This window comes from Melospiza georgiana, chromosome 3 (genome assembly GCF_028018845.1).
Source record: "Melospiza georgiana isolate bMelGeo1 chromosome 3, bMelGeo1.pri, whole genome shotgun sequence".
Taxonomy (NCBI): domain Eukaryota; kingdom Metazoa; phylum Chordata; class Aves; order Passeriformes; family Passerellidae; genus Melospiza; species Melospiza georgiana.
This window is the reverse complement of record NC_080432.1, coordinates 2860346-3148703: the sequence shown is the minus strand read 5'-3', so window position 1 is coordinate 3148703 and position 288358 is coordinate 2860346. Positions and strand designations below refer to the sequence as shown.

The 288358-nt window shown below is 47.0% G+C and overlaps 2 protein-coding genes and 1 long non-coding RNA gene across 4 annotated transcripts in view; 2 read left to right on the top strand and 1 right to left on the bottom strand.

The window, feature by feature from the left end:
- Positions 1-14568, bottom strand: part of MTMR9 (myotubularin related protein 9) — a 24546-nt gene extending 9978 nt beyond the window's left edge. For both annotated transcript variants that reach the window (XR_009114282.1, XM_058021078.1), the window contains exons 1-5: positions 14001-14568; positions 9932-10040; positions 9485-9610; positions 4434-4607; positions 1255-1472 (exon numbers count right to left, since the gene is read on the bottom strand). Coding sequence is in view for 1 of the 2 variants with exons in the window: in XM_058021078.1 (XP_057877061.1) it covers positions 1255-1472; positions 4434-4607; positions 9485-9610; positions 9932-10040; positions 14001-14185 (812 nt within the window). In the remaining variant the exon portion in view is untranslated. The remainder of the gene's footprint in view (positions 1-1254; positions 1473-4433; positions 4608-9484; positions 9611-9931; positions 10041-14000) is intronic.
- A 74054-nt stretch (positions 14569-88622) lies between these two features.
- Positions 88623-268640, top strand: XKR6 (XK related 6). The gene is made up of 3 exons (XM_058019998.1): positions 88623-89350; positions 248208-248404; positions 267216-268640. Exons 1-3 carry the CDS (start codon positions 88623-88625, stop codon positions 268178-268180), a joined length of 1890 nt encoding a protein of 629 aa, XP_057875981.1. The 3' UTR covers positions 268181-268640.
- LOC131081123 (uncharacterized) lies at positions 137280-140506 on the top strand. Its single transcript, XR_009114241.1, has 2 exons — positions 137280-137389; positions 139358-140506. It is a non-coding gene; the product is annotated as an uncharacterized LOC131081123 (long non-coding RNA).
- Positions 268641-288358: the final 19718 nt, after the last annotated feature.

Here is a 288358-nt window from a genome sequence, read left to right as displayed (position 1 = left end):
ACACATATTCTGGATTTGCCACAGAAGGAACATGATCCTGTTGCCAGGAGCCAGGGTACACAACTCTTCCTACAGGAGCAAATCCTTTGTGGAGGCATCACTGCTCTGATGACCTCATGCAGCCAAGCCCAGGGGAAAGCCTGATTTCACCCACTGTTATTGTGATATTTTTTGAAAAATCCCTTTGCCAGGACTTCTTCTCCTGGCAAGATAAGAAGCCTCAGCTTCTCCATCTTTTATTGCTTTGGAATGTAATTTAAAGAATTGTTTACCTAGCATGTGAATTGTTTTTAATTAATGGCCAATCACAGCCAGCTGTGTTGGACTCTGAGTCTGTCAGAGGTTTTTAATATCATTCTTTTCTAGCCTCCTGATGTATCTTTTCTCTGTGCTTTTAAGTATAGTTTTAGTATAACATTTTTAATAAAAAATAGTATCATATGAAATATAATATGAAATATAATATAAAATATCATATCATGTCAAATATCATGTCGTGTCAAATATTATGTCATGCCAAATGTCATGTCATGTTGTGTCAAATATCACGTCATGTCATATAATATCATGTCACATCATAAAATATGTCAAATATCATGCCATATCATGTCATGTCAAATATCATGTCATATTAAATATCATGTCCTGTCATATTAAATATCACGTCATGTCAAATATCACGCCATATAATATCATGTCATGTCAAATATCATGTCATGTCATATAATATCATGCCATGTCATATAATATCATGCCATGTCAAATATCATGTCATATAATAGAATGACATGTCAAATATGTCATGTCATGCCAAATATCATGTCATATAATATCATGTCATGTCATATTAAATATCATGTCATGTCAAATATCATGCCATATCGTGTCATGTCAAATATCATGTCATGTCATATCAAATATCATGTCATATATCATTTCATGTCATGTCAAATATCATGTCATTTCATGTCAAATATCATGTCATATCATGCCATGTCATATCAAGTATCATGCCATATCAAATATAATGTCATATAATATCATGTCATATCAAATATCATGTCATATGTCACGTCATGTCATATATGTCATGTCATGTCATATAATATGTCATATATCAAATGTCCTGTGTTAAATGTCATATATCAAACATCAAGTATCATATCATAAAATAATAAATCAGCCTTCTGAGAACTTGGAGTCAATTCTCATCTGTCACCTCGTCCTAAGCCCCTCAGCACCACACCAACCCACCTCTCGATGTACTTGTGGATCCTCCTCCACTGGGGGTAGTGCACCTCCTGCTCAAAGCCGCCTCCCTTGGCCCGGGCCTGCTGGGCCACGTTCAGGGGCCGCGTGTCGATGACGAAGCCGCGGCGGCCGGAGCGCAGCGTGGCGTTGATCAGCTTCTCGTCCTCCTTGCAGCGCCGCCCGTTGGTGCCCGTCAGGGGCTGGCTGCTCCTCAGCATCGCCTGGGGAGACACAGAACCATGCCTGAGGCACTGTGGAGAGAGTTCTGACTGAAAGGCACCACTGAGCTCCAAGCCTTGCCCTGAATCCTTCAGTTCTTTCAAGTTCTGTCACAGACATATTTTATGAAAAATCTTTTTGTTAGGACTTTTTCTCCTAACTATCCTGGCTGTCCTCTCAGCAGCCCTGGGAGGATGAATAGGACTCAACCAAACACAAATCCAAAAAATCCTAGCCTTTTCTTCCATCTCCCACCTAGGCTGAATAGCAATCATTATCATCCACAACCCTAAACTCATCATCCTCAACTTCTAACCAATACGCTATAATAACTGCAACCATTTTCCTCACCTCACCTGTTTCCTCCTGAGAAGCTGAGAGGAAAACTGCAACCGTTTTCCTCATCTCACCCATTTCCTCCTGAGAAGCTGAGAGGCCTCAGGAACAAAATGTAAACAATGGTTATCTGCTGCTGTGGAATGCAACAGGTGCATCTTTGATTGGTCTCATGTGGTTTTTTTCTAATTAATGGCCAATCACAGTCTGGCTGTTTTGGACTCGCTAGTCAGTCACAAGATTTTATTATCATTCCTTTCCTTTTTCCTTTGCTTGCTAGCCTTCTGATGAAATCCTTTCTTCTAATATCTTAGTATAGTTCTAATATATCATTCTCTTTTAATATAATATATATATCATAAAATAATAAATTAGCTTTCTGAAACATGGAGTCAACATTCTTGTCTCTTCCCTCATCCTGGGACCCCTGTGAATCCACCACAAAATTGTATCACTCTCAAGGATTTAAAACTGAATTAGAAATTCTTGAATCCAGCACTCATTTGGCTGGGCAAGATTTAAATGCCAGGCATCATCTTAGAGGCTGTATCCCTCCAGTTATGCCTCAAGGACCATCTTTGTGAACTACTGATCTGCCTTTCTGCTGATGGCTCCTTTACAAACCCTGGCAGTGCTATAAATCCCTGGAAGTGTCACAGCCAGGCTGGAGGGGACCCTGAGCAGCCTGGCCTGGTGAGAGGAATCCCTGCCCATGACAGGGGTTTGGAACTAGATGGTCCCCTAAGGATCCTCCTGACCAAAACCATCCTGTGATTCTATGCAAGTAGCTTTTTCAGGATTTTAATTTTCAAGGTCTATTCCCAACTCTTAAAACACTCAAATTGCTCGTGTGTTAAAGGTGACATTTTTATCCCATGGATGGACTGATCAACCTCAAGTCCACAGACTGCTGAGCGGAGATTTCTCTTTAGCAAATGCCTTTCAATTCAGAAGCACCACAGCAGCTCAAATCACAATGAAAATGTGAGGGCAGCCTGTCAGCAACCCCAGCAACAGCTGAGAGCTCAGAGCCAGGAGGGCAAAGAGAGTGACAGCATTACTGTCACAACTGCAACACTCTGAGCCAAACACTGTTGTACTCCTCACATGAAACATGCACAATGTTGAGAGATAACTGAGCAAAAATCTTCTTTCAATGGTTTTCAGTTGAGCTGAGAAAAGGCAAAAAGCACAACTCATGTGGAGTAGGTGGCTGGCTGCTTTTAAAGCAAAGAAAATCCCAAAGTATTCCTGAGTCAGACTAGACAGCTTCAAATTGAAGGCTTACAAATCTTGGCCACAGGAGGTGAGAAGGCATTGGAGCATTTGAGGAGACTGTATCAAATTTAAAAACTGCAGGTTGGACATCCCAGCACCCTCAGAACCGGTTACATCAGCAAGAGACGCAATTACCCAACACTTTCATACAGTGCATTTCTTAATCACAGTGTATCAGTCACTCCATTAGATTCTGGCTTGTTGAAGTCTGTGCAATACCAAGAATTTGCTGCTCCTGAGTTACCCTGCCAGGCTCAGAGAACAGATTGTTCTGATCCTCCTTGCACAGTCACACAGCAGAAGCAGCCTTGGCTCTGCTGTCACCACTGTGACGAGGGCCCAGTGCTCACAGACAGGACAATGTGGCTCCTGCCATCCTTGCCATGAAAACTCTTGGCAGACACAGCCAGCCAGGGTGCCAGCAGTGGCTTTACAAGGCTCATCTTGTTCTTACTGCTGTAAGCAAATTGCTGCCATGCACATTCCCAACCAAGAAGATTAATGGATATTTCCAGGATGGAGATCACTCATTCCATCACCCAGAACCAGGATCCAGGGGCAGCCACAGCTGCTCTGGGCATCCTGTGCCAGGGCCTCCCCACCCTCACAGGGAAGGATTCCAATATCCCATCCATCCCTGCCCTCTGGCAGTGGGAAGCCATTCCCTGTGTCCTATCCCTCCATGCCTTGTCTCAAGTCCCTCTCCAGCTCTCCTGGATCCCCTTAGGCGCTGGAAGGGGCTCTGAGGTTTTCCTGGAGCCTTCTCTTCAACAGGTGAGCACCCCCAGCTCTCCCAGCCTGGATCCAGAGCAGAGGGGCTCCAGCCCTTGGAGCATCTCCTTAGTCTCCTCTGGACTCTCTCCAGGAGCTCCATGTCCTTATGTTGGGGATCCCAGGCAGGACATCACAGGAGCAAATTGCCCTCCCTTGATCTGCTGGTCCCTCGTTCATTCTCATGGATTTGTCGCATCTGTGTTCTGCTTGTCCCACAGAAAATATTTATGTTTGTATAACTAATTCCAGGGAAGCACCCACCTCCACACAGCCTTTCTGATTCCAGGTGGCCAAAGGAAACAACTTCCACAAAAATATTTCAGTGAAATATGTGCCCTCAGAAGATCTGGACTACAGAAACTGGGGCAGCACTGGTTTAACCTGAACCCCTGAAGGCACCTGTGAGCCCAGATGTTGTGTTTTCATTGTCACACCAGCAAGAGACCAGGGGAAAAAACCCCAACATTCCCTGAGGAAGCCAGCAAATAAACCAGCAGCTCTGTTACTTTCACAGCATGAAACCAACAGATTCCCACACTTCCTTCAGGCAGAAGCACCCCTCAAACCCAGCTCACCATCCCATTTTTCTTGTGGTAGTAGCTCAGCACCGGGAAGCGGCCGCCGTAGCGGAACAGGGCGACTTTGCGGAGCGCTTCGTCATCGATGGATTTGGGGACAATGACAACTGGAGGGTAGGAGGGACACACAGAGAAGTCCTTGTTCACACAGCTCAGACGCCATTCATTGGTCTGAAAAACACCAGAACAGCTTTGGGTCAGAAAAGGCATTATATGGGAGAGGTAACAGGAAAGAAAGACTTCCATGCACAGGATGAAGCACACAGACAGAGTCGTGTTTGTGATCTGTTCCATTTGCACCACAAGTTGTACCAATAATTTTTCCAGTACATCCCTTGGTGCTCTCTGCAATCATCTCCTTGCAGCAGCTCCCAGAAGTTCATTCCCCAGAGAGCAGATAAAGCTTGGAAGCAATGGAAGAATGAACAAGTTCCCCTCTTTGGTTTATCACACCCTGAAACAGCACAAAATAAGCCCATGTGGGCAGATATGGGTGATTGTGGCTTTAAATTGTTTCATAGGCACAGCAGACAGCAATGGGAGACCCCACAGAGAAATGTAGTCCTACAAGAGTGGGAAAAAAGTTCATTTACATACAGGCAATATGGGCCCAACCCTCCATCTGTGCTGAAAGAAATGCTCACAAGACAAAGGTGGCCAAGAAAGGCAAAGAACCTCCACGCACTCCAGATGCTGAAGGTTAAAAATTCAATTTAAACATCTCCAGCTTTTCTGTGGTTTCAGCTACAGTTCTTCCTCCTAAAGCACCTTCTGGAAGGGGCCCAGCAGCCAAGCACGGAGGGCACATCAGGAGCTCTGTGATGTAACTGCTCCAAATCCTGGGAAAGAAGTGCTGAGTGTGGCACCTCACAGGCACTTGGCATGAGAATTCCAGCTACCTGATACCCAGGGTCACCCACAGGCCTTGGCTCCAGCTCAGGGAAAAAGGTCAATGAGGAGCTTCTGCAGCAGGGAGAGACCTCAGAGATCCATCAAACCTCTGCTCATAGGAGTTCAAGGAAAGTTTGAGGCAGACAAAAATGCAGAGGGATAAGGCAGGCAGGACAAAGTGAGAGAAGAGCAAAACAGCTAAATTAGGCTGTGAGAAAACACACAAAATCCACATCAATTCAGGTCTGCTGATTTAACATGAATAAACTGCACATCTCTGATCAGAACTCCTTTCTTCCAGATCCTTACTACCCCTTGCCACCTGATTGCTACCTGCTTATAAAAATGCACCTGACTGGCTCACTGGTCCAGTGGAAAATGGGGATCAATTCAGGAATGTCTTCTGGCAATGAAGCCTTTGCATCAGCTGAACAAGCTGATCTATCTCACAACACTATTTCAGCAGAAGCAGCTCCAAGGCATGGGATGTGTGCCTTAGGAGACAGGAAAATTGTCCTTTTTGGTGGCAGCCTAAAAAAGCTGCTGAGAAAAAATAAATATCAGCATCAAGAGCAGTAATTGCTGCCTTTTTGCAGTAGCCCAGCTGGACAGTCTTGCATCAACCATGCTATAACCTTATTTCATTATTCATTAGCCTCAAAACAGCTCCTCTGAACAGCTCCATTTCATAAAAAGCAGAGCTTCTCCCAGATGCAAAGTCAAATTGCCTCTGGCCATCGTGTTATGAGCAGAGATGAAAACTTCTGAGACACAAAAGGATGGGGCTGGTCACAGCTCCAGCTTTTAATGCACCAGCAATGGGATTTTTATCAGGGTTTTTGGGGTGTCTGTTGGGTGTGCAGTTTGATTACCATGAAACAAAACATGCATGGATCAGGAATATCAAATTGATAAAAACCTCACCATGACACAGGATGTTGAGAAGGCAAAACCAAAACTCTGGGGAACTTGTGGGAGACTGGCTGTCCCTGGCACCACCAGTATGGAAAGGAATGGAGGAGCAGCACCTGATTTATCCCCACTCTGGTAATTTAACCCTGCTCTCCCCCCCATTTACAGCAGACACAGAGATCCTGTTATGTCATCCTGGTGTAATTTCCACGACAAGGAGGAGGAGCCTGGCAGCACTTGGCACCATTTGTCTTCCCTCCAACAGCTCCTGCTGCAGAGATCCCATTAACCTCTGTACTGCCAGTCCAGATTGCCCAAATCAACTCCTTTAGCTTTGGCCTGGCTGGAATTTGGAAGGAAAAAGGGTCATCAGTAACTGGAAGAGTGAGGCAGCAGCAGAGGAAGCAGAAGGACTGCAGGGAAAGGGATGAGCTCACTTTCAACCAGGTAATTGTGCTGTGTGAAACTCAGGGAGTGCAAAGTGAACCCTTAATTTCCCCAGAAAGACATCCGAGCTTTTAGGAATCAAGAAAAGTTAAGGATAAAAGCAGCAAAAGGATGAGGGCTGAACAGAAAGGAGAGAGAATTTCAGAGGACAACAAGAAAGCAGCAATTTTTAAACCTAGTGCAGGATCAACTCTTGGATTCCTACTTTTCTTGTCCGAATATTTGTTTATAGAGACATTGATTCCCAAAAGTCCAAGCTACCATTCCTCCTAAACTGAAAATTGCCAGGAGAGGTCGTTTTCCACAAAACATTGGGAAACAAGTCAAGCTCTATCAAAAGGCCTTAAAAAAAAGTCCACAACCCAGCATGGATCTTGGGAGATCCTGCAAAGCAGCAAAGCCAGAGGCTTTCCCAAGGAACAAGCCCTGCTGGGATCAGACTGTACATGGACAAGGAGCAGGACAAATGTAAAGATTGATGCTTGTCTGAGAAGAGCAAAATATGGTTCACAATTACCATTTGACCTGAGCCCAAACCCAGAAAATTCTGATTTCTAAAAGGAGCTCTGACACAAAGATGAAGCACAACTGAGTTGTTCAGAATCCTGAGATCTTTCCTTCTAAAAGAAAAGAGAGAAAAAAGGGAGGGGAAAAGGAAAAAAAAAGAGAGAAAAAGAGAGGGAAAGAAAGAGAAAAAGGAGGTGAAGTAAAAAAATGGAGAAAAAGGGGGGAAAGTAAAAAAAATAGGAAAAGAGGAAAGAAAATAGAAAAAAAGGGGGAAAAGAAAAACGAGAGTAAGAGGTAATGAAAAAAACAGAAGAGGAAAAGAAAAGAGGGAAAAATAAAAGGGAAAAAGAGGCAAAGAATAGAAGAATGAAGCAAGTGATTTTCTTGGCAATAAAATACCTTTATGTTAATTATACTGGCAGTGTAGAAACTTCTCAGCCTCTTCACTTCATTTCAGAAAACTAAATTTGGAAGAAAAATTTTTGAATTTCCAGAGTTAGTCTGCAGCATCGTGCAGCTCTGGAATTTGGCAGAAGAGAAACCTTTTGGCTCTCCTCTGAGTGCTCAGAGGAAATCTGAACCCCTGCACATACTCTGAATTCCATTCACCCCTCACTGTGCAGGAAGAACACAAAACACATGCTATATAATCTAAATATTTAATATTTACCTAACTTTTAAAAACAGTATTAACTGTTACACTGCACTTTGCTATTAGAGAGTGTTGAAAACAACTCTCCTGTACCAGATAAACGTGGAATTAATAAATTACTAGAAATTAATAAATTACACAGAGCTGTAGGGTGAATGAAATAGTTTTTGACTTGTTATCCTACTGGGGAAGGTACAGATCCAGATGGATGATTTAGCAGAGGCAGGAACCTTTGGAATTCTTCTCATCTGACTTCTGGGAGAAAGATTTAAATCAGCCATGTCCTTGCTCCAGCCTGTCACATAAAGCAGTGTCTTTCCAGAACAAGAATTATTTGGTCAGTGAGACATTTATCTGTTGTTCAGGAGATGTAAATCATTGGAAGGTGGTTTTTGACACCATTCTATTCAAAATCTGAAGTTTTGGGTTAAAAGCCAAGAATTAATTAATCAACATCTGTCAGACATGGAGATTTTAAAGGAATGAATGATTGCCCTGGAAATGTGGTGCTAAACAGTAATGAGGTTTTTAAATGTAATTCTTACACAGAGAATATGTTCAGAAAGGCAAGAGTTTGACAAATGAAGATTTAAATCCCTGAAAAAACAAGGAAAAAGAGCACATCAATGGATCCACGTGCTGGATATGATAACAGTTGGTCTGTCTTTGGATGGCAGAGGAAGATAAGACACATGAGAGTGCTCTAATTATGAGACAAAAATAGCAAGGCCTCTGAACCCCTTTAATGTTCTTTAATTTTCTGGTGATTTCATCAACTGAATTTGGTCAAGCTGATCACATTATTCAGTTGTTACTCATAGCCAGGAAATGACACAGGCTGCAGACAAGCTGGGCTGCAGAGAGGGGAAAAAAAATAAATAAAATAAAATCAATGCTCTTGGATGCTGCACTAATGGATGTGGGCTCAGAAACCTGAGCTGCTGGAGCAAGAGCACAGACTGGATGTGAAACAAAGACCTGGAACACAGAGATGCAAACCCAAGGAATTATTAAAACAGGTTCCTGCACCCAAGATAGTTCCCACTCTAGCAAATTCAGCATCCTAAAAGGAAATTTGAGTAAGAAAAACAACAGGCAATGCCACAAGAACAATTCCTACCCAAAACAAAATCAATGCGCTCAGCAGCACCTGGAAAAAGAGAACTGGAAGTTTCCTGCTTTTTGAACCTCAAGAATATTTCTCCAGCATCAATTAAAGGAAAAAATGTTTCAAACTGGGCATCTTCATTGTCATCCTCCTAAAGAGCAATTTTTTTAAACCAATATAATTTCAATGAAGGGTCTGACAAAGATTCATCTCATTCTACTCCAGATCAAAATTAAGAACAACGAAGCCAGGACAAAGGATTTCAATTTGTTCTTCCAATTAGAGAACCATCCCCAAAGGCCAAAAACATTTCCTACCTTTGTGATTTCCTTGAAAAAGGCCTCAAACCTCCACTTGTACAAGAAGAAGGAGCAAACAAATGTCTGATGTTACAGAGGGAATATTTCAACAACACTCACTTCTCACCCAGGCACCAAATGGATTTTTAACCATCTGGGATTTCCAGTCCAGTCACTACTGGGTGAAACAGTTCAGAGAATGTGCCTGGGAAATCCCTCAAATCCCACTCACCACTGAACTGAGGTGCTCAAACTCCTGTTCCAGCAGAAAGGAGGACCATCCATCCTCCAGGACCTCGAACATGGGCCGGTAGAAGAAGGGATACATGAGGGTGACTGAATCCAGTGTGGAAAGTGCCTGTGGGGACAAGAGAAATCATGGAATCACAGGTGGGGGTGGAAGGAACCTTAAAGCTCATCCCATTCCACCCCTGCCATGGGTAGGGACACCTTTCACTACCTCAGGCTGCTCCAAACCCCATCCAGTCTGGCTTTGAAAACTTCCAGGGATGGACAGTCCAAAACCTCTGGGAAACACCCCACAACCCCCCAGTATGTGAAATATTCCAGATTCTTCTTTGCCTTTCAAAACATGAAAACCTAACTGGAAAAAATAAAGCTCTTAAGGCTGAGGTGAGCTCAAGACCTGCAGGTTTTCTGGGTGATGGGAGCTGCTCACCTCAATGGAGCTGGCAATGTTCAGACACTCCTCCATCCCTGGGATGTCCAGCTGGATAATCCTCAGGTCTTTGCATTTTATCACAATGGTGCCCAAGGAGCCCACGAACCTACAGCAAGACAGGAAAAAAGACTCCCATAAAAAACAGGATCCTCTAAGGCAGGAGAGGTGGCACAGCTATTCCCACGAGGCAAATCTCCATGAGGGGCAATTTGTCTGCAGGGGAACCTTTCAGGAAAATAAAGAAACAAATACAACTTGTTATTTGCTGTTTGCAAGGTTGGTTTTATTTTCTTTTATTCCACCATTTAGCTGTGGCAGGGAGTGGAGGTGTTACATCACAAATATCACACTGCTGGGAGCGGGGGGAGACCCTAGCACAGGGTGCCAGAGAAGCTGTGGCATCCCCTGGATCCCTGCAAGTGCCCAAGGCCAGGGTGGGGACTGAGCATGGGAAGAAATTCCCTGAGTTTTCCACCTCTCTGCTCCTTTCCTCTCTCAGAAATACAGAAGGAAATCAGGAACAAATTTAATCAGCAACAGACTTCATCAGCACCCAGCAACTCCCCCATCATCCCAGGCTCTGTGCTTTTTTTAATCACTTATTTCTTGCTGGTAGAAAGGAACTCTGTTCTACCAGACTTTCTTAAAAGCCTTTAAAAACAGGGGAAGGATTTTGTAATTAATATAAAAATGAAGTATTATCATCAAAAAGGACCAAGGTGAGGGAGCAGAAGACAATGACCAGGTGAGATGGGGCAGACACTGAGTGAGGGGCAATGGTGCAGGTAAAGCAGAAATGAGGGGGAAAGAGAAATTTCTGAACTCTGTATTTTAAAGGGGATGGGCAAGAAAAAAATCTGGAGCTCTGCAGCTAGAGCTGACCTGTAGCACAAAAAGCACATTGCTAAAGGGTTATTGATTCCCATAATCAGCTGGAAGAGTAAGGGATGATGCTGCTGAGCAGCAGGAGAAGATCTGGGGCTGAGCAAGTCAGAGCCCAATTCTGCCACCAGTTTTGGAGGGTGACACAAGGCAAAGCCCTCCAGCAGTGCTCTGACATCCCTCTCTGTGCACAGTGCATCTTTATGAAGTGCTTCAAGGGTGGATGAATCCACTGAGCAATGAACACAGAGCAAAAAAGGTTAAACACAAAAATTCTGACTCTCTACAGGACCAAAAAAAACCAATCTTTGGGATGCAACATCAAACATGGATGTCCAAACAGAAAGGGAACCCTGGGCCCTGAGAGGATCACTCAGGCTGGAAAAGGATCATTGAGTCTATGGGGACTTTTGGAAGGAATTTTGAATGAGTTAAAGATGGGACCTCTGGGTTGTTTTTGATGATGTGATTTATTGTTCTCATCTTCTACAAAGGGTGAGCTCAGCTCACATCTTCACTGCATGGTTCAGAACAAGACTCTTAGTTACAAGACCTTTTAAGGATTTATTGAGCAATAAAACACTGCCAAGAAGGATATTTATGGTTTTGACCCAATCCTTAAATATTTCATCTTATGGACTCATGCTACAGTGGAATTTTTCTTAGCCAATCATGTTCTGACTTACAAACCTACAGTGCTGCTTTTTAAACTCCTTGTTTACCTCAGTAACTACTTTTATTTTTCTATGTCTTAAACTCTAAAATTTTAAAATTTCTTCTTCTTAGCTTAACATGTCTCTGCTTTAAACTGCAAATCCACATTCTTGCTTCCAGCACCTCATTTTCAGAGCCTTTCCCAAGGTCTCAGATCAAATCCTGGGTTTAACTCCATGCTTTGACTTACAGACTCAAAGTTCTGAGAATTCCCTGCATTTTGGATTCCAGAGTCCAACCTTGTCACCAGCCCAGAGCTCTGAGTGCCACATCCAGCCCTTCCTGGGACACCTCCAGGGGTGGGCACTCCAACCCTCCCTGGGTATTCCAAGGGTTTAATTTCCCTTTCTGTGGAGAAATTCCTCATGATGCCCAACCTGAACCTCCCCTGGCACAGCTGAAGGCAAAGTCTGTGTCCAGAGCATCCTCCCTGCTCTCCACACCAGGATTTGGGACAGCTGAGGTGCCAGCCAGCCCTTCCCACCCACAAGGGGTGGGAGAAGGGATATCCCCAGCCAGGGGCTGTGCACAAATCACAAATGGGATGGGACTGTTAGGAACGTGCCTTGAGCTGTTTTATTTTTCAGCATCAGTCCCATCCATGGTTATGACAGTGGGAAGATGCCAGCAGCTCACATCCCAGGCAGCAGACAAAAATTTAATGTTACAACCTAATTTAAAAGTTTTTTTTGACCAATCCCACAAAGCAAAAGCACATTGGCAGTAGTTCTATCCATTGTTTTACCTTTGGTTAAACAGGGCTTGCTTATTTTGAAACAATTCCTGCTTGTAATCCTTAAAACACAGGGCACAGAACTCCACTATTAAGCTTAAAACTTCTTAAATAAACTTTTCTCGGTTAAGGAGTTATTTTAGACAAGTGTTAATACACAGGCCATTATTCTATTAGTTTTACTTTTCTACTTCTTACATAATTTTTCTGCTGACCAATCTCATGGCTACTGCTCAGCTTTGATCAGAGTTCTGCTGTCTCTGAGCTGCCTTTTGCAACTTTGCCAAATCCCTCTGATTTTATGGATTCCCACTCTTTGAGCCATTTTATTTTCCAGCATCAGTCTCATTCCATGGTTATGACAATGGGAAGATGCCATCACTTCACACCTTAGGCAGCAGACAAAGAATTTAATATTACAACTTACTTTAAAGTTTTTTGAGCAATCACACAAAGCAAAAGCACATTGACAGTAGTTCTATCCAACCACTATCAACACAGATACCTTTGGTTAAAACAATGAATTATTGTGCTTATTTTGAATAAAATATCTGCTTGTAAGCCTTAAAACACAATGCACAGAGCTCCTAATTACTAAGCTTAAAACTTCCTAATATCTCACTAGATAAACTTTCCTGTAGCTTAGAGAGTTATTCTAGACAAGCATTAATACACAAACCATTGTTCTATTTGTTATTTTCTACATTTTACATAATTTTTCTGCTCACCAATCTCATGGCTGCTGCTCAGCTCTGATCCCAGTTCTGCTGTCTCCGAGGCTGCTTTTTGCAGCTTTCCCAAATGTGCTAATCACTTGTTTTGAAAATTTTAAAAGTTTAATACCATTAGAGTAATAATAATTTGGACAATTGAATTAGGACAATATGAGAGAATACAAACAAAGAGTTATGGATGTCTGGGTACCTTTTCTGGGCAGCACAAGCCTGAAAAAGGACACATATTAACAAAGGATTAACCCTTAAATACAACAGCCTGTTGCATATTCATACACCTCATACGTGATGCATAAATTCCATTCAAACACAGGATTCTGTCTGGTCATCCTCAACTTCTTCCTCTGAGTCCTGACAGCGCCTTTGAGATGGGAAGAAGTTCATTTCTTCTGATAAGAGGGTGATAAATTCTTTTTCTCTGAAAGATTTAAGCGTCCAGTGGCTGCTATCTCGCTGCGAGTCCTTTCTTTAAAAAAAGTATCCCACATAGCACAGTTTCTATTTTAACATTTTGTTATAACCTAAAACTCTATTTACCACAGTACTTAAGAGAATGAATCCAGCATTATTTTCTAACAAACACATATAATAATCATTTTAGTATTTGTGAAAAGCCAATCATAAAATACATGCATTTTACACACTCAGCTTCTTCTTTTGAATCCTGGCAGCGCCTTCGAGGTGGGAAGAAGTTCATTTCTTCTGATAAGAGGGCAATAAATTCTTTTTCTCTGAAAGATTCAGGTGTCCTGTGGCTGCTATCTCGCTGCAAGTCTTTTCTTTAAAAAAAACTATCCTACACAGCACAGTTTCTATTTTAACATTTTGTTATAACCTAAAACTCCATTTACCACACTACTTAAGAGAATTAATACAGCATTCCTTTCTAACACAACACATATAACATTCATTTGAATATTTGCGAAAAGCCAATAATAAAATACGCATTTTTCACACAAACACCTCTGATTTTGAGGACTCCCAGCAGGGAAGCGTCTCCCACCTTTTCTCGATGGAGTCGATGTTGGAGTGCAGCAGCCACAGCTCCTCGGCGTTGTCGCGCCGCCGTGACGAGAAGATGAGGTGGTGCCCGGTCAGGCACAGCGTGCCCTCCACGGCCGGGTGGAACGGGCGGTGCAGCACCACGTTATCCGCCCGGGGCGTCTTGATCAGCTCGGCGAACTCCATCCCGGGCGGGGACGGCGGGGGAAACTCAACTCACTGGGAAAATTCACCGGGGAAACGGGGGGAGCTTCGGCAACACCGGCAGGAGGCCGGGAAAGCCGCGGAGGGCGTGCGCGGGGCCACCCGGGCAGGTGGGGGCATCACCCGCGGTGGCGGCGGCGGCTCCGCGGGCACCGGGAGGGAACCGCACCGGGCCCGCCGTTCTCCCGCACCGGGCCCGCCGTTCTCCCGCAGGGCCGGACCGGGGCTGTGGGGTGGGCGGTACGGAGGGGAGGACGCGGGCAGAGGCTCGGTGCTGCTCGGGGAGGGTCAGGGAGCCGCGGGCCCCCCGAGATTCCCGGGATTCCCGGGAGCCGCCGGCGGAGCGGGATGAGCGGGATGGGCCGGAAGCACCTCCCGCGTCACGTGACGCGCACCGGGACCAATCCGCGCTCGGGATCCTCACGGAGGCGGCGAGGCGCGGAAAGGGTCCGGGCGCGCGGCACGGCCCCGGCACAAACGTTCCGCGGGAATTGATGGATGGGCGGGGACGGGGAGGGCCCAACGGGGAAGGGGCGGGGCCATGGGCGGGGCTTGGGGAAAGTGGGCGGGAAAGGGAACGGGAACGGGAATGGAGCAGGAATGGGAACGGAACAGACAGGGATTGCGAATGCAGCGGGAATGGGAAGGGGAACGGGAACGGGAACGGGGACGGGGACGGGAATGGAGCAGGAATGGGAACGGAACAGACAGGGATTGCGAATGCAGCGGGAATGGGAAGGGGAACGGGAACGGGAACGGAGCAGGAATGGGAACGGGAACAGACAGGGATTGCGAATGCAGCGGGAATGGGAACGGGGACGGGAACGGGAACGGGAACGGGAATGGGAATGGAGCAGGAATGGGAACGGGAACAGACAGGGATTGCGAATGCAGCGGGAATGGGAACGGGAACAGGCAGGGATTGGGAATGGAGCAGGAACGGGAGCGGGAACAGGAAAGGGAACAGTCAGAGATTAGGAATGGAGCCGAAATGGAGCGGGAATGGGAACAGGAATGGGAGCGGGCAGAAACTGGGAATGGGAGGGGGAATGGAGCGGGAATGGGAATGGGAACAGGCAGGGATTGCGAATGGGGTGGGAATGGGAACAGGAACGGGAACAGGCAGGGATTGGGAATGGAGAGGGGATGGGAACAGGAATGGGAGCGGGAATGGGAACAGGCAGGGATTGGGAATGGAGTGGGAATGGGAACGGGAATGGGAGTGGGCAGGCATTGGGAATGGGAACGGGAATGGGAGCGGGAATGGAGCAGGTAGGGATTGGGAACGGGAATGGGATTTGGCAGACATTGGGAATGGAGGGGGAATGGGAATGGAAATGGAAGCAGCCAGGGATTTGGAATGGAGCGGGAATGGGAGTGGGCAGACATTGGGAATGGGAACAGGAATGGCGCGGGAATGGAAACGGGAACAGGCAGGGATTGGGAATGGGAACGGGAATGGGAACGGGAATGGGAGTGGGCAGGGATTGGGGATGGAGGGCAAATGGGAACAGAGAGGGAATGGAGCCGGTAGAGAGAGAGTGGAGCGGGCAACGGTTGGGAAGGGAACGGGCAGGGATTGGGAATGGAGGGGGAACGGAGCCGGCAGGGATTGTGAATGGAGCACGAATAGGCAGGGATTGGGAATGCAAGGGGAATGGAACAGGATCAGGCAGGGATCAGGAATGGATCAGGAGCAGGGTCGGAAATGGAGCAGGAAGGGAACAGACAGGGATGGGGAATGGAACAGGAGCAGGAGGATGCCGGAGCCGCAGGCCCGGGCAGGGCTGGGCTGGGCTCGGTCCCCTCCGGGGTCATCGGCAGCCGCAGTTTGGGTACAAACCCGTGGGAATTGGGTGCACACGCACCGGTCCCTGCTGACCCCAGCCTGTCCCACTCCTGCAAAAAATGGGGAAAAGGCCAAAAATTCAGCCTGGCCACACCACATGTGGTGTTTTCTGAAATCCCCCTCAGGCTCTTCCCCAAAGCCACCCAGCTGTGGCAGCAGAGCCCTTCCTGCACTGGATTTGTGTTTCCATCATGGAATCATGGAATGGTTTGGCTTAAAGCTCATCTCATTCCCACCCCTGCCATGGGCAGGGACACCTTCCACCATCCCAGGTTGCTCCAAGCCCCGTCCAGCCTGGCCTTGGCCACTTCCAGGGATCCAGGGGCAGCTGTGGCTTCTCTGGGCACCCTGTGCCAGGGCCTCACCACCCTCACAGGGAACAATCCCTTCCCAATATCCCATCCATCCCTGCCCTCTGGCAGTACGCAGCCATTCCCTGTGTCCTGTCCCTCCATCCCTTGTCCCAAGTCCCTCTCCAGCTCTCCAGGAGCCCCTTTAGGCCCTGGAAGCTGTGGTGAGGCTGCAGGGTCAGGGGTGCAGAAGCTCGAGTGCTTTTCCATGGTTTATTCCTGTAATGTTCAGCCCTGTCAGGAAGAGCTTGGGCACAGCTAAAACCTAAACCTTACCACTAAATTTATTAGCAGAGGTGTGAGCAGGAATGTGGATCCCTGGAGGTGTCCAACGCCAGGTTGGATGGGGTTTGGATCAAGATGGGGTAGTGGAAGGTGTCCCTGCCCATGGCAGGGGGTGGAATGGGATGAGCTTTAAGGTCCTTTCCAACCCAAATTATCCCGTGATTCCAAACCAAATTCAAGGCTGGTGACGCTGATATCCAGCATTTACCCCAAAAATATCTGTGAGAGTGAGAAGGGCTGGCCACAAACCAGGAAAAATGAGGTTCTAAGGAGTGGGAAAAAGATGAAGGACCCTCCAGATTTTCTAGACAAAAAAAAAAAAAAAAAAATCCAGATTTTTCTGACAAATTTCACTCACCCAGTCAGGCTCCATCTCCTCAGCCTCCACATGCTTTATCCCTGGGGAAGAGCAAATCCAAATTGAGGAATTCGAGCCATCAGCCGCTGCTGGGGCTCCCTCTGGAGGGGATCGATGGCTCCTGGTGCCTCAGCTCCGAGGCTGCTCAGCCCCTGCTCGATGGGATCAGCCTGGCTGGGTGGATGCCAGGGGGTGACAGCCTGTTCTGGGCAGCTGTCCTGACAAGGATTGCAGAGGTGTTTGGGTTTGGTGACCTGGATTTTTATCCTGGTGCTGAGTTCAGCCTGAGTTTTTCTGGTTTGCTGCCCCTGTGTCCCATTAATGCTGGCAGTTCTGGTGATTCCAGTGACTGAGAATGAACTGAAAGTCTAATTAATGGCATTTTAATCTTGTAAATTAATTTTAGTAAAATAAATTTTAATCTCTATCAATACAGAGATTGGTAATAAGGACGATTAATTCTCCTCTTACGGGAGTTTGCATTGATCCACATCATCAGAGAGAGGAGGGGTGTCTCTGGGTGTATCTTGATGGTTTGAGTTGGAAGAGGCCCTAAAGCCCATCCAGTTCCACCCCTGCCATGGCAGGGACACCTTCCACTATCCCAGGCTGCTCCAAGCCCTGTCCAGCCTGGCCTTGGACACTTCCAGGGATGGGGAAGGCACAGCTGGAATGGCTGAAAAGGAAAACTGAGGATTTTAGTGCTGTTTCAGTGGGGAAACAGCACTGCTGCCTCTGTGAAGGAGGGAAAAGGCAAATTTGGGCAGTGGAGGGGCTGATTGTTACCCCAGTGTTGGTCCTAACAGCTCTGCAATCCCCAGGGGATGTGTGGGGAGGAATCATCACAAAGCTCAGAGAAAAATCCATCACACACAGCCCTCAAGTCAGGGGTATATATGATATTACACAGGGAAAAAGGAGTTAGAGGTGCACTAGGTGTTCACAGGGGTTCTTGGATGAGGGAAGAGACGAGGATCTGACTCCACGTTTCAGAAGGCTTGATTTATTATTTTATGATATATATTACATTAAAACTATACTAAAAGAATAGAAGAAAGTATTTCATCAGAAGGCTGGCTAAGAATAGAATAGGAAGGAATGATAACAAAGGCTTGTGGCTCAGCTCTCCATCTGAGACAGCTCACTGTGATTGGCCATTAATTAGAAACAACCACATGAGACCGCTCACAGATGCACCTGTTGCATTCCACAGCAGCAGATAATCAATGTTTACATTTTGTTCCTGAGGCCCCTAAGCTTCTCAGGAGGAAAAAATCCTAAGGAAAGGATTTTCTATAAAACATGTCTGCGACATTAACTAGGAATGTGCCTGAGAAGAGGAGTGGCTGGCGCTGACATGGAATTAACTGCCTGCCTTTTTTTGTCTTGCCTTGTGCTGTAGGGAAAATGAAGTTTGTACTCATTTGTACATGTACGTGTGTTGCAGTAAGGTAAAAAAAAATCATAAAGGCCTCATAAAATCAGGCCTGCTCTGTTATTTCTTCTAAGGGAAGCTAGCACTTTGCAAATTCATCTTGGTGTGAGCAGTTTGCTAACATAACTATCTATTCCTGGGTGAAAAACAGCCAGCACCTGTATGAATTGTTTTTACACTGTTCTATCTATTTAACTGTTTCTATCTGTAAGATAGAAAAAAGAAAATGATCTCTCACAAACAACTTTTTTTGCACTTACACACCAGTGGTTTGAGTGAGCAATCAATACAGAATAACAACTTGTTAACAACCAATAGAGTAATAGGCAAGAAACTACTGACCAATTGGAGTCACACACAGGTCTGTAAAACTGTATAAAAGGGAGTTATGTGAATAAAGAACGGGCTTTTTCATCATGAAAAAACCAGAGTTTTGTGTGATTTATTCCAATATCTGGCTGTGGGTGCTGGGTTCAGAGAAGTTTTCTTAATAATATAAAAAACAAGGAATTGTGGAGACCCTGGGGGGCATTCCCTGGTCTAGGGAGACACAAGGATCTTCCCTCAAAAAGCTGTTAGACCCCATTGGCTCCTTCCCCTGTTCCTGTGTCTGTTCCTGTGTCCCTGAGCCTCTCCTCCCTATTCCCTGACTGGCCTCATCCTTGTACTGCCCAAGACCAGGGTCAGCCGAGGCCCCTTGACAGACCCAAACTCAGCCCCTCTGTGTGAGGGTGCTGGGAATATCTGAATAAAATATCTGTGGATATTATTTATTTTTTATATAATAAATAATTTTTTTTTGCTTCTTTATCCTGGATTATACCAGCAGCAATTCAGCTGCTACACCAATATACATGTACTCATCATGTACTCAAGAATTTCAGTTTGGGTGTCACCTCTCCCTGAGGAATCCATGAACACTGCAGGGAGACCCATCCTGTCTTGGTTTCAGTCCTGTAAAATCAACATTTCGGGTTGTGGCACTGCCTGGCAGAGCTCTGCACTGATATCAGTCAGCAAACATTGTCCTGATCTCGGGAACAATGAGGGATGTACTGGACACAGGGAGGGAACAGCACAGCCCAGCACATCTCTTGTGCAATAAACCACTGGCCAGCCTTATCTCTGAGTGCAGCCTTATCTCTGAGTGCAGCCTTATCTATCTCTGGGTGCTGAACGTGTCATCCTGTCCTGCATTCCCCTCGATGGCAGAGGTCCCAACCCATGGAGGAGCTTGACAGCTGGCCTGCAAGCAAAGCTGACTGAGGAAATGGAAGAAATAATTGGTGATTTTCAAGTGTATCCATGTGATTGTGTTCACAGGGGTGTGAGGATGAGGGAAGAGATGAGGATCTGACTCCATGTTTCAGAAGGCTTGATTTATTATTTTATGATATGTATTCTATTAAAACTATACTAAAAGAATAGAAGAAAGGATTTCATCAGAAGGCTGGCTAAGAATAGAATAGCAAAGAATGAATAACAAAGGCTTGTGACTGACCAAGACAGTCTGGACAGCTGGGCTGTGACTGGCCATTAATTAGAAACAACCACATGCGACCAATCACAGATGCACCTGTTGCATTCCACAGCAGCAGGTAATCAATGTTTACATTTTGTTCCTGAGGCCTCTCAGCTTCTCAGGAGGAAAAGTCCTAAGGAAAGGATTTTTCATTAAAGATGCCTGTGACAGTATCCATAGCAAGGGAGAAGGCAAGGCCATCAGCAGGGAAACAGATTAGAAAAATACATGAAAATTTTTGTCAGCTAGGCTATGTGCATAAGTAGATGTGTTAAATGTGCCTTATTAAATTGCTGTAAAACTTTTGCCAATTATATTGACCTTAATTGCTCTGCACCAATTAATATAATAAGTTATTATTATAGTTATTATATATATTATAATATTATTATATTATTTAGTGATGCAGTTAATGACTTAAGATCATGCTTTATTAAGAGTATATAGCCTGGAGAACATGCAGAATAAAAAACCATTTTTCTTGGACCCTGATCACGTGTGTGTATGTCACATCTGACCTAAGGTGACACCAACCCATGGGCTGGGTGATGCCAACAATTTTAGGATTATCTCAAGGCTGGGGTACAGGCTCACCCTGAATGAGGCAGAGAACTCTGGAGCGCGACTGGGATGATGAGGAGGGGCTGAGGGAGCTGGAAAGGGGCTCAGCCTGGAGAAAAGGAGGCTCAGGGGGGACCTCGTGGCTCTGCACAACTCCTGACAGGAGGGGACAGCCAGGGGGGCTTGGTCTCTTCTCCCCAGTAAAAATTATGAGGATAAACAGCCTCAAGTTGTTCCAGGGGAGGTTTGAGTTGGGTATCAAGGAAAATTTTTTTATGGAAAGGGCTGTGCAGCCCTGGGACAGGGCAGTGGTGGAGGCCCCAGCCCTGGAGGGGTTTAAAGGCCATGTGGCTGTGGCACCTGGGGACATGGGGATGTTGACAGCGCTGGGGAAACTACTGGACACATTTCTCAGAATCTCTGCTGGTCACAGTGACCCCAAGATGAGTTAGAAAGTCTCTTATCCCAGCCCAGCAGTCAAAGAAGGAGTCAGGATTCTTCTGGTCTCCTTCTCAGGGTTGTTTATTGTTTCTTATTTATAAAATTCTTTTCTCCTGGCCTGCTGAGGTCCGCTCAGCAGGTAAGGCAGAGGCACTCTGATGCCCTCAGGGCAGTATTATCTTTTTATACTAAAAACCATGTGTACATTATTTACAATAACTTCCCAATATCTATCACCTATGTTAGACAGTGAGCTTCTACTCTAAACCAATCCAAAAGTGCCAACATCACCCAGAACATGGAGGCCAAGAAGAAGAAGGAAGAAGGACAGGGTACACCCAAATTCCTCCATCTTGGGACCCCCAGCCCCCATTCTAAAACCCAAAAATCTATTTTTCACCCTGTGACAAACTAACTATTATTCTACTTAAACTCTCTTGATATGTAATTCTTCGTATCAAGGTGGTAATTGTTTTTTCCATGGGTCAAAATCAAAGTCACAGGTGTCCTGGGCTCTGTGCTAAGGTCTCTGAGACCCCAGGCAGGGTCTTGAGTCCTCCAGGGCAGCCAGAGGAATTTCCTGTGTTCCAACACTCATTGATCTCAGAGGCCTTTCCCAACCTAAATAGTCTGTGGTCTGTGGGTTGTACAGGTACTTCTGAGGATGGGTTTGGGTCATAATAACTGATGTTGGGTCAAGGAGACCTCTCCAGCTGCTGGAAGCAGGTGGCTCCAGGCACCAGCTGCTTTTCCTTGCTCTGACAAAGCCTCCTAAGACACCCCAGGAGCGGGAGAAGCACAAACAGAAACTGTCCAGGCAGAAGGAAATGCAGCTCAATCAGTGCCCTGTGCCAGAGGCCCAGAGATCCCTCCTGCCAGAGCCCTAAATGCCCGGCCATCTGCTTCCCTCTGCCCAGGAATGTGGGCTGGAGAGCTCTGCCAAAAACCTTGTCTGGCCTCAGCAGGACTCAGGGCTCTTCCCATGCCCTCCTCTGCTGTCTGGAGAGCAGGATCATGAGCTGTCTGGGTCTGTTCCTGAAAACCCCCAGGGTGTGGGGCAGACCCTGGGGAGAAGATGGAGTCACCCTTGAGGCCTCATGTCCCAAATCTGGAGTGATTCCCATGATTTTGGGCTTTCCAGAGGAAGGATTCTTCTCCACCACGTGTGCACTGACACCAGCAGGGGTTTGCCTGTGCAATCCAAGGAGTAAGTGGCTGCAGGATGGCAGAGGATCACCCTCCATATGCTGCAGACCATTTGCCTCTTGGACGAGCCCTGGTGTTTTTTAGGGCTCTAAAAAAGTGCTTTTTTGTGCTTGTTTCCATTCCTGAAATAGACTGTGATCCCATTATCCCAACTCCCCTCTGTGTTTTCCCAGGAAGAGCAGCAAGCACGAGGCCAGGGAGGTTTGTGGCTGCTGGGAATCATCTGTGAGTGCAGTGCCCAATCCACAGGGATAAACTCAAGGCCAGCTGGAGGGGCCAAACCACAGACAGGACATTGAGATCTCCTGGCTGCCCCAAAAAGGGATCCACAGTGGGGATTGGTGTCTGTGCTGACTCCTGGAGCCAAAATCTGCCAGGGGCTGGGGGAAATTTTATGTCTGAGCCTGGTCCTGGCATTGCTTCATTCATTGGTGTGGATCCAGCCAAGGGGCTGGAGGAGAAAGAGGCAGAGAGAAAAACCCAACCAGGGAGAAGCAGAGAAATCCTCCTGTCTGTAGGAAATTTGCTAAAACATCAGGAAAGCCAACTGGAGCTGGTTTAGATGTTGTTTTCCATGTTACATCCATGGGGATGTGTGACTGTGTTCACAGGGGTTTTCAGGATGAGGGAAGAGACGTGGATCTGACTCTATATTTCAGAAGGCTTGATTTATTATTTTATGATGTATATATATATTACATTATAACTATACTAAAAGGAAATAGAAGGAAGAGGTTCATCTCAGAAGGCTGGCTAAGAATAGAATAGAAAAGAATGATAACAAAAGGCAATTTTCTCGGACTCTGTCCGAGATAGCTCTGCCTTGATTTGCCATAAATTATACACATCTAAGATGGGCCAATCAAAATCCACCTGATGCATTCCACAGCAGCAGATAACCATTGTTCACATTTTGTTTCTGAGGCCTCAGCTTCTCAGAAGGGAAAAAAATCCTAAGAAAGGATTTTCACAAAAAGATGTCTACGACAGGGATGATGTCTGAGCTCACAGCGTGTCCTGGGAGCTGCCATCCACAATTCCTCACCCAACCCCACCAGCAGCTGGGAGAGGGAGCTGCAGGTGTGGGAGAGTTTCCCAACCAGAGTTCTCAACTCCACAGCAAAGCCACATCAGGGATTTGGCAGGCAGAGAGTGAGTGGGCAGCTCTGAATGAGACTGCAGGAGGAAGGAGGCTGGCAGGAGGAAGCAGACAGACAGATGGACCCCACACCTCGTGCACGAGTGTTCCTTGGGGCTGAGATTCCATCATTAATTATTTTTAGCTTATTTTCTTCTTCTTTTTTTTTTTTAATTTTTTTTCCCCGGGGAATAATGAGTTTCTGGTGAAGCTTTTCCATTTTGTCATCAGAAATCAGGGCACACCATGTAATGCTCCTGAGGAAAAGGGATTGGGGGGCTGGTGGGTGAGAGCTGGACACCTGGAGAGGAGAAGGATCCAGGGAGAGCTCAGAGCCCCTTCCAGGGCCTAAAGGGGTTCCAGGAGAGCTGGAGAGGGACTGGGGACAAGGGATGGAGGGACAGGACACAGGGAATGGCTCCCTCCCAGAGGGATATTGGGAAGGAATTGTTCCCTATGAGGGTGGTAAGGCCCTGGCACAGGGTGCCCAGAGAAGCTGTGGCTGCCCCTGGATCTCTGGAAGTGTGCAAGGCCAGATTGGATGGGGCTTGGAACACTCTGGAATAGTGGAAGTTGTCCCTGCCCATGTCAGGGGGTGGGAATGGGATGAGCTTTAAGGTTCCTTTCCACCCAAACCATTCTGGGATTCTAAATTTAACATTTTTCCATTAAGCTTTTTGTCTTTTTCTTTTTTCTTCCTTCTCACTTTATGAAAATCTTCTCCTGCCATGGAAATCTCCAGGCACACCCCAGGGACAAAGCTCCAGGTCTCTGTGCTCCTGGAGCACACAGAGTACCCAGCCTGGTGCCAGAGCTGTCTGGAGTTACTCTGAGTGAGTGAGAACAATTGCCCAGGTACAAACAGTCCCCAAAACCTTCCCTTTATCAGGCCCTGAGCATGAAGGGTGGCACATCTGATATATCAGATCTATATTCTCAGATCTACATATCTATCTCTGTACTTGGCTTGTTCAAATTTTCAGGGGGAAAATTCCAACCTTTTCATAGATACAAAAACCATTGAATTCTGAGGAAACCACTCAGACCACTGCACAGGGGTCTGATACATATTTTATGTGTTGTTGTGCCATGATCTGATTTTTTAGGTGAGTGGCTTTGAGGGTTTTGCTTTGGATATGATTTGACTTTGGGGGCTCAGAGACCCCTGTAGGGAGAAAAATAGAAAGAAAGATAATTTGGTGACAGAGAAGGGAAACTTCTGTGTTAAAAAGGCTTTTCATTGGACCTGAGTGTGAAATAAGAGGCATTAATGAAATTATCTTCACCTGCATTTGGGTTTAAGTTGAAAGACAATGTAACAGATATTATACAGTGACTCCAGGTTGCATTTCTGTGATTTCTTTGGAGACTACAAGGAAGAATTATTATAATTACCCCATGACAGAGGGGTTGGAACTGGATGATCTTCAAGGTCTTTCCAACCCAAACCATTCCATATTTCTCTGGTTCTGTCATTCAGGATTGTTCTATGACCTGTTTCTGAAAGGGAAATGGGAGTAATGTGAGGTGACAAATTGTTGATTAATTGATTTATTATTATTACTATTTAGAAGCTGTGGTGCTTTGAAAACATCATTTGGGCTGCTTTTCCATGAGACCTGGCTTAGGTTCTCTCTGTCCTGGCAGCTGCAGATGTTGGGGTAACTCCTCACAAGTCCAAAACTGAGTTCTTGGGGTCTGGCCCAGTTTGGAAATTGCCAGATCATTCCTGAGAAAGCTGAATCTTGAATTGCCTCTTCAAGAGCATAAATCAATAAATCTTCAAAACCAAACTCTCCTGGATTTGATGGAGCTTAGAAAATTTTTTTTTAGTGAGCAGGGAGGCTTGAACTTCACAGAATCACAGAATGGCTTGGGTTGCAAAGACCCTTAAACTCCTCTTGTTTCACCCCTCTGCCATGGGCAGGGACACCTTCCACTATTCCAGGTTGCTCCAAGCCCTGTCCAGCCTGGGCTCACAACCAGGAAAAAGGGTTTTAAATGGAGCTGGAGCCACCCTCTGGTGTTTTTAATTCAGCAGTGACTGCTGAGGTTGTTCTGAGTATTTAAGATCAAATATGAACAGGCTGAGTCAGGATTTGTTAGGCTGAGTCTCCTGAGTAGATTGAGGTATGAACCATTGTTATTGAGGGAAGAAAAGAGTTCTCAGTGTGAGAGTAAATGTTCTCTCTGTTGGATGCAGAGAACTGAAAATCTTCTCTCCCAGAATCCAATTAACGATCCCAGTTAATAAAGAACAATTGGCCAAAGTACCAGTGACAAAGAGATGAGAGCCAGGGCAGCCCAGCAGAGTCAGAGATGCTCCCACCAGCTGAAATGCCTTTTGTTCCACTCCCTGTTTCAGACCGTGGGATAAATTTAGAGCCGTGACTTGTCATTCCAGAAATCAAACAGGACACAGAGACAGCGAGTGCTGGAAAATCCTCCAGCTGTGCTGGAGCTCAGCAGCAGGGCTGGGAAGTCTCTTTACCTGTAAGATCAGACACAAAGCAGAGCTTCTGCTGCAGTGCCATGGCTTTATTTTTTATTTTTAATGGAATAACAGAATTTTTAAGGTTAAAAATGCTCTTTTTAAGATCATTGAGTCTAAGCATTGACCCAGCCCCATGTGTCCACCACCAAGCCCAGCACCTGTGTCTGAAGGGATGTTACAGGGAATGTGGAGAGGGACAATTATGGGAGCCTGGAGTGACAGGACAAGAGGGTTTAAACTGAAAGGAAGTAGCTTCGGATTGGAAATTAGGAAAAAAGATTCCATGTGAGCATGGTGAGGCCCTGGCACAGGGTGTCCAGAGAGCAGAGAGGCTGTGGCTGCCCCTGGATCCCTGGAAGGCTGGACGAGGCTTGGAGCAACCTGGGATAGTGGAAGGTTTCTGGTGGCAGGGGCTTGGACTAAATGTCCTATAAGGTCCCTTCCAACCCAAACCATTCTATGATTCTATAAAGAAACTTTAGTTATTACAAATGAGATTCAATAATGTTAGAAGTGGTGATGTCTTCACTGCCTGGAGATTTTCAGGTCATGGCTGGATATTCCTCACCAGGGAAAATTTTCACCACAAATGCAGCTCTACAACTTTTGAACTCCAGGAGTTCTGATTCCTTTTCTTCCTCTTTCTTCCTGTAATCCTGGGAGCTGCTGTGATCTGGAGCTGCCATAGGGAGTGCCCACGTGTTCACCACCAAGCCCAGCACGTGGGTGCCCTCCCTGTGTCTGAAGGGATCCTACAGGGAATGTGGAGAGGGACAATTTACAGGAGCCTGGAGTGACAGGACAAGAGGGTTTAATCTGAAAGGAAGTAGCTTTGGATTGGAAATTAGGAAAAGTTATTCCATGTAAGCCTGGTGAGGCACAGGGTGTCCAGAGAAGCTGTGGCTTCCCCTGGATCCCTGGGATTGTCCAAGGCCAGGCTGGACAGGGGCTTGGATCAACCTAGGATAGTGGAAGGTGGCCCTGCCCATGGAAAGAGGCTTGGACTAAAAGTTCTACAAGATCCCTTCCAACCCAAACCATTCCATGATTCTATAAACAAACTTTAGTTCTTAAAAGTGAGATTCAATAATAATAGAAGAAGTGATGTCTTCACTGCCTGGAGATTTTCAGCTCATGACTGGATATTCCTCACCAGGGAAAATTTTCTCCACAAATGCAGCTCCACAATTTCTGATTCCTTTTCTTCCTCTTTTTTCCTGTAACCCTGGGAGCTGCTGTGATCTGGAGCTGCCCTAGGGAGTGCCCACACTCCAGTTTAATCCTTGCTGTGTACCCAAAGGGTTGGCACAGCCCCAGGAGCTGCTGTGCCCCAGGACAACCTGCAGGTTCCCCAGATCAAAGTGCAAGTTCTGCACTGGCCACAGACCAAAGACCACACACAGTATTTGGGTTGAAAGCCACTGTTTTGGAAGCTGGGAGCGGTTTAATCCCATGGGGATGTCCAAAAGCAGGCAGTGCTTGAGCCACCTCCCTGCTGCACAGCACAGAGCTCACCTGAGAGACATGCCAAGGACTTGGCTTCACATTTTTAACTGGAAAAAGCCAGAGGAGAGTGAAGAGATCTCAGTTCCTTTGCTCTTTCCCTGCCTGAGCCATTCACCCCTTTGTCTTTCCCTTTTCTCTGTTGAACAAACCAAGAGCAGTGGGAAAGGGAGGTCCCTGGGGCACCACAATTGCAATGTGACAAATGAGGGAAAATAATCCCAGATTTACATCAGCAGGATGGACCAGACATTTTTTGCTGCCACATTTGAGAATATTTCATTTACTGGCTCAGCTCTTGTCAATGACACAAGGACCACAGAGGTCACTGAGTGTGTCAGGAAGAGAAATGAGCCTGATGAAAACATCTGCGCAAAGCCACACATCTGCCTCTGTTCAAAGCCACACATCTGCCTGGGGAAATAAAAGGTTCTGGAATTTCTGGGATTATAAAAATGCAAATTACATCAAGGCTGGATTACATCCCATTCAAAAATACAGTAAATTTATTTTTGTGAAGGAGCACAGAAGATCCTTCTTCTCCTCTGCTGTATTTTCTCCAGTTCTGCTCTTCCTCCAAAGGGCTTCAGTATCTCCCAGAACTGGATTTTTTTTTTGTTTTCTCAACTGATCCAGACTCATTCTTCCTGCTCCTTGTGCCTTAACTCAGAGGAGAAGGTTTTAGCTGTTGGTTTTGCATGCAGAAAAGATGAATCCAGAAAAGAATAAGCAACACAAGCAACAATTGGTGCTGTTTGTTTGAATTTGGACATGAAGAACTGAACTGAGGGATTCTCTGCTGAACATTTGTAAGAACATATTCAATATCTACAAAATAAACTCTGCATCTTAAAAAAACCCACCCAGTTTCTTGTCAAGAAGAAATAAAACTCCACTGCTCAATACCCACTGTAATGATCAGCGTAATGATTTATTTTCCTTCAGAATCCCAGTAAATGGAATTATTCCTTCTAAAAGGATATGAATAGCCAACAGCAGAAATGAGCAGGGTTATTTCCCTGTAGTGGTCATGGAAAACAGATGAAGTGGAAAGAAAAAGGAAAAAGCAAAGAATGAAGAAGGAAGATGAGAGGGTATGAACATGGAGTTACAATAAATGGATATGGATAATAGCTGGATGGAGGCATAAAAAGGAGAAAAGGAACAGAGAAATCTGGAAAAGGGGTAAAGGAGTGGCAGGAGTGAGGGTGGGAGGAGATTTTCTCCAGTTTCCTGGAGAGTTTCTGGCCAGTGAAGTTTGTTTTCAAGGATGTCTCACTGCAGGGTGTCCCAATAAGGTGACTCTGGAGATGACAATTCCTAATTTTGTCCTTCCAAGTCTCTCCATCCTCTCCAGCTGCTGTGTTACCTGGGTAGGCATGGAGGAAAATGAGGAAAAAGCAGAACAGTGTAGAAAACAGACTCATGGAATCACTGAGGATGGAAAATCCCTCTGAGGCCATCCAGCCCAACCATTCTCCAGCACTGCTGAGGCCACCACTGACCCATGCTCTGTTGGGTTCTCTAGCTGGTCTGAGTGACCCTGAGGAGTTCAAAAGTCTCTTTTCCCATGCCGGTGCTTTGAAGAAGGAGTCAGGGCTCTTCATTTCTCCGTCTCAGAGTTGTTTATTGTATCTTATCTATAAAATTTATTTTCTCCCATCCAGCCAATGTCTGTCCAGCAGGACAGTTCCAGGCACTCTGCCTGCCCTTGGAGCGGTGTTATCTCTTTATACTAAAAACTACATGTACAATGTTTACAATCACTTTCCAATACCTATCACCTGTGTTGGAAAGTGATCTTCTACTCTAAACCAATCCAAAAGTGCCACCATCACAGCAGAAGATGGAGGTAGAGAAGAAGAAGAAGAAAGGCCGGACATGCCCAAGTCCCTCCATCTTGTCCCCAAAACCCTTATGCTAAAAACCCCAAAATCTGCTTTTTCACCTAGTGATAATTTTATTATTACACCACTTTAACTTCTGTGGCTTTCAGGTCTTCGTACAAAGCTGGTAATTTGCTCCAGGGGTCATAATCAAACCCACAGGTGTTCTGGGCTGTGTGCCAGGGTCTCCGAGCCCCCTGGCAGGGGTCCCAGCAACTCTGGACATCCAGAGGGATGTACTGAGTTCTGACAATGCACCACCTTTAGATGCTTTTTATTGACCCCTTCCTGGGATGGTGATTCCCCACTTCCTTGGACAGCCCATTCCAGTGCCATTCACCCTGCCAGTGAAGGAATTTCCCCCATTATCCCACCTGATGGCTGCAAGGCCAGGGCAGCTCCTGCTGTGCCGGCAGCACGGAACGACGCTGATGAAACAACAAAATCCAGAAACTTTTGTGCCTGTAGACGACTCCATCCACCTGCAGAGGGCTGTTGTTTGCTCTGCAGGCTGTGCAGTGTCACCCTGCCCCACTGGGCCCTCTCACAAAGGCCCCTGGCAGCCAGGCTGTGCTCCATGGGCACATGGGGCTGCTCCTGCTCTCCAGATCCGGCTCTTGGGGCTGCCCATGGGCACAGCTGCTCCCAGGGCAGCTGCAATTCAGCCTGGGATGGCTCCTGATAAGCTCTGGGCACTGTCTGCAAGACACAGACAGAGTGGGCACAATGGGGTGTCAGATCCATGATGGGGAATGGTTTTGTGGAGCGTCCAACCCTGACCAGTGCCCTGGCACTGAGGATTGAAGAGTCACAGAACAGAATCCCAGAAGAGTTTGGGTTGGAAGGGATCTTAAAGCCCATCCAGTCCCACCCTCTGCCAGAGGGGACCTTGGCACACAGGATCTGAGGTGCCCGAGGTGTCTGAGGGCAGAGGTTTTATAGAGGGACTCTGGCCACCAGCAGCACAGCCAGAGGAGAACCTTGGGCAGGCAAAGCCACCTGCAGAGGGCTGTTGTTTGCTCTGCAGGCTGTGCAGTGTCACCCTGCCCCACTGGGCCCTCTCACAAAGGCCCCTGGCAGCCAGGCTGTGCTCCATGGGCACGTGGGGCTGCTCCTGCTCTCCAGATCCGGCTCTTGGGGCTGCCCACGGGCACAGCTGCTCCCAGAGCAGCTGGAATTCAGCCTGGGATGGCTCCTGATAAGCTCTGGGTGCTGTCTGCAAGACACAGACAGAGTGGGCACAATGGGGTGTCAGATCCATGATGGGGAATGGTTTTGTGGAGCGTCCAACCCTGACCAGTGCCCTGGCACTGAGGATTGAAGAGTCACAGAACAGAATTCCAAAATGGTTTGGGTTGGAAGGGATCTTAAAGCCCATCCAGTCCCACCCTCTGCCAGAGGGGACCTTGGCACACAGGATGTGAGGTGCCTGAGGTGTCTGAGGGCAGAGGTTTTATAGAGGGACTCTGGCCACCAGCAGCACAGCCAGAGGAGAACCTTGGGCAGGCAAAGCCACCTGCAGAGGGCTGTTGTTTGCTCTGCAGGCTGTGCAGTGTCACCCTGCCCCACTGGGCCCTCTCACAAAGGCCCCTGGCAGCCAGGCTGTGTTCCATGGGCACATGGGGCTGCTCCTGCTCTCCACATCCGGCTCTTGGGGCTGCCCAAGGCACAGCTGCTCCCAGGGCAGCTGGAATTCAGCCTGGGATGGCTCCTGATAAGCTCTGGGCGCTGTCTGCAAGGCACAGACACAATGGGGAATCAGATCCATTCTCCAGTGGTTTTATGGAGCATCCAACCCTGACCAGTGCTCTGGCACTGAGGGCCCTCAAGGGCCTCTCCCAAATGTGATTCTCTTCATTACGTTCATTTTTTTTCTGGGTGTTTTGTCTCAATTTTGAGTTTGTTTCTTTTTCTGGTATTGATCACGGCCCAAAGGAAATGAAGGAAAAAATAGTTTATGAGCAGGAGTTAATAAATTTCCAGTTACCATGGTGATGGTAGGACATCTCAGAAGGCTGTTCTAAGTCCTGAACTATCCAAGGTCTCCATTAAAAATCTCCATAATGGAATAAAGCTCCTTTCTGAATTTGCAAATAAGGTGAAAGGAGCTGCTCTGTTCTAGAGGGCGCTGGGGATTGGCTTTATTTTTTTTTGGAAAATACAGAAACAATTGGTGAAGAACCTGGAATAAGCAATACCTGTAATTTAGGGATTCTGCTGTGACGGTGTTCACAGGGGTCTCAGGTTGAGGGAAGAGACGAGGATCTGACTCCATGCTTCAGAAGGCTTGATTTATTATTTTATGATATATATTACATTAAAACTATACAAAAAGAATAGAAGAAATGAATTCATCAGAAGGCTGGCTAAGAATAGAATAAGAAGGAATTATAATAAAGGTTTGTGGTTTGGACTCTCTGTCCGAGCTACCTGACTGTGGTTGGCCATTAATTAGAAACAACTAACATGGGTTAATCAAAGATTTACTTGTTGCATTCTACAGCAGCAGATAATCAATGTTTACATTTTGTTCTTGAGGCCTCTCAGCTTCTTAAGAGGAAAAATCCTAAAGAAAGGACTTTTCATAAAAGATGTTTGTGACATCCTGCAGGAAAGATGTGGGGCTGCAGTGGGCACCAAGGTGCACACGCTGGGAGAACATCATCCTGCTCTCTTCTGGAAAAGGCAGGAATTGATTATTCTTCCTATAAAAATCACCACCAGGTTTATCACGTGTCAGGCAAGTCAGTGAATTCATTTACTATTCTGAATTAGCATTCCAGGTGGTGCTGTTTGCTGCCAAGAGGACCAGGCTTCAAGGGGAGGTAGAATAGCTGGAGAGAGCTCAGGGCAGAGATGGTTACAGGACCAAGAAAATGATCTATAAAAAAATCTGTAAGAATTGAGGTTGTGATCACAGAATTACAGAATGGTTTGGGTTGGAAGGACCTTAAAGCTCATCCTGTTCTTACCCCCTGCCATGGAACAGCTTCCATCATCCCAGGGTGCTCCAAGCCCCATCCAGCCTGGCCTTGGACACTTCCAGGGATCCAGGGGCAGCCACAGCTTCTCTATGCACCCTGTGCTAGGGTCTCACCACCCTCACAGCCAGAAATTCCTTCTTAATCTCTAATCTAAACCTACTCTCTTTCAGTTTAAGCCATTCCCTGTGTTCTGTCCCTCCATCCCTTGTCCCCAGTCCCTCTCCAGCTCTCCTGGAGCCATTTTAGGCTCTGGAAGGGGCTCTGAGCTCTCCCTGGAGCCTTCTCCTCCCCAGGTGAGCACCCCCAGCTCTCCCAGCCTGGCTCCAGAGCAGAGGAGCTCCAGCCCTTGGAGCCCCTTTGTGGCATTCCTTGGACATTGTGGTTCTATGCATTTTTGATAGCACACATTATTTCCATAGCTGCAGCAGTTCCATCCCCATTCCCTGGCCCTGATGTCAGTGATCACACTCTGCTGACATCCACAATATTAAATCTCTTCCACTCCAAGCAGGATGACCAGGGCCCAGTTCCATTGGAAATCAGGTCTGTCTCATGGAGACACAGGAGGTGCAGTGGGAATTGTGTTTGCAAATGTGTAAAGCAGCCTTGGAAAAAAAACCTGGCCAGGATTGTGATAAAAATTTATCAATAGGGAGAGGCAGCTCCTGTGCCAGGACAGATGATTTGTTAAAAAACAGTAACAGAAGAGTAAACCATGCCATGGAGTCACAGAATCATAGAATCATCTAGGTTTAGAAAAGATCTCTAACTAAGATCAAGTCCGACCTTCCCCAGCACTGCCAAGGCCACCACTGATCCATGTCCCCAAATGTCACATCCTCATGGCTGTTAAATTCCTCTAGGAATGGGAACTCCTAACACTGCCCTGGTCAGCTGTACCAGGGCTGGACAACCTTTTCCATGAAGAAATTGTTCCCAATGTCCAACAGAAACCTCTCCTGAAGCAACTTGAGTCCTTTTCCCCTTGTCCTGTCCCTGTTCCCTGGGAGCAGAGCCTGACACCCCCTGGCTGTCCCCTCCTGTCAGGAGTTGTGCAGAGCCACAAGGTCCCTCCTGAGCCTCCTTTTCTCCAGGCTGAGCCCCTTTCCCAGCTCCCTCAGCCATTCCTGGTGCTCCAAACCCTTCCCAGCTCTGTTGCTGTCTGTGTAGCAGGTCCCCATCCAGCCAGGTGTCCTCAGTGTGACAGTGACAAAGAGCTGAAGCTGCACAGTCACAGAGAGCAGCATTAGACTGGAAACCCACCCAGTTCCTGCAGTCTGATGTCTGGGGCTGCTGAGCCGGATATGGATGAATATTTTTTGTGCTGAATGCCCCTCAGGGGATTTCATGGAAGCACAGAGTAACCCAGAGTGGGAGGGAGCTGTGGAGATCACCTGGTCCAGCCTGCCCAGGAGAGCAGAGCAACCTTCAGAGTCAGATTGGCTGCCCAGTTACCTTCTGGACACATTTACAGCTCCCTGCTCCACAATATCCATGGCAGCCATGGAATCATTGAGGTTGGAAAAGCCCTCTGAGGTCACCAAGCCCAACCATCCCCCAGCACTGCCAAGGCCACCACTGACCCATGTCCCCAAGTGCCACATGCACATGGCTTTTCAGCCCTCCAGGGATGGGGAATCCATCACTGCCCTGGGCACCATTTTAGTGAACAAATCCTTCTTAATACCCAATCTAAACCTCCCCTGGTGCAGCTTGAGGCTGTTTCCTCTCCTGCTGTCACTGGCACAGTGAGTTGCACCACCATGGGCAATGGGAAAGAACAATTCCTTTGTTCAGTGCATCAGACTCCTGAGCGTCACCTGCTTCCCTGGCTGTGGAAAGGGAAAAACAGAGTTTTTTGGGGTTTTTTTTTTGTCTCTTTTTCAGGACACTTTTTTGACAGTGCTGTCACACATTCCCACATACTCCTCTCCCTCTACAGTGGAAGTTCCCAGTCTAATTACTGTCTTGGGAATAAATCTCCAGCTCTTATCATCCTCCCTGTCATCCTTTGCACCTCTTTATTTGTTCGACATGTGCAGAGAGGGGGACACCAGCACAGTTTGCAGTATGGAACACCCTCAAAACTATCACAAAATCACCCCAATTTCTATCAGAACCCATTCCAGCCAATCCAAGCACTCAATTTTCCTACTTCTGGGCACTGGAGTTTCTTTTTCTGAGTACTCTTTGGGAATGTCTCATTTCTGGAAGGTGAAAATCAGTTTTTTGACAGTGCTGTCACACATTCCCACATACTCCTCTCCCTCTGCAGTGGAAGTTCCCAGTCTAATTACTGTCTTGGGAATAAGTCCTCAGCTCTCATCATCCTCCCTGCCATCCTTTGTACCTCTTTTTTTGTTCTGCACGTGCAGAGAGAGGGACACTAGCACAGTTTGCAGCATGAAACACCCTCAAAACTATCACAAAACCTCCCCAATTTCTACCAGCACCCATTCCAGCAAACCCCAGCACTCAGTTTTCCCGCTTCTTCTGTTTTCTGTTTTTTTTGGGTTTTTTTCCTGAGTGCTCTTTGGGAATGTCTCATTCCTGGAAGGTAAAGATCAGTTTGCCATCACCGAGCCAGTCTCGTTTGCCATCTGCTGAAGCTGCCACTCAGTGCTGAAACCCTTCTGCCTCCAGACTCCTTGCAGTCAGTTCTCATTTCCCTGCTCTGAATAACCTTCTGCTGGCACCAGAGCACCCCTGACAGCCTGGATCAGGCCATGTCCACCCCAAAACTGAACACACTCGAGCCCCCAGTGCTGTCTGGAGAGTTTGTGAAGGAGAGGGGCTGATCCAAGTGTCTGAAAATGGTCAGATCTTCCTGGGAAAAGGCTCTCAGCTCCCTTCAGAGGGGTGAGAGGCGCCAACAGACCAGGCTGCAGGGATTGAGGTGTTTGCTGAATTTACCAGAGGGGTTTGCACCAGGGTGACACATGGACACCAGCTCCTCTCAGTGTGTGGGGACAGTTCCAGACAACAGAGGCAGAGCTGTCAGTGCATCCTGGCCACATCCCAGCCCTGCTGCATCCCTGCCAAAGGTTGGGAAAGGCCTGTGATACTGATCTTGTTCCCTGAGAGGTCCCTCTGCCCCAGGACATCTCTTCCATCTGCTCCCTGTCACACTCCATGGTTTCCCTTTGAATTGGGGGCTGATCCCAGCTCTGGGGACAGCAGGGCTTTGCCATCAGGGTGGAGGGGCTGCTGGCCATGCCATGAGCAGCAGGACCTCCCCCAGAGCCTCCTCTCTGCCCTATAAATGTGAGGATGCTCAGCAGTGGCACTCACAGCTCCCAGCTCCTGCTCTGGCCTCGCTGAGATCCAGCTCCTCTCCAGCCATGAGGTTCCTCTGCCTTGTCCTCGCTGCCTTCCTCCTGCTCTCGCTGGCTGCCCCAGGTAAGAGAGGGAATTCTGAGCTGGATAAAGGGGAAAAGTGGGATGAGGAGGGTCAGTCTGGGCTGCAGCAGATGGAGAAAACTCGGGCCCTGATGGTTTTGGAGCTGTGGCTTTGATGCTCACCCACAGAAATGTCCCAAATCCTTGGGGTGTGCATCTGTGTCTCCAACCAACCCAAGCCATTCAAAGACTCTGTGATTTCATGATTCTGTGATTTCATGATTCTATGGTTTCATGATTTAATGATTCCATGATTCTGTGATTTCATTACTCTGATTTTGTGATTCTATGATTTCAGGGTTCTGTGACACCATTTGGTTACCCCAGCTTGTCTTATGTGGGGAATCTATTTTTATACAAATAGATTTGTATAAAAACCTAAAAATGTTTAGCTTTTTATTATTAAAAATTATCATTATTAAAAACTATCATTAAATTAATTATCAAAACTTAATTATTAAAACTATTATTAATGATTAGTTGTTAGATTAATTAATAATTAATTATTAAAATTAATTATTAAAACTATAATTAAAATCGAATTAAAAATTAAATTTGTCTAAAAATCTAAAATTTTACCAGAAAAAGTAAAAAAAAATCACTTTAAAGTACTGTAAGAGGCACGTTTAAGATGTTTTGGATGTTTTTGACATCTCAGTTAAGGTGAGCTGGGCCCTGGTGTGATTGTTTTAATCATGAAGCCCCAAGTGGGTGCTGGATGTCCTTTTCAGAGACTCCAGCCTTCTGGAACTTTCCTCTGCTTGATGCCACCTTTTGTGCCAGGCAAAGTCTGGCAATACCTTCAGGGTGAAGCTCCTGACATTTCTGATGTGCAGTGCTCACACATCCCTTCTGCTCTGGTCCTCACCTCCCCTTCACTGACTGAAAGGCAGATTTGGGGCTCCGGAAGGTTCCCATTCCAATATTCCTTCACTTTGGGCATCATCTCCCAGATTTTTCAGGCCAGCAGCTTCTCCCTGCCACCACCCTGGTGCCTGGCACTCGGTGGAGCCTTGTCCTGAGGAACATCTTTATGAGTTTTGGTTTTGGGGTGTTTTGGGATGCTGTCTCATCTGTCCCAAAGTGCACTAGGGGGAAGGGAGGTGCACAAGGAGCTGCTCTGGGTCCTTCAATGTCCCTTCCAGCTTTGGGGTTGGGCTTGGAATGTTGGACATGTGGGGCATGGAGCAGGACACCCCTATGGACAGGGTCTGATCCTGCTGCCCACTGAGACTGGGAGGGGATGTGAGGGCATGGAAGTGGGGAACAGGGATGGGAAAATGGGGAAATGGGGAATAGAGATGGGAAAATGGGGAAATGGGGAATTGGAGAACAGAGATGGGAAAATGGGGAACAGTGATGGGGAAATGGGGAACAGTGATGGGGAAATGGGGAAATGAGAAAACAGGAACAGGGGAATACAGATGGGGAAATGGAGAACAGAAATGAGGAAATGGGGAAATAAGGAAAAGAGATAGGGAAATGGGGAAATGGAGAAATGGTGAACAGAGATGGGGAAATTGGGAATACAGATGGGGAAATGGGAAAATGGGGAAATTTGGAAATGGGGAGATGGGGAAATGGGGAACAAAAATGGGGAAATAATGGGGAAACGAGAAAATGGGGAAATGGGGAACAGAAATGAGGAACCACCACTCTCTCTCCTCCCTTCCAGGCTATGGGAAGTTCAGGAAGACCTGTGCTCCTGTGGGGTACTGCTCCCCAAAGTGTCGTGTGATGGATTTGAAATACACCTCTGCTGACTGCAAGTACTCCTGCTGCATCCCAACCAGCTGGAAGGGGAAATAGGAGCTGAAGAGGGAGCACCTGGGGAAGAGGAGGCACCACGGTGGCCTTGGGAGCAGATTCCCAACTGTCTGACCCCATTGCCATCCCCTCCTCCTAATAAATAAAACAAAGAAAAAAATGAGATACAATTTGTTGTGTGGTTATGATCCTATTTAAAGCATTAGGACAAGTTCCCCAAGCCACAAAGACCTGTTGGCATAATGTCTCATTGTTCTTTTCCACAAATTTCACAGTGGAAGTATCAAAGAGATGGAGTTTCCCCCTCTGTTTCCCACAGGGAATTCAGGCAGTGCTGGGTGACAAAGGTGTGCTTGGAGCAGCACCTCCTTTGCTGTCCCTGTCCCCACTGAGCCTCACAGCAAATCCCCTGGGTCACTCGAAATTCAGCGTTCATTGGAGATCCTGACAGGAGTGTTGTGGCCATGGCTGGAGAATGAGAGGGAAGGATGGGGACAAGGTCTTGAACTCTCTTCAGCATCTTCCTCATTTAAAAATGAAAAAAACGGGACACAGGCTGGAGAAACGCAAGAATTGTGAGGAAACATGATGAAATAAAGCAGGGATTGGTGAAAGGGAAAATGAAAATAGAGGGACCTTAAAGGGAACATGGAGAGACCACTCAGGGATGACCAGAAGGTGCTCAGGAAGCTCCTGAAAATGGAATTAACCCTCACTGGCCACGGGGCAGATCCCACCTCCTTGTCCTCCAGCAAATACACGGAGTAAAGCCAATTTCCAGAGTAAAGCCAATTTCCAGGCTCCTTTGCTGGTCCTGGATGGGGAATGGATGCTGGCAAAAGTAGAAGAAACATAGAACCAAGAACTCTACAGGAGGTGAGGAAAGGGGCTGAAAACTCACACTTTGGGTTTCCCACTTGGTTGTTCCTAAAAAAGAGACAATCCGGGGAATGTAGCACATCTCTGGCAGCAGCTCTGACCTCCCTGTGGCTCTGGTGTTGCCAAAATCCCATCTCACCAACCCTGGAGGAATTTCAGAATTGTAGAATTAGGACATTGTTAACAATCCCTTTCACGATGTTCTGTGCCACTGATCCAGGGCTGGGTTTGGTGTGTTTGAGCCCATGTATTTGAATGATATTTGTGTCTTTGTACTGTGAAGCCACTGCGGAAATTTCAGAAGAGGGATCCCCCTCAGTCATCACTTGTATTTCCCTCCTAAGGCATTTTCTTTGACCACTGAATTCAGCAAGTTAAAAAAAAAAAAAGTTGTAAAATATAAAATTAAAATAAAAAAGCCTTAAGATTTGGGGTTCATAAGGGTCCAAATAAATCTGGAAAAGAAATCATAATTTCCAGTGAGAAAGCAGAGATACCCTTATGTTGACATCAATAGAATCACAGAATGGTTTAAGTTGGAAAAGTTCTCTGAGATCATCCAGTCCAAGCATCCCCAGCACTGCCAAGGCCACCACTGGCCCATGTCCCCAAGTGCCACATCCACATGGCTTTTAAATCCCTGCAGGGATGGGGACTCCAGCACTGCCTTGGGTAGCTGTGCCAGAGCTGGACAACCCTTTAAGTGTCCCAATATCCAATTTAAACCTCCCCTGGTGCAATTTGAGGCTGTTCCCTCTCACCCTGTCCCTGTTCCCTGGGAGCAGAGCCCAAACCCCCTGGCTGTCCCCTCCTGTCAGGGAGTTGTGCAGAGCAGGGGAAACAAGTGCAGGAGTAAAATAATGAAGTGACCCTGAATTGCTGTGGAGTTTCAGCTAAAACTGCATCACTTTAAATCAGCCATTTACTCACTCCTCTCATGTCAAGGTTTCATGGTGTTCTACATCTGGAAAGGACAGGTATTTGGGAAAACAAAAACAAAAACAAAAACAAAACTTCTTTGTCTTTCCTATCTGATATAAATAGAGTAACTTGAGAAATGTTCATAAAATCACAGGTTCTCCTGGGCTGGAAGGGACCGACAAGAATCACCCAGTCCAACTCCTGGCCCTGCACAAACACCCCCAAAAATCCCATCAGGTGCCTGAGATGTGATGAATATCAATTAAACAGCCCCAGAAATTGCAGCTCCATAAGAAAGGAGCTTTGCTGAGTCCTGCTTCTGGAATCTGCAGGCAATGGCACAGAGAAGCTGTGGCTGTCCCTGGATCCCTGGAAGTGTCCAAGGCCAGGCTGGATGGGGTTTGGAGCAGCCTGGGATTGTGGAAGTTGTCCCTGTCCATGGCAGGAATGGGAATGGGATGAGCTTTAAGGTCCTTCCAACCAAAACCATTCCAGGATTTCATTACAATTGATTGGATCCTAGTTGTAAGGTTCTTTTTTCCCCCCTCTGTTTTCCTCTATATCTTATTCTCAGTGAAATAAGACTTCAACAGAAACATCTTTAAAGGAAAAGCCACACAGAGCAGCAAAAACCAAACCAAACCAAAACAAAAAACCTGCTTTCCCCACAAATCTGGAGTTCCCATATTGCCTGGTGCTACACATTTTAAAGATGTGTCTTTCCTTGTGGTGACAGTCAGTGCATCTGCCCTGGGAGAGAGAGAGAGGAAGGGGAATGTCTGGCCCTGTGATTCCTGCTAATGTGCCCATCTGCTTCCCTGTCACTGCCCCCCACACACAGGCACAGGCAGCAGGGCAGAGCCTGCACTGCCTCTCTGTAAACACTGGGACCTTCCTGAGCAGTGAAAACAGCAAAAACAAATGGCCCAGCAGGGTTTTTTCCAGGTGAGACGGAGGCTGAAGGCTCAGCACAGCCAGGTTTCACTCCCTGAGTGGTCACAAGGTGCCTCCAGCTCTTCCTTCTCCTTTCACAGGGATATTCCCTGTCATGGGAACAGCAAACACAAGGGAAAATTAAAAAAAAATAAAATAAAAAAAAGGAGAGCATGTAAAGAGTCCCAAAATGTGTGGCTGGAATTCCCAAGGTTTAGCAAACAGCTCAGTGTGGTGATGCTGGTGCTCCCTGTTCTCTCCAGCTCCTCCATTCCCAGTCCCTACAATCAAATAACCCACATGGAGCCATTCACTCCACATGGAAAATGAGTTGGATTTTTCCTCACAATTTGGATTTTTCTGTCATGGACATATTTTATGAAAAATCATAATATGAAATTTTATTCTTTTGTTAGGATTTTTTCTCCTGAGAAGCTGAGAGGCCCCAGAAACGAAAAATAAACAATGATTATCTGCTGCTGTGGAATGCAGCAAGTGCATTTTTGATTAATCTCATGTAGTCGTTTTTAATTAATAGCCAATCACAGTCCATCAAATTTCTCCTCCACATGGAAAATGACTTGGATTTTCCCTCACAATTTGGATTTTTCTGTTGTGGACACATTTTATGAAAAATTCTTGCATTAGGATTTTTCTTCTGAGAAGATGAGAGGCCTCAGAAATGAAATGTAAACATTGATTATCTGCTGCTGTGGAATGCAACAAGTGCATCTTTGATTGGTCTCATGTGGTTGTTTTTAATTAATGGCCAATCACAGCCCATCAGATTTCTCCTCCTCCATAAAAGAATGCAAACCAGTGAGTTATTTACAGAAAGTGTGTGAGAAAGTTCATTACAAGAATGTAAACATCAAAAGGCTCAGAAAATCTTAAAAAATCAGGGTGATATTTTTCCTCACAACATCCACCTGGATTTCACCAGCCAGGGGAGGAGTCACACCCCCAAACCCAAGCCAGGTCCTTCTTCAGCCTTCACTTTTATCACCCTCAACAATGCATCTTTCCATTCCCTCCCATCCCTTTTCCAGATTGTTTTATGATCAAATTTCCTGCTGATTGCCCCCACAAATCTCCTCTTAATCCCCTTTCCTGCAGCTCAGCCCCAAAGTGCTGGGCCCTGTCCTTTGGTTTTAGGACAGGATTTTCCTGATTTTCTGTGTTTCCCCCCCTTGTTATTGTATTTAAAACTGGTAAAATCCTGGTTTGCAATCCCATAGGACACTTTAGGATTTTTTTTCCTTATCAAATTACCATGTCCCATCTTTGCACAGCAAAACCTTCTTGAGCAACAGATCATGGAATCATGGAATGGTTTGGGTTGGAAGGGACCTTAAAGATCATCCAGTGCCACTCCCTGCCATGGGCAGGGACACCTTCCACTATCCCAGGTTGCTCCAAGCCCTGTCCAGCCTGGCCTTGGACACTTCCAGGGATCCAGGGGCAGCCACAACTTCTCTGGGCACCCTGTGCCAGGGCCTGACCAGGCTCACAGTGAAGGATTTTTCCTAATTTCCAATCCAAAGCTACTTCCTTTCAGGTTAAACCCTCTTCTCCTGTCACTCCAGGCTCCTGTAAATTGTCCCTCTCCACATTCCCTGTAGGATCCCTTCAGACACAGGGAGGGCACCCACGTGCTGGGCTTGGTGGTGAACACGTGGGCACTCCCTATGGCAGCTCCAGATCACAGCAGCTCCCAGGATTACAGGAAGAAAGAGGAAGAAAAGGAATCAGAACTCCTGGAGTTCAGAAGCTGTGGAGCTGCATTTGTGGAGAAAATTTTCCCTGGTGAGGAATATCCAGCCATGAGCTGAAAATCTCCAGGCAGTGAAGACATCATCTCTTTTATTATTATTGAATCTCACTTTTAATAACTGAAGTTTCTTTATAGAATCATAGAATGGTTTGGGTTGGAAGGGACCTTATAGGACATTTAGTACCACCCCCTGCCATGGCCAGAGACATCTTCCACTATCCCAGGCTGCTCCAAGCTCTGTCCAGCCTGGCCTTGGACACTTCCAGGGATCCAGGGGCAGCCACAGCTTCTCTGGGCACCCTGTGCCAGGGTCTCAGCACCCTCATAGGGAACAATTTCTTCCCAATATCCCATCCATCCCTGCCCTCTGTCAGTGGGAAGCCATTCCCTGTGTCCTGTCCCTCCATCCCTTGTCCCCAGTCCCTCTCCAGCTCTCCTGGAGCCGCTTTAGGCCCAGGAAAAGGCTCTGAGCTCTCCCTGGATCCTTCTCTTCTCCAGGTTGCAGAAATCATGCACTGCAGTAAGAAGTGACTGTTTCATGCTTGAATTCCCTTCAGACTTTTTTTTAAATTTCTCTTTTTTTTTTTTTTTTTTTTTTTTTTTTTTTTTTGAGGGAAAAGATCAGGGTCCCAGTGATTTGTTGCTGCTTTTTCTTCTCTTCCATTGTTTTTACACTTAAGGCAATGAGGATCTGCCAGGATTTCCCCTTTGATGAGTCCCCACAAAGGAGGGTTCAGCATCAAGGCCTCCCTTCTTTCTGGCTAGGTGAGAACCAATGTAAATATTTCATTCAGCTCCTGTGGAGTGGCCTGAGCTTTAATTGACTTTATTTCCCTGACCACACTCTTTGTCAGGCTTCACATTCTCTATGTGTTTGGAAAAAGAAAGAAAATCTGATTTGAAGAGGTTTCCTCACTTTTTTCAACTCTTCCTGCAATTCTCTGCTGAGCTGCCTTGTTGTGTTTTATACTTTGTCAGGCCCAGTTTATTATCTTTTCTATTTTCCATGTTTGGCCACAATTTCTGCTTTTGCTTTCTAACCACCTCCCTCGTCCCATTGTTCTGCTCTGACCTTTTCCTTTTTGCTCTTTCTCAGGCCCTTTTTTTTTTATAATATCTGTCATAGATTTTCCCTGAGTCTCCTTCTTAGTGGCCTTAAACACCTCCCCAGATGCTTGCAAAGAACCTATTTGCAAGCATTTAACTCTTTTAGCTGCACCTTTTGCCTCCTTTTTGACAATTCCCCCATTTTTATATCACTTCTTTATTGAAATTGAGGGCAGAAACAGTGGCCTTTCCATCCCCTGCTGCCCTGAAAAAGAAAAAAAAGTGGTAAAACATAAAATTGAATGTGAATTCCATGGGATCTGAGTTGCAGGTGCTCTCTCAAGGGATAACTTTGAACGAAGCCCAGTGAATGATGTTTTCTCCCTCTAAATATGAGAAATTCAGTAATTCAGAATGTATATTCAGAAATTCAGTAATAAACCCAGTAATTCTTGGATATAATAAATAGATATTATAAATATTCAGAAATTCAGTAATAAACCCAGTAATTCATGGGTATAATAAATAGATATTCAACTAATTTCTCCTATAAAAGGTTCTTTCCAGGATATGAATCTGCTTCTTGGCATAGTTGGAATTTATAATATCATGGAATCACAGAATAGTTTGGGTTGTAAGTGACATTTTTAGGTTGTTTTATCCCACCCATGCCATGGGCAGGGATGACTCCCACTATCCCAGGCTGCTCCAAACCCCATTTTGGAGTTCATTCACTTTCTTTTCACTCTCCTCTCACAATTCCCAGGAAAAAAAAAAAAAAAAAAAAGAAAGAAACAGAAAAGAAGTTTTAAATTTTTTTTATGCTTCCTTCTGGACCTTTTATCCTTTAATCAAACTTTCAACCTTGTCTGTCTGTGAAGTGTCACCAGCTCAGGGCTGGTTTAGGTGAATTTTCCATCTTTTGTGTCTTCTTTTCTGGGTTCAGGTCAATCTTGACAAAATCTGTGACTCTTGATGGGCCATCCTGTATCAAATGGGATTTTTACCTGCTGCCAGACCTCAGCCTCTGTAATCTAGAATTTAATCCCCTCACACCCAGCATCTCACCCAGTCTGTGAAGAGACTCAGTCCTCTTCTCCATACCCTAAGAAATCCCCCAGCCTTATCAGGTTTCCTGTATCTCTGGTCAGTCTTTCAGCTGATAAAGTGTTTCAGGTTATCAAGTTATCCTGAAGATGAAAACTTTATCCTAAAGATAAATAAAGGAGCATAAACTTGGTCCTTTTTTTCCTATTATTCTCATTTTTCTACCTGCCCGCCCCGAAATTTCCAGGGACCATTCAGACCAGGGTGGTCACAAAACCCTTGGAGCACCTCATGTTGCATGTTTAGACACACCAGCATGCCCATGTGTCCTGGAAAATGGGATTTTTGGACAAATATATAAATTATTCAGAGGAAGAAACCACTTTTACCTCCAGCTCCATGTGCCAAGATCTCTGCTGGTCACAAAGGATGCTGCTGAGGAGAGGAGACACAGGCCTTACTCCTGCAGAAGTTGGGAATCATCCCACAAGAGGGAGAGGTCTGTACCCCCTCTCTTCTCTTACAGCAGCTTCCAGCCTCACAAATACCCATGCAAAGCCTTTTTCTGTGTTTGCAAGGCTCTGGGGGCTGGAAAGTTCCTTTATTTTCTGCAGGGTTTCAGAAAAACAGAGCTGATTTCTGCCCAGTGGCCCTTTAGGACACAAACATTCCCAATGTCCAGTGTTGCTGGAATGTTTGCGGGGTTTCTGAGCTGCCCTACACTGGTGTCCCCTTGCAGAATATCTGGAGTGATTGGGTTATCCCACAGGGGATGGGGCAGGGAAAGGGACACTGAGGAAATCCTCAGCTGTTCTCCTGTTCTTGGTGACCCCCATGGAATTATCTGGAATGATCCCCATGGAATAATCTGGTGACAGACTCTGCTGAGAAGAAACTTGGTGAGGGTGTCCAGGACAACCCCAAAGCCTCAGTGGCTGCATTGGTTCCTCTGTGGCACCACAGGAATGGGATTTTGGGATGCAAAGGGAAGATGATGCTGTTTGTGTCCCATTCCCACCTCTCAGTGGGACTGAGAACCCCAGAGCAGAGGGTTCTGATGGGGAATGGGAATAATGGAGCTGTTGTTCCCCCTCCAAATAAACTGGGATTCAGCTTGTGGAGGAGGGAGGCACTGGATTAAACACTGGATTAAGCAATGAGCCTCCTCCCAGCCTTTACCACCACTCTGCTTTGAAAACCCCAAAACCTTTGCTTTTTATGGCTGGCATTTTGGTGTCAGAGGTTTGGGGCTGCCAGGGGTGTGTCTGTGACCACTCTCCAAGGGAGCTCTGGCTGCCAGGCTGTCCAGGCTGTCCCATCCCTCACACAGAACTCATCACACAGAAATCATTTTATCACAGCACACAGAAATCAGCTTATCACAACACACATAAACCATCTTATCTGCCCATCTTTACTTCAAAGCACCGAGCACCGCCTCAGCCACACCCTGGGCACATCACCAGGAGCTCCAGGGCTGCAGGGCTGGGTTCCTGCAGGGTCATTTGCCCTTTTTGGGAGCGGGGATGCAGCAGTGCAGCTCCTCGCAGTAGGGGCTGAAGGACCACTCCTCGGTCTCAGCGCAGGCGTGGGCGCAGTACCCGTCACAAAATCCCTTGGGCTGTCCCTGCCCTGCGGTGGGAAGAGACAAAGATGGGGAGTTATGGAGGGAATTGTGGATACTGTGAAAAATGCATGTATTTTGTGATTGGCTTTTCGCAAATATTCAAATGAATATTACATGTGTTGCGTTAGAAAGTAATGCTGTATTAATTCTCTTAAGTAGCGTGGTAAATATAGTTTTAGGTTATAAAAAAGGTTAAAATAGGAACTATGCCATGTAGGATACATTTTTTTTAAACAAAGGACTCGCAGCAGATAGCAGCCACAGGACATCTAAATTTTTCAGAGAAAAAGAATTAAAAGAATTCTCCTATTAGAAGGAATGAACTTCTTCCCGCCTCGAAGGCGCTGTCAGGATTCAGAGGAAGAAGTTGAGGACGACCAGACATAATCCTGTATTTGAATGGAATTTATGCATCATGTCTGAAGTGTATGAATATGCAACAGGCTGTTGTTTTTAAGGGTTAATCCTTTGTTAATATGTGTCCTTTTTCAGGCTCGTGCTGCCCAGAAGAAGGTACCTGGGCATCTTTGTTTCTATTGTCTCATATTGTCCTAATCCAAATTGTCCAAATTATTATTACTCTAATTGTATTACTACTTTTATAACCATTTTATTACTATTAAACTTTTAAAAACAAGTGACTGGCGTTTTTCACAGATATGTAGGAGGGCAGAGCACCTGGAGTTCTCTCCTTGCTTGTTCCAGGGTGGTACTGATGCTCTGGGTACCCCACCCAGGACAGGATGCATCTCATGTCCCAGCTGAGCTGGAGGATTTACAAACCATCCCTCCACTCATGTTGAATCCCTCTGCACGCAGGTGGGAGACGGGATTTGCAATGTGGCATCCAAACCATCCCAACTCCAGGCTGAATAAATCACCAGGGCCCTGATCCCACCACCCCAGCGATGAATCCCCTCCCTCCCCCTGAGGCACAGAGGCTGCAGAGGACACAGCTTACCCCAATTTCTCCACCTCCACACCTTCCTCTCTTACCTGGGGTGGCCAGGGAGAAAAGCAGGAGCACAGCAAAGACCACACAGAGCACCCTCATGGCTGGAGGCCAGGGGGGACCTTGGCACACAGGATCTGAGGTGCCCGAGGTGTCTGAGGGCAGAGGTTTTATAGAGGGACTCTGGCCACCAGCAGCACGGCCAGAGGAGAACCTTGGGCAGGCAAAGCCACCTGCAGAGGGCTGTTGTTTGCTCTGCAGGCTGTGCAGTGTCACCCTGCCCCACTGGGCCCTCTCACAAAGGCCCCTGGCAGCCAGGCTGTGCTCCATGGGCACGTGGGGCTGCTCCTGCTCTCCACATCCGGCTCTTGGGGCTGCCCAAGGCACAGCTGCTCCCAGGGCAGCTGGAATTCAGCCTGGGATGGCTCCTGATGAGCTCTGGGTGCTGTCTGCAAGGCACAGACACAATGGACACAATGGGGTGTCAGATTCATGATGGGGAATTGTTTTGTGGAGCGTCCAACCCTGACCAATGCCCTGGCACTGAGGATCCAAGAGTCATGGAACAGAATCCCAGAAGAGTTTGGGTTGGAAGGGATCTTAAAGCCCATCCAGTCCCACCCCTTGCCGTGGGCAGGGACAACTTCCACTATCCCAGGCTGCTCCAAACCCTGTCCAGCCTGGCCTTGGACACTTCCAGGGATCCAGGGGCAGCCACAGCTTCTCTGAGCACCCTGTGCCAGGGCCTCACCACCCTCACAGGGAACAATTCCTTCCCAATAACCCATCCAAATCTTCCTTCCTTCAGCTTTAGGACATTGCCCCTTGTCCTGTGCCTCCATCCCTTGTCCCCAGTCCCTCTCCAGCTCTCCTGGAGTCCTTTTAGGCCCTGGAAGGGGCTCTGAGCTCTCCCTGGGGCTTTTTCCAGCTGAACACCCCCAGCTCTCCCAGCCTGGCTCCAGAGCAGAGGGGCTCCAGTTCTGTGATCAATTTTGTGGCTTTCCCCTACACTCAGTCCAACATCTCCACATCCTTCTTACTGAATCAAAGAATCCTGAAGGTGAAGAAATCACTCTGAGATCCCTGAGAGCAGTGAAGCTGGCACCACTGTGTTCACCTCTAAACCACGTCCCCACATGTCATATCCACATCCCCTAGGGACACTTCCAGAGATGGGGAATCCACCACTGCCCTGGGCAGCTGTGCCAGAGCTCAGCAGCCCTTTTGGGGAAGAAATTATTCCTAATAAATAACCTTACTCTCTCCTGGGGATCTTGAGGCTGTTTCTTTTCATCCCCAGGAGCAGACCCTGACTCCCCCAGCTGTCCTCCTGTCAGGACTTGTGCAGAGCCACAAGGTCCCCCCTGAACCTCCTTTTCTCCAGGCTGAGCCCCTTTCCCAGCTCCCTCAGCCCCTCCTGGTTCTCCAGCCCCTTCCCCAGCTCTGTTCCCATCCCTGGATGCTCCAGCTGAGGTTTCACCCCAGGGCATGGGGATTTCAGGGCTGGGTCATGTCCAGCTCTCACCCCCAGCACCACCAAGTCCTTCTCCCAGAGCTGCTCCACCTCTTCATCCCCATCCTGGATTGATCCCAGGGGTTGCCCCAGCCCATGGCAGGACCCTGCACTTGGCCTGAATTTCATCACTTTGATTTGGCCCGAGCCTTTTTTGAGGATTTTTTCTGTAATCTTTCCAAAAGGACCATCCATGATGCTGAATAAAAGGGATGTAGGCAAATATGTAAATGAAGCTAAGGAATGAATTGTCACACCACATCTGATCAGAAGTCTCTTGTGATTCCAGGGTTATCCTGCCTAAAAATTTCCACGATTTTCTGGAAAGAATGATTCAAAAATTCACAAATAAGAGGTTGAAAAAGACTGCAAAGCATTCAGGGACAGGATTGGAAACCCAGTGTATCTCCTCATGCCAAAACCATAATGTTAAAAATACATTAAGCAATAGTGGAAGTTCCCTTGCCTTTACAGACAAGGATAATAAGCTGGAGAACACAGAACAAGGAGTTTCTGGCTCCTTGCTCTGCAGGGATCATTTGTGTGGCAGTAAATCACAGGCAGGCACCAGAGAGCCGAGTCAGGGTGTTGGGAAAGCAGCAACAATTGTCCTACAAGTGCAAACAAGAGCTGGCTCTGGAAAACACAGGCTGTACCCATGGCCCTTGGGAAGGGCATCCATCCCATTGTGTGCTCCAGGAAAGCAGGGAAGGGGCTCAGTGGGGCTCAGAAAATGGCTCAGGGTCACCAAGAAGAACCAGGGCAGTGCTGTCCTCTGTGCTGGCACTGCTGGGGCATCTCCAGTGCTGGGGCAGCTCTGGGACAAGAAGGACATTGAGGGGCTGGAGCATATCCAGAGAAGGGAACAGAGCTGGGGAAGGGGCTGGAGCACCAGGAGGGGCTGAGGGAGCTGGAAAGGGGCTCAGCCTGGAGAAAAGGAGGCTCAGGGGGGACCTTGTGGCTCTGCACAGCTCCTGACAGGAGGGGACAGCCAGGGGGGTCTGCTCTGCTCCCAGGGAACAGGGACAGGAGGACAGGGAACAGCCTCAAGGTGCCCCAGGGAGATTTAGGTTGGATATTGGGAAAAATTCGTTCACCCAAAGTGTGGTCAGGCATTGAAATTGGCTGTCCAGGGTGGTGGTGGTGACCCCATCCCATTAAAAGCCATGTGCATGTGACACCTGGGGACATGGGTCAGTGGTGACCTTGGCAGTGCTGGGGGATGGTTGGACTGGATCTCAGAGGGGCTTTTCCCACCTAAATGATTCTGGGATTCTGTGGTTAAGACGTGTCCTGACAGAAAAAAAAGAAAATAATCAAGTGGAATGGTTATGATCAGGAAAGATGTGACATGGAAAACATGCAGCACTCAGATCCAGGAAAGGGGACCTGTTGGTGGCCAGGATGAGAAGTCAGTGACATGAACTTTGGCAATTTCCCCAAGGAGATTCTGCACCTAATTTTAAAATCTGCACCTGTTACATTAATTTATAAATTGCTTTTTCGATACATTTGTCCTTTCAGTGCATTTTAACTTCTTGCATTTCTTGTTCAAGTTCCTCATTTCAGCTATCCTCAGTGGGAAAGAGGACTTCTATTTTCTTATTTTTATCATAAATACATAATTTACCTTCATATCCCACCTATTTCTTGAGTTAAGAAAATTGCAGAACTGCAGTTCTGTCCTGCTTAGGCCTCTAAAATATTTGCAGCTTGTGATTCACCTTCACTAAGTTTCTACCCTGAGCTGACAAGTTCCAGTATATTTAATTTCGTGAAAACAAGTCCCCAGCTCTGCCCCTTCTTTAACCTCTCCTTTCCCTACCAAAGGCCATCAGGGACGGGGAGATGAGCAGTGACATCCCACAGGGGGAAGCGAGATGCCCAAACCTCCTTCCCAATTGGCTTCAGGTTATTCAGATCCCCATTTGTACAGAGGTTATAGATTTTCCCAAATTTTCACTGATTCAGTATTTGTCATTTTGCTGCCTGTGTTGTTGTAAGATTCACCTGCTGCACTCTGAGGGTTCAGGTCTGATGATATTGAGTAATTATAAAGCAGCTTCTTGTCCTTTCAGCCTCTTTCTCTCCCTGGCTGTTTATCAAATTATTAAACAGCCCAGTGAGCTGGGGCTGGAAAAGTTCTCTCGCAGAGTTTGGCTCTTGTTGGAAAGCCCAGGATTGTCTGGGGGGTCTGTGGGGATGAGGTGATGATCCAAGTGTCTCCTCCAGGCTCCCTGGAGCTGCCACCCACCCATCCCTCAGAGGGGACAGCCAAGGCTGAATTTATCAGGGAGATTTTGCATTGCAACCCTGAGCATTGGCTGAATTTATCAGGGAGATTTTGCAGACACAGAGAGCAGGGATCCTTTCCAGGCCATCAGTCCCACATGGTCATCAGCCTGGACAATGCAGGCAGAGTTATCAGTGCATGGTGGCCCTGTTGCAGCCCTCTGCATCCCTGCCAGAGCTTGGGAAAGGCCTGGAGTTGTGTGATACTGTTATTGATATTGATATTGATCTCATTCTCCTCTCCCTGCTGCATCCGCAGATCTCCATCAGGTCCCTCTGACCCACAGCCCCATCCCAAGGACCCAGATATCAACATCCTCCATTCCTTTGTGTTCCCATCAGGGCTGGGATCCTATCTGATGTTGGGCAACCACATCTGGGACAGACAGGAGGTGCCTGCCAGCACAATTGGGGAGTTCTTGTGCCATCCCTGCACGCCCAGCACGATTCGGATGAATTCCCGCGTGTCCCCAGCATCCTCTGCTCCTCAGGGAGATTCCCTATAAAACCCAGCAGCTCCAGCCTGCCTGTACACCACCTCCTCCCTCTGAGGTCTCTGGCTCTCCTCTCTCCAGCCTTGCTGAGATCCCAGCTCAACTCCAGCCATGAAGTTCCTCTACCTTGTGTTCGCTCTTTTCCTCCTCTTCTCCCTGGCCACTCCAGGTAAGATGGGAAATGGGGTGGGATGAGCTTTATGCTGGTTGGGATTCTTTTAAAATAACTTTAGCTCAGTTCTTACCCTCTGAGGTAGCTGCTATAAGCTGGGCAGGTGCTTAAATGACTTCTTTCAAGGGACAATAAAATGAGAACTACCTCTGGGAGATTTGTATGGGAATAATGGAGGTTAAAACATCAGTGTCCATTTTAGGAGTGAGCCAAGGACAGACAATTCCAAACAAGAGTCTGGATGTGGCCACTTCTCTCAGGGATTTGGAGAATTTCATAGAGCTGGGGGTGCTTTTCAAGCAGCTCAGTGTCTCTGTCAAAGCTCAGTCCTGGGTGTGTTTAATAGCTTAAGCTGAGAAAGGGTAGATTTAGTTTGGATATGAGGAAGAAATTCTTCCCTGTGAGGGTGGGGAGGGCCTGCACAGGATGCCCAGAGAAGCTGTGGCTGCCCCTGGATCCCTGGAAATGCCCAAAGTTAGGCTGGATGGGGCTTGGATCAGCTTGGGATAATGGAAGATGTTCCTGCCCATGGCAGGGGGTTGGAACAAGGAGATCTATAAGGTCTCTTCCAATCCAAATCATTCCATGATTCCATGATTTTATGTTTGGTTTATTGATGTGACACAACTGTTGCTGCTACTCCCAATTTCTCAGACTCTAAAACTCTCTGGTCCCTCTCCAGGAATCAAGAGGGGATTTTGGGCTGAGATCTCCCAAAGGGATGTTAGAACTTCTCTTCAGGTGTCAATTATCAACCACCTGGGGCAAGTCTTTCCTTTGGCCCATTTTTAACCTTTTAGTGGTGAATATTTAGTGCCAGGCTGCTGTGGGACTAATTTTCAAACCTTTGCAACATCCTTGATGTGGTTTTTGCTGCTTTGCTCTGAGAACAATAATCCTTTCAGGAGAGAGACAAGGGAAGGAAACACCTATGGCCATAAGGGAACATATTTAGGGACTTGGCTTTTGGGGCATCTCTCAGGAGGGAAATGGATCTGCTTCCCTTGGGAGCATCTCTTCCAAAAATGAGGGGAGGGAGGTGCACAAGGAGCTGATCAGACTTGTGAACTTCCAGGTCCCTTCCAGTTCTGAGCTGGGTTTGGACAGGAATGTTGGACATGTGGGGGATGGAGAAGGACATCCTTATGGACAGGGGCTGATCCTGCTGCCCACTGTGACTGGGAGGGGATGTGAGGGCATGGAGATGGGGAACAGGGATGGGAAAATGGGGAAATGGGGAACAGGGATGGGGAAATGGGGAACAGAGGTGAGAAAATGGGGAACAGAGGTGGAGAAATGGGGAAATGGGGAACAGAGATGGGGAAATGGGGAAATGGGTAACAGAGATGGGGAAATGGCAAGCAGAGATGGGGAAATGGGGAATACGAATTGGGGAAATGGGGAAATGGGGAACAGAAATGAGAAAATGGGGAACAGAGATGGGGAAAATTTGGAAATGGGGAGATGGGGAAACTGGGAACAAAAATGGGGAAATAATGGGGAAATGAGAAAATGGGGAAATGGGGAACAGAAATGAGGAACCACCACTCTCTCTCCCCTCTTCCAGGCTATGGGAAGTTCAGGAAGACCTGTGCTCCTGTGGGGTACTGCTCCCCAAAGTGTCGTGTGATGGATTTGAAATACACCTCTGCTGACTGCAAGTACTCCTGCTGCATCCCAACCAGCTGGAAGGGGAAATAGGAGCTGAAGAGGGAGCACCTGGGGAAGAGGAAGCACCACGGTGGCCTTGGGAGCAGATTCCCAACTGTCTGACCCCATTGCCATCCCCTCCTCTTAACAAATAAAACAAAGAAAAAAAGGAGATGGAACTCTGGCGTGTGTGGTGTGGTTACTGGTGTCCCCACAGTCCCTGCTTTAAAACAGGCTCCCCAAGCCCAGCCCAAAGGCTCAGCAGCACAAAAAAAAAAAGCCTGAACATTCACTGACAATGAGCTGCAGGTCTGCCAGTGGTCTGAGAGGATGGTGATTTGGGAATAAGGTGCTACTTTTCCTCTTGACTTCTCCACACAGCCCTCTGGAGACAGGAGAGACTCTTTTAGCTCCTTGGTGCTTTTCAGGTCACAGGTTATCTGCAGATGTCTTTAGAAGTGTCTGTCTTTAGAAGGCTCAACAATGTCTCCTCCCAAGCAGAAGACAGCCCTCTTTCCATGAAAATTTCAGCAAGTGGGAAACAGTAACATAAAGGTCCTCACAGATCCCATGCAATGGGACAGGGGGAGATCCCTCAGCAACCATGGGCAAAACAGACTCCACTTGGGAAACTGAATATAATTTATTGAAAACTAAAATCGGTAAGAGAAATGAGGAAGGAAAAATAATCCTAAAATTCTGCCCTCCTTGCCTGCTATTTCTTCCCATTCTGGGTGTCCTGAATCCTCTCCCTGCCCCTCTCAGCAGGGAATGGGGGCTGTGGTCAGTTGTCTCCGCTGCTCCTTCTTCCTCAGGGGTTGGGCTCCGCACACACTTCCTCTGCTCCAGTGTGGGTCCTTTCCATGGGCCCAGTCCTTCAGGAATGTGTTGCTCCACATGGAGTCACAGGTCCTGCCAGGACCCTGCTCCAGCCTGGGTTTCCCCCAGGTTCCTTCAGGCATCCCCTGCCCCAGTGTAGGGTCACAGCTCCTTCAGGCATCCCCCTTGCTCCATTATGGGGTCTCCAGGTGGATTTCTGCTCCCCCTGGGCTCCCATGGGCTGCAGGGGCACAGCTGCCTCTCCCTGGGCTGGGAATCTCAGCTCTGGTGCCTGGAGCAGCTCCTGCTCCTCCTGCTGCTCTGGCCTTGGAGCAGGGCTATTCTCACTCCTCTCTCCAGGTGCTGTTTTGTATTTTCCCCCTCTTTTCTTACCTCTGTCATCCCAGAGGTGCTGCCACTGTCCCTCATGGGCTCAGCTTATCCAGTGGCACATCCATCCTGAAGCAAACTGGAATTTGTAGAGGAGTCAGGGACCAAAAGAAGGGCTGAGGGATCATTTCCCATCTGGAGAAGGGACAGCTCCAGAATCACCCCATCCTAAATTTAGACATCCAACATCTGTGGGTCTGCATGGGAAATGGGCCTATTCACGGTCCCCAGACCATGCTGGTGACCATGAGGAGTTAGTGTAGATGCAGATCTTTCCTTCTTTCCACAGCCAAGAGCCAGCCAAAGGGGTGCATTAGGAACATTTGCGACAGTTTAACCCTCTGTTTATCTTCTCTGCTTCTCTCCTGCTTTTACCTTGCAATGCAATGGATGCATTCAGAGCAGAGAGAGTACAGCAGCAAACCCACAGGGCTTGGGATCCATTCAGCCTCTCAGAGCTGTGACATCCAGCTGGATGTGGAAGGGAACCCCTTGTTCCCAGTCCCTTCACATGGCCACACACTGGGAACAACACCTTTTCCAGGTTGTGCTCCCCCAGGGCAGGCAGCCCCAGGCTGCTGCCAGGCCATTCCAGAGGCAGCAGCATGGGGCAGTGCCAACATTGTTCAGGCTCAAACATCCATCCTTTGCCAGGAACACAACCTGCAGGGTCTCTGCTTGGGTTCAGCCTCTCCTCGGACTGGAGGTGCTGAAGGAATTTGTTTGTTTCTCCACAAGAGAGAGGGAAATGTGGGAAAGGAATCACACAACATCAATCACAACCTGATATAAGTGTAAATGCCAGGACTTCTGGTTCTTCTGCCAGTAACCTGCTCTAGTGAAAAGCGTCCCTGTCCCTGTCTTGGGGTTTGGAAATAGATGACCTTTAAGGTCCCATCCAACCCAAACCATTCTGTGATTCTCTGACTCTTCCCAGTTTGTGGTGAAGGACACTTTGGGAGGGCAGCAGAGGCCTGAGCCACTCTGGCCATCTCTGCTATTGGCATTTTGCTACTTTCTCTTAATTTATGTGTAAAATTTACCTTTGGGCATCCAGAGGGTTCTTCAGATGGGAAAGACATTTCAACTTGATAACAACTTGCTTGTCCATTGCCGCAGGATTCAAGGCTCTGGTAGAGGGTCTGGATCTTGACAGGCAGCTGGGAATGAATGCCAAGGTGGGATTGGCCAGGTAGTACCAATCCTCTCAGGCCTCTGCTTTGGAAAAAGAGGAAAAAGGCTCTCAAACTCATTGCCTTAGCACTGATCACCCCAACCATTCCTACAAGCCAGCACCAAGTCCCCTCAAAAGGGGAACAGTCTCAATTGTCTGTGCTAAAAGTTTTGGCAGCCAGACCAGAAAAAAAGCCAGATCAGGTTGCGAGGGACACTGGCACAGGGCACATGAGAGCCCTTCAAAGAGGCAAATGGGCACAGAGCGGAGGTCTCATTGTCAGATGGCCACTGGGTTGGAGTGACATAAGTTCCCATTAAGCAGCAAACAATGTGTCCTTGGGCACCAGCAAAGTCATGCTTCTTTTAACTCTGTCCTGTCTGTCAGGAAATGTCTATAAATATCAAGGTCTCCAGGCTTTTTCTGAGCAAGATCTCCCCGCAAGGCTCCATCCCAGAGCTGCTGTGGTCCTGGTGAATATCCAGCCATGAGGGTCATCTATGTTGTCTTTGCTGTTTTCCTAATGGCCCTGATGGCCACCCCAGGTAAGGTGGAAAATTGTGTAGAGCAGAATGAGAGATGAGACTGAACCATAAAGGAATTAAGGTGAAAGTGTTCCAGGAAGTGTCCAAGGCCAGGTTGGATGGGGCTTGGAGCAACCTGGGATGGTGGGAGGTGTTCCTGGCCATGGCAGGAGGTTGGAACTGGACCAAGGTCCCTTCCAACCCAAACCACTCTGGGATTTTATGTCAAAAAAGTTTTCCAGGAAAGTAGGTGTGGGTGAGTCTTGCAAGAAGAATTATACTGGGTTTGGTTCAAAAGACTTTTGGAGTGGAGTTCAGCTCCAGAATGACCCCATCCTAAATTTAGACATCCAACATCTGTGGGTCTCCATGGGAACTGGGCCTGGTCATGGTCACTGGACCGTGCTGGTGACCATGAGGGGTTAGTCAGTGCAGATGGAGATCTTTCCTTCTTTCCACAGCCAAGAGCCAGCCAAAAAGGAGCTGCAGAGGACATTGCTCCAGGACCTGTGGCAAAGGAGAGAGGGAGGAGCACACTGAGGACTGTGGGAGGATGCACTGCTGCCTGACACACAGGAAAAGGAAGTAGAGAGGAGAATGGAAAGTGATGCTTGCTGTGGTTTCTTCTTGTTTGGAAGAAGTTTTGTTTCTTCTTTGTTTTCTTCTTTCTTTGTTTTGTTTTCCTTGATGGAAAAATATTTTGCTCCTTTCAATAAAAAATACCCTGAAATGTGCTGTGCAGTTTGTTGTGTTCTAAAAAGTTGGGTGCAGATGTGTCACAGACATCTTTTATGAAAAATCCTTTCCTTAGGACTTTTCCTCCTGAGAAACTGAGAGGCCTCAGGAACAAAATGTAAACAATGATTATCTGCTGCTGTGGAATGCAACAGGTGCATCTGTGATTGGTCTCATGTGGTTGTTTCTAATTAATGGCCAATCACAGTCAGCTGGCTCGGACAGAGAGTCCTAGCCACAAGCCTTTGTTATCATTCCTTCTTATTCTAATCTTAGCCAGCCTTCTGAAGAAATCCTTCCTTCTATTCTTTTAGTATAGTTTTAATGTAATATATATCATAAAATAATAAATCAAGCCTTCTGAAACATGGAGTCAGATCCTCGTCTCTTCCCTCAACCTGAGACCCCTGTGAACACCATCACACGGAGGACCAAGAAAAATCCAGTCAGTCTTGCCAGAGAGGTCCTTGTTCATGGAGATGATGTGCCCAAATGCAAATACTGCCGGTTTAACCCATTCCCTGTGTCCTGTCCCTCCATGCCTTGTCCCCAGTCCCTCTCCAGCTCTCCTGGAGCCCCTTTAGGCCCTGGAAGGGGCTCTGAGGTTTCCCTGGACCCTTCTCTTCTCCAGGTGAGCACCCCCAGCACTCCCAGCCTGGCTCCAGAGCAGAGGGGCTCCAGCCCTCACCCTCTGCACTGGAAATAATTTGGAAATGAGAAAATGACCGTGGCTGTGTGAGCAGCTCTGTGTGGTACCACAGGAACATTGGAAGGTGCAGGATCCTTGGGATTGAGCTGCTGGAGGGTGAAGCAGGAGGGGAGAAGCACAATCTCAGATAACAGATTGGATTCAGCCAGGGCTGGTGCAGCCTAAAAACTGTGCTGTGGCTTCTGAATCTGAAAAAGTGCCACCAATAATTAAGTTTTGTCCCCAGAAAGACTTTAGTTTTGTTCTTTTATGTGTCATTGAGCCCTGTTTTAGAGTTGACCTGATAGGGTAAATAGCTCATGGCATTCCTGGAGACTCTTCCCAAGGACACAGCAGGGGGAAGGTGCCCTCCAGCTGCTCCCTCTCAGCTGAGGCAGCATCTCTGGGCACCTCTGGGGACACCTGAAGGAGAAAAATCTGATGAATGTGGAAGTGATCCCTGACCCAGCAGAGCTGCAGCTGGCACAGGGTGCCCAGAGAAGCTGTGGCTGCCCCTGGATCCCTGGAAGTGTCCAAGACTGGGTTGGACAGGGCTTGGAGCAACCTGGGATCATGGAAAATGTCCCTGCCCATGGCAGGGGATTGGAACAAGATGATCCTTGAGGTCCCTTCCAACCCCAAAAGTTCTGTGATTCCATGATCTAGGGCTCTTCTTTGCTCTCCATTTCCTTGGAAAACAAAGCACAGACAAACCCAAATCACCTTCAGGCCTTGCTGATCCCAGTTCCCATTTGTCACTGTGACTTTCCTCCTGACTTTCCTCCAGGAGGAGCAGCAGGAAGTCCCTGCTTCAGGGACTGTGCTGCCATTACACCTTGCTCCTGAGGGAGACTGGGTGGATTTCCTGAAGGAGAGCTCACCATGGCTCAGGGAATTGTGTTCTGCAGATTTTTAAGGCTGGATTTTCCTTCAATTCCCACCAATTTCCCTTCATTTCCCATAAATTCCCTTCAATTTCCTTTCCATTCCCATCAATGTCGTCACCTGTGGACTCCTGGGTCACCTCCAATGTCACCTCCAAGTTATCCAAGCCCAAAGTAAAGGGCTCCCATGTCTCTCTTTGAGAGTAAGGAAATCATGCCTTCCTCAGTTTTAATGCACAGCAAAGGGAAAGGATTTAAAAACTCAAAAACTGGATCACCACAGTTTTATCTGAGAAAAACAGAGGATGCACTGTGGATAGCGACAATTTCATCTTTTAGGGAGGCTGGGATCAACAGGGATGAACAGAGCCTATTGTGTCAGTCCAAGTGCCAGGTGGGGACAACAGCAAAGGTGCTCACCAGCAAGGAACAGGGATGGGGGCTGCTCACACACGAGTGATAGTCTGGACATGGCCAGGTAATGCCAGCTGGCCTCAGGCCCAGCAAACAGGCCCTGGCACTGTTTAATGGACTGGAATAGACACCTCCAGAGTGTCCAAGGCCATGGGAACAGAGCCAGGAATACACTGTGTGACTTCTTTCTCTAGGACTGGCAGGCTTGGGGAAATATTGGTGGGGAAACAGAGCTGAGGGTGTTGGTTTGTGTTTGTACTTTGATATCTGTAGTTTTCCACAGGCTGCAAATATAATGTGGAGAGATGAGTAAACTGATAAAAGAGATGCTTGGAAAAGAATAGGGTTTATATTTGTGTTTTCATCTTCCACTTCCAAGGTCTGGAGAACAGAGATGCACGAGATGGGTGCATAAAAGGGACATAATTTCCAATCTTGATGAGCTCCTGCAGTGAACACAGAGGCAGAACAAAATCTCTGGGGAGGAAGATGAGAATCTTGTAAGGATAGGGAGGCCCTGGCACAGGTCACCCAGAGAAGCTGTGGCTGCCCCATGCCTGGAAGTGTTCAAGGTCGGGTTGGACAGGGCTTGGAGCAGCCTGAGACAGTGGAGGGTGTCCCTGCCCATGGCAGGGGGTGACTGAGAAGGTTTTTAAAGCCTTTTCCAACCCAACCCCACCTCTCTGTGAGTCTGTGATTTCTTGAGGGGACACGTTGGGATTTTGTGTGTGGGTGACCACAAAACCACACAGCAAAGGCACCAGCAGGTAGAGCTCATCTCACCATCTCACTGTGTCCTTCTGCAGGGAAGAACAGTTGGGGAATAGAGATCACAGGGAGCTGAGAGCCCAGACCAATGTATTTCTGGCTCCTATACATCCCCCTGGAGTTCCCAACCCAAACCTTTCCTCCCACAGAAGCTGTTCCAGGCACCATGAATGGTGAGGAACGCCACAGGAACAGCCCGGGATGCTAAAAAGGCAACTTTGGGTGATGTACAACCAAGAGAAAACCCAGATCTTCTCCACCATCACTGCTGCAGGCAGGAACCAGGAAAATCCCGGCAGCACGGCTGGAAAAGTGGCCTTTAGGTCTCTGGAACTTGAGATCTCATGGGCTGTGCCTGCTGCCGTGTCGGGCTCAAGGTGAAAGCCGTGCCCGTGGTCAGAGCCCGGAGAAGATTTAGGGAAGGCTGCCATCTCTTGGATAACTGCAAAACGACGGCAGCTGCCTGGGAAATGCTGCTCAGACAGCCCAGGGATGCCAGCTCCAGCCTTGCTCTCGCAGAAGGGCATTCCCTGAAGTTATTCCCGCTCTGCTCGTGCCCCCCGCAGGCCCATCCACGGCTTTATTTAGGGCAGACTGGGATCAGATGTGGGAATGAGCTGATTGTCCGTCTGGCTTTCTGTGCCTTTCAGCGGTGGCTGCCTCTGTGGGGCTGCAAATCTGGAGAGCTTTATTTGAACCACCTCCCACCCGGCTGCCTCAGGTCACACACAGGGGGGAGAGACTTGGGACAGCCTTTTTGGGGTCTCTTTGCCCATCCCTGCTGTGCTCAGGTGATTTCAGGAGCTCCTTTCCCCTTTCCATAGGAAGTACTTTGGCATTTGCAGTGGTCACACCTGCCTTGAGGTGCAAACCCTGCCCCCCTCTGTTTCCCTGTCCCCAGGGTCCCCTGCACTGCCCTCTCTTCCAAACCCAGCTGCTCCATGGCTCAAAAAGCATCCCAGCACCTGCCTGCCTGGTGGCCCACTTTCCTGCAGATTAAACATTTGTCTAATGGCCATAAGCTGCTTAAACATGTCTTGGGCAAAGCCCCTTTGTGAGTATCCCAGGAATAAATGGCTTCCTGCTGGGACCACTGCTATGACCCCACTCCAAAGCGTTTCTTATGGATACCTCATCTGTTTTCCTCCCATTTTGTGCCTCCAGTCTGTAGTGGTGCTTGCAAGGGTTTCAGGATGAGGGGAGAGATGAGAATTTTGATTCTGTGTTTCAGAAGGTTGATTTATTATTTTATGATACATATTACATTGAAAGAAAATGAAATATTAAAACTTTACTAAAAGAATAGAAGAAAGGATTTCATCTGAAGTTTAGCAAAGAATGGAATGGAATGGAATGGAATGGAATGGAATGGAATGGAATGGAATGGAATGGAGTGATAATAAAATCCTTTGACTGACTCACAGCTTTGACACAGGTGGCTGTCATTGATTATCAAGTAAAAACAATTTCACATGCTAAGTAAACAATTCTCTAAATCACATTCTAAAACAACAAAACATAGAGAAGCTGAAACTTCCCAGCTTCTCAAGAGAAAATTTCTCTAATGAAAAGATTTGTCATGAAATATGTCCATGACACCAGTCTGCTCATCTCCCTTCCAGGAGTGAGGAATTTACCCCATCATGGACAAAGGGAAATGGCCTCTGCTGCACAGCCAAAGAAAATCCCCAATTCTTCCTCATTTTTCACCCTGCTCCATCTCTCCAGGATATCCCAAAACACTCCTCTCCCTCCAATCCCATATGTGTTTACCCAGCCAGCCAACATCACAATGTTTAGGATCTGCCAAGCATGAGTGTGCAGCACTTTCTAATTAGCCTGACAAAACCCAAATAAAACCAGAGCCAACATATCCAGCGCTTCCAGGATTTTCCACCCCCACACGCCTGTCAGCTCTACATCTCCATTGTTTGTCCTCCCTGCCACCTCTGACCAAGCTGTAACCTTTAACCTAGACCCAAAAAAAGCATCAAATTCAAATAAAGTGACTTTCTTAAAGCTTATATTTTTGGCAGGCATGGGAGAAGGATCAAGGTGACCAATACTGGGAATATTTGGTCCAGACTGTAAGAATTGTGATTTTCTTTTTTTTTTTTAAGGGAACTTTTTATCATGATGACTTTAACTTGTCACTCAGTTTTTGCCTCCTGAGGATGTATGATACAGACCCCTCTGCTGCACCCATTTTCTTTTCTAAAAACAAATACTGACTCTAAAATCCCAATAATAACCCATCTTCCTATGCTCTGAATATCCAGCACAGAAATAACAAAAAAAGACGCAAGCATTTGGAACAAGGCAAGGAATTCCAGTAACACCCCGTGCCCTAATTCATGCAGGGCTTATGCTATTAGAGGAGGTGATGCTAAGCTGGGGCTCCTAAGCTGTGGCTCCTTGGATATTAGAGAAGGAAAGAGTGTGGGGGAGGTGTCTGGGATGGAGAAATAGGCAATGGCTGAGCAATGCCAGGTTTTAGAGGATCATGGAGGCTGCTGGCTGTGATTCCCCTCAGGAAAGAGTGGTCTGGTAGGAGGAAAGGGCTTGTGGGCTGCATGGAGAGCTGAAAAGGAGGCAAAGTGATGCTATTGCCCCAAAAACTGTTCTGCTTTTCAGCTGGAATGTGGGGTATCCCCCTGGTGTTTGGAATACCAAGGGTTTGGAGGCCAGACATTCAGCTCTCATGGTGCTGTGAGGGTTGGGGAAGAACAGGAAAAGTCCCTGGGAAGCAGCATGAGGCATAAGGGAGATGTGGAAGAGGGAAGTGGGATGGCCACAAGGGCAGGAGGGATGTGGGCAGGAGGAATTCCAGGAGCAGAACATGAGCAGAGACCAGGAAGGGAATGGTTACATTGAGCAAGGTCATGTGGTGGCTTCATCAGGGTCTAAGGATTTGACACAGGAAAGGGATGGTGAGGTACTGGAGCTGTGGCTTCAAGAGGGGAAAATGGATGGAAGAATGATGTCAGGGAATAAAGGCAATGGGTACAGTGCCTGTATGACCAAGAGGATTTAGAGATAATCCAGAGACAGCACCTGGTCTGGCCAGGGTGTCACTGGAAGGGAAAAGTCACATCCCACAGGTCTTGGGCCAGCAGCCAGCCCAACCTGTGGCCAAACAGCCCCTCCAGAATCCTTGGGAAGGCTCTTGCAGTATTTTTTCCTTGAACTTGACTTAGATCACCCAGCAGTCAACACCCAGCTCCTGCTATTCCCCTGGAGAGGGGATTCAGGCCTTCAGTCCCTAAATGTGATTAACGACCCCAGTCATAATTACTGTGTAGCACCAGAGCACCTCAGAGCACTCAGATTCTCTCCAGAGATTAATAAATCTCTTAAGAGATTCACAATTTAAACATGGCCTCGTTCATGCCCCAAAGCCAAGTGGCCAGTTGGGCTGGATCTGCTATTAAACTTTCTCAGTCTTCAAAACAGGATGATCTCTCCAGATGGTCCATTGGGAATGGTCCCTTGTCCATGTTAACTCCTGAGCTTCCCAGATCATTCCAGCCCATGTCCCACCTGAGCTGAAACAAGCAGTTCAGCAGTAGGGGTGACTCCCTGTGCCCCAAACAGTTTCACTCCCAGTTGTAGCCACAGCCTCAGGGATTTTAATTCCAGTAGGCTGGAGTAGGACAGTGGCCACATGGCCACAAGGACCAGAACTGGAGCAAACCAGAAACGAAGACCTTCACCTGTCACCATGATATTTTCTGAAAAATCCCTTCGCCAGGATTTTTCTCCTGAGAAGCTGAGAAGCCTCAGAAAAGAAATGTTAAACAATAAATACTAATAAATAAATTATTACACATTCCAAGCAATGTGGTCTGGAGGTTGCTTACCAACAGGCGCATCTTTGATTGGTTCCATGTGAATTGTTTTAAGTTAATGATCAATCCCAGTCCAGCTGTGTTGGGGGTCTGGTCAGTCACGAGATTTTACTATTCTTTCTTGTCCAGCCTTCTGATGTCTCCTTTCTCTTTCTTTAGTATAGTTTTAGTATATCATTTTCATATAATATAGCATAATATAATATAATATAATATAATATAATATAATATAATATAATATAATATAATATAATATAATATATGAGTTTTCTGAGAACTTGGAGTCAATTCTCATCTCTCACCTCATCCTGGGGACCCTCAAAACACCACAATATTCACCAGCAGTGTCAGCTCATAAAACACGGGGCAAAATTGTAACTCATGCAAAGATAAGAAGCCTCTTTTTCTCTTTAAAAGTGAAAATGCTGGAACTGAGTAATTACTCCAGGCCTGGCTATCCAGTCAGAAAGCATCAGGCATTTCTGAGCAGTGCTGGGTGAGCGACGACGGGGCTGGCTGGCATTTCATCCCAGCTTCCTTTCACTTGAGCAATCCGCGCCGGAGACTCTTGCTTTAGTCACTTTTACGGCTCCTTGCACTCGAGGCTGCAGCAGCATGCACTGGAAGAGATGCTAAATGTTATTTTGTGCCACTGTTTCCCCTAAAAGTAACATTTTTTCCTTCTGCCTGAATAGCTGTTTCCCCTATTTCTTGTGATACCTGGTGCATTTTCACTGAGAAAGGCAAACTCTGGCAAATTGTACTTGGAATCCCTGACTTTCTACTTGTCTGGAATGCAAAGGGGTGAGCTCATCATCCGCCCTCTTCTGCTGGGTCTCAGATGGTGTCAGCCCTTGAAATGGCCTTCCTTGCCTTTTACCATCCAGAGGGTCGAGGATAAGTAGAGAGGTGGGAACCTCATCAAGATCATCCATGTGAACCTCATCAATATCAAGAAGGCCATCTGCAAGGTCCTGCACTTTGGTCTGGGCAATCCCAGGCACAAGAACAGCCTTGGAAGGGAATGGGACTTCTCCTGGGGAGAAAAATTTGGGGGTGCTGGTGGATGAGAGCTGGAGGTGACACAGCCATGGTCATGTCCTGGGCAGCGTGGGCAGCAGGGGAGGGGGGATTCTGCCCCTCTGCTCCTCTCAGGTGAGACCCTGTTATAGGTAAAAGTTAAGTTAAAATAGGATATAGTTAAATTATATTGTTAAATTATATTAATTATGTTCTATTATTTGTATTATGTTAAAGGGGAGGGGCTTATAAGAATGTGCTAGAAGGGTCCAGGGTTTGGTGAAACAGGGGTCTGATGGGGCAAGGCAAGGTCGAAGAGAGATTGGATGAAACATCTGACCAATCATTCGAAGCCCTGCAGAAACGATTGGTCCAGAATGAACGGCGGTAAAGACCAATGAGAAGCCTGGAAATGGACCAATCATCATGAGGATCCAAAATGCACCAATCCTGCACTCGAGGGGGACTATAAATGTGGGGAGTTCATTTGGGTCGGGGTTCTTCTTCTTTTGGGATATTTGTTGTTTGGGAGAACCCAGTGCACTTGGGGTGAGCGCACTGTTTTCGTTTTTGGCTCGCTGTGTGGGTGCCTGGGCTTATCCTGGGCACTCCGTTCCTTGTAGCTATTTTAATAAACAAGAACCTCTTTCTCTGGAGAAAGTTTGGCCTCGTTCATATCCATAACAAACCCACCTGCAGAGCTGCCCCAGCCCTGGGCTCCAACAGCAGAAGGACCTGGAGTTGCTGGAGAGAGTCCAGAGGAGACCACAGAGATGCTCCAAGGGCTGGAGCCCCTCTGCTCTGGGGCCAGGCGGGGAGAGCTGGGGAGGAGAAGGCTCCAGGGAGAGCTCAGAGCCCCTTCCAGCACCTAAAGGGGCTCCAGGAGAGCTGGAGAGGGACTGGGGACAAGGGATGGAGGGACAGGACACAGGGAATGGCTTCCCACTGCCACAGGGCAGGGGTGGATCGGATATTGGGAAGGAATTGTTCCCTGTGAGGATGGGGAGGCCCTGGCACAGGATGCCCAGAGAAGCTGTGGCTGCCCCTGGATCGCTGGCAGTGTCCAAGGCCAGGCTGGATGGGGCTTGGAGCAGCCTGAGACAGTGGAAGTTGTCCCTGCCCATGGCAGGGGGTGGGACTGGATGGTGTTTAATGTCCCTTCCAGCCCAAACCGTTGTGGGATTCCACGATTATTGGTGTATTTTCCTAAACATACACGAGATTTTTGCCCTGAGAAGCCAAAGGATAAGTTGGACATCTCACGGGTGATCTTCACCTGTGCTCCAGGGTGCCAGAACAACCTGAGGAGCTGCACAAGTTTATCTTGATTCAGGAAAGAAAACAATCAAAAATCCAAAAATGCTTTGCATAGACAACAGAAGACTTTGAGGATTTTCAAATAAAAAAAGAGAAGGAAACCACAGGCACAAAACCCTCTTTCCATTTTTCCCTGCCTGTATAATACAAGTCACTGGATGTCACTTGGGGAAGATGAAGTTCAATGGAGGAGGAGGAGGAATTCAGAGGTCCCTCCACTGTGTAAAGCCAATTTATGGACTTCACTGCTAAAGAAGGTCACTGAGTCAACTGCTGTGACTGGATAATTGCATGACCACGAACATTTGCAGCTCTGCATGCGAAGATCCTGTAATAAAGGTAATCAAATCTCATGCTCCAGCGCATAAGTGGATCTTGGGCAGCAGCCGGGGGAGAGCTTTTCCACCCAACACCCAGAGCTGTGCAGACACTTTGGAGTGTGATGGAGACAACCTCAGGAGCCTCCAGTTTTGGTCATTGCCAGAGGCAAGAAAGGGGGTTTGATGAGCCGGTGGTCTAAGTGGGAATGGCAATTGCTGTGCAGGAGCTGGGAAAATCACGGAAGGGGCCGGGTGTGATTAGTGTGCTACAGTGAACGGGGAAATCCATGGCTCCAGAGATCGCCCCAGCAGCAAAGCCTGGCCTGGAATGTCAGCAAAGCACCACAGGGCATTTATGAAATGGAGTCTGAAATATCCTGGGAGACTGCAGATGACACTTTGCCCAGTTCAGGAGTGAGGGGTGATGAAGGAGCCTTCATTGATGCCCAGAGATGGGGTGGACTCCCCATTCCCCATTCCTGTTCCAGGCCAGGTTGGAGAGGGCTTGGAGAAACTTGGTCTATAGAAGATGTCCCTGCTCATGGCAGGGGGGTGGAATGAGATGGTTTTTCAGGTCCTTCCAACCCAATCTATTCTGTGATTCTATAATTCTACCCTCAGCAAACACTAGAACACTGACCTCCCTCCCATGACAAGCCAATGGAAAGCTCAGCCATGCTTGGGGTGTCCTGTGCAGGGACTGCAGTTGGATTTAATGGTCTTAGTGGGTCCCTTCCAGCTCAGGATATTCTGTGGTTCTACTGCAAACCAGAAAGGAAACATAACAGTCTGATAGGTGCATTGATGGGGGTTGAGGATTGGGATCTACATGTATTTATATGGATAAATCAGGGACATCAGAACCCGTGTAGTCCCACCCTAACTAAGATTTACAACATATGCAAGAGAAAAAGAAAAAAAAAAAAAAAACAACAGGCACTGCACAGCTCTTAAAATGCCATCTAGAGTGGATTGGGTTGGAAGGGACCTAAAAACATCACCTCATCCCAACCCCCTGCAATGGGCAGGGACACCTTCCACTATCCCAGCTTGCTCCAAGCCCCATCCAGCCTGGCCTTGGACACTTCCAGGGATGAGGAAGCCACAGCTCTTCTGGCACCCTGTGCCAAGGCCTCCCCACCTTCTCAGGGAACAATTTCTTTTTTTTTTTGAATATTTGGAGGAAAGAAGAGGGCACAGACAAGCAGTATTTTGGAGAAAAGTGCATCCAGATATAATGTGAAAACTGCTTTGACAAAAATGCCCACTGTGGGGGTACAGGGGACCCCAAATTAGTGCCCTTCAAACCTAAACATCCAAGGGGCTGCATCTTTGATTACAGGGCCCAAACTCTACATCAGGAGGCTGTGAAAGCTGTGATTTGTGCAGGTCAGCACAGGCTGGAGCAGAAATGGATGTTTCCCAGCAAGCAGAGAGCTGTGAAATATCCTATTGAAAGCCAGTGCCAGGGATCCGCTCCCATCTGATCCACAGTAATTTCACACAGTGCTGGAGGTTTTCACACGTAGCAATAAAGAGTGATTTTGGGGAGGCAAATGGCTGAAAGAGCAGAAGCACCTGGAAATGAAGGTATCACCTCTGGCCATGATTGCAGCTCCCTGACATCAGGGGCCAGCACCAGGCAGGCACAGGATTTCCCAGCAGAGCCCAGCTGCCAGACTGTTACTCTGCCTTCACACTGTCAAATGCACCGGGATCCACAATTCCCTGAGCTCTGAGGGAACCATGGAAAACAGGCTTTGCTGCAGTGCTGTGAGAGCCATCTATCATCTCTGTCCACGAAACCCACACAGGGGAGAGTGTTTTGAGGCCATGTCCTGGCTCTTCTGAGGAAAAAAGGAGAGGTCCTGGGAAGGCAGTGCAGAGGCCACAAAGATGATCTGAGGGCTGGAGCTCCTCTCCTAGGAAAACAGGTGAAAAGGCAGGGGTTGTTCAGTCATTGTGACCCCTTCCAGTAATTAAAAGCAGCTTATAAAAAGGAGGGAGAGGGATTTTGGAGTGATAGGACAAGTGGAGAGGCTTCAGACTGACAGAAGGAAGAGTTAGGAAGAAACCATTTGCTCAGAGGGTGGTGAGGTCCTGGCACAGATTGCCCAGAGAAGCTGTGGCTGCCCCTGGATCCCTGAAAGTGTCCAAGGCTGGCTGGATGGGGCTTGGAGCAACCTGGCATAGTGGAAGGTGGAAAGGTGTCCCTACCCATGGCAGGTGTTGTAATGAGATGATGTTTAAGGTCCCTTCTGTCCCAAACCATTCCATGATTCCATGATTCTGTTTCCCAGCAGTGATGCCTGTAAAAGGAGCTTATGGCACCACTCACCTGTTGAGACATGAGCTGTGGGTCAAGTGTCTTAGATGGGGAATTCAGAAGTAAATACATCCCCATCTAGCATGAAAAATCCAAGGACTGGATTGACTGAGGCCCATGCACAACCTGGATGGATGAATGAACAACAGGGATAGAAAATACTTGAAAACACTGAGATCCCTCCTAAAGCTGGATGGTTGTCATGGCTTTGACCCTCAGGTGAGCTCCAGCTCCCAATCACCCTCTATCAACACCCCATTAAGCAATTCAAGGTAGACTTGCAGGCTCAGGAGGAAGCTGTGAAGTCCTTCCATGTACATTTTCTCCTACAAAAACAATGTTAGCTTGTGTCTCCAGCAGTGACAGGGATGTTTCCTTGCACTGCCCTCTCTGTACCTAGGAAGCTGTCCTTTGCAGGGGAAGATCCTGATTCAGCAAAATATTACACCTAAAATTAACCTGAAGCCCATCTGTGCTCCTTGAAACAAGTGGCACTGGGAGCTGGTTTGAATATTCTGCCACACAGACACATTTCAGGATTAAGACATGATAAAAGATAGGGATTTAAGGGCTTTGTTTAATCAAGAAGTGATAAAAGAGCTGCTGACAAGGAGATGGAAGTTGTGCTGTACATGATATCCTGCAAGCACACATGAGCAATTGTGAGAGTCTGTCCAATTTTCCCTCATCTGCCTCATGATTGTCATTTGGAGACCACTGAAGAGAAGACCCCACTGTCTTCTCTGTAGGAGAAAGTCACACACACCACAGGCCTGAGACCTGAGAGCACAGTGCTAAGTTATTGTTTTCACAGGTGTGTTTGCTGTATGCTACACTGAGCCCAAAGAAGGGGACACCGTGCCCTTTTTGCAACAATAGCCTTGGAAGCTGTCCCACCTCTCGGCCTGGCTGGACTTCTCCTGAGTTCTGGTTCTTCCCCTGCAGAAGACCCCTCTCACTTTTTTGCAACCACCCTGACAGACAGACTGAGATGTAAGGAGCCTCTCCATCAAGGACTGAGACATGAAACCCCCATGTGAAAAGGCCCCTCTGCTCCTTCCAAGGACTGGGACTGAAACCCCCAACCTGGGGGAGGTGTGTGGGGGGAGGCAAGCTGACCAAACTGAGATGTTTGCCTGCAGGTTGTGACCACTGGACCAAGAAGACAATGGCTCTCATTTACTGCTGAGAACATGGACTACCTGTTACATCTATTCCCTATTGCATCTGTTTCCCCCCCCCTCACAATTTTCAATAGAGTTATCATAATAAAAACCTCTGAGCTAGCTAGAGATTTTGAGATCTCCCCGACGTAACAGGTGGATCCTCAACTGGACTGGACCAAAGGACTTCATCTCTACGTTTGGTAGCTATATCCCCCTCTTTCTCTCTCTCTTTTCTCTCTCTTTCTCTATCTTTTTTTCTCTCTTAATCTCTCTATCATATTTTGCTATGGTCATTTAATAAAGGTGCATTTGTTTTGATTATCACTGCAAACCCCCTGTGCCGTGTCGGTTCTTTTTGCTGAGATCAGCCCACGAACCATCACAAAACCCGTTTGTAAGGACGGATTGTGACGGCAATCCAACGTTGTTGGACTCCCTGTGAGAAACCTGGAGCAAGGAACAGGGACCTGGAGCAAGGAACAGGGTGTGTGCTTGCCCCTCGAGTGTCACAACACTACCCCAGCTCCTGAAAACAGGAGTTTGCTGCCTCTCACCCTGCTGGCCCGACCACCTTGCACCAAATCCTCCTGGCAGCTGGAGCTGTTGCCACACCCACGAGGGAAACTTGCTCACGGGAGTGGAACCAGCGGCTCCTCCCTGGAATGTTAGCCATAAACAGCCAGCTCCAGGTGTGCTGCAGCCTCACAGCACCCTGAGCAGGGGTGATTTGAAAGAGCAATGAGTGCCATTCTCATCTGGAGATTTCTTGGGGGCATTTCTGACCAGTCCTGAGCAGGCTCAGCAGGATCATAGAATCACAGAATGGCTTGGCTTGGAATGGAATACAAAGTTTATCTAGTCTGACCTTTCCATGGGCAGAAACACTTTCCTCTATCCCCGGTGGCTCCAAGCCCTGTCCAGCCTGGCCTTGGACACTTCCAAGGATCCAAAACAGCCTCAGCTTCTCTTGGAAAGCTATACCAGGGCCTCACCACCCTCTCAGGGAACAATTTCTTCCTAATCTCTAAACCAAACCTTTCCTAACTTAAAACCATTCCCTCTGCCATTCCCAGGACTGTTCTTCATGTTCAGGTCTATGAATGAAGTCTCTCCTTATTGTAGAATCATGGAATGTTTCCTGTTGGGGGGAACCTTAAAGAACATTCGGTTCCAACCCTTTGCCATGGGCAGGGACACTTTCCACTAGTAAGTAACCTGCCCCAGTAACCTTCCACTAAATCAGGTCACTCAGATCCTTACCCAGCCTGGTATTAAACTTCTCCAGGATAGGGAGTCCACAGCAACAAGATAGGGATGGGAATGTATCAGAGGAATGGGAATTCTTTCTTCTCTTAAGAAGAAATATTACAGGTGCTGCAGAGTGATTAGTCAAGCCTGCACAATCTCTGCTGGTGGTGGAAGGACAATTAAGAACTTTTTGGGTCAAGGTAGGTCTCATTCAACAGGCCCAGTTTTGCAGTCTTTATCTGGACAGTTGCCTGTTGGAGAATTTTGCTCAGAAATGGCTTATAGAGTTTTGTTCAGACATGCCATAACCATATACAGCTGATGGAAAAGTAAAAGGCAGCTGTGAGGAGCAAATTCTCACAGCCTGTTTCTGTAAACAACAAAAGTTCTCAGCACGTTTATGTAAACAGCAGAGGTTCTCAGATTGTTTTCAATAACAAGTAAATATCTTGTCCTTGGCTGGTTTGGGAAAGCAAAAGTTGACAAACATGGAGGCCTTGAGAACTTTCATAACAGGGTGAGAAAATAAATCTTGGATTCAGTAACAAACCTCAGGTATTGAAAACAAAAGGAGGGGTTAATGTGTAATCTGTGACCTATGATGAGCTTGGATTTTGCAATATGCATGAGCTTAGTTAACACCACTATAAAAGTGTGTAAGTGAGATCAATAAATTGGAGTCAATGCTGATCAACAAGGATGGGTCGTTTCCCTTCACTTTCAACAGTTGCCCCACTGCAAGTACAGTGATCTGTAAGATTTAGATCAAGAGTTATTGTTTGCTGCTGTTTCAGCCTCTTTTTTTCTTTCTTTTTTTTTTTAAGATCTTCTTTCCATTCTGCCCTAAAAATGCCAGAGCTTGTTATCCTCTCCGAGACTCAACCTGAGCATTTGTGCCACAGACTCCCTCGTGCCCCTTCTGATCAGCCTAACCAGAAGAGAACTGAGCTCCTCACACTTCCCTTTGAAGAGTCCTTGCTGTCCTCCACCTTCGCTTCACCTCCATGGGATTCCCTCTGTCCTGCACTGCCCATCCCCTGAGCAGAGCAGGAGGTGGGTTTCTCTGGTTCTGGCTGGGTTTCCCATGAGAGATGCCACAAGGAACAATTTGTGACACTTCTCAAAGACCAAACTCACCATTCCTGGCTCTCTGGTGACCTGAGAACCAAGACTCAAAGTGTCACCTAATCAAAGGATCTACCTCTCAACAAGGTTCTTCCCATTCTGTCTGGTCTGGGTTGCCCTTGCCTAATTTCACCCCTCTAAAAGTTAAATTTCTGTGCAGTCAGTGGAAAAAGACTGGGCACTTCCAGAGCATGGTTCCTTCTGTCCCAAAATATGTGCCTAAAACAGGGAGGGAATTGCCTTCCAGTTGTGCTGGCATGCTCTCCAAATCCTCCAGAGAAACTCTGAAGGATCAGCTTGGACAAGGAAGATGTCCAACTTCTAGATGGCTAAAACCAGACGAGACGAATTCCCACGCCTGGCTTCGTGTCTAGGAACCTCACAGGGAAGAACAATTCTTCCACTGCTTTATTAAGCAATCTTCAAGCTTATTTATCTCTTCCTTCCAGTCTCTTTAAATGCCACTGAAGTTGCTGTCATCACAAATCAGAGTCACCAGAACTGCCTTTCAAAGCAAAACTCCAAACTGAGAAGAAAAGACATCGCTGGGTAGCAAACCCTGACGGGCTGTGGATTGCAGGGACAGGAGCATAGGGGCTGCTCCAGCCTCTCCTCACCCTGGGCCATCCTGGTCCTGTGCATCCTCCAGGGCAGCAGGGTGCCCCAGGAGTGTCCCAGCAGCTGGAGTGCTTCAAGTTTTTGCACTTTCTTTACAAAATTGGTTGTTAAAAATAGGGACAGGCTGCGCAGCGAGATGGTAGAATCACCATCCCTGGAGGTGTTCAGGGAACAGCTGGAAGTGGCACTGAATGCTCTGGTTTAGTTGTAAAAATGGTCCAAGTTTGGACTTGATGGCCTTTGAAGACTTTTCCAACCTATATGGTCCTGTGAAATTGAGGATTCACCTTCCATTTTCCCCCCACTATTGGCTGTTAGAAAGGTCCTATTAAAAAAAGTAAGATCAAGGAAAACACTTTTTTTCTTTAATAATTCTACTTTCCACACATTTTCACCCCAGAGGACTCCTTGAACTCGTTGCCATTTGCCTCAAATGGGCTTCTCTTTTTAGTTCACATTCTGGAACAGACCAGGAGTTGTTTCCTATTCCCAGTCCTCGAGTCCTGCAGGATTTTTCAGGCTTTCAGATGTCCTGAGTCCCTCTGGAGAGGTTTGTCACTGTCCAGCCTTGGCAGCTGCGTGTCCCAGAGGTCCTCACGCCCCAGCAGCTCTCATGCAGTGACTTCTTCCCAAGCTCTGGCATGAGTGGGGACCAGCTGATGCTCCCCAGTGGTGGCTGATCAGCTGGCAAATGGAGATTTGCTCCAGGAGAAATGTGCACCTACCCCATGGTGATGCTGCAGAATGTGTTTGAGTCCCAAGTGAGCCCAGGCTGGACAGTGAGATTTGGAAATGGTGATTTATAAAAGAGCTGGAAGAAGTGAAGCAGAAAAGAGCTGAGGGAATAAAGGTTTTTTTTATGTTTTTCTAGTTTCTTGAGGAAGCAAGACTGGGAAGATCACACCCTCAGAGTGCCCATCTCTAATTTTCTGTGTCTTTTTCATTCCTGTCTGCTCCAGCAACTCCTTCATCCATCCAACAGTTCCTACTAGACCCCAAGGAGACAAAAGACATCCTATCAATGTCTTCTCCCAGGTGAAGCTGCAGATGACAGGCACAGCTCCCAAAGAAGGGAAATCTTGAAGCCACCCCTTGTTCAAAGATTGTTGGTTTCACTTCATTTGGGGATGACCTTTAAGGATGGGGCTTTGAGCAAACTCATCAAGAGGAAGGTGTCCCTGCTCATGGAATGAGATGATCTTTAAGGTCCCTTCCAACCCAAATTCTGTGATTCTATAATTTGTTTGGATTATTTTTTTTTCCCAAGGAGTGATTTTGTTTGATTAGAAACAAACTGCATCCCCAATATGCATCTATACATTTTAGTTATCATCATATAACATCATTCTACTCATGAGTTGTGTGCAATGAACTTTATGACATTCCCAAAGTATTTGCCATGTGCTGGTTAACTGCCACTCTTAACCAGGGAAAGAGGACTTGGGAAAGGGTGAGAGGGTTCAAAGGACTCATTCATACCTGAAAAAGCTATTTGAAAATAAGTTTCTCAGGTTTTTTAGCAGAAAACTCACTGTATAAATGCCACAGTTGAATACAATGAAATTGAAATTCACTTTCAGCATCAAAGAAACATGACTGTAAATCCTACTGTGAACTCAAAGGTAACAATGCCAGGTGTCTGGGTAGCAGGGATGCTCAGAGCGTTTTCCAGATGTCATCTATCAAGAACAGTCCTGGGAGAAGGACTTGGGGGTGCTGGTGAGAGGCTGGACATGCCCTGGCCCTGGAACCCCCACATCCTGGGCTGATCCCACAGAGTGGGCAGCAGGGGATGGGGGGATTCTGCCCATCTGCCCCAATCAAGTGAGACCCCACCTGAGGTCCCCAACACAGGAAGGACAGTGAGTCCAAAGAGGCACCAAAATGACCAGAGGATGAGGCACCTCTTCTGAGAGGAGAGGTTGAGGGAGTAGGGACTGTTCAGCCTGGAAGAGAGAAGGCTTTGGGGTGACATAATTGTGGTTTTCTAGTGGCTAAGAGGAGCCAACAGGAAAGTTGGAGAAACAGCATTTATAAGGGCCTGGAGAGACAGAACAAGGTTTCACACTGACAGAGGGCAGGGTTAGGTGGGATATTGGGAAGGAATTGTTCCCTTTGAGGGTGCTGAGGCCCTGGCACAGGGTGCCCAGAGAAGCTGTGGCTGCTCAATCCCTGGAAGTGTCCAAGGCCAGGTTGGATGGGTCTTGGAGGAATCTGGGATGGTGGAAAGTGTCTCTGCACATGGCAGGGGGATGCAATGAGGTGGTTTTTTAGGTCCCTTCCAACCCAACCCATTCCATTACTCCATGACTCCATGAATTCATGTGGAATCATGAACAACCCATGAAATAACTTTGTTGTCTTTGGCAGGACGGTCCAAGCTTGGTCTTTTCTGCTTTAGCCTGGATTTGGAATAGGACTTTGTCTCTTAAGGTCAACAACAGGTGCTTCTCTCCAGAGCACGAAATAAAGTCCAGTTTCTTTCCTGGAGCAGAATTCTTCTCCCCACAGGCACTTCAGGAGCAGGTCTATCGACACTGCAGCCAACTCTGCTTGGCAAAGGTAAATCTCCCTCACCAGTGCATTGCTGGTGTCTGAGGGTGGCCTGACAAATCCATTGACATGACATAAGGAAAGATTTAGGCGAGGTTTGGGAGCATAATAAATGAATCCCCCATCGAGTCGACTCTACGTTCCTTGGATCTAGCAAGCAATCACAATAAGCCCTTTGGATTACTTGAGACAAATGCCTGTCTGCACAACAAATCACTGCAGATTGCTTATGACAGCCAAATGAGACGTCCTTTCAGAACATCACCAGCAACTCTCACAGCTCTGGAGCACATTATACAGCAGGAGTTAAGAAATCTTAAAAAACCACATTACCTCTTTTGGTTCTTCTTTCATGGGATAAAGACAAGTGACTTCTAACCTGCTCTTTCAGGGCTGTTTGGCCAAATTGTTTGCTACAAGGCATTAGAGCTTTTGTGTTGTCTTTGACATTCCAGGTTACTAAAGGATTATATCCATAGACTGTGGTAATCCCTGAATATTTAGAAAATACACACACGGCTCTCCAAACACCAGACATCTGCCCCATGGTGCTGCACATCTGCCATTCCCATGGATTTCTGAACAATTTCCTTTGATGAGCAGGTTTATTCCAATGGAAATTGACAAATGAGAACAGCTCCCCTTCCCTCTCCACGGCTCTGCCGAGTCTGCAGTTTTGTAGCTTAACATTTTTATCCAAGACAAAACATGCAGTCAGGCTCTTTGGACATCACACAAACACACAGAAATGTTGAAAGATAAATAGGTTGGATGCTCACATGCACACACACACACACACTGAAATCCCCTTTGCTGAAAAATCTGCTTCTGCAACGAATACATATTTTTTAAATTAACATTTTTTGGAGACACTAACTGCATCTTGAGAGCAGAGAACACATTATTTTGTAGGCGTTTTCAGCAGCACAATACCAACCCCTATTTTTAACTATTGACTAATTACCAGTAGATCTTAATTACATGGTGTGTGGAGGCACTAATAAGTTTACAAATCTGCCAACAACACTAAACACATATGTCTTTGCAAGCATTAGCCTCTCTCTCTTATTTTTTAAAACCTTTTCTCTCTTTCCCCCCTCCAATTTGGCAGAAGAAGATCCTGGGAAAGGCTATAATTGTGGCTGATTAGAAGGCGAGAATCTAAATACCCATCCTTGTGGAGAAAAGAATGGCTCAAAGCACGAGGAGGAATGAAAAGAGAAGCCAGCAGAGCCTGAAAAATTTGGATTTTCAACAGGGTGAGAGAAGGGTTGCCTTTTGAGGTGGTAACTTCTGTCTTTTCTGAAAGATTCATGGAGCCATGTGCAGGTTTATTGATTAACTTTGTTTAGGAAACAGTGACTTGAAGCAAGCTGGTCTGTGGAAGGTGTCCCTGCCCACAGCAGGGGATTGGAATGAGATGATCTTCAAGGTCCTTTCCAACTAAACCATTTTGTGATTCTATGATACAGTCTCTAAGAAGAAGGATGGTACTATTTTATGCATTTAGGTTTAATATTCTTATGCAAAAAGTAACTCAGCAGGAACTGCCCCTGTGTTCTGCTGTACTGGCACAATGCAGCCAAACCCATCCCAGGGAGATTTCCTGACAGAGTTTTCTCCTCTTGTTCAAGAATTTTGACAAAGTTTTTGCATCCTCAGCTCCTCAGAGATGTTTTGCACCACAGCTGGACCCTCACATCTACCAAAATGCCTTTTAGACCCAGACCCCACAAAGCTGCCCACACTTGTGGGTTCTTCCAACAGTCCCAAGTGGGGCTGAGAAAATTTTGAGCCCTGGGGATGCTTCTCTTGTGCGGGGTCTGTCACAGGAGGCAGGGGGCTGTAGGTCTGCAATGTTCCTGTTAAATACACTTTTGAGTGAAGTTTGCCCAGTGCCACTGAGAGGATTCATGAAGATTCAGGAGGCAAAGAGGTCACTGCAGTCAACAGATCCTCTGGAAGTCACAAACTTTCATTATCTTCTTCAAATGTTGGTCAAGAGGGACTGGCTTTAAACTGCCAGAGGGAAGGGTTAGATGGAATATTGGGAAAAAAAATTCTTCCCTGTGAGGATGATGAGGCCCTGGCACAGGTTGCTGAGAAAAGCTGTGGCTGCCCCTGGATCCCTGGAAGTGTCCAAGACCAGGCTGGACACAGGGCTTGGAGAACCCTGGGATCGTGGAAGGTGTCCCTGCCCATGGCAAGGGGTAGAAGGGGATGGTCTTTATATTCCCCTCCAGCCCAAACCATTCTGGGATTTTATAGTTGAACTCAAGTACTGTCAGCTGCAGAACTGAACATCTGGAAGCTTGATGGCAAAGACTTCCATCAGTGCTCTTCCATCAGTTGAGTTTCTGACAAAAAGGAGCAACACCCTGAGATCATCCTCAGCAGAAGTCTCTGCATACCCAACAGCACTTAGTCCAAGAGGTGATCACTTGTGGAAAGTCTGATGTTGCTTTAGAAGCTATAAAGAGGTTATTAATAATATCAAAGAGCTATTAGAAAAAATGAATTATGGTGGAATTGTATGGGCTGGTTTTTAAAATAAATAATTCCAATAATTTGACAAGAAGGAAAATTAATCTTATCTTTTCAAGTGCAAGTGTAACCAAAGGGTGAAGGATGTCCATATTCTTGGAAAAACACTGGGGACGCTTTTAGTTTGTGTCCACACTGCTGCTGATCTCCTGAGTGATTTGCCATGGAATCACTGGATAAACTTGAGGTTTATGACTCCATAAATGAGAGCAGGTGCCTCCTTTGCACATTCATATTTCTAAATGCAGGAGGGTATTTCTGTCTGGGATGATTCAGTGTTTATATTTACACGGTGGAGGAGAGGAGATTATTGTCATTTGCATTGATGAAGGAGGTAGTTGTCACCTTCCAGTTTTTCCATATTGAATCTTTGTTAGCAAATAACATGTCTTGAGTAAAATGAGAGCAAGAGATAATTTAAATGGGCGCCACACTTAGCCCCAGCAATAAAATTACAAAAGTGAATCAACATGAAAGCAGAATCATTTTTTTTTCTCTACAATTTAGGTAATTATGGACAAGGCAGGCATCAGTTTTCCCTGCAAAGAAACTGAACCAGTTACTCTGGTGTCTCAGGGCAAAACTTCAGTTCCTTAATTAACAGATTCAGAAATATTGTATGCGCTGGCAGATGGAAGAAATGATAAGAGCACTTGGCAAAGCTGGAAATGCTGGTGATTGCACATATCAGAAAGCACAGAGTGTGCCTGAACCAAGACTTCAGAATAGCCAGACTTAATTCTAAGATGTTGTTTGAAACAGCCACGTGATAATTTTTGCCATAGAGATGGAGAGACTTCCAGCGTCCGTTTCAAGCTGGGCAAATCTCATCCATCCCCTGAGTTATTAAATGACCTGTGCAAAGCCAAATTAATGAAAAGCATTAAAAAACACAGAGGGGGGATTGGTGATGCTTTTAGTATAGTGGGAGAAGAGAGAGAGAGAGAGAAAGAAAAGAAAAGAAAAGAAAAGAAAAGAAAAGAAAAGAAAAGAAAAGAAAAGAAAAGAAAAGAAAAGAAAAGAAAAGAAAAGAAAAGAAAAGAAAAGAAAAGAAAAGAAAAGAAAAGAAAAGAAAAGAAAAGAAAAGAAAAGAAAAGAAAAGAAAAGAAAAGAAAAGAAAAGAAAAGAAAAGAGAAAGAAAGAAAGAAAGAAAGAAAGAAAGAAAGAAAGAAAGAAAGAAAGAAAGAAAGAAAGAAAGAAAGAAAGAAAGAAAGAAAGAAAGAAAGAAAGAAAGAAAGAAAGAAAGAAAGAAAGAAAGAAAGAAAGAAAGAAAGAAAGAAAGAAAGCTTGTTTTCCTATGAAAAAGAGTTTTACACCATTATGGAATAAATAGTCTTTATGCCCCATCTCCTTACACTTAATGCCAAGTGACAAAGGCAGGCAATTGATTTCCCCAAAACAGGTAAAAATTCTATGCTGTTTCCTGAAACTGGAGCATGTTCCTGCCAAGAGAAGCTGATCTAGGAGAGGACAAAATCAGGGGATGGGAAAAATCCCTGTCAAGGGACTGGAATTAGATGATTTTTAAGAGCTCTTCCAACTCAAACCATTCTGAGACTCTACGTTCCCACTCAGGACCAAAGTGGGACAAATGGTGGCTGAAGGGGGCCAAGGCAGTGGGAAAAGATTTACAGAGTGCAAAAGGACACAAAAATCAGAGTCCTGTGTGGTGCATGGGGAGAAAAGGAGGGCTGGAAAGGTGTCACCAACACAGAATTAAAGAACATCCAGAGATGGAAGGGACCCACAAGGTTCATCCAAATCCAACACCTGGCCCTGCACAGAACAACTCCAAGGTTCACACCATAAACAACAGGAATTAAATGGAAATGGAAATTCTGTCCTCAGGATGAAAAAGGAGAGAAAAGCAAGAAGACCTGGTGTGGACAGAGCTTTAGGAAAATGGGCCATGGAGAATCTCAGAAGATGATCAGGGAATCAAGGGAAGGTTATTTCTCTGCAGTACCAAGGCGGACCAAGAGGAAGGACCAAGAAGTGAAGAAAGACACCAAGGTGTAGCAGCCCACAATGGAAAGAGGCAATGGTTGGGCTGATATTTCAACCAGAGGGAGATGGAAGAAGCTGCAGTCACCAGTCACCAGTCACCTTTTCCTTCACTTTTTTCCAGAAGGGAACCCAGGTACATTTGGATTTGTGCACCATCCTGTCTAAATTTTGTTTGATATAAAAGGTCATGCATTTAATTAACTGTGAAAAATGCCAATCACTTGTTTTTAAAATTTTTAAAAGTTTAATAGTAATAAAATAGTTGTAAAAATAGTAACACAATTAGAGTAATAATAATTTGGACAAATTGAATTAAGACAATATGGGACAATAAAAACAAAGAGTTACGGACATCCGGGTACCTTTTCTGGGCAGCACGAGCCCGAAAAAGGACACACATTAACAAAGGATTAACCCTTAAGAACAATAGCCCATTGCATATTCATACACTTCATACATGATGCATAAATTCCATTCAAATACAGGATTCTGTCTGGTCTTCATCAACTTCTCCCCTCTAATCCTAATAGCGCCTTCGAGGCGGGAAGAAGTTAGTTTCTTCCAATAAGAAGGCCATAAATTCTTTTTCTCTGAAAGAACTAGGTGTCCTGTGGCTGTTATCTCACTGCAAGTCCTTTCTTTTAAACAAAACATCTTACATAGCATAGTTTCTATTTTAACAATTTTTATAACCTAAAACTATATTTAACACAGTACTTAAGAAAATTAATGCAGCATTGCTTTCTAACACAAAACATATTATATTCATTTTAATATTTGCGAAAAGCCAATCATAAAATACATGCATTTTTCACATTAACAATTATGTAGTGACAATGTTAAATATTAGAAAAATATTCTGTTACATTCAGAGGTTCAGGGAAGGTTCAGCATCATGAGACCCCACTTGAGGTGCTGCTTCCAGATCTGGGGCCTCCAACATATGAAGGACATGGACCTGTTGGACTGAGTCCAGAGGATGCTGTGGAGATGCTCTGAAGGTTCCTTCTGCTCTAAAGCCAGGCTGAGAGAGCTGGGAATGTTCACCTGGAGAAGAGAAGGATCCAGGGAGACCTCAGAGCCCCTTCCAGGGCCTAAAGGGGCTCCAGGAGAGCTGAAGAGGGACTGGGGACAAGGCATGGAGGGACAGGACACAGGGAATGGCTTCCCACTGCCACAGGGCAGGGATGGATGGTATTTGGGAAGGAAATGTTTCCTGTGAGGGCGGTGAGGCCCTGGCACAGGTTGTAAAGAGAAGCTGTGGCTGCCCCTGGATCTCTGGCAGTGTCCAAGGCCAGGCTGGATGGGGCTTGGAACAACTTGGAAAAGTGGAAGGTGTCCCTGCTCATGGCAGGGGGTGGAAAGGGATGAACTTCTAGGTCCCTTCCAACCCAAACCATTCTGTGATTCAATGATTATCAGTTGTAAAAAACCAAGCATCAGGGACTGTGGGAAGGGGGATTATTTTAAAGGAACATACCTTACCTTAGTTAAGGTGTGAAATCCAGCTCCACTTCCTCCCACAGTCCATGGCTTCACATTGGCTTTTCTAGTGACCCAAAAGAACAGAAAAACTGGATGTTACCCACATTTCCCATTGGCACAGGGGCCAGCCTTCACCCTGCTTGGAAGGGGAAGCATTACCTGATAAGTTTATTTTTCACTGAGCTCTGGAGAGCAGCGTGGCACAGTGACAACAGCAGCCAACTACTCTATGAGATATATCCCTGCCCTTCAGAGCCAATTAAATCACTGGAATCCCATGGGGGGAAGTAGGAAATGCTGTGTAGTCACTTTTCCTAAATCCCAGCTTGGAAAAGCACCGAGCAAGTCCATCAAACTGGAGGCCTGAGCTGTTACTGCTTTTCCAAGGGGAGAAACACAGTTGCCTGCACTGCTCACCACCTTCCTTGGCTGATGAAGTCACGTTGCTCCTTCCTACTGGATAATGAGTTCCTCGAGGAGCAGGACACTCCTCAAGGGGATTATCCCATGCTTGGTTTAATGGGAAATATGCAAGAACTTCCAGAAAAAGGATGGAAATCCTGGAGTCATGCTCTCCTGGCCAGCCCCCCACCCCAGGTGGCCCTATGTCACTTGTTCAGCTGATGGTATTGAAATGGCATCCCACAGAGGCATTTTGGGGGAAGCAGAGAGAGCAGACAGGTTCCTTTTGATGCACAGAAATAAATTAAAACAGCTGCAGCTCTCAGGAGATTAAAGGGAGCCTGAGGAGCGCTGAATAAACCCTGTCACCACAGGTAAGATCTAGATAACAGCAACGATGAAGTTTGCTAACGCACACGTCTTAAGACCATACTAATTCTTAAATTTGTCAGGAGGTGTAAAGTGATTTAAATGTAACATTTTTGTCCAATAGAGACAAGTTTGGGATTCATATAATTTCATATTTAGTGGAGAATTGGTATCCAGGTTTTATCATGTAACACCTGGGGACCTGAACATTTCAGGGACTTGTAAGGAACTGGTCCAGATATGGGAACAAACCATTTTCAGTTGTTTAAAGTCCAGGCTGGATGAGGCTCTGAACAACCTGGTCTGGTGGGAGATTCCCAACCCATGGCAGGGAATAGATCAAGATGGTCTTTAAGGTCCCTTCCTACCCCAAACATTCAGTGATTCCATGATTAAGGACTAACACTATTGGCAGTCACTGATATCACTTCCCAGTCAATTGCAGTGCTGAAATGAAAACTCAAAGATGAATCCCTCCTATAAAAGAGAGGGGCTGGAATTGGAAAGGTTCACCAAACACTCCTCACACTGTTTTAGAGGCAGTTCTTATGATGGCTGTGAATTGGCTTTTCAATAGAGAACATTTGGGACCTTCTGCACCTTTCCTAGAGAGCCCGGTGTCACAAAGTGGTGGGTGAGAGCTGGACATGTCCTGGCCATGTGCTCTCACACCCCAGAAACTCCCCATGCCCAGGGGGATCCCCCAGTGTGGGCAGCAGGAGAGGGGGGGGATTCTGCCCCTCTGACCCACTCAGGTGAGACTCCACCTGCAGAGCTGCCCCAGCCCTGGGGACAACAGCAGAAAGACATGGAGCTGCTGGAGAGAGTCCAGAGGAGGCCACGGAGATGCCCCAAGGGTTGGAGCTCCTCTGCTCTGGAGCCAGGATGGGAGAGCTGGGGGTGCTCACCTGGGGAAGAGAAGGACCACGGAAAACTTATTGCAGCCTTTTAGTACTTGAAGGGGGGCTGTAAGACAGATGGGGACAAAAGGGACAAGGATTGATGCCTTAAAACTGAAGGAGGGTCAGTTTAGATTAGATAGAAGAAATGAGTTTTTTACAATGAGGGTGGTGAGGCCCTGGCACAGGTTCCCCAGAGGAGCTCTGGCTGCCCCATCCCTGGAAGTGTCCAAGGCCAGGTTGGGCAGGTCTTGGAGCCACCTGGGATAGTGGAAGGTCTCCTTGCCCATGGCTGGGTGCTGGAACAAAATAAATTTTAAGAAATCACTTCCAACCCAAACCATTCCATGATTCTAGACAGTGCTGCCAGAGGGAGACAAGTGGCAGCAGAAGCAGCATCCTGTTTATCCTCCCCTGGTATAGACATGTAGCATTCAAAGAGGTTAATAGAAATTAACAAAGTTAATCAACAGAAAAACTGGCCTAAGTGAGTCTTCTAAGTCAAGCTCACACAGTAACTACTAAGTTTACCAACACATCCAACTTTTGATCCTGTGGACACATGAACGTTGTGGCAACGGAAGCTGGAGCTTTTTCTGCCTCATGCATGAATAACAAAGCCACCTGCTATATTCCAGCAGTGAATGCTTTATTGTTAGTGATGATGCATGAGGCAGAAATAATGCAGTTTGATTTTTAGAGACAATACCAAGTTGAGCTTGCGAGGCTGTCAGCCCACACTCGTTTGACTTGGGAACTGAGCAAACAACATGGAAGTAATTGATGGAAACTAATGACACAATAAGATGTCATTTTTTTCTGACCTACTTTGCTTAAAGTAAATCCCCATTAATTGTAATTATCTGTACTCCATGTACACCAAACACTCAGCTGGATCCATCCCCCAGTTATTTAAATGAGGTAACTCCAGATTTACACAACTCTGATTCTGGCTTACATACCTCTCTATATTTAGTGTTTGTTCCCCTGATCTGAATAAATGCCTGGAAGATGGAAGACCACACAGCTCAATTAGGGTATTGATCAGGATGAGAAAAGCCTTTAACCAAGCAGCACAAAGAGGTTGTGATCCCATGCTGGGGTGCTGCTGGAGCACTGAACACGCCTCCCCTTCCCAGTGCCTCCCTGGTGCTCCTGGAGAACAGCAGGAACACAAAATGCAAGGCACAGACAGATCAGCTCCCAGTGCTGTGAAGGAAAACCCTGGCTAAACATGTTTTATAAATACTTGCAGATCTTGGGGTCACCCAGAGTTTACCCAGACCTCCGGACACAAGCGCCTCCAGCGTGATGGAAGCGTGGGATGCTGCTGAGTGCCAAGAAAAGATTTCTCCTCTCAAAAATATGAGTTGAGAGATCTCATCATGGGTGTGATTGACACTCACAACTTCCAAAAAATCCCTAAAAATACAGACTGTTGGCTAATAAAAGAAACAGGCTCTGAGCAATGACTTCTGGCTCTCTGGGAGGGCAGGACTACAGAGGAATGGGAGCTCTTGTGGACTAAAGGGGCAAAGGATCTCCCCCAAGTCCTTGGCCAAAGCAACCCCACAGCAGCAGCTGTGGGAAACAGGGAAATTAGGGGGTTGTGGGGAGACTGGGACATGGCAACATCTCTGCTGTGTGCTGAGAGAGGGAGCAGGAGCTGGAGAACATCATGGGATAATCAGGAATTAAGATGTAAGTGGTGGAGATATCACTTCTGGCCACCCACGGAGTCATGTAGCCATGACTCATCCCCTGGTGCAGGAAGGAACGTAGCGTACCGTGCATCAAAATGGACAGGATCTTTCCAAGGAGAGATGATCTGGCATGGAAGACCTTTAAAGGGCTTCCATCCCAGCTGTTTGTCCCTCCACACTGGCATGCCTTTTTCTTGATAAAATCAGGAAGTGATGTGTTAAATGAGTTACTTTTTTATTTCAGTCTCCGATACTCCTACTGGAAAGATCTTCCGATTTCCAGGCTAAAAATATTCATGGCCAGTTCCTACTCATTTACTTTTCCACCGTTGCCCTTCAGTGTCCCAACGCCTTTCCCTCCGCTCACATTTATTTTCCAGGATGTATTTATAGGCAGGAAAACATATTCCTTCTCCAGCCTCATTTTTTAGCTCAACTAAACAAGCCAAATTCTTTCAGTCCACGGGAGAAAAGACAGATTGTCCTGCGCTCTGATCAACACCCAGCTCTTCCCTGCAGCTGGAATTCACCTTTCCTGGGCTGGGCACAGGTGGCCACAGCTGCACCGAGGAGTTTGGGGGCAGTGCCAGCAGGGTATTGTCATCGTGTCATCCCTTGTCCAAGCAGCTGCTTCTCTCACTCCACGTGCCAACGCTGAAATCCTCAACTGCTGCCTTCTCCCACCAGAATGTCTCATCAAACAAGTTTGGGTTGGTTTTGTATCAAAACAGATGACTCGTCTGCCCCCTTACTGGTTCACCTACACTTCTATATAAGTAATAAGATGAAATAGTTTGTTTACTTCTCTGTTGTTTTGGGTTTTGGGAGATTTTTTTTTTAATCTTTTAATCATATGTAGCAAATCTGCCACACAGAAAAGTTTGAGGCAATGAGGGATGCTTCCATTTATATCTCTTTATACAGCAAATCAGAAGTCGAAGCTTAATCTGGGTGCTTCTCACCCAAAAATATGGGTCCCAGAGTCCTTATTTCTTACTGCTGTGAGAATTAACAGCCATATTTAGGTTTGAAAGTATCTATCAGGAGAGGGAGTTGAAGTTATATATATATATTTATATTTATACATGTCTTATGCACATGAAGTAATTTGGTCGAGGGCTGGTTTTGCTCTTATTTATTTCCATATTCTTGCAATAGCTGAAGTTGCAGAAAATAAGAGAATATCTTCAATATTTGAATATGTTATGATGGGGATCTGTGGGATCCTGTTTTGCCTGATCCCTTAAATAATATTATACATAACAGCAGTTTTGTCCCTTTGGGGAACTTTGTGCCAGAGTTTCACTCCAAGTGAAATTTGTCCACATCCAGGTGTGCATCAGGTGCATCCAAGTGGATCATGCCCAAAGCTTTGCTTTCTGCTCCCTTTCTTCTGTTTCTTTGCTGGAGGAGGATCCAACCATTTCAAAACCAACAGCATTTTTTTTCAGACTTCACAAAACTTTTCAGCTTTTTTGACATCACCCAGAAACACCAAATACACCTTTCCCAGATAGCCTGATTAATACATGAAAGTCCTCCCACTTTTTTTTCAAGATTAAATTAATTTTTCCTCCCTGAAAAAGCATTTTATCTGCACTTTATCTCATTTTTCTACCCTCTTGGAGCTGTTTCTTTTTTCTCCATGTTGCAATTTAGGCTCTGCAAAGCAGCAACTTTTTCAGCCAGTTCTGGAGTCCTGATATTTTGACACAATTTAAAGGAAAAAAAAAAAAAAAAGGAGAAAGGGTAGAATTCAAACTCCCACAGAAAGAGGCAGAAGCAGGTGCTGGAGAAGGAGCATCTGGAAGGAGCCTTCTTATTGAATGGTGAGGGAAAAAAAAACATGGAAAAGAGAGATTGTAACCTACAGAGGACAGCACAAGACAGCTCAGAAAAGATGGATATGATGAATGAACAGATGTGTAACCTGGAATTTGGCTTTCCCACATTGCCAGTGGGTCCTTTGGTAAAACAGCTGCCTGGGGTGCAGCTCAGCTCCAGGCAGATCCCAAAAGCAGAGCCAGGAGCTGCTTGCTCAGCCTGCAAGAGGTTTCTCCAGCACAGAGCTGAGCCCCTGGAGAGTCTGCCTGACTCTAAGTACACAGTGGGAAAGGCAATGTCCCCCAAAGTGGGTAAGGGAGTGACAAAGAGCAGAGGAGGGGATGGAGAATCCCTGTGTTAGAAGGACAGGAAGACACCAAGGTGGGGGATTTGAGAAGGCAACAAGGTGGTGTCAGGTCAGGGTGCCAAGGTGTGCTCGGAGAGAGCTGTTATCAACAGAGAATGAATCCCAGAAAGGTTTGGGTTGGAAGAGACCTTAAAACTCATCCAGTGCCACCCACTGCTGTGGGCAGGGGCACGTTCCACTATTCCAGGTTATCCAAGTCCCATCAAACCTGGCTTTGAACACTTACAGGGATGGGGAAACCACAGCTCCACCACCCTCTGAGGACAGGAGAGGGACCTGTGGGATGGGGAGGGACAGGAGCCCCCCTTCCCCAGCACAACCATGGGAAGGGAAAAGGCAAAAAGAAACCCAGAGGAGGTCCCAGGTCTTTCAGGGACCTGAGAGCTGCTGGAGGCGGGAAGGTGGAAAGCAGCCTGGCTGAGGATGAACTGAGTGGTGATCCTGGGATTTGAGGTTGAGCAGGGACAGGGCAATTGCCACTGGACTGGGGAGCTGATTTGGGAGCAGGATGGGGTCAGCACAAGGGGCTCCAGCCAAGGCTGGTCTGGGGAATGGAGGTGTCAGCGCCTGAGCCTTGGGGGAAGAAGCACAATGGAACTTTTTGAGTGCCCAGAGGAGAGCCAGGAAGAGGGTGAAGGATCTCAGGGGCCATCTGAGGAGCAAATGACATCGCTGGCTTTGTTCAGCTGGAGGAGATGGAGGTCAGACCTTGCTGGGGGCTGCAGCTCCTCCGAGGGGCAGCTCCAATCTCTGCTCCCAGAGACAGAGACAGGACCCAGGGAACGGCTGGAGCTGTGTCAGGAAGATTTAGATTGGATATCAGGGAAAAGTTCTTCCCCAGAGGGTGATAGGGCACTGAACAGCTCCCCAGGGAATGGGCATGGCCCCAAGGCTGCCAGAGCCTTTGGAAAACACTCTCAGGCGCAGGATGGGATAGCTGGGGTGTCCTGTGCAAGGTCAGGGGTTGGACTTGTGTGCCCCTTCCAAATCAGAATATTCTATGATTCAGTGTAGATGTTGTGATTTCAAGATGACTAAAGAGATGGAACACCTCTCCTATGAGGAAAGGCTGAGAGAATTGAGGTTGTTCAGCCTGGAGAAGACAGCCCTGGGGAGATCTTAGAGCCTAGGTCTTACATGGCTGAAAAGGAGGTTCAGGATGGACATTAGGAGGAATTTCTTTACAAAAAGGGTGATTAGAATTTGGAACAGGCTGCCCATTGAGGTTTTAGAGTCACCATCATGGCGGTGTTCAAGGAATCACTGGACATGGCACTGAGTTCTCTGCTGTGGTTGACAAGGTGGTGTTTGGCCATAGGTTGGACTTGATGATTACATATGTGTTCTCCAACCTAAATGATTTTGTCATTCTGTGGTTCTGTGATCTCAAGTTGTACCAGGGGAGGTTTAGATTGGATATTCGGAAAAAAATTCTTCATGGAAAGAGTGGTCGGGCAATGGAACAGGCTGCCCAAGGAAACATGATGGTGGAACTCCATCCCTGAAGGTTTCCAAAACATGTGTAGATGTAGAACTTGGAGACACAATTTAGGCGTGATCATGTCCATGGGTTAACAGCTGGACTTGGTGATGCCAAAGGTCTTTTCCAACCTAATTCTGTAAAGGAGCTCCAAGAAAGCTGGAGAGGGACATTGGACAAGGGCATGGAGTGACAGGACAAGGGGGAATGGTTTTAAGTTGAATAAGGGCAAGGCTAGATGGGATTTTAGGAAGAAATTCTTCCCTGTGAGGGCGTTGAGACCTGTGAGGGCAGAGGTTGTCCAGAGAATCACCCACAAGGATCATCCAGTCCAACTCCTGGCCCCACACAGGAGCATCCCCAACAATCCCACCCCGTGCCTGAGAGCGCTGTCCAAGTGCTGCTCCTCGAACTCAGTCAGGTTTGGCGCTGTGACCATTCCCAGAGGAGCTGTCCCAATGCCCAGTCACCCTCTGGGATCAGAACCTTTCCCCAGTATCCAGCCTAACCCTCCCCTGACACAACTCCAGCCCATTCCCTCGGCTCCTGTCCGGGCCAGCACCGAGCAGAGCCCGGTGCCTGCTCCTCCTCTCCCCCTCACGAGCAAGTTGAGCTGTCCCCTCATCTTCCCCTTCTCCAGGCCTCATCCCCGTGAGTTCCCGGGCCAGGCGGGACGGGGCACGGAGCATCCCGCTGCGGCGGGCGCTGTCCGTGCCCGGGCACGGCGTGTGGAGGGCGCCGCTCCCTCCCGTCCGCGCCGGCCCCGCCGCCGGTCGCTGTCGCCGCCAGGCGGCCCCGGCCCGTCCCGCGCGCCGCGGAAGCGCCGCCCCCGGAAGCGGCGGGCGGGGGGAGCGGGCACGGGGGGGGCAGAGCGAGCGAGCGCCCGGCGAACGGGCCGGGGACGCGGCGGCGGCGGCAGCAAGATGGCGGCCAAGTCGGATGGCGGCGGCGGCGGCGGCGGCGGCGGCGGCAGCGGCTTCGCCCAGCTGCACAACCTGGACGAGGCGGCGGCGGCCACGGGCGGCGGCGTCGGGGCAGCGGCGGCCGAGGTGGCGGAGGAGCCGGGCGCAAGCAGCTCCTTGCACATCTGCCACTGCTGCAACACGTCGTCTTGCTACTGGGGCTGCCGGAGCGCCTGCCTGCGGAACCTCTTCGGGCGGGCCGCCGCCACCGCCGCCGCCGAGCCGCTGGCCCCGCGCCCCCCCGCCGCCGCCGCCGAAGGGCCGCCGGAGGGCGGCGAGGCGGCCGAGCGGCCGTGGCTGGACTGCCTGTGGATCGTGCTGGCGCTGCTGGTGCTGCTGGGGGATGTGGGCACGGACCTGTGGCTGGCGCTGCACCACTACGGCCGGCGGGACTACTTGTGGTGCGGCCTCACCCTGGCCTTCGTGCTGCTGCCCTCGGTGCTGGTGCAGATCCTGAGCTTCCGCTGGTTCGTGCAGGACTACACGGGCGGCGGGCTGGGCGCCGTGCAGGGGCTCAGCAGCCGCGGGCCGCCCATGATGGGGGGGACCGCGGGCCGGCGTGGGGGACCCGCCGGCGGGGTAGGAGGAGCCGGCGGCACCGCCACCCCCGGGGCGCAGCGCCTCTGCAGGATCTCCGTCTGGGTCTGGCAGTCCGTCATCCACCTGCTGCAGATGGGGCAGGTCTGGAGGTAAGGGGCGGCCGGGGACTCCGCCGTGCCCCCGGCGGGGCGGGCGGCGCGCTGGGTCTCGGGGACCGCGGCCGCGGAGGGGCGGGAGCGGGGACTGCGAGCGCCCGGTGCGAGGCGAACGGGGGGCAGCGTCAGCCCCTGCTCCGAGGGGGATGCGGGGCACTGTCACCTCCTGGTTTGAGATGGACGGGGACAGTGTCACCTCCTGGTTTGAGATGGACGGGGACAGTGTCACCTCGTGGTCCAAGGTGGACGTGGGTCAGTGTGCTGCTGTAGGTGGCTGTCAGCACCTGGTTTGAGGCGGATGTGGGTGACTGTCAGCTCGTGGTCCAAGATGGGCATGGGTCAGTGTCATCCTCTGGTTTAAAATGGGTCACTGTCCCCTGGATGAGGTGGGGAGCTCTCAGCTCGTGGTCCAAGGTGGACGTGGGTCAGTGTCACCTCCTGGTTTGAGGTGGGTCAGTGTCATCTCATGGTTTGGTGTGGGTCAGTGTCCCCTGGACAAGGTGGGGCCAGATGGGGGTCAGTGTCACCTCAGTAGTCTGAGGTGGCTCACTGTCCCCTAGCTGAGGTGGACCAGATGGCCATTGCTGTTATCTCATGGTTGGAGGCAGACGTGGGGCAGTGTCATCTCATGGCTTGAGGTGGATCAGTGTCCCCTGGCTGAGGTGGGACCGATGGGAATCAATGTCACCTCATGATTTGAGGTGGACATGGGTCACTGTCCCCGGCTGAGGTAGGGCAGATGGGGGTTGTTGTCGGCTTGTGGTGTGAGATGGACATGGCTCAGTGTCACCTCGTGGTCTGAGGTGGTGGTGGTCAGTGCAGTGCTCCCCATGTGGAGATTTGGGGGTTGCTCCAACTTTGAGTGATGAGAAACCCACAAAATGAGCCTGTGGGACATGGGGGTCATTGTCACTTCATTGTCTGAGGTGGACCCTTGCCAGTGCTCCCCATGGTGGAGGAGGTGTCAAGGGCCCCCTTGTGCTGAGGGGACCTTTGAGGGGAAGAGAAGTTCCCCCAAAATATGTCTGTGGGGCTGAGGTGGGAGGAGTGGCATTGGTTGGTACAAGCAGAACATGAGATTGGTGCTCCCCACGTGGAGATTTGGGGTGACCCCTTCTTCACTGAGAAGAACCCCAAAAGGAGCAGAGATGCAGCATGTGGGGCTGAGGAGAGGGGAGTAGGGCTGCTGTCACCTCACAGCTTGGAGGGGACACAGTTCTGTGCCCCCCATGGTGTGGGATGGAAGGGATTCTAGCTCCGTGGGAATGAGATGGTGCTCCGTGGGAATGAGATGGTGCTCCACAGACATGGGGCAGGACTGGGAGGGAGCTCATGGAGCTGCTCTTCCCTCCAGGACAGGCCCAGGGCTGGGGGTGACCCTGGCAGTGGCAGCACTGCAGAGGGAGGTCCTGTGTCCCTGGAGGGGACTCACCCCATCACCCCCCTCCTGGAGCCAGGGGGCAATGAGAAAAAGCCCCCATGGAACGCAGGGGCTGCTCCGGAGAGGGTCTGCAGGGGGATGGACCCGTGGCTGCCAAGCACTGGGACGTGCTGGTTCCAGAGGGTTGATGTCCTCCTGGCACAGATCCCGTGGGGATGAGGGGTGAGGGTCTCATCCATCCCCGAGAGCCTCCCCCCAGCCAGAGGAGCGGGAGCGGGAGCTGCTGGCTCGCTGACTCCCCTTGAACCGAAGGAGCCGGTGGTGGGAGTGGAAAAACGCAGCGTGATGCCTCGGCTGTGGCTGTGGAGAAAGGAGAAGCCTCCTCGGTGGGGACGGCGGCGGCGGTGGGGCTGCCGGTGCCAGCCTGAAGGTCAGGGATAAGGGACTCTTCCCTGCCGGAGAGAGAGGTCCTGGGGTGGAGGAGACACTGGCCAGAGGACGAGTCTGGCAAGTGACCTCGGGCTCGGCAGGAATAAAAAAACATCCTCCAGTGCGAGCTGGAAATTACGTTATCCTCCCCAAAAAGAGAGGTGGGAGGAGGCAGGGAGGGATTCTCCAGGATGAAAGCCTGTGGATGCAAACACTGCCACAGAGATGTCGGGCTTGCCGAAAGAGGTGGTGTAAGGACAGCTGTAAAAACCCGGCGTGGCCCAGCATCCTCTGAGCTGGGGCGCGGGTTGGGAACGTGGAAGGGGTGTGAGATTTGGGGTGGGGGTAGAGGGACAACTCTGGATTGTGTCACAGGGTGGTGGCTGCACCCCCTCCACACCGTGGATGGGTCAGGCTGTAGGGAAGAGGCTCCAGATGGGGGTCCCTCAGCGTTTGTAGCTTTTCAAATAATCCTTAGGGATCCAAGATTTTTATTTTCCCAATTTTTTTTGAAGAAGCCGCGGGGGTGGAGGGGAGGGGATCTGCGTGGGAAGGGTGCGTGAGATGTGTACGTAGGAAATAAGCCCATGCAATCATGCAGTGCAACAGCAAATACATATTTCTTCTGCATCTTCAATGTCATTTGTGCAGCGTTCAAAGCACATTTGTTCTCAACTTCTGCTTGGGGGTTTATTCTATTTTTATGGGTTTTTTACGGCCGGGATTTGGGCTGGGGGGTGGCGGGAGGGGGATGTCTGTGGGTGGTGCGTGCGAGGATGATGAATTGGTCCGCGACCCTTTCTGCTGCTTCCCCTGGTACTCCCAAATGCTGATCCCATCAGCAAAAGCAGTTCTCAATGCAGATGCTCCTCTGGCAAGTTGGATTTTTCCTTTCTTGGAGTCAGGCAGAAGAAATGATTGTGTTTTAGCTGTGCACAAACACCCCATGCCGTGGCACAGTCGAGTGAGCATTTGGGGAGGGGGATGCCGAAGTGATGCCGGCAGGGACAGAGGGGATTCATGCAGGGGGCTGATTTTTGGGTAATAGGAAGAAACAGAGCTCAAGTTGCCCAGACTTTTCCCTGCTAGGGTAATGCAGAGGAAAAACATTTGCTTCTGAGATTGTGCAGGGCTGGGAATGCCAAAGGGGACTGATAAGGAATGCTGCAGCCCAGATCATGTCAGGTGAAATCAGGGAGCTTTCTCTCCTGTTGATCTGTAATCCCACCAGCACCCAGCTCCTGCTCTTTAAGGCACGCTGGACAGCGTGGAGCCGACTCCCAATATCTGACCAGAGCCAGAATTAACTTCCTGGGATCTGTGGAGCAGCCTCCACGAGGGTGTCTTTTTGCATTCCCACTCCAGCTATTGCCAACGCCATTAAAATTAATCTCGGATGCGGTGATGGGACTAATACTGGATCACACTGGTTTGGCCAGCTTTGCCTGCAGCACAATCCCTTGCCTGCTGGGGAGAAGTTTAGGCGTGGGGATGGAGGAGGAAAACCTGGGACAGCGTAAGTTCAGTGCGTAATGCTCCGAGCCTGCTCTCCCGTGGGATCACGGATCCGCGCTGCCGCTGCACGGAGCGTAATTGGGATCGTACCTTACGTAGGGGATGTCGTGGGTGTTGCTCAGCAGCTGGGAACGAAACCGTGGAGAATTGGAGGGGGGCAGGTTGGAGTGGTAGAGGAATTCTCATCCTGAATACGTTAGGTAAATGTGCGTTTGGATTTTGAGGGATGACACAATTCCTGTGGCGGCTTCTTCTCGTAAATACTGGGAAGACTCGCCAATAAGATGGTGAATAAATAGCATTTTATGGCAGAAATATAAATATACATCGGGATCTTATTTTAGCAAGGCTGTCTCTTCATTTTGTCAGGATTGTGGGAGAAGGAGCTTGTTTTGGAGCAGTCTGGATGAGGGCTTTGTCTGTTTGTGTCGTATTCAGAGGGTGGATCGTGACCAGGCAGGAGGGTTGAGGGGGCAGTGCGAGTGCTGAGGGGCCACTTAGTGATATTCCTGGAGTTTTTGTGGTTTTTTTTTAGTTCAGCTGCGATCTGAAGGATGTGTTAATACTGTCTGTCTGTAGTGGCTGTTGGAAAAATAGTAAAAACATATGTGTGTGTGTATAGATGTATTTATTTTGAATTCTTGCTGGAAGTAGTCTGATCTCAAATGGATGCCAGTAGTCTGATCTCCAATGCCATTCCCACCAATAAAGCTCAGCTCCTGAGGTTTTTACCTTCATAAACCTACAATATTCACCTTTCCTCTCAATTTGAGGACTTGAACAATTCATTCAGACTATCCAAAAAGTGAAGGATGCCAGTTGGGGCACATTATGCTCATTACTGAGGTGCTGCAGTGCAAGCTGCCAAGGGCTGTTCCTTGAGGAGGGATGCTGTGGTTTTGCTGGAAACAGGGTGAGGACAGGGCTGTTCTTTTGCTGCAGCTGTTCAGCCATGTAAATTCAGGAGAAGCAGAAGTTTTGGTATCTTGAGTAGTTGCACAAGTTGTATGAATGACAGGAATGAACTTCCCTGTCTGATGTACCTTTCCTTAACCTCTGCTGGAAGTGGGTTACTGGGTCATGGATGCTGCCCTGGAATGGGGGGTTTAGAGTGGAAAGTCGGATCCCTTGCGTTGTGCTGTGCTATTAAAGCAAACATTATTGGATTCCATTGGATTAACGGGATGTGGAGCTGAGCTAAAATGAATGCTGACCAGCTGGAAATCTCTGTGTGTGTGTTAAACCATCAGTGATGGTGAGTTTTGGGACGTGAATGTGCTCTGTTTGTGGGGTTTGTTATTAAAACAGATTTGAATACAGATCTAGGAGAAAAACATTCTGTGCAAGAAACCCCAGCAAACCACAACAAACCTTGTCATTGTTGTGACATTAAAAATTGTCTTGTGTATGTACACGGTGAGAAATTCCTAATGTTTAGGCAGAGAGTTGGCATCTTTTTTATTAGTGTAAAGACCAAATCTGTGAGCTGTTCATCTTTGGAGGTGGAAGGATGAATCAATGGGTTTAAATGGAATATGTGGCATTTAATGACTTTGTGTTTGAGTGGGTTCAGGCGCTCCTAAAATACTTTGTCTGGGATGAACTTTGTGAGTTGGAGACACATTATTTTGGATAGTTTAGAAATACAGGCAGCTACACCTCTGAAGTTCTCTGTCTGAATCCCTCAAAGTGGAAGCCATCTGCTTGTCAAACAGCAGATGAACCAGAAGCTGCTGACCCAATGCTGCCTCCTTGTCTTGGTTTGGGATGTTCAGCTCTGTAGAGACTTTCTGTAAATTTGCTGCCTTCCTTGGCACGTTGGAATATTTTTTTTCAGCTTTTTCTGGTTAGCTTGTCTGGCAGCTGAGTTTTTCCTTTTAGCCAAGTTTTAACAGCTTGCTTTTATAGTATGGAGTTTTGTCAGTTTTTGACAAGTTGGCAGAGGGAAGACATTCTGGGATAGATGATAAATATGTTCTCCCTACAAAATCAGGTCTGGGGTTTAACTTTTTATATTTTTTTTTCCAGTGAGGTTGTTCTCCCTTTCAAAAAACTTACCCATTCCACACCCATTTCTGCAGGATCTCCATAAGGAAGTGCTGGGCTGTGGGTGTAGAGGTCCAACAACATCTACAGAGCATGTAGCTTGTGAGAGAGTGGAAATAATAATAATAATCATCATAATCATAATAACGATGGGAAAAGGGCTTTATCCCTCGAGTGGGGTCTCCATGGGTGGCTGCTGGTGGTGATGCTCCGTGTCTTGTTGAGTGGTTCCCACTAGAGGGGGTCCAACCACAGATGTTGGAGCGGATCTGCTGGGCCAGCCTTGGGAGGGCAGAGATTTCTCCAAATCTTTCCTTGGGAGAAATAATATCCTGCCCTGAGCTGCTGGGAACTCCCCTTCCCATGCAACCCAGTGTTCCTGCAGAGACAGCATGGCTTGGGCAGGTGGGGATGGGATTTGGAGGAGAAACTGGAGTTTGGTTTGCTCTTGGATGCTGTTGAGGAAGAGCTACATGGTGCTGGGCAGTGACAGCAGCTCATCACCCCCTGCCCTGGTTTTTAGGGGGGTATAAAAGGGGAGCAGAACTGCTTGGGTGACCTGACTTAGTTCTTACTGGAACCAGCATAAAATTTCCATGGCTTTCAAGGTGAAGACACCATTGCAAGGTATTTTGGGGACAGCATCTCCAGGAGTCCAAAAACTGGAAGGGAACCCAACTGCTTTGAAGTTGAGCTGCAAGCTGCTTTCCTAAATGCTCCCCCCATGTGGACCTTGACCACAACATCCCTTTTCAGCTGTTCAAGCTGAACTCCAGGAAAAACAGCTGTTTGTTTTTTTCCCACTCTCCCTATGGCTTTATCTCTAATGCCAGTGGCAGCCTGACAGTGCCTTTCCTGGTGGAGGGGAGGCAGGGTGCCAAGGGGAGGAAGGAAAGATGGCTCACCATTTTTTATGTGTTAAAATTCCAGGCTCTGTATTTTCCACCTTTCCAGACACTTCCATTTTGCTTTCAGCTGCACTGAGCCAGCTTTATTCCTTGCAGTGGTTCTCCTCTCTGAACAAATGTAGGTTATTCAGGGAGCATTTCTTTTAATGAAAAGGATGGAGGAAGAACTGATGGTGATAAAGCATCTCTTTGGAGGAGAGCTGCTTGCTCCGCCTTGAGACTGCAAGGAGCAGAAATGGGATGTCAAATTTGTAATTTTCCTTGGGGAATGAAGGTGAGCCTGTGGAAAAGTCTGGATCCCTCACACAACTCCGCTCTCTACTCATTTTGTTTTATTTCCCTTGAATCCTGACTTGATTTTTAGCACCTGACTGTAGTGAAAATCAGCAGTAGTACAAGGCAGTGTTTTAACACCTGGAAGCTTTTAAGCAGGAGGAATTGTGAGTCAGAGTAAAGCTTTGCTAGAGAGAAAATTAAATTGTAATTAAAGGCGTAAGCAAAGAACATGTGCCAAATATTGTCACTTCATTGACCCACCTTCTTCTGATGTGCTGGCATTCAGAATAATGGGCAAGCCTATCATCATTTAGGGCACCAAGATGCTTTTCCAAACAGATCCCAAGAAAATGGGGAAAGAGCTTTCCAGGGAAGGAGAATATTTAGAAAATCCTCCAACCTACCAGCAGTCTGATGGAGGGGGGAATATCTTGTATTTTTAACCCTGTGGAGTGGAATTGCTTGATCTTTGACACTGCAGCCTAAATGACATGGGATGTGCCTGCAAAGATGCTCCCAAAATCTTCTGGATTGTGGGACTGAGCATTTAGCTGTGTCCCAGTAGCAGCCCACTGCATGTCTCCATGGATGGATTTTTATTTTTATATTTTTTGTCACTCTCTCCACTTGGGATTTAAATTTCCAACCACCCTGTATTCCAGTTTCAGCCTGTGTTTGGTTATATGGAAATGCTGTAGCAGAGGAACTACATTCACAGTGCTGTGGAGGAGTCTCAGGAGTTGCTATTTGTCCATCCCTGAAGAAATTTCAGTGATGAAGTTTCATTATTTCAGTATAAATGGGTGTTTTATTCCTTACTTCCATATCTTGAACCAGGAAGAAATTCAAATCTTGGCCAAGAAACAAAAAAATAGAGCAAAAGGCCATCTCAAATGTGTCCCCAAAACTATAATGGGACCTGAAGACTGTGCTGCTCCTCACGTCTCCTTTTTTTGGAAATCTGTGAGAGCTCAGGTTCACCTCTGAAATATTCACAGTCTGTCCTTAAGTGACATCAGCTGCACAGAAAATTTTTGCAGAATTGGCAGCTTTGTTGAAACCTTCTGTGTTCAAGCCCAGAGCCTTTATCATGACCTCCTCTTCCTCTGCTCCATTCTGATTTGGTTTACCTGCAGCAGGATTTTGGTATCCCAAAGAAATATCCCCATGTTATTATGGAATAGAATAATTTCATGGAATGGTTTGGGTTGGAAGGGACCTTAAAGATCATCCTGTGCCACCCCTGCCATGGACAGGGACACCTTCCACCATCCCAGGTTGCTCCAAGCCCTGTCCAACCTAACCTTAAACACTTCCAGGGATGCAGGGGCAGCCACAGCTTCTCTGGGCAACCTGAGCCAGGGTCTCTCCATCCTCACATGAAAGAATTCCTTCTACATATCTGACCTAAATCTCTCCTCTTTTGGTTTAAAACGGTTCCCACTTGTCCAATCACTATCTGTCCATGTAGAAAGTCAATTTTCCTCTTTTTTGTACACCCTGTTTAAGTACCCCCCTCTGTACAGGATGGGCTGAGGGAATAGGCATCTTATCCCTGTCCCAAAACCCTGTGGGAAATAGGACTAAGACAGGAATCTCTCAGTGCTCTTTAGATGGTCACTGAATGAGTGCTAGGAAAACCAAGCCTGTTGTGAACAGACACAAAAATGGACACTGCAGAGGTCTCAGCTCATGCTGGAAAACTCCTGTCAGCTGCTGAGCTACACCACCTTTTCTGCCTTCACAGGTCTGCTTGATGTGGGAGAAGTTTCCCATAAAACCCCCACCATTTTGGCAGAACTCTTATTAAAAACTCCTCAGGAGCCACAATGCAAAAGGCTCTGGCAGCTGGAGCTGCCTTTATCACTTTGCTAATTAAACCTGTGGGAAAAACCCAAACCTGAGTGAGGGAGGATCATGTCCAGCTGCCAGAACCTCCCTCAGCTCATGGGGTTCTGTGGGGTTTTCTGTAGGGGCAGGACCATATTTTGCTTCTATGATGGACACTGGACATGACAACTCTCCAACAAAAGTCCAGGAGAGATGAGCTCCCCCATCCTATCAGTGGGGTGGCTCAGGATCATCTCCTAAAGCAGGGACATGCCACATATCCCTGTGAGTTTGAAGAGTTCCAATCTCTGGGAAATTCACCATTCTCCAATTTTCTTTTATAAAAAAAAAGATCAGTTTAACTCCTCATGCTTGGATCCCCCACACAGGCAGCCCTGGATGACAGGATGGCAGAAATACGTTTCCTGATCTACCAAACACAGAAGACAGCAGTGAAGCACCAGGAGTGGTTTTGAGTTTGGGATTGGAATTCATCCCAGTTATGTCTAAGCGAGGGAAAAAAGAGCAACGGAGGCCGATGTTGTTGAAGTAAAAATTGTAAAGAGTGGTATAAGCAGAAGGCATTTAAATAATGTAAACAGTCTGGCATGGGAGGAAGGATGGGAGGCATTCCAGAAACAAAGGGAAAATAGTTTTAAAACATGGCTAAAAATACAGCAACTCTTGAATTCCAGAGATTATCTCAATTAGCGCTTTTCAATATATCTTTACAACAGAATTGTAGGAGTTCACAAAAGATAATGGAGGCTATGAGATACGGAGAAGTGATATAAATTTGTTTAATTAAAAGGATGAAGGGCTCCCTAAAATAAGATTCACTTATCTTCTGTAGCTGGGAAGAGCGAGGTTATATTGGGAAAACTGCAGCTTGTGGCACCGTAGTGTGGAGAAAGCATGGAGAGAGCCAAGGCTGGGAGGAAGAGCCCCTTCTTCAGCCTCAGCAGTTCCTTGCTCGGTGACTTTCAACAGCAAATCCCTTCCCATGGGATTTATGTGCTATTAGAGCAAAATGGGATGATTTTACATTTCCAAGAGGATTTTGTTTGATGTTCAGAGAGCAGGAATAGGACATTTTTGTCCAACAGAAAATCAAATACTCAGACATCAGGGCTTTGAGAGGCAGGCAAACATGGTTTAAGCTGGGAATCTGTGTGTGTGGAGCTGTGCATGGATGTGTTTGATGGCTCCTCTGGCTCCAGAGGTGTGTGGCACATGTCAGAATTTATGTCCAGCCTCAGCATTGCGTGTCCATCCCTTGGAATGGGGGGAGAAGCATGGATGGATATCCAGCTTGGATGGAAGTGTAGGGGGAGACCATAGGGGCCAGGGAGGAGAGGAGACCCTCATGCAGATCTAAATTAAATTAACCCCCCTGGATGTATATTAATATGTTAAGTAGCACTAAGCTCTGTATCCCAGCTTAGCAATATTTTGAGGCACTTTATTGCTTTAATGGAGGGATAAAATAGAACCTGCAATTATAGTAATTTTTTCTAATTGAATATTTTGCTTTATTCTTTCCCTTTCAAAGCATGACTGTAAGTACCAGCCTTCATAAAGCTTTGGAAATATTTATACTTTCCCTCTCTGGCAATGGGTGTAAATATGCTTCTTCTTGGGCAGACTGTTTGGGTCCCTCGTGGATGAGGAGCAGAACAGCTCTGGAGAGCAGTGGGCAATGCACCTTCCTCTGCTCTTTTTAATCATGGAATTTTGGGATGGTTTGGGTTCAAAGGGACTCTAAGGATCTTCCAGTTCCAACCCCTTTCCATGGGCAGGGACACCTTCCTCTATCCCAGGTTGCTCCAAGCCCTGTCCAGCCTGGCCTTGGACACTTCCAGGGATCCAGAGGCAGCCACAGCTTCTCTGGGAAATCTGTGCCAGGATCTCACAATAACAGCTGTTATTCCCAGGCCATGTTCTGTGCAAACAGATGAAATCCTTGTTTTCTGTCACCTAAACTGAGTTTGAGGAGGAGGACAGGTAATGCTCCTTCAGGATCCTGCTGGAGCAAGATGTAGATGGTTGGTAGAGGCAAAAGCTGAAAGGCAGAGTCCTTGCCCAAAACCAGCCAGGTGAGGAAGCCCTGCTGCCAACAGGGACAAAAGGGGATTAAACTGGACAGCTGATGGTGTAATTGGGTGTCAGTTGAGTTTTTTGAAGTAGCCATTTTCAGTGGCAGCTCTTCAAACCCAAGTTCCTCCCTCCAGCTCAAGCCTCAAGCAGGCAGCAAAATGCAGCTAAATTAACATAATAATTGCGTTGTGCATTCCGTGTGCTGAATCTGGGGTTTAAAGAGGGAGATTTGCTGATACTCCCTCCATGTGATGGGATGCTATCAGTTGGAGGCTGTTGCAGTAGCTGTCTCCTCATCTAAAGGGGACTTTTGATCCAATAAACTGCTTATCTCGTGTAGTTGTCCTTTCATCTAGCGTGGGTGGTGTGTGACGGCTGATGGAAGGCGCAGTATTGTGGCTCGTTTATGAATATTAATTAGAAATGGAAATAATTTGGAACAGCGTGCACCAACAGCTCTCCAAGCATCACTGGCTGCAGAAATCCATCAGTTCCTCCCTCATGGAACACTCACAAATTCAGGGAAGACGCTCACGTTGGGGTGTGAAGTCACCACACGGCGTCTGTCACGCCGACACGTCGGCGATGCAGCGGGAGCTTGACTCGGGGCTTTATTTCCCAGCGTTTGTCACGGCTGGGCTGGGCAAGGAATGATTTCCTTGGGAGAAAGGAAAGGAATGATTTCCTTGGGAGAAAGGAGCTGCAGCAGTGCCTTGCCAAGTCATGTGCATCCGAACCGGGGCTGGAGGTTGAGGCTGTGGCTGGGCACGTGGCTGTGCCGAAAGGCAGCGCGATAAGGCTCCGGCGCCCTTGTTTCAGTGAAGGACACGCTTTGCTCCTGAATGCTTAATCTTACCTTAGTCCTTGTCACTCCGGGCCCCTTGTCACACGCTGACGTAAATGCATCATGCCACTGACGCCAGGAAAGGCTCCAGCTCCAAGTGTGATGATACCAGAGCCCTTCAGTGAATCTCACAATGGTTTGAGATGGAAGGGACCTTAAAGATCATCTCATTGCAACCCCTTGCCATGGGCAGGGACACTTTTCCCCTTTTGTGGTTCCATCTCAAAGTCCAGCCATGTGCACTGATCAAGGATAGAGCCCTCTTCATCTCTCTTGCCAGGAACTCATCCTCAGTGGCCACATCTCCTCTTAGCAGCTTGGTAGTGGCAGGATTTGCCCTCTGACCCTGAGATGGGCTGGCACAGCATGGCTGTTTCTGGCATGTTAAGCTTTCATGGCTTTTGGGGTGCCTCCGGGATGCCAGCTGGGAATGGTTCTGGTGGTGCTTCTTGAAGTAAGGGCTTGTAGGGATGATTATCATCCCAGGGATGATCCTGTGCTGGTTGAGCCTTGAAGGCAACAACATCCCTGCCCAGTAGACAAGGAGGAGCCCAGAAGCGAGCAACACATCCTAGCAACACAAGGAAAATGTTCCCTTTACTTAGGGTTAATTTTTATTTTCTTATGAGAGCATGGGCTTGTTTTTCCACTCTGATGAAGGTGTGTCCAGCCTGTCAGAGTCTCCAGCAAAATCCACCTCTAGCTTTTGGACATGGCCACCAGACTTATCTGTTTGGGACTAAATTTATTTTATGTGTGCACCAGTAGTGGAGGCCAGATCCCTTCATTGGATTAGATTGTCACTGTCATCTTTGGGAGGGTTATATTCAGTGGGCCACCTTGGAATTGTTGCTTAGGGGTGAATCCCAGGTGAGGAGAGCGGAGAAATGCCTGGACATGTCATAAATCGTGGAATGACACAGGACTTTGAAGCTCATCCAGTTCCAGTCCCCTCTGATGGACAGGGACATCTTCCACTGTCTTGAGTTGCTCCAAGCCCTGGTCTTGAACACTTCCAGGGAATTCAGCTGAGACCCAAACACTCGTGTCCCTGTGGACTCATCCCCCTCAGATGCTGGTGGAGGACGATGTGGTTTGTTGCTCCCACAGTTTTCTGGAGTGCTTTGCTCCTCAGAGAAGACCCTCTGGGGTTAAACTGGGATCATCCCTGGGAGCTCAGGACATGCAGCGAGCCAAAAATGCACACTTCTGGGGTCACCCATCATCACCCAGACTCCAATTTGTGGGTTAATTTATTTTTAAAGCGAGCCAAGTAATTAACTGCTTTCCTTTAAAACTCCTCGGAGCCCTTCAAACCAGCGCTTTAAAAATGGGTTGATTATTCCGCTTTCTTCAAAGCACGGGGTATTAGGAAAAGTCGGCTCCTGCAGGCACGATCCTCTGGCAGCCCAAGGCACTCCAGGGGTGCTGTGCCGTGTCACACCCGCTCAGTGTCACAAATCACTCGCCTGTGAGTGCCACTTGCTCTAAGTGGGGCATGACGGCTGTCACAGGGCCGGCTCTGCCATCCCCACCTTCCCTTTGGAATTTGTGAATTTGTTCCCTTCCCCCGGCGTGGCCGGGGTTGGGTTCTTTGAACCAGCTCAGGCTTTGCTTTTCAATCCTGAGCTTTAGATCTGGGATAATAAAACATCAAAGTAAACCAGATTGTTGTGGATAGAGAAAAAAAAAAAAAGGAAAAAAAAATCAGGACACTGAGTAGGACTTCAGGGAGTAATAAATTTGTTCTATATTTAATCTCGTATTTATCGCAGTGTCAGTATGAGACCACTTCATTTTACTACTTTAACTGTAGCTAAGAATAACTGAATCCTTGAAATATTGAGAAAGTGGCTAATACCTGGTGGTAGCTGATGGGATCCAGCTTTAATAGTTATTGATTGGCTTCAAAAAGCTCCCAGTAATATCACATTTGAGCTACTGTATGTTGGGAGTTCAAATCCTATCAGTTATTTAAGATTAGAAGTAATTGTAGATTTGCAGCTTAATCATCCCTCAGTAGGTGAAGCCAGCCAGGACTTCAGGTGTCATTTATAATTTTGCAAAAAATTATGGTTGATCTGCCCCGGTTTTATTGTGGGAAAATCTTGGCATCCCTAAATTCAGACATTCTCCAGCATTTCCTCAGCTTGCTCTAAGATTGGTGTGGATCTTCTGATGGGGATGCAAAGCCCAGTTTGAAATCTGTTTGTCAGGCAGTCAACAAAAGGGACAAATTACCCCTGTGGTGTTGGTCTAAGTGCTTGGTCCTTTCTCATAGTGCCCCATGTCTCAGAATGGGCTGAAAAAATCCAAATATCCTCATAAGAAAATAAAAATTATCCCTCAGTAAGGGGAATATCTTCCATTCAGAAATTCAGGAGAGCAAAAAATCAGATTAAACATTGCTTTTGAGTACTAAAACTCTGCCTGGGTAACCTGACATTTACCTGTGCTTCAGCAGAGCTTCAAAACAGCACCTTTAATGATGCTTTATTACCATTTGTGTTCTTAGTCTTTGTTTTACTGCTCTGGAGTTTCATAATCCCATTTATCAAAACATTTGGGGTTTTGTTGTTTCTTTTCTCTCTGGTATGGCTTGTTGCACAATTAGAGCTTCGTTAAAGGCTCTCATTATTTTTTTTTGGTTGTGATCAAGCTCTGCTTGCAACGAACCACTGAATTTTCTGTTTGAACACACAGATCTCCCTGTAATTCCCTGCTGCTCCTTTCACTGGGAATCAGATCTTTGACATTCCTGGGAAGTGACCAATTTTTTTTATCAACGAGGGCAAATTATTTCTAACTCTTTTAATTTTTTTTTGTTGATATTTAAGTGTATTCTGAGAGGAAAAAAAAATACAATTTTTCCGATTTCCTGCAATTGTCGGGAGCTGCGTAACTGCAGCGCGGAGTTTGAATTCAGGGGTTAAGTTGCATTTCTGGTGGCTTTGCAACTTCTTTGCCTGGGAATGGATTATTTCCCCCTTTTTTCAGGGGATTAGGGGATTTATTTGGGAAGCAGCACTCCTAACAAAGGTGTCTGAGGCACTGGGTTTGCACCTCCTCCATTTACTTTGAGTGAACTACTTTTGCCATCCTGAAACTGGTTTTTGGGGGGAATGGTGAGGAAATCATGCTTTTAATTTTGACTATTTATTTTGGAATAATTCTGCTGAGTAATTTTAAGTAGGAATTGAAGAATGAGGATATACTAATTGAAAAATTATTGTTTAGAGCCAATTCCCACATGGAATATGTGTCTCACTGGAGCAGAAAGCTGTTTAAGGATCCTGAGCCAGGCTGGGAATTGTTGGGATCTGGTGCCGGGTCCTTGTGTGCTGCTGTGAGGCTCATAAAAGACCACAGCCCTAATTAAGAATGAAAATGCACATATTTATGATCTTTAGGTTCCCTTCCAACCCAAACCATTCTATGATTCCATGATATTAGAGTGGATATTCTGTCTGGCACTGCTCCTTATGGTCAGCAAAAGGGTCCTTGCCTTGCTGCCACTTTCCACTGGCTATAGGATTAATTGGTTGTGTGAATTAACTGAGGACTAAGCTTCATTAGGCTGCCATTATCAGTGCATTTGTATTTTTTCTGTCCTAAATCCTCCATGAAAACATCTGTTAGTCACTTAGAGTAGGAGTCTGCATTCTTAGGAACAATTTCACCATCATAAAACTGGACATTTTTACTGATCAGACTCCTTTAAATATACTCACTTCTCTTCCAGTTCTTTTTCCAAGAGGAAGCCTTTCAGTAGGACACTAAATCTGTGTTAACTCTGAGGACAAGTTTGTGTTCTTGCTTGTGAGGCAGGTGGGACTCTGACACCTGTCAAGAGCTCTGAGATGTGTTCTGTCCTCCTCCCTTGGCATCGCCCCTCATCTGTTTTCTGCAGAATTACTGAATTATAGAATCATTAAAGTTGGAAAAGACCTCCAAGACCATCAAGTCCAACCTGTGACTGATCCCCATCTTGTCACTGAGTGCCACATCCAATCATTCCTTGGACACCTCCAGGGATGGGGACTCCAAACCTCCCTGGGCAGCCCCTTCCAATGGCTGATTATCCCTTCAGGGAAGAAATTCTTCCTGATGTCCAACCTAAACCTCCCCTGGTGTAACTTGAGGCCGTTCCCTCTCCTCCTGTCCCTGTTCCCTGGGAGCAGAGCCCGACCCCCCTGGCTGTCCCCTCCTGTCAGGGAGTTGTGCAGAGCCACAAGGTCCCCCCTGAGCCTCCTTTTCTCCAGGCTGAGCCCCTTTCCAGCTCCCTCAGCCCCTCCTGGTGCTCCAGCCCCTTCCCCAGCTTGGAATGTATTGTTTTCTTCAATGTTGTTGAAGTTGGTTGAAGTGTTTTATTTGGACTCTTTTTTCCCCCAAACCCAGGGTTTCTGTGCAATCAGTGCCTTGAGTTGCTGTGGTCATTGTTGCTTTTAAGCTGAGTGTCCCCAGGACTGGGCTGCTCACTGCATTTATGGAACTGAGTGGCAGAAACCCAGGAACTGCAACATTTTATTAACCACAGGATCAGAGAATTGCTAAGCTTGGAAAAGCTCTCTTAAGATCATAGAGTGCAACAGTTCCTCCAGCACTGCCAGGGCCACCACTGACCCATGTCCCCAAATGCCACATCCACACAGCTTTTAAGTAGCACCAGGGATGGTGACTCCTGCTGTCCTGGGCAGCCCCTTCCAAAGCTTCACCACCCTTTTGGTAAAGAAATAATTCCTCATTTCCAGTCTAAACCTCCCCTGGCACAACTTGAGGCCATTTCCTCTCATCCTGTCACTTGTTATGTGGGAGAAGAGATCAACCCCCACCTGTGACAACCTCCTGACAGGTAGTTCTGGCTTTAGAGTTTCCTTTGGTCCATATTAATTTTCTTGGATCACCTAAGAAATGGGATACATGTCCAAGGCTGGCTTTCCCTGCCCTTCAAGCATCATCTGCTGGGGTTACCTCAGAAAGTTTCATGTTTTTGGAGCTTGGGTACCTTTGGCTTTTTAATAAAAGACAAGATTCCTAATAGAAATGCAGCTTAAAGGCCCAAAAAACCAAAGCTGGTTTTACTGAAAATGGTGTTATTGGATTTCAGAAAAGCCTTCTCACAGAAGCAGGGGATGACCACGAAAATTCACCATCCCAGACATAAAATTTGCTCCCACATCCTTTTGCCCATGATTCTCATGATGACACTGAAATTATTTGCCTATTAAAGGGTATCTATTGCTCCTCCTAATCATAGGAATAGAATCAGAATAAGGAATTCCTGCTTTAAATGTGTCTGTTTACCCAGTTCTGTGGCATAACCATTATTTTCCTCTATGCACTTCCCCATTCAGCCACAGCAGTGAAGTGTCAGATATATCTGAAACCTCTGGATTCAGTCAGCAAAGTCAGCTTGTGTCAGTTTATGATCTCACACTCTTTTTTCCCCCCCACAGGAGTTCTGTTACCTGATAAAGTTGGATCTCTTTGGGTCAAACCAGTGGGATTATCTAAATGAGGCTGTCTGCTCCGCTGTCCTTCCCGACCTGTCTCTGCTCTGCCTTTGATGGGGGCCCTTCCTGGGGTGTCCTGCACTTGTTCCACCCTGCCTTTGGTGAATTAAAGAAGTAACTGCATGTCCTGAATGGTTCAGAGCTCAGGGTGACAGGGATAACCAGCTTTTGTGCCCAGCTCCCTGTGATCTGTAATAACTGCTGGAATTAAAGGAAGGAACCACAGAGCAGCAGCAATGTTTGGCGTTTTTAAAGTAGTTCTGATTTAAGTGTAAAATACCTTTTTTTTAAAATTTTTTTTGAACTTTATCAGTTACTGAAAACAGTTCACAATGCTTGAAAGAGCTTTTCTGGCAGTATAGGAAAGTACCTTCAGAGATCTCAGGCCAAAGCACCGTGCAGCTCATTATCTGCTTTCTGATGGTGAGCAGAAAAGAGCACAGCTGGCCCAGGAAAAGGGGTTGGATCTGGGCAGGTACATCCTGATTTTCCTCCAGGTTCTCATGCCATCATCTGGCATTTGTGGTTTAAAAGTTTCTGAGCAGGAGGTGGTGTGTATTTAATAGCCCATGATGAATGCTCTAGTCCTTTGAGGGGTTTTGGAGCTTGGTAAAATTTTCTTCATTTTTTTTTTTTAATTTTTCGTTGCTTGGTGTCTCCTTGCTCTTTCCATCAGGAAGATTCCCAAATATGAATCTTCTAGTGGGAGATTCCCTGCTTATGGCAGGGGATTGGATCTGAAGGATTTTCAAGGTCCCTTTCAACCCAAACCATTCTGATTGATGATTTTGTGCTTGAAACTGTTTTCCTGAAAATATTGAGAGTGGGACAATGACAGTTGTTTTATTTGGGGCTTTTTTGGGGGGACTTTGGTTTGTTTTCATGCAGATTCCTCTGTGGAACAGGGATTAGTTGAGCTTTACACATAGTAAGTTATCCTGAGGAACTGAAACCAGTGGTGTGAGTTTCTGCCCCTTGCAGAGAGGGAAAATACCTGTGCAACAAAAACCTTTCCATAGATTAATTGTGGATACTCTATGCTTTAGTGAAGCAAGGTACTGAATATTCCAAAGTCAGTTTTCCAGCTTCAGTGTGGTGTCAGTGTTGACAGTTGGATTCAATGGTATTTTTATTGGGTAATTATGTTTTGTGTGTATTGGACTTTGGGAATATGTATAGAGAAAATACTCCTGTGCTGTCAGAATGTTTAGTGTGAATGTGTTATTTACTCTGCAGTCAAAGGGTGTTTTAGAGAGAAGGATTTTATTGAATCATAGAATCCTGGGATGGTTTGAATTGGAAGGAGCCATGGCAGGGACACCTTTCTAGAAGGTAAAATTGCATTTTTAAAATGCCTGTGCTGTCTACACAGAGAGCTGAGCTGTGAAGAGGAGGGAGACCCAAGGAAACGGGACCCCCTTCAGATCAAATCCTGCCTCCCACATGGGATGCTCATGCTGATGAACAGAGGTGATTTTACACCAGGAACAGCTTCAGCAGCAGAGCTCCTCTCTGAGATGAGTCAGTAGCTGTAGTTTCTCTCCTTTTGCTCATCTTTTACCACTTGGAGTAACTCCCTGCAGGCTCTGGGGAGAATTGGTCCCTGCAGATTTCTCTGCAGCAGATTGTGATCCTGGTTCTGAGATGTACAGCAGGGTTTGAGGAAAAATCCTGGAAGGGGGCAAGCACTGAGAAGGGAGAGTGGGAATTGCAAGGAGATAGCTTGGCTAAATATTTCCTGGGAGGGTACTAAGGGGTGTAATAATGGCTGATCTCAGAGGGGATGGTTTGGAAAGAACAGCTCATGTCTGATTTCAGCTTCTGGATAATGTGGTTTGGCTCATGCCTTGGAGCAGCTCAGAGAGAAGGTGGAGAGCTGGTGGATGAATGGAGGAATATCACTGCTTCAGCAACAGGCAGCATGAAGTTATGACTTTGTAAGGGCAGGAGATGAAAGGAAAAAGCACTTAAATTCAGAATCACAAGAGTTTTCTGTGATTTTTCATTGTAGGAAGGAAAATTCCAAGCAGTTGCAGCCTTTTCTTTTCATGCAGTTAATGCCATTTTCCCATTAAATTAATTTATTTTCACAGATCACAGATGGATCTTTAGGATTGTTCACAAAGGTTACTCAGTGCATAAAACTTTGATGTCTCTTCATACAACTGTGGAATGGTTTGGGTTGGAAGGGACTTAAAGATCATCTCATTCCAGCCCCTGCCATGGGCAGGGACACCTTCCACTATCCCAGGTTGCTCCAGCCTGGCCTTAGACACTTCAGGGATCCAGGGGCAGCCACAGCTTCTCTGGGGAACCTGTGCCAGGGCCTCCCCACCCTCATAGGGAAGACCTTTTCCCTATAATTTAACTTAAATCTCCCCTCTTTTAGTTTAAAACCATTCTTGTATCTCACCTGAAATGTGAGGCTGTGAGCTGCAGGTGCCTTCCCAGCCTTTGGAGCACACAGACCCCAGCCCTGTGATGCTAATCCACCTGCTCTGAGCAGATCCCAGGGAGAGTTTTCATCTCCAGCAGGATTGCAGGCCACAGACCTCGTGTTCTCCAGGATGTGAGCAGAGTGTGATATTGATTGCAATGCTTACTGTAGTTATTTATTGCCTTCATTAGCAGGGAAGAGATGAGAGACTATCACAGTGTATTAAGTTGTCCCAGAGACACCTGGATAGTAAATTATAAATAAACAGTCAACAGTGGAGTAGAACTGGTAGAAAGCTGGGATGGTCAATGTGAGGATCTACCAGCCAGGCTTTTTAAATCACTAATGTGCAGATTCAGTGGGATTATTGCTTCCTGTGGCTGGTAATGCAGTCTTAAGGGACTTAAGTGACTGGAGACGTGGTTTGACTGAGCTAATTGACATTCATCTTCTCTTGAGATGCCTCTTCTCTTTTGCACAGCACTGAGACTTTGGATAGGTGTTTTCGTTGGATTTCATCGGAGATAAACCCCTCCAAACTGCTATTTTTGCTGTAAACATAGCCTTCCAAGGAAGGGAAAGATTGTGCTAAAATGATTGATGATTGGCTGGAAAAGGGAGTTAAAAATCTGGGTAGAATAAGGGTAATTCCTTGTCCATTTCCTTCCAGCTTACCACCAAATAAACCTTTGTTATCCTGAGGGACATGACTCTGTGTGTGCTGGTATGGGATTGTAGCATTTTTAACTTTACTGGTTATCATGGCTATCATAGTTAACTGTTGGAATCAATGATCTCACAGATCTTTTCCAACCTTAATGGTTCTATGATTCACCCAGGATTCAGCTTTTACTGGAGCCTTTTGAACCCAGAGCCTGCCCAGAGCTCAGTACTGCAGCTGTGGGACCTTATTTTACAAGAAAAATAAAACTTACATGGCCAAAGGGGCCTCAGAAAAAGCTCGGTGACAGAAGGACCAGTTGAAGACAGTGGAATTGAAAGTGACCAAACTTTTTTCGTTGTTTTTATTTGTATTAATTGTAAAAAACCAAACAAACTTACAGTTCTGCTTTACTTGAAGCTGCTGTGACTCGTAAATAAACCACTGAGAGCTGTGCTCACAGCCCAAACCACTGGAGATGTATTTAAAGCCATAAACCCTGTTGCTGCTCTTGTATTTTTGTTTTAAATCCTGTTTGTGCAAGACTGTTAATTTACACAGGGCTTTACAAACACAGATAAGACACTTTCCCTGCCCACATAACTCATTCTTAGAGGTCTGGGCTTCCTAAATTAATGATTTGTCCAGGTATTAGGGCATCCCTTCCTTTCCTTGTGTATCCCTGTGAGGAATCCTCGAGCCAGAGCCTTTTTGTGGGGAGTTCTCATTCCCAGCTGGGCACTGGGTTCTGGTTTTTGGGAGTAATTTTGGGGTGGAAAGTTGAACACCCAGGGTTGTAGGAGCAAATCCAGGCTTTTTTTAATCCCCAACCCATTTATGTTCATGCATAAATAATGTTATAATAACACCTGAGTGTGACAAACACTGGTTAAGACATTGTGCATTTAATAATGACATTTCTTGGCTTTTCCTCCTCGATTTGGGAAGGATCCTCTTTATGTTGGAGGCACAGGGAGTTCAGAGCATGGTGGATTTCATCTCCCACTGGATGCAGGATGGAGCTGAGGATTTCCCTTTGCTGGAGATTGCTGGTGGTGTGAAGCACTTCAGGCAGCCTGAAAAGCCTGAGTGTTTCCTGCAGGAGAGTGTTGTGTTCTTCTGGTGCCAAATGGGTCAAAATCTCTGCCGTGGTGGTGGCAAACTGTGGAGCTGGCAAGGGAAGGAATAAATCAGGGAACGTTCTGGGGAGATGATCGTTAACCAGCATTCATGTGTAAAACGGCGTCTAGACATTCAAACACTGCTAATAGCATTTGATTAACCATTTTTGTTTTGTTCTTGCTCAGTGTGTTAATCACTGTGATTAAAATGCTTAGCCACCATGGAGCTAGGCGTTGGATAAATTAGGAAGTAAGCAAATCCAAACAGATGGGGCAGGGAAAATTAGTGTCTCTGGCAGGGCCAGCCTCAGACAAGGCAGGGCCAAGGAAGATTTAGGGGGAGACCCTAAATAATCTAAGAAGAGCAAATTTACATTTGCAGTGGGCCTGCCAGATCTCCCCATCCTGTTGTTCCTGTAAAGCTTTGCCTCCTCAAGCCTTTTTCCTCTGCCTCTGGAACTCACCTGGCCTGGCAGGTTGCAGGATGCTACAGCCAGGTTTGGGATCTGCTCTCTCCTTTGCACAAGGACATCCCAGCATCCTTGTGGGGTGGGTCCTGTGTCCCCTGCTGCAAATCCTTGTGAGAAGGATCAGCCACTCAATTCTGGCTCAAGACTGGCCCAATTTCTACTTATTTTTTTCATTTTTTTTTATAGCAATAACAAAAGACTGTTGGTGATGTTTAACCCCTCCACCACCAAACATGTGGGCGCCATCCTTCAGTGGCACAATGACTACTTTAAACTGCTGGGATTAGGGCTAAATCCTTGTCTGCTGCAGATTTTCAAGGAAGAATGATGGCTGCAATGGGTGGGAAGGGCACCTTGCACTACTTGTAAGATCAGGAGCATTGTTAGATATCGAGATGCATTAAATTAGCCCCCAGTTGTGTCATCTCTAAAGAGAAATCACAGATAAAACAGATGAGCACAGGGGTTTCTCTGTGGTAGTTTGGACAAAGCTGGAATTACCTGAAGGAGGGATCATCCATGGAGGTGATGGGGAGAGCACACTCACAGCCCTCTCTGTTCTTCCTTTCCCTTAATCTTGTTTTCTGTGTAACTCATTTTCTGGTAGAGCTGTGGGAAAAAAAAAATTAAATGGGTAGTTTTGGTGACAGCAGGTTTTGGCCTATTATGTGGTAGGATCTGTAGCTAGGATTTCCAATTTCCCCTCTAATCAAAAGGCTTCCTAAACCTTTCAGAAGTGCTCTCCTGGGATGACTGCACTCACAGAAAGGCGAGTGCTTTGTTTCTGCTGGTGTCAGTCTCTTCAAAGGTACCTGAAGCACAGCAAAGCCATCAGCCCAGTCCTGCTCCTCTCAGAGCGTCACAGGGCTGGGGATATCCAGTGCACAGGGCTGGGGATATCCAGTGCACAGGGCTGGGGATATCCAGTGCACAGAGCTGGGGATATCCAGTGCACAGGGCTGGGGATATCCAGTGCACAGAGCTGGGGATATCCAGTGCACAGGGCTGGGGATATCCAGTGTACAGTTCTGGGGATATCCAGTGCACAGGGCCGGGGATATCCAGTGCACAGAGCTGGGAATATCCAGTGCACAGAGCTGGGGATATCCAGTGCACAGAGCTGGGGATATCCAGTGCACAGAGCTGGGGATATCCAGTGCACAGAGCCGGGGATATCCAGTGCACAGAGCTGGGGATATCCAGTGCACAGAGCTGGGGATATCCAGTGCACAGGGCTGGGGATATCCAGTGCACAGTTCTGGGGATATCCAGTGCACAGGGCTGGGGATATCCAGTGCACAGGGCTGGGGATATCCAGTGCACAGGGCTGGGGATATCCAGTGCACAGAGCCGGGGATATCCAGTGCACAGAGCTGGGAATATCCAGTGCACAGAGCTGGGGATATCCAGTGCACAGAGCTGGGGATATCAGTGCACAGTTCTGGGGATATCCAGTGCACAGGGCTGGGGATATCCAGTGCACAGGGCTGGGGATATCCAGTGCACAGAGCTGGGAATATCCAGTGCACAGAGCTGGGGATATCCAGTGCACAGAGCTGGGGATATCAGTGCACAGTTCTGGGGATATCCAGTGCACAGGGCTGGGGATATCCAGTGCACAGGGCTGGGGATATCAGTGCACAGTTCTGGGGATATCCAGTGCACAGGGCTGGGGATATCCAGTGCACAGGGCTGGGGATATCGGTGCACAGTTCTGGGGATATCCAGTGCACAGGGCTGGGGATATCCAGTGCACAGTTCTGGGGATATCCAGTGCACAGAGCTGGGAATATCCAGTGCACAGTTCTGGGGATATCCAGTGCACAGGGCTGGGGATATCCAGTGCACAGGGCTGGGGATATCCAGTGCACAGGGCTGGGCATATCCATTGCACAGCCCCTCCTTTTCCAAATGCTCCAGCCCTGTGTAAGTGATGATCCTGGGATATGACAGTGAGAAAAGCTGGGAAGTCTTGGAGTTTCAAGAAATGCTGAATTTAATCTGAACCAGTGTTCAGTCATTGCCTGTGTGGGACTTTTCACTCAAAGTTGAATTTTGTTCTTGTATTTTTGTTGTCCTGGATGGGTTTTTACTCATAATCACAAAATCATGAAATGGACAGAGTCCCCAGCAGAAATTCAATGTTAAATGATCTCTGAGGGTAAATTCCTTCCTACTGGTATTCTTTTAAGACCTCCAGGCAATACTAAAACTCTTTAAAAGTTGGTTCCCTGTTTGTTTGGATTTTTTACTTGTTTCTGCCAGGAATGGTCACAGCTCAAGAAGTGTTTGGACAATGTTCTCAGGCCCAGGGTGGGATTGTTGGGGTGTCTGTGCAGGACCAGGTGTTGGACTCTGTGATCCTAATGGGTCCCTTCCAACTCAGCATATTTTATTATTCTACCTCTTATTTTACATTTCTGATTTCCTTCATGACTAAGCACAGCAGTTTTCAAGCTTCATAAAAAACTTCTCTGCCTGCACCTCCTTCCTTACACTGGCCTTACTTTCTTGCTTTCATCTCCTCTTTTTTCCCCCTCAGGTCATATTCCTATATGCAGGAAAGCATAGATAGGCCTAAGTAAAAATGCCTTTTATACCTGAAATATATAAGAAGCCCTTAGACACAACACTGTGTCTAAATATACCTGCAAAAGTTGGGCTTATTCAGCTCTCCTCTAAGGGGATTGAGACATGTGAGTCTCCAGCTGAGTGTGTTAAGCTCTGCAGTGACCACACTTCCAAATATTTTATTTGCAGTGTGTTAAGGGTTTTTTTTTCAGCAAGTGCTCTATTGTTATTGCCAGGAAAATGCTGACATATATTTTATGTAGCACATCAGATGTGATCCAGACTCGCTTTGCAGAGCTGAGTAGCATTGCTACGTAGCAGCTACGGCCAATTGTTCGACACAGCATTTTGCTGCGTTTCCTGACATGCTTAATAAAGATATTTTCATGATTCTGGAGGCAGCCTGAATGCCATTAACTGCTGACTTTCTGAGGAAGCACAAAACACAGCTCCTAATGCCAGGCTCTGCAGGTTTGGCTCGGCAGCCATCAGGTACCACTCCAGAGCATGGGAAAATTGAAATAAAAACCACCTTGGCTGGTTGGCATCACCTGAGCTGCTGCTTTCTGTCCTGCAGATTGATCTTGTCCATGGATTAGGGTAAGGCAGAGCTGGGGGTGTTTTCTCAGGGATGGGGATGGAGGTGGTTGAATATTCTGGCACACAGGAGACCTGGCAGAGGATCTAAGGAAAAGGTCTCTGTCAGCCTGTGTCAGGGTCCCTGTGATATCCATGTGTTGTCTTGGCAGAGTCCAGAGCCTGTGGATGTGCTGACCTTGCAGCCAGAACAGGAATTTGTTATTTCAGAAGATCTGGACCTTGTCATCACTGGTTTATCTTGGACTTAGTATTTTTTTCACTTATAATCCACAGTGGATCTCTGGGGTGGGAGGAAAGCAGGAAAACTGTAGAGGAGTTGTACCTGGAGGTAAATCTAGAGGAAAGGAGCACCCCTCCCATGAGGAATAGCTGAAAGGATTGGGATTGCTCATCCCGGAGAAGGGAAGGCTCTGGAGTGACCTTATTGACTCCTCAATAATAAAAATGGAGAGAGACTATTTACCACAATCTGGAGGGACAGGACAAGGGAGAATGGTTTCAAAATAAAAGAGAATAGGTTCAGAATGGATATTAGGAAAAACATCTTCCCTGTGAGAGTGGGCAGGCCCTGGCACAGGGTGCCCAGAGAAGCTGTGGTTGCCCCTGGATCTCTGGAAGTGCCCAAGGCCAAGTTGGATGGGATTTGGATCAACCTGGGGTAATGGAACACGTCCCTGCCCATGGCAGAGGGTGGGATGAGAATCTGTAAAGTCCTTTCCAAACCTTTCTATAATTCCATGATTGATTCTCTGGTACCTGGTTTTGAGAAAGAGAGAGAAAATAGCCTGGTGGTTGTATTTTAAGGGATGATGTTGATTGACACAGGGTGACTCAGGGTGTCTCTGATCACTTAGGAAAGTGCTGAACATCCCTGTGGGAAGGGAACAGGCTCACAGCACATCCATCCCACAGAGGGAGTATCTGTTCCTCAGGAACAACCAGTTTTTTCCAACTTTGGTGTTTTTCTACTCTGAATGTAAAACCAGGGAATTCTCACTAGAAAAGAAACAAAAATGTTCATGTTTCGCTTTTGCCACCCTGAAGGCTGCAGGAGAGGAAAGAAAACTCTTCTCTCAAGAGAGAGGTGTCCTTTTTGGCAGTGTGAGCTTTAAAGAAAGCCAGAAGTTCAGGAGGAGGATGGAGGCCAAGGGGAGGAGGTGGGATCTTCCATGCTCCCTTCACAGATCCCAAGGATGCCCCAGTTTGGTGGAGAAACTGAAGCAGGGGGTGGCAGAGAGTTGATTTGCTGCTCTCCATGGATCTGAACAGCTTCTGAGCAGTTTAAAATAAGCACTTGGAAGGTATCATGTTCCTGAGGAGGTAAATGGTGAAGGAATCACAAGTTGGAGCGTGGGGAAGGATACGTGACAGAGCTGAGCCCAAGATTTGGGGCAGAGAGGGAGCTGGAATGGGGAAGTCCTGAAAGTGTCTGTACTGTGGTGGAGAAGGCAGAAGATGAGGATGTTGTGGTCAAAGTGAAATAAAAAGATGTCCAAAGTGTGCCACTTCTACTGAGTTTTCCTCAAAAGGGTGGTTAAGAAGAAATAGGGGTTGTATTTATGCTACTTACTAAAAAACTTTGGAGAAGACATGATGGATGTTTTCCATAGTGATCTTTAGCTTCTTTTCCTGATGTCCTGAATTATGAAATCAGAGCATCTGAATAATGAAAAAGCATAGCATAAAGCACTGGATAATTAGGCTCTTTTGAATATTTTAGATTTAGATTGAATATTAGGAAGGAATTCTTGCTTTGAGGTGGGGAAACACTGGCAAAGGTTGCCCAGAGAAGCTGTGGCTGCTCCTGGATCCCTGGAAGTGTCCAAGGCCAGGTTGGACAGGGCTTGGAGCAGCCTGGGATAGTGGAACCCATGGCAGGGACTGGAATGGGATGGGTTTTAAGGTCCCTTCTGTGATTATGTGAAATTATTTAATCATTATTGTGGTGTTTTCCATGTGTGCAGGACACACACAGTCTGCCCCTGAGGTAGCTTCTGAATTTGACCCATTTCAACCAGAAGTTTTCAGTGCAGATTTTTCTGATCACAAATGGTTGCTGGGTCCCTGAAAACAGAGGGGAGAGAAAAACCTATTAGAGGTCCAAAGGAGTAAAAGCTGCCACATTTGTGAGTTTACCAGGACACACAATTATTCCAGTTAACAAGGTGGGGATCAGTCACAGGTGGGACTCGGTGATCTCAGAGTTCTTTTCCAACCTAAATGATTCTGTGATGATTTTGTCAATGATCATTCTGTGATGATCTCTGTCAATCTCCAAGGTCTTTCCTCTTTTGCAGGCAAATCTTTGGGAGAAGTGATGCCATAATCTGATCCCAGGGCTCTGCTTTTCCTCCTGCAGCTGCCGATCCCGGCTCAGGCTCCCGGCACTATGGGAGGGGGGTGTGCCGGATCTCCACGTGTTCCCTGCATCTATGGGAGCTCCGTGTGTTGGCCTGGTTACAGAGATTTTGTTCGATTGTGTTGGTTTAACTCAGTGGGAGGTTATTTGAGAAGGAAATGAAAGGCTCAGTGAACAGTGAATGCTTGAAGAGGTGTTAAGAGGAAATTCCAGGCGTCTAAGCTTTAGGTTCTTTTGTTTTAGGGATTTTTTTTTTTTTTTGGCTTTTCAGCCAGCCGGGTTTTGAGCAGTGCAAGCACAGAGGAAGGGATAGGAATGAGAAAATCCCAGGGAAGAGGAGTTTGTGCAGAGAGGACCTGGCAGTCACAACAGTTATGGAGAGGAGAGTAGATAAAGGAGACATTTTTTATGATGAGGGTGTTGGGGGATCCCCACCACCCTCATCATAAATGATGCACCATGGGTGCCCCATCCCTGCAAAAATTCAAGGTTGGATCAGATGGAGCTCTGAGCAAGTTTATATCCCTGCCCATGGCAGGAGGGTTTGACACAGAGATTTTTAAAATTCCCTTCCAACCCAACCCATTCCATGATGCTGTGGAGAGTTTTTCCCTGCCTCAGGTGCTGCAGAGGATGATTTATGTCAGAACTGTTTGGTAGCAGGACAGGACTTTACAACAGGCAGCCTTGTTCTCAGCACTGGCAAAAGTTTATTCTATAAATCAGTTTTATCATCAAGAAGGGTTTCTGGGGGCAGAATTCAGCAGGACAGGTCACAGCCTGGGCTGTCACATCCCTGACCTGTGCTGGAGAGGGGAGAGCTGAGGGCAAGTGGGGACAGCCAGGTGTGAATGAGAATGTTCAGAGGGGCACAAAGTGCTCTGTGTCACCATGTTAGGGACAAGCTCTTACCTGGAGAGAAATAATTAGGAAGCCTGGTCATCTTAAATGGAAAAGGAAGAGGTTTTGTCCCTTTAGAAACTCTTTTTTTTTTTTTCACTCAGCTTGTATTATTAATTAGATGGACATTGGAACTATTTTGAATGTATTTTTCTAGAAGGAGGTATGGGAAAAATTCTGATTGTATAAATGGATGAATGTAAATACTATAGAAAAAAAAGGACAAGATTGGCTGTTCTGAAATCCAAACTTTCCTGTTGAAAATGATCATGTCAATTATATCAGAATCCTGATAGTGAAGTAATGAGAGGGAGACTTGATTGCTGAAACAAATGTAATTTTTACAGATTAAGACCTGGCCAAAACTTTCATTCTGAGTCAGTGAATTACAATCTTATTAGACAACTGTGGTCTTCCACATTTTGCTACAGACACAGAGACTTGTTACTATGTAGGCCAAGTAGGTGCAACAATATCTCACCTACTTCTCACGGATGTGTAATTTCTGTCCAAGTTACAACAAAGCAGCTGCTTCCAAAACACGTAATAATTATGGCTGCTGCTTTTTGCATGCTTGGGATCAATATGCTGGAAGTAGTGTAGGACTGGAGAGCTGCACTCTGCTTTAAAAGATTTGAGTACTGATGTACACAGCATGGCAGAGGCTGAGAGTGGAAGGCTTTGTTGGAGGCGGTGTTGAAACAAAGTGTTGACATCCTTCTCCACATTTCATGCAGTTCACTTCTCAAAAACAGTCCCTTCTTAATTATCCCTTGGATTTATTCATCTTTCCCAAAGTTTTTTCACATGATTGGTGAAAGGTGGTTGCATGTGCCTATCTTCTGCTCTCAGCAGGATGCTGGATTGCCCTTGCACTGAGCATCCTTCTGCATCCCTCATATAATTCTCCAGTTCTTGAGCATTCCCTGTTTAACATTTCTGCCTGCTTATGTGGGGGTTTTACAATTAATATCACAGCTGAACTATACTGGGAGATCAGATGATTTATAAAAAGGAGTATAAAAGTCTCATTTCATGAAAATAAATCTTGTGAAACCACGTCTGTAACCTTTAAAGTGAGCAGGAGTACCTCTGGAGAGATGGATTCTGTGAAATTACACTGCTAAGAGACAGAGAGGAGTCTCTTGGCTCCAGGGCACTAAAACTCAGCCCCTGCTCTTGCTGTCCTCTAACAGAGAACCTGATGGGTCAAGAGGCAGCCCATAATTCCAAGCCCATAGTGTGACAGGGTTGAACTGAGTTTAGTACAGGATTGTTTTGCCAGGGGCTGAACTGATGCACACAGATGGACCCTGAGGGTGGACATTGGTCCAGCATCTCATGAAGTGGTGACTTAGAACCCAAGGGAAGCAGCCAGACCATCTCCAGAGTGGTTTTGGCAGTGGAGCAGCATCACCTGAGACCAGCCTTCCTTTATTCAGTGTGGTGTGTCCCATCTGTGCCAGCTGCTGCCTCGGGCCCTGTCCCCAAAGTTCCCAATCTGGGGCAAGCAGCAGTGAAGGAGGCCGGGGTACAACGGTGCTGCTTTGTCAGCAGAGCAGATTTGGGTGAGCTTCAGCCACAGCAGCTGCTCCAAGGCAGAGCAGGTGGGAAACACCAAACCTTGCACTGCTCGAGGAGAGATGTTCTCACTCTGCTCACCCAGGAGCTTCTCAGGAGGAATCACAGAATGTCCTGAGCTGAAAGGGACCCACCAGTGTCACTGGAGGACACGAAATAACACAACGTGGACATGCAGCTTTCCCAAGGTGAAAAAGAGAACTTGTAATTTCTGACTCTAACATTTATAGATTTCTAAAAGTGACAGTGGATTGGAGGGTGAAAGTGCCACCTCTCCAATGACACTGGGCAAACTTACAGTCTATCAAATTTCTCCTCCTCCATAAAAGAATGTAAAACAGTAAGTTATTTACATAAAGTGTGTGAAAAAGTTCGTTAGAAATGTAAACATCAAAAGACTTAGCAAAACTTAAGAAAAACAAAATGTCACACCAGGAGTCCAACTCTTGGCCCTGCACAGACACCTTAACAATCCCACCCAGTGCTGAGAGCATTATCGAAACACTTCTTGGGCTGTGGTAGCCTTGAGGCTCTTTGAAGTTGCAGAGAAGTCTTGGTGTGATTGTATAATTCCAAATGGGTTAAAAAGGCTTTGTGCTTTAGCAAGGAAGCAAGTCAGGAACAAATTCCTTTAACTCCTCTTCCAAGCTGCAGGGCAGTTTTTGGTAGTTGTCCTCCACAGAGGGAAGTGGAAGGAGCGGGCTGGTCCTTTTGCCATCTCCTGAAAGGTTTTTATCCCTTACAAAGGCAGCACATCTTCCAAGGTGGGTGACTGATCTAATATTGTAGGATTACAGGCAGGGACACCTTCCACTATCCCAAGTTGCTCCAAACCCCATCCAACCTGGCCTTGGACACTTCCAGGGATCCAGGAGCAGCCACAGCTTCTCTGGGCACCCTGTGCCAGGGCCTCACCACCCTCACAGGAGGAATTTTTTCCTAAAATATCTAATCTCAACCTCCCCCCTTTCCTTGGATTAATGCCCCAAGGAAATGCATCAAGTATAGGGGAGAGTGTTCCAATATCACCTCATCCCTGATGCTGTTTAGGTGAAGGGTTGATGGTAGCAATAATGGGAGGAGTTTTTAAGCCAAATTGTTAAAAAGCATTGTTGGTACTAAGGGGAAAAATGGCAGGAATTTAAGTAAATAGTTCCATGAAGAGCAAGAACAACCAGTAGAGCTTTCTAGTCTTGTGTGTTTGGACATTTTCCTTTATTCCAGTGAAGTTCCCAGCTCAACCTGACTCTCCAGCTGCTGTCCAGGTTCTCCTGTTACTCTTGGATATGAGAATTCACAGCTGCATTTCTCCTCAGGAGACAAAAAGCAAAGCAAGGCAGCTCTGTGCTGGTGACAGCATGAACATGCTCATTGAAAGCTTCATTTAATGTTTATAAACATCAGGGATGACAGAAATGTTGTAACTTCAGCATTTAGCGATTTTTTATTTTTAACAAAAAAAAAAAATGCAGTTAAGGCACTTTGAGGCTGCTGAAACAGCAAAGCAAACATTTGTAAGTTTGTAGGAAATCTGTGTCACGCTTCTCAAGTCTATAGCTGTGGGTAGGAGGAGAAGTGTCAACTTATCTCCAGGAACTAAAACATCCTGATTGTATCACATAGAATCAACCTCTCAAATTCATTCCTGCGCGGAGAAACCCAGTCACATAAAATCGGCCAGTTTTGAAAAAGGACTTTGAAGCTTTGTGACCACTGGCATTTGTGTCAAGCCAGGGTTATTTAGAGGCTGCTGTGAAGGGGTTTAACTAATCACTGGCAGCATTATCCAGTTTTTCATGCTTGGAGAGAAGAGCTATCAAAGCCCTGAGTTTTGAGTGGGGCTGAAGAGGTTTTTCACTTTGAGGCATCGTGCTGTGGCCTGTGCTAGAGGCACAAGGCAGTGGGTTCATTTGGCATTCAATATGCAAAAAAAGCAATATTCAGGAGAAAGAAGCAGGGTCTGGCTGCAAGAGTGGAGGTTTAAACATTGTTCAGGCGTGTTTGGTTTGTGTCAGGAAAGCCAGAACTCAGCTACAGTTGATGCTTGCAAGGGGTTGTCAGAAAGAGCAAGATGTTTTTAAAGGTTGTGTGCATGTGGTACTTGGGGACATGGTTTAGTGGTGGGCTTGGCAGTGCTGGGGGAGTGGTTGGACTTGATAATCTTGAAAGGCTTTTCCAGCCTAAATGATTCCATGATTCTCTACTCGTGTTCCTTGGGCTCTGGCACGGGCAAAGACCAGAGGGGTTTGAGCCATAGAGGAACATCAGCAGTGGATAACAGTGGGGTGAGGGATCACCTGCAGATCCATGAGACCTGCTGGGTGCTGAGAGGTGGCTGTGTCAAAGCAAGGCCACTCTGAAAATCCATGGAGATGATGGGAAAATGGTAAACATTGCCCCTGTCTTCCTAAGGCTACAAATCCAAGGAGCTACAGGGCAGTTATCTCAATTTTGACTCCTGAAGAAATTGTGAGATGTACAATTTGAACAAATTTCTAGGCATGTGCAGGGAAAGAAGGAGTTCCCCAGGAGCAGAGCCTGACCCCCCTGGCTGTCCCCTCCTGTCAGGGAGTTGTGCAGAGCCACAAGGTCCCCCCTGAGCCTCCTTTTCTCCAGGCTGAGCCCCTTTCCCAGCTCCCTCAGCCCCTCCTGGTGCTTCAGCCCCTTCCCCAGCTCTGTTCTCTTCCCAGAAAAGGGAACACACCAGCAGCATCTCAGGCTGTTTAAACAGGAGCCCAGCCACAAGAGAGGAGTGACCTAACCCCCTCTGTTGGTCATACACAAAATCCCACATCCAGTTTTGTGCCTCATAAGAACTTCTCTGAACCAGAGGGGATTCACCATCAGGCCGACAGTGTGGAGTGTTTGGACACAAAAAAGCATTTATACCTGCTGTAATGAATTTCTGTTTTCAATAAGATCTTCATTGCTGTGATGAAAAATGAGGTAGATAAGGTGTCTCTGTTTATCATGATGTTGTCATGATTGGTGCACTTGCAGGGTGCAAAGCCAGAGTGAGAACTGAGCCCACAGACAACTCTCCCTTCCCAAGTGATCCAAGCGGATTTTTCACTGCAGAGTTCAGGCTGAGAACAAGAAGCATGTGTTCTCCTTGAGCAGAGCTGCTTCTGTTGGCAAAACTGCTACCAAGCATCTCACAAAACTACAGAGTGGGTTGAACTTCCCAGGTTTTACATTTATAAGGAAAAGCAGTCAAGTATCTTCCTTTTTTTTCCTCACCAGCAACAGATTGCACCAAATCCGAATTAGGTGGCTGCCATCTGCTTTCACACAGGCTTGGAAAACAGGCCTGCCCTCCTCAGCATGGGTGGGGAGGGTGCTGGGGAGTGTTTACAACTCTGTGTTTACAGGATTTGGGATTAATGTGCTGTTTTCTTTTTCTGAGACAGAGTAAAATTGAATTAGGCTTTGAGTGAAACACTGAGTGCCGCTCGCTTTCAGCGCCGCAGTGTAATTTAGAAAAATGAGCTGCTCAAATAATTCCCTACCAAAATATTCTGACCTCACCCAACTCAGTTTGGTAGTATCAGCCTGGGATGTGCATTTTGACAATTTTGCTGCTTTCAGTGCACTATAACAGACTCAGGTGATACATTCTGAAGTCTAAGTGGTGAAGCAGAACCCTCAGAATTTTGGGAGAAAAAGGAGAATAAGATTTTATTAGGACTGTAGGTCCCAATAAGGTTAATAAGGACTGTAAGGTGGGATAACTATGGTTTTCAGAGTAGGGTGTCCATGTCATCATCCCTAGAAGCTTTCTGAAAGTGTGTGGATGTGTTATTTGAGGACATGGTTTACTGGTTAATATGGTGATGGTGCTAAGTTGGTTGGACATGGTGATCTCAGGAGTCTTTTCCAGCCAGGCTCTGTGATTCTGTGATTTTATAATTCTGTGACTCAGACATTCCAGAGTCAATAAATCAAAGGGTTACTTGACCTTGTCCCCCTGTCAGGGCAGGTTGTGTCTGAGCCACACAGGTACATCTTCCAATTTTAGTCATATTTGTTTAAAAAAATGACAGCATGGAAAAATGATATTAACACTGAAGTCAGGGTCAGCCAGGTCCTGGAGCAAACACCTTTGGGAACACACCAGGGCTTGTGCCAGGCTTCTCCTGCTCTGGTGTCCTGCATCCCTGGCAGCCCCTCATTGCTGAGCTGGCACTGAGCTAGAGGGGTGGATTTTTGGGGGGTGACCCCCATCAGCTGAAGGTATCACTCTGTGTGCAGAGAGCTTTGGGAAGCCAAGGGAAAAACAGACCTGAATCCCAGCAGTGTGACCCACAATGGATAAGGATACTTCAGTTCCCTGCCTGGTTATTCCACTTGACTTGGCTGATTTAACTGATTTCCCCTGATTTCACACACAGGGGCTTGGCTTAAGCTTTTCTCAGCTGTGGGGATGAATCAAAGAGCTCCATGGCAGCAGGTGGGCTGGAGAGAGATTTGGTATCAGTGAAGGTGCAGAAACAGTAAAAGAAATTTTTGGATGGTTCATTTACTGGGCATTTCCGTGCCTGGTTTTAGTGTCTGACATGACACTACAGTTCCCAGGTGCTGCTCAGAGGAGAGCTGAGCAGCTCCAGCACACACTGAAAGCAGCATTTGCACAAGGCACAAGAATACAAAACATCTGTGCTTGGGTTTGCTTTAGTTTTTAACTTGAAATCTTCAGCTGGATCAGCCTTTCCACCACAGCTCATTTACGCTGCTGCTGGAGGAGTATAATTTATTCTCATGTTTGCACTGCCAGGGTGGTTTTAAGTGGGAAGTGAGATTCAGACCTTCAATTTTCTGGTGGTTTCTTTGTGTTTTGATGACAGATGAACAGCTGGGTGCAGTAGCCTTTAACCAAGCCCCAGAGCATCCCTTCATTGCTGTTAATTCTCAGCAGAGCCTGTGAGACCTGTTGCAAATAAGTCACGGGAGGATAAAGCAAAGCAAAGCTCGTTGTGTATCAGAGCTGCTTTGTTCCTTCATTTGATAATTATCAATTTGATTTTACTTATTTAAGCTGTTGTATTCTGTGTCACCCTGGGTCTGTGCACTGCTGTGGATGGGACAGCTCAGGAGCAGAGAGAGATTCCTGCTCAGAACATATTCAGATTTACTCTGAGTGTGACCTTTGGACACGGATCAGGGTTGATAAATCTCTGCTGACAAGCAGAGAGGCATCACCACTTGGAATTTGCAAATGTAGAACAGCAGCAATTAGGGAGGAGTGAGTTTGTATTGCCAGAGCTGTGAATTTATTTAAGGCAAGATGGATTCGGTGTGAGGTGTTGATGAGGAACGTTTTGTTTTTGCCCAGTTCCTGAAAAGCGCTTTTTAATAAATTGCTGATCTTTGGAGACCTGTAAGAAATACCACGGATTGCCTTTATCAGCCTATAATGTGCTTTCATCACTCCAGAGAAGGATGTGAGAGTGATACTAAGTTGGTCCCTGGAGAAAGGCAGGAGACACCACTGAAGGCTCCGGAGTCTGCCTTGAAATGGAGCTTAAATTTCCTCGTTAGCACAAATATCTCTCTAACCTTATCACCAAAGTGCTGCTGCTCGCTTCTCACACACAGAATTACTCTTCTGTAATGCTACAAGTAATTTACCTCAGTAATACTGAGTCAAAAACAACTCCTATCTGAGCTGTTATGATTTATTGCTTCTTGAGGCTCTTTAGATTGAAATGGCTTTTCCAGCCTTGAAACTCTAAAATGCCTAAATATTATACTCTGCATTTAGTACGAGGCAAAATCTGTGTGGATTTGATGGCATTGAGATAATCAAGATGAGATGCTGGATGGCCATTTTGCAAATATTTTCTGAGAATAACATCAAAAAGTAACCAGTTTAAAAGTATTGTAACCCTGCTGTATTTCTTGGAATCACAGAATGGTTTGGGTTGGAAAGGACCTTAAAGCTTATTTTGGTCCATCCTCCTTCCAAGAGCAGGGACACTTTCCACTATCCCAGGTTGCTCCAAGCCCTGCCAGCACACCCTGTGCTTTGCCCACCCTGTGACCTGCCAGCTCAGGGGTTCACCACTGTGCACACATATTTGATTTTAACATTTTAGTTCCTATGGCTGAATGGAGCTGAATTGGAGTTTGCCTTTGGGGCCGGTTTGTTCCCCTCCTCCTTCCAGTGCGCAGCTTAGTGGGGTTTAAAAACTGCTGACGTTGTTTTAAGGGCTGATTTTTGGGTCGGGCCTTTCATAAGCACATCAGGGGGAGGAAATTGTTGGAGAGCAGGGGAAAGGAAAGGTTGCTGTGGTTCCAGGCTGGAGGAAAGGGTGCTCCAGTGAATAATAATCCTCCTTCACTTTGAGGTGCTTCTCCTTCCCCTCCTGCAAAGGCACTCCAGCAGTGCTCCAGCTGCCAGGATGAGGGATATTATTGGGAGAAAAACGGGAGGAGCTTTGTAACAGGGCTGGGGGCAAAAGTTACAGAATCAGAGAATGGTTTGGGTTGGAAGGGACCTTAGGGAGCATCACATTCCACCCCCTGTGGTCAGCAGGGCCACCTTCCACTATCCCAGGTTGCTCCAAGCCCCATCCAGCCTGGCCTTGGACACTTCTAGGGAGCCAGGGGCAGCCACAGCTTCTCTGGGCACCCTGTGTGTGAAAAATGCATATTTTATGATTGGCATTTCACAGATATTAAAATGAATATTATATGTGTTACATTAGAAAGTTGCGCTGTATTAATGTTTTAAGTAGTGTGTTAAATGTTGTTTAGGTTATAACATAATGTTAAAATAGAAACTATGTATGTGAGATATTTTTTTAAGAAAGGAATGAGGCACTTGCACCAGATAGCAGCCACAGGACACATAATTTTTCAGAGAAAGAGAATTTATTGCTCCATTATCAGAAGAAACAAACTTCTTCTCGCCTCGCTCAGCCATGAAGATGCTGTGAGGATTCAGAGGAAGAAGCTGTCACTGACCAGACAGAATTCTGCGTTTGAATGGAATTTATGCATCATGTATGAAGTGTATGAATATGCAACAGGCTGTTGTTTTAAGGGTTAATCCTTTGTTAATGTGTGTCCTTTTTCGGGCTTGTGCTGCCCAGAAAAGGTACCCAGACATCTGTAACTCTTTGTCTCTCTTGTCTCATATTGTCCTAATCCAAATTGTCCAAATTATTATTACTCTAATTATATTACTATTTTTATAACCATTTTATTGCTATTAAACTTTTAAAATTTTAAAAACAAGTGATTGGCGTTTTTCACACTGCCAGGGCCTCTCCACCCTCACAGCCAGTAATTCCTTCCCAATATCTAACTCTGCCCTCTTTCAGCCTAAAACCATTCCCCTGTGTCCTGTCCCTCCATCCCTTGTCCCCAGTCCCTCTCCAGCTCTCCTGGAGCCCCTTTAAGCCCTGGAAGGGGCTCTGAGCTCTCCCTGGATCCTTCCCCTTCTCCAGGTGAGCACCCCCAGCTCTCCCAGCCTGTCTCAGGCACAGAACTCCAGCCCTCTGAAGTAACTTTCTTAAATGGTCACTGACACACCCAGGATGCTGGGGGAGAAGAGGAGTAGCAGGATGTTTTGGGAAATTGCAGGGAGACCACAGAGGAGCTTATTCCCATGTGGACTCAGCGCAGCAGGGATTTGTTTTTTCCACCTAGGTGTAAAAGCAGGAGGTGTGTGAGCACCGATCATTTAGGTGAGCGCATTACAAACACTCCCCTAATTTAGCACATGCTAAAATAGCCCGAGGTTAAACCACACGGTATTGCTGAGAGTCTTTATGTTTGAGCACACTGCAAAAGCCGTGGGTTCTCTTGTTGAAGAGCCTGAACAAAGGAGGGCAGTTATGGGCTCAGAGTCGCTCCAAGCAGCGAACAAAAATACCTTGGAGTGGCAGTGAATGGCGTGCCTGGGAAAAGCAGGGCGAGTGCTCTGCCTTTGTGGTCTGCAGCTCTGTCCTCACCAGGTCGAGGTCGTGTCAGGCAAGAGCTGCTGGCGCAGGAAGGCACCTGAGGTTGAGCTTTTTAGGAGGGCACAAAGTGAAAAACCAGCGAGGAGAATGATTCACCCGGCTCTGCCTGGCAAGCAGGACCAGAGCCCTCGGTGTGAGGACAGAGGCAGCTTTGGGTTTGATTTTGGCAACCACAGAAAGGTAAAACAACATCTGGTTTGTGGCTCTGGAGGTCGGAGCCAGCCTGAGTGTGCCTTCACTCCTCATCCCACAGCACACAGGCTCTGCTTGTGTTCTCATGGGGGATTTCCCTGCATCCCACACAGAACTTGAATATTCCAAGGCCCTGGACTGCTTCCATCCCTTGGCATCGTAACGTTGCAACAAGCACCAATTTTCTTGTTTTTCTCCCATGCAATTGAAGAGTGGAAATCTGTGATGAATATATTAACATTCATTGAATTATAGAACAGATATTTAGCATTTTTCCTGAAGGATCCTAAAATGCTTTGCAGACACTTTCATGTATCACTACACAAATGCAGCTGCTTTTGCTTCATGCTTAGATTTAATTTGAGATGAAGGGAGAGAATTTGCTCTGTTATATCACAGAATCACAGAATGGTTTGGGTTGGAAGGAGCCTTAAAGCTCATCTCATTCCAACCCCTGCCATGGCCAGGGAACTTTCTCCTATCCCAGGTTGCTCCAAGCCCCATCCAGCCTGGCCTTGGACACTTCCAGGGATCCAGGGACAGCCACAGCTTCTCTGGGCACCCTGTGCCAGGGCCTCACCACCCTCACAAGGAAAGACTGTTTTTTAATACCCCATCTAAACCTACACTCTGCACAGTGTTTTTTACAGGAGGACACATGGTGAGTTAGAGCAGAGAATTTTGTTGCATAAACCCAGGTCACAAGTGCATCCAGTGCCCCTCCTACACTCCTGGTGGCCTCAGGCTGAGAGGTGACATCTCATGAGCTTTGCAGTGTCCTCAGTCTGGCTGCACCATAGGAATTTGGAGGTGCAAGATCAGGTCCATGTATCTTTTTGAGCCAGCTGGGTGCCCCACCATGCGTTGCTGTGGGTTTGCATCCTCCTTTTCCCTGAAATGAACAACCCTCTAAATACTCAGGGTGAAAGATGACAAAATAGTGATCTATTCTGAGTTAAGGCAGGAAAATTGGATGTGGGTGCTTCCTCCTCTCTCACAGCTCTATCTCACTCCTGAGCCAAGATTCATTTTCATGGCAAGTGCCCTGGGCTCTTCCCTCATGGATAATGGGGGTGTGGAGAGTCCCTGTAGCTCAGTTCTCCTGGAAAGAGAGAAGAAAGCAGCTCCTGCCTTCCTTCACCTCTTCCCAGGGGTGGCTTTGCCCACTGCTGCTCCTGTTGCCCCAGCCCTGAGCAGGGATTGTTAATCAAGACCACAATCAGCCTCTTGCAGGTCCTTTTTTTCCCAGACTGGTGCTCCCTCATTTCCTGTGATTTTTTTCCTGTCTCTAGCAAAGCTGCTTCCATTTGAAAGCTCCTCTTCCATCTTCCCCTTTCTTTAAGATGTATTTGTGCATTTTTTTTTTTTTTGTAATCAAAACAATCTCCAAGCCCTGCCAGGATCAGGATTTCTCTGGATGATTTCAAATGTACTATGAGAAAGATTTGAACCTGAAGACACCTAACTTGTAAAATGCACTCAGTGGAAACCCTTCAAATTCAAAAGCTGCTTACAGTGTCCATATTGGATGTTAAAGAGGCTGGATTCCAGGCTGAAAAGGGTCAAACACCACTTTTAGAGGGTTGGAGTGGCTGAAATTGCTCTCTTAGTTCACAGACATCAGGAGGGTGGCAGCATCTGGAGATCCTGGCATGGATTGCCCAGAGAAGCTGTGGCTGCCCTGGATCCCTGGAAGTGTCCAAGGCCACGTTGGATGGAGCTTGGGACAACCTGGGACAGTGGGAGGTGTCCCTGCCCATGGCAGGGGGTGGCACTGAATGATCTTTAAGGTCCCTTCCAACCCAAACATTCTGTGTTCCATGGCTGGTGGCAGAGTGAGCTCCTGGCTGCAGTTAAAGGTGGCTGAGACTTCAAAATAACCTGAGGCAGAAGGGGAAAATTGAAGTTTGTGATACCCCAGGAGGTTTGGGATAACCCTTTAGTTTCCTGATTGATGCCATGTCTCCTGCAGCTCCTATGGAATGGGAACAGAGGTGTCCAGGGAGAAGAAGGAGCTGCTCCACCTCTAGAAAAATAATTCACTAATTTTTAGCTTCAAATGCCACTTACTTTGCAGCCTGCTGCGCTTCATGAAAGCTGCCATTGAGCAATCCCAGTTTTCTTCACAGCTCCCAAATTTTGTAAACACTGTCACTACAAAAGGCAAAGCTACTGGGAAAGTTTCTTCCCAAAGTCACTGTGGGAGGAAGGATTTGGGTTCACTTCATTTGGGCTGATCTTGTCCATGTGTGAAATGGGGCACAGATCCTGATGGGGTGGTCCTGATGTGTCCCTTGAGAGCAGAAAAGCTGCTTCAATGTCCTGTGCCTGGGTTGTGGTGACTTTCAGGAGGGGTTTAAGTGTTCACAGCCCTCACTGAGCTTTTTTTGGGGACAGTTTGGACATTTTCATGTCACCATTTCATTGAAGAGCATTGTGATTGTTAAGATCCAGTTCAGACACATTGCTTTGAGGCTGGAATTTGTGTATTGGAGACAGATGGGTGAACTGCTGAAGATAATCAGAGGTCAGCTGGTTAAGCCTTATTTTTTGAATAGCCTTGTTGGGGTTAGAGAGTGCTTTCTTAAAGAGTATTTACTGCATAATCTGTGCAGATGAGTGTAAGAGAGCCTTTGAAGGAATTAGTGAAATTCAGCTGAGGCTGCTTTGCATTCAGGCAGTAGAGAGCTGCTGAAAAACCCACATGGCTGAGGGATCCTTCTCTGGTGACCCTAAAAACACATTTAAACCTTCTTTTCCACCTGCCAGCCTGATCTGTGACCTCACCACGGCCTGACAGAGTGGAGTTCTCATGAAATGTGCTCCAGCTTTTAAGAGGGTGTAGTTAAGATCACTTTTGCTCCAGAAGAATGATAGGAAAATGCTGACACTCCTCATTTTTGAAGGAAAAATCCATATGCCACAGCCTTGTGTGAACAAATGTGGTGTCTGGGCCGGATGGACAGACTGAGCTGGGCAGTGATGAGTCTGCTCACAGGAAGAATCTGCATTAAAATGTGAAATGATGAAAGCTGGAACAATCAGGCTGGAAAAATAGCAATTTATTGGGAGTGTTCCCACAGCTAATGCTGGGATCATGATCCTCTTAATGTGCCAGTGCTGTGGCATGCAGTGTCCCAGCAGGGCAGCACTTACAGTCTGTCTGTCTGTCTGGCTGGAAAATCCTGTGGCATCTGTGACAGAGCCACAGAGGTGCTGATTTACTCCTTACCTCTGCTGGGTAGGAGCAAATGGCAAATTAACTGGGGCTTGATGCAGTGTTGCTGGTGCTGCACTGAGAAAAATCTTCCTTCAGGAAAAGGTTTCAGGTTTTTAGGTGTCAGGACAGGCTTGGAAGGAGCAATTTCAGCAGCTGCTGATGCCTCTGAGGCTTTCTCTGCTCTCGGAGGTGATGCTGAAGAAGAGGTTTATTTTCATTCTTCGCCCTTAGAATAATCATAAAACTTAGAGAAGAATTTAATCCATCCTGATGCACTTTGGGACAGCTGTGGGGATCTGTGCAAGGGATTGAATGTCCTGAAGAAATGGACAGGAATGATTTAATTTGGCTTTCCTCTAAAAGTGGTGCTGCCAGAGGTGCTCAGCAGTGGCAGATGCAGCAGGATGTGGTGGAAGCAGGCAGACCTGCACAGCACCTGTCCCATGGCTCAGGGTGAGGCTGCACCCTTGTCCCCATTGCTGATTTCACAGCAAATCTGACAGTCCTATTGCTGTAATATAAAAGCATAAAATATCCCATTGTAGACAGGCTGGGAGCACGGGGAGCGTTCAGCTTGGAAAGAGAAGGATCCAAGGAGACCTCAGAGCCCCTTCAGTGCCTAAAGGAGCTTCAAGAGAGCTGGAGAGGGACTTGGGATAAGGGATGGAGGGACAGGACAAGGGGAAATGGCTTAAACTGAAAAAGAATAGATTTAAATTAGAGATTTTAGGAATTCTTCATGTGAGGGTGGTGAGGCCCTGGCACAGGGTGCCCAGAGAAGCTGTGGCTGCCCCTGGATCCCTGGCAGTGCCCAAGGCCAGGCTGGATGGGGCTTGGAGCACCCTGGGATAATGGAAGGTGTCCCTGCCCATGGCAGAGGTTTGGAACTGGATGAGCTTTAAGGCCCCTTCCTATCCAAACCATTCTGTGACTCCAGATGTGACAGGAGTGCTGTGGGCACCACTCCATTGCCATTCACATCTGCTTTAGCTTCCAAGAGTGCTGAGCACTCCCAGAAAGCTGCTGGAAGCAGAAGCAGAGTTTGTGCTCAGCCAGAGGAAGATGGAGCACTCTGCACCCATCATCTTTGCACCTTGCCTCAGGGTTTCTGGGCTGTTTGTGGCCCTGGTTGTTTTTCCCTGCTGCCAGATTTAAACTCCAGCCTCTGGAGCAGTGATAATCCAGCCTATGCATGGAGACACAAGGTCAGGAGGAAACCAGAGCTGCCAGCAGGACTGAGCAGATTTTAGCTGTGTATCCTCCAACCTCAGAGCATTGTCCTGTTGCTGGAGGTGTGTTCCTGTGTTCCCTGACATCCTCCAGTGCTGGATCATTCCAGGGACCCTTTTGCAGGGCATTCCTGTTCTGTTAGGGCATCCTGAAGAGCTGTGTGTCCCTCAGTGTTCTCAGGACAAATTTCCTTATTCTGAATCATCATAACATGAGTGACTAAAAAAACAACACAAACCCTAAGTACTGGTTTGTATTTACTGTTTGTTATCCTGAAGTTCCTTGCTGGGATACTGCTGCTGGATCCTGCTCTGAAAAATGCTCTAATACCAACAATGAGCAGCTCATTTTGTCCTTTGTAAATTTAATTTAGACTTTCAAAGGGCTCTCCCTTGACCTCACAAGTTTAGGGGAAGCTCTGTAGATGAGTGGTAGCCTATTGTCACTGTCATTGCTCCCAACTCAGGTTTATCAGCAATCTTTCCCAGATTTTCATTAAAAGCACCAATGCCCTGGTGTGCAATACTCAAGTTAAATCCAGCTGTATGAATGTCTTATCTGATTTCTCATGCACAATTTTGGTACCTGTAAGAGAACAGGAGGATGACCTCCCTCTAAAAGGAGTGTCCCTGCCATGAGAAGAAATAGGAGTACAGATTACACTTAAAATTTTACTTCTGAATTACCAATCTGTGTTCCTGGAACTGGTCTGTTACTGCTCCCCAAGGCACACTGTGAACTTGTAATGGAGCCACTGGACATAAATAAATGCTTTAAGCAGTTTAGCTGGAAGTGTGGATCCTCACCTTTCCCCTTTTCCCTCTTCTGTCTGCATTCCTGCCTCCTGCCTGGCACTGCAGTGATTTGAAGGGGTTTGTATCTTATTTCCACGTGGCTGCCTTGGAGATCTTTTCAACCAACTTCCCTCTGGACTCTCTACAAACATTAAAAGATGTTTGAAATTACTCAACCTCAACGGTGCTTGAAATTGAGCCATGTTCTATTGTGTCAACAAAGTGCTGCAAGTGCTGATTGTAGAGGCCAGAATAAAGGTTTCCAGCTCTGGTGCTGCTGCCCACAAAATTCCCTTATTAAGTGATGTTTCCCCACCTGGGAGCTCAGATGTGCTGCTCTGGTTGCTTATTTGTCCATCTTCCTTTATTTTATTTAGATTTTATAATCAATGAACAGGTTGGAACAGTTCTGCTGCAAAGCTTCCATCCCTGCCATGGGCAGGGACACCTTTCACTATTCCAGGTTGCTCCAAGCCCTGTCCAAACTGGCCTTGGACACTTCCAGGGATCCAGGGGCAGCCACAGCTTCTCTGGGCACCCTGTGCCAGGGCCTCAGCACCCTCACAGGGCAGAACTTCCTTCTGATGTCCCGTCTAAATCTCTTTCCTTCTCCCCTTTGTCCTATCCCTTATCAGCCCATGTAAAAAGTCACTCCCTCATTCCTTCCCTGCTTGTTTTCCTTTGTGTGCTTGGATCTACTCAGAAATTATTTGGGGAAGAATGAAGGGCTTTGTGGGTTATTGCAAATTTGTGATACTACCTGAAATCTGAATAATTTCACAGTGCTCTACTTGGCAGTGCTATGTATTAGAGCTGAATGTTTCAGAGGTGGAAGAGCATTTCCTGTTCTTCACACTTGTGTTCCCCATGAAATACATGGAAAAGGAGCAGTGAAGTGTAATTTGTCCAGTTTTGATTGCAGATGGTGTCTTCCCTGAGCAGCCTCTGCTCTGGAGCCAGGCTGGGAGAGCTGGGAATGTCCAGCCTGGAGAAGAGAAGGATCCAGGGAGAGCTCAGAGCCCCTTCCAGGGCCTAAAGGGGCTCCAGGAGAGCTGGAGAGGGACTGGGGACAAGGGATGGAGGGACAGGACACAGGGAATGGCTGCACACTGCCAGAGGGCAGGGATGGGTGGGATATTGGGAAGGAATTCTTGGCTGTGAGGGTGGGCAGGCCCTGGCACAGGGTGCCCAGAGAAGCTGTGGCTGCCCCTGGATCCCTGGAAGTGTCCAAGGCCAGGCTGGATGGGGCTTGGAGCTGCAGTGGCTCTTGAGTGGTTTCCCTTCCCTCGGCAGGGGTTTAGAGATGATATTTAAGTTCCCTTCCATCCCAGACCATTCTGTGTTCCTGGTGTCAAATGCAAAACCTTTATTTTGGGAACACTGCATTTCACTGGGTGCAGCACAGCCTCTGTGTCTTTTCTACCTCTGGGTTTCCTTATTCCTGCAGCAGCTTTGATATCTTGCAGTAAATTCCCAGTCACAGCCCACTGTCAGCTGGTGTCTGAGGGCATCCTTTAAGCAGAGGTGAGGACTGAGTTTATTTTTCAGTTCAGAGAGTGTTTCTGCACTTGGTGAGTAATGAGCTCTGCTGGTGCTGGGTCAGACATTGAAAAAATTCTTTCTCTGCTGGTCCCACCTGACAGTGAAAGCAGCAGATTCCCCTCAGTGTCTGAGGTCAAAATAAGCAAAATATTTCAATGATTCCACAGTCAAGTCCTATGGTTGCATTGGAGCTGCAGATTCCAGAGGGGGAGGTTTTGTTGTCTTCCAGTTGGGATATCCCAGGAGCAGTGCTGTGAGAGCCAGACCTAACAAAGCCTGATGTCCTGGAGTTCTGTCTCACAGCTCTGGGACCCAGGGGGGATCTCAGAGAATTGGTGGAAGGTTTTGTGTCATTTAAAGGGTTCTCTCTTCTCTGCAGATCCTTTGGTGCCTGAGAAGGGACAGTTTCACACTTTCTTTTTTCCCCAAGGATGAGCATAGAGGAGGATCCACCACTTCCATTCATCATCAGGGTGAACTTTTGGGGGATTTTAGGCCTTTTTGTTCCACAGGAATTTGGGGTCTAGAGAGGAAGTCCTATGAGGAGCAGCTGAAGGAGCTGGGGGGCTCAGCTTGGAGAAAAGGAGGCTTAGGAGCTTCTTCTTGCAGATGGAGGAGGCCCCCCAAAGGTTCCTGCTTCTCCTAACACTTTGTTGAGAGAGGAGATAGACTGGAAATCCCAGAGGATGTGTGGGAATGGGAAGCTGAGTGAAAGGGATGCCTAAGGAGGGCTGAAGAAATGTGGGTTTCAAGTGAGAACGTGGGAAGGAATGCTGGCTTGGCTTTGTGAGGAGCTTGTAAGACTTAAATATTTGAGTTCCCTGAAGATGTTTGAGATTAAAATTATAAGGGAAAAGAGCAGCATGGCAAGTACCTGATACCCCTGGCTTCTGAGCACATGCCCAGTGTCCCAGGGGAGATGATTCCTGCTGGAAGGGGGGAAGTTTGCAAAAACTTCAGAAACTGTAAAAAAAAAATATTGAAATGTTTGTCAAAGGACAGCAACAGTTGGAGGGATTCAGGAGAAACTTCCAAATGCAGCTTTGAAGAATCACCAGAAGTATTTAGGAGAGCAGGTCACAGACCCCTGGAGGTTTGGGTCTATAAAGTGTTGTTTGTGCTCCAGCCTCCAGAGGGAGATCCCTACAGGGAGGTGTGTGTATCCCTGCCTGTTTTGAAAATTATTCACATTTTTGATGTGACTGTCACTGTCTAAAACCAGGATGTAAGGAGCTTGAGGAGCTTAGGAACCTTCTGCCATGTGACAGTGTCATTCCTGGTATGTGGGGATCATGGAATCACAGAATATCCTGAGTTGAGAGGGATCCATCAGGATCATTGATCCAACCCCTGGCCCTGCACAGACACCCCAACAATCCCACCCTGTGCATCCCTTAGAGCGTTGTCCAAACTCTCCTGGAGCTCTGGCAGCCTTGGGGCTGTGCCCATTCCCTGGGGAGCTGTTCCAGTGCCTTACCACCCTCTGGGGGGAGAAGGGAAGCTCAGTTTTACCCACAGCTGTAACTCTGTGGTTTCGAAAGAGCTTTGAACACTCCCAGCAGCTGAGCTCCCTCCCCTCCCTGTGCCATCCCCGCTTGGAACGTGGCATTCATCTGAAGTATTCATTAAGATGGGGAATTATTTGCATATTATTAGCATTATTACATGGAAATAAAGCTGCTGCTGGTTCTTCCCTCCCTCTATGTATCTTTCATCACCCGCCTTTATAAGGCTCTGAATCCTGTTTGTTGTGTGACAAACTGGGCTGATAAATCTCGTTACTCACTTCAATGGCTGGGAGACTCGCTGCACATTACTGAATTTGGTGAATTATGTAATAAATGCATAATTAAAATTAAACCCAGAGCCTCTCGTGGAACCTCAGAAAATGCCGTTCATCATGAATTATAGAGAAACCTACCCGGGTATTAAAATTTAAGCCTAATTATTTGGATTTATTTTCAATCAATATTTAATATGTTACCTATAAGTTCCTGCAGGCCCACAGCAAATCTGTTGTTGTGGCTTTGCTGGAAAGCACAGAAAGTGTCTGTGTGTGTGTAGAGTGAGGTGTTTGTTTTCATGGGGCTTCAAAGCTTAATATTTGATTACAGAAAGGAAAACTCCCCTGATAATGATGTGCTCAAAAATTTTTTCAGCCACAGAAGTGTCACGAGGAGTTGGGTTTTGCCCAACTCTTTCCCCACTTGATCACCTTTGAATATTACCCAGAGAAGCTGCGGCTGCCCTGGATCCCTGGAGTGTCCAAGGCCACGTTGGATGGGATTTGGAGCAACCTGGGATTATGGAATGTGTCCCTGCCCATGGCAGAGAATTGGAACAAAATGACCTTTAAGATCCCTTCCAACCCAAGCCATTCTGTGATTGTGGTTTACTGGAGGAGAATCACAATAACAGGAAATAATTTACTCAAATAAAGCACTGCTTGGTTGCTCACTCATCAAATTGGTATTAAAATAAACTGAAAATCTTTCCCCCAATGAATTTCTGCCCTCCTGGTTCTTACTTCAAGGCAGCTGCTGTCAGGTCTAAACTTGAGATGTGCTAAAAACTTCTTCTCTCTGTGCTTAAAACAGGTTTTAGAGATACTTTCCTTGGAAAGAGAAGAGATGTTTTTCAGGCAAACAGCCTCCAAGTTTAATTTTGAAAGGTTTGTCTCTTAAGTAGCAAATTGAATAGAAGGGATTTGATTCCCTTAAATCCCCGATTCTAGAGAAAGCAGCTTGAGATCTCAGTAAGAGAATTAACACATGGGTTAAACTTACAATAAGAAGCAGGACTTGGAAAATGCCTATTCAGATGCCGTTAAGGAAATAATAGGATTAGTTCTTGTCGTGTCAGTGTGGATTCCTCAAACTGGGGGCTGTGCTGACACACAGCCGGGCTGTGTCGCTGGTCTGGCCGTGAAATTGGGGACAATGACAATAAAGATGACTTTTCTTGGAGGCAAATTCCTTTGAATGTTTAAGCCAGTGCTTGTGTACACACGGAGGGCAGGTAATTCGGGATGACAAAGGAGTTCCTAATAATCCCCCTCCCTCCCTCCCCAGATGTGCTGTTTGTGGCTGAGGTGATGGTAATTGCAGCTGGGTAAGTGGTGAAAAAAGTCAGGATTGCACCGTGGCAGTGTGTTTTCAGTTCCTGTAAACAGATTTCTGTTCATTTCTGTCATCTGTTGCAAACACAATGTGGTTTCTTACCTGTTATTTTCATCCCTTTTATTCCAATGTATATATATTTTAATGTATATACATTATACCCATCGTTTAAGATAAAGCATTTTTGTTCTTTGTTTATATTTATTTATTCGTTTTCACTGTTCATGACAATTCAGAATCCTGCAAAAAAAACATTATTTTCATTTTCTTGTGTTTTCCATTCCATAATCATCCATGTGTGTCTTTGTTTTTAGCTTAAACCAGAGAGAAAGAAGCACTAAGGCAGAATTGGGGTTATTTTCACATCACCTGATTCCATCATAGAAGGAGCTGTAGGACACCAGCACTCTGGAAAACTTCCAACAAAATGGTAATGAGACCAAGAAAGGCTTCTCTTGTACTGTCATTCTCTGTTCTTGTCTTCAGCCACAACTTCTGCTGCTTTGCAAAGCTTCTCTTTCCTTTTCCATGGGGTTTCCTCTTGCAGTAGTCCTGGGTATCCCATAATTCCCCCCAAAAGTGCTATAGGAGCTAGAGGGGAGCTTAGGCAGCATTGTACAAAGCCAAAAATTACATGAGAAGTTGTGGCTGCCCGTGGAAGTGTCCAAAGCCAGGCTGGACAGGGATTGGAGCAGCCTGGGATAGTGGAAGGTGTTCCTGCCCATGGCAGGGGTGGAACTGGATGGGCTTTAATGTCCCTTCCCACCCAAACCATTCCCTGATTCTGTAATTTTGTGATTCTATGATTCCATGACTAAGAATGAAATAAAGTTTTGTGTTGACAGGTAATTGGCAAATGTACCAAATTTCTCAGTAAATTATCACCAGAAAATTTATATATAATTATATAAAAATATCATAATATCGTAATACCAACAGTGGAGGAAACAAGGTGGGCACATACTCAGGCTGACACTTCCCTTCCCATGTCACAGCATTCCCAAGCACTCCTCAAGCTGGAACTTAAAGAAGCAAAAAAAACCCCAAGCCAAACAGCTTTACAGCTTGGTCTCTGACAGAGAGTATTTGTTGTGTTTTGGCACAGGATTTATTTAGGGGGTGTGGATGAAGCTTGGAGAGAGCTCTCTGCACATTTTGCAGTGGCAGCTGCTGACGTTGCCTCGAGTTGCAGCCAAAACTGGGCTGGTTTCAGCTCTGTGTGTGTTTTAGCTCAGTGTTACTCCATTCTGGAAGGCTGAATGATCTCACAGATTTGGAGATCAGCAATGTATTATCTTATTTAGCTTGCAATTCAAGATTTTAAGGAATTATGCAGAAAAGCTGCACTGAATGCACATGTTTACATGCATATAATTGTATCAGGTTACTGCACGTATATTTTTCTTATCCTTGGACTGTTCTTGCTTGAAATCCTTCTGCTCTCCTCTGAGCTGTTCCTTTCTTACTCACTAACAGGAGTTGCTCTCCTTTAACAAAAAGTGCTTATCCTTATTATATGTCTTTTAAAATGTGCCCATTTAAATTAATATTTAACAGAGCAGAGACATGTCTGTGGTATAATGTATCCACTTATGGCTAATCGTTATTTGAGGTGATTGAGCCTCTTTGTACTTAATTTTTTGTGCTTTTTATCCAGCAGAATCATTTGTGGATTGCAGTGTAAGAGCTGATTTACACCTCAAAGTAGACTATTTCTCCTGGAGCTCTGGGTTTATCAATTGCCAGCAACCTTTTAGCAGCATAAAGTGAGCACTGAGTGTGGAAGGATCTCATCCCAAACCAGAAATCCCAATTCCTGACCTAGTTTAAGGTGTAGTTACCAATTAATTGGCACCCACCTGTAAAATTATTTTCTTAAAGGCTTTGGAATGGTTAATTTACACTGCTGGGATTTTTTATTCCATCTGACTTCGTTTATCTGTTCCTTCACTGAAGGGATGCTCAGGCACTGAAAGAGGCTGCCCATGGTGGAATCACCATCCCTGCAGGGATTTCAAAGCCATGTGGATGTGGCACTTGGGGACATGGACCAGTGGTGGCCCTGGCAGTGCTGGGGGAGCTCGATGACCTTAAAGATTTTTCCAACCTTAAAGGTTCAGTGATTCCAAGTGAGCTGCCCAGGCAGAGCTGCTGGTCTTGGCTCCCTCAGTCACTGACGCTGCCATGTGTCCTCTCCTAGAAATCCTGGCCTTTGACTGAGTCTGCACCTCAGACACTGAACCTTTGGTGGGATGAGCTCTGCCACCCCATCAGGGATTCCTGAACATCCTATTTTTATTTCACTATTTAAGCTTTAATTGATCAATAATGGTTTAGTTAAGGTTTAAGCATTATTATTTATTTAATTTTATTCTTTTCTCTTTTTTTGTTTTTTTAGGTATGAAAGGTTTATATGGGTGCTGAGATGTTCCAGTGCTTGGATCAATCTGTTTATTTAATGTGGGAAGGAGTGGATTTCTATTTTTGTCTGTTTTTTGGTTGTGTTACTTTAAGTTTCTGGAATTTTACATCAGCAGAGTTGATCCAGGTATAGAGACAGAGAATCATGAAATCAGAATGGTTTGGGTTGGAGGGGACCTTAAATCCCATCTTGTTCCACCCCTCTCCCATGGGCAGGGACACCTTCCACTATCCCAGGTTGCACCATCCAACCTGGCCTTGGACATTTCCAGGGAGGAATTTTAAGAGATTAGATGATTTTTAAGGTCCCTTCCAATCCAGTCCTGTGATTCCCTGATTTTCTAAAAGCTCATCAGAAACACCTCCACTCCCAGGATTTTTAACGTGCTCTGTTCTCCCTCAGCCCCTGCTGAACCCTCTGACAGAGCAGGGCTTTAACCCCCAGCCTGCTGTGTCTCCCCAGTTCAGACATCTCTGCAGAAGATTAAGCAAGTTAGAGAAATTAGCTTTGATCCCTTTCTGCCAGCATAGGATTATTCCACATCACACTGGGTTTGAAGTTCACACCTAATCCAGTTTTACACGGCCCGGGGGGACCGAGCTCGAGCTCCTCCCGGCTCTGTCTGCTGATTTAGTGGCACTTCCTTGATACTGAGATTCAATTTGCATTCCCATTACTGCATCCCATTCCATCCTGTGCCATCCCATAACACTGCTGCTGCTGCTTTTGGGATCAGCCTTCCCAAGGCAGAGGGATTGTTACCCTCCCTGTGCTGTTTTGGGTGCTCACTCCATTAATATACATTGATGTATATTTAAACTACAAACATCTCTGGTGTCCTGTGTGGAGGTTTTCAAACTATAGGAACAGATCTAGATACAAAAAGAATTTGGAATGTCCATCCTGGATCTTTGTGCACAGAAACAACTGGTGTGAAATGAGATTCCAAGAGCCACCTGTGCAGAGCTGATGGTGATCGTGGCAAAGTGGAGGGTCCTGTCCCCATTTTCCAGAGATTTGCTGCTCAGTCCTGAGGGGTTTTTATATCCCACTACATTTTATTTATGATATTTGTAACCCCATAAGTTTTCTTCCTAATAAATGTGTATTTTCAGGTTGAAAAAATCCTTGTCTGTGATCCTTTGAAATGCTTTTTTACAGGCATTCAGCATTCTGAACATTTTCTCCTCACACACACACTGGTATGGGGGTAGCAGAGCATTCCAGCCAGGAGCTGTTTGAAGTCCCCAAAAGGTGCATTTAAAAGTGACACCATGTTTTGCTTTACTGGCAAAAGCTTGGTTTAGCATTTGCATCACTTCCAGGGATCTTTCAGGAAGTGCCTCCTGGAGCAGAAAGCACTGGATAGGTCAGAAACATGGTTTATACACCAAAAATGGGGTTTATAGGTAAGAATTACAATTTCAAGTTTCTAAGGGTGGTTGTATTTTAGTGGGAAGCCCAGGAGATCCCAGAATGGAGTTCTCTTCCCTGTGCCTTCCTTTCATACTCACCTTGTAACAATATTTCATTTTTCTTCAAGAATGCAGCATTCATAGAAACAGAGTTTTAAACACTCTTGTAGCATGGTTGCCAGAGAATATCCCTGTTTTTCCATGCTGAGTTCCTTGGGTAGCCCCTGCTCCTGCTTTTTCCTTCACTGACAACATCTCCTTCAGAACCGAAATCCATCCCAGTGATATTTAATCATGGAGTCACAGAATGATTTGGGTTGGAAGGGACCTTAAAAATCATCTCATTCCAACCCCCTGACATGGACAGGGAACCATCCTCCTCCCCCAAAGCTGTCCTTGGCAGAAAAACACCATTAATCCTGGTGGGAAGCAGCAATTCCAGGGATTTCATGGCACTCCTGCTGCAAAGGTGGTTTGGAATTGTCCTCCCCCATCCTAACAAGGCTTTGACCATACCAGGAGCACCCTCTACAAAAAAAAAAAAAAAAAAAAAAAAAAAAAGATTTTTTTTTTTTAAACACATCAGCTCTGGAAGGTCACAAAGCTGTCAGAGTGACTTATCTGCTCTCCTCTGGAAATGGCATTTCTGGGAGGCCGTGGCGGATGCAGCTCCACAGTCTGGGCTGGATCCTGTGGAAGTGCTTCAGGAGATCCATCAATGCCCTACTTAATTTTAAATGTCTGGAGTTTCTTTTATTTTTATTTTTTAATTTTTGTTTTGTTCTCTTCACTGTAGTAAAATTATTTTTATTACCCTTTGGGTATTACCTGCTTTTATAAATCTTTCTATAATTAAATTTAGAAATCCGCCTGTGAGCTGGTGATGTGTAAAACCTTGCAAACGGGACCCTTTGTGTGTTAACCTATATTTATGTTACTTTTATTCCTTCTGGCAGTAATTATCCTGGCTCTGGGCCTAGGATTAATCTATAAGATGCTGAACATGCTTGAATTTTTTTCCCCCCTTCTCTGTGTCAAACTCATCTTATGCAGAGCAGGACATTTTTAAAACTGCTTCCTATGAAGTGGTTTCACTGTGCCCCCTCTTAAGTGATTCACAGGAGGAGCCATGGCAGAGGTTCATTGATCCTGGGCCTTGGGTATGGAAGGAGAAACGATTGAGCCTCTGTCACTTTGGTGCTGGGCTGTGTCTGAGCCTGGTGACACAGCTCTGGCTGCCTGGCCAAGGGACTGTCACCATCACTGCTCTGCTGCACTGGGGGACAGGCTGGGACAGGGCTGGGGGTGTTGTAAAGCTGGGCAGGGGCTCCAGCTCTGGTCTGGTGGGGCTGGAACTTCCATGCTATGGATAACGGGCAGCTGAACAAGAGCCAGGTGTGCCCAGGTGGCCAAAAAGGCCAAGGGCCCATGGGCTGTTCCAGGAAATGTGTGTCCACCAGGACCAGGGCAGTGCTGTCCCCTGTGCTGGAGCTGCTGGAGCATCTCCAGTGTTGGAGACAGCTCTGAGACCCTCCTGATAAGAGAGACATTGAGGGGCTGGAGCATGTCCAGGGAAGGGAACGGAGCTGGGGAAGGGGCTGGAGCACCAGGAGGGGCTGAGGGAGCTGGGAAAGGGGCTCAGCCTGGAGAAAAGGAGGCTCAGGGGGGACCTTGTGGCTCTGCACAACTCCCTGACAGGAGGGGACAGCCAGGGGAGTCTGCTCTGCTCCATGGGAACAGGGACAGGATGAGAGGGAGCAACCTCAAGATCCTCAGGAGAGATTAAAGCTATTTATTGGGAATAATTTCTTCCCCAAAAGGGCTGCTGAGCTCTGGCACAGCTGCCCAGGGCAGTGGTGGAGTCTCCATCCCTGGAGGAATTTAAAAGCCACATGGATGTGGCAATTGGGGACATGGGTTAGTGGTGGCCTTAGCAGTGCTGGGAAATGGTTGATCTTCCATGATTGTGTTATTTTTATTTTGCCATGGTCTTTGGCCCAAGGTGCTGCAAGATCCTTAAAGAAGTCATGGAGGGTTTGCACCCACCATCCAATACCTCGGTGGAACATTTATTCATCCTCTTACTGAGTAAGAGTTCAGGGACATCAAAGAGAGGCACCAACACTTTCTGGAGACAAGAAAATGGTGTTCTCTGAGTGTCATGTGAAACAGCCCTGGGCATGGGCAATCCACAGATTTTCCACAGCTGGGGAGGGAAGTTCTGGTTCCTCCATCCCTAAAAACATTCAGGATCAGGTTGGGTGGATCTCTGAGCAGCCTCATCTGGTTGAAGATGTCACCACTCGCTGCAGGAGGTTGGAAGGCCTTTAAAAGCCTTTTCCAACCCAAAATACTTCCTATCACATGTCCTATCCCCATCCTCCTGAGCTGGCAGGTGCTGACCAAACCTGCTCCATCCCTTTCTCCATCCCATCCTCATCCTCACTGTGGGTGGATGAGGGAGGAGCTTGCAGAGACTCAGTGCTGTTTCAGGGCTGCTGGTGCATCATCCTCATGGCTGAGCTATCCTTGGGGACTGTCCCCTTGGGCACAGGAGCCAGGTCCCAACAGTGGTGACCTCAACAAGTTCACAACTGGAAGTTTCAGCCTTCCTGGATTCCAAGATCGATGCAGCCCCGGGCTCTTTGCTGCTGTGTCAGGAGAGCTGCCGTGGGCTGGAGCAAACTTTGCCCACTGGGAATTTTTTCCTTAGAAAACCTTTCTGGAGTCATTGATTTGCAGTGTGTCTGAGCCAAATTTAAGCATGGAGCCACAGAGATCTGAATTTAGCTGTGCTGGCTGTTTTCCCTAGGAGGAGGGATCACAGGGATGGATTTGATTGCCTGGGAAAATTAGTGTTGATTTCAGTGAAGAATATTTTATTACAGTGTTTGCATTGGCATTGTCTTCATAGGATAATGGCTGAGAGTTTCCTGTGTTTCCTGTGCTTGTGTGTATTTAATAATTTAAGCTATTCCTTCTAAATACTGGCTTGGACTAGAAAAGAAAAAAAGAAGGCTGCCTACTCTTAATATCCCATCATAAAATAAAATCACTAATCCCAAAGGTGGAGTTGCAATTAAAAAGGAAGAAAACCGGTGTTGAGAAGTCTTGAAAGTGAATAATATGGTCTAAAATAGACACTGCCTGTGGTGTTTGCTTCAGATACTCAAGATGCTGAGGTTGTACTGCCTTGAAAAACCGGGATGTGGTTCCAGGATCCCAGAATGGTTTGAGTGAGTGAGGAGAGACCCCAAAACTCCTCTCATTCCAACCCCTGCCATGGGCAGGGACACCTACAGTATCCCAGGTTGTCCCAAGCTCCTTGGGGAGCCTGCTCAGTGCCCAAACACCCTCTGGGGAAGAAGCTTTTCCCAATATCCAGCTTAACCTTCCCCTGACACAGCTTCAGCCATTCCTGGGTCCTGTTCCTGCTCACAGAGAGCAGAAATCAGAGGTGGAGGATCCAGTGTGGAGAATCCTTTCCCTCTTCTCTTTTACAAATATAAAATCACAAGTTGACTAAGATAATGGCCTTTAACCCTTGTTTTCCCCTGCATGGGTTGTTAAAACTCCTCCTCAAACTCCCTCCAATCCCCCCAGGCACTGTCTCCACACCAGAAGGTTCCCCTGCCCTGAGGATCCAAACATTTGCTGCTCATGCGGGGCACAGGAGAGCCAGGGAGGCTCTTCAACACCATCAGGCAGCTCAGTCCACCTCAGTTTGGGATCTGGTTTGCAAAGATCAGGGCAGATGAGAGTTGTTGCTCTAGGCTGTGTGTCTGGGAGTCTCCCAAATTCCCTCTGGCTGCTTCTGATGAGGTGGGGAGCTCCAGGACAGGGCAGGAGTGCTCCAAGCTCCCCAGCTGGGTATTTTGACCTGCCTGGCAGTTTTCCCTTCTCTCCTTTCCCAGGGTATCACTCCAGGCCACGGGAAGTTTTGGATCAAGAGGAATTACCTTCAGACAGTAATGAAAGAGGCTGTACTCATAAATGCAGCACTGGACCTGTTAAATCAGGCTGTGCCTGGCACTGGGGGATGAGTGCAATCTAATAAAGGTATTACAAGCTCTCAGGTTTGGGCAATTAAAATGATAATGATATGCTGGAGCTAACGAGGCTGAGGTGAGGCTTTGTGGGGACCAGGGAGTGCATCCAGGTCTGCCCTGGCACACAGAAACTGTGACTGCCCCTGGAAGTGTCCAAGGCCAGGCTGGACAGGGCTGGGAGCAGCCTGGGATAGTGGAAGGAGTCCCTGGCCATAGCAGGGGGTGGAATTGAGATGAGCTTTAAGGTCCTTTTCAACCCAAACCATTCTGGGATTCTGTTTGCAGAGCTTCTGGTCTGCAGGAAAAGAGAAATGAAGGGACTGAGAGGAGGGGAGGATTAACCATCACTTAAAGGTTACTGCACATTTTATGTGCAGGCCTGAGCTTCAATTCAAAGAAGCACAGGGTGGTCTGGGAGGGAAGGAGCCCTAAAGACCATCCAGTCCAACCCCCTGCACGGGCAGGGACACCTTCCACTCTCCCAAGTTGTTCCAGGGAGGAATCCTCCCTTTACAGCAGCATTTTCCTGGATCAGGAGTGGCAGCCAGTCTGTGCTCCCTCTGAGCAGCTTCCCTTTATGAGAGGAGAGAGCAGGAGCAGAGGAGTCCCTGTGACCCACCACTGTCATTTGCTGCCTTCAGAGCTCTCCGTGGCAGCACAAGGGCTCCTTTATGGCATTGTGTTTACCAAAGCTGCCTGGAGGAGGTTATTTAAACTGTGCAGTGGTTTTGAACCATGCTCTTGACATAATTTTTCTCCATCTGTAGCTTAAATATCAGCCATTTCTCTGAACTGAATGACTCTCATGGTTACTCAGATGCTTTCAAGGTGCAGTCATTCCCTTTGTGAGCACCTGTGACATTTTGGAGCTGCCCAGTCTGATTGCTGCAGAAATCCAGGCTCTTGTGTGGGAATCACAGCAGTTACAGGAGCACATGGAGACACTGGGGTCAGGCTGGATCTTCTGTATTAAACAATTTAAATTAGATATTAAGAATAATTTCTTCCCTGTGAGGGTGGTGAGGCCCTGGCACAGGGTGCCCAGAGAAGCTGTGGCTGCCCCTGGATCCCTGGAAGTGTCCAAGGCCAGGCTGGATGGGGCTTGGAGCACCCTGGGATAGTGGAAGTTGACCCTGCTGATCACAGGGGGTGGAATGCAATACTCTTTAATGTCCCTTCCAACCAATACTTCCAATAAATTGCTTTGCAAACTCCAAATGTGATTATTAAATGGATCTTCATTTGATGCAGGAACCCTCCCATTATGTGGTTCTGTGGCCACAAAAGAAAAAAAAAAAAAAAAAGCGCTTTTTATTTTCAAAAAAAACCACCCAAACCTGGGGAGAAACCCCCAGGAGCAGCAGCTTTCAGCCTGCAGGTCTATTTCTTTGTGTGTGGGCAGGGTGATTTCTGTCCATTTATAAAAGGCAGGTTTTTTTCAAATAAATAAGTAAACACCAATTCCTGGGGTGAAATTCTCAAAGGCTTCTAAGAGAACGAGCACTACTGGCCAGGGTGGCTGGAGGGAGAACTTCTTGGTGTCATCTTGTGCAGCCACTTTGAGAGAACTGTGAATCAACCACTTCCCAGGCAATTTGTTCCAAAGTTTCACAACCCTTTTGGTGATTAAATTTTTCCCAATATCCAATCTAAACCTCCCCTGACCTAGCTTGAGGCCATGCCCTCTTGTCCTATCTTGCCCTGAGTGTTTTTGTTTGCCTCTTCTCAAGATAAACAATTTTCAAGTCCTTTAACACAGATACTCACGTTACAAAATATTATGATTTCATTTCATCAAATATGAACCAACTGTAGAGAAAATTTTTCCTTGTGTTTGCAGTTCAACACAGTGAGCTTGTAAGCCTCCCCAGGTTTTGCGTCTTTGTGTATTGTCTTTGCAGAAAGCAGCAACCAGCATTTACCATTTAATCTGTAGGTGCCACAAAGCTTACTCTTTGTCCATTGAGAAACAAAGAGACTATTAAAGGGAGAGACCAGAATGTCCTGGTGTCACCTTGTGCAGCCACTTGGAATCCCAGCTGCAGAACTCCAGCCAAGCAGATAAAGACATGAGGGTGTGTGGGACCTGGAATTGGTGAGGAAAACCAGAATGAGCTCTTGGTGCTGACAGCAGAGTTGGGATGCTCAACCTCTTGGAGGAGAGCTCCAAAGTGCTCCTGACAGCTTGGAAACACCTAAATTCCTTCTTTAGAGCACAGAGGCAGAGAATTGCTGAGGTTGGGAAAGTCCTGCGAGACCATCCAGTCCAACCATTCCCCCAGCACTGCCAAGGCCACCACTGGCCCATGTCCCCAAGGGTCACATCCACAGGGGTCTTTAATCCCTGCAAGGATGGGAACTCCATCACTGTCCTGGGCAGCTGTTCCAGTGCCTCACTACCCTTTCCATGAAGAATTTTTTTCCCTAATATTCTGATATCCATCCAAAACTTCCCCTGGCACAACTTGAGGCCGTTTCCTCTTTTCCTGTCCCTGTTCCCTGGGAGCAGAGCCTGCCATCCCCTGGCTGTCCCCTCCTGTCAGGGAGCTGTGCAGAGCCATAAGGTCCCCCCTGAGCCTCCTTTTCTCCCTCCTGAGCCCCTTTCCCAGCAGTGCTGGCTGAGGTGTTGGATTATGTTTGGGTTAGCAGCCTCCAGCTGAGTTTGCAGGAGCTCCCAGGCTGTGCCCCAGAGCCAGTGCAGCTGTCAGCGAGCTGCCAGGTGGATTTTGGTCCCAGTGGTGCCTTCACTTCCAGCATTTCCTCACTCTGAGGCCTCTGGGGACAATCTCACTCGCTAATGCAATTTGAGAGCCATCACTCAGAGGAGCTCTGTGGGAACCCAGCTCCCACCTTCGCTGATCTGACTGCTTTTGCTGCAAGAAGAGCTGCTGTGCTCAGGTGTTTGTCCCCACCTCTGCCCTGCACTAAAATGTTTGTTTTCCGTGAGGAAATCCCATCGCGCCTGCAGAGCCCCCGGCTGCCCTCGGCACCAGCACGCCATCCATGGCTCTGTCCTCCTGTGATCCCAGCAAGTGCTACAGTCCCCAAAGAGGCATCTCCACACCACAGACAGGACAGGCAGGCCAGGGAGCAGCTGAGGAGAGCTCCCAGAGCAGGAGCTGTGTGTGAATTGAGGGGTTGAATAAGGATAGGGAAGAGGAACCGTCGGGCTGGGGTTGTGTTCAGCTCCTCCTACAACCACTCATGGGAGGCAGCTCCTGGGGAAAACCACTGCAGCCTCCTCTGGCTGCTGGAGATTTCACCAGGAGCTGCAGTGGGAGCCTGGGGAGGAGGCTTGGATGTGGATGCCTGCCTTTTGGTGGTCTGGGAATGAAGCCACATCCACAAAGCATCATCCATGCCCTGAGGAGCTGTGGCTGCCCCATCCATGGAAGTGTCCCAGGCCAGGTTGGAAAGGGCTTGGAGCACCCTGGGATAGTGCAAAGTGTCCATACCCATGGCAGGGGGTTGAAAGTAAATTATTCATAAAGTTCTTTCCAACTCCAACCATTTCCATGATTCCATGATGGATGTAGATGGCAGAGAAATGAGGTTTCCAGTGCAAAGGCAGGAACATCCCATGGAAACCACTCACTTCCCATTACCTGTGCAGGCTCTCCAGGGTTTTGGGAGCCTCCCAGAGAGGGAGAGACGTGGGGGAAGCGAGTCCCAGGTGGGAGTGTGTTTTTGTACCAACACTGAATTCAAAAGGAGCTGTGAGTGCAGAGACAGCTGAGCGACGGCGCAGCCTCCACTTTCCTTTCACACCAGGAATTGTTTCCACTCCAAGGGCTGCTTTGCATTTGTATTTAATATGAATTTCCTTTTTAACAGTGCCACTCATGACTCTTGGGTACAGCTTGTGATTCTCCACATCTGAGTACAAAAAGCCAGGCTGGGCATTGTGCTTTCCTGAGCTGGAAATTCCTGCCCTCTTATTTTGTGGGCAGGAATAGCTTTTCCCACATTGCTGGGAGGATCAGTGTTGAAGAGAGGATAAAATACTTCCCTAGGTCCTGGGACAGATGGATCTAGAATTGAGCTACCCACTAACCTCCTGCTGAGTTTTTTGGGGACAAGATCTGTTGCCTGCCAGATGTTTGTGCTCTGTCTGGCACAGCAGGGCAGTCTGGGTGCTATTTTTGTAGCTGTGTTAAATAACTCTGTCTACAGGGTTTTGGAGGTAGCAGGGGAAGGTCTGTCAGGGCCCTTTTAAGTGTGACTCTGTGGTTTATTCATGTTCAGGCTCATGTAACACTGGAGATGTTGGGATTACAGAGCCTTCATGCACCCCCAGAGCTGCCTCTCTCCTGTGTCTGGAGTTGGGCAGGGCTCAGCCAGGCTGGGAGAGCTGAGGGGGCTCACCTGGAGAAGAGAAGGATCCAGGGAGAGCTCAGAGCCCCTTCCAGGGCCTAAAGGGGCTCCAGGAGAGCTGGAGAGGGACTGGGGACAAGGGATGGAGGGACAGGACACAGGGAATGGCTTCCCACTGCCAGAGGGCAGGGATGGATGGGATATTGGGAAGGAATTCCTGGCTGTGAGCAGGGTGGTGAGGCCCTGGTACAGGTTGTCCAGAGAAGCTGTGGCTGCCTCTGGATCCCTGGCAGTGTCAAGGCCAGGTTGGACAGGGATTGGAACAAGCTGGAATAGTGGAAAGTGTCCCTGCCCATGACAGGGGATGGAACTAAAAGTCTATAAAGTCCCTTCCACTCAAACCATTTTAAAATTCCATGATTATTCTTAAATAAACTCTTTCCCATTGCAGGGATATGTTGGCCTTCTCTTAAATGTAAGATTTCTTTTAAATGGATATAGTACCTGAATCCTGTGCTCCATCTCAGCATCACTTCCACATTTTAGGTGGAAACTTTGAAACATTGAAGAACTCCTGTTTGTTGACCCTGGCTGTGTTTTGTGCCGCCCACTCCTTCCAACCCTTCTCCACTTCCCTGTTTGTGGAGGGGGATGTTGGTCAACCACTGCCCTGCAGCCTAGAGTGCCTTATTTTCCTTAAAACTCACAGGTTCCATCGAGCAAAGTCCTAAATTATAACTTAATTAGATGAAGCTTTCATTAGGGGATGTCTGTGCTGGTGAGCACACCGAAAGAGGAAAGAGACTGGCAGAAAATCCCTCCTCCCTTCCTGAGGCAAGTGTCCCAACCACTTCCAGCCACGACCTTCCTGCTGCCCTGTCCCACTTCACAGCTGGCCTCCAAATGGGAATAACAAAGCCTGTGGTGGCTCAGGGCCTGTCACTGTCCCCAGCCTCTGCAGCATTGGAGGGTGGATGTCCAAAAACTCTTGAAGTGGCAGCTTTGTACCAGCTGCTGTTCCCTCTCTGCTGGGAGCTGCCTGGTCACACAGGCTGGGGAAACAAAGCCAGGGCAGCCAGGTGGTGCAGGGGCTCAAAAGCCTCTTTTGTTTGCTCCTTGCCCTTGAAAGGCAAAAATGATGTCATGGAGGAGAGGTGGAGGCTCGGGAAAGCTCCTTGCGACATTGGAGAGAGGGGAGTTCACTGCACAACCCCAGATCCTGTGCTGTGGTGGTGTAGTGACCAAAAGGAGGGTGTGAAGAGTCCAGAGCATCCTTTAGAGTTTTCCAGCTCTGCTTGATGCTTGTGCATCACCTCTGTCGTGTGGTGTCCAGCACAGAACCCACAGCGCTCGTGGAAATTAATTATAATGTCTTGAAAAATAAGATGTGCGTAAGGAATTTTGGGGCAAGAAAGCTTCAAAGACAGGTTGGATTGGGCTTGGAGCAACCTGGGATAGTGGAAGGTGTTTCTACCCATGGCAGGGACTGGAACTGGATGGTCCTTAAGGTCCCTTCCAACCCAAACTCTTCAGTGATTATATTCTTGAGGTAAAATTGGCTCAATCAAAGAGAAAATTCCTACAAAGTGTTGAATTTCCTGGCTGCTTATTCCAATGGGGGTGAGGCCCCAAATGAAGGAATGGTGTTTTAGGAACTGGATGATCCTTAGGGTCCCTTCCAACCCAAACCCTTCAGTGATTCTCTTCTCAAGGTAAAATTGGCAAGAATTGGCTCAATCAGATAGAAAATTGCAACAAGGGGTTGAATTTTCTGGCTGCTGATTGCAATGGGGATGAAGCCCCAAATGAAGAAAAGGTGTTTTAGGAACTGGATGATCCTTAGGGTCCCTTCCAACCCAAACCCTTCAGTGATTCTCTTCTCAAGGTAAAATTGGCAAGGATTGGCTCCATCAAAGAGAAAATTCCAACAAGGGATTGAATTTCCTGGCTGCTGATTGCAATGGGGGTGAGGCCCCAAATGAAGGAATGGTGTTTTAGGAACTGGATGATCCTTAGGGACCCTTCCAACCCAAACTCTTCTTCAGTGATTCTCTTCTCAAGGTAAAATTGGCAAGGATTCTATTCTCAAGATAAAATCGGCTCAATCGAAGAGAAAATTCCAATGAGGTGCTGAATTTTCTGGCTGCTGATTGCAATGGGGATGAGGCCCCAAATAAAAAAAATGTTGTTTTAAACCCCCCCATGCAAGGATTTCTGCAGGGAGGATAATAATGGCACAAGCTCAACCAAGTACAAGGTACTCTGAGGCAAATGAACTCCCACGGATAGCAAAGAACAAGGAAAGAAAAGGAAAGGGGGAAAAAAAAATCCCAGCTGGGTTGGAGCAGAACTGACTCCTGGAAATACTCCAAGCTTTGGAAATTGGTAGGCTTCTGGTTCTTGATGGCCCCCTCATGGAGCTTAACAAAGACTGGAATATAAAGATATGTTTATACCTTTTCTTTGGGAGTCATTTTGCCTCTTGTTGTGGTCTACAGGGCTGTGCCCTCAAGCCTAAAAATAGGGATAATTGATGTAATCCTAAAGCAAGGGAACACACCAGCTGAGTGCACAGACTGTCAACCTGTCCCCTCAGCACCTGCAGGCTAGGAGAGGGGACATGCAAAGAAGATTTCTTGTTTTTGAATGCTGCCCCCTGATCATCACAACTGATGAAACAGCAGTGGGTGACCACTGCTGTGATCACCTTCCACTGGGAGTGGAAGGAAGGATTGGGGAACCCAGAGGTGCTTTGGGGGTGGATTTCAGGAAGATAATACCTTCTCTGGAGGCTTGCCCACAGGTCTGGGCTGCTGTGGAAGATCCACAAGTGATGGACGTGACTTCTCTGTCTGAATTTGAGGTGTCTTACACCTGCTAGCGCTGTTTTATGGTTAGAAGTACAGGCAATGCAGGCTCAGGCTGAAATTCCTTCTGAGTTAGCAAATGAGAGACTGGGATCACATCCTTCCCAAGAGGTGTCCTGCTCTCAGGTGCATCTCCACATCTTTCTGTGTCCTCACAGCCTCAGTCTGCACCAGGGGAGGGTCAGGTTGGACAGCAGGAGGAATTTCTCCATGGAAAGGGTGGTCAGGCATTGGAGGGCACTGCTCAGGGATGTCATGGAGTCCTCATCCCTGGAGGTGTCCAGGAAAGGATGGGATATGGCACTCAGTGCTCTAGGCTGGGTGACAGGGATTGGTCACAGAGGGCTTGAGAGGTCTTCTCCAACCTAAATAATTCTGGGATTCTGTGAAAGAGGCCATCTCCACCAATACCCTCGTAGTAGGGGTGTCTTTTGTTGCCTCTGAGAGCCATTGGGTTGGACTTAAATCCTTTGTTCAAGCTTTTACAGGATTATTTTTTTCTCTTTCATCAGTGCAAAGATCAGAACAAGGATGTTGTGGTGTAGAAACTGTTTGCAAAGAGCCTTCATCGAGGAAGAGAAACTCTGCATGGTCTTGCTGGTCACTAGGGCCTGGTTTCAGCTGGGATCTTGTGGAGGATGTGCAGAGATGTGTCATGGATGAGGGGGAATGGCTTCCAACTGAGAGGAGATTTAGATGGGACATTGGGAACAAACTCTTCCCTCTGAGCGTGGGGAGGCCCTGAGGTTTCCCAGAGAAGCTGTGGGTGCCCCTGGATCCCTGGAAGTGTCCAAGGCCAGGATGGATGGGGCTTGGAGCAAACTGGATGGTGGCAAACAAAAATGAGCATCAGGAACTCTCCTGGCTGCAAAGGGGTCACTCCTCCATGCCTGGCCCATGCTCTGGCTGGGATGCAGAGCAGCACTGACCCTCCCAGCCACAAGGCTGGAGATTTTAAAGCTCTTCTGGGGAGACTCCTCATGCCCAGAGTAACTGTGTCTTCATTATGTCTGGTAGATGCTGCTGAAAAATTAATAATGCACTTACAGGCCTTAGTTAAGGAGGAAGAGAACGTCCCCACTGGTGGGGCCTGGAAACCTGGAGAGCCAAGTGGTGCCTGCTATTTATTCCCTTTTATTTAGCATCCATATTTAATGCTTTGTCTCCTGCAATGGCTCTGCAAAGAGGAAGGAATTAATTGGGGAGTTGCTGCAGTGCACATAACGAGGCACTGCTAATTGCTCAGGGTGGGGTGTTGATGGAGCTCTGTTCAACAAGTGCTCCTGTTCATTCCCTCCTTCCAGTCTAAATTCTGGTTTCAGCTGCACTTCACTGATTGGAAAAAAAATCCAAAATTCAGCAAATATGCTTTCTGAAGGGTTTTTCTCAAACAGGAGAAGCAAAGCATCTGTTTTCCAAGGAAGAGGAGTTACACTTGTGTGTTTAATTTATGGATTTAACTAATTTTAAACTCATTTTTCCTTTTTCTTTCCTTTTTTTTTTTTCTTTTTTTTTTAGCCTTATTCTCTGGATAGCATTAAAAACATACCTGGCTGGGAATGTATCTCTAATTAATTGCTTTGCAGCAAATGAGACCATTTCAGCAAATCCTCCTTGCACGTTTTAGATCTTAATCCAGTGGTTATATATTGGATAGTGCATCGCAGTGAGCAGGGTAACTCCACCCCTGTTGGAAAAATGCTCATTTCACAGAAGAGATTATTGAATTTGGAATTTCTGGTGTCTCTGTTACTGCAGTTACTGTGAGGTGTATTTCTGCTTTACATCCGTGCCCAAGGGACAGCGTCCCAGGAGTCTTCTCCTGTTGGGTCACTTCTCATTTCTCCACCCCATCCATCCTAAATGTCCCTTTAATATTAGTGGGAGCATAGTGGAGCAGGAAATGAATGCAGGAGGAAATTAGGTTGCTTTTGATCCATTTTCCTGAATTTCTGGCCAATAACTGCCTCCAGTCATACAAAAATTGACCCAAATCCTAGGAATTGTCAGAGGTGGGGGCTGAGTTGCCAGGATGGAAGAGAATTTCTCCAGGAAGGTCTGTGGAGTGTCTATTCTTCATTCCCTTTGAGAAGAACTGGAAAGCACTGGAACAGGCTGCTCAGAGAGGCTCTGGAGTCTCCAGATATTCCAGCACCATCTGGACACAATCCGGTGCCCTGTGCTCTGGGATGACCCTGCTGGAGCAGGGAGGTGAGACCAGATGACCCCACTGTGCTCCCTTCCAACCTTTACCATCCTGTATCCCCTGGCTTTGCTCTTTCCTAGCTGGAAGGGCCATTTTCCATGATTTTTCTGTGTAGCCACCTAACATGGAGGGTGTCCATGCCCTAAATCCCAGCTGTGACTTCTGAACCCACCACAAACAAATCTCAGGTCCCATCTTTCTCCTTTTTGCTTCATCTTCCCTCCTGCCACACCAGCAGCAGGAATTCCTGCCTGACTCTGCTCTTGTTGCCCTGAAGACACCACCAACCTCCTTGCTGGGTGTTTTCCCACTGAACACCTCCTCTGACCCTTGGGATGCTCCTTTCCCAGCTCTCATCCCACTCCTTCCATCCGCTCAGGGGTGCTGCCTCATCCTGCTGCCTGCAGGGTGCTGCTGATGCTCTGTATCCTCTTGGGAATGCCATGGGGCTGGGCTCATCCTGGGCTCCAGGAGGTTCCCACACAGCCCCTGTAGAGGCTGGGGGGGGTGATCTGCTGGAATTTGGGGTGGTGCTGTCTAGGAAGATATGTCCTGGAAGCTGGGGAGATGCTGTCCTGGAATCTGAGAAGATGTTCTGTTGGAATCTGGGAAGATGCTCTGCTGGAATCTGGGGAGATGTTTTGCTAGAATTTGGGAAGATGCTCTTCTGGAGGCTGGGAAGATATGTCCTGGAGGCTGGAAAGATGCACTGTTGAAATCTGGGGAGTTGTTTTGCTGGAATTTGGGAAGATCATGTCCTGGAGGTTGGGGAGATGCTCTGCTGGAATCTGGGAAGATGTTTTGTGGAAATTTGGGAAGACACTGCCCTGGAATCTGGGGATATACTGTCCTGGAGGCTGGAAAGATGCTCTGCTGGAATTTGGGGAGATGTTTTGCTGGATCTGGGAAGATGCTCTGCTGGAATCTGGAAAAATTGTCTCCTGGAAGTTAGGAATATGCTCTGTTGGAATGTGGGGAGATGTGTTTCTAAAATTTGGAAAGATGCTCTGCTGGAATCTGGGAAGATGTTTTGCTGGAATTTGGGAAGGTGCTGTCCTGAAATCTGTGGAGATGATGTTCTGGAATGGGGAGATGTTTTGCTGGAATTTGGAAGATCATGTCCTGGAGGTTGGGAAGATGCTCTGCTGGAATCTGGGAAGATGTTTTGTGGTAATTTGGGAAGATGCTGTTCTGGAATTTGGGAATATGCTGCTCTGAAGGCTCCGCAGGTGCTGTTCTGGAATCTGGGAAGATGCTCTGCTGGAATTTGGGGAGATGTTTTGCTGGAATCTGGGGAGATGCTCTGCTGGAATCTGGGAAGATCATGTCCTGGCATATGGGGAGATGCTCTGTTGGAATCTGAGGTGATGTTTTGCTGGAATCTGGGAAGATGCTGCCCTGGAATCTGGGGAGATGCTGTTCTGCAGGCTGGGGAGATGCTCTGCTGGAGGCAAACGTGGCCAGCACACATCAGCTGCTGCACGGCTGCCGCTTCATTCCGGCACCGGGCTCGAACAATCCCCTGTGCCTTTAAACGTGCTGCACATCAAAGCAAAGCAGAGCAGAGGAATTCCCTCTTCCCGCCTCCCAGCCCGCTCTCCCTCCTTTTTCGTTTAAATTTTCGGGACTGGAGAGCGGATTGCAGCTGACACAGATTTGTACCCGTCTCCATGACGACAGAGACGGGCAAGTTGTATGTGGAGCGTGTTCATTGTTAAGTTTCTAATTTCAGTGAGGTCGCTGGACGGTTTTTTTCCTATGTTTTTTTTTTTATTATTTTTTTTTTCCCCGCAGCTCTGAGATACCCTGGAGAAGGAGGAGGAGGAGGAGGAAAGCTGTCGGTGCCCCTGCTTCTCCAGACGTGCTCCCTTGCAATCCACGGAGCAAAAGCACTGGGAACGAGCCCCCAGTTTTCAAAGCTTTCCTGTTTTAACCCCTTCTGCTCATCCCTCTGGGTGCACCTCAGCAATTCCCACTCTCCCTGAGTTCCCTCGGGATCTTTGCTGCCTCCTTCTCTTGCTTTCAGCCAGTGGGATGCTGTGCAAAGCTGAAGGTACATGATGTTGATGACCACTCACATGAACACCATAAAAGCCACCAAGTCCTGTCCGAGGATGCAGAATTATCCATGTCTTGGCCGGAGAAGTGGGGCACAGCCAGTGCTTTGACAGAGCTGGTGGCATCACTGATGTTTCAAAAAGTTTGGATCTTCCAGTTTGACTTGCTCCATTAGGGGAGATTTAGATTGGATATTAGGAATAATTTCTTCACAGAAGAGGTTGTCACGTACTGGAATAGGCTTCCCAGGGAGTCACCATCCCTGGAAATGTTAAAAAAATTTGTGGATGTGGCACTTGAAGACACGGTGGTGGCGAGGGGTTGATGGTTGGACTTGTTGATTTTAAAGGTCTTTTCCAACCTTAACAATTCCATGACTCTTTGATTCTTTTCTCACCTCAAGAAGAAAAGCACACCTGCATAAAGATTTAGGGATTTAAAAAATAACTTGGTTTAGAATGAGATGGAATTTGGTATTCCATGTTAGGATTAACACTTCTTCCCCCCTCAAGTCATCCTTTGATAGGATGGGGGAGAGAAAAAATGTTCCTTGTGCAGATGCTCTGATGCTCAAGTGACTTTGCTTGTACAAGGTCTCCCTCCCTCCCTCCCTCCCTCTTCCCATAAGAAATGCTGAAATTCACACAGCCAAGAGGAAAACAGGATTGCTGATGGCAGAGCAGTTTGGGAAGAGAAAGCTCTGGGGACACTTCAATTCAGTACTGAGAGGGGGCTTATAAAAAAGAGGGAGAGACTTCTTACATGGGTAGAGAGTGACAGGACAAGGGGGAATTGTTTTAAACTGACAGAGGAGAGATTTCAGTGAAATTTTAGGAAGAAATTCCCCCCTGTGAGGATGGGGAGGCCCTGGCACAGGGTGCCCAGAGAAGCTGTGGCTGCCCCTGCATCCCTGGAAGTGTCTAAGGCCAGGCTGGACAGGGCTTGGAGCAGCCTGGGATAGTGGAAGGTGTCCCTGTGCACAGCAGGAAGAGGAATGGGATGATCTTTAATGTCCCTTCCAACCCAAACCATTCCAGGATTTCAGGACATCAAGTTGCTTCTCACAATTTCCCCAATTTGTGGGAAATTGTGAAATTTCCCACATGCATGGGAAGGTGCATGAACAGGGTCAGATCCTATCAAGAAGAGGATGTGCTCAGGCTTTTCTCAGTGCCTTGCCTTTAACTACAATAAAGTCCCAAACCCTTGGGATGTTTTTCAAACAAACCCTACCTTTGCGGTGTCACCAATGCCCCTTTTTCTTGGCTGCAGATGGAAAGCAGGGGAAGATGGGACATTTGAACTGCAGTGCCCTATGCTGCTTCCAATGCCTGCTGCCAGCAGGTCAGTTTGAGCCTGGCTGGAAGCCCCTGGGTGTGTTAATTGAATTAATCTCCTTCCTATAAAGCACTGGGCTCTTAAGGTCAATGTGCAGTGGAACACAGAGCCGTAATTGAGGTGCTCGCTCACTCGTGCGCACGCTGGAAGAAAGACTGCTCTGATTGATTCCTCCAGGAAGGATCTGCCTGACATTTCAGGCCCAGATGGTTTGCTTGGGATGGTCTTCATGCTCCCTCACTCACTTTCTGTCCTCTGACTCATTCCCTCTCCTTGTAGCCCCATTGAAAATGTGGGTTTGAAAATGAAGATTCCCAGCAGCTCCTCACTTCAGCTCTGTGTGCAGGGGTGGGTTTTGTGCAGACCAGCCTGCTCTGATCTACCCAAGGAAGCAAATTATCCTCCTTTTTCAGTATTTGGCCATTTTCTTTTGCTTCTGCACCTTCCAAACAGACAGAGAGCTGTTCCCAGCTTTTCTTAGTGGAGATGAAGGAGACTTGACCAGAAGAAATAAAATCCAATCAAGGGAATGAGGAATAAAATTTCTGTTTTGTTCTGTGCTGTTCTATCAGGGACTTTGCAGGATTCGAAAGACTTTGGGTAGATTAACCTGAACAGCAGCACTTGAATGTTCAGTATATCTTCCACTTTTGGAGGAAAAAACATCAAATTTGGACAGGATGGGTGAGATTTCAGGAGAGGGAATGATGACACAAGAAGAGCAGGAAGGCTCTTGGCATCTATAGGAAAACTGGCAGCGGGAAAGGGCTCCACTTGCTCCAAAGAGTGAGGAGAGATTGTTCAACCATTGCAGGAAAAACAAAACCAAACAAAATCCCATCAGGGGAATGAGAAATAAAACTTCTGTTTTGTTCTGTGGTGTTCTGGCAGGAACTTTGCAGGATTTGAAAGACTTTGGGTAGATTAACCTGAACAGCAGTGCTTGGATCTTCCAGCGTGTCATGATTCCTTCTGCTTTAGAGAAAATACATTAGTTTAGGACAGGATGGGTGTGATTTTGGGAGAGGGAATGATGTCACAGGAAGGCTGTTGGCATCTGTAGGGAAACTGGCAGTGGGAAAGGGCTCCACCTGCTCCAAAGAACGAGGGGGGAATTGTTCGACCATTGCAGGAAAAACAAAAACACATTGTGGACATGGTTTCCAGGGGCTCTGGAAATGGCAGATCCCAAGGGATAACAGAGATCTCCACACTTCTGTCTCTGGAGTGGCTCAGGGCTGAGGGTGGATAAAACCTGACTTTCCACCAGCAGAAAGCCACAGATCTCGTCAGTTTTCTGCCAGTTTGTCCTTTTGTCACTACTTGTAGGCTACAAAAAGGTCATTTTATAAGGACAAATCCAGTCCCCAGCCTTAGAGAAGGGCTGTTATTACTCAGAAAACAATAAAATCAAATAATGCCAGACTTTGCAGGAGTCCCTCTGTACAGAGAACTCGAGAGGATTTGCTGTCTCCCTGGGAAAGAAATTACAGGCTGAGGGTTAACCCTTCTGCTTGAGTCATGTTTCAGAGTTGATTTTGGCTTTGCTGTGGAATATCTTGTCAGATTTTTTTGTTTGCCTGCTGACATTTTAATAAAAAATATTTTATTTCATGCCTATAGTACTTAAAAAATAATTGGGAGGGAAGGCAAAGGGAAAGCTTTTCATCAAGTATCTCATTTTCCTAAGGATCTTTGCTTGTGAAATGTATTTTTTTCTGACCAAGTCCATGTGCTCCAGGAGCTCAGGATGAGCAGAGCTTCAGCTGGAGAGAGAAGTGGAAATGCAAAAGATTTGCACAAGTTCTGACTCACTCAGAACACAGAGCAAGAGGCTCCAGCCCTGCTCCACAGAGGAATCACCAGCACATGCCCCATCCCAGGAGAAATCAGGTGCTTTCCCAGAAGCTGCTGCAGCTCTTTTTGCTCTTCTTGCGGGAGCTGGCACATGCTGTGCTGCAAAAAGACTTTGTATTACAAATTAAATTAGAATTACTGGTTAGAAATGAGAAGTCTTGCACAAATACCTGATTTATTGGGAATTCACATTAATGGGATTATTTCTGCTGCCTCCACAAGGCTTAGGTTGGCCTCCAGACCTGGCTCTGGGGCTGCCATGCCCTGCATGTAGAGAGGGGAGCAGGGAGATGTCAGATGAGCCTGGCTGGCTTTGAGGAGCGGGGTGTGGAGCAGGTGGAGTTGAGCACACGGGCTTGTGGACTCACTGTGCCAAGGTGGAGGGGCCTGGCTTGGAAACAGCAAAAACATGAAGAAAAACTCTGTGTGGATTGATCACAAGGTGGAAAATGTAGCCTGGATGAGGAGAAAGGAGGGGGAATCAGGAGTGTCTCTGGACCAGCTTGATTCTATCTGATCTTGGAGCTCTGGCTGGAACTTGGCTCCCGTTTCTGGTGTTCCTAGCACATCCAGGGTGGGTCCAGAACTGGGCAGAGTTCAGAGTCCAGAGGAGAGGGTTGGGCTAGGTGACCTCTAAAGTTCCCTTCCCACCCAAACTTTGCCATGGCTCTGTGATCTGTTTCCAACCATCCCAAACTGCTCAGCTGGGGTGATAACAGAAGGAGTTTGGGGTAGCAGCTGGAAGCATCCTGGGTCTTGGAGCCACCAGCAAGGAAACTTCTGTGTCTTAACCCCCAGGGTGTGCCTGTGTTGGATCATGGCAAGGAAACCTGGCACAGGTTGATCCCAAGGGTTGAACTTGGTGTTCACATGGGTCAAATGGCTTTTTTAAAATCACACCCTGGGACGGCCAAAGCCCCACCAGGATAGCTGCCACCTCCTTGACAGTGCTGGGTTAGCAACTGGACTCAATCTTGGAGGATTTTTCCAGACTAAACAATTCTATAATTCTATACCAACCCATACAATGATTTCCTTTCTGGGTTCTTCTCCTGAGGCAGGGAGGAGATCTGAATCCCCCACTTGCTGCCAACAGAACCATTCCCTATTCCCTGTCCCCAAGCACCACATCCACACTTCTTTTAGATCCCTCCAGGGGTGCTGATTCCACCACTGCCCTGGGCAGCTGTGCCAGTGTTGACAAACTTTTCTGTGGAGAAATTATTCCAGATATCCAATATAACCTCCCCTGGCTCAACCTGAGGCTGTTTCCTCTTGTTCTGTCATTTGTTACTTGGGGTAAAGGACTGATACACAAAATGAAATATCAAAAAAATGATCTCTTCCAGTCCCTTGGCTTATAACCTTCCCTCTATCACAGCTGTATTGGAGGGAAACAGAAATTTTCATCAGGTTTTGAGGCAACTTGGATGGGGCTGATCCATCCCATCACTTAGGAGTCCATGGGGTTTGCTATGGTCACAGGGCAATGCCCTCTGCTTTAGAAACACCTCCATGCCTGACTTCCTGGCTGTCTCTGGGGACAATTCCCACATCCTTTTGCACTTCCAACACTTCAGGGTTGACAGCACTTCCCTGCCAGGAAAGGATTGCGTGCAGAAAGCGCCCAGCACCATCCTGCATGGGCTGTTAGTCTGTCCCTGAGCTCCTTGCAGCACCTGCTGTTGCAAGTTTGGATTCCTAACATTTTTCCAGGGTGCACTGGAGCTTTTTTAGCCCCTCCACTCAGAATTAAGGGAATTTGTTTGTGCAATTTCCATTTGTGTGTGTTCACCTAACACGGGGCAGGCACGTGCTCCCAGCTCTTGGAAACATCCCCTGAAACCATAGCCTGTGAGGGGCTGGTGCTGGAGGCTGAAATTTGATTTGGGAGGAGGAGACGATGTCTGGCTTCTGCACAAGGAAATCCCATCCTTTCCAACCTGAGGATCAGATCAAACATTTGCCTGTCACAGACATCTTTCAGGAAAAATCCTTTCCTTAGGATTTTTCCTCCTGAGAAGCTGAGAGGCCTCAGGAACAAAATATAAACATTGATTATCTGCTGCTGTGGAATGCAACAGATAGATCTGTGATTGGTCTCATGTGGTTGTTTGCAATTAATGTCAATCACAGCACAGCTGGCTTAGACACAGAGCCCGAGCCATAAACCTTTGTTATCATTCTTTCCTTTCTATTTTTAGCCAGCCTTCTGATGAAAACTTTTCTTCTATTCTTTTAGTATAGTTTTAATGTAATATATATCATAAAATAATGAATCAAGCCTTCTGAAACATGGAGTCAGATCCTCATCTCTTCCCTTCTCCAAGAACCCCTGTGAACACCATCACACTTGCCAGTCTGCTAAATGCACTAAGTGCTAATTTGGTGGTTTTTTCATCTGCTTCATGCACCTAAAAGTGGATCCCTCCTCTGTCTATCCTTGGGAAGCCTTCAAGGAGGCAAAAAATCCAAATGTGAAAGCTCTAATGATGAATGTCCCCTCAGGATTGGCTTGGAGCCTTTCAGATGTGTTGAGGAGCCAGGGCACAGGAGCAAAGCTGGAGCACTCATAGGGGAAGCTCTCATTGAAAACCACAGAGGATGTGAACAAGTTGTGTGATGAAGGACACAAAGAAATCATGGAATTATAGAATGGTTTGGGTTGGAAGGGACCTTAAACTCACCTCATTCCACCCCCTGCCATGGATTCTGCTTGGAGCCTTGTGGAACAAGCAGTGGATGATCCGTGCACAGCGTTATTTGTTGGGAAGGAACTCAACAAACTCATAGCACATAAAGTTGAACCAGGCCAGCTTGAAGAGTTCCCTGCCATCCTCAGGGGATTAGGAGGAGCCTAAAATCCAAAGATTGGTAGTTAGGGAAAAAAATCTTCACTGAAAGGGTGCTCAGGCATTGGGACAGGCTGTCCAGGGAAGTGATGGAGTCGCCATCTCTTGGAAGTGTTCAAAAACAAATGCATGTGGCACTTGGGGACAAGGTTTGGTGGTGATTGTGGTGGGGCTGAAGGAATGGTTGGACTCCATGGTCTTGGAGTTCTTTTTCAACCTAAACAATTCTGTGATGCTGGGATCAGCTGGATCTGAGGTTTTGAGTGAAAAGTAACCACTTTAAGTACCCCCAACCAAGCCCAGGGAGGGGGTTTCTGAAGGAAATCCACCTTAATTTCAACACAGCAAGAAACAAAGCTTTTTCCATGCTCCTGGGTAAATTGTGCCAGTGGCTAATTCTCCTCTGTGTGGGAAATATGCATCCTTGGAATTTTTATGAATTGAGGAAGTTTTTGATTTCTGGACAATGCTTGTTTTCCCCCTGGGTGCACTCAGAGCCTCTGGTCACCCTCCTCTTCCAGGCAGGCAGGCATGGATTCAGACTTCCAGGAAAACATGATGTGATCCTTGGGGTTGTTCTGTGAAGGGCCAGGAGTGGGACTTGATGATCCTTGAGCATCCCTTCCATGATTTTATTCTATAAAGCCAAATCCTCACTAAACCTCTAAACCTCTTGGCAGTAAGGATGTTAACATCATCATTTTGGAAAGACCCCAAGCAAAGTGGGTCGTTCTGCAGACAAATTAACTTTTTTCCCCCCATCACATTTCTATGGGATTTAATAATTTAATTCCTGCAGTAATGCGTTTGTGGTCCAAGTTGAAGTTGGGTTTAGTGTAAAGGTTCGTACTGTTAAAACTGTTGAAAGAAAAATTTATTTTACAGCATTTTAGGCCATAAACAGCTGGGTGGTCAAGGCTGAGACTCAAGCCTGGTTATAACTGGGTTTGGTAAGAGAAGAAATAGGAATGTTCAAGGGAACAAGTGATAGAGCAAGAGGAAACACCCTCAAGTTGTGCTATGAGAGATTCAAGCTGGATTTTAGGAACAATTTCTTCACCAAAAGAGCAATCAGGCATTGGAACAGACTGCCCAGGGTAGTGCTGGAGTCACCACCTCTGGAAGTGTTTAAAATGTGTGGATGTGGCCCCTGGGGATGTGGTTCAGTGGTGAACAGGGTGGTGCTGGCTGATGGTTCCTGTTTCATTCCTCTAAGATAATTAAAGTTTGCAATAGGGACGCAGAGATTTGGAGAGGCAGGATCCTGCTCCAGGAGCAGCCTAACAGAGCCGGGGTTTCAGATCTGCCTCTGATCCAGGCCTGGGGCCTGCAAGATGGGGACAACTTTTTATTAGGACCTGTAGTGACAGGAAAAGGCCTTTTAAACTAATAGAGGGTCAATTTATATTAAATATAAAGAAGATTTTTTTTATAGTGAGGGTGATAAAGCACTGCAACAGGCTGACCAGAGAACTTGTGGATGTTCCATCCCTGGAAATATTCAAGGCCACATTGGACAGGGTTTGGAGCAGCCAGGGATGGTGAAAGGTGTCCCTGCACATGTCATGGGGGTGGAATTAAAGGATCTTTAAGGTCCCTTCCAATCCAACCGTAGTAGGATTTTCTGATTCCCCATTTTGCAATACTTGTGTCTTTAATTTCTCTGGGGGTTGGGGTGACTCAAGGTGGGAGCAGACCCTGCCCACATGGGGCATTTTCCCCTTCAGCACCTTGCAGGATCCAGGAGTGCCTGTTCAGCTGATTTTTCCTGGGAAAAATGGGCAGGGAGGTGGACAGAGGGAGGATGTATCCAGCTGAGGAGGGTCTATCTGTACCAGCAAATTTAACCCCAGACTTGGACTCTGGAGCAGAGTTATCCACTGTCGCAGACATCTTTTTATGAAAATCCTTTTCTTGGGATTTTTTCTTCCTGAGAAGCTGAGAGGCTCCAGGAACAAAATGTAAACAATGGTTATCTGCTGCTGTGGAATGCATCAGGTGGATTTTTGATTGGCTCATCTTGGATGTTTATAATTAATGGCCAATCAAGGCCGAGCTGTCTTGGACAGAGTCTGAAGCAGCTGCCTTTTGTTGTCATTCTTTCTTTTCTATTCTTAGCTTAGCCAGCCTTCTGAGATGAAACCTTTTCTTCTATTCTTTTAATATCGTTTTAATGTAATATATATATCATAAAATAATAAATCAAGCCTTCTGAAGATGGAGTCAACATTCTCATCTCTTCTCTTACCTGGAAACCCCTGTGAATGCCATCACAATCCACAATGCCACATTTTAGGGTCCTGCACTGTTTGCCCAGGTGCTGGGTCCTGGCAGGTACAATCTGTGTGTGAGAGCCCAGAGCTCCCCAGGGCCACATCAGACAAACCAGGCAGGGCAAGGGCAGGAGGCTGAATCCACCTCTGGGATTATTCCTGGCACTAAATCCATACCCCGATCCCAAACACGGGCTGGGCCCAGACCAAGCACCCCTCTCCCAGACAATATCTGGGTGTGCCTGAGGGTTTAGCAGGGATGTTTTCCAGCAGGCTCCGTGCCAGCCTGCTTTGGAGGACGGGAGAGTTTGTCCATATGGATGTGAGCTGTGCCATGCTGCTTTGCCCTCAGAGAACTGGCCCTGACCCATTTTATTTCCTAGCAGAGATTTGGGATGCGTGGCCCGGAGGCTCTGGATTCATCAAGCTCTGCAAGCAGAGCTGCCCTTTGCCAGGTGTCTGGGAGTTTTAGGGGCTGTTAATAGGAGAATTAAACCCCACTGGCTGCTCCCTCCCTTCCTGGGAAACCTGTGATGCAATCCAGCATCCAGTGTTTTCTGTACATCCCAGGAGAAACAGCCCCAGATCCAGAACATTTGCAATCAAAACACAGGAGAAACTGAAGCACAGGACTTGTTTGAGCTATTAGGACCCCACAGGATGCAGATGCTGGATCCACACTCTGGAAATCATCACCAGAGAGGTGCAGTTTGGATGTGGGTGATTAGTTTGGGCAGTGAAAATCAAGGCAAAAGCACTGTCAGGAACCTGGGTGCTGCAAAAATGTGCTGGGGCTCAGGAGGACTCATCCAATCCAAGATCGTCTCAGTCTCAGGCGCAGGATGGGATTGTTGGGGTGTCCTGTGCAGGGCCAGGAGTTGGGCAAGATGATCCTTGTGGGTCCCTTCCAACTCAGGATATCCTATGGCTCTATGATCCAGTTCTGAATGGAATTCATTGCTGAAAGAGAGAAGTAGACTCTGGAGGTTTATGTAACTGAAAAACTCATTAGAATAAGGGAAATTTGAAAAAAGAAGAAAAAAAAAAAAGCCCTAGAATCCATGTGTGTAGGTGGAATCTTAGAATTATTTAGGTTGGAAATAATCTTTAAGATCATTGAGTCCAACCATTCCCTCAGCACTGCCAAGGCCACCACTGACCCATGTCCCCAAGTGCCACATCCACATGGCTTTTGAGTCCCTTCAGGAATGGAGACTCCACCACAGCCCTGGGCAGCTGTTCTAGGGTTTGACAACCCTTTCCATGAAGAATTTTTCCCTAATATCCAATCTAAACCTCCCCTGGTGCAGTTTGAGGCCATTTCCTCTCCTCCTGTCCCTGTTCCCTGGGAGCAGAGCCTGACCCCCCTGGCTGTCCCCTCCTGTCAGGGAGTTGTGCAGAGCCACAAGGTCCCCCCTGAGCCTCCTTTTCTCCAGGCTGAGCCCTTTCCCAGCTCCCTCAGCCCCTCCTGGTGCTCCAGCCCCTTGCCCAGCTCCATTCCCTTCTCTGGTAGCACCAAATGTGGAAACTGCTGGAGACTGGGAGAGTTGTGGGAAATTCTCATCTTACCCAATTCTCATCCTTTCCTTGGGAATCTGCTACTGGTGATTGTTGGAGCCAGAAAATGGCTGAGTGTGACCCAGCAGAGCAGTTTGTGACATCTTACAGGAATTGATCCAACTTTGATTCAAGGGAGTTTGGGTTTGGACATGTTTGAATTATGGGACAGCTCAGCAACTTCTAGAGCACAGCACATAAAGGGCTGGGCAGGGCCTTGGGAGAAGAAGTGTTTGGGCTCCAAGGGACTTAAATATCCCAGAGACAACATCCCAGCTGCTGTGTGAATTCAGAGCCATGCTGGAAACCCCACCTGGCCACCAAGGTGATGTGTTCCATCCCCCAGGACACATCCATAGAGATGCAGCCTTCACCATAGGGAGCTTGGGTCATACCTAATGTGCTTAGAAAAAATTAAAAATAAAATAACCTCTTTATCCAGACTTTGCAGCTTTCTGTGTTAACCAGAATGGCTCTTTGAAGTGGGGGATGGATTCCCTGGATGCTCCCAGGATGTATTTGGTGCTCATCTGCATGAGGGGGATGAGCAGCCCTGCTGAATGAATAAAGAGCAGAGCTTTGCTGCTCCAAGTGACGTTGATTTTAATGCAGAATGGCACAAAGTGGAGCAGGAGGAGTTCACCAGCTTTCTAGAAAAGCTTCACCTGGTGGGAGCAGAGGCAGGAACTGACCTTGAAGGAAACTCAGCTCAGATTTGGGACATCTGTGAGCCCCTGGAAAGGCTGCTTGGTATAATGGGAATGCAGCAGGGTGTGCACCTGGAAGCACAACTGGATGGGGCTGGTTCAGTGGCTGAACAACCCTCTGAGAAGCAGCTGCTGCTGAGCAAAATGAGTCCCTGCACTAACATTTCCACTGATTTCCTCCTGCAGGGAGAGAGGCTGTGGAGCTTCACTCCAGCAGGAGGCATTGGGGGTTTTTTTGTGTGCATATCTCTGTGAGGAGACAAAGCACAGGATCCTCTGTCCCCTCTGAGTGGAAGCTGCTGTCACTTTTGTGAGCTTTTGTTCCTACAGCCATGCTCCCCTACCCTGCTGCCCAAATGATCTGAACCCTCCCTGTATGTGTACATGACAGGGATAAACCAGCATAAGGATGTTTCCTTCCTCTCTCCATCAATCCAGGAGCATGGCTCCCTCCACCCATCAAAGAGGCATTTTTATTCCCTTGCTCCACGTCACTCCTGAACTGCTCCCAGCCAGAAACTCTCTGCTTGAAGCAGTGTTTGATTTAACCAGAGGCAACTTAACACTGTAGTCATCAGTCAGTTCCTGACACTATCAAGGCCTGGGAGATAAAGGAGCGAATTAAAAGGGATGGGAATAAAAAAAAAAAAAAAAAAAAAAGAAGGGAGAGAGAATAAAAATAATAATAGTAATAAAAAAATCCTCTATGATCTGATTTTTTGTTAAATGTTTCATCTTTGGAGTGAGCATTAACAGCTGATCAGCAATGTCTGCTCCATTGACTCGCTGGTAACATGCAGTTGTTCAGAGGGACAAGGAACGCTGTGGGAATCCACAAAATCAGAGGGTTTTGGGAAAGCTGCAAAAGGCAGGCCTCAGATACAGTAGACCTGTGATTAGAGCTAAGCAGCAGCCATGAGATTGGTCAGCAGAAAAATTATTTAAACTGTAGAAAAGAAAAGACGAATAGAACAATGGTCTGTGTATTAACGCTTGTCTAGAATTACTCTCTGAGCTACAGAAAAGTTTATCCAGCAAGATATTAGGAAGGTTAAAGCTTGATAATGGAGCTCTGTGCATTGTGTTTTAAGGCTTACAAGTAGGTATTGTATTCAAAATAAGCAAGCATTGTTTTAACCAAAGGTATGTGTGGTGATTGGATAGAACTACTGTCAATGTCCTTTTGCTTTGTGTGATTGGTCAAGAAACTTATAAAGTGAGTTGTAACATTAAATTCTTGGTCTGCTGCCTGGAATGTGAGCTGGTGGCATCTTCCCATTGTCATAATCATGTAATGAGACTGATGCTGGAAAATAAAACAGCTCGAAGCACATTCCACAGCAGCCCCATCCTGTTCGATAAACACCAGCTCCCGCAGGGCTGGCACTGCCCGGATCTGCCTCCCATGCAGCCTTGCCAGCTGACCACAGGCTGCAGGAGAGGCCTGGCTGCCTCTCTGGTGTGTCTGCATCTTAAAAATTGCTGTGCCTGCACAGGGAACCTATTCCTTGGGCTCCTCAGTGAGAGAAAACTACTGGGTAGGGCAGCATAAGGGAGGAAAGGCTGGTAGGGCTTTCCTCCAGAGGTGTGCTGGGCTTCTGATGGGACTGTTGGTCGTGGGGAAGATCCCTGGCACGTGGCTGGGATTTTACACAGCCTGGAATGGTCTCAGTGGCTGCAGGCAGGTCAGCCAGGACTCCTGAAGGGTTTGCCAGGGTTTTCTGCAGGCAGGAGTTGCGATGGAGCTGTGCCATCTGCATTAACATTTCTAAGTGTCCCCACTGTGACCGTGTTCACAGGGGGCTCGGGTTGAGGGAAGAGATGAGGACCTGACTCCATGTTTCAGAAGGCTTGATTTATTATTTTATCATATATGTTACATTAAAACTATACTGAAAGAAGAAAGGATTTCATCAGAAGGCTAGCTGAGAGTAGAATAGAATAAGAAGGAATGATAACAATGGCTTCTGTCTCAGACTCTCTGTCTGAGCCAGCTGGGCTGTGATTGGTCATTAATTAGAAACATCCAACATGGGCCAATCACAGATGCACCTGTTGCATTCCACAGCAGCAGATAATCATTGTTTACATTTTGTTCCTGAGGCCTCCAGCTTCTCAAGGAGGAAAAATCCTAAGGAAAGGATTTTTCATAAAAGATGTCTGCGACATCCCCACCACTGTTTCTATAGTCCCACTTGGACACCTGCTCATGCCTGAGCTGGAATGCAAGCCAGGATTTCCATGGATGTAAAGAAATGCAAATTGAGTGACCTTGGTGGGGCAGCTTTGATGTACAACAGTTGTGGCTGCCTTGGGCACCAACATCAGGGCCACTCATTGCTCCACAATTGTGGAAATGCTTGGATTGAAGAGGAAATGAACTCAAATTGTGCCAGGGGAGGTTTAGATGGGATTTTGTGGAAAAATTCTTCACTTAAAGAGGGGCCAGGCATGGCACAGCTGCTCAGGGCAGTGTGGAATCCCCATCCTTGAAAGGATTTAAAAACTGTGTGCATGTGGCACTTGGGGACTTGGGTTAGGGGTGGATTTGACAGTGCTGGGTTAATGGTTGGACTCTGTGTTCTCAGAGGTCTTTTCCAACTTTATCAATCTGGTGATTCCATCATCTCATTCCCACGTGTGCCCAGCAGTTGGAAACAGTCACGGGAATCCCTTTAAGGGTTCCTTGACTGATGTCTGGCATCTAAAACTTCCCTCTCCTGGGACTCTTTGACTATGCTGGATGAGTTTCCAACACAGAAAACACCTGGCTTCTGATTTTATAGAATCCCAGGAACTGGATTTGGGAGAGTTGAGTGCAGTTAAGTCTTAAGGCAACTCTACCTGCATGATTCCCTGTTTCTCAAGTCCCATCTCATGAATTCCACAATCAGAGAAAGCTGTTCCTCCCAGCTGGCTTCAGGATATCATTGCTGGGTTATCCAAAAATTCCTGGTGCCCTCAAATCTTTTTAGGCTGGAATGGGAGGGTGAGGTGGCCCCTGGAGACCCAGATCAGGTTCTCTGAAGGGCATCACCTGAGAGGTGGCTGCGTCAGAAGCTCAGGGCCCCTGGTTTGTGGAACAGAGGCAGCCTCAGCTGTGTGTACAGATTCCCAAAATGCAGCTGGATCCTCCTGCACCTGCTTCCCCAAGGATGGTGGGAGTGGGAGTGGAAGCAGGAATCAGTTAGCAATGCATCTTTAAAGCTTCGTTTGCATCATTAGGCACTTATGAGCAATGACCTGACATCTGAGGGGTCAGGATGCTTCATTATCCCTGCTGGAATTAAACACACCTCTGGAAAAGTGTTTGGCAGTTTTTTGTTTAATATTTCTGTGTAAGATGGATGTGAAGTGTCAAGCAATGCTCTCTGATGGGCTTCCAGGCTCTTCTGGAGGAAGGATATAGCACTGCCCAAAGTGGAAAGAAGGGAAAAGGAGTTGGTCTTACCTGGAATTCAGAAAAAGGGAAAAGGAGTTGGTCTCACTTAATCTTAAAGGGGGACTTATAATAAAAGATGAAGAGGGACTTTTTACACAGGCAGATAGCGACGGGACAGCAAGGATCTGTTTTAAACTAAAAAAGAATAGATTTAGATTAGATCTTAGGAGGAAATTGTTCCTCTAAGGGTGGGGAGGCCCTGGCACAGGTTGCCCAGAGAAACTGTGGCTGTCTCTGGATCCCTGGAAGTGTCCAAGGCCAGGTTGGATGGGACTTGGAGCAACCTGGGATAGTGGAAGGTGTTGACAGGAGGTGGAATGAGATGGTCCTTAAAGTCCCTTCCAACTCAAACATTCTGTGATTCCATGATTCTGTGACATCGTCCTTGGCAAACAATGAAGCTGGAGCTGAATGTTTGTGAGGCTTTTTTTGAGATAAACCTCATATTCAGGAAATCTTGGGATCCCTCTAGGAATGGCAGCTGGCTCAGGGGTGAGCCCACTTTACAGCTCCTTGCAGGCCCTGGTTTTCCCTGCCTTGTGCCTCTCAGTATTTCCTTGTTGGGGACAGATTTTGGGGTTGTTCCTCTCCTACCACACATTTTCACCCAGACCCAGGCTGCTCCCTAATAAACCCAGCGTGCTGGCAGCCAATCATCTGATCCTGCTGAAGAAGTGCCTCTGTTTCTCCTGACACGGGCAACTTGATTTGTAAACAGACACTTAAGTGGGTGTTTTTAGTGGTATAGCAGATGGTCAATACAGCTGCCTCCTCTCCCTACTCTGCATTCCCTCCCCTCCTCTACAATTACACTTTCTTGCCATTTTTCTCTGTAATGTGGATTTGGTTTAAAGAGAAAAAAAAAATTTAATAAAAAAAAAAAAAAAGGATTGCAAGAGGGAGAAAATTGTTCAGTGAATTTCAAGAGGGGAAAAAAAAAATGGACGTCAACCTCCAACGTTACCTTAAAAGCACTGTGAGAGCTTCCCACACATCCTCACTTTGCTTGACTTCTCCCTGCTTGAGTAGCTCTGGATCTCAATGGGACTGCTCGTGTGGGAAGAGCACAAGGCCGGGATCCACTTCCCTCACGCACAGGAGCCCGTGACTAATGCTACAACTGAAATGTTCATTTTCCTCCCTGCTTGCTGGAGTCACTGCTTGCTTTCCTGAATTCTGCAGCAAGGCTCTGAGGTGATTTTGGGATGGGGGATGGCATGGATCTGTTGCCCTGATTTTTTTAAGATTTTTTGAGCCTTCTGATGTTTACATTCTTGTAAGGAACTTTCTCACACACTTTCTGTAAATAACTTATTGTTTTGCAGTCTTATATGGAGGAGGAGAAATTTTATGGACTGTTGTTTCATCCAGTGTCATTGGAGAGGTGGCACTTTCACCTTCCAATCCACTGTCACTTTTGGAAATCTATAAATGTTGGAGTCAGAAAATAAAATTCCCTTTTTTCGCCTTGAGAGCAGCAGTGTGTGCGTGCCGCGTTATTTCGTGCCCTATAGTGACATGGATCCCTCTCCGAGGGTTTCTTGTGGCCCAGGAGCATGGTTGGGGTCTCTGCAGATGTTTTGGCCTTGTTGCTGCACTTTTGCCTTGTGTTAGACTTGTGTTTTCCAAATTCACCTTCCTACCTTCTGTGAAATCAGTGATCAGCCCCAAATTGGGGGTGGGATTGATCCCCTTCCCTCCCAGGCTCTGCCTCCCAGACCAACATCTCTCTCTTTATAAGGCTCATCTTAAACCCCCTAAATTTTCCCTCTGCTTGCTTTCCAGCTGTCATTTCTGCTTCCCCTCCCAGCACAGCCCCATGGCGTGGCTGACACCTCCAGGAGTGAGCTCTGAACCTTTTCAGGCACATTAAGGCACTGGGGTGAGACTAATCCAGCACCAGGCTGGGGGCTGCACTGCCTGCAGCCACTGAAAGCAAACCAGCCACCAACTCTCCCTTACAAGAGGCTTGGCTGGGGATCAAACTCCAGTTGAGGTCATATTGAAGAGTCTTTTTGTCTTTGACAGGTTGTCACTCCCTGCAGCTCATCCCTAAGACCTGGAGATGCAATCGGTGGAAACAAGAGCCTGTCCCAGCCTGCCTCCTCCATGTGCCTTCTGAGAGAGGGTTGTGGCTTAAAATATTATCTAAAAATAATTAAAATTATTTAATTATTTATAATTATTATTTAAAAAATAATTAAAAATATTATTATCCCCATGTTTCAAATATTCTGGGGGTGGCTGTCAGGTCTCCTGGCCTGACACTTGAAACCCATGGAGGGTTTCCTGCCTCTTCAGTAGCCTTTTCCAAGCAGATTTCACTGAAGCACAACTCATTCCCTGCCCAGGGCAGTGGTGGATTCCCCATGCCTGGAGGGATTTAAAAGCCCTTAAAAAGAGGGATGTGGCACTTGGGGATGTGGATCAGTGGTGGGCTTGGCAGTGCTGGGGGCACAGTTGGACTCAATCATCCTAAAGGGCTTTTCCAACCTTTGTGTCTTGATGAGTGTATGAATCTCCTGAGGAAGCTTTCCAGGAATTTCTCAAGGCAAACTTTCATTTCCCTGCTGGAAAATCCCAGTTCAGCAAAAAATAATTCCTTTTCTAGGAAGGTGCTTGTTCCATAATGTCTCCAGCAGGAATGATCCCTCTGAAATAACACTCTGGTGATCAGGGAATTATTTAGGGGTTACTATTTGTGGGGTTTTCCCCAGTTATTGGTGTCCCTGTGGGTGTGGTATGCTCCAGTATCCCACCAAATCACTGGACGGTTTGGGTTGGGACCTTAAAGACCACCTAGTTTCAAATCCCTGGATGCCTTTTCATCTCCAGCAGCAATTAGGAAAAACCGTGAGGAACATATGCAATTTCCAACACTGGAAAGATCTGTGGGCACACAAAAAGATGTGGATGCACAAAGGATTGCACAAGGAATATTTGCATCCCACAACACCCAGTGAATGCCCTTTCCTTGTCCTTACCTGTCCTGCTGATGTTTAAGGTTTTGCTGGTGTTTAAGACTGGAATTTGGCTCTAGATCCAACTGGGAAAACCACACTGCTCAGGTTAACCGTGCCACTGGAGGGATTTTTCCAGAAGGACGTGACCTTGCCTGTGAACAGAGCTTTCCTGAAGGGTCTGGTCCTCCTCCCTCCCCCAAGGTGAGTTCCTGGCCCGGGACTCTGCTACCCTGCTGTTTCCTGGCTGGAGCCTCCTTGTGCAGGGCTGGCTGTGGTTCCTTCCCCTGGCCCTGGCCTCCATCCATGGCTATAGGAGGACTCTGTGCTATGGCCAGATCCTCCTGTGCTTCTGTTCCCTGGACCCGAGCCCAGCCCGTTTCCCTCCCTGTCCCTCTTTTCCATGAATGAAGTGGAGGGATTTGGCCAGGAGCCAGAACCCTCCAGGGCTTTTATCAATGGGATCAAGGGTTTGTCAGATCCTGAGGATGAGTCACTGCAGGATCCCCTGACTGCTGGTTAATGCCTCAGGGATCTGCCTGGAAAGGGTTTGCTTGGATCCTCTGGAACAGTTCCATGGATGTAGAAGTGACAGGACACAGGGAATGGCTTCAGACTTACAGAGAGTAGGGATAGAGGGATATTGGGAAGGAATTATTCCCTCTAAGGGTGGGGAGGCCCTGGCACAGGGTGCCCAGAGAAGCTGTGGCTGCCCCTGGATCCCTGGAAGTGTCCAAGGCCAGTTTGGATGGGGCTTGGAGCAGCCTGGGATAGTGAGAAATGTCCCTGCCATGTCAGGGGATGGAATAAGATGAGGTTTACTTTCCCTTCCAACCCAAATCCCTCTTTCATTGGTTGGAACCCAGGACATTGCTCTGGCTGTCCTGGATGGCTTGAGACCCTGGCAAGGGGCTCAGAGACCTTGGCACAGAGTCAAAGACACCTTTGCCTTTGATTTTAACCCATGGAGGCAATTACTAGCTTTGTGTGAAGATTTACAAGCCACAAGAGTTTGAGTAGAATGATAATAAATTTATCATGGGGTGAAAATGTAGAATTTTGGGGATTTAGAATGGGGGTTCAAGAGGCAAGATGGACAAATCTGGGTGTCCTGTCCTTCTCCTTCTTCTTCTTGTCCTCCATCTTCTGCTGTGATGGTGACACTTTTAGATTGTTTAGAGTAGAGACAGACTGTCTAATGTAGGTGATAGTTATTGGAAAATTATTGTAAATAAAGTACATGTAGTTTTTAGTATAAAAAGTTAACACCACTCCAAGGGCAGTCACTGTGCCACAACCCCGACCTGCTGGACAGATCTCAGCAGGTCAGAGAAAGAATGTAATAAATAAGAGAAAATAAACAACCTTGAAAAGCAGAACTGATGAATCTCGACTGTCTCTTTGGTCGTGGGGCTGGGAAAAAAGAGACTTTCTGACACCTCAAAAGTCATCTCAACCACAGAAACCCAAGATGATTCCATGGTGACACACGTGCCTGCTGGGACAAGGTGGCATCTTGCAGCTTTTCCCAGAGCAGCCATGCAGGAATGTGGTCCATTCTTGGAGAAGGACAAGAGGAGGTGACTCACACAAGGAAGATCCAAAAACAAAGGATTCAGCTCAGCTCTGTGGGATGCCATAGCTTTCCCATGGTTGTCTCAGAGACTGGCTGGGGTGATGGGCACAGCAGGGAGGGGACACGGTCACCAGCACCAGGACATGGTTGCTGAGCCACCAGACAGGGTTCCTGTCCCATCTGCAGCTCAGATCACTAGTGTGATCAAACAGCTCTTTTCCCCATTCACTGGCTCCAGCTAAGGCATTGCCAATCTCAGGCTCTCCAAGATGCACACCAAGCCCTCAGAAAGTAACAAAAATGATGATCTGAAAGGTTTTTTCCAACCCAAGTGATTGTGTCATTCCATGGTTTAAAATCCAGGCACGTAGAGAAGTAGTCATGGGCATTCCATTTCTTCATCATTATTTTTTCCCCTCAGATGTTAGAGCCTGGAGGAAAATTTTGAAGTCAAACCTCATCTCAGAGACATTTTAAATGCTTCTCTTTGTCTGAGAGGTGCAAAATTCTGTTTCCAAAGTTTTGCTATTTGGTTTTGGGCAGTTTTTCACCACAGCTTTACGTTTGTTTCCTAAAGAAACCAGACCTATGTAGGGACAGAGGGTGGACCCCTCAAAACTTTTAATACTGATTTTTCAGAGGATAAATCCTTCAACTTTCACACAACCAAGCAAGTGGAAACAGAATTTGAACCTCAGGATCCTCAGTGATGGAAAAATCACCCCTTGGACCATATTCCCTCCTAAATTCCAGCCAAACCACCCATCAGAGAAATTTGATGAGTGCCACAGGCTTGGGTAAATCTTTCACTGGAGTTTATTCTTTACTGGATGCAGGAGAATCCACCATCCCTTGAAAACCAGCCTTGCTTTGCTCTTTTACTCACAGAGGATTTGTTTTCTTAGCTGTAGTGTGGGGAGAGATCTGGATGTAATTTCATGTTGGAGCATGTAAAGGAAAAATTTGGGAGGCAAATGGGAAAAGCTGGGTGTTTTGAACTCTGGGATACTGCAAGAAGTGGAATTTGAGCCTTCTGCATCTTCAACCACCAGGTTCATCCTGGGCTGGCCTGAGCTTCCTCCTAATTTAATACCTGAGGAGGCTGATTTCCATGGGCCCATCTCCCCTTTGCCCCAGGCACATTTACACAGGGCTGAAAAACCTTTTCTTCCTTCATATCCATGAATTCCCATCACCCATCAAACAGCCTCCATCAGTCTGCACCCCATCCCTGCCCCACAGCCCTTGTGGGCCCCCAGCAGGGGCTGGCATGGTGGCAGTCCTGAGCTTCCACCTTGTCCCTCCAAATTTCCCCTGAGCTCTTGGCAATGACCCAGCCCAGTAATTGCACTTCCAGCTCCCACTCCAGAGTATCTGTTTCCCTTCTCCTGGGTGCAGTGGGGTTGCTGGAGCTTTCCACAGCCCTTTTAGACAGCACCAGCCTCCCCTCTCTCTCCCACCTCCAGAGCCTGCTTAGACCCATTAAGTTTTTAATCTGGTCTGTATTTACAATCTCCCCTTATATTCTTATTTTCTTCTGTTTAATTCCTGCTCCCCACTGGTGATTCAGCAGCAGGAGGGCAAAGAGTTCCTCTGGCCTCCAGGGTTTTGCCTTTAGAGGGTTTTTTTTAAGCATTTCCTGAAATGTTCCCCCTGGCTGGGGTCTCATTTGCTGCCTGTGGGCTGGACCAATGTCCCCACAGCAGAAATGGGCTGATGGGTGGTGCAGGAAGACTTTCCTGGGAAGGTCTCATCCCAGTTGTCCCACTGGCATCTTCTCCTGGGTGAACATCCACGGCAGGAGCGTGGTTGGAGTTTCCAGGTGTTGAGGTTCCAATCATCTGCCAACCAGTCAGCTCAGAGGTCTCATTTTGGCCAGGTCTGAGAGGGTTGGGGAGAGGCAGAAGGACACCATGACTCCATGTCCAGAGGGGTGCAGGATCTTTGAGGTGTAAATCCTTGCTGGGTAAGGAGCTGGAAGAACATTTGCAGTTTGGGTAGGCCAAGGAAAAGACCTCAGAATCTTGGAGAAGAGGCTCTGGATATTTCACAGATACAGATGTTGTTTTCTCCTAGTTTTTCCCCAGGTGCCAAAAGCCACCTGAGATGCCCTCAGGCTGTGCCACTCCAGGAGGTCAAAGGTGCTCAGCTCAGGGTGGAACCAAATGAAACTCTGCCCATGTTTTCATTTCAGGGAGTAAAACCTCTTCCACTCAACCCAAACTGCTTTGCTTTTCCCCAGCTCCTTTTCAGCAGCTGCACTGGGATTTTCAGCAGCTGCACTGGGATGCTGTGTGTCCCACCATCCACACAGACCAAAGGACTCATCATTCCTGGCTCATCCAGCAGGAAACTGAGTCACAGGCAGGTGACAGCAGAGACCAGCACCCAACAGGGCTGTTTTCTGGATTGAAACTGTGCAAGGGACTGTGCCAACAGGTGACAGCAGGAGTGGTGCAATCCCTGTCCCTGCTTCCTTCACTGGCACAGACAAAGCTTTTCTGTCCCATCTCTACCTCTGCTGCATCCTCTGCATTTCAGGCATCTTTGTCTCCAACTCCCAGCCCTGCCCAGGCATTTACCCAGCAGAAATATGACTTTTAATTACTATTTTTTATGACTTCCTTTTCATAATTGCACTGGAGGCTCTATGCTGTTCTGCTTTAATCTGCATCCTGAGAAATCGCTTTCTCAGGCACGATTCACTGGATGGGAAAGGGAAATAAGGATTTCAAAGTGCAGCCATGGGCTTGTTGGCAGCAAAGAAATGTGGGGTCCACTGGAGTTTAATCACAGAATTATTTGGATGGGAAGGGACCTTAAAGATCATCCCATCCCACCCCCTGCCAGGGGCAGGGACACCTTCCCCTATCCCAGGCTGCTCCAAGCCCTGTCCAGCCTGGCCTTGGACACTTCCAGGGATCCAGGGGCAGCCACAGCTTCTCTGGGCACCCTGTGCCAGGGCCTCACCACCCTCACAGGGAAGAATTTCTTCTTAAAATCAAATCTAAATCATATACCTTGGGGGAAATGGTCACCAATTTTTCATACAGTTTTAAGTTTGGTCGATTTACATATCAGGGATTAATCCTCCAATTACAGCTTCAGGTAATGAAGTCATAAACTCCCAGTTTGCTTCTCCCCTAAACTTACTTTTGTTTGAACTTCTTGGGGCCTGAGACAGTGAGGTGTCCTTGAGTCCTGGGCCTAGAGAGGAATTGTTTGGTCCAAATAAAATGGAAGAACAGCAGCTGACAGGCAACTTTAGAGTTATACACTAAAGAATTTCCAGGATTACAAATATAAGAAAATATAAAAACTAAAATCCTAAGGCATCACACACAGAGGCATTAATTGGATTGAAATATTAATGTAAAGAATTAAACACCCTTCAACATCCCCTCCCTCCACCCCATCACTTCTTAAATGTCCCTGTCATTATCATCTGTCAGGATCTGGGGTTGTTTATTGTCTGCCATCTATGGGGGATGGGGGATCATTTTACAGGAAAACCTTCAGATAGTGCCAACATTCCTCAACATGAAGAAATGGAAGTGGATTTTTCACAGGGCCAAGGCTGCTCAGGGTGGGGATGAGGAGCAACTTAAGAATGGAAGAGTTTGTGGGTTTGGTGTTTAAAAGCTCCTCAGGCCTGGTGTGCTGGGGGAAAGAGGAGATTTGGGTGCTGTAGACAACTGGAGGGGTGGCTGTCACTGCTGTCCCAGGGGGAAATGGCACAGGGCAAGTTCATGGACACTCCAGCTCTGGGGTGTGAGTGAGGTTCTGGTTCTCAGACCAAAGTATCTGAAAGAGGACACTGAGGCCACCAAATAACATTCTGTCAGCAGTGGGGGACACCTCCAGTTGTCCCACCCATGAGAGGTGTCCAGGACACACAGGACAGCACCTTTGGAGGTGCCCATGACTGTAGGTGACATCTCAGGTGACCAAGTGAGTGACCTAAGCAGCTCCTGGCATTATCCAGATAGCAAAGCCAGCTCTTTGCAAAAAGCCACAAAATCCAATCCTCAGTCTCTGACCTGTCCTGGGCATCCCACAGAGAGTTGCCCAGAGAAGCTGTGGCTGCCTCATCCCTGGAAATGTTAAAAGCTGGCTTGGACAGGGCTTGGAGCAACCTGGGACAGTGGAAAGTGTGACTGGAACCCCTTCCAACCCAAACCATTCTGTGATTCTGTGATAACCCAGCATGACCTGCGTGGAACTGGGACAAACAGCCAGCCAGGAGGTGGATATTCCCACCATGAGGACACGGGGCTGGGAGAGTGGGAATTGAGTGGTGAATCACAAAGCTCCACCACACCACCAGCTCCAAAGCCTGCCAGAGAGGCTCCTTCTCACAGCAGAACCCCCAAGCCATCAGATTTCTTTTAGACTAAAGCAGTGTGTAATATATAATTGATAATGGTTATTCCTGGTGCACTCCTTGTAATGAAATTTTAATGCTGGGGACAGCTCAGCGTGTGCGTGTGTGTGTGTAATGTAGAGCTGGGCCCTCGTGCTGTTAAACACAGCTCCTCAGCCTTTGTTCTGGCAGCTGGAATCTCAGCTGGCTTCTCAATGTCAGAGAGGACAACCCCACATCCAGCTGGTGCCAGAATTCCCACCAAAACCAGGAGTCCAGAGCTTGGAGTGGGCTCTGTTCCCAGGAGTTAAAACATGATTCCACCTGATACCCAAGAGTTGCCCCTGCAGTCCCTTCCTGGGAATTTGGCTGCCTGTAAATAACGTTTCCATCACCTTTGGGTCCTGTTAAGGAAGATTTTCCAGGCTGGAAGCAGGAGGATCTCAACCCATGGAAGCTGCTTTTTAGTGAGCAGAGCTGCCTTTCTCTTGTCATTGATGAAGAGTGGCTGGCAAACAAATTCCAGCAGTGGACTGTGCCTTTCCTTTCCTTTTTCCTTTCCTTTCCTTTCCTTTCCTTTCCTTTCCTTTCCTTTCCTTTCCTTTTCCTTTCCCTTTCCTTTCCTTTCCTTTCCTTTCCTTTCCTTTCCTTTCCTTTCCTTTCCTTTCCTTTCCTTTCCTTTCCTTTCTTTCCTTTCCTTTCCTTTCCTTTCCTTTCCTTTCCTTTCCTTTCCTTTCCTTTCCTTTCCTTTCCTTCTTCCTTTCCCTTTCCCCTTTTCCTTTCCCTTTCCTTTTCTTTCCCTTTCCCTTTCCTTTCCTTTCCTTTCCTTTCCTTTCCTTTCCTTTCCTTTCCTTTCCTTTCCTTTCCTTTCCTTTCTTTCCTTCCTTTCCTTTTCCTTTCCTTTCCTTTCCTTTCCTTTCCTTTCCTTTCCTTTTTCCTTTCCTTTCCTTTTTCCTTTCCTTTCCTTTCCTTTCCTTCTCCTTCCTCTTCTCTTCTCTTCTCTCTCTCTTCTCTTCTCTTCTCTTCTCTTCTCTCTCTTCTCTTCTCTCTTCTCTTCTCTTCTCTTCTCTTCTCTTCTCTTCTCTTCTCTTCTCTTCTCTTCTCTTCTCTTCTCTTCTCTTCTCTTCCTTCTCGTAATTAGCTCACTCTCCCACAGGCTGAGGTTCCCCCTGGGCTGTGTTTTATTCCCATGGTTTATTTCCATGGACCAGGACAGGCAGCAGTGTATGGAACTCCCTCCTTGCTCATAGCCAGCCCTAAGTCCTGGAAAGCAGGAGGATCCTGCCTTCAGATCAGGTTTGCCCAGATTCATGGGAATGAGGAAAAAAAGTTATCATACCCCTTTCTTTTGTACCCATTGTGATATTTGTGAGGGTGTAACACCAGAACCAAAGGGGACAGGCTGTCTGCTGGACAAGCTGACCTAGTTGGAGATGTCCCTGCTCATTCCAGGGGTTTGGACTTGATGACCTTTAAAGGTCCCTTCCAACCCAGACTGTTTCATGATTCTGTGATCAGTGTTATCTCTGTGCAGCCACTGGTCCTGGGTCCTTTTTGGGGTTTATATGGTGGGACAATTTGGAACAGCATTCATTAGTCTGTGCCAAGGCTGTGCCAAGGAAACAAAGTCCTCCCCACACCCTGCCAAACACTGGGGTGTGGAGAAAACCTGCAAGAGTTTGGATGTTCTGTTTGATTGTTATTTACCAACCATTACCCACACAACTAAACCAGTTGTGCTTATTTTGGGATTCGGTTGGATGTCAGGGAAAGGTTCTTCCCCAGAGGGTTGTGGGGCACTGAAAAGGCTCCCCAGGGAATAGGCACAGCCCCAAGGCTGTCAGAGTTCCCGGAGCACTTGGACAACACTCAGGGATGCACAGGGTGGGATTTTGGGGTGTCTGTGCACAGGAGTTGGACTGGATGATTCTGATGGGTCCCTTCCAGCTCAGGACAGTCTGTGATTTTACAATTCTAAATGGTTCCTGCCCTTTATTCCCACTCTGTGGCTCTTTCCTGGGCACAGCCCTTGCTCTATGCCAACACTCCCAGCACTGTCTGGGTCTCTACAAGGTGGCTTCATGTCCTTGGTGACTGTTCAGCCAAAATAACCAGAGTCTGATTCTGTCCCCTGGGGCAGAATCTGAGAGGGTTCTGTGAGTCCCCCTCTGGGTCCAGCCCTTGGTAGAAGTCACTGCTGCTGCTCTGGGCACTTGCTGTGACATCCCTGGGGCGCAGAGGGATTGAGAGCACTGCCAGCACATGGACTCAGGCTTGCCCAGGCCCTGCCAGGGCTGGGTGATTGATTATTGTGAGTGGTGAGTGGAACAGAGTCAGAACACAAGGGCTGGGGTTCAACCTTCACCTTTCTGTTTTTGCTGCCATCCCCAGAACCTTTTCAGCCCTGGCCAACTCAGATTCAGCCAAACCATCCCTGTCTCAGCTCAGAAGGTGGCACAGGTCAGGGATCATCCCCAAGATGTGGTTGGGGTGCAGGCACTGCCTTTAGGAGGGTGGGAAGGGTTAATGGTCTCAGGGATGGAGATCAGGCTCCAGCATGGATTTATTGTGGAGGTGTAACCTCAGCATCAGGCTGGGTGGGAGAGCTGGGGGTGCTCACCTGAAGAAGAGAAGGCTTCAGGGAGACCTCAGAGCCTCTTTCAGTGTCTAAGGGGACTTCAGGAGAGCTGGAGAGGGACTGGGGACAAGGCATGGAGGGACAGAATGCAGGGAATGGCTTCCCACTGCCAGAGGGCAGGGCTAGATGGGATAGTGGGAAATTCTTCCCTGTGAAGGTGGGAGAGCGTGGGACAGGTTTCCCAGAGAAGCTGTGGCTGCCCCTGGATCCCTGGAAGTGTCCAAGGCCAGGTTGGACAGGGCTTGGAACCACCTGAGATAGTGGAAGATGTCCCTGGCCATGGCAGGGGATGGAACAAGCTGAGCTTTAAGGTCCCTTCCAAAACAAACCATTCGGGGACTCTTTTGATTCCATGATCAGCTCTGACCTGAGCACTGTGAGGGTTTTCCCTCTTTGCATCCCAACCTCTGTCATCACCCACCTCCCACAACAACCATTGCTGGGAGCTGGATCAAAGAGAATCCCCAACCTGGCAGCCTTCTCCTGTTAGAATCCGTGTTTGGAGCTTCCTCCAAGCACTCAACCCGAGGCTGTTTCTTGCTGCTGAACCCTCTGAACCCCACGTGGGCTGCACAGGCACCAGGAGCTGTGCGTGGAGCTGGGCTCTGCAATGGAGAGGCTCCTGTGAGCCAAGCGTTGTCACGGAAACCGCAGAGTTGGGGAGGAGGCGGAGAGAAGAGGGGATGCCGAGAGTGCGGAGGATTCGGGAGGGCGGAGGGGCTCTCCCATCATCCCTCCATGCAGAGATTCCCCCAAGGAAGAGACGTCTCCCTGCTGCTGTCGAGAGCTTGCCTGCTCGGCTCCTGCTCGCTGGAGTTGATGGATGTGTCTGCGCTGCTCCTTCTGAAACTCTTCCTCCCTGTGCCACCAACAAAAGAGAGGAAGAATAAAAAGAAGCAGAAAAATGAGGAAAGAGAGAGAGAAAGAAGGAAGGAAGGAAGGAAGGAAGGAAGGAAGGAAGGAAGGAAGGAAGGAAGGAAGGAAGGAAGGAAGGAAGGAAGGAAGGAAGGAAGGAAGGAAGGAAGGAAGGAAGGAAGGAAGGAAGGAAGGAAGGAAGGAAGGAAGGAAGGAAGGAAGGAAGGAAGGAAGGAAGGAAGGAAGGAAGGAAGGAAGGAAGGAAGGAAGGAAGGAAGGAAGGAAGGAAGGAAGGAAGGAAGGGAAAGAGAAAGAAAGAAAGAAAGAAAGAAAAGGAAAAAAAATTAGGAAAACAAAGAAAGAAAAAAAGAATTAAAAGGAGCAGGAAAGTGAGGAAAGAAAGAAAAAGAGGAATTAAAAGGAAAGCGAGGAAAGAAAGAGGATCCACAGGTGTGAAGAGGAGTAACTTTGAATCCCCACTGTGCTCATCCCTGTGGTTGCTCTGTGCAGGGTGGCACTGGAAGGCACCAATGATGGAGCTTCATCCATCATCCCCTGAGTGCTCTGAGGCAATCACAGCCACTCCTCCCTCTGCCTTCCCCAAAAACAGCCTGGTCCCCTCCTTGCTCCTCCTCAGGGAGTTCTGAGAGGTGGGACACCATGGAGGTGCCACAGGACCGTGGCCATGGTGGGCAGGACACAGTCCTGGTGTTGGTGTGGGGGCCTCTGTCCCCTTTCCATCCTTCCCTGCGACTCTGTTGACCATTAGGATGTTTGGTTTCCCCCAAGGAGACCCTGGGGAAGTCACCAAAGGCCAAGTCTGGCTGTGATTCAGGGGTGACAGTGGCACAGAGCAGAGGTTCACATGTGGACATCAGGAGGGAATTCCACGTTGCACCCATGCTGTGACCCTGGGAACAGCATTCTGGGGCATCCTCAGGGCTCTGCTCACCCCCAGGGTCAGACATGGCTGGGTCTGGGCTGCTATCAGCTGTGCCAAGGGTTGCTTTAGCAGGTTGGGGTAGGAAAATCAAATCAGATCCTACAGGCATGGCAGTAACTCAGGACTGGCTCTTGCCACATGGCTGAAGTGGAGGATGAGACTCCTCAACGAGATCCCCCTCATGGCCCAGTGTCACAGACATCTGTTATGAAAAATCCTTTCCTTAGGATTTTTCCTCCTGAGAAGCTGGAGGCCTCAGGAAAAAAAATGTAAACAATGATTATCTGCTGCTGTGGAATGCAACAGGTGCATCTGTGACTGGTCTCATGTGGTTGTTTCTAATTGATGGCCAATCACAGTCAGCTGGCTAGGACAGTCTGTCCAAGCCATAATCCTTTGTTATCATTCTTTTTTTATTCTTAGCCAGCCTTCTGATGAAATCCTTTCTTCTATTCTTTTAGTATAGTTTTAATGTAATATATATCATAAAATAATAAATCAAGCCTTCTGAAACATGGGGTCAGATGCTTGTCTCTTCCCTCATCCTGAGACCCCTGTGAACACCACCACAGCCCAGCTTCTCCAGACCTTCCCTCACCAACATTGCCTTGCTGAGGATGTTCCCATCACTTTCCATGCTGTTTTGGGGGCAGGGCACTGAAATCTGCAGGTGGGTGTGTAAGTAGCAGAAGGTGAAGTGAGGGAATTTAATTTCCTAGGAGACTGGATGGGACCACCATGAGGAAATGAAGTTCTGTGATCTTATTCCTTAACTATGAGGTTAAAAGTCCCCACAGCAGGGGCCGGGTGACAAGGAGGTGCCTAAGCAATATTACATTTACTGCACAAAGAGCAGCACAAGGTCTTGTTTGTGGGTTCAACTCAAAATTTTGGCCAACTCGAGGAATGAATCCATATCCAGGTTTGGAATATGTGTTCCCACACCAAGGTGGTGAGCCCATGGCACAAGTTACCCAGAGAAGCTGTGGCTGCCCCTGCATCCATGGAAGTCTCCAAGGCCAGCTTGGAGCAACCTGGGATAGAGGAAGGGGGTGGAACCAGCTGATCTTTGAGGTCCTTTCCCACCCAAACTATTCTGGGATTTCAGGGTGTCAGGAGTCAAGAGTGCAGCCAAGAGAGAGCCACAGCATTCCCAGCTTGGAAAATGCATCCATGGCTGCAAACACCCCTCCACTAGGACTTCCAATCAGCCTCTAAACACGGTGGAAATCACAGGCATATTTATTCACTTGCAGTTCTTAATCCTGCACTGAACTTGATGGTGGTAATGGATATTAGGGCTGATTGGACATGGCTGATTATTATTATTACTATTATTATTATTTTGCCAGCTGCAGGGTGTGTGACTGGCTCTTGCAGAACTCTGCCTCTTCTCTGCTGACTCCTAGGAACCTGCTGCAATTTAGTCCAGAAGACCTGGAATTACTCCTTAGCAGGATCCTATTGTTATTTTTGTTAGAGGACTGGGCTTGTTCTGCCTTTTTTGCTTCTTCTTTATATTTTTTTCCTTACCTTTTTACAGGCAGGGAAAAACCCTTACAAATTCTGGGTTTGGGTATTTATGTATATCTATGCTTTTAGAGATATCATTTATATATTTGTGTATCTCCCACACTGGTGCAGCCCCTTGTAAATGGTCATTCTTTATCATCCCATCCCATCCCATCTCATCTCATCTCATCTCATCTCCTCCTTCTCCTCCTCAGCCTCACTCACCCAAACTCATTCACTAAACGCATAAAGAAATAAATATTTATTTATCAGTATATTTAAATTGCATTGCCCTGTTAAATGCTGTGCTGAGGTGGAGACAGAAGGGTGGGAAGAGGAAAAAAATGCAAATTGGGGAAATGGGAGTGAGGAAATCAAAGTAAAGACTAAATCTGAGTCATCTGTGGACTGCAAATCTCTTGGTGATGGAACTTGATTAATGCTCCTATTTGAGCTGGTTTGTGGTTTAGGGAAGAATTATGAGGTCACTTTTTTAAAGCTTTGGGTCTCTTGTGATTGTTTTTGGTTGGTTTTGTTAGATTGTGTTGCTTTATAGAAAATTCTCAAAAAACCCCAAACCTCAAAAATGTTCTCCCACCTTCAAAAACTCCAACCATCCTCCCTGGAGCACTTTCTCAGTTTTGACTTTTAATTTGCAGTAGATTTTTCTATCAGAAACAGGTCTTGGACATGTAATAAACTTCAGCGTCACCTGGCCAGCGTGGGGACTGTTTCTAAATTGGGGAAACTGAGGAACAGAGGGATGCACCTCTTGGAGCTCAGGGCTTTTGAGCACTCTGATGGAAAAAAAAAGGAATTCAAATGCAAGTCTGCGAGCAAAAAGTACCAAAACCAGGCAATTTTTAGGCTTTACAATGCAGTGCATTTTTATTGCAGTGACTAGTACTTGGGAATTGTCTGGATAGGGAAAAAACACCAAAATCCCAGGGAAAATTTCCTCCCAAAGCATAACTGGCGGTTAACTTGTGTCTAGGAGGGTCCTTATGTAAGTGTTTGTGTAAATATATATACATTTAAACTCCAGATCCTGTTGTGCTCTGTATAAACATCATTTTTTTCTGGAAGTCAGCTGAGCTTTTAATCTTTTTGGGCTTCTGAAGAGATGTTCTATTTAGGGAACCTCACCAAAACCCCAAGCTCCTGACCACTTGTTAGCGCTCAGCAGAGGGAAACCTCGCGCCTCGGGGGCTCTGGGGACCCGGTGCTTTTGAAGGTGAAATCTGCAGGGAAATCCTTGCAGCAGGAAGTGCAGCTTCTGCCTCATCACACCGATAAAAAAAGGAAAAAAAAAATAAAAAGAGAGGGAGGTGATCCTGTGGTCTGGATGCCCTCGGTGCGAGGAGGATGCGGGGATGGGATGCGAGGATGGGATGTAGGGATGGGATGTGGGGATGGGATGCAGGGATGGGATGTAAGGATGAGATGCAGTGGTCCTGGAGGTGGTGAAGCAGCTTTTGTGCGGTGTCTCCGTTCCCAGCACATCCCTTTTGGATGAGGAGGGGACAGGGCAGGCACGGAGCACAGGTCGGGATGTCCCCGAGCAGGGATGCGGGTGCACAACTCGGGTGAAGGATGCTGGCAGCTCCTCGGCTGCCCGTGCCCAGCCTCTGCTGCAGTGGGGACGGGAATTCTGTAATTCTGTAATTCTGTGCGTGCAAAGCCCCGCCACCCCAGCGGCGACAGCTCCTGAAATGACCCCAGCGCCGCAGGACCGATCCCTTTATCCGCGGTGCGCCAGAGGAGGGGATGGAGCGAGGAGAACCACGGAGAGGGGGGGGAGGAGGAGGAGAGAGAGGATGGGAGCTGATTACGTGGGAGGCATTTTGTCCAGCAGCAGCAGCAGCAGCAGCGAGGATGCAGATGAAAGGATGGAGAGGATGGTCCGGTGTGCTCAGGGATGGACTGGCAGGGATGCACCCAGCTCCAAACCCCCCTCGACCCCGGTGGGAATGTGAGGCTGCCGGGATTAAGATGGATAGATCGGTGGGAAGCGTTCGCTGTGACCAGAATAGAAAGCACGGTGGCTTCGTGCTGACTTGAGGGCACGGATCCAGAAAATAGCATTGCTGGGGAGATGATTACTTTACTATTGGAGCTTGTCCTTAAAATAGCAAGCTGGCTCCTCGCTGCCCCTCCTTCCCCTGTGCCCGTGCACAGCCCCAGTGGTGGCTCTGAGATTCCTAGGGTGCTTCCCCCTCCGCAGTTTATTCCTTATGTCATGTCATACTTTGTAAAAATGTCCTTGAAGGCCTCTTGGTCTGTGCAAAGCTCACAGGGGGGGCAGGCTCAGCTCTGAGCATTACATTTGGAGCAGGGGAAGGATCTGGGGGGAGAATCAATCAGGGCTGCCATGGGGTGACAAATACAGCGTGGGTGATGCTGGGATGTCACCCAGGAAATTTCAGAGCCCTTCCCTGGCTATCTCCTCCTGCCTGGGTGCTGCTGTGACCCTGGAGCAGGGTCCTGCAAGGCCCTGCAAGGCAGGAACACTCCCACCTTGTCCCTGGGGTTTTATTCCATGTAGGGAGCAGCAAGGAGGAGAAGAAAGCCAAAACCAGAGCAGGGAGCAACCCAGGGCACCTATGTTACCCAGGTAATTTCAGAGCCCTTCCCTGGCTGTGTCCTCCTGGCTGGATGCTGCTGTGACCCTGAGGCAGGGTTCTGCAAGGCCCTGAAAGGCAGGAACACTTCCAGGTTTTCCCTGGGGTTTTGTTTTATGTTGGGGAGCAGCAAGGAGGAGAACAAAGCCAAAAGCAGAGCAGGGAGCAGCCCAAGGCACCCATGTCACCCAGGGAATTTCAGAGCCCTTCCCTGGCTATCTCCTCCTGGCTGGACCAGGGTCCTACAAGGCTCTGCTGCAGATCTTGGTTGCAGAAACACTCCCAGGTTGTCCCTGGGATTTTATTTCATGTGTGGAGCAGCAAGGAGGAGAACAAAGCCAAAACCAGAGCAGGGAGCAACCCAGGGCACCCGGGGTGAATTTCAGAGCCCTTCCCTAGCTGTCTCCTCTGGTCTGGGTGCTGCTGTGACCTTAGGGCAGGATCCTGCAAGGCCCTGCAAGGCCAGGAACACTCCCATGTTGTCCCTGGGGTTTTATTTCACGTGAGGAGCAGCAAGGAGAGAAGAAAGCCAAAACCAGAGCAGGGAGCAACCCAGGGCAGCCGCTGAGGCCTTGGAGCCTTCAGCACAGGAAGGGCCTGGTGCTGTCACCGCGGGGGTGACGTGTCCCTGCCATGTCCCACGGGTGCATTTGCGTCTTCTCGGCTGGCGCAGGCCGAGCCACCCGTGGCAAAGGATCCTCGGTGCCAAGGGATGGAAGGGGAAGCAGCAAAGCTTCCCCAGCCAGGGGAGCACGAGTCAGAGACCTCAGCCAGGGGTCTGAGCTCATTTCAGGGCTAAACTTAGTGCAGAGAGTCCCAGCAGCCAGGTTGGGAACGCTGCCACGTTGGGATGGATGCCCTGAAGCAGCATTTTGTAGGCCAGGCCACCCGGATATTATTGTTAATGTTAAAAATATTCTCTGCTGAGTGATAGAGGCTTGTGCTGCTCTCAGGCTGTCTCAGTGTGGATGGATCCTGTCTTCCCCTTCTTACATAAAGCACTGAGCCCTTGGGAAGGGGAGGGGAATGAGATTTATGGAACTGAGGATGTCCCAGACTGGGGTCACAGGCAGAGAGGGAGAGAGAAGTGGGGCACCCAGGGTAAAGCAGGGAGAGCCACAGAAAGTCTGTATCAGCAAATGCAGCAGTGCTGGGACCCTGACAGGGTCTGCATTCCACTGCCTGCACTGCTCCTTGTCCTGGCACTGATGGGCCACAAATGTGTCTGAGTACAGTCACCTCCCTTCAGAGGAGGCCATGGAGATGCTCCAAGGGCTGGAGCCCCTCTGCTCTGGAACCAGGTTGGGAGAGCTGGTGGTGCTCACCTGGAGAAGGATCCAGGGAGAGCTCAGAGCCCCTTCCAAGGCCTAAAGGGGCTCCAGGAGAGCTGGAGAGGGACTGGGGACAAGGACATGGAATGACAAGGGGGAATGGCTTCAAACTGATAGTGTCAACATCTGACCACATCATGTCCCTACAAAAGAACTTATCTGACAAGGATTACCTGATGCTTCCTGATCCTCTGCCACATCTGAGAATGATTTAGGTTGAAAGAGATCTTGAAGATCATCTCATTCCAACCACCTATAAGCCTATAAACTGTCCCATAAGCAGGGACACCTTCCACTGTCCCAGGTTGCTCCAAGCCCTGTCCAACCTGGCCTTGGACACTTCCAGGGATCCAGGGGCAGCCACAGCTTCTCTGGGCAACCTGTGCCAGGGCCTCACCACCCTCACAGGGAACAATTCCTTCCTAATATCTAATCTAAATATCCTCTCTTTTAGTTTAAAACCATTCCCCCTTGTCCCATCACCAACTGCCTGTGTAAAAACTCCCTTTCCCTCTTTTTCATAAGCCCCTTTAGGCACTGGAAGGGGCCCTGAGGTCTCCCTGGAGCCTTCTCTTGTCCAGGTGAGCACCCCCTGCTCTCCCATCCTGGCTCCAGCCCTCAGAGCATCTCCATGGCCTTCTCTGCAACCCACTTATACATATATATTAAAAAATAAATAAACAGAAATTAATTTCTATGTAATTGATGTAGTTTTTATATTTATATGTTTGCTTATTTAACATGATGCCAACAGCTGCATGGACACGCTCACGTGGGCTTCAGCTGCCCTTTCTTCTGCTTAATTAATGGTGACGACTCTTGCAGCGTGCCTGGCATTCCCTTATAAAAAATGTCATGAAGGACACGGTTATTTCTTCTTTTTCTTCTTAATAATAATGGATAAAGCAATTTTGAAATATAAATACAGACTTGGAGGAGCCCTTTGGACACCAGGGTAAAGTCTCCTGCAGAAAGCTGTGGCAAAGATTTATGTTTGGTTTGAAGGGTGAAAAATTTGTGGACAAGCCCACAAGGGAACATCTCTGTTCTCACCATAAACGATAAAAATGACACCCCCTAAACCCCCAGAAAGAGAATCTCTTTGTGCTTAGTGTTTTATCTCATCTTCTGGCAGGGACACACACATAGAGGGGACAGAACAGGTGTGGGGAGGGGGCACAGAGTCCATGCCAGGAGGAGAACAGATATAAGGTGTTAGGGAGTGTTTGGACAAAGAGGGACAGAGGAATGACCTTTTCCAGCCCTGTGGGGATGTCCAGAGAAAAGAGAGGAGAGAGGAACATAGAGGAGAAACAACGAGGTAAAGACAATTCAGAAATCCAGAACTGACATCGAACTAATCGCCTTAAAAGAGATTTCTGGGGCCATTCTGGTAATTTGGGGATTTATGGTTTTTTATGACTGCCCGTTCTGGGATTAGCTCTCAGGAGAGCAAGGACTGGAAATATTTTTCAAGCTATTTGTGACTCAGCAGCTGCGAAGCGCTGATTACTGGCAGCAGCTGACGTCCGAAAAGCATCTAAGTCTTTATTGCATTATCCAAAAAGGGCACAGGCTTTTTTTTTATCACCCCAGCTTCAGAACAGCGAGTTCCCAAACCTTCAAGGAGGACCAGGGACACAGGGCAGAAGGCGGCGCTGAAAGAAAATTTTTATCTCTTTCCCAAAAGCTCTTCAAATTTTCCATTTTTTGGTGCTTTCAACCACTTGTGTTGCCTTGGGATGTTCCCTTTGGATTTAGGCAAGAGAAGTGATGCCAAACCAGCAAGTCTGGTGTCCAGCAGCAGAAGTTTGTGGTGTTTCCAGGGAGCAGAATTTCTGTGTTTCCATTGGGAGAGCATTGCTGTGCTTTCCCACAGGTCCCTGGAAGGCTGATTTCCTTCAGGGAATCATCATGGAGCTCCTGGAGAGGGTCCAGTGGAGGACTATGGAGATGGTGAAGGGACTGGAGGGTCTTCTTGCTGCTCCAGGGCCCAGCAATGGCATCAGATGAACGGGCAGGGACTGAGCCCAGCAAGTTCCACCTGGACAGGAGGCAGAACTTCTTTCCTGTGCAGTGACCAAGCACTGAACAGATTGTCCAGAGAGGCTGTGGGGTCTCCTCACTGGGGATATTCCAGACCTGTCTGGGTACAACCCTGTGTAACCTGCTCTAGGGAACCCTACTTGAACAGGGATGTTGGTCTAGAGGACCTTCAGTGGTCACAATCATCCTGTGGTTCTGTGATCAGACTGGTCACTGCTCTGTGCCTCAGTTTCCCAGTGCTCACAGATCCAGCAGCCCATGAGTCCACAGCTCTGATACAGCCCCACAGATTAGACATTAATTAGTGGTTATTTACCAAAGTCCATCAGGCTGCTCTGGTCTCAGCAAGACCTTTTTCAACATCATTTCAAGTCCAGCTCTGAAATGCCAGGTGTGGTGATTTGGTGATCACAGCAGCGTGTTTGGTGCTGCTGGATCAGCTCAGGGACAAGAAGAGAGACCTGCATCCCCTTCTCCTGGCTGTCTCCTGTGCCTCAAAGCAGGCCAGGCCACTCTCGTGACTGCTCACCCCCTTCCCCTCAGCCTTTCCAGCTCCTGTTCGTCATCCCGAGACAAACTCCCCCGCAGCTTTCCCCTCTGTTGCAATTACACACTCTTCCTCTGTCAGTCTCCCAGCTCAGCGTGCCCAGCCAAGCCCAAAGCCAGGAAGTTCCCGGGATGCTGCCAGTCCAAGCAGCCGATCCCCGTCAGCAAATGAGGGCAGGATGGGGCCAGGGGCACAGCCAGGATCTGTTGGATGAGCGGAGGCAGCAGCACGTCAGCAAAATACAAAAAAAATTGGTACCCAAATCTCCATATGGATGGGCAGCATCCCTGTGAGCTCCATCACGGGCACTGAGCCTCCTGCTGCCTGCTGGACACAGGGTCCTGCCAAAGCTGGGGAGGGGGAAGAGCATCCATTGGAATATTTACCAAGGGCTTGTCTGGCCCTTGCTGCTGAACCAAATAGTGGCAACTGTGGTGTTTCACCCGAGAGACACTTTTGGCTAGCTGGGTGGTGCAGCTGGGCAAGTGGAGAGGAGTCCAGGCTTGCAGGAACTCAGGTGGCTGTGGGATGGAGCTTTCCCCATAACAGGATCTGCTCCTCAGGTTTTTACCCCTGATGGAGAAGCTTTAAGGTGATGGTGAAGGAAAGGAGTCGGTTTTCCATCCAGAGCTTTATTCTGGCCCACAGGCCTCTGAATCCAGCAACAGCTCTGTGAAAAACACCAATCACTTGTTTTTAAAATTTTAAAAGTTTAATAGTAATAAAATGGTTATAAAACTAGTAATACAGTTAGAGTTATAATAATTTGGACAATTTGGATTAGGACAATATGAGACAATAGAAACAAAGAGTTACGGATGTCTGGGTACATTTTTCTGGGCAGCACAATCTTGAAAAAGGACACACATTAACAAAGGATTAACCCTTAAAAACAACAGCCTGTTGCATATTCGTGCACCTCATACATGATGCATAAATTCCATTCAAACACAGAATTCTGTCTGGTCAGTGCCAACTTCTTCCTCTTAATCCTGACGGCGTCTTCATGACTGAGGGAGGTGGGAAGAAGTTCGTTTCTTCTGATAATGGAACAATAAATTCTCTTTCTCTGAAAGATTTAGGTATCCTGTGGCTGCTATCTCAGTGCAAGTCCTTTCTTTAGAAAAAAAAAAGTATCCTACATAGCACAGTTTCTATTTTACATTTTGTTATAACCTAAAATTCTATTTACCACACTACTTAAGAGAATTAATACAGCATCACTTTCTAACACAACGCATATAATATTCATTTTAATGTTTGTGAAAAGCCAATCTTTTTACATGTTCCAATAGAACTCCCTGACCACGTGGTTGCTGCTCCTTTTAACCCGGGGAGAAGGGCAGGGAAGGGGTAGGGACCCACCAACCAGGTACAGGAGAGGAGATCTTAAGGGAGAAAGGACACCTGGATGGCCCAATGCCCTCCCAGGGGTACAGGGCATCCTTTGAATCTGCCAATCACTCAATGCCCTTCTGGGATTCCAGGATTGACAGACAGTGCTGGGAGGGGTCAGAGAGGGGAAAGGAGAGGTGTCTGGCACACCTGGGAAGGGAATGATCAGGGGAAGGACCCGAGGTTCTGAGGCAAACCCTGAAATCACACTGCAACAAGCCTCCCTGCCATCGAGAGGATTATAAGGTTAAGAAGCAGGAGTTTGAGGATAGGATAAGGAGTTTGGGATAATGGCTCTGGAGCCCCTTTGATCCTTGTTGGTTGTGGCCGTGATGAACAGGAGTGGGGATAAAATGGGGTGAGTGGAGGGGAGGAGGTTTCAGAACACAGGAGAGCACTTTGTGCTGGAAATGAGCAGCACCAGGGTGATCCATTTTGGCTGAAATTGTGTGATGTTGGGCACAGCTGGGTGCAGAATGTGGATAAATCACTAAAAATGAGATAATCCTTGGTAAAGAATCATAGAATCCTGGAATGGGAAAAGACCTTAAAGCTCAGCCAGTTCCACCCCCTGCCATGGGCAGGGACACTTTCCACTATCCCAGGTTATTCCAAGCCCTGTCCAACCTGGCTTTGGACACTTCCAGGGATGGGGTAGCCACACTTTCTCTGGACAACCTGTTCCATGCTCCTGCTGGTGAATCTGTGGGAAGATCCTGACGTGCATTGGCACCATCCCATTTCCTTGTGGGGCCTCTGCTCTGATTTTTGTGTGGTGATGATGACTAAGAAAAAGCAGTGCCAACCCTGTGGAACCTGCAGTGATTCCCCTCTGTGATTTGTTCCCCAGCCCCATCACCTGAGAGCAACCAACAGGTCCTGTGGCATTTCCTTCTCATCCCTCATGGAGTGGCCTTTACAAAGGCAGGGACAGCATTACAGCAAATATTTCCTGATATTTTTACATCCAGTGTGTAGGAGTGGGATGAGTGATCCTGACCAGAAGGCTGGTGAGATGCCTGGGAGAAGAATTCCCTGTACAAGCCAGAACCAAGTCTCATTCCCCTCTCTGCACTCATTGTTTTTATGATTCCTCTTGTCTTTCTTCCATCATGAGCACAGGAAGTTGTTTTAGGATAAATCCCAGCCCATTCATACACATATGCCACCCATGAGGATGAGTTATGCTCTCTTTCTTCCCCCTGCTCTGCCTTCAGCCCTGCCCCTGCCTCTCACTTTGCTTCCCTCTGGGCAAAGAGCTTCTCAGAAATCTGTAATTACCAAAGGTGTGGGGAGGAATTGGAATATTCACTCTTTGTGTTCATCCCAAATGGATGTAAGGAGTTGACCTTTAGGATACGTGTGTGGAATTGGATTTTTGGTGTAGTTTCCTTCAGAAAAAATACCAGCAAAATTTAGATATTAAATATATATTTGTGAATGTGTGTGTGTGTACAGCTGTGTGGATATGCATACAAATCCAGATACTGATATGGAGATGTTTAACTGGAAAACTGCCCAGTAGTGGTGCTGGTGGTGCTGGTCAACAGTGTCTGAAGATGAACCCAGGTGGGCAAGAGGCCAAAAGCACCTGGGCTGTGCCAGCTCTGGGGTGGCAGCAGGAGCAGGGCAGTGCTGTCCCCTGCGCTGGCACTGCTGGGGCGCCTCCAGTGCTGGGGACAGCTCTGGGAATGACATTGAGGGGCTGGAGAGTGTCCAGGGAAGGGAACAGAGCTGGGGAAGGGGCTGGAGCACCAGGAAGGGCTGAGGGGGCTGGAAAGGGGCTCAGCCTGGAGAAAAGGAGGCTCGGGGGGACCTTGGGGCTCTGCACAACTCCCTGACAGGAGGGGACAGCCAGGGGGGTCAGGCTCTGCTCCCAGGAAACAGGGACAGGAGGAGAGGACAGAACCTCAGACTGCACCAGGGGAGGTTCAGGTTGAGCATTAGGAGGAATTTCTTCTTGATAAGGGTTGCCAAGCATTGGAAGGGGCCCAGAGAGGTGTTGGAGTCCCTGTCCCTGGAGGTGTTCGTGTCTGGACATGGCACTCTGGGCTGGTGACAAGGTGGGGATCAGTCAAGGTTGGATTGGATGGTCTCAGAGGACTCTTCCAATCTAAATGATCCTTTGAATCTGTGTACAGAGGCATGGAGGCTTTCAGAGCTCCCCACCCCTCATTGCATCAACAGTTCTTCAGAGAATTGCTCGAAAAAATCAATCAAGTAACCAAATATTGAAATGAAAAATAAATCTATTTCATAGTAAATCACAACATAATAAATTGTCTCCTTTTCTTCCTCATTCTTTTTCTTTTTTCCTTCTTGTCTTTCTTCCTGTCTCTTAAAATAACAAACACTGGTGGTGTTGTTTTAGAGGGAGTGTGTTTCCAAAGCTCTGTAAATTGGCAGGAATTCATTAAGCCCCACTGAATTTATTGAAAGTTATAAAGTTTTTAAACCTACAAATGTCTGACATCTTTAAAGACTTATTAATTAATGCAAACCATTAAATACTGTTAAAACTCATGTTGCGTTTATGGAGCGTTTGAACTCCATTGAATATGCAGATCAGGTAATTCATCTTTTTAAGCTCCATCAGTTTTTTTGTTCCCAAAAGAAGATGGGGTTAACACAAAGGAGGAAAATCCAAATTTTGCAGATTTCTTAGGGTGGGAGAATTCACAGCCAAATTCAGGATTTCCCTGTTTCTAGGAATTTACAGCTAAGACTGATGAATTTTTGCTGTCCTCAGTTTTGTGGAAGTGCCTGGTGGGGTTGATTAAGGTCACAGCCATGTCCTGGGTTGTTGTCCTTCAGCCACTGGGGGCTGAGGTGGGATGGTGAGAGGAGGTTGAGAAAAGCAACTTTGTGCATTCATGGCAGCCACCTGCAGGTGTGAAGTTTCTCAAGGAGAACAAGGAGGATTTTGGAGAACCAGAGTGGAAAATTCCTTTCAGGTTGCAGGACAGTGGTTGCTCTAAGAAGAGAATGAAGGGGTTGGAAAAGACTTCTGGAAATCTGCTGGAAATCCAGCACGTGGAGGTCCCAGGATAAAAGAGTAGTTTCTGTCAGCCAAAACACCCACAACCCAAGGTTTTCATGAGAAGAAAGATTTTTGTATTAAAATTTTACCTCCTTAAGCTGTTGCATAGGAGGTGCTGTAATTTGCATCCAGAGCTAAACAAGGCTTTAAATGGGGCAAGGGAATGAATTCCCAGTGCCAGAGGGCAGGGATAGTTGGGATATTTGGAAGGAATTCTTCCCTGTGAGGGTGTGAGGCCCTGGCACAGATAAACTGTGGCTGCCCATGGATCTATGGAATTGTCCAAGACCAGGTTGGAATGGGATTGGAACACCCTGGGATAGTGGAAGGTGTTTGGGTTGGAATGAGGTGATGTTTAAGGTCCCTTCCAACCCAAACCATTCTGGAATTCTATGATCTGTGTTTGGTTGAACTCTGATAAGGCGGGGACTGTGATCTGAGTAAGCTTTTAGACAACTAATCCCAGTGATTTACAGGCCAAGATCAAGCCCTAAATGTAGGAAGGACTTTACACACTGAGCACCCCATTCACAGAGCTGATCTTGAGTGATCACGGGTTGGAACGGGGTGAGGACAAAACATCTGTGTGTCCATTCCATAGCCAAAAAATCACAGGATGGTTTGTGTTGGAAAGGACCTTAAAGATTCTCCAGTTTCAAACCCCCTCTCCAGTTCCAACCCTATTTCCTGATAGGCTGATCAAGAGACAGATGAAAAAATTTGCTTTTGAGAAAAATTAGAGATGATGGCCTTAAGCTTCATCTATCCAAGGACTTATTCTGGACTGTGCACCTGACATTAGTGGTTCATAATTAATTCCCTGTGTTGATGCTCCTATTCCAGAATCATACATGCATTATTCCAAATTAGCTCAATCCACCTGGGACCCTGCCACAAAACCAGGTTAAGAAATTAGCACAAAGCAGCTGAGCTTTGGTAACCTACTGGATAGGCAGGAGAATCCATGGAAAATGTAAAGGAATTCAGCTTCATTTTACATCCCAGAGAGGAGGAAAAATTCCACGTAAAAATACCTGCCTCGGACTGAAAAACACACATGTGAGCAATACCCAAGCCTCAGCAGATGTGCAGTTGTATTTTAAATTGCAGTAATGTGATTTAGTGTAAGAGCCCCCAGCACCACTGGGAAATAGCAATTCTACTCTAAACTCCATTCCTGCTGTAACCAGAGTGATTTTTTCCTCCCAAAAATAAATCTGCACGGAAGATTTCATAGATGAGCAGACTGAATGGGACAAAGAGTTGGAAGAGCTTTGTTATGGGCACAGTGCTGATAGTTTATCCATTTTTTTGCCACTTGGTGTATGATTTGAACTAATCACTAATTTAGTGTTCTTTTATTTTTACTTTTTTTTTTCCTAAAGCTGAAGAATTTTTAAATTTGAAACAAACAAGAAGCTTCATCGGAGGTACCATGAACACTAAGAACCAGCAAAACTGAAAAATGCAAAACCAAACAAACAAAAAAAGCCAAAACAGCCCAAACAACAAAAAACAAAATATACACACAATAAAGGAGACTGTTTAATAATGATGTTACATAAGTGGTATAATCAGAGATTCAGTAGTTTGGGTTGGAAGGGACCTTAAAAATCATCCAGTCCTGTCCCCTGCCATGGGCAGGGAACCCTTTCACCATCCCAGGGTGCTCCCAGCCCTGTCCAGCCTGGCCTTCCAGGGATCCAGGGGCAGCCACAGCTTCTCTGGGCAACCTGTGTCAGGGCCTCCCCATCCTCACAGCCAACAATTCCTTCCCAATATCCCATCCATCCCTGCCCTCTGGCAGTGGGAAGCCATTCCCTGTGTCCTGTCCCTCCATGCCTTGTCCCCAGTCCCTCTCCAGCTCTCCTGGAGCCCCTTTAGGCCCTGGAAGGGGCTCTGAGCTCTCCCTGGATCCTTCCCTTCTCCAGGAGAACATTCCCAGCTCTCTCAGTCTGGCTTCAGAGCAGAGGGGCTCTACTCCTCAGAGTATCTCTGTGGCCTCCTCTGGATTAATTCCAATATTTCCATGCATTTTCCTTGTGGAAGCTGCCTTAGCCAAGGACCCTGGGGTATCTGAGCTCTGATGGGGATGGTGAAGATTTGGGGATTTGTTTGGTTCAGTGACAATTCACTTCTTGTGTGTGTGCATCATTCCAGAGACCAAACTGTGGATCAGAGAGGTTGGGTATCCAAGGGATAACTGGATATTTTCTGTGGAATATTTAACTTACAGAACCCAAAATGCCAGTGCTGAACCCCTCTTTTCTCTGATGCTGCATCAGGTGTGCTTGGACCTGGCAAAGAGACCTCGTACTCTCAATCATCTGGAGTCTCCAACACACCTGTGGGGAGGGGGTCTTCCCTTTCTTGTTGCTTTCTTTGGCTTGATGTTTTTTTTTTTTTTAATTTTTTTTTTGGAAATTCCCCACTGGCATGAATTAAACAGAATTCCTGCCTGAGTGCAGGAAGGGGCTTTTTAGACATTCCCAGAGGAGATGGAAAGCAGAGTCTTGATTTATTCATGGAGAAAAGAGAGGTCCCACCAGTGACTGATCTGGAGTGCTGGAGCACAGAACCCCCTGCTCTACCCCAGAGGTTTCCAGCTCTGGAGCAGTATAAAGAAAATCACTCTGCTTTTAGGGGGAAAAAAAGGTGAAAAAAAGAGAGAGGAAAGTCTTAAAAATGCCTGAAAGTGGCTTGAGATATCAGCTGTTCCACCATTTCCATGAGCCACCTGCAGACTCCAGCTGGATGGATGGATTAGGCAGTGCCAGGGGGTGATTTTGGGCCAGTAGCATTGACTCAGGTGGTTCCCAGGAGCACTTTTGGAATTAGCACAGGGCAGGGATAATGATGGGGTGGTGAGACAATCAAGAGGAAAATGTTTCTTCATGGTTTGAAGCCCAGTCCAGGCTTTGTTCTAAGAAATTTCAGGAGCTGCACTACCCAGAGAGCTCTGGAGCAGCACCAGGATTAGGGAAATATGAAATAAATGAAGTTAGGGAGGGGAGCTCTCTGTAAATCATCTGTCTGCTGCCCCTGTGATGTGACAAAGCGAGACAGCTCAGGTCCCCAGGGAGGCTGGCACTAACGTGGCCTGGGGTGAGCTCCTGGAGTACAGCAGGGTCAGACCTTCTGCACAGCCACCCTTGGGCTGCGGGACTGAGTCCCCCCGAGATCAGGCTGACCAGGGATCATTGTCACTTCTGGAACAGATGATGGTGAGGCCCTTCCCTTCACATTAACTTCCTCTTGATGTGCTCCCAGGGGGAATCATTGTGGTGATGATGTTGATGCGTAGACACTGGCCAGGCTTTCTCAGCCAGGTCTGCAGTGAGGAGAGGGGCTCTGCTCTTTGGGGGAGGAGGTGTTGGTGGATGGAGCATCCCGAGGTGGTGGCAAGGCGACAGCTCTTCCCCCAGGAACTGCAAATTTACCTTGCTGTGCTGGGATCCCACCTCTCAGGAATGCTCTTCCTCAAGGGTCTCTGGGGCACCTCACAGCACAAGGTGATTGTGGTGATATTTCAGGTTTTAGATTTTGTATTTTTCAGATTCTGTGCTGCTTTAGTGTGTGGGTCTGGGTTTCATATTAGGGAGTGGTGAGCTCTCTTCACAGAGTAGGGAGACAAAAAAATTCCTGCTCTAGCTGGGGACCAAGGACAAATGATCCAAATCTCAGGCCCAAGAGCACAAACACCGTGGGCTGAAGAGGGAAAAACAAGAAGGATGGTACTTCATAACCTAAAGCTGGAATTGGACAATTAACTCCAATATGCAAATGGACCAGAACTCATAAAAATGAGAGATCTCGTGACTGGTTGTCCATTTTGTGACCATTTTGGGTTCATCTTGGGTGCAGCCCTGGCTAGGCTCTTGTGCTGCCCAAGGTGTATCCATTGAGGCCTTTTTATCAATCCCTACTTTATTCTTTAGCTCTGTCCAGCCTCTGTTCCAGGTCAGCCTTCACAAGGTATCAGTGACCAGGAGGGATGGTCTGACTGATCCTGCTCCCAGTGCCATACAGTGGTTTTTCCTTGTGTTTTTCAGTGGAGTCTCTTCCCTGGAGATTATTAAAATCCATCTGGACACAATCCTGAGCAGCAGGGCCCCTCTCCCAGCACATGTTCTGAAGGACAGCACAGGTGACCTTGTCACAAGGCCCTGTCTTAGTGGACAAAAAGTGGACAAAACTTGACTGGCATCTCCATTTTGATCCATCCCAAGGCAGAGCAGCTTCCAGAGGAAGTGAGAAGTGTGCAGAGTGTTCAGCTACTTCTGTCCAGGGAAAACTCAACAGCAGAATACCACAGGATCACAGGATGGTTTGGGTTGGAAGGGAACTTAAAGGATGTATTTCAACCACAGCACCTTTGGTGCCTTGAGAAGGATGACCTAGAACAGAGATTAGAAGGAGCTAAAGAATAAAGTAGGGATTTATCAAAAGGCCTCAATGGATACATCTTGAGCAGCACAAGAGCCCAGCTGGGGCTGCACCCAGAAAGAACCCAAAATGGTCACAAAAATGGGCAACAGGTCATGGGGTGTCTCACTTTTATAATTTCTGGTCCATTTGCAAATGGGAGTTCATTGTCCAATTACAGCTTTAGGTTATGAAGTCCCATCCTTGTTTTTCTCTCTTCAGTCCATCATTGTTTATGCTCATGGGCCTGAAGTTTTGATCATTTGTCCTTAATCCCCAGCTAGAGAAGGAATTGTTTTGTCTCCCTTGTCTGTGATGAGAGCTCACCATCCCCTAATATGAAGCTCAGAATTACACACCAAAGCAGTGAAGAACCTGAAAAATACAAAAGTTAAAACCTGAGGCATCACCTTCACTATCCCAGGTTTCTTCAAGCCCTGTCCAGCCTGGCCTTTGACACTTCCAGGAATCCAGGGGCAGCCACAGCTTCTCTGGAAACCCTGTGCCAGGGCCTCACCACCCTCACAAGGAACAATTTCTTCCTCACATCTAACCTAAATCTCTCTCTTTTTTAGTTTAAAATCATTGCCCCGTATCCTAACACTATCCTCCTGTGTAAAAAGTCCCTCTCCCTCTTTTCCTAAGTGCCCTTTAGATACTGGGAATGTCCTTAAGCTCTTCCTGGAGTCTTCTCCAGCTGGACACCCCCAGGTCCCCCAGCCTATTCCTGAGGGAATCAATATGACAAACACTCTTCACCCATGGGAGAGGGAAAATGTCATTACCTGTCTGTCTGATTGTGGGGTTTGCTCCTTGTGTCTCCCGGCTCCAGCAGCAGTTTCCTCCCACATGGAAGGTGGGAAGGAGGGGGGTGGACAGGGCTGATTAAATGAGAACATATCATAGCAGGAAATAGAGGGCCTTAAATGAAATCTGTCACAGCTCTGAGGCCACAGCTGCAGGTAAAGGACCAAGAAATATCTCTGAGAGCTCAGTAACACAGGCAGTAGATTATGAGTGCCTCACAAGGTGCAGTGAAAATGTCTTTGGTTTTGTAGGGGCTGTGCCAAAAACCTGTGATAATGTGTGTGGTAACAGTTTTTATAAAAATCTTTTTAAAAATAGGGATTAATGTAATATATTGTATATAATATAATACTATACAATATTATACATATTAAATATTATATATTATATATTATATACTATATACTATATATTATATATTATATATTATATATTATATATTATTATGTCATACTATACTATACTTTCAGGGCTGAATTTTGCAGACCTGGGCTATCTCGGCTCCCACAGAAGTCAACAAGGGCTATACCTCCAAAATCAGTGAAGGAGCAGAGTTGCTGATTCTGAGAGCTTGGGAAATGCTTGCTCCTCACATATTTTTGGCTAAGCAGGCAAATAAATAAATATCGTCACCAAAAAAAAAAAAATCATATCCCTAAAAGCCCAGTTCTCCCATCCTTCCTCATGGGGAGGGAAGAGAGAATGATTTCCATAATCCTGCCCCCAGCCTGGAGGGACACGAATGATACCAATGAATTTACATCTCTCATCAAGGAGAGCACCTGCACCCCTGTTTCTCAGGAATGCAATGCCAAGGGATGCTCCTCCACCACATCTCCCCCTCCCACAGCAAAACTATGGGATTAAAACAATCCAGCCTCTGCTTTCTGTTCCTACTGCATCTCTCAAAATGCTTTTGCAGCCCTTCCAGCCCCAGGTGAGCCAAGGGGACAGGAGGGGAGGGAAGAGGGGAGTAACAAAATCCTTTCAGACAGCTCCAACAGGCAGAGCAGGAGCCTCAGAGCGTGGAGATGCCTTGGCTGGAGCAAAAAGAGGCTTCCAGGGCATGACACAAGTAGGTCATCCTGCCTCCCACTCCTTGCATGGTGGCAGGAGCAGAGGAGACAGGGAAGGAGCCTCACCCACTTTCTGCTGCCCGCAGGGATTGTGGAGATGCCGCTTCCACCTGGCCCTGGGAGCATGAACAGGGCCAGGGCCAGTGCCTGCTCTGCCCTGAGCACCAGCACAGCAAAATGCTCCTAAAATGGAACAGTTTCAGCCCTAAACTCATTCTCTGCAGGGCAGCCAGGGTGAGTCTGCAGCTTGGCTTCCTCTGCTCCATGTGGGCTATTACACCTCTCCTTTTCATGTTTTATTTTTTGTATTTTTGTATTTTTATCTTCCCATTTGGATATTTTTCCTGGCTTGCAGGGGCCAAAGTTGTTAATGCCAACCTGGCTGGTTTGTCTTTCTCCTCCCTGCTCCTGGGCACTGTCTGTGCTGTGGCCACATTGCAAGGGACCAACCTCCAGGGGAAAGAGAGTCTTGTTTCTCAGCCTTCCTCCTGAGCTGGTGCCCAAATCCCTGTGGAAAGCAAGTTTGTGGAATTTCTCTGCATTTTGCCCTTGCTATCAAACTTTTTACACTATTTCCAAGCAGGGCTGCCTGCTTTTCTCTTTGCAAGGGATTCCTGGAACCCACATTCCCATCTGGATTTGGACTGCATGGCTTTGACTGGACACAGCCTTCCCCACTGCAGCCTTCCCCACTGTAGGGTCTACACATTTCTCAGAATTGCAGAGGATTTCAATTTGGAAAGGCCCTCAGGAGATTTTTCAGTCAACTCCCCCCTTTTTAATTTCAGTCCCCAAATCACCAAATAGGTGTGGCTTGGGAATTGCCATTGGCACCACTCCTACTCAGGTCCTGTGTCACTTTGTCCCCAACAAAGCAGGGATAAAAATATGTGTGTTTTCCTTGCATGTGGATCATTGGAAGTTTCCCTGCTCATGGCAGGGGGGTTGGAATGAGATGATCTTTAAGGTCCCTTTCAACTGTAACCACTCTGTGACTCTGTGATCGTTACCATCCATGTTCATCTCTGCAGTTGGCCTCAGTTCTTCTTCCCATGCCTGTATGGATTGATTCCCTGGCAGTCTCCTGGCTGCCTTAATCTCTCCACGCTGCCTCTTCAGATTCCCTTCCTGGCTGCTGGTGGTTTCCCTGTTAATTAGGCATTTCCATGCTGCCTGTCTGGCCATGCTGCCTCCTGCCACCATGTTCCATGTAATACCTGCTGGAATGCAGCAGGGAGAGTCCTCCAGAACCAAAAGATCTATTTATTAAATGAACTATTTAGAGAAATGCTGAAGCCTGGGAGGCAGCACCAAGGCCTGAGAAGCCACATAACCTCTGTGTCCTGTTTTACCACAATGTGGTAATTCCCCTGCTCTCTGGTCATCCTGCAGCTGGAGGCACCACCTCTTGTATTTTGGTAACATCTGAGCACTTTGCATACCTAATATAATAATATACATATATTATTATGTTATTTATATTATTATTATTATTGTTTATATTAATAAATTAATCCTACTGGCACTCAGGATCTTACTGAAGGTGGGACAATGTTGTTGGTCCTTCATTCCCGACCAAGGAGCCGTTGGAGACAAGTGGCCACAACACCATCATTCTCAAGCCAGTTAATTCTTTTAAGTTAATTTTTGTTAATTTTGGGGGGTTTTTTTGAAGTTAATTTTGTTTAATTCAGCCACGTGGGAAGTTTGGCAGGACATAACCCTTTGTGGTGATTTTAGCCCCTTCTTTCCCCACCAACCCCTGCTTGTTTGCTTCTCCCTCTGGTCACACCTTGCTTGTCACCAAGGGGAATCCCAAGGCAAGCAGGGACAGTGAAATAACCTATTTGTGTACAACAGCATGGATTGATTTAGTCTGGCTCACTAAATAAACACTAGGGACATCCCCTGCCCTAAAAGGCTGCTTAATTTATCAAGTTCAATCACAACAAGATCCCAGCTGCTGAATTGGCAAAATTCAGCCTGGAAGTCAATGCAGGACCAGGAACTTGCAAGCAGCACAGTGACACAAACAGGATCAGTCATTCCTCTGCTGAAGAAACAAGATATTTTTCAGTTTGGTTCTAAAAGCAGCTGGGAGTTTGGTCCCCAAGGGTATAACTTGGTCACCAAGGGATGTAGATGGTCTCAAACTCATAGCTGTGGCCAGAGTGCCCAGCAAGGCTGATTTCAGGCTCCTTTTCAGGGGATAGAAGAGATTTGCCTTAAATAGGAACTGCCATGGGCTGGGTTAAACTTCCTTTCCTCGCTAGTCTCAGTGAATACAGCACATGTTTGTGTTATCAATCAACATATTTGTGTTATCAATCAACCATTGGCCAATTTCACTGACTAGTGTCCTATCCAAATCCACTGTTTTAAGTAATGTATTAAATCTTTAGGAGACTGTCCAGACAATCCAAATGAGCTTTATTAGCTAACTGCCAATAATCCTGTGCTTTCCACAGAAACAGGAAATCCAGGCAGGACTTTCCTGGAAATCACACACAGAATCACAGAATATCCTGAGTTGGAAGGAACCCACAAGGATCATCAAGTCCAGCTCCTCCTGCTCTCAATGATTTCCTTAGATCAGTGTTCCCTGGGTCACATTGTGTCACCTGAAAATGTCATTGCCATTGGATGCTTCCAGATTTCCTCCAACCTTTATTTTCCACTGGGAGAGCTATCCCAGAGGATGAGCCATCTCCTCCACATCGATGGGTCCTGCCTGTACCATCAGCTGCGTCAAAGACTTGGGAACCCAGCTTAGGATTCTTTGCAGAAATTTGCAAACATTTCTCATTCCATATTGGACTGTATTTCTGCAAAGTTGTGGTCCAAAAGACAGACATGACCTCATTAATAGCCACTATCACCGCTCACTAATTATTATCAGCAGATTTAAAACTGCCAGCTGTGGTCAGTGGTGACTTCTGGGGACTCACCCCTGCTCCGTGTCCAGCCAATTCTCCCAGGCACTGCTGTGGCTTTTCTTGTGATCCCGCTGGATTTTCCCAAACACCCCTTGCAGCAATCAGTTATTGGCTGCCTCCTGAGGCTGGATTTGAGTTCTTTGGGATGCCCAGTCCTGGGAACACCATAATTGCTGTGCCTACCAGTCCCGGCGCATGCACGGGCGGCTGCCACTGCTCCACTCCTGCTCCCTGAGAGTCTCTGCTTTGCAGCCCCATTAATGACCATAATTATTTCCCTGAGCATAAATTGTTCCTAATGACTGTAGTCATTTCTAGCGTGAGAGCACAGCAAATGATGCATCCATGGCACAGGATGAGGCCAAGGCACAGACCTTTCAAACCCTGTGGAATGTCAGGCACCCATTTATTTACAGGGGCTGGGTCGCTCCCCTTGCTAGTTTGGAGATTCAAAAAGTTTGTCACTTCTCCTTGGTCCTTCTTGGTTGTGATCACTGCTGGTCCTGGTCTGTGTTTCACCCCCGCACTGCTCAAAATTAGATATTTTGCTCCAGTGGGAGAGACTCAGTAGGTCTCTTTTAACTGCTGGTAACTGAGTGGTTTGTAAAATTATCAGATATTTCAAGAGAATCTGCCAAATCAAATTTGTCTCAAATAATACAGCGCTCCAAGCTGCAGACTATAGGTAGCCTCCTTCTTTGAAATCTACAAAGCTTTGTTTTTTTCATGCCCATCACTCCATTTAATCACCACTCTTTTAGTCTCTGCTTTGGGGGTCTGTCAGAAGTATCTGCTGCTCCAGCAGAATGGAGTCTTGGGTGTAATTTTCTTAGAAGACTTCATCACACGTGATTAACTCATTTGTAGTCTTAATTAGACCGTGATCCTGGATGACTATTGAAATATCTATAAGTTGATATTAGATTATTGGAGTAGTTAATTGTGCCCTGGGCACAGGCACCAAGGATTGACTCTGCAGAGCACTGAAGGCAGAAACACCCACGGTACTGCTACAGCATCCAGGTTAGGGATAGGGCTGAGTGACAGCCAGGGACTTCTGCTCCTGGGATGCCATCACCGCTCAGGATTTGTGGTTTTTCCTCAAGCTCCAGCATCCTGAAATCATATTTTTATTGGAAAGTCTTTGCTTCCATTGAAGAAGTGTTTCTCTGCGTCACACTTAAGAAAAGCAATTCAAGAAGTGCCTGTGAGCTCAAAACTTAAAAAAAACCACTATGTCATTATTCCCAATGCCATCCATTGGCAGAGGGAAAGGTTTTCCAGGAGCTGGGGTTAACTGCACTTTCTGTGCAGGACTGGAAGTCCCAGGGAAGCAGGAGGCTGTGTCTCAGAGGAGCTCTCTGGGTCTGAGTGACTCTCAGACAGCACAGCCCCGAGGCTCCTGGTGCTGTCACAAGAGGTCTCAGCAGTCACTCGTGGGGGCAGGTGCCCTTCCAGCCCTGCTGCTGACTGGGAGCGTTGTGGCTCTTGTTACTGAGCTGGGACTGGCTCAGGAGTGGGCAGAGGTGTCCATGTGTGTGTCCATGTGATGCCTTGTGAAGGCTGAGCTAGAACAGAGGCTGGACAGAGTTAAAGAATAAAGTAAGGATTTATTAAAAGGCCTCAATGGATACACCTTGGGCAGCACAAGAGCCTAGCCAGGGGTACACCCAGGATGAACCCAAAATGGTCACAAAAAATGGCAACCAGTCATGAGGTCTCACACTTTTATAAGTTCTGGTCCGTTTGCATATTGAAGTTAATTGTCCAGTTATAGCTTTAGGTTATGAAGTACCATCCTTCTTGTTTTTCTCTCTTCAGTCCACGGTGTTTATGCTCTTGGGCCTGAGATTTGGATCATTTGTCCTTGGTCCCAAGCTAGAAAAGGAATTGTTTTATCTCTCTACTCTGTGAAGAGAGCTCACTGTTCCTTAATGTGAAGCTCAGAATTACACACTAAAGCAGTGCAGAATGTGAAAAACACAAAAGCTAAAACCTGAGGCATAACATGTGTAGGTGCCTGCACCAGGGCTGGGACAGGGTTTGCTTGTGCACCTTTGGAACAGATTCCCAGATGTGTGTCCTGGCTCTGAGGCCAATTGGTGCAATCTGGCCATGCCCTGACTGCCACGATTCCCATCCCTCGTGTCCTTGCATCCTTCCCAAAACAGCATTCCCATCCACTCTGCCAACTGGGACATGTTCCAGCCACCTCCCAAAACAATCTCATTTTTGGGGTTCATTTTTGGGGTTTGCTCCTTGTTGGGGGCCAAAACTCTGCCAGGAACAGGTTGTCCAGAGCAGCTGTGTCTGCCCCTGGATCTCTGGAAGTGTCCAAGGCCAGGTTGGACAAGGCTTGGAGCAACCTGGTATTGAATGGTGTCCCTGCCCATGGCAGAGGGTGGAATGAGATGATCTTTAATATCCCTTCCAATCCAAACCATTCCATGATTCCACAGACATTATAGTGAGCCAGATCACCAAACTGCAGTGCCAATTTCCTTGGAATTATTCCAGGAAGATCTTTACTGGCTCTGAAGCCTGACCTACCCTGCTGTGTGATGAACAGGAAGGAGAAGGGGGTTCCATCCATCAGGATGGTTAGGAAGGGACTTAGGCAAGGCAGAGGCAGCACAAAGGACAACAGGCTGCTGACACAACTCCTACTCCTTCCCAGCACAGCTTTCCAGGAACTGGGGTTGAAAGGCCGATTTGGGGCCACGTTCAGGTCATGCCCTTGGGCTCAGCTGACAGCACAGGAACACCCTGAGCAGAAACCTTCATAACCTAAAGCTGTAATTGGACAATTAACTCCAATTATATGAAAATGGACCAGAACTTATGAAAGTGTGAGACCCCATAACTGGTTGTCCATTTTGTGACCATTTTGGGTTCATCTTGGGTGCAGCCCTGGCTGGGCTCTTGTGCCGCCCAGTGGTGCGGGCAGTGCAGAGGCTCTCTGGAGGATCCTAAACTACATCACCCTGCTCACCTCGCTTTACCCAGGAATAACTCTGTCCCTCGGGATGTGACATCCTGTCCCAGAGGAGGCTCCAGCTGCTCAGGATAGAGCTGGGCAAGGAGGCAGCTGATCCACCTGCCTCTGGATCATATTGGAATAATAACCAATATTGTGGACAGGATGTGCTTGAGCTTGTATGGCCCTTGGTGCTGAACCAAATAGTGGCAACTGAGGTGTTTTCACCCCAGAGACACTTTTGGCTGCCTGGGTGTTGCAGCTGGGTGCATGGAGGCAAGTTCAGGCTTTCAGGAGCTCTGGTGGCTGTGGGATGGAGCTTTCCCTGTAACAGAGGCTGCTCCTCAGGTTTACCTCTGGCAGAGAAGCTTTAAGGGGGTCTCGGGAGTTTAGCTGGTCAGAGTGACCCCGAGATGCGTTAGAAAGTCTCTTTTCCCAGCCTGGCTATCGAAGAAGGAGTCAGAGCTCTTCATTTCTCAGTCTCAAAGTTGTTTATTGTTTCTTATTTATAAAATTATTTCTCCTGGGCCAAGGCCCACTCAGCAAGACAGTCCAAGGCACACTGCCTGCCCCTGGGGCACTGTTATCTTTTTATACTAAAAACTACGTGTGCAATATTTACAATTACTTCCCAATACCTATCACCTATGTTAGACAGTGAGCTTCTACTCTAAACCAATCCAAAAGTGCCACCATCACAGCAGAAGATGGAGGCCAAGAAGAAGAAGGAGAAAGGCTGGACATGCCCAGGTCCCTCCATCTTGCCCCCTGCACCCCCATTCTAAAAACCCCAAAAAATTTGTTTTTCACCCCATGATAAATTCACTATCATTCTACTCAAACTGTCGTGGCTTGCAGATCCTCATATAAGGTTGGTAATTTTTTCCATGGGTCATTATCAAAGTCACAGATGTCTTGAGCTCTGTGCCAGGGTCTCTGAGACCCCTGTCAGGGGTCTTGGCTGCTCAGGACAGCCAGAGGGATGTCTTGAATTCCCACAGGTGGTGGTGAAGGAAAGGAGTCGGTTCTGATGGAGGGTTTGGATTCTGAGCTTTATTCTGACCCACAGGCCTCTGAATCCAACAACAGCTCCAATAGAACTCCCAAACTGCGTGGTTGCTGTTCCTTTTAACCCAGGGAGAAGGGCAGGGAAGGAGTAGGCAGCCACCAACCAGGTACAGGAGGGGAGATCTCAAGGGACAAAGGACACCTGGATGGTCCAATGTCCCCCCAGGGGTACAGGGCATCCTTTGAATCTGCCAATCACTGCATGCCCTTCTGGAATTCCAGGATTGACAGACAGTCCCCCTTGGAGGGGAAAGGAGAGGTGATTGACACACCTGGGAGGGAATGGTCAGGGGAAGGACCTGGGTTTCTGAGGTAAACCCTGAAATCACACTGCAACAAGCCTCCCTGCCATCGAGAGGATTATAAAGATAAGAAGCAGGAGTTTGAGGATAGGATAAGGAGTTTGGGATAATGGCTCTGGAGCTGCTTGCCTCCTTGTTGGTTGTGGCTGGTGATGAACAGGAGGGGGGATAAAATGAGATGAGTGGAGGGGAGGAGGTTTCAGAATACAGGAGAGCACTTTGTGCTGGAAATGAGCAGCACCAGGGTGGTCCATTTTGGCTGAAATTGTGTGATGTTGGGCACAGCTGAGTGGAGAATGTGGATAAATCACTAAAAATGAGAAGTCTTTGGTAAAGAATCATAGAATCCTAGAATGGGAAGAGACCTTAAAGCTCAGCCAGTTCCACCCCCTGCCATGGGCAGGGACACTTTCCACTATCCCAGGTTATTCCAAGCCCTGTCCAACCTGGCTTTGGACACTTCCAGGGATGGGGCAGCCACAGCTTCTCTGGGCGCCCTGGACACACCACAACAGGAGCAGGGCTGGTTCCCTGCATGGATCCACTGCAGGCAGGGCTGAACCCCGGTGTAAGGCAGGAGTTGGGAATGATCCCATGGATTTCCTCATCCCAACAGCGTCAATTTGATCCACGCTGCTGTGGCAGGGGGAAAACATGGGGGCGGTGCAGCTGAGCATTGAGATTCTGAAAAGGGTGATGGAGAATTTAATGGATCTTGGCGGCTTAATGCTCCATTTTTCTTGTGATTCCCCCTCGTTTCTTATCTCTCGTATTTACATAAATTATGTGGACTCCAGGGAAGCTGCAAGGCATAGAAATTTAATCAACCTGAGTCTCAGGAGCCTGGTCAGTGTGCAGCAAGAGAAGGAAAAGAGGGGTGGAAAATGAAAAAAATATTAATTTTTTTTTAATCAATAAAATAAAATAAAATAAAATAAAATAAAATAAAATAAAATAAAATAAAATAAAATAAAATTAAAATATAAAATAAAATTAAGAATAAAATAAAAAATAAAATATAAAAATAAAATAAATGAAAAAATAAATAGAAAATAAAATAAATAAAATAAATTAAATGGAAATACAGTAAAATAAAGACAATAAAATGAAATAAAATAAAATAGAAAATAAAATTAAAAATAAAAAATATAAAACAAATTTAAAATAAAATATAAAAATAAATAAAATAAAATAAATAGAAATAAAAAATTAATAAAATAAATGGAAATAAAATTTAAAAAAATATATAAAATAAATAAAATATAAAATGAAATAAAATAAATAGAAATAAAATATAAAATAAAATAAAATAAATAGAAAGAAAGAAATAATCAGAGCACAGGATGTGTCAAAGAGAGTGTTAATAACACCATCCCTGAGCCACATTCAGCAAGGAGTTGGATTTCAGGAGCGGGGAAGGGATGACATCACCTTTTGCTGCACACAGATTTTCTTGCAAGCAGGAGGGATCTGGCAGGTGAACAACAGCCAGGGAGGCACTTCCACCCCTCTCAACCCGGCACCGCAGCTCTTCCCCCTCTGGGATGCTGATCGGGACATCCTGGAGTGGGATCTCCTTTTGTCATACCCATCCCCCGGGGCCAGGCTCCTTTTCTTTTTTCCCCCAGTTTTCAGCAATGCTGCTGGAGGAGGGATTGGATGAAAGGGTTTGGAAAGAAGTGGTTGCAGGATTGCCCAGCTCCTCCTCGCAGGATGACATAATGCCTGCTGTGGTCTCTGAACTCCTGGTTTGCTGCTGGGCTGCAGCGTGGAGAGAGGCAAGCCCACGTCTTGCTCAAGGCTGAATTCAGGCACAGATGGAAATCCAGGAGCAAACCTGGAGGAAGAGGGATCCATCCCTGATTTTGCTACATGATTTTAAGTGCTCCTGCTCTCTCCATGTTCAGCAGGCAGACCCTCCCCTTCCCAGTGCAGCTCACACTCTGCTTTAGGATATTAAAAAAAAAAAAGAAGTTCCTTTGTTTCAGGGGGATTTTTCCATTTTCTTTTGAGCTAACTGCTGACATGGGAGATTGAAACACTTGATTTGTGAAATGCCTGTCTAAAATTCTTGCACTTCTCTGCTCTTTCTTTGGTGCCATTTTATTTCTAATGCAAAACTGATACCAAAATTCACACTTTGCTTCCCTTTTTCCATTCAGCCATTTTTTCAACCAAGAATTGTTGGATATTAAAAGAGGAAAGATTAAGGTGAGATACTGGGAAGGAACTCTTGGCTGTGAGGGTGCTGAGGCCCTGGCACAGGGTGCCCAGAGAAGCTGTGGCTGCCCCTGGATCCCTGGAAATGTCCAAGGCCAGGTTGGAGCAGCCTGGGATAGTGGAAAATGTCCCTGCCCATGGCAGGGAGTGCAACTGGATGATCTTTAAGATCCCTTCCAACCCAAATCCAAATCCCAAACCATTCTGGGATTCCATGACTGCTTCTCCAAGAGTCTGGGATGTTCAGATGGAACAACAGCAAAGGCTGTTTCACAGGAGATTGTGCAGCACTGGAAGAGGCACTCAAGAGAAGTGGGGGAATCTCCATCTTTGTGCAGGCTCTGGAATCATGGATGATGCCAAGCCCTGGCTGACCCAATCAGGTGATGGTCAGACAGAGACCTCCAGATTTCTCAACCCTTCTCTGATTCTCTGCAGCCCCAACCAGACAGGATACCTGCTTTTCCACCTGAATATTGCACTACAAAAGCCAAGGGTGTGACAGAAAAGCTTTGCAGCCCCCTTATCAACCCAAGCTGGTGTGTGAACCAAGGAAAATGTGAGGATTCTGCTCACATTCAGCTCCCTGTTACTGATCCTGCCCTTCCCCTGCCTGCCTCACCCCCCTGCCAGCAGGTTCAGGCTAAGGAATACTTTGGGAAAGGCCCTTCCTCACATTCCTTCCTTTTCCTTTGCTGCTGACAGGGTGGGAGATCACCCTGGCTGTCAGTGTTGAGGACAGCTTTTATGGGATGCTGGGCTTATCACAGCTCACCTTCCACATGGTGACAAGCTGCAGTGGCTGCATGATCCATCTGAGAGCCAGATAGCCCTGCACAAGGGGGACAAGGCCAGGATATGAGCCATTAAATCCAGGGATATTCCTGGCCAGAGTGTGGAAGGGGGGCATCCCTCCCTGCCTTGCCCATGAGCTGCACTGAGTGCTGACAAACTGCTCAGGAAGTTGGGTCTGGAGACCAAAATGCTGCTCCTAAGTCCATGGAAGCAGGAGCAGATCTTCACTGGAGCAAGTGGAGGGATATTTTGAGAGTTCATTGTGCTAAATGAGCCAGCTGAGGAGGGGTTGAGGAAATCTTGTCTACAGTAGAGGGCATTTTTTCCCCTCCTGTTCCTTTTTCTCCTGAAAAAATCCTTCTTTAAGGTGGTTATAACCCTCCATGCCATTGATTTGTGTGGATAGAGTTGGTCCATCACTGACAGCAGAGCAGAGGCAGAATCTCCACTGTAGTGGGAGGGGTCAGGCATTGGATCAGCTCTCCAGGGAAGTGGTGGAATCCCCACTGGAATCCGTGGAAGTGTCCAGAAGGTGTCACAAGGGGGATGTGGCTTGGTGGTGAACACAGCAGTGCTGGGTTAATGGTTGGACTCAAGGAAAAACAAGAGTCACCTTGGCAGAAGAAAATCTCCAAAATGGAGACACATTTCTGAGCATTCCCTTGAGCTCCTTCACAGTAATGGAAGGACACCTGTGCCTAAAGGACACAAATGGATTTATCCCAGCTGGAAGGATCTAGAGCAAACACCTCAGAACCAGGCACATGTTTTACTCACCTAAAGTTCAGCTCAGCTCATTGCATTATTTATTTCTTGCTGCTTTTTCAGCTTTAGCATTTTGCTTATTTAAAGGTGCCTTGCAATGAAAGGAATCTTTAAATCTCATCCAGTTCCACCCCCTGCCATGGGCAGGGACACCTTCCACCAGACCAAGTTGTTCCAAGCCCCATCCAGCTTGGCCAAGACACGTCCAGCATCACATTCCCTTGGTGCCTTAGCCTGATAAGCAGCAACAACCAAGTTCATTTAGTGGCCCCTTCAACCAGGAGCCAAATTTGGGCCCCAGATCATTCCTGATGTGTGATTTCACTGGCACAATGCACCAAAGCCTGGGCTTTTCCAAATGTTTGCAGTGATTTATCTCCTGCAATATAAAGAACAGCTTTGTACTGTAGTTTTCTTCAAAAGTTTAATTAAAAAGTTCTCTTCCTTTCTTTCCTTCTTTTTTGTGCGCTGGAAAACGTACAAGGAGAAAGGAGGTGGATAAAAATAAAATAGAGGCGAAGTTTTAAGCATGCAAATGTTGATTAAAAAATATCAACCCACTCTCCTGTGAAATGCTAACAATGGTTCCCATGGCTCCTGTCTCCCGAGTCAGAACAGGCCCAGTGGGTGAACTCTGATTTCTGAAAGCACTGAAGTCACTCCTGCCATGGGCACCTCTGGTTACTCACCCTCAGCAAGGCAATCTCTGCTCTGTGCAGGAGATAAAATCACCCAGTGTTTGGAGTGGGATGTCAGTCAAATTCCAGCTTGGAATAAGCTCCACATCTTCCAGCAGCGTGGGAAGGCAGTAATGGGAACAAATCACCAGCAGGGACCCTGGGTATTTTTTCCTCCATTATTTGTGTGGATAAATCAAACCTGGATAGCTCTGGAAGCCAAATCCAGGGGTCTGATGTCATTTCTCAAGTGAAATTCCCCATCCCAGGTGCTAAGGGAAATCACACCAAAGCTCATTCCTGGCCTGTTACATCACCTCCCACTCCATGCATCCTCGAAGAAACAAATAAACCCTTAAATATAAAACAAACCCTTATTAAGTATCTAATTGTCACTCTCACTTTGCCCACTTCACAGCAATATTTAGCACCTCCACCAACCTGTGGGATTTTAACAGTGTTTAATTTTGGCTGGATTGAAGAGCAGGAGCAGCCTCTGTGTTTCTCCAGAGCTTGCTCCTTTACCCCCTGTCTTCCCAACAGCTCAGCAGATTTCCACTCACAGTTCATGTGAGCAATAGAAGAGCATTCACTCCCCATAAAGATTCCCCAATCCTTCTGGAAAGCAGCACTGCAAGGCACAGAGCAAGGTCAGGACAGTGGGTGGAGCTGTAGGTTGTTTATAAGATTTTGGAGCAGCTGCACCACTCCTTGATGAAGAGATCATAGCAGGTGGCCCCAAAACACGTCAGGTCTGTGATGCCCTTTGCAAGCAGGATGTGGGATGGGGACAAATCATCCCACACAGTTTCATTCTCACCAATTCTGTGCCAAACCTGCTTCAGCTGGGGCAGATTTTGATGTTGCCCTGGGAAAGCCAGGGCAAAACCATCCCTGTTCAGGATTTCAGGGCACTGGGTAATTTCCTTCAGTCACAAGCACCAGGCTCAGCTCAGGCTGCCCTGCAGATGTCAACTCAACTTTTGGGTGGAATTTCCTGAAAAAATTGAAATGGGCCATGTTTGGGACTGAAAAAACCCAACAGTAATGCTGGGCCAGGTTTAAAGTCCACCAGGAGCAGGTTGAGTAACAGGTGGGTGCAAGAACAAGGCAAGCACACAGGGATGCATCCCAGGATGATTCTGAGAGGGATGTGCTGCTGTTGATTTAATAACAGAATGTTCCTTGGTGGTTGAGTTTCTCTGTTATTCATTTTTCCTAAATCCTTGGCATTATGAGAAGGAGTTGCCCAGTTCAGCTGTGCTTTATAGAAAAAAAGAAGCTTTCTTTTTGCTGGGTTTGATCTGTCACCAACCTCCCCATACAGATTGAAATCTTTCATTGCAGGGCACTCTGGATTTCACAGTTCTTTGTCTTGAATGACATCAGCTCTCCCTTTTCTGGCCTGAAGAATCTTGGTCTCTGTGACACATTTGTCTGGAGTCCTCAGCATAAGAAGGATGTGGAGCTGCTGGAATGAATCCAGAGGAGGCCATGGGAATGCTCTGGGGGCTGGAGCCAGGCTGGGAGAGCTGGGGGTGTTCACCTGGAGAAGAGAAGGATCCAGGGAGAGCTCAGAGCCCCTTGCAGGGCCTAAAGGGGCTCCAGGAGAGCTGGAGAGGGACTGGGGACAAGGGATGGAGGGACAGGACGGAGGGAATGGCTTCCCATTGCCAGAGGGCAGGGTTAGATGGGATATTACAAAGGAATTCTTGACTATGGTGAGGTCCTGGCACATGTTTTCCAAAGCAGCTGTGGCTGCCTCTGGAATTCTGTAAGTGTCCAAGGCCAGGTTAGACAAGGTTTGGAGCAGCCTGGGATAGTGGGAGGTATCCTTGCCCATGGCAGGAATATTCCCATGGTAGAATGAGATTATCTTAAAGGTCTCTTCCAATCCAAACCATTCCCTGGATGCACAGAAACTGTTCCATCCCCCTGATCTCCTTCTCCATCCTTCTCTATTATTTTCTTGCTCTGCATCTCCTTTGGGGGATGAGTGAGGGCCACAAGCCCACTGCAGGCACATCCTGGACAGTGCAGCAGCAGCAGCACGACTCCCTGTTCACCCCTCTCCTCCCCAGCCCTCCCTTTTATCCCATTTTGCTCTTCCTGACCCAATCCCAGCTGCAGAGGCCGCGGTGGCTGCAGGGCTGGCAGCAGCACATTGCAGCCGTCTGGCTGCAGAGGATGTGGAGCTCTGAGAAGGTTCCCAGCCCTCCCTGCACTGCTTTTTCCCCCTCTCCTCCCTGCCTGGCTGTGATTGCTCTGCCTCCTCTGGCACAGATGGCTGGAGGTTTTCCTGGAGCTCAAATCCCAGTGTAAGGACTCCCCCCTGTTCCTACATGAGGCTCAGGGAGTTGTTGGCCACCGTGGCCATCAAGCACCATCAGCTCCTCATCCTCCAATCTTCCCGTTGACCAAGAGTGGGTTTTGTTACAAACAGGTTGATGGATTTAATTAGGAGCAGCAAAACATTTTGATTTATGCTTCCTACCCGCCTTACCTCCTCCCCTGCCTCTCTGCCTCTCCAGCTTCACGCTTGTCAGAGCGGATATTTTTAATATATATATATTTATCACAAGCCGCTCCTTCGGCGCTACAGGCAAAGCTTTTAGCAGGGGAGAAGATGCCCGGCTTACAAGTAGCTCTCCAATTACTATTGCTTGCTTTAGTGATTTTCTAGGAGAGGCAAAGGGCTGGATCCTGGCTCTTTCCCTTCCCTCCACAGCAAGATATTCACTGTCACCCATGGTATCATCCCCCAGCTCTCCCGGGTGGCACATCTCCATGGTGGAGAATGTTTCCTCTTTGCCCTGATTTGCACTTGGTGATTTCTGGCTGCTTTCCCCCTCCCCAAACACCAATGCATTAATAAAATCCCCCCTCTGGCCTGTTAGTCTTGAGATTATCAAAATCTGAACCAAATCCCAGGGCTGGGGTGGCAGGAGAGGAACCTCTCCTCACCCACAGTTTGTCAGATCCGCATCTGAGCTGGGATTCATGAATTGATGTGAGCAAGATCCTCTCAGCCCAGGATCCACGTGTGGGTCTGTCTATAACCCAGTGAGTCACTCCAATGCTCTTTTCAGGTCAAATTTAAAGCTACACCTCCTCCCAGAGCCAAGGCTGGGGGATGGAGTGGTGGAGAAGGGGCTGCAGGGTTGGGATGCGGGGATGGAGTGGCTGAGCACTGATCCCATCTCACATCCAGGGCAGGAGAGGCTCCTCCATCCCTCCCTCCCTCCTTCTCAGCATCCAGGAGCACAGATAAGATCTCTGCTGCCCAGACCTGCCGTCTGCAGCTTGGGAGGGAAACCAGAGAAAGGCAGGGGGGAATGGGAGCATGGAGGGAGATGCCAGAATCTGAGCGAAGTTCAGCTCGTGTAACGTCTCCGGGAATGTCGGGACAGGGAAAAGACAGTGAGAGCTTGGCCATGGTCTCCTGATGCCTCCATGTGGAGCAGCAACCTGACAGAGCAAATTTCTCCTTATCTTCAGCTGCGTCCTTGTATCATCTGTGAGCAAACCCTTTGCCTTTCCAATGACAATAATGCCACCTGTATGAAGCTACATTAATTTTATTTTATTTTATTTTATTTTATTTTATTTTATTTTATTTTATTTTATTTTATTTTATTTTATTTTATTTTATTTTATTTTATTTATTTTACTTTTATTTTATTTTGTGTTATTTTATTTTATTTTATTTATGTTATTTTACTTTATTTTATTTTATGATTTATTGGGCCATGATAGTATGTCAGACAGCAATGGGTCACTTCAAATGAGAGGCACTGAATGTGAATTTTAAAAAAAAAGGAGATCCAACCAGGAAGAACAGGTTTGCCAAGAAGTGGCATTCCCTACATTTCTAAAAAGGGCTTTTCCGAATAGTTCCAAAGGTCTTTTACATGAAACCATCAAAATACTCATTTATTTACTCCAGTTTGACCTCAAAACTGAATTCCCATCCTTACATCAGACAGCAGTGCCTGGTTTCAACTCTCTGCCAGCAGGAGATTGTCCATATAGATGTAGAAATGAATAAATAAATCATGAATATGGTCATATATATGATATATATAAACATATATGGTTTACTTATATAAATATATACCTCATAAATCAGATATTTTTCTTTTATTTCTATATGCCATACACCTCTCTATATACAGGTATATGCATCTCAAATGAATAAGTAAGCCATAGATTCATACAGGTTTGCACATGAATATGCACCTATATCTATGTTTAAGGTATGAATTTATACACATGGTATGTTTGTTGATTGTACATTTTTCCTTGGAACGCATTGTCCAGCATGGCCGCCATAAATGTAAAAAAAAATTATCAAAACTGTTCAAAAATTAAATCCAGAATCATTAAGTAGAAAGGTTTGTGGGCAAACTCCTGGGAAAGATGAAAGTGGTGCAAGGGTCTGGTGTGGAAAAGGGGATTTAGATGAATATGGAGGGTATTTAATAATCAGGAGAATTTGTGGATCAGAAGTGTGGGGTTCACCCCATTTGATACTTTGGCAATGGAGAGATTTCCCGATGAGGTGTTGAACATAAATTAATTCATCATTTATCTCAGCTTGAGGTAGGGGTCTGAGAGCTGGACAGGACCCATCCCAACCTCCCCATGCCCTGGGCTGATCCCACAGTGTGGGCAGCAGGGAAGGGGGGAATTCTGCCCCCTCTGCCCCTCTCAGGTGAGACCCAACCTGCAGAGCTGCCTCCAGCCCTGGGATCCATCAGAGGAATGTGGAGCTGCTGGAGAGAGTCCAGAGGAGGCACCAGGATGAGCAGAGGGATGGAGCAGCTCAGCTGTGAGGAAAGGCTGAGGGAACTGGGATTGTTCAGCCTGGAGAAGGCTTTGGGATGTGCTGATTGTGGCCTTCCAGTTCCTGAAGGAGCCTACAAGAAAGATGGGGAGAGATCATTTACAAGGCATGGAGGGACAGGACACAAGGAATGGCTTCCCACTGCCAGAGGGCAGGGATGGATGGGTTATTGGGAAAGAATTGTTTCCTGTGAGGGTGGGGAGGCCCTGGCACAGGTTATCTAGAGAAACTGTGGATAATCTGTGCCAGGGCCTCACCACCCTCACAGCCCTTGCATCCCTGGAAGTGTCCAAGGCCATGTTGGACAGGACTTGGAACAACCTGGGATAGTGGAAGATGTCTGACCTCATCCTCCTTCTCCCCATCCCAGAGAGCAATTCCTCCACAGGATGACATTTTGGGAGGCTGGCTGTGTCACATGTGTCACCCTCTGCACCTGCCCCTTGCTCTCCCTGATCTCAGAGTATTCCCACCTGACATCAGACATCTCGTGTTGGAGTCAGGAATTACCTGGAGCTGTGAGCATCAACTCCCCAGAAATCCTGAGGTGCTGCCAATACCTGTAGTCCTCAAACCATGACAAAAACATGGACCAGGAGGAGAAGCCGAGGGCATCTCCCCATCCCACCAGGTGTGGCTGAACCATGGTATGGCCACCATCCACCCATCAAAAATGTTCCACAGAGACCTCCTCATCCCTGGCTCCTCACCATGCCTCTCCTCCTGCTCCTGTGACCCAGCCCTCACCTTCAGGGGTGGTGGCACCATCCTGGAGCTCTGGGAAGCAGGGCTGAAGCCACACCGGCTGCAGGTGGCACTCCCAGCGTGTCTGCAAAGGGGCTCCTTCCCACGAAATCGGTCAGGAAATCTTCCCATTGCTGAATGATGAACCTAAAAGTCTTTGACAGCGTCCCTCGAAGGCACTGTCAGCTGTGATTGTCTTGGACGTGGCACCCCAGGCACTGGCAGCCTCTCACTGATTTGGGATGAGAGAGGATGGGGCAAGGTTTAATTTATTCCTGCTTTTCCTTCTCCACCTGCCTGTCCATCCAACTCCACAGTGGTGTGGAATGGCACGAGCGATCCCACAGGACTTGCTGTGCACCAGGAAGCCTGGCAGAGATCCTGCCAGCTCCCAGGAGGCTCTGCAGAGCTCTCAGAGCATCACTGTGTTCTCCCCCACGGGGTGGGCGTCCCTGCACATCTGCAAAATGCTCATTAACACAAGGGAGGCATTTTCCAGTGACTCTGTTTGCTGTCCCCCGAAGGGAGATGCCCATTTATCAAAAGGAAATGCTTTAAGTGGGAAAACACCAGTGTCAGGAAAGGCAATCAGGAGTTGTCAGCATGGATTCACTGAAGGGAAATCATGTTTGACCAGCACAATTGCCTTCCATGATGAGACAACCACCTGTATGGACAAGGGGAGAGCAGTGGGTTTTGTGTACCTGGACTTCAGCAGGGCTTGTGACACTGTCTCCCATAATTTCTGTTGGGTAAACTCAGGAAATGTGGACTGGAAGAGTGGATGAGCTGGACTGAGAACTGTGCCACAGATGTGGTGCTTAGGGACATGGTTTAGTGCTGGACCTGGTTGTCTTAACTTTCTAGTTGGACTTAGATCTTGAAGGTTTTTTATTGAAGGTCTTGGTTTCAAAAGACAGATGTCTGCTAAGGAAGGCAGGAGCCTCCCCTGAAATGGAAAATGTGAACGCCCTCCCTTTTCCGAATTGCTATAAAATTTAAATTGTGGGGCTCTCAGGCAAAAATATGGGAGGAGGAAATAACAGTTCTTTAACAGGGAAAAAATAAAAAGATAAAATAAACAATGAAGTAAACTAAAACAACACTGACAGAATCAGAACACAACCTGACACTCTGTGGGTCAGGGTGTTGGTAGCAGTCCAATTGGAAATGTGGCTGCAGCCCTCCTGGAGTGTCAGGTGTGGTTCTGTTGGAGCAGGGATCCTGTAGAAAAGGGTGTAGTCTTCCTCTGAAGATCCAGTGGAAGAGGCAGCTGCTGTTCCTCTGGGAAATCCCATGGAGAAGCCATGCTGGTGTTCCAGAATCTCCAGATTATATCCGGGTAGGAATGCTTGGCTTCTCCCTCTGGGTGAGGAGTGCAGTGCAGTGACCAAGCACTGAACAGATTGTCCAGACAGGCTGTGGAGTCTCCTCACTGGGGATATTCCAGAACTGTCCAGACACAATCTTGTGCCCTGTGCTCTGAGATAGCCCTGCTGGAGCAGGGAGGTTGGACAACATCACTCACTCTCTGTGATCCCTTCCAACCTGACCCATTCTGTGATTCTGGGATTCATGGGAAGTGTTTTATTTTGGGACCAAGATGGTCTTCTGTCTCCATACTGCATCTTCAAAGCTTGGGGATGTCCATCAGGGATGAGGTGTCCCATACCATGGTGATGACATGTCCAGAGAAGAGGGAGACCAAGAGCTGGAAGGCAGATTTGCCTGTGTAGGTGTAGCCTTTCTGTCCCAATTTTACCTTCTGGCCCTTATTTTATAAGGAGTCCTAAGCTGAGAAAGAAAAACCAGAGCCTTTATCCCCTCCAGGATCTCCAGACCTTTGAGGGGGTTCTTCTTAAGCCCACACTCAACATCTACCCTGGCTTGTCCATTTGTTGTTTGTGTCCTGCACCCTTGGTGTTAATCCCAAAGATGTTTTACACTTAAAATTCACACATCCACCCCAAAATGCCTCAGAGGAAACAAGGGGAGACACATGGAGAGATCAGAGGGGCTTTCTGCAGCCTGTCTCTGCAGAAGCCATCCATCATCCATCCCCATCCATCCTCCATCTCCATCCTCTGGATCTGCCTGTGCACGCCAGTTTTGACGAGGATTTTTGGTGCCTGGGAGGGGAGCGTTTTTCCTGTGAAAGCCACAGAACAGCGAGCTCCAGCTCCTGAGCAGGCTCTCAAACACAGAGCCAAACCAGCCCCAGCTCTCCCTGTGCTCATTAACGTGCAACTGGGAGAGAGGCAGGAACTTCCAAATGACTCGCGAGCAGTGCCGGCACTTTTGTTATTCCTCCTGTCGGAGCTGGTTCCACCTTTGATTCTGCTGGTGCTGGGAGGGGACTGCTGACAGCAAGGGCTGAAAGCAGGAATCATCAGGAGAGGAGATGAAGGCCCAGCCTAACACATTTTTTTCCCTGTCCTATGCATTTAAAGAGCTGGGCTGGATAATCTGGGGGTTTGGATGGCAGGAATCACCTGCTTTTGAATGGCTGTAACAATTTAAATGGGGAACTCAGAGACAGTTGTGGGTTGTTTTTTTTTTTCCTTCATAATCTCTTTTGCATGGTTTTTATTGAAGTGGTAGTCATGGGAAGAGCTGGAGTTAGCTGGTATATTCTGTAATTCCTGCTCACTGCTGGGAAAACAGGCAGGAAACCATCAGAAAATAAGCCCCATAACTCCAGGAGCAATGGAGCAGTTTATTTGCCATGGGAGATACAGCTCTGCTTTCACAACAGCATCACCAGGGGGGTTGAGCATCATTTCCCAAAAACAGGAGGGTGAACAGGATCCTCTGCTGTACCTTGTAATGAGATGGTGAAGCCAACTGAGACAGCAAGAAGACCTGGGCTCAGATATTCTCCAAAACGATTTGCTGGGCCACAGGCTGGAGTGAGCTTTATTTATCACCTTCATATCCTCCCCAGCACTGTCTGTGGGGCTGGTGACCACCCTGCACACACAGGGATGATGCTTTCATCATGCTGGCTCCTCCAAAGGGTAGATCCAAAGGGTACAGCCTCTCCTGCATCTGTTCAATGCCAAGCTGGACAGAGCCCTGAGCAACCTGGGTTGAAGATGTCACTGCCCACATCAGGAGCATGGCACTGGATGGCCTTTAAAGGCCCCTTCCAACCCAAACTATTCTCTGATTCTACCAAAATACAGATTTCAATTATCACATATTATTATATCCACTGGGATTTTTTTTCATTGCAATCCAACCAAACCTCACAGGCACTACCATTCATTGCACTCTGTTGTTTTTGCAGGCGATAGGTGATTTACTAAAGTGTTAATTTCCTATAGCAAAAGTTATAATGGGAAACCAAAGTAAAATTGATTTTAAATTACCATGGCAAGCTTGCAGAAACACTCCCATTATTCAGAGGAGTGGGTGAAGGCACTGCAGTTTTCACTGCTGGGAAGGAAAATTCTTTATTTAAGATCAGGGGCTCTCAAGTGGTGTTGCCAGGCTTTGGTGACACCATCATGGTGGAATCCTGTTATTAGGGAATGTTTTCTTGGTTGAGAACAACCTGATCCATGAAGAAAAGCTGTGATACTGTTGGTTATTTATTGTTTTTTCTTTAAATGATTCTGGTGGGGATGGTGCTGTGGCAATCACCAAGAAGCTCCCTGACTTGGATCAGGGTAGCAGCAGGAATTGCAGGCATGACTTTTCTTCCTGGGGACTTGTCCTTGATATTCCTAAAAGCAAGGATTGCCCCGTCCTACATGGACAGCTGCCCTCAGTTGGTGCTTCCTGAAAAACACCATTTTTCACTCAAAGGCTGCCGTCCTAAATTAACTTTCACCAAGGGAGGCCAAGGGAGAGGGAGGGGGGCAGATTGCAAAACCCAAACTCAAAAAATCTGCTTCAGCCAAGGTGATGTTTTTGGTGCTGGGATGAATCAGAAGCAAAACACAAAATAATCAGCCTAATTGTGATGAAAACTAGACCCAAGGACCTCTTGAAGCAGCAGTAATGAGTTGTGGGGTCACATCCTGAAGATTTTACCCTTCTCCAGGGATGTGCAAGCTCTCAGTGCCCTGGGACAGGGTCCTGTGCAGGACTAAGGCTTTGTAGAGGCAGCAGCTCTCTCAGACTGCCTGAAGCTCATGGCACCAGAGGTGCTTTCCCATGGATCACTGGCAATATGAAATGTTTACAATAAATCAACACAAGGCATTATTACATCCTGTCCTCCCTGTCTGATGAGACCAGAGCTGTGGAGGAGCTGCCCTGCTGCCCACATCCACCCTGCTCATCCTATTCCCTGCAGGATTTGGATGTGCCCACCTGGTTTTGAAGGCTTGGAGTGTTCTGGAGCATGGATGTGGCCAGATTCTTCCTGTTGGCCTCAGGGCCAGACACTGACCCTGAAATTCTCAGTTAATTACTTTATATGAGATCCCAGAGACTGAAACAAACCTCGATGCTACAAACAATTCCTTTTCCTGGCCAAGTAAATGACATGAGCCCTAAAACTGCTCATTTCTCACCTGATGCTTCTGCTCCATAAACATCCTGTAAGGAGAGGTCCTGTTTGTACTCAGGAGCACATGGAAACTCCAGGATTTGATACGAGTAATCCATGGGAATGTTTGTTCCTGCAAGGAGAAGGATGAGATCAGACAGAACATTTGAATTCTCTGTTGCTGTGGATGCATCCAGGGGTTCACGCACAGATGTTGTGAGCACCCACAGAAGGAAAGCATTTATTGATATCAAAACCATTCCTAATCCAGCTTGGTTTCTTGGGAAAGGGAGAAAAGGAGGAAGTCACACAAAAAGATGACTCTGTGACCAAGGTAGGGTGATCTCAGACATATGGGTTTTGCTGTGCAAGACCCTGGGCAATTTACCCTGATTTCCTAAATCTTGTTTGTTTTGTTTGTCTGAGGAGTGGAGTCCTGGTGGATACAGCTTCAGAACAGAAACCAGTGTCATGACATGTCCAGAGAAGGGAACAGAGCTGGGAAGGGGCTGGAGCACCAGGAGGGCTGAGGGAGCTGGGAAGGGGCTCAGCCTGGAGAAAAGGAGGCTCAGGAGGGACCTTGTGGCTCTGCACAACTCCCTAACAGGAGGGGACAGCCAGGGTTGTCGGGCTGTGCTGCCAGGGAACAGGGACAGGATGAGAAGAAACAACCTCAAGCTGTGCCAGGGGAGGTTTAGATTGGATATTAGGGAAAAACTCTTCCCTGAAATGGTTGTCAGGCCTTGGTACAGGCTGCCCAGGGAATTTTTGGAGTCTCCATCCCTGGAGGGATTTAAAAGCTGTGTAGATGTGGCACTTGGGGACATGGGTGAGTGGTAAACACGTGGTGCTGAGTGGATGGTTGGACTGGCTGATCTTAGAGGTATTTTCCAATCTAAATGATTCTGTGACTCCATGACAACCAAATATCTGGAATGGACCAGGAATGGTAAACAAGCACCTAAATGAGACACAGCTGGATGTGGTGAGTCAAGAACCTAAATTTATTGTTTGTTTTCAACTGAAAGCAAACCCTGCCATAGCTAATTGTAAACTCTTCAGATCTGGGGGTTCCACTGAATGGTAGAAGTCTCCTTTGTGTCACTGCTACGGTTCAAATCCATTCCTGAGAGTTAAGGAAATTTGGCAGGCTAGGTAATGGTACAGGAAATTATGTCAGAACAAAATCTCAAAGGTCATGGAATCACAGCATCACTCAGGTTGGAAAAAACCTCCAATACCATCGAGTCCAACCTGTGGCTGATCCCCACCTTGTCACCCAGACCAGAGCATTGAGTGCCACATCCTGGCATTCCCTGGACACCCCCAGGGATGGGGACTCTAGATCTCCCAGGGCAGTTCCAATGTCTGACCTCCCTTTCCAGGAGGAAAATTCTCCTGATGTTCAACCTGAACCTCCCCTGGCCATGAGGCCATGACAAATGTAGTAAGAGCCTATGTATAAGTGGACAGAGGAAATTTATTTTTCCTCACATGCTTTCTCTCAGGTGTGTGGACATGGAATGCTGCAGGGCAGGTGTGTACAGACAGGTGGGACAATCTCATCGTGCTTTGAGATGCCCTGACCCAGAAATTACCAACATGTTTTAGTCCAATTTTATGCCCAACAGAGCAAACTTGCTGTGGATCACTCTTTCACACAGGTGTCCCTTGAAGCCCACTCTTTCAGGCAAGTTTCCTCTAAGGAAAAGTGATTGCAGTTTCCCCTTCCTAGATTAGACATTAAGAAAAATTTCTTGAGAGAAAGGGTTGTAAAGCATTGGAAGAGGCTTCCCAGGGAAATGGTGGAATCAGTATCCCTGGAAGTTTTCAAAAATTGTGTGGATGTGGTTTAGTGGTGAGCAAGGGCTGGGCTAACACTTAGACTTGACAGCCTTAAAGGTCTTTTCCAGCCTTATTGATTCCATGATTCTGTGATTTTTGCCAGTCTGTAAAAGTACCTTGAGTGGTTTATCAGCCTCAGCCCTGAGCCCTCTACAGGATTTGGAGGGGACCTGTCTGAGAGAACAAAAATCAGTTTGGATGATGATGACACTGGGTTTGCTGGTGTCAGAAAGGGCTTTTCTCCTCCTTCCCAGCCATACACAAATAAAGCTGGGGCAGGGACAAGAATGCCTTTGTGAGGGGCTGTGTCTTTTGGCAGGGTTCCTGACCTCACCTGACTCACCAGCAGAATTCCCAACTCACCCAGATTCCCGGTGTGCTCCTTCCCTGATGGCTGAGATAAGGCAGCGTCGGTGGGAAACCAAGGGTCAGGTTTTGGTTCCTCCACGAGCTGCCCATGTGACTGCAGGCAATTTATTGCATCTCTCAGTGCCTGGGTCCCCTGCTGTTAATAACACATCCTTTCCTTTGCTGTGGTTCTGTCCTTGTCAGTTTAGATTGGGAATCCTTTAGGGCAGGAGCTGTTTCTTACTCCATGTGCACTCTGGACTCAGCACAATCCAACTCTGATCTCAGCAGAAGCCTTTTAACATTGCTATCATATAAATATCAGTGATACCTGGGAACCAGAGCTCCTGGGTTCTCTGCCTGGGTCTCTCAACCCTGCACTGAAACCAGGGATGATTTTATTTGACTTGTTTCTAAAATAAAGACTGTCTGAAATAGTGGTCAGAAGGTTGAGGAGTGCAGGATCTGTTTATGAATGACTTTAAGGTGGGGTTGATGGGGTGCAAGAGTTGAAAAGCCAGTTGGGAATAAATAATATGAATTAGATTTGGCTTTCTGATAAAAAGTCCTAAAGGAAAAAATGGTAGGGGTTGCACTTACTCATAGAACTGCTCCAACACCAGAGCAAAGGATTTGTGGGAAGTGTCTTGGCTCCACTCTATGACTGTCATCCTGCTCCTTCACACTCCTCAGCCCTCTCCATTTGCTCCCATAACATGCAAAGCTGTCCAGGGAGCTTTACTCTGTCCATGTTCTCCTCTTTGCTGCTACAAACCCACCAAGGGAGCTCCCAAACCCCCTTTGGGTGCTTTCCCCTCCTCTAAGCACTGAGCAGTGACATCTTTGAACTGGTGACAGGGGGACCAGCAGCCCTGGAGGCCGCAAGGACAGAAGGTCCTGGTAGCTGTGGCTTGCAGGGACATGCAGACTGTGCTGTCAGTCTCACAGCAAGGGATTCTTCCAGTTGGTTGGGGCAGCAGGGGCAAGATTCCCACGGGAAACCTGTGGATGGAGCAACGATAGAGTGAGGAAGAGGAGGAAATGGTTCAGTTGTCCTGCCTGGCTCCATGGACTGTTGCTTTAGAGATTCCCCTTCTGGACTGAGACCCAGGAGCTCCATTCCCTTGTCCAAACTGCTCAAGATGCTCTAGCAGTTCAGTGCACCCTCAGGTGTGGGTCTAGAAGGGCAGAGGTCTTCTTCATGCCCTGTATCCCACCTGCCAGCAGTCAATGGGTATCTTTGATATCCTCTGAAACAGTAATATCCTCTTTGATATCCTCTGAAAAATTCAAATTCAAATTAAGGTGCCTGTGAGTCTTGCCCCTGGTCTCCATCTTCTTTAGGGATGGCTTGGAGAAGCCAGCAGGAGATGCTTGAGCTTTTCCAAAGTATGGAAACAGGGCTGGGGAAGGGTCTGGAGCACTGAGCTTTGATGAAGAGTGGCTGAGGGAGCTGGGAAAGGGGCTCAGCCTGGAGAAAAGGAGGCTCAGGGGGGACCTTGTGGCTCTGCACAACTCCTGACAGGAGGGGACAGCCAGGGGGGTCAGGGTCTGCTCCCAGGGAACAGGGACAGGACAAAGGGAAACAAATCCTTCAATTTGAGGCACAGAAGGATTAGGTTGGATATTTGGAACAATTTATTCACTGAAAGGGCTCTCCAGCCCTGACACAGCTGCCCAGGCTAGTGGTGGACTCCCCATCCCTGGATGGATTTAGAAGATGCGTGGATGTGGCACTTAGGAACACGGGGCAGTGGCAGACTTGACCCTGCTGGGTCAACAGTTGGACTTGATGACTTTAAGAACTTTTCCAAGCTCAGAGATTCCATGATTCTACGATAATGCATGGGATTGATCTCCACTGGGATTCCTTTGAAAAGCAGTACCACTCCTCCAGGTGGGAAGGACATAAAAATTATGGGATAAAATCTGTTCTGTTCTAGACAAGAACTACTCATGGCATGTGTCACCTACACACAGCTGTGCATTTGCTCCACAAGGAGAAAAAACAGGCCAAATTAAGAGATGATGTGAACAAAAGAAATCCCAGCTAGCTCTGGGAGCTCCCATTCCAGCTGTCAGATGGGAATGCATTCCATTTTAGCATGGACTTTGCTTCCCACAGGAAAATTCTTTCCCTACCTGTTGGCACAGCACTACCACAGCCTCCATGTCCCCCAGATCTTTTCCATGGGGGAAGTACAAGTGATTCCTTAAAATGACTTCTCAAAATGACAGCAAGGAGGTGAGAGGCATCTGATAGGGAAATGATGCCAAGGAGATGGGAGACATCTGGTATCAGCCATCAGCTCTCAGTCAGTCGGTCGTCTGGACCCTTCTGTAGTCAAGGGAAGGAGACAGGAAATCCGTGGGAGGTGTTGCAGACACTTATCTGGAGATGGGATGAGTGGCTTTCTGGAAATCTCTCTCCTTCTCTCTGTTGATAAAAGAGGGAATTGAGATGATGAGTTTGGATCAGCTTTCCCATTTTCGAACAGATGAGGAATGGAAATCTCATCTGAGGGGACTTGGGTCAACTGTGGTGGCTCCAGGAGGATTTCCAATCATGTGAGCTTGAGCTTCACAAAAAATCTGGGAACAACTGGAGCATCCAGGGTCACACCAGGGGCCTGGGGTATCAGAGGGGGGCACATATGACACAAAATATTCCATATATGCCAGGGAGAAAGGCTGCACCAGGACAGCACGGGAAAAGGGACTCAATCCCAAAGCTCCTTTAAAACGCGCACGCTCCGTGTCCTGCTTTCGGCTCTGTCACCTCAAGTGGCAGGACACGCAGGCAGGGGGGTGGGAGGTGGAGACTTTAATTCCCTCCAGAGCCTGGAGATGACTCAAGCCTGCAGCATCCTCTTTCCAGCAGAGTGTCCTCATGAGACCAGGGTGGAAACCCGGCCCGCTGGCTCCCGGCCGAGGGAGCGTTTCCAACGGCAGGGAATCGAGCCCCAGCAAAATCCTCTCCGGGCTGTCGGAACTCAGTACATCCCTCCAGTTGTCCAGAGTCTCCAAGGACCCTGCTGGGGGGCTCAGAGACCCTGGCATGCTGCCCAGAACACCTGGGGATTTGATTTTGACCCCTGGAGCGAGTTGCCAACTTTGTATGAGGATGTGAAAGTCACACAGGTTTGAATGGTGTAATAACAAAATAATCACAGGGTGAAAATGTAGATTTTAGGATTTTGTGGTATGGGAGTTATGGGGACAAGATGGAGGGATCTCAGCATGTCTAGCCTTTCTTCTTCTTCTTCTTGCTCTCCATTTTCTGCAGTGATGTTGGCACTTTGAGATTGGTTTAGAGTAGAAGTGCACTGTCTAACATAGGTGATAGGTATTGAGAATTAAGTGTAAATATGTTACATGTAGTTTGTAGTATAAAAGGACAACACCACCTCGGGGGTGGTCAGAATGCCTGTGGCTGCCTTGCTGAGCAGACCTCGGCTGGGCAGGAAGAAAATTTTACAGGTAAGAATTAATAAACAACCTCAAGACCGAAAAGTGAAGAGTCCAGACTCGTTCTTCAGACGCACGGGCCGAAGCAGAGACATCCTGCACATCTCAGGGCAGCAATTATCAACAGCAACCCGAGACCCGGCCACCCTTGGAGCCAGCAGAGAAGAGCCTTCCTGACACTCTGCCATGTCCCAGGGGGTGTTCCAGTGTTGGATATCCTGCCCAGCAGCCCCAACACGGGAACCTGAGAGCTTTGTCTCCTCGGCCGGCTCGGGGGGGTTGATGGGTTTGTCTGGGATGTTTGATGGCCAAGGTCAAGCTCTTGCCTTCACGTGTAGCAAAGAAGGGTTTGGAGCTCACAGAGAAGGGTTTGAACCAAAATGAAGGGGTTTGAACCCACAAAAAGGGATTTGTACCAATAAAAAGGGATTTGAACACACAAGGAGGGATTTGCACCTACAGGAATGATTTGAACACACAAGGATTTTAACCTACAAGAAAGGATTTGAGCCTGCAGGAAGAATTTGAACACCCAAGGTTTTTAACCTATGAGAAAGGATTTGAGCCTACAGGGAGGGGTTTGAAACTACAGGAAGGAATTTGAATACACAGGAAGGTATCTGTACCAATAAAAGGGATTTGAACCCAGCAGGAGGGATTTGAACCTACAAGAAGGGGTATGAACCCACAAAAAAGGACTTGAAGCCACAGGAATGAGTTTTAATCTACAAGAAAGGACTTGAACCTACAGAATGGGGTTTGAACCCTCAAGAAGGGATTTGAGCCTACAGGAAAGGGTTTGAAGTCACAAGAAGGGATTTGAACCCTCAGGAAGGGATTTGTACCAATAAAAAGGGATTTTTATTGGTACAACACAAGGGGGGATTTCCACCTACAGGAAGGATATGAACCCACAAGGTTTTTAACCTACAAGAAAGGATTTGAGCCTACAGGAAGGGGTATGAAACTATAAGAAGGGATTTGAACCCTCAAGAAGGAATTTGAGCCTACAGGAAGGGGTTTGAACCCACAAGAAGGAATTTGAACCTGTACCAAGGCATTTGTACCAATAAAAAGGGATTTGAACACACAAGGAGGGATTTGTACCTACAGGAAAGATTTGAACCCACAAGAAAGAGTTTGAACCTAGAAGAAGATTCTTGAACCTACAGGAAGGAGTTTGAAATGACAAGAAGGGATTTGAACCCTCAGGAAGGGATTTGAACACACAAGGAGGGATTTGAACACACAAAAAGGGATTTGAACCCACAAGAAGGGTTTTGAACCCACAAAAAGGGATTTGAACCCACAAGAAAGGTTTTAATCTGCAAGAAAGGATTTGAATCTACAGGAAGCAGATTTGAAATCACAAGAAGGAATTTGAGCACAGAGGGAGCTGATCTGAACCCACAAGAATGGATTTGAACACACAGAAAGGGGTTCGAACCCGCAGGATGGGATTTGAAACAATAAAAAAGGGATTTGAACACACAAGGGGGGATCTAAACCCACAAGAAAGGATTGTAACCTACAATAAAGGGTTTGAATCCACAAGAAGAAATTCCCATAGGAAGGAGTTTGAACCTAAAAAAAAGGGCTCTGAACCCATCTGGGCACTTTCCTGAGTGCAGGAGAGGGCACTCAGACACTGTTCCTAGTTGGGTGTTGAGGTCTGGGCCAACATGGTGGATGGTCTGTTGGAGGCAGGGAAGGATGGAAAATGAAATTATGAATCTTTTAGCGGTTCAGGACAGTCATTGGTGTTGGCCAGGCCTTCCTGTGCCTGCCTGCCATGGCTTACCTGCTGAAGGAATCAAAAACTTGCAGTTTTAAGGCTCAAATACTTGAAGTTTTAGGGTTCAAATACCTAAAGTTTTAGGGCTCAAATACCTGAAGTTTTAGACGAGGATTGGAAGAATTTGTGTTCTGGGCTGACATACTCAGAGTCAGCTGGTGAGGCTGTGGAGGCAAAGGGCAACCTGAGCCAGACTGGGAGTCTGTAATGCAGAAGTTATGTCAAATCCCAGCTCCCCATGGATGCTCTGCAATTCCAGGTTTATGGGCAGGACATATCTTGGACCTCGTTCCAGCTGGGTCTCTTGGTCTTTCCAAATCTCTGCAAACGTAGGAGGTGACAAATGCCACATCCTGTGATATTTGAGGTCCTGGGTCCTGTGGAGGGCCAGGCAGGATTTGTAGGGCCAGGAGGGCAGACAGGCAGTGCCAGGCTCCTTGGAACATGTGCACAGAGAGATGGTACATCTCTCCCCTGCAGAGCTGTCCCCTGAGCTGTGGCCAAGAGCCACCAGCAGCAGGATGCAGGACATGTCACTTGAAGGTGGGGTGGTGAGAAGAGAAGGGTCCCAAAAGCAGGAGATGGGTTGTAGCATTTCAGATGAGCTACAGTGATCTGGCTGGGGAGAAGTGGGTGGTGAGAGGGGGATATCCAGGGAGGAGCTGAAGGAAGCCGGGAATTGGTGTTTTGGGCTAGGGATGAGACCCTTGTTGAGTCCCAGAGTGGTTTTGGGGTGGAAGGAACCTTAAAGATCATCCAGTTCCAACCCCTGCCATGGACAGGGACATCTTCTACTGTTCCAGATTGCTCCTAACTCTATCCAGCCTGGTTCTCAACACTTCCAGGGATGGGGAGTTCACAACTTCTCTGGGCAACTTCTCAGCTGATCCCAGTGACACCAGTGGGTTTTTCTTCAACCCACAACTGCTACCTCCCCAGCTGCAATCCCTTCATCTCCTCAACAACTAAAACATCTACTGTGCTCCTGTTTAAGATCTCTGGAGTGTGGGAATCTCCTCCAGGTCCATCCCAACAGGTGTCTCCACCACCTTTCCCAGCCAGTTCTTCAACATCCAACTCACAGCTTGAGCTTTCCCAACCACCCTGGCCACACACCTTCCCTCTGGAGAGGAAAAGTTTCCTGTTCTCCTTGCCTGGGATCCTTGCCTCACTGCACTGGTTTAAATCATCCCTCCTGGAGGCAAGATCAGAGGAGATCAGGAGAAAACAGTGAAAGCTTTGGAGGCAGCACACAATTCCAGCAGGGAAAGGCTGCATGTTTGCACTTGGGAGAGGCATTTGGGCAGTAAATGACAGAGGCACTGAATTATTCCATGGGAGAGGGAGGAGGTGTGAGAGCAGGAGGGGAAAATCCATCCATTCATTACAGAAATCAATAACCCCCACGTGTCGTTGAAGCAGGCCTGCCCCTGGAGAAATGCAAAGATGGAAGAGTCCTCCACTGCTTTGCTGAGGGGAGCAGAAACTCTGCCCAGGCTCAGCCAGGGGAAGGTGCAGAGGGAGATTATCCTGTGGTGGCTCCTGAGTCATGTCTGGATCAATGCATTCAGCAATTTATTGGTGCTTCTGGGATAGATCTCGTCCAAGCAGCTGCAACAGTCAATGTTAATGCAAACATCCTCCACGCAGGGCAGGGCAGCTGCCTGGGCTGGAGCAGGTGTGTGAGAGGCATCCAAATGGGCTGGGAAAGCATTTGGAGCAGCAGGAGGTTGAAAGGAACGTCTGTGAAAATGAAAGGCTTTCTTTCCTTTGGATTAAGCACTTCCAAAAGGAGCCCATCCAGCAGGGAGAGAGAGACAAGGGCCTCCCCAACTGGAAGCTGGACTTGATGGTCATTGCAGAGTCCTTGCATCTGAAATTATTCTATTCTATTCTATTCTATTCTATTCTATTCTATTCTATTCTATTCTATTCTATTCTATTCTATTCTATTCTATTCCATTCCATTCTATATTCTATATTCTATATTCTATATTCTATATTCTATATTCTATATTCTATATTCTATTCCATTCCATCCCATCCCATCCCATTCTAAATTAAACCCCACCAACCACCACTTGCCCAGAGGAAGTCACTTAACCTCTCTGCCTCCATTTCTGCACCTAACTGTGCATGAACATCCCTCCCTTGGGCTGAGCTGCAGGATTCCACACCTCACCTCCCAGATGCTGCTCGCTGGCAGAAAGCTCCTGTGACCTCATTTGTGTCACTTGGATGAGCTGGCTGCTGGCACGAGAGGACTCAGCTGCACCCGGAGGGTGGTGGAGCAAGGACGTGGTCAGGTGGCTTCACTTTTATTAAGCTTTGAGCAGAAAGCTCCTTTTAAATAAGTAGGAGAATAGATAAAAGGTAAAAATGCTGTGGTGCTGGGTAGTTCCATGCCTGGGCTGGTTCTTCTCCTGAACGTGACCACTAAAAAATGGTCCTCTTTGCAATATTGTTTAGAACCAGTCTTAACTCAGAGCTGCCTGTTGAATGGAACAACTGCAAGTGCTGCCACCCACAGGCTGCTGCACAGCTTGACTTGCTGAGCTTTATTTTAAATATCCTTACTTAGAGCCCCCAGCATCTGGAAGAAATCCTGCAAGCAGGCAAAGGGGCTGGCAGGCCCGTGGTTAACCACAGGGCTGGGAGGAGACTTGGAAAAGAACAACAAGTGAAGAAGGGGAGGATGCTCAGGTGAACTTCCTGAGGGATGTTCCTGCAGGGATCAGCAGGATACACCCATGGAAAGGTTCCTGTACCACCCAAAAAGGCTGTGTCTCCTCTGCTGATGGCCTAAAACATCCTGGTGGCCTTTGGAAAGCCACTTGTGATGGGATGGCAAGGCTTGTCTGAGTGTCCTCCCTCCAAAGCCATGGGAAGCTGCACTGGCCCAGCAGTGAGTGAGAGTTTAGAGGTGCTGTTGTACTCACAGCCCCCTCGAGGAACAGGGAACGTGCACGCTCCAGAACCCACCAGTACATCGTTTCCTCTGGCCAGGAATAGCTGATGAGTAATACAAAGCAGCAGAGGTAATAAATATTAAAGAGCTGGAAAAATGTGAAAGTGCACGGGCAGCGGAGCTGACAGGCGCTGTGGGTGTGAAGTGCAGGGATCAGCCTTTGCTCCTCATCCATCCGAGAAAAAAGTGGAGGAATAAGCGTTGCAATTATTTTTTGTTAATTGTGCGCTGAAAGGCATCACGGTTCCAGCGGGCTGGTGAGCTCATCCCTGGCCTCATTTTCTTTCTGTGTCCCAGCCATGGTTTTCCTGGTGTGATGTGTCTGGAGCAGCGGATACACAGCCAGTGGGAGGAAGGAGATGCGACACCAAGGATCTGAGGGGCCTGTGTGATGATGAGGTTTTGTTTCCCAGGAGGTTGCGTGGCTAAAAGATTGCAGATTTGGATTAAGTAGCTCATGGTGCTTAATTTCCCCATCCCTGGAATGTCCAAGGCCAGGTTTGACAGGGCTTGGAGCAACCTGGGATAGTGGAATGTTCCCCTGCCAGTGGCAGAGGGGTGCAACAAAATGAGGCTTAAATTCCCTTAAATTCCCTTCCAACCCAGAACATTCTGTGATTCTGTAATGCTGTGATGGATGAATTGAAGGCCACACGTGGCAGTTCGTGAATGTCACCTGTCCTGGCTACCATGAGAGGTCACCAGAGTTGAGGAATCAACTCTCAGGTTCTGCAAACTCTGAGCTGCTCCCTGCCCCTCTCAGCCCGGAGTGAGGCTGTTCCTTGGACAGGGACGATGGTGGTGGCAGTCAGATCCCATTTCTGTGCTGGGATTTTCTTCCAGTCCCTGCTCCTCCCACTACACATGATGGTACAAGGTCCATGGGACAAAGACATTCTTCCTTTACTTTGCAAGAGCCAAAATGCCCAGGAAAACCTTTCTCCCGCTTGTTCTGGTCCCCATCACGGTGCAGCTGTCTGGGGCTGACTGTGGTGGGACAACAAGGGTTAAACTCTTTCCTGGCAGGCTGGGAGGACACCGTGTGATTTCTCAGAGCCCGGAGAGGAAGGCAGGCCCTCACTAATGTATGCAGCAGCTTCTGTGGAACTAAAAATAGCCACAATCTGAGGCTGTTCTTCCAGGATTTCACAGGCGCTCACCCAGTTTTTAGCTCCTTCTCCTCAAAGGGATGGCAAAGCCAAGGCGACAGTCGCAGCCCCCATGCGAAGGAGCTTCGCTCCAGGGATGCCTCTGACCCCTGCAGCACAGGGGAGACTGTGCTGAAGGCACAGTCCTGCCTCTCTGAAGGGCTCAGGAATGCCTGGTAGCTGCTGATCAGCACCCTGAGGATTTTCTGGGAGCCCTGGTGCTCTGGATGCAAGCGGCGGGCAGAGCGCGCTGCAGCTGGCAGCGAGCCACAGCTCTGACCCTGGCAGCTCTGCAGCAGCTTCTTTGCAGCTGCACCAGCTCCTCAAGAACCAGCTCTCCTTTTCCTGAGCAGAATCCTTTCCCCCTAAACCCCTCCTGGCTGCTGTTTTTCTGGCATGCTGTTTGAAAATCCTGGAGCGTCCACCTCCTCAGCTCTACAAAGGAGGGTTAGGAAAGGCTTTGCTTTACTTGTCTGGTGATTTCAAGTCCTGCTGAAGCATCAGTCACCCTGAGGGCTGAGGAGAGAGTAAATACTGTAAATTCAGGGAATGCTCTCCTAGAATCCATATCTGATCTCCCAGACACAGAGGTGACCCCCTCATCTTTTCCAGCAGCCAGAGGGTGGGAATGGAAATGTCTCCCTCTGAGTGAGGGAACAAACTCCCAGTTTTGTCACTGTGATCCTGGGGTCCACATTGCCTTTTGAGGGTTCAGACCACAGGGAATTTGCAGTGTCTGTTCAGCTCTCTGGACCCACTACCCCAAACTGTTAAACCCTTCAAGAAGTGAGAAAACCTTGGACAAGAAAACTACAAGTGTGTCCATCTCCAAGGACTTACTGATAGCAAAAATCCTTTCTTTCCCCTCTCCTGCTCTGCATTCCCCACAAAGGGATCTCTGTGAGGAGATGAAGATGTGTCCCTGTCACTGACTGGTGTCCCAGAGCAATGCCAGCTTCTCCTCCCCTGAGCTACCCCATGGCTCTGGTGATGCCAAATCTCTTCTCAAGACCATCTGGGTTAAAACTGTAACGTGACCCATCCTGTTCAAAGGGTGAGGTGACTGCTCACATGTGCCCCTGAGATCACATTTTGGGTGTCCTCAGGCACTTGCTTGGGATTTCCTTTGGCATTTCAGGGAATTTCCCTTGCTTGGAGCCAAGACAAGTCAATCAGAACATCCTTGCTTCCTTTCAAGGCTTTCAGCTGCTCCTGCAGGACTGGCTGGACTGGGACCATCTTCATTTCCACAAAGAGAGCCCTGACACTAATCCTTATTTTCACAAACACACTTGAAGCAAAAACTCAGTGTGAGTCCAACTTCCTGGTCCCTGTGTAAAGCTGTTTAACAGCTTTGATTTAAAACAGAAGGCTTTGCCGGAGGCGACAGCATCAAGTGTTGGAGTATCCTTAAAGCAAATAAGCATGTGCAAAATAGGGAAGGGACTGGGTTTTAAGAATTCATCACTAACTTAGAGGGGGAATACATGATAAAAGAGAGCATTTGGCTCAGTGCTAGGACCATCCCACGTGTGATAGATTCTGTGACATGTCTCTGTAGCACCCATCACTTGGATACCCTCTCCAGCAGCCCCCGCTGCTCTGCCTCCTCCTTCATGCAGCATGGTTTCCACATTGAAATTTATAAAAAAGGGCATTCATGCCATGGTGCTGGAGAGGTCTTAGGGTTTGTATTACTGTTTTAGAGCTCCACATCTCAGAAAATAACAAATGAAAACACAAACATGATTTCTAGGAGTCTGGGTTGAAACAATGGTAGCTGCTGCTACAAAGCTATTCTCTGATTCTGTGTTGATTTACTGAGCAGAGACCTGGAAATGGGGATTCTGCAGTCTGGATATCCAGGGGAGCCCCTCAGCTGTGGGGATGCAGCAAGGAGAGTCTGCTTCCAAAACTGGGGTTGTGGTGGATATGTCAATAACACATTCATGACTATCTTTGCAAATAAAGAAACACTGGACAGGCTCTGGCTAAGCAAGGATAGTTCAGTAACAGCCAGGCTGGGGAAGGATTGACAAATCAGTGCCAAAAAGTGGGGTTGTTTAGGGCTAGCACTTCTTTATGATTTGTTTCTCTTCTTCTCGTTGTGATCTTTCAGCCTGTGAGTCAGAGAAAATTACTCTGCAGCTGAGGAAGGAGAGCAGTCACAGAAACAAATCCCAGAAACATCTCCCAGATGGAGCAGCACGAGCAGCTCCTGCACCTTTGGCCTCTGGAGTTTTATCTGCAGTGATGCCCTTGCCCCACTTCCCTGCCCTGTGCAGCTGCTGGAGGTTGTGACCCCAGTGTCTGTCAGCAGGATGAAATCACACCTGCAGCCCTGCCTGTGCTCTCACAGTCCCAAATACCCACTTGAACCATCAGGTAAAAGGGATTTGAACCAAGACCAGGAGTGCTGCCCCAGAGGAGGGGGTGTAGGTTTATGTCCCTGTCACCAGCAATAATTTCAGAAGAGCTGGGGGCATTGCTCAGGAATGATCAATCACAGAGCCCTGTTTTGTCTATCAGAACCCCCAGATTATCATGAGCTAAATCAGCCTGCAAATACCAAAGCTGTTGGAACCGGATCCTAAAAATGCCACAGTGTCATGCTTTTATTTTATTTTTTTTTAATTCCATCCAAGGAGGGGCTGATTTGTAAACTTTCTTCAAGTAGTGGAAGTGATCTTGGGCTAGAAATCATTTCACCACCCCCAGGAATGTTCAAAAAACCATGTGGATGTGGCACTTGAGGACTTGGTTTGGACATGCCCATAATGCTGGGTGGATGGTTGAACTCAAGAGGTCTTTTTCAAGTTGGATGATTCCATGATTCTGCAGGGATTGGGGTTAAATGCTGGAACAGGTTGTCCAGAGGGGCTGTGGAATCTCCATCCTTGGAGATTTTCAAAACTCAACTGCACCAGACCATGACCAACCTTCCCTAACTTCAAAGTTATCCCCACTTGGATGGGACCCTTGATTCACAGACCTCTAAAATCTCCTTCCCACCTAAATTCTTCTGTGATTCTACAATATGATCCTTCCCAACATAAGTTTTATAAATCAGTTGCATCTTTTGAGGTTGGTGTGTAGTAAAGCCATCTGTGCTTTAAAACAGCTTCAGACTGGCTTAAAATACGAAATTGTAACAGTTTCTCCTGTGCAGCAGAAGTCTGGGACAATCATTCCTTCAAACACAAATTTCAGCCTCACATTTGGCAGAAAGTGAGAGTATGTAATACAAATTATTAATTCTTTAATGGGAGCTGATAGAAACAAGTAGATAAGACTTAGATCAGAAACTGCAAGGCAGAATGATTAAACCCCTTGATGAACACACTTTTTTTTTTATTGATTTTTTAGCTGTAAACCATATAAGCAAATCCCCTGAAGTTGTCAGAAAGCACTGAGACCCCCAGTTCTGAAGATCAGGGCCTTGATGAAGGTCATCAAAATAATTATTTAGGTGTGTGTGGTCAGGATGACCTGTGAGGAGGCTGGATTAGAGTTTGTGCAGAAATAAAGATCCCTTTCTTGATTTTGAGGTGAAAAGTGATCTTTCTCAGTTCAGCATGGTTTTGACCCAACACAACCAGCAGTGGTGAAAACAAATCCTGCACACCCTTCAAGGCTCAGGCCAGACCAGGAACAACTCCCTAGAGACAGCTTGGATGCAGTCCCTTGTTCTGGAGGAGTTTGATGCTGTGGGAGCAGCCAGAAAAAGCTGTGGAATATCAGCCCCTGGATGGGACCCTGTAATTCCTCTTTTGATACTCAAACTAGGAACAATAACAATCAATCTGTGAATCCTTATCACTGGCATGTGACATTATAACAAAGAAAATAACAAGCAAATGTTGATATTGAGCACATTAATGGTGAAGGCAACTCCAAGTTTGAGTTTGATTTTTTTAATAGACAGCATTTCACTTTCCTACTCCCCTGTTGCTCCAGCGCTGCGACTCCCATTCCTTTTACATCAGTTAGAATGAAAATAATTCATTAAAATTAAAAAAGTGGGCCAAAGCCGCAGCTGGTGTAAATTGCCAGAGCCCTGTGGATGCCAGCTCGCTCCAGCTGAGATCTGCCCTCACGTAACCTCATTGTAAGGGGATGTTCAGGCAGCCTCTGCTCCCAGCAGTTACTCATGGCCTGGTTTCCTCCCCTCCAAGGAGAGGGAATTTAATCTGGGAACACCCTCCAGTGCATGAGGCCCCTTGCACAGAATTCCAGGAAAATCCCAAGAAAATTCTGGGAAAATCCTGAGAAAATCCTCCAAAAATCCCAATCTAATCCCAAAAACCCCAATCCAATTCCAATTTGATCCCAAAAAAACCCAAATGGACCCAGGGAGAACCTGCATGGAGCTGTCACTCAATGTGAAGGGGACGAGGAGCTGAGGGCCCCGCCAGAGTTATCACTGAGGGAAAAAACACCTAAATCCCAGGAAAAATATGGTAAAATCTCAAGAAAATCCAGAGAAAATCCTAATCTAATCAAAAAAATGCAATTTAATGGAAATTTAATCTCAAAACCAACAGGGCACAGGCAGGATCAGCAAGGAGCCGTCACGCAGCGTGAAGGGGATGAGGGACTGAAGGCCATGCTGGAGTCATCACTGAGGGGAAAAACACTGAATTCCAGGAAAATCTTGGGAAAAATCCTGAGAAAATAAAAAAAAAAAATTCCAATCCAATCCAAAAAACCTCAGTTTGATCAAAATCTAATGCCAAAAACCCCAATAGGGCCCAGGGAGGATCAGCAGGGAACTGTCACTCAGTATGAAGCGGTATGAGGGGCTGAAGGCCGTGCCCCACATCATCACTGGGGAAAAACATACATAATTCCAGGGAAAAATATGGAAAATCTCCATAAAATCCCGAGAAAATCTGAGAAAAATCCTGGGAAAGTCCTAAAAATCATGATAGGGCAAAGGGAAAGTCAGCACCGAGCTGGTTCTCAGTGTGAAGGGGACGACGGGCTGAGGGCCGTGCTGGGGTCGTCACTGAGGGGAAAAACACTAAATTCCAAGGAAATCCTGGGAAAACACTGAGAAAATAAAAAAAAATTCCTGATAGGCAGATGAGGTGGCAGGAGGGTGAGCCCTCAGCCGAAGGACATTCCCATCCCCATTCCCAATCTCTTCCTCCAGGAGGGAGCACCAGGGAGGAGGTTGGTGCCATGGGATGGTGCCCATCCATATGATGGGTGTTGCTGCCACATCACCAAGGTCACAACCAGGCTCCTGCAGTGCCACAGGACATTTCTGAACAGCAGAGTGACAGGTGGCCAAGAAGCCTAAGGGGTTCTTGGATGGAATATCCAGGAACAGTGTGGCCAACAGGGCCAGGACAGTGAATGTCCACTGTGCTGGCACTGCTGGGGCACGTCCAGCGTGTGGGAAATGGATTTGTAGAGATTGTGATAGCATGAATTATAACATCTGTATTGTCTCACCCTTCACATGAGAGTGAAAATGGAACAAAAGTTTTTTAAATGCCTCTCAGTTGCCCCATCTCTGCATCAGAAAAGGGCTTAATCTGACACCAGTGCTGGGGACAGCCCTGGAACCCTCATGACAAGAGGGACATTGAGGGGCTGAACATGTCCAGGGAATGGAATGGAGCTGGAGAAGGGGCTGGAGCACCAGAAGGGGCTGGGGGAGCAGGGAAAGGGGCTCAGCCTGGAGAAAAGGAGGCTCAGGGGGGACCTTGTGGCTCTGCACAACTCCCTGACAGGAGGGGACAGCCACGGGGATCTGCTCTGCTCCCAGGGAACAGGGACAGGAGGAGAGGGAACAGCCTCAAGCTGTGACACATTGTGGCATCACCATCACATTGTGGAGCCACCACCCCTGGAAGTGTTCAAGAAGTGTGGATATGGCATTTGTGGACATGGGTCCATGGTGAACATGATGGTGCTGGCATGCTGGGTGGACTTGATCTTAGAGATATTTTCCAGCCTCAGAGATTGTGTGATTCTCTGGCTGGGTCTGGCTGAGATGGAGTTTGTTTTCCCCACAACAGCCCCCACACTGCTGTGCTTTGCATTTGGAGCTGGGAAGGTGTTGGTAACACCCCAATGTTTTGGCTACCACAGCATCAGAGCTGTTTCTCCAGCATTCCACCCCAACAGAGGGCTGGGCACGAGCAAAATCCATTTCACATACACCTGTACTGATAAACCAGGCCATTTCAAGACCTGTTCATGGGCACTGCAATTTCACCACACCCTGTACAGGGCCAGGGGTTGGACTCAGTGATCCCTGTGGGTCCCTCCCAACTCAGGATATTCTGTGATTCCGTGCCAAAATCTGAATATAATCATTAGAATGGTCCAGGCATATTCGATCTCTCCCAAGTCATCACAACTTGTGCAGGTTTCAGCAATCTACAAGGGCCAGGAATCATTCCCAGTGCTGAATATGGAGGAAGTTTCCTGGTTTTGGAGGATGAGAGAGATCATTTCTTGCATCTTGGCCTGTTGGCCTCAGGGAAGATGATCAGACTGTTACAGCCTGAGATTCCTGTCCTTGGTCAGCTTGTGGTTGTGTGGGACAGGCCATCAGGACTCTCCTGCCCCCAAAGCACAGCCCAGGGCCTGTCCTGATATGCCTTTTTGGGCTCCCAAGAGAGCTCTGACCCTTTTACCCATCCTCATCTCTCAGAATCTTTTTATACTAAAAACTACATATACATTATTTATAATTACTTTCCAATATCTATCACCTATGTTAGACAGTGAGCCTCTACTCTAAACCAATACAAAAGTGCCAACATCACAGCAGAAGATGGAGGCTAGGAAGAAGAAGGAGAAAGACTGGACATGCCCAGATTCCTCCATTTTCCCCCTGAACCCCCATTCTAAAACCCCCAAAAAATCTATTTTTCACCCTGTGATAAATTCACTATCATTTTACTTAAACTTTCGTGGCTTGCAGATCCTCATGTAAGGTTGGTAATTTTTTCCATGGGTCAAGATCAAGGGCACAGGGGTCTTGGGCTCTGGGCCAGGGTCTCTGAGTCCCTGGACAGGAATTTCCTGGGAATTTCCCCCCCAGAGGAATTTCCTGGGTTCTGACACTCATCCTCCTCCCCTCAACCAGCCCATTGCCAGAGGCATCCTCCTACATTTCCTGGTGCCATCTCAGCAAATCCAACCCTGCCAAGGCCCAGGCACGACCCTGCAGTAGTTCACCCTGTAAAATTATCAACACAGCCCCTGGAAATTTTGGCCAGGGCAAATTAGATGGATGTAGCCACACAGAGCTGATCCTTGCCAGCTGGCCAGGGACTGCTTCATTTCATGACACAAAACCAGAGCCTCCAGAATCCAACCCCTGTCATCCCCATGGAGCAGTTTTTTCCACAGAGCTCAGGGTGGGTTGTGTTTTTACAGCAGGAGCATTGCATCTCCTCTTCTCCCTCCTGGTGGGCTCCTGCAGCTCTTTCCAAAGGTTATTTGACCACATTTGGTGGATTTGGCTCCTTAAAAAGGCACTTTGGAGCGGGGACAGCAGTGACTTTGACCCCAGCAGTTCATGTGCTGCTGTGACATGTGTAGTAAATAAGAGTGAGGGTAATTATACCAACAAGAATTCTGGGAGCCCTGCCAGGAGGGAGGGGACAGCCAATCCTTTGTGCACTAAAAAAAAAAAAAAAAAAAAAAAAAACATCGCCCCAATCCCCCTCACAACCCCAAATTAGTTCTATCTCTTGAAGCCGTGATGAGACTTAGAACTAAAAATACACACAAATACACACACTCATATAAAAATAGCCAGCATTCAAAAAAAAAAAAAAAAAAAAGAAAAAAAAAAGGCCAAAGTTAGGCTCCTGTATCCAAAATTAAGCTCTTAAATAAATAAATTAGTCTGATTTTCAAAAGCACAGAGCAGTGAATGGTTTTCACTGACATAAGAGGAAGCATCATGTTGCTAAAGATTGAAGATCAGGCCTGAATATGGATTTTAAAGTCTAATTATAGAAGCCTGTTTGCCACCAGCTTGACCGGGAACAATGAATTTCAGGTGAAATGACATTGATTTTTTTTTTTTTTCTTAATTCTTCTTAAGTTGTCTACACTTGACCAATATTAGGAAAGGTTTGAAAGACCCTCAAGTAAATAAAATAAGGAAACAGATGACCTGGAATAAAACTGTTTACACCAGTTCTGTACATTGGTGTTTGGAAATAGGGTTTAGAATTATCAATGTTGGAGCTGGGTGAAATTTTATGTTGATTAAGTAAGTAGAAATTAAGCAGGTATTTATTACTTGCTGAAAGCCCACAAGGTGGAAATATGACTTTATTACTTTTATCACAATCCACTGGCATGAGGAAGGAACAGGATCTCAGTCATTCCTTTCCTCTCTTTGCCAGATTTGAATCTGAAGGATGCTAAAAACAGAGCACCATATTTTTTCATGGACTGAAGAGAAAGAAAAATTAAGTTAATTTACTTTTTGCTGCAAATGGTCCTCAGAGCTGCTTTGCTCACACTGCCCAACATTTGCCAAGGGGTTTCTGAGGTCACAGCCCCATGGGATAGGGACAGATTTGTCCTTTGGGGTCAGATTGGGCAGGGCTGGGATTTATGCTGTGAAGGAATTATGTCCACCCTGGATGGAGGAGCATCAGCTGGTAGGGCTGTGCTCCACTCATGTGGTATTAGAGGCAGGGGACAGCACTGAAAGATCTGAGATTTGATGCCAAAACAACTTTGAGAGCATCTTTTTGGTGCTCTCTGACTCAGTTTCCCCATCCATGGAAGAGGCACAATGCAGGTGACCTTTGCCAAAGGCTGTGGGCTCAGCAGTCAGGGAGAATTTGGTGTTTGTGCCACTGCCACTGGTGGAGGCAGGATCAGGACACTGTGTCAATCCCATGAATTTGAATATTTTTTCCATGCATTCTGCCTCCATGGATTGGTGTCATGTCCTCTTTCCGTGGCCAGTAAGAAAAATCTGTGCTTAAACCGTGGATGGTGTGAATCCCTAGAGATTCACCCTAACACCAGAGATCCAGGAGAAATCATTGCAGGACATTGTGTCCTGTCTGATAATTTCCTCCTAATCTTTTTGAGTGGCCCAATGTCATTGTTGCAGCTTGGTTCCACCAAATGGGGGGCTGGGAAAAGTAAAGATGGTCTTAAAAATAACCCAAAAGTGGAGACAGCTGTTGGGAACAGCAGTGTGGAAGAGCAGAGGTGTAGGAAATAGGAACTGTGAGAAGGCACTGAGAGAATTTTTTTCTGGAGAAAAGGAGATTCAAGGGGGACCTTCCTGACAGGAGAGGGCAGCTGTGGGGTGTCAGGCTCTCCTGCCAGGGAACAAAGGACAGGATGAGAGGAAACAGCCTCAAAATGGAGCAGGGAAGGTTCAGGTTGGGCATCAGGAAGAATGCCTTCAGAAAAAGGGTTATCAGGCATTGGAAGTGGCTGGTCAGGGAGAGTCCTCATCTCTGGAGGGAGTTAAAAGCCGTGTGGATGTGGCACTTGGGGACACAGGTTAGTGGTGGCCTTTGCAGTACTAGGGAAATGATTGAACTCCATGATCTTAGGGATATTTTCAAACCTTAATAATTCTATGATTCTATGGAACTGTGATTTTTTTTTTTTAATCTGGAGAAATGAAAGGTTTACATGGCAACTATGTGCAAACAGGTAAAAGACTGCTGCAGGGTGAAAAGCAACAAATTCTTCTTGTCTGTGGCTGAGGTGATGAGAAATGAGTGGTTTAACCTTCTGAAAAAGAGTTCAGGTTTTGTGTACAGGCAGGAATGGGAGCTTCTGGGGAGGGGGAGACCATCCAGGACTACAGGACGGATTTGGTGGAATTTGGTGGAATTTGGCAGAGGTTATGGTGCTTTTGCCAGTGGGCAGCACATTATGGGCACCACCACTTGGTTTTTGCTGTCTCTGTGTCACTAGCATTACAAAAACCATTGCATTCTCCTTTTCTCTGCTTTCTCCTTCAGCCACCACACTCTCCCTGACTTTGCCTTTCCAGCTAAACTGCATTTATTTAATTCCTGGCTGAAGGGAAGGCAGGATTCCTGTGTCATGCTGCAGCTCCTGGGGTTGGGGTCTTTCCATGGAGATTCCAAATGCAGGTGGTGGATTTGGGCGTGTTGGGAGAGCAGGTGCCCCATGGCCATCTCCGTCCCATCGGGGTCTGCTGTGGATGTCACACCAGTGTCACCAGTGTCGTGTGACTGGCGCAGCATTTTCTCGAGTGTCGAGCCCCATCTGGTGGCTCTCCTGCGTCATTTTTTTGGTGTCCTTGCGGTCCCTCTTTTCGGGATTTTTTTCGCCTCCTGTGCCGGTCAGGAAGGACAAGATGCTGGATGAAGGACAGGGTTCGCAGAGCTGCCTCTGTTTCTCTCCCAGCTCCCCATCCCTGGGTGCAGTTCGGAGATCCGGAGGCTCTCCAGGCTCTCGTCCTTCCCTCCTGCTCTGCCCGGCTGTGCAGTCTCGCCCGAGAGCCAGGGGATGATCTAATCGTTTTGGCCAAACCCCAAAGCTTGTGCCGGGAGCCCCTCCCAGAGCATCCAGAAGGCGTTTCATCCCTCTGCCGTGCTGGCAGCCGAGCTGGGACAGATGAACAGTCCCGGGAGGAGACATTTCCGACGATTGACTGGCTCAGATGAGCAGCTTTAGGGGCGGCATTAGGTGAAATGGTTCCCATCCCAAACGGGGTTACAGCCACCATTCAGGATGAGAAGGAAGAATGCACAATATTGGATTGTCAATCCCTAGAAGTGTCCAAGGCTGGGCTGGACAGGGCTTGGAGCAACCTGGGATAGTGGAAGGTGCTCCTTCCTATGGCAGGGAGCTGGAACAAGATGATTTATAAGGTCTCTTCCAACCCAAACCATTCTGGGATTCTGTGATATCAACAGGCATTAAAAAGGACTCTGTTAGGGTTTTTTCTTAAATGCCACAAGTCCTGAGACAGAGGCAATGGTAGAGCTGTGCCTGTCCATGCATGAGACGCCTCCTTACATTGCCCAAAGTCTCAAAGCTGACCAGTGACAAACTGTGGCCTTTCACATCTGTGCGTCACACACATGCTGAGGTGAAGGTGGTGTCTCATTGCTCCACCTATGATGAAACAGGGTCAAATCATAGAATCACAGAATATCCTGAGCTGGAAGAGACCCGCAAGGATTGTCAGATTCCAATTCCTGGACAACTTCAAGAATCCCACAGTGAGCCTGAGAGCATGGTGCAAACACTTCTTGAGCTCTGGGGTCTGTGAGTGAAGCTCCTTACCAGAGTGCTGAGGGGGTTTAGATGGTCTCTCAAGCCACTTCCAAGTGTTAGGACCAGTATTTTTCATGTGGGTTCACTTCTTGTGATGAAAATTAGGTGAGGGTGTTGTTCTCTTGTATTTCAAAAGCACTTCCTACTCCCAGGCTTCACGTTTGGGTGGTACCAGTTAAACTTTTCCCACCCTTGCAACACCAAATGCACTTCATTATATGATCTTGTTCTCAGGGTGGCAACGAGTTTAAGGCTGGGCTTGGTGATCTTGGAGGCCTTTTCCAACTTTAATGATTAGTCAGATTCTAAAAGTCCTCCTCAGATCTGACAGGAGGGAGCCTGTGGTATTTGCTGGGTCCTCAGGATAAAGGAGGAATTGATGAATCTGACTCCATGTTCTTAGAAGGCTAATTTATATATATATTTTATATATTATATATTATATATTATATATTATATATTATATATTATATATTATATATTATATATTATATATTATATATTATATATTATATATTATATATTATATATTATATATTATATATTATATATTATATATTATATATTATATATTATATATTATATATTATATATTATATATTATATATTATATATTATATATTATATATTATATATTATATATTATATATTATATATTATATATTATGTTATGTTACGTTATGTTCTATTATATTATGCTATACTGAAACTATACTAAAGAATAGAGAAATGATACATACAGAAGGCTTAACAAGATACTAATTAAAACTCGTGAAAGCTTCCAGAGTCCTAACATAGGTGGACCATGATTGGTCATTAAATAAAACAAATTCACATATTGGATAAACAATCTCCAAACCACGTTCCAAATACAGGAGAAGCAAATGAGATAATATTATTTTTCTTTTTCTCTGGGGCTTCTGAGCTTCCCAGGAGAAGAATCCTGGGCAAGGGGATTTCTCAGAAAATATGACAGTGACGGGAGCGGAAGAACCACGCAAACCCCAATGTCTCCCCAGAACCCCAGAAACAGATTTTGCTGCAACTCCAACATCTCACACCCAGCTTTTCCCTCCTGTCCCCTGCAGGTATATCCGAACAATGTACCTGGGGATCCAGAGCCAGAGGAGGAAGGAACACCAGCGGCGTTTCTACTGGGCTATGATGTACGAATATGCAGACGTGAACATGCTGCGCCTCCTGGAAACGTTCCTCGAGAGCGCCCCTCAACTGGTGCTACAGCTCTGCATAATGATCCAAAAGAACCGTGCAGAAACATTACCATGTAAGTGGTCCCTCTCTTCCCCACCTTTCCAGCCTCTCCCCTTCTGCTCCCAGTGCCTGGCAGCTGATGGATGTGCTGCTCACTTCCCACCCTGGCTGGGGGTTGCTGCTTTGGGACAAATCTCTGCTGAGTTCGCTGGGTAAAATTTCTGCTCGTTTCCTCTGAGGAGAAAAAAACAAGTCAGTGTCAAGGAAAAGATGGGATTCAGCTCTTCCACACCTAGTCCAGGCTAAAGGAATGATGGTGGTGTCAGGAGGAGGCAAGCAGGCTCTGCTGCTGTGGCACCACTTGTTTGTCGCTTGGCACCGGGCAAATACGACCATTCCTTGCCTCAGTTTCCCTCCTTACATAAGTAGGATGATAAAACTGGCCAGATTTGAGTTTGTGTTGTGAGGACAAATGGTTCAATGCCTATGCAATGCTCTGATGGTGTTAAGTGTAAAAAAAGGGGGGTTTAACAGCTAAATGCTGTAGGGCCTTTTCTGATGAGTGCCCAGGAGTTAAAGGTCTTATCATTGGTACCATGGTTCTCACCAAGCCCAGGAAAAGAGAAGGGGAAGGCAGTGGAGAGGATTGTGTAGGAACAAGGATGTTATGGAGGTTTAGTTGGACAGGCAATTAAATGATAAGAGGAGGCTTGAAAGCCTCCATAGGGAATATTTTGCCAATTCTGGTGCCCACCACAGTGTCCACCACTGTGATGTGCTGAGCATGGGGCATCTGTCCCAGCTAAGGGGGACATGGCCCTGTCCCAGCCCCGGCGTGACCAGCCTGAGGGACAACCATCCTTTCCAAGGACCAGCAGTGGAGCTGCTTGGTTATTCAGCCTCTGTTCAGTTCGTGCACCATAGGGTGACACTCAGCTTCCCAAAGACAGCCTGGTTGGGGCCTGTCATTTCTGAGGAGTTTTTGGAGCTGAGGTGGGAGCTGAAATCGGAATGTCCTTTGGGGTTTAAATTTTGCTGGTTTTGCCAAGGTCACCACTATCTACAGCATCAAGGAAGGCCAGCCACTCTCCCTTTCCCCTGTATTGCCAGCATGTCCATCACAGTTGTTTATAGAAGCTTCCCTCCTCCTATTTATGCAGTCTTTTCTTGAAACCTCTCATCACGAGCTCTCCAGGCCTCCAAAGTGCTGACATGATGAATATGCCTTTCTACAACTCCTGCTAGAATGGCTCACATTTGCCTGCCCCCTTCTTCCTGCTGCTTCCAACGTTATTAACCCGACTGAAAATGCAGAAATCACAGCCCAGGAGGTTTGCCAGGGCGTTCTGCAGATTGCTGGGCTCGCCACAGAAAGCGCCGGGTGAAGTTTGTTGGCCTCTGTGTTGTGCCGCGAGTCAGACAACGCGGGAGAATAATCCCTCCAGGCTTTCAAATCCGTGGCTCTTTCGCTTTGCCACTTCCAGGCACGGCTGCCTAATCCACTGAACGAGCTGCATCATTTTTTTTCCAGCATCCCCCTCCCCTCCCTTCCTGGGCTTTGCAGTTCCTCCGCTCCTCCATCCAGCGCGCCGAGCCGGCTGCGCTCTCTCTTCCAAGGCAGCGCTCTCTTCCAAGGCAGCGCACGTCCCCGCCTGCCTCCCCGAGCCCTGGAGGGCTCTTTGCTCGCCACGCTCCAGCAGCCGAGCTCACCAGGTCCCCAGTGCATCCTCTCCCTGCCTCCCTCCCCGCCCGTGCCAGGGATGCGGGCGCTGATGGATGAGAGCAGCGGAGCTTGCTCAGCGCTCCTTGACTCCTCCGGCGCAAGGATTCCTAGAGCTCCTCCATGCACGTTCAGTGCTTCTCTCTTCCACCTCCTCCTCCTCCTTCTCATTCTCCTTCTCCTCCTCGCAGCCAGTCCATAATTATATAAAAGCAAATTAAATGCTGAGAGGAGCCGTTGGGAAAGGGAGCATCGAAGATTTTCACTTCCAGCAGGGGAAAAGCAAAGGGAGATGGATACTGTTAGGAAGGCAGTGTGTTTAAAAATCAAATCGAGTCTCTCCTGGCTCATCGAGTCTGTGGGAGCGTGGCTCGTCACAGGAAGGGGCCAGTTCTGCCTTTAAACAGGGACAGCATCAGCTGCATCCCTGAGGAATGAGAAAATAGCCCAGGGAAGGGCTTAAAAGCCCAGGTACTGCCTCTGCTGATGTGTCCAGACTCCAGCTGCTTCCATACACACCCCACAGACTTCTATGGACTCATTTAGTGCCAGACAAGGTCAGTTCACCATTTCCTGTGGCATACATCCCTCTTCCAAGCGCCAGCCCTCCCTGCTCTTTGGATTGTAATGCCAAGCCCAGGCTCCACTTCTCCCCAAACAGGTCAACTTCTATTCAGGAGCTTTAGAAATGGAGTCATTTGAATGACTATCAGGAGGTTTTGCTTCTGTCTCCTAATTCCTGTGTTAAGAGAGCTGTTGAGGAAAGAAGAGTGAACACATTGAAAGTCCTATTTCTTTACTCAGATCCAGAGCATCTCCTCCAAAGCATTTCTGCCACACAGCGTGGTGGTAGAAAGGGCTGATCTTGGAAGGATGAGTAGAAAGTGATACCACCAGGATAATGCCTAATTTCCTGGGTTTCAATCTATTGGGTGGGTGAAAGAAAGAAAAACCTCATCATGCCTTGCAAGAACTATTTGACCATGAGAGGTACCTTTGTGAGAGGATTGGGTAGGACTTGCATTTGTTGTTCCTTCAGCACTCAAAGAATGGAGGAGTTTCACCCAAAAGTGAGAATGTCCAGCAGCAGAAGTGCTGGAGCTGGAATTTGAGATTTACCCAGCCTCAATAAAGCTTGGGACAAGACAAGCTGGGATTTCATGAGAGTCAGGGCTCATTCCTTCATCCTATCCCCAGCACAAGGCCGAGCAGATCTCAGCTTAGCTGCCCTTGTCTGAGCAACAACAGAAAAGAGCATTGACAGAAAAGAGATGAGAACTCTGTGAACTCCATCAGGTGGGCAGTGAAAGGTGAATGTTGAGAGCCTGAGCTGGAATTCTTTGGTTGGTGGAGCAAATGGAGCAACATAATCTCCTGAATATCCATGTGGAAGGAGCTGGTGTTGGTAAGCAGCCCCTCTGTGGAGGATTTATCTGCTACAACCACAGCTGGGTGGGCGCAAAACAGAGTCAAGAGAAGGTGAGGGAATAAGGATGGATCCAAGACGTGGAACAGATCGTGCCCAAAGCAGCTGAAGAGGGTGGGATGAGATGCTCAACCAGCAGCAGCCCTTTTCTCCAGGGAATCTGATGCATTTATACCTATCATTGGGGTGAGGCTGAAGGAGGGGAAGGGATGCTGGAGAGGATGCAGCATTGTCCCTCAGTCATCCTCACTGTGTCTGAGGTTTAGGAGAGGATAAGAGGGTGCCCATCTCTCAGACTCCTGGGCAACAACAGCCAGAGGACTTCCCATTATTTAAATCATGTATTTGCAGGGGGAAAACATAGCATTAACAACAGAAAAAACTCAGCAACCCAGATCCTCATTCCATAATCACTCCCAGCAGATAATCCACCTCACTTCTTGCAGAACAAACCATCCTTAACCCCTTCACCCCACAGAGGTGCTGCTTCCTCTATGCCAAGTGGGAAGGAGCAGATCAAAACAGCTTAAAGGAGACACTCAACCTCCAGGCAGACAGGGAGGTGAGAGGGATTCCAGTTTTTCTGGCATAAATCTCCTCTTAAAGAGGTTTGCTTCCACTCAATTTTTAATTTTTTTTTTACATGGCTTCTTTAAATCTTAATGAGATTTAGCTGAAGCACCAACGTCCTTCCACTCATGTCACAAATTCTTTAAACAAAGATTTCTGCCTGTATGAGGCTGCAGTTTTCAGCACAGGGTCTCTCCCTCTAAAAAACCCCACATCTCTCCACAGATGCTGTGTCCATCTCTTCAACAACCCTTCAGCTGATCTGAGAGAGATTAGCAGCATAAGCCTTCCTTTTGCAAAGTCCTGCTGGAGTCTCCGGGATTTTGGGTGGTGTTTGCACTCTCCAAAGCCCTCAAAAGTAGGATGAAGCTGCTCATGTATTTAAGAAAAAGCAACAATAACTTAGGGGTTTGGGGGGTCATTTTATTTAAGCAGAGTGATACAAATTAGGCTTTAAAATGGATTTCAGACATGTCAGATACACATGTGCGCTGGCTGCAGAGTTATCCTAGTGGAGTTTGCAAATCATCTGGTTCTTCCCAAAGTGAATTCCTATTTTTTTATCACATTCTCCCTCATCTGTGCCATGTCTGGGGACCATTTATTATCATTTATGATTCCTTTTTGCAGGCGTGAACTAAAGATAATTTTTCCTGTCACTTAGTTTAGAAGACTCAGCTGGTCAACTGAGTTAGAAAGGGACCTTCAGCCTGTAGGTGTTCAAAAATGTGAGTTTCAAGTGATATCAACACTGAACACAACTGAGGAGACTAAAATCCACAGGTCTCCAGTGAAAGTGAAAAAAAGACTCATGAGATTTGAAATTTCATCCTTTTCACCACTTGAAGGAACACTCAAAGTTAGTGTAAGACCATTCATGCTGGCCTAGGCCAAACAGGTGTGTCCAACAATGTTCAAACAGGAATCCAAACCCCCAAACCCAATCTCTGTGACCTCACAACACAAAATTGCCCCCATTTGTGCAGAGTCCCATAACCTCATAAATAAACCAGGGTTTGCTCTACACAGGCACCAGATCCTGTGAGGATCAGTACAAAATTCAATATGGCATCTGCAGGTTCTGTGGGGGAAAGTTCTATTTCTGCAAAGAAGAAATCTTCTTCCTGACTGGTGCATTTTTCCTGAGATCCACCAAGAGAACTCCACTGTATTTCTAAAGAAGTCTTTGCCTTATAAAGTCCTCAGTAACAGGAGATGAGGTGGGGACAAGATCTACCAGAGCCCCACTCTGGGCTTTGGCTCAGGTTCTGAGACAGATCATGAGGAAAAAGAGATGCTACAACTTTGCCCAAAGGCAGTTTTTCTTTTTTCCTTATTTCTCATGTTATTCCTTGGGGATTAAAAGAAGTGGGAGACATCTCCATCACCCAGGCCTTGTTTCCTGTGACAGAAGAAGCACAAGGAGAAAAGCAGTTGCTCATTGCCATGTGGGAAAGGGATGTACTTGCTGGACCTGGAGGATCTGGGGTGATCTGCCCTGAAAATTTGTCCTGACTCCACCACAGTTTCCCTTTAAATGTTCACCAGCAGCCCAAGGAGGCCCAGATAGCTCTGAACTCATAAGCAGCTCGCCTGCGAGGCCACTCATATGACTCCAGTGCTCTGCCAGACTGGGGCATATGGCTCTGTTCCTGCCTTCCCCTCCTTCCCACCAAAGCCGGATGACAGGGAGCAATTTGGTGCCCTGCTGGAAAGGAGCCTCTGGTGCCTGGCCAATTCCCAGCAGCATCAAAAAGCCATCTCCACAGTTGGCAGTGGCACTGAGGACGCCTTGCTCTGGCATGCTGAGAGCAGGCCAAGCCTGAGGCACGCTGGCATGGGACAGCTTGTCCCATCATCAGCCGTATTGTCCCGGTGCCGTGGGATCCAGGAGCTTTCAGAGCCAGGGACAGCTATTTTTTCTTTTTCCAGCAGGATTTGGAGCCAGCCCAAAGAAAGACATCATCCCTTCACCCATCCCCACCTGCAGCTTCTCTGTCCACCACCTTGCCATGTCTCTGGCTCTTATTTTTGGAGTGCTGATAAAACCCCGTCTGTTCGGTACCACGTGTCACCGTCACACACAGGACATGGCACAGCCAGGAAAGATGAGTCACCATTCACGGGACAGAGCTGGCAGGGGGCCAATGCTGCCAATTTTAGGCTTTGTCAGACTGTGGTAATCACTGGGAAGGGGTTACATCATCAGAGCACTACAACAGCATTAGCTCATGCTGTTCCCGGGAGCTGGGGGCCAGCCAGGAAAACGAGGCATGGAGAGAAGTTTGGGTTCTTGTCAAGCAGATTCCAGGCAGGAAATTCAGACTTTTTTGGGTGACTCCATGCTGCAGGCTTTCTGGAGATAGACCTCTCATGGGAGTTTTGGGATAAGAGCATAGAAAAAGCTGCTGTTGGTTAGTGAAATGCAATTCTTTTTAGCTTCAGGTTGCTCTAGTGCGGGATTCTTGTCAGGAATCTAGGAAAGCACAGATAAACAGGGAGCACATAAGCCCTGGGATGTGTAGGAAAACATGGAAAAGATGCCACACAGGCTCTGGGATGTCCAAAAAAACATGGGAAAGATGCCCTGTTGGGCAGGGACTACTCTGTGCTTCTACCCCTGATAGAGGTGGAGCAGTTCAGGTTGATGCAACTCAAAATCATTGAGTTTTGAAGGAAAGAATTGTCTCACTTCAGAAGCTATTAATTGTTTTTTAATTATTAGCTTGGGGTGACAGCTCTGAGTCTGTGCATGCAGCAAAATTACTGAGTCAGTAGAAATCTCCTGAAATTACTTTTGTCCCAACTGGCATTTGACCAACCACATGCTCTCAGTGCCCTCAAAACATCCATGTCTTCACACAGAGGGTCACTGAGGGGGGACAGCCACCAGGCACAGAAGCCCTTGTCTGGTGTACACTGTGGTCCCAAAAATATTTGCAGAAGGCAAAAAGACCCAGGAGATAAGCCAGGTTAAGCATGACGTAATGTGTGAAGGACATGGGCACAGACAGCTCCCACCATCCCAGGCTGCTCCAAGTCCCATCCAGCCTGGCCTTGGACACTTCCAGGGACCCAGGGGCATCCAAAACTTCTCTGGACCACCTGTGCCAGGGCCTCCCACCCTCACAATAAGGATTCCTTCCCAATATCCAACCTAAACCTTCTCTCTCTCCATCTGAAGCCATTCCCCCTTGTCCTGTCACTCCAGGCCCTTGAAGAACTTGGACACCAAGTTGTGACCTGCTACCTGTCACATAGGTCTTTGCAGAGCATATAAAACGTGGGAAGCAGAGGGAGAAAGAGTTTCCTGCTGTTATCCTTGGAGATCAGTGTCCCTGGTGCCTTCAGTACCCCACTGTGAGACAGCACCAGCTGCACCACAGCCGTTTTTGCCACTTTGTCACTCCCCCTCACAGGAACGCTCTGCCAGACTTGCCTCATAGATGTCAGCCCTGTGCATTCCCCAGGAATGTTGAGAGGCTCCTTCTTTTCCAGAGACCAGTCCCCTCAGCTGGGATTATGCCGAGGCATTTCCACCAAAGGGTCCCCTGCACAACATCAGAGGTTTATAAACCGTAAGGTTACAAAGTGTGCACTGCTGACACACCTCTGGATGGATCCCTCTTTCTTTGGCCACTGAGTGCGATCCCAGCTGGGTCCCTTCATCTTCCCATCAGGCCAAAATCATTCCCAGAGCTGGGATGAAGTTATTTCCCTAATTGCTTGCAGTTGCTCTGCATCCAGGCCCAGCCACCTACCAGAGGTTTGCAGGATCCCTGTTTGGTGCTGTCACAGACTCTTTGGAGCATTGCCTTGATGTTGTCTCATCCCCAAGGAACAGCCTGTGGGAGCTGTTTTCAGCAGGAAGTTCCCTCACAAAACCCTGGCAGGAAATGTTGCTTTCCCAATCCTGGGACAAGTCTGTTGGGTTTCATCCCTGCTGATGAACCAAAACACATCAGAACATGAGCACAGCCACCAGATCTTGTTCATCCTCTGCTTCAATTATCAGCCCCTGGCACATTTTTAGCTCCTGGCAGCCAACACCAACCCAAACAATTCCCGTGCTTGGCTCAGGTGATGGCAAGAACAATTCCCACCAAGCACTCTGGGCCACCCTGTTTCAAAGGCTGGGACAGAACTCAGCAGTCCACAGAATTAGGCTTGGCTTAGTTGCTGACTTCTGGGTGCAGGGTGCAATGCTGCCCCAGATCTAGGCTAAGGAAAAAGAGATCCTTGTGTTTGGTCTCCAAAGCAGACAGTGGAACTCTTTGGGCTTTCCTTTCCAGCACTGGGGTGCTGCTCCTCTCTTTTTCGTACTATTTTAACCCCTACTTGTAGAATTACAGGATGCTTTCAACTTGTAGTAGGCAGGTTTGCATGTTTCCCAATGTCTGCTGTCCTTATCTGAATTAAAACAGAAATAAAAAGAAAAGGAGTGACAGGATAAGGGTGTAACAGATGTCAGATTGCAGTGTTGAAATGCACATATATTGTACATGTTTGTGGAGTCCTGCTGTTTCATGCCAACCATCCCTACTCATAGAAATGGGTGAGAAAAGATTTTGTGCTAAATGGAGCCATGTGTTGTTTTTTTTAGCAAAACAGTTTGTTTGGGGTTTTTTTCACCATTTCAGTGCATGCAAGTGGTTCCTTTAGGTGTGTTTCTCTTCTAAGGGTTCCTAACAGTAGAGTTCAAATATAATTAGATCTGAAAAATCTCAGTGTAGGAGGCTCCTTCTGATATTTTCAGGATTCAAACTGGAAGCAGCTCTGCTGGATTTGCTATACTTGAAAATCTTAGCAAACAATTGGCCACTAGAAGTTGTAACTAAAGTGCCCTTCACAAAGAAGCAGCTGATGAATGTGAAATGTGGTTTTTTTCCTCCAAGAATAACCCCTCTTGGATTTTGCCATCTTATTATTACCTGTTGAAGTAATCATGTTTGGGTGGGGGTTTTATGCCTGTTGTTCTAGAAAGACAATTTTAATTAGCAAAGGGACAAAAACTAAGTTCTCAACAGGAAATAGCAGTGGAAGTTTCTAGAGATGGTTGTGTCCCTGTCAGGTTGAGCCAAGTTTCTGTGACTGCCCTGCCTTCTAATGCTACAAAGAGGGATTTTTTGGTCTGTTTGCACAGAGTTAAATCCTGTCCTTGCTGGAGGTGCTGTCAGAGCATCCTGGTGGAGCATTTCCAATGAAAGCTCTTGGGGTCTCTCGAGGAGCTTCGCATCCTCTCGTGTGTGGCTGTTCACTTTTAGGGGCTCAGGTGGGGTTCTTTGTCAGTGTCATTCTGAGACAGCACTTAAAGGCTTCAGATTAACATGGATTTAACTCAAAAGTGTTTATAGTTACAGTGGTGGCTGTGCAGAGGGCACCTCGGCCTGAAAAGAGTGGCAATCCATGCAGCTTTTGACAAAAATAGACACGAAGAGCAGTTCTCATGCTCTATTTCCAAACAAGCTAATCTGTGCCCAGGAAATCCTGGCTGCTGCTTTCCCAGCACATTTCTAATGCAGAATTAACCCAGGTGATTGGTGCCTGGAGGGATTTAGACCAAGCTCAGGGCAGACCATCTCTCCTTCGTGTCTGTGGCTCATTAGAAGACAAGGATGCACATGGTTGTTGGTTCTGAGTGTTCTATCAGCTGCAGTGCCATCCCAGCCCACCTGAGATTCAGGGATTTGTGGGATTCAGGATCTCTGGAGGATGCACTGGGAAAAGGTGAACTTGGGCATGGTGGGAAGATCCTTGAGAGGTTTTGGCACTTGAGTCCTTGCTGCTGCAATGTGGGTTACTGGTCCACATCAACCCAAATTTTTACGACAACAGCAGCTCTTCTAAACACCATCCATGCAGCCCCACACCGACACTGAAAACACCCACAGTAGGATTAATAAAAATTCTGATTTTAAAAATCACAAAGGAAAGAACTGTTCTTCATGGACACCCTCAAAGGAGCATCTGATGAAGTGGGAGTTCTTTCAGTGAGAAAAAACAATCTGCTTTTGCTGAAAGAAAAACAGTAAATCCTTTCCATTTCATTTTCTTAATATTTAAGGGAAGTTTCAAAACGGAAGAGCCATTTCAAAATAAATAGTGTTGTGTTATAAATACTTTTATATCATTTATGCCACACCAACAGGAACTCCAAAAGTAAGACTATGTGTGTCTCTCTGCTCCCTGATTGCCTCTAGCTTCTTTAGGACTGATCACCAAACTCACTCCAAATTCCTGAATGGATTTCTTAGACATATGCCATGCATTGTTCCCCCTAAAAAGTGAGTTTGTGTGTTGTCATTTCCTTGAACTCTACCATTAGACTCCCATCAGAGACTCTGGTGGAGCTGTTGCAGAAGAGGCTGCTCTGCAGAAGGCAGGATTTGTCTCTAGCAATGGACTCACACTGACATGTTCGTCAGGCATAATTTTGGGAGCATAGCTGACACCAGATTCCTGGAAGGATTACCCTGTCCTGCTAAAATAACATTTTTCTGGCAGAAAGCTGTCCCCACATCTGTATTACCCTTTACCTAAGCTCTGCCTTCCATGCCTGGGCTCCCCAGAGCTGTCCAGACACAGCAGCCACCTGGACTAATTTACTCTGCCCAGCCTGGAAAATCTGATAATATGAGAAGCTTTATCTCCAGGCATTGAGGAGTTGAGCCAAAGGTCTTCCACATTATTTTTAACATTATGAAAACGATTATATGACCATGGTTGTGATAAACAGAGGACTGTGATCAGATTTTCTCTATACCTGTAACACAAACAGTGTTGGAGCCCAAGCGCTGGCACTCAGGTGTTTGTGCTAAATTGGTCTCTGGTAGAGTTTTGCCTGCCAGCCCTTTCCCAAAGCTTTCCCAGGCATGAGAAAACAAATTCAAATAGTCCAGGAACCATTCCCATTGGCAGGTTGGATACAACTCCTGAGGGATTTTAACAGGATGGGCATGGCAGATTCTGCCAGCTGGGCTCAGGGTCTACAAATAATCCTGTTTCTCATTTGGGGTTCAGATACCACCACCAGGTTCTCTTCCCATGTGTCCTTCTCCTCTCTGCTGGTTTTTATGAGCCAATCTGTGGTGACAATTCACCACACAGGATCAAAGACCCCAGTTAGCCAAGTGAGTTGAGGCTTGTTTGTGGACCTCTGCTTATACAGGGACTGAGATTTCCCCCTGTTCCCCCAGCCAGAAATGTTCCAGCTCTGGAAAAGGTGTCAGCAGCTTCTTTCCCTACATAGATAGGCAAAACCTGAGATACTTGCAATCAGCATCCTGGGAAAGGGGCAAGGCTGTCATGGAAAGCAAAAAGTGAATTTTCATGCTGCTGAGGGCTGTGTACACACAGGCCTGTTGGAGACCAGCCTTCTTCTCAGTGATGTAACAGAGGGATGTTATCTTTCTGCTACCCCTTGAGGATGTTGGTAACTCTGTCTGGCTGTTCTAGGATGTCCTCTGGCTGACCATGGCACCTTTCTTACATCAGGAGGGTGTTGGGGGCTGGTTTTGCCTGCTTGGCCTTCAGTGGTGTAAAATCATTGTGTTGTGTTACTTGAATATGCCCAGATCATGTCAGGTCTGTCAGCTTCTGCTCTGCAGGAGCCACTGTGGGCTGTTCTGCTCATCCTGGAGCCAGGAAGAGGTCTCAGCAATCCTCTTTTCTCCTCTGTTCACCTCGTTGAGACTCAGTGTTTCTCCATGAGCTCTTGTGGGGAGCTGGTGGATGTCAAACCTCAGTTATCGACTATTCATCTTACCATGTTCTTCTTTGATTATTTCAGTTTGAACCCCATCCCTGGAAGTGTTCAGGGCCAGGCTGAGCCACCTGGGAGAGTGAAAGGTGTCTGTACCCATGGCAGGGGGTTGGAATGAGATGAGTTTTAAGGACCCTTCCCTCTCAAACCATTCCATGATTCACCAGGAAGAGTCAATAGAGAGACAGAGGCATTTCCAGACAGCTCATCCCATGTCTCAGACAGCATTCCTGGCATGAAATAAACACTGAGGCACATGATGGACAGGGCATCTTCATACAGAAGGTTTTAGAACAGTGGGGAAGCTTTGCCAATCCTGATGTGGTGGGCCAACATTTTGAACAGGAGATTGACACTTCACTGAGGTTATTTGAGGACAATCCCAAACAGAGGGTGGATTATCCCATCTCTGCTTGGCCTGGGGTGCTCGTGCCTCCCACAGCAGGATCAGTCTCTGGCTTGCATCCAGGAGGAGATCCAAGCCTCGATGGCTGCAGGGTTGGAGCTGGTTTGGAGTGCCCGAGTTCACAGAGAACATGAATAGGAGGAGACACGAGAGAAGCAGCCGAGATAATGAGAGCCCAGATCAGATGAGTGTGGCTGGACACCCCTTCCTGCAGCAGGGAAAAGGGGCACTGGGGACAGCTGAGAGGCAGCAGGATGAAAGGGCAAGGAAAGCAAGGCCTTTGGAAACACAATCCCTGGTGACCCCATGGATGCTTCCTCAAGGCAGTGCTGAGGCGTGGGCTGGGGGAGGAACTAAGGAGGGATTCGGCTTTTCTGGGGTCACCAAGGACATCTTAATTTAGCAAAAGGAAGCAGCATTTCAGGACATGAGCCAGACTTTAACTGTTGAGGGGCAGGAGGGCAACTCTCCATGTGAGTGAGCTTTTGTGGAGGTGCCTTGGCATGGATTTTCTCACAGAGAAAGGTTTGGGAACATGGATGTGCCTCTGGTCTAATGTGCAAGAGCTCTCCTTGTGCCAGCTTGGACATGGGCTGTCCTTACAGAAACCCAGCACAAGCCTTGTGTGGCATTCCAGTGGGATTTGGTGGTAGGAGGCTTTCTTGTTATCCAGACCTACTTGGAAATCTGTCCCTGAAAGGAGTTACCTTTGCATCCTGCCTTTCCCAGTCATCAGCAGTTTTCTATTTCTCATGGAATGGTGATGCTGTGTCCAGGTGAGCTGGGTCCTGGAGAATGGGGATGTGATACCCCTTGGAGGAAGGTCCCAGAGGATCTCCATGGCAAGGGAGCAGGTGCTGAGGATGTGAACTCACCCCTCGCCAGATGAAACCAAAATATTTTCCATGAGAAAAGAGCAAAGGGCAGGACACTGGTGTGGTATTTCTTCCCAGTCTCCCCAGTGTAAAGATCTGGATTTTCATCCCTGGTAATTCCAGCTCTTAGTAGAGCACAGAGGTGTCTCATAAATGGGAGGAGGCCATTCCTGGGTCAGATTTTTGCATCATGTTCACAATAGATGGAACAGTTCCCATCTGCCATACTGGACTGGTGGCACACTGGAGGAACTGTTTAAGGAAGCGTCCTGAAATCCAGCGAGGAAAATGAAAGGCAAAATAGTCTGTGCAGACCTTTATTATTTATATGTTAGCAATGTTCCATATTTGTCCATGTTTAAGGGGACAAATAAAGAGGGAAAATAAAGGAGAAAAGACAAAAGTCATTCCCTCCTCGGATGGGAAAGAATTAAGAAAGATCAAGCATCAAAATCCATCAGGAAACAATGAAAATCAGACCTGGGGTCTGATTCTGACCCCTTTTACTCTGACACAAACAAATTAAATCAGATTAGAAAATGAGGGAGAGTGACTTTCAGGCCCTGTTGTTACAAAAGCAGGATCTGCCTTGATCTCTTTTGTGTATAAATGCATTTTCACTCCGTGTGCATCAAAATGAAAGCCTGCTCCTCGTCTCCTACTGAGCTTCAGGGAGGAACATGCCACCCAAAGGGGAAAACAGGATAACAGGGTTCACAGCACAGGGGCCTGAGCAGCCAGGGAGGGATGGGGATGAACTGAAATGTGGCACTTGGCATTAAGCAAGAGCTGCCTCTGCACAGGGGCTGAGGGAAGGTTTCGTGTCACGCTCAATATTTGCCATCCCGCTCACCCGGGAGAAATGTTGGTATCTTCCCATTTTGTTTTAGTGGAGTCTTAAGGAGAATTAATGTCAAAAAAGAAATAGAGCACTGTTCAGGCATCATTTTCAACGTTAAAGGGGCAGGCACCACAGGAAATGCTCAGGGAATGTGCTACAGCAAGTGCATCAAAATTATGGGCAGCCAATGACCTGCAGCTGGATTTGTGATGAAAACTGTACCTACCCCTAGTGAAAATCCTCTCTCCTCAGCTGGACAGCACTGAGTAAGGCCAGAATGGGTGTATTGTTCATTTTAAATATTCATTTGTGTGTGTGTGTGTGTGTGTGTGATTTTTTTTTTTTCATTAGAGTGGTTGTAAAACCCTGCATAGCAGGAATAGGCCAGATAGACAGGGATGGCTTTCCCTGCACTGTTTTTGTTCCCAGGCTTTAAAAGCAACCATGGCAATTTCAGGGGAGTCATTGCTTTGATTCTTTCATGTGGATGGATTGGGGTTTTTTTTCCTAAAGAGCCTTTTTACAAATCTGAGATGACCTTTTCTTTTTCTGGACTATAGGTAGGAACCAGGGGAGAAAAACGAAACTAGGATGAAATTCAGGGTGTTCCTGTGAGCTTCTGCAGTTTCCCTTGAACTCAGAGTCATTCAGGCTCTTCTCCTCTGGTATCAGATCACTGTCTGCATTGTACTCAAGTCCACCAGGCTTTCATGATCCAAAGCAACAGCTCTTGTTTCCCTTTCTCAGAGAATCCATTCCTTGGCCTGACATTCTCAGAAATTTAACTTTTATACACCTGCCTTATTTACCACTGCTTTCTCATCTCTCTGTGCCATTTCCTGTTGCACATGTGTTTATCATTGAAGAGGGATCATGAGCTCCCCTGAGAATGGCAGAATTTTTTTGAGTCTCAGCTGGTGTCATTTGAAATGCCTTGAGTGCCTTCCTTCACCCCAGCTCCCAGTTCAGAAATGTTCTTGTCCTCTGCATGCAAGTTTGTCACATCTGCCAGCTCCACATGGTGGTCTGGAACATCCTAAAGCATCTCAAACATCGTTGGATTCCCACCTGTGATGGTTTCACTAAGCTTTGATCCTCCTTTGAGCAAACAGACATCATTTAACCAAGGACACCCTGGGGTGAGTCTCTACAGTAGGAGCTGAATCCTGTCTGAAATGTCTTGTCAAGCTCACTGTGATGTGAAGGAGAACTACTCCCTGCTTTAGCTTGGATTTTATATGAGATCTTGGGTAAATCCTTCAAATCTTGGTGCTTCATCTGTCAAAAAGGACATTGTGGAGCTCTGTCTCCTCATGCTGAATGTAGGTGAGCAGATGTCTCACTGCCAGGACTTCAGGGTTCATCCCTAAAGGAATCTGGGGGATTATTTCTTGTGCTGTGTCATTCAAGACACAGAGACTTGACTCCTTGATGGTGCTGACTTTGGTCTGTGTGTCACTCATGGCTTCCTAGGGCAGAGAGGTTTGAAGAGAACCCCAGTCTGTGCCAGTCTGCCTCATTGTGGGCAGGTGGGATACAGATCCCAGAGCTTCCAGCCCCACAGGAGCTGATTTGCACCTGACTTGAGAATGCCTGCAGAGATGTGGCTGTGCATGGTGGGGATGTTCCACTCCCAAGGCTGGGAACAGAGTGGGAAGAGTGGGAGTGGGCTTTTTTCAAAGTGACTTCAGTGTTTACCCAACCTCATCCCTTTGATAAACAAACATTGGAAGGGAGTTGAAACCTACTCATGCTCCACCAAGGTGCATCAGTTACCACGTGCAAGAGTCAGAATCAAAATAAAAAATGATTGCTCATGTGATCCAACTTTTCAGGACTGTTTGTTTTAGTTATAATTGAAGAGATGTCTAAAGTTGCTTAGAGATAAAGTCTGGAGAAGTTGAGAGGAAAAACAGGGATTGTTTATCTCACCGTCTGTGAGAATTGTAAACTGCATGAAGATGTCACAGGCTAGAAGTCACAGGGAAAGTTGAGAATGGGAAACTTGTGGTCAAGATGACAAAAGTGCTGTGTCATTTAGGTCTGTATGAAAGAGCTAGGGAATAGTTTCTGTGGCAGTAAGTAAGAGTGATGTAAAAGTCTTAACACTACTCCATAGCTACTGCTGACGTCCACCTACAGATCTCCCCCCTCACACCCAGGTCCAGATCCTGCTCATCACCAGGGTGCCCAAATTCACATTCAACACAAGGCTTGTGAACTTTTAAACAACAGCAAAAATATGTCAAACTGCCCAAAGGTCCTTCATTGCCTCCCTCAGATCTCGGTGCAGATGAAGAGACAATGAGCTGTTCTGTACGGGGGGGGCTCATCCCGCCTGACTGCTGGTGCTCGCACGTCCCCTGGCAAGGGATGGAGTCAGACACCTTGGGAGCATGAGTCAACCCCTCCCTGTCCCACACACGGGTGTCAGGACAGGCTGAATCACTTTCTGGGGGTGTCTGCCTCTCTCTGCTGGCTGGAGGAGACGTTCAGATGATTGTCAGCAGCCCGGGTGCCGTGCGAGTGAGTCAACGCACGCACTCTGAGCAATTTACAGCAAGGGCTGTGATTAGTGGAGGGTTCTGCCCTGAAAACATTAGGTAAAGCCTTTATGTGCAAACTGGGGGATTGTTTTGGGTGTATTTTATTCCTCTCTCTTTTCTGGAATAAATGAGCCCAATAGAAACATTTTTAATCCAGGCTGACACATCTGTCTCCTGTGGGTTGGTGTTGCTTGAGTTTCGCTGTACAGGTACAGCTAATGCTGTACAAGTTTCTAGTAAAACAGCACTAAAATAAGGCAATAAGTGACATATTTTTTCTCTGCTTATCATGGAAAGTTTTTAAACTGAATAGCCAACAGGTAAAGCAACAAACAGTACTTAGACACATAACAAAACTTTGTGGCATGACTCATCCTTCCAAAACTGTTAATAAAGTCTACCAATAATGTAACTCATCTTGTAGATTAAAAATGAATCTAATCTACATCTGCTTGAGTATGAGGCTGTTCATATTTAAGAGTTTTCATCCATTATGGGGAGAGACTGAGGGAGCTGGGCCTCTTCAGTCTGGAGAAGACTGAGAGGGAATCTCAATAATCCATATAAATACCTACAAGGAGTGCCAGAGGATGTCTCCAGACTCTTTGCAGGAGGTGCCCAGTGACAGGATGAGGAGCAGTGGCCATAAAATAACCCACAAGAAGTTCCACCTCAACATGAGAAAGAACTTCTTTACACTGAGGGTGGCAGAGCACTGAACAGCTGCCCAGGGAGAGTAAAGAATTCCCTCTCTGGAGACATTCCAAACCCACCGGGATGTGTTCCTGTGCCACCTGCTCCAGGTGATCCTACCTTGGCAGAGTGATTGGATGATCTCCAGGGCTTCCCTCCAACTCCAACCATTCTGCGAATCTGTGGCTGGAATCCCCAAGTCCTGTGTGCAAGTGTTTCTTAGTGAGGACTTAGAACTCGCGGGAAATAGTGATTTTCTTAAAGCTGGTGGCTCAAAGCTTCCTTCTTGGATAAGGCCACTGCTCTCACTGCTTTGCTGTTTGCTGATTTTTAAAGTTCAGTCTGAAATTCAAATGTCGATTTGAGCCCAAAGACAAGCGATTCAGAGGGAAACCTGAGAGCTGATGAAAAGGTGTAGTTTTGGTGGACTTTGCAGGCTGTGAGAATTCCAGGGAGGGCAGAGTTGGAGTCTGCCATTCTTCCTGGCCTTCTTCTCCACCATCTCTCCTCCAGACACAGATAGATTGGAAGGAGGGAAATCTAACCCTGCCACACTGTGGGGTGGGCTCCTCAAAACCAAGATAAATTCTACAGAGTGAGGTCTGAGGAGTCAGTGGACCTTATTTGCATTCCCATGGAAGCAAGGCCCCTGTGAGCAGAAAAAAAAAGGAAACAGGAGATGAAGAAATTGAGGTTTTTCAGGCATTTTACCTTTTTAACTCTGAGCAGCTGCAGCAAGATGTTCTTTGATTTTCTTAAAGAAGTAAAAGCCAAATAGGATCTGGACCTACCACCCAGTTACACATCAGAAATGGAGGGGCATTTCTCACTGTTTTGCTGGGAACCATTAGCAGTTTTTCCCTTGGACTTTAAAGGTGATGTTCCCAGATAAATCTTTGGCTAAGGTCCAATCCAACCACAGCTACCAAATTTCTGAGCTTCCCAAATATGGATTTTGGCTCATCATCTGTTTCTGCACCTGCAGAACAGTTGTCCAGTGAGCAGCAGTGTGGGCAAAGGAATAAGATGCCAGCAGCTCTGTCTTTTCCCAGGAATCTCTCAATTAATTTTTTAATGTGATGCTTTGCTTCACGAGTTATTCAATCTACCCTTGTAATAATCAATGGAATTGTATTCCTAAAAGCCCCTCAAGTGTGGTGGGGCCACTGTTTTATCTTCTGGAGGAAATAAATTGTGTAAGTGTTGGGATGGAGAATAAGACCAGATCCCTTTGGAATATCATGGGGTGTTCTGCCCCATGTCAGGGTGCCGCTGGATGTGTTGGGAGCTGAAGGTGACCCCAGTGCAGGCTGTGCCCTCCCTGACATGACTGTCACTTGGATTTGTGCTCCAGGCAAGAGGCGAGACTGGAGAAGAGCTACCTCCAGTAGAGGTCTTGGGTCCATCCCAGAAACAAGGCAGGGATTTGCTGGAGAGATCAGATCCTTTGTTTTGGGACTCTTTCAAGGGTATTGATGAGTCTTGATGCTCCCTGGATTTATCTGCATGGGACAAAAACCTTGTTTTTCTGAAAGGCAAATGCAAATGGGGATCCCTGAGTTAGGCACATCAATGGGAATGTTGCCTAAATAAAAGTATTTTAGAATAAAAAAGAACCCAAGCAGTTGCAGGGAATACAGGTGTCCTGCTCTTGCCATGGTGCATTCCAAGAGAGATTCTGCTCTCCAAGAAAGTAACTTTCACTCTTGGGCTTCAGCATTTAGATGGGATCTGGATTTCAAACTCTCAAGTGTGGATCCAGTCAGGATGAGCACAGAGGCTGTTCCCTACTGGAACTACCAGGGTGGGATGGCAATCCAGTGGCTCAGGAAGATAAGGACAAGGAGTCAGAGAACTCCTGGATACCATTTCCAATTCCCGCACTGATATCTCTGTATTTCTCTCCTCCAGACTGTAAGGACAACCTGACGTGAGTTGAACCTTCAGGCTCCAGAGCCTGCCCCAGATGAAATAATTTAGTGAGCAGATGATGTTTTCCACCAAAGCTCCTGTCTAACTCAGTGGATCTGTGTGTCTTCCGGCAGGTGTGTCCTCTGTGGCCTCCCTGATGTCCCTGGCTTGGGTGCTAGCCTCCTATCACAAGCTTCTTCGGGACTCTAGGGACGACAAGAAGAGTATGAGCTACAGAGGGGCCCTCATCCATCTCTTCTGGCGCCTCTTCACCATCTCATCCCGAGTTATTTCTTTTGCTCTCTTTGCTTCCATCTTCCAGCTCTACTTCGGGATCTTTGTAGTGGTCCATTGGTGTGCCATGGCTTTCTGGATCATCCATGGTGGGACAGATTTCTGCATGTCTAAGTGGGAGGAGATCCTCTTCAACATGGTGGTAGGGATTGTGTACATTTTCTGCTGGTTTAATGTCAAGGAAGGGCGGACTCGATACCGAATGTTTGCGTATTACACGGTGGTCCTGACGGAGAACGCTGCCTTGACGCTCCTTTGGTATTTTTACAGAGATCCTGACACCACTGACTCCTATGCCGTGCCAGCACTGTGTTGTGTCTTTCTTAGCTTTGCTGCTGGGATAGCTTTGATGCTGTTATATTATGGTGTGCTGCATCCCATGGGGCCAAGAGCTAAGATCTTTGCCAGCTCCTGTTGCGCCGAGCTGCTCTGGGGCATTCCTTTGCCCCCCGATGTTGAGCCCATGGCGCCCCAAACCCCTGGGTACCGGGGGGCCCAGGCTACGCCCACCAGAGCGGTCACGGAGCAACAGGAGGAACTCACAGCTGACACTTGCTTGCCCGTTTTCCAGGTGAGAGCAATGGTACCATCTACTCCATCTGGGCGACCCTACCCCCCCGAGGGGCCTCTCATTAAGATTGACATCCCAAGAAAAAGATATCCTGCCTGGGATGCTCATTTTGTAGACAGGAGGTTAAGAAGAACTATCAACATCCTCCAATATGTCACCCCCACAGCTGTAGGTATTAGGTATAGAGATGGACCTCTCTTATATGAGTTGCTACAATATGAATCTTCACTTTAAAGCTCCTTAAAGCAAAAGTAAAAGAGGGGACCTTATTTTTGTTTACGGTAAACACAGATCATGAAACAAACACAAACCTTCAGATAAGCTTTCTTTCTGGTTGCTGTATGTATAAAAAAAAAAGATATTCTCTATGTTTTGTAAGTAAAAACAAAAAGAAAAACTTTTCTTTTGTTTTTTACACACAAGAAACAGTATTTCAACTTCCACACCTAGGATTCACAGGTGGAGAAGGAGGCATCTCCACATCAGTTTTATACCGTACACCAAGTGTAGAACATTATTTATGGGATTGGTGCTGATTGAAAAATAAAAAATAAAAAAAACAAACAAACAAACCTACAACTGCCTTATGCCCTTAGGTGCTGAGTTTCATTAAGTACTGTCACCTTTCTCATGCAAAACTCTTTGATGATTATATGCCAGGAAAAAAACAAAAGAAAAACCAACCATCCAACTGAAATGCAAACCTTTAAATTAAAAAAGAAAAAAAAATTAACAACAACAAAAAGAGAGAAATGTATTAAAAAAAAAAAAAAAAAAAAAGTCCTGTTGCTCATATTGGATTTAGCAGAAAAAAACCCTCCAAATGTCTAAAGATAAGAAAGAAAAGATAAGAAAGCAAAGCCAAGACAACCCCAGTGGAGTTTGATTTTTCCAACAGCTGAAAGACAAAATCAGGTCTGTAAGATAATTTGGCAAGGAATTTATAACACCATTGGGCCAAGCCTTGACCGAGTCGTGTTATAAAGGCAACCCCACCCTGGGACCGTTTTCCTCGTGGAAATGGACCCTGTACAAAGGTGGGATTCTACCAGATCAGAGTGAAAATACAAGATCTGATCTTGTTCCCAACAACTGCTCGTGCTTAAGCCCCACTGTCTCCAGTGGAGCAAATACCAAGAGTCTGAGCCCAGAATAAGGCCTGACACCTTGATTTCTGGAAAATGTGAAAATTATCAAAATTATAAACCAAAAAAACATGATCTGAAAGTACATTTCCACATATCTAATAATTATTTCAGTAATAATAAAACTCAGCATGGTAGCAAAAAGCGAGTCAATTTAAAGGCACAATACTTGATCAGTGACTGGCAAAATAATTTGACCTACTGTATCATTTTAAGGCTGTGAAAGGCATACATGTATTATTTGTAATCTCGTGTAAGACCTGTCATGTCTCATTCAGTGCGAGCCTTAAAGTGATTGTAAAGCATCCTTTGTTCCATTTTGGGGATTTTTGGGTTTTGATTTTCTTTTTTGTTTCTGTTTTGTTTTTAAGGAAAACAAAACATGAAAAGTCGGGATTAAAAAAAAACACAAAAAAACACAAAAAACAAACAACAACAAAACAACCAACAAAACTTCTTCAAACGGTAATAACCTGTAAAACTGACTCACGTCTCGAGATGAATTTGGTGCTTTGTTATTTCTGTTGATGTTGTTGTTGTGATTTAGCTGAGAAAAATTCTTCGACTCGGTTACGTGTGGGGAACTGCTGATAAAAACTGTCTCGTGTCACCCTCTACTGTAAGTACATGGCGAGAAACAACAACCAGAGGAAACCCAAGAGCGTAGCGAGAGCGCCGTGGTTTAGCTTAGCCTTCCACCTCCAGGAGATGCTGCCACCTCCGATGCTGGCAAAGCTGTGGGGTTGTCTTGACATTTCCAAATAACCCGCTCGGTGTCTGAACATTCTCATCTCTCTCGGATTCTGTTTCTGTGCTGGAACATCTTGGGTTTTTTGGGTTTTTTTTGAGTTAAATCACCGGGTTTGCGTCTATCCGACACCCTTTTTCCGTTTTGAGAGTATTGCTCCTTTAAAAGAATATTCCCGTTTCAGGGCATCTTTTCAATCCCACCATCCCTCTACTTGGGAGGGGAAAAACAACAACAACAAAATGAGATATTTTTAAGTGAATGCTGTAGTATTTTCTGTGTGTAATTGCAATTTTTTATTCCAGAAATACTGTAACTGTCTAGGGTGCAAAACTCCCATGCTGACCTATTCTGAAGAGAAGATCAGCATGGAGGGATATTTTTTAATTATGATTATTATTTTTTTTTTAATTTCAGGAATCAGTTGGTTTTTTTAATTATGATAGTATTTAAAGAAACTAGTACCAATTTTATATAACAGTTTAAAGAAGCTGAATGCTTTCTTCGCCTGAATATACCTGAAGAGAAACATTTTTTTCAATCAGTGATCCTTTGCAGTGTTCTGAGAAAACGTTGGGGTTTCTTCAGTTGTTTAATTTTGTTTTGTAAAGGAAACTTTCAACTGGTGTCTGTCCCCTTCAAGGAGGGCAGGACTCCTTCACGCCAAACTATAGACACATGGCAAAGTTTATACAAAGCCAAATTGTCAGTGGTACTGTAATTCCCAGTCAAACTCCATTTCAGGCAGATGTTTCTGGGCTCTGATTACAACCAATGTGATGGTCACATTTTCATACAAAGGGAGGGATTTGGTCTTGTCATCCCCTGTCTAACTCCCCAGTCTCTTGTTTGCTGTGCACATAAAGACCTATATGTATATATATATATACATGAACTGATATATATTTGTGAAAAGCTTTCATTTCCCTTCTCCATTGTCTGTGCCCCACAGCCAGTTCCTTCTCAAGTGTTCTACTAACATTTCACCCTGTTTCTCCCCTCAATGTGCAGTCTCCATAAAAAGAGGTAATTTGTGAAGTGAACTCCCTGTCCCCACCTGCTGAGTCCTTAAAACACAGAGGTGCCCATCCTCCAGCTACAGGCGTGCATTTCTCCTTCCAGAACTTTCTTTTGACTTGCCTTTAATGTTAGTGTAGACTTACCTTGATCTAATTCCCCATGTAAAGGCTCCCCTTGGTCCTTGCATGAAGAGCTCTCTTCCTCACATCTGCATTTCCATGGCAAAAGCATGAGAAAGGAATGGATGGCAAACAGCCCTGCTGCTCCTCGGGGACTGTTTTTCCAGGAGGTGGCATTCTTGTTTTCTAAAGCACCCTAAGAAGGTTCTGCTCCCCAAACTCATCAACCTTGAGGTCTGGAAATGTGGTGCTGATCACTGACCCCATTGAACAGCCAGACCCTTCCCACCAGGACAGTGACAACGAGCCAAGGCACAGTCACCAGGTGCCAGGAGGAGGAGACCCTTCAGTGTTGCCTCTCAAGAGCAACTCCAGCCTGCCTTCCCTCAGGAACGGGATCTTATTCCACAACACCACACCAACAGCCGTCGCCTCCGCCCCACGCCAGGAGTGGAGGGGCAAAACACTCTGGAAGTGTCCTTACTTCTCAATGCAGTGCTAACTTCTCACAACCAAACCAGCTTAACCAAGGGCTTGACACGTCCCTGTTCCAAAGTCCTCCTCCTTCATGGCTCGTAGTGTGGATAACAACAAAGGCAGGTGCCTCCACTGCGAGTTGAGACTGTTTCACTACTTGCATAAACTTTCTGCCTCTGCTTCTCCTTTCTTTGAATGATATCCATCAGCATCTTCATTTAGCTAAGGATTTCCAGGGAGAGCCTGTGTCCTCCCTGAAGAGCTATTTCTTTTTCCAGGACTTCATTACAGCCTTAACATAAAGCACGTGCTCTGCCACTACTCCCAACATGTTCCTGCTGGACAGTTTGGGGTGGTGACCATTTCCTTTTGGGATTACCTGTGATCTTGTTGCCAAACAGCGCCTTTTGCCAAGCCAAAAGCTCAGGGTAGAAAACTACCCCAGCCCTTTATTGGTACTAATCCCAGTGCTAAGAGTCTCGTCCTCTGCTCCTGTTTTATCATTTTGCCCTTTGATTTTTTGGTGTGCACTTTTGGAGGACGGTCAGCAACTTCTTTTGGTTTCACTTTGATTTTAACTCCTCAGCTTTTCCCTGGTACCTTTTTTATACCTTATCCCACCTTCTGGCCCGAAGATACTGCGTGAGGAGCTTTTCAAACTGCCATGGAGAGGGTTGAGCCTGCATCTATTCACAAGACCGGTGGGCAAGTTCTCTGGCACATTTGTGGTGCTGGATTCACCCTGGGATCACCTAAACCAGCCAACTGTGCCATGCCAGGGCAATGCCAAGGCACGAGGGCTCCACCATCTCGACTGTTATTGCTCAAACCTCCCCTGGCATGGTTTTGATCCACTCCAAGGAGTCCTGGGCTCAGGCACAGCTTGTCCAGGCTTTGGCACTGGCCAGAAACCGTCCCCAGTCAGCAGTTTGGATGCAGCTGCTCTGTATTAGGGGTGGAAGATTTTCGGCATCAGGATGGGGCCAGCACTACTCAGTTGACTTCGTGGCCAGAATGGATCCTGGAAGTGCTTAATTTCCTGACAAAGACGTAACTCCATGCCACAGACCAGGATGCAGAAGGTGGTGGAGAACATCAGCTCCGATCTGGCATTTTTCTGTTTTCTGCCTGATTCAATGGACAAGTTATTTTTCAGTTCACTTTGTTCCTTTTGCTGAGGTTGTTTTGCAAACTGCATCACTTTTATGGTTCGGATGTCAACCCATCCATCCCTCCATCCATGTCAGATGGATGGCATGTTTACTGTGATAGTGTTACACATCCATAGGCAGCTAATTCAGAGACAGGAATCATTCAGACCAGAGCAAATCAACAGTGGAAACACAGGAATTACAAGGTCCCTGCCCATGCCCTTGTCATGCTTTGCCACCCACACGAGGCATTTTTCATCTGCAGCTAATCCAACCTGAATTGTAGAAGAGGAGCCAATGGTGAATATTTACCAGTCTAAAGTGCAAGTGAGACACCCATTTCAAGTGTAAATATATATATTTTCAGTGGAGCTACTTCTCTGCTTCACCCTGTTCTTTTGTGCATCTGCCAAGATCAGCAGTCATTTGCATGTATTTTTATTTCAAGCTGACTGGATGAAATGGCAAAATTAATTCCAAGCTTTAGTGAATTGTCTGCTAAAACCTGGCTCACGTGAGGACCATCACTATTGACTTTCAGAGTGCAATCACTCCGTGCTCTATAGATATATTTTTGTACACACAAGATTCACTTCACAATTTATCCCACCCCTGGCCCTGCATGTCACACCTGTCACCTGCACACCTGCAGCATGACTAAACCTCCCGAAGAAAATGTGGTCTGAGGTTAGTCCAGCATGATTTCATTGAAGCTCAGAGGTGCTTTGAAAAGGAAAACTTACTACTGTGCATTTGCAAAACCTTTTAGTGCCTGCTTGCTGGGCAGCTTGGGCAGGAGACAATTTGGAAGCTGCTGGAGTCGGTGGAAATTTGTGGAGACAGGCTTTCCTAGGATTTTTCCTTCTTTTACTGGGTTTGCTTTTCTCTGGGTTCTGCTCAGATCGAATGTGGTCCTGCAAAAGAAAACCCACCAGAAAACAAAAAACCCGAATAACCATGACAAATTAAGATCTATGCCAATCCCCACAGAAGCTGAGGTGGCTGATGTAGGATGGTAGGGATGATGTGAACTCCGTTGTGGACCCTTTGCTTGCTGGAGCTTGCATGCTGTTTTTTTGGCAGTTGTCTCAAGCCCTGGGGGCTTTGGGAATGGTGCTTTCCCAGGGTTATGATTGCTGGTTTTATTTTTCCTTGGAGCTCAGGTGTATTCTGGTGCAGAGGATCTCAGCCTGGTTTGAACGAGGAGATTTGAGGCTATCCCAAATAGACGTGGGCAAACCTTTCACTGTGTGCAGAATGCATTTCCAGACCTTTGGGTACCGCTAGAGATTGTTGCAATCCACTTAATTCTCCATGAGCACGTTCAGAATCGCTTCATTGTTCTGTTGTGTTTGAACTTGGGAATAACAGTGTGGTGACTCTTTCCTGTCGAGGTGTGATGTGAAGAAAGGGAGGAGCTTTCCTGCTGTGCTGGGTATTGCCTGTGTTCAACCCTTGAAGCTCAGACAGTGGGATAATGATAAAAATGGGAAAATGAGATGACAGATCGCTGCATATGTTCCATTGGCTCTTCGCTGATGAGGAGGGAGGCAACTGGTGACTATTAAAATAAATCTGCATAAACCATCTGGACCTCAATGTATATTCAGACATGCACAGAACCCAATTGGAAAGTGATGTTGTTGATAAAACAATGTGGATACCTTTTCCAGTCCTATATTAAAAACCTAAAAACCAAACCAAAACCAAGCCCTGCAAACTGAAAAAAAAAGAATATTTGAGAGAAGAAACCTTCCTGTGCCCTCCCCATTCCTTTGGGACACATGCAGCAAGGCAACTGTTTGAAAGCCAGGCACTTTGTAATCCACGGAGTTAATTGGATTTGTGCAATGCTGTGTTTGTCAGATGGTCTCTTACAGAGAGCGTAGAAAGTGGCCACGGTCTAAAAGTCATTGCAGATTTTTGGGTGACAGTACTCCTGGGTTTCGACCCCAGCTCTGCCACGAAGTTGCTGTGTAACCTTGGGCAAGTGATTTAACCTTTCTGTGCCTACAGTTTACCCATCTGTACATGGGTATAATAATATTTACCTACCTCACAGGGGTGTTGTGAGGCTTAAGTTAACGCGTGTGAGAGGTGCTGGAAGCGCGCCGTGAAAATTTCATTCTTGCTGGGTTTGTGCTGTTGTAGGGGATGAGCAGTGAAGGGGTGGGTTACAACATGCAGAAGGAAAACCTGCTGGTGCATGCCTTGAGAAAGTGATTTGAAGTCTTTTCTCTCCCCAAAAGCAAGGAACGGAGAAAATTGTTGTGCGCCAACTGAACAGCCTTGCTTTCCTGGTCAAATGTAACAGCACTATTTGCAATATTATTTTCTTACACAACAGGTGACCTTTCCCTTTTCCTTGCTGTTTCTGAAAACTTGAAACTAAAGTTGACAAAAGTATTTCTGAACCGAACAGATTACTGACGAATACTTGAATTTCTTTAAAAGTTGCTCTCATCAGCCATGGTTAAATGTGCACTAATCTTTCAGTCATCAGCTTCCATCTGAATACAGTGAAAAATTTGCTCACGCTGTTTTGGAATAGCCTGGACCTTATTTGGGAGGCTGGTATTGCTGAGGACTCTTGTAGGCATGGGAAAACTAGTGTCTCAACTGATAAACAAGTGAAAAAATATCTTTTTTTTCTTTCTGTTTTTGCCTTTTGAGTTTCTTGACTGCCTAAGACAGCACAATAATTGCAGTTTACTTGGTTGTACAGTAGCTTTGTTGGTTTTTTTTTGGTTTTTGAACTGTTTCCTTACGCAAAGGGCGAAGGTGGGATGTGAAAGGATAAAATAGACCCAACGCTGCTCCCGTGCAACTCTTCCCGAAGTCCCTGCTTTCCTGGAGAAAAAACCTGTGCCACACCTAGAGAGACCAGACCAGGCTGCCTTCACCGTCCTCCTGCAGGCAAAACTTCCCCTGCCACCTGTGGGAGTTTTGGCTGTTGGTTCCGTGTCCATCGAGGTGGATTCGTCCCTGGTTGAGCCCCAAGCCACGTGGGTGAAAGCCAGGATAACTTTCTTTAGAACAAGGGAAGGGATCCAGTTCATTGATCCAAATGTCACCACTGGTCAGATGATTCAGAAGGGAAAAACGTGTGATAGAAAGTCTGGGGTGTAGGAATTTTTTTGTCTTTTTATTGTCTAAGTGTCCTGACCATTGTATGATGTCTCTTGTGGGAATGCAATGCCAGGCAGGATTCTCTGCTCCCTTTTGGAGAAGCTTTGTGAAGTCTGCTCACGCACTCCTTACTCAGGCAAAACTTCTGGGTTTTGTTGTTGGGTCTCCTTTTCTGTCCTGAGTAAGGACTGTGGAGTCTGGTCTGTTTGGGATCACTGGGAGGTGTTTCAGTGGCCATTGTCTTCTCTAGCCCAAGACTTGCCTTGCATGAAGCAAGAAAGAAGCTCTGGCTTGGTCTGCCACGTACCTTCCCTGTCCCTTCCCTGTATCCACCATGAGGAGGGAGTTCAAAATCTTCTGGCTACAGGGGCCAGGCTCTTCCACCTGAATTTCCAGGCAGCTGCACATCTTCCTGTTGGGGCAGAGCAAATTTAGAAGCCCCACTCCTGCAGATGGGCTGTCGCTCATCCGCATTGGCTTTGGGTCTGCTTCTTCCCCATCCTTCTCCCCAGCTGTTTCTTTGCCCTGTTTTAAGCACTCAGCTTGGTGCATCTGGGTTCTTTTTACTTCTTCTGTTCAAAAAAAAAATTAAAAAAAAAAAAAGATTGATGTTGGGAAAAAAAAACAGCAATGTAACTCCTTCGGTGCTATGCTAACTGCTTTGTTTGACCCAACCAAATGCTGGCCAACAAACTGATATTCCCTCTTTGTCCTAAAAAGCACCACACATCTGTGTCTTGAACAGGGATGGACTGAGAGGGCTGAGAGAGGGCAAGTGTGGTTTTGAAAGCAATTAAAGTCTCATGTGTATCTGGTAGAGCAAAAAGATGTAGGTGCAGACTGCTTTCAAAGCTCGTTGTCGCCCACCTCGTGGAATTAAATAGGATATAGCCTATAAGGTATTGAGGGCATTATAATATATATATATATATTAAAAAAAAAAAAGACAAGAAGTTCACATTATTGATAAATCACCCTTTAATTCTCCTGAAATTGTTCTGTTTAACAGGGAAACCACCTGGCTGTACTTGCACCCTGTTGTTTTGGTATGACCCACTTTGGAAGTGAGAGTAAAACAGCAGGAAGAGAGAGAATTCTTCCTACTATATATTAAGCCTGAAGTGAAGAGGGTGCCTATGAATTTTCAGGATTAAAGGGATTAATCAACATGTATGTCTGAGTCTATATCCCCAGTCCCATGGAAATATAGGTGAGCATACATGCCATGTTACTGCAGCAGTATATATGTTTTAATATATATGAACACATTGTGAATTCCAAAGGGCTTTTTCAAGATGAGGAAGGTCATTCCTGGTGAGAGGTGCTAGCAATTTGGGATTTGCAAGCAGGGTTGAAATAAACATTCCTTGTAGGTTTTTTTTTCTTGTTTTTTAATTAAAAGACCGTCAGAAGCTTAAGGTCCTGAGGAAATGCTGTCCCACCTATCTTCCACTTGTTAAGAAATTTGGAAACCAAATTTGACAAAACATGAGGGCCAAACACAGCATCAGGATAAATCAATAGAGCACTGATGGCCAGGTGCCTCCTTACACTATCTATGCTAAAAACATTAATTTCTACTGGTATGGGGAGCCCAAACAGGGCCCTATTGGTCTTTTCCTTCAACTGTGACAATAGATTTCATGCTTCAGCTTGAAGGGTTTGTCAAAACCCAGGAAAAACTTGGTCAAAAGCAGGAGTATCTTTCCAAGAGGAGCCATCTGAGTGTAGACTATCCCTGATCTCTGTGGGGGCTTTGTAGTCCTTGGCATTACCTGAGGAAGAGATGGTTTCTCCTGTCACCAGTATCAGCACAGCAACGACAACAGCCCTGTCAACACACGCAGCAAACAGGGCCCTCCTTTGCAGGGAGTAAACCCTTCCAAATCTGATTTCAAGCCCTTAAAATTCAAATGCCAAATGCCACTCAAAGGCAATGATTATTGTTTTGCCTCCAGATGTCATTCCCATTCATCAGTCACAAGGACAAGCAGCTCATATTTTCCTTTCTAGCTGTATTTACCAATAAAACTTGCTGCCAGTGCCAGAACCTCCTCCCCTCAGCCCCAGCTGAACGCCACCTGCACGCCGCCCCCGCCTTCCCTCTCCTTCTTCCACTCTAAAACCAAACACTGTTCCTTCCTAACTAGGGAAAATCCAGGACAAATGCCAGCTGATTACACCTGCAATCTGTTCTCTTGAGGGGTTGGTTTCAGTTTCTGAGGGCATGCAAGTACACACAGGGACACACACACGCAGGAATTTCAGCAGCTAAAAGAAGAAACCTCTTGACTTCAACCAGGTGAACCATGGTGCAACCCCAACTTCTTGGGGTTTCACCATGCAGGGCCAGGAGTTGGACTTCCACGATCCTTGTGGGTCCTTTCCAGCTCTGATTCTATGTGCAGATACTGTGGGAGAAACTACAAAGTGCTCCCCTCAAATTATTTCAATTTCAAACCCTACCCCTATAACCTGGGGTTTTTTTTCAATGATTATTGAAGTCTCAGTATCAGCCAACAAATTCATGATGGATAAGTAGTAGGGAAAGTGGACTGGTTTGCACTTATCCATATACTTCCCAGAACTACTCGAGCAATTAAAGAAACCTTAAATTGGATGTAATTGCAGTCATTTGGAGGAAAGCTGTGATGTGTGATTTCTGAAAGAGGGTTTAAATAGGCATCACAGCCAAATCCCTTTGTCTCCCATATTTTCTTTGTAGGGAGAGTGAGAGGGAAGAGATCTTACCTTGAATATCACAATTTTCCATTAGCTACAAAATATGTCTCTTCCCAAAATGGATCTAAATCTTGAGGGGGTTTCCACGGAAAATATTTTCCTATCAGAAATAAATGGTTCTGGCTACTGTTTCTGCTCTGCAGAGTTTTACCATTCCAGCCTTTTGTCCCAACAAGGAATGGGAATTCATTTTAAAAGTGTTTTATTTACTCAGGGAAGGATTATTTCACATCTTGTTTTGGTGACTCCTGTCACTGGGCCAAGTTTGGACCATTCCACTAAATCTGATGTGGCCACTCATTATGGAAGGAGTATGAGATAACAGGTGGGGTGACATTCTTGCTTGGTTTTCTGTGTGTTCCTTCTTCCAGACTAATAGGAACAAGGAATCTCTTAGGGAATCTGACAGCATATTCCATGGTGGAGCTGTTCCCCTAAAACCAGGATTATCACAGGAAGGCCCTATATTCTGGAGGCTTTGAATGACTTTCTGATTGCAAGGAAATGCCCTCCCTGTGGTGTGAATATTTTTGGATTTATTTTGAAAATCACGGTGCCTGAAGATCCATGTTCTCTCTCCATCTCTGCCATGAGCTGTTGGTTGGGAAAGCAAAGAGGATTTTAGGATTGTGTCTGCTGGCAGGTGTAAGATGTTCCCTGGTGCCCTTGGCCTGTTTTCCAGGGCATGTGATATGGGAATGGTCAGTCTGATGCCACCTCCATCCCTGGATCTCTCCCATGTTTACCCCAGGTGTTGCAATGAGCATTTAAAGATCTTTGTCAATCTTACTTCTTGCAAAGCTCTTCTGATTGAAAGGAATCCTAAAAGTCTACAGAAACCTCTCAAATGAGCTGTCATCCTAGGAGAGTTTTTGATTAGTGAATTTTGATAGTACTGGAAAATTGGCACAGCCACAGAGAATAGCACAATTTAAATACTTCCATTGCAGAAGTGCCACTTTTCCCATAAACATTGAAATTCAACTAATCACTACTGGAACCCGTTAACACTCAAAACCTGGAAAACACTCTTGCACTTGATTCCTCAAATAAATCTTATTCAAAGAGAACAAATTCCACAATCACTACAAAGTGGTAAAAATAAGTTGTTAGGGTTACAGGATTAACCTGAGGGTTTGGGGGGATTTTTGCTCCATGTTTCATCTGTAACCTGGAAGGGATAAAGGTTCCCTCACAAGGGTGATGAGAGGATTATTTAGACAATGTTGGTGATGTGTTTCCAGACCTTAACATCAAAAGTGTTGTGGGACCATGGTGGCAGTCAGCAGAGCAGGACAAATCCATCATATCACCTTCCTTTTGTCCCCATTTGGCTCAGCAGACACAAACAGGCAGATTGTTCTGAAACATCTCAATAAGATTTTGGGAAGCATTTTTCTCCATCCTCTGAAATTCCCCTCTTTCCCATGGAAAGCATCCAAGGAAGTCAAACGAGAAACCAAGGATTTAGCACAGTCCTGTTGGGCCATGGGGGTGTTGACAGCAGAGGTGGAGAGAGCACATGGGTCCTCAAGTAGATTCCCAAGAGTTCATGCCACAGGCATCCCTGTGTCTTATTCTCCCACCCTAAATCCTGCCTGGCTGAAAAAATTCCAAAGAATTCTCCTCACTCCAGACCCTCTCGATCAGGTGCATCAGTCAGGAATAATGGTCTAAGCTTTCCTAGTAAAAAGTACATTTTTTGTTAGCTAAGCTTGAAACTTGGTCATGCCCATGCCTTGAATTTGCCTTATAAACCAAACTCAGCCCATTCTGAACCCAGGTCCTTCATCTGAAGTTGTCCTTCCAGTGCCATTCCGACCCAGCGTGGCTTGCAGGTGAAGATGCCCATCCATCCAAGTTAGGATCAAGGATTTTCAGTTCATCTGGGAGAGGCTGGCTTCTTCCTAGGTCATTTCTGCTCCTGAGCCAGCCTTCCTGGGATTCTAGAAAGACTGGGATCCAAATCAGATGCCCAAAATTCGACCTGAATGAACAAGGAACACCACATCACGTCCTGCCGCAGGCAACTCCACTAGTCCCCCGCAGTGGTCTCCCAACACTATTCTTGGCTTCTTCCAGCAAGCCACACACACGGTGCTTGGTTCACATGGGGTTGCCACCCACCCTTGCTCTGAGCTGGCCAGAAGTGGCCGGGGACAGTCCTGGGGACAGTCCTGCCCCTCCTCTCTGTCCAGCGAGCGAATTTCCGCCAAGCTCGTCGGTGCTGTCCTTGCCTCGGCGCGATGCCGCTGACTGCAGGGGCAGGCTGCTTGTCAGCAGCTGTCGGGAGAGCTCGGGATTTTCAGATGGGATGGGCTGACAGGTGTCAACACGATGCAAAACCTGTGCTCTTAACTTGGCATCGAGTGCCTGCGAGTCTCTTCTTTTTCTTTTTCGATCACCAAGCAATGACCTTATGCACAGGGAGCCCCTTGGGGATGGGCAGTGTCTGCAGCAACTTCTCATTTTGCAGGAGGGCTCTGAGGATGTGCTCTGGTTTATTCCCAGCTCTTCCTCTGTTTTCTACATCTTGCAGGGCAAAGTGCTTGAGCATGAGTTTATGAGCAGAAGAAATAGAGCAAGGGCCAACACAAAAGTTTAGCACAGCGAAAATGTTGATTGAGTAAGGAGGGAATGAGAAGCACGGGCTAAGACCTCGGAAAACCAGACAGGTGCAGGTTTCATCTCTGCCTCAGCCTGGCAGGACTTCTGCCAACTTCTTCCCATCAAAATTGTTGCCTGTGTCCAGGACAATTTATTCTCTGTGCTCCTGGGGTGTGATGGATTGAGATATTCAGGACAAGGCTACGCAGAGGGATGAGATCTGACTCACTGAGCGCCTTCAACTTCCCCTGGTTTCGTGGGAGCTGAAGGCATCCAGCCCATCCCAGGAGGCAGCCCATGGCAGGCTGAGCCCTCTTTGTGTTAGATTATTCCCTGAGTGCTCAAAGTTCCATCCTGCTTTTCTTCCATTGGTTAAGATATGTTGAACATGGCACAAAGAGGTTGTCTGAATTTAGGAAAGCTGATGAAAAGTGTCCAAAGTGCTACATAAGAGCTCGCAAAATCAACGTGCCCCTTAAAAGACCAAACTCTGGTCTCAATTTCACCGTCAGCCACCCTGTGTAAACCCCAGTATTTTTTTCTGGGAAAACCCTGTTTTTTCTATCATCAGTGAGGTCAGAATTCAGCCTGGCCCCACCTGCCCTCATGAACTCCACCAAGCTCTTTATTTTTGTTGATGAGGGCTATGTTAGGGTAGCAACATTTCAACTCTCAAAGCCTCGTGGTGCCTTTCCTTGTGGTGCTCACCCTTCACAGGACTTCAGTCAAGGCAACCACTTGCATCCAGCAGCAACGCCAGTACTTTTCCTCTGTATTAGGTGCCAGTGCAGTAACAGACTTTAATGTATACTTATATAAATAAAAATAGATAGATAGCTAGATAGATAGATTGCTATAGTTATAATTATATATATATAATTGAGGTTCTGATGCCGCTGTCAGGGGAATGGACCATTCCTCTGCAGGATTAACACTGCTCGAGTGAAACCAACAAACGTCCTGTAAAACATTACAACCTTGGCAAGGAGCTTCTCTTTCCCATGGTTTCTTTATTTTTCCAGCTTCCTTCTCCCCTCCCAACTCCCAGAAACGCTCTCAGTGAAAGACGCTGTTTCACATCATAAAAATTTACAAAAATTTCTCCAAATCTTCCCTGTGGATGCTGCCAGGCCATATCTTCCTCCTCACGTGGGATGCAGAGGTCTCCCCTTGCCATGGAAGGAGGACGATGGGGTCAGTGGGGCAGCATCCCAGGGGAGCATCCCAGGGCAGCATCCTCTGCGCCTTGTGGCAAGCAGTGTTATTGCCCCCACCCCGAGCAAAACCATCTGCTGTCAAGCCTCTCCATCTCAGCTGCCCCAGCAACTTGGTGCGGTTTTTTCCCTCTTTGGATGCTCGGTTTTTTGTGCTGCTCAGAGCAAACTGCTGCCCCAGCCCTCGCTGGCAGGCAGGAGGGAAGCTGGCTAAGGCTTTGCTCACATGAGCAGTTCTGCCTGACTTCAGGCGGGAGAGTTTTTTTTGTCAAAGGACTGCTGGTTTGGGTCAATCATCCCCTTATTATTACCTTTGAAGTATTGCTGAAACTAAAGAGAGATGATAAAACAGATGTGGAGTGAAGGTATTTTTTTTCCTAAAGGGAACAACACCAATAATACTGTAAAAGGTGCTAGAATCAAACCTCATTTTATATACTTTGGTTCTTAGAGATTAAAAAAAATAAACCACACAGTATTCTTCCTGTGCAGCCTTACTGTAGATTGTTATAACCAACTCATTATCCAAAAGACAAAAAAAAAAAGTGAAAAGGTTTAAAAAGGACAAAAATGAAGTGATTCTGTGTAAAGTGTAACAAATATGACTTTCCTATATAAATGTAAATGATCAGACATATATTAAAATGCACTTGAGACAGGCAGCAAGCATGAAAAGCTTTTGAAGTATCTTTTTTAATGCACAACACCTGTCTTTTTTCGTTTGGCTGGTGCAAGAGGGAATGTGCCAAGTTGCTTTTATTTCCTTTTCATTCCATTTGTGATTTTTTGGAAAAGGACAGAGGGTTGAAAGAGGGTGGGAGGTTTAGCTGGGACAGAAACCTGGAATATTCATCTCAATTCGTTTTGTTTTGTTTTGTTTCATTGTTAGTTTACGATGTTGGTGGCAGTGTTTGGCCTCACACCTCATCTCTCAAATGCTTTTGAAAGCTTTGCTGCCTGCCCCAGGTCCTGAGCATAACTCTTACCTCAAGAAAACTTTAAAAAAAAAAAATGGTCAATTGTTTTTTCCCATCTCTGGAAAATTAATGTAAACAAATGACAACAACAAAGAGAAAAAAATTTAAAAGCAAACAACCAGCAGTGATGAAGGAATGAAAATGAAAAGAGAAAGAAGTCAAAGCAGAGGTTTGGTGATCAAACCGAGCCATTTTGGTGCTTTTCCCCTTTTTGTGTTGCTAATGATCACAATTACATGAGATGGGCTTAGACAAGTCTGTGGTCTTAGGATGTAGCAAAAAATGTATTTAAAAAGAATACAAATTTGCATGGAACAAACTCTGATGGAACCTTTAAAGAATGGCTGTTTCAGTGTCAGACGTTTAATGTTAGCATGTGTGTGTGCTGTAAATACCTTTTCATGTGTGACATGTACAGTTGACTGAGGAAAAAAAAAAGTATGGAACCGAACAAAAAAGAATAATAATCAAATGCTATTTTATCAGATGATGCACTTTTTCACCTTGATGAGAAGCCACTGTTCACAACTATGCAATCTTCCAGTTTCTCTCTCTATCTCCTCTCTCCAACCTCAAATTTCCCAACTATTTTCCATAACCTAAACCGTTTTTTCTTTTGTACAAAGAAACACAAAAAGTTCCAAACTCTGGTTCAAGGTGAGAGTGCTACTGTGACTTTTCTCAAACAATAAGAGCTAACAAACAGACAAACAAAAGGGGTTTGGTTTTGTTTTTAAGAAAAAGGAGGTTCGGACATGACCCTCTTTATGTTCTCTAAGTGAATCAATGTTTTCTACATGTGCCAGGCTTCTGTTGACTGTTTTTTGGATTTGGTTTCCTTTCTTAATTCATTTCTCTCTCTTGAGTTTTAGAAATTTTCCTCTTTGTTTGGTTCCTTTTGTTTTTTGTTTGTTTTGGTTTTTCTTTTTAATTCTGGTTTTGTATTGTAGGTATTGGGGATGTGAAGATAAAGGTGAAATTTGGCTTAACTCCAAGTGTTTTAGTACATGTGTGTGCTATATGTACATAGTTTTCTACATAGAAAATTTTACGCGCTTTTTAACGCACTTTACGACTTGTATGTACAAAGTTGTCTATATAGAAAATGTAGTGAGTGTCCCCCTCAAGGAAGAGCCTTTTGATTCCATGACTTAAGAGGAGTTCAGGTGTTTGAGTATCTCACGTGTGTGTGCGTGTGTGTGTGTGTATTATATACTATATTATATATTATAGAAATATATAATAGCCTATGTCCACATGAGGGTGTGTATAATATAGACACACGTCCAAACCCAGGATCATACCCATCTACACCATCCAAACAGAAGTTTTGTCATTCTTTCAGCTGTAATAAATAGCCTGGCTCTACTGGGTAAAATTCCTCCTGTCCTTAGGTGAAAGGCAGAAAATCGACCCGTTATCCACAGTGAACATTCCTGGGGAGGGGAATTCAGTGATTCAGTCTTGATAACTTTTCTTTCCCCACCCCGGTTCACCACGGAGAGAGCGTTGGTGAGGAAACAGGGTCGTCCAGTGATGAGCTCAGGAAACCATGCGGCCCCAGAGGCGGCTGCCCTGTCCCCCCACGCCCACCACCGGCTCCCCTGCGGCTTCGAGCGCGTAGCTCCCACCTCTCTGTGCCTGTCACACGGGGGTTGCCACTGCTGACCAAGCCTTTAAGCACTTTGCACTCCTGGTCCTCCCTGGCATGCCCCGCGGGGTCCCTCTCCGTGCCAGCGGGAGGCGATTTGGGCCAGTTTATGGTGAGTTCTTCACCAACCTGCCCCTTGTCCTCCAGCTCTCTTCTGTTCTCAAAGCTCACTGCTGCTTCCATCATCAACTTATTTTTATCTCCTGGCTGTGCTTCTTCCTTCCACTCAAGGCCTCCTCGTCCTTGGGAGTCGTGGCCCACCATGGTGACACTCTTCAAATCTCTTTATTGGATTCTCCTCAGCCACAGCTTGGCTGAGGGCAAAATCCTGGATTGCTGCTGTCAACTCCCATATCCCATATCCTGCACCCAGATCCCATGGTCTGGATCCTCATGGTTGCCTTCCAACTTATTCTGTGGTTCAATGATTCTGTGACTTTGAATTTTTTGGGGTGGAACAGATAAAATCCCATTTCTGACTCATTGGACACCTAACTTAGTGAAGTTCTTCCACGTGACCAAGGAACGGGTGTAGATACAGAAAGGGCCCTTTCTTAAGTGGGGAGGATGGAAGGAATGGATTTGTGGCATCTCTTCCATGTATCACTGGGAGCACAAGTGTCCTCATCATTCTGTGGTATCAAAGGTGCTTCTTCAATCCAATCTTCTTGCATTTGGTTCCTCACCAAGAACTTGGTGTGAGTCTTCCTGCTCAAGTTACAGACACATTTACCTGAAAACAACCGTAGTGGAAAAGCTGGATGCCAGCATCTGCAGTCTGTGTTAATGATTATTAATGATTAATTTCATGATTAATCAGTATTTTTCAAAGACAGTACTTCCCCCCCCTCCCCAGCTCACTTTAAGTTAGAATTTCCATTCCTGAAAATGCAGTGCTGAGAGGCCAAGTGGAGTCATCCTCTGCCCCAGTTTCTTCTAAAGTTTTAAGGAAAAAAATTAGAATACTTTCCTAATGGCTAAATTCAGTGAGCAGAGGAACCTGGAAGTTAAGTTTGACCCAATCTGTAATCCAGCAGCTAAAATATTTTAAGTTCGTACTTAAGAACACTCCAGTTCTTAAAGGAAGTAACTTGCAAAAAGCTGCTTCTTCCATGACTCACCAAGAAAATCTGTTAGGGAAAAGAAATGCTTGGAATGGAAGATACTTGGCAATACTTTTTTCCTTTTTGTGTTACCCAGCCTCTTGAAAGCAAAGCAAGGCACCCTTTAGAGTATCAATAAAAGCACACCCATGTTTCAGTTCCAAATAGCTTTTTTGGTAACATGAAAATTCAAATCCAAATCTTCAGCAGTGTCTTTGGGAAAGAACAGGAGAAATTCATTTTGTGGACAAGTATAAAGCCACTTCGGGCTTCCAGAGCTTAAGACTAGGGTGCATTTTTTGACAGATTCCCTCAGATAAGGAGGTTTGTCCAAAGTTCCTTGGCTGTATGTGAAAGGGATCCAATCCTCTAATTTAGCCAGAAGATCTGGGTATCCCATGAATTATCAAGATCCATTCTCTCAAGGGTGACTGCCGGGTAGGAATTCATCCCAGTTGATTTCAGATCTGTCATGTAGCCTTTATTTGGTTATGTTTAGGTGAGCTGAATCCCATCCAAACTGGACAGGATTTACCATGCTTCCAAGACACTCTCCACCACGGCTTCTCATGAGAATTTTGTACTCTGCTAATGAGCATTCAAAATTATCTCCTTCAACACAGCTCTGGAGTCAGGAATTTGGCTCTGCAGCCCCTGCCAAAGTGGCACATCCACATCAGGCATTCCCCTGACAGGACTAAAGGTATGGGGGAATTAAATAAATGGGGGAATTTGATTTTCTTAAGTGCTGCACACTTTCTGTGACTGTCTTCTGGTCGCTGTAGGGGTTCCCAAAAAAATCTCTTAGAAATGAATGCACAAGCAATAACCTTCTGTGTGTTTTCCTAAAGGATAAGGTCATTCTCTGACAGTGACTTGTTCAATTCACACAGAGAGCTGGTAGCAGTCACACTGGCTTCTCCTCCTGCTCATTTGCAATTTGTTCTGGTCAATTCTCCTAATTTTCTTTAATCCAGCCATGACATTGTAAATGATAGAAGAATCAAGCTTGCATTGCCACTATTTGCAGGAGAGCTGGGGAATCGTGCTTCTTCCAGGGTGTTACTTCCTCCTTTTGCAAGAAGATTAGGAGATGTTTGAGCAGCAGCAAAGGGGCTTCCTATTCCAGAAAATCCAACTTGCCTTTGTCTGTGTTGGACATAGAGCACTGAGAGCTCCTTACACCACTGATAATTCACGGCTTCTGAATGATATGAGGGTGCCATATCTATATTTTGCTGCACATGCCACCCCATGGATGAAGGTGGTCCAATGGCCTAAAGAACTTTTACCAACCATCCCTGTGCTGGAAACACATTGGAAATATTTTCCTGGATCCAGTCTGGTTCCCCTTGGCTAACATTAAACCACAGCTTCTCATATCTGTCTTTCCACTCATGGAAGGAAGCACCAGGTACACCTTGTGCTGGGTTGACAGACTAAATTTAAAAGCCCAAGGCTGTCCCAAATCCATTCTGGGATATTGTGCTGAGAATTACCCGTAGAGCCCCATGAGTCATCCAGGTGCCTTAACAAGTCTCCTTGTGGGAATGCAGAGCAAGCAGCCAGACCCCACCAGGTGCCAGCACCGGTCCCACCAGCGCCGGTCACTTCAGCGGCACCAATTTTCTTGCCACGTACCTGCTGCTGCCTGAAAAGAGCAGCAGGATCCATCCAGGGGCTGCCTTCCTGCTGAAGCCTTTTTTTGTTTGCCATCATCAACAAGTCCAAGGTGATATTCCCGAGCACACTTCTGTGGATGCAGCCTCCAGCATTCCCGGGTGTGCTGCTTCCTCTCAGCCACCTGAAAGGAAGGGAAAATGGTTTATTTTGCTTTTGCTTATGTTCAACCCCAGTAGATTCCCCCTGCTGGAGAGTCCTCCCTCTTTGCCCTCAGGCACTACCAGTACCCCTAGATCACAGGCTATTTCTCAAAGCTGTTTTATCAACATTAAAAGTCATGAAAAATCAATGGAAAATTTTCCCTCGGAGACGACTGATTTGTAGGAAACACTTCTGATTTATTTTCCTCCCCATTCCCCAAATGGCATCATTCCTAAATGGGCTCTAATATCAATATCAATGTTAGTAGGATCCATTGATCAAGCTGTGAATCAAAGCTCACTGCTGTGGTGGATATACAGATGTTAATGACAGTTGCGTTAAGCCAAATTTAGCAGCTGGATTCTTCACCATCCCTTTGTTTTGTATCTACCTCACTATGATTTCTTTGATTTCTTGTGATTTAGTGTTGTATACAATGTCAGAGGTGATATGTAGATAAAAATATATATATATATATACAAATATATATTTTTTGCTTTGCAAT

Bases quoted from the DNA above. Each gene is read 5' to 3' on its own strand.
- XKR6 (XM_058019998.1), top strand. From the start codon at position 88,623: ATGGCGGCCAAGTCGGATGGCGGCGGCGGCGGCGGCGGCGGCGGCGGC. The intron at 89,351-248,207 runs GTAAGGGGCGGC...TGTCCCCTGCAG, and splicing joins CAGATGGGGCAGGTCTGGAG to GTATATCCGAACAATGTACC. The intron at 248,405-267,215 runs GTAAGTGGTCCC...GTCTTCCGGCAG, and splicing joins CCGTGCAGAAACATTACCAT to GTGTGTCCTCTGTGGCCTCC.